General features: G+C 49.0%; 9 protein-coding genes across 16 annotated transcripts; 5 read left to right on the top strand and 4 right to left on the bottom strand.

The window, feature by feature from the left end:
- Positions 1-66,790: 66,790 nt before the first annotated feature.
- MRPS18A (mitochondrial ribosomal protein S18A) lies at positions 66,791-97,125 on the top strand. Its single transcript, XM_048843546.2, has 6 exons — positions 66,791-67,025; positions 68,289-68,320; positions 71,332-71,436; positions 83,012-83,135; positions 85,752-85,818; positions 96,387-97,125. Exons 1-6 carry the CDS (start codon positions 66,806-66,808, stop codon positions 96,529-96,531), a joined length of 693 nt encoding a protein of 230 aa, XP_048699503.1. The 5' UTR covers positions 66,791-66,805; the 3' UTR covers positions 96,532-97,125.
- Positions 97,126-98,303: 1,178 nt separating this feature from the next.
- On the bottom strand, positions 98,304-120,354 carry RSPH9 (radial spoke head component 9). Of its 2 annotated transcripts, none has more exons than XM_048843545.2 (5): positions 120,034-120,354; positions 118,789-118,951; positions 117,746-117,875; positions 116,611-116,757; positions 98,304-98,589 (listed from the first exon to the last, which is right to left on the bottom strand). In XM_048843545.2, the coding sequence occupies exons 1-5, from the start codon at positions 120,258-120,260 to the stop codon at positions 98,474-98,476; spliced, it is 783 nt and encodes a 260-aa protein (XP_048699502.1). In that variant the 5' UTR covers positions 120,261-120,354; the 3' UTR covers positions 98,304-98,473. The 2 variants fall into 2 exon arrangements, with proteins under 2 accessions (XP_048699502.1, XP_048699501.1); XM_048843544.1 differs by having other exon boundaries at positions 98,304-98,570; positions 120,034-120,348.
- Positions 120,355-121,405: 1,051 nt separating this feature from the next.
- On the top strand, positions 121,406-179,794 carry LOC125633785 (epoxide hydrolase 1). 2 transcript variants are annotated; one of them, XM_048843547.2, is made up of 9 exons: positions 121,406-121,711; positions 165,006-165,216; positions 166,785-166,965; positions 167,837-168,064; positions 170,433-170,562; positions 174,272-174,486; positions 175,673-175,781; positions 176,115-176,240; positions 179,368-179,794. In XM_048843547.2, the coding sequence occupies exons 1-9, from the start codon at positions 121,668-121,670 to the stop codon at positions 179,567-179,569; spliced, it is 1,446 nt and encodes a 481-aa protein (XP_048699504.1). In that variant the 5' UTR covers positions 121,406-121,667; the 3' UTR covers positions 179,570-179,794. The 2 variants fall into 2 exon arrangements, with proteins under 2 accessions (XP_048699504.1, XP_048699505.1); XM_048843548.2 differs by lacking the exon at positions 121,406-121,711 and adding an exon at positions 161,274-161,405.
- A 3,619-nt stretch (positions 179,795-183,413) lies between these two features.
- MAD2L1BP (MAD2L1 binding protein) lies at positions 183,414-187,889 on the bottom strand. 2 transcript variants are annotated; one of them, XM_048843550.2, is made up of 3 exons: positions 187,772-187,889; positions 187,397-187,686; positions 183,414-184,730 (listed from the first exon to the last, which is right to left on the bottom strand). In XM_048843550.2, exons 1-3 carry the CDS (start codon positions 187,800-187,802, stop codon positions 184,194-184,196), a joined length of 858 nt encoding a protein of 285 aa, XP_048699507.1. In that variant the 5' UTR covers positions 187,803-187,889; the 3' UTR covers positions 183,414-184,193. The 2 variants fall into 2 exon arrangements, with proteins under 2 accessions (XP_048699507.1, XP_048699508.1); XM_048843551.2 differs by having other exon boundaries at positions 187,767-187,863.
- A 4,393-nt stretch (positions 187,890-192,282) lies between these two features.
- Positions 192,283-207,645, top strand: GTPBP2 (GTP binding protein 2). 2 transcript variants are annotated; one of them, XM_075127019.1, is made up of 12 exons: positions 192,283-192,468; positions 196,993-197,019; positions 197,763-197,947; positions 198,368-198,476; positions 199,098-199,295; positions 199,780-199,954; positions 200,647-200,863; positions 201,300-201,435; positions 202,194-202,252; positions 203,112-203,283; positions 203,643-203,807; positions 204,290-207,645. In XM_075127019.1, exons 1-12 carry the CDS (start codon positions 192,298-192,300, stop codon positions 204,485-204,487), a joined length of 1,812 nt encoding a protein of 603 aa, XP_074983120.1. In that variant the 5' UTR covers positions 192,283-192,297; the 3' UTR covers positions 204,488-207,645. The 2 variants fall into 2 exon arrangements, with proteins under 2 accessions (XP_074983120.1, XP_048699518.2); XM_048843561.2 differs by having other exon boundaries at positions 200,644-200,863.
- Positions 207,646-210,536: 2,891 nt separating this feature from the next.
- On the bottom strand, positions 210,537-222,105 carry POLH (DNA polymerase eta). Of its 2 annotated transcripts, none has more exons than XM_048843556.2 (10): positions 221,598-222,096; positions 221,372-221,506; positions 220,089-220,315; positions 219,025-219,194; positions 217,719-217,822; positions 216,246-216,365; positions 215,060-215,183; positions 213,425-213,490; positions 212,498-212,670; positions 210,537-211,486 (listed from the first exon to the last, which is right to left on the bottom strand). In XM_048843556.2, exons 1-10 carry the CDS (start codon positions 221,732-221,734, stop codon positions 210,643-210,645), a joined length of 2,100 nt encoding a protein of 699 aa, XP_048699513.1. In that variant the 5' UTR covers positions 221,735-222,096; the 3' UTR covers positions 210,537-210,642. The 2 variants fall into 2 exon arrangements, with proteins under 2 accessions (XP_048699513.1, XP_048699517.1); XM_048843560.2 differs by having other exon boundaries at positions 211,258-211,415; positions 221,598-222,105.
- Positions 222,106-222,223: 118 nt separating this feature from the next.
- On the top strand, positions 222,224-259,977 carry XPO5 (exportin 5). Of its 2 annotated transcripts, none has more exons than XM_048843552.2 (33): positions 222,224-222,443; positions 223,264-223,385; positions 224,100-224,172; positions 226,798-226,935; positions 227,228-227,410; positions 228,739-228,780; positions 229,633-229,659; positions 230,067-230,252; positions 231,051-231,127; positions 231,734-231,833; positions 232,935-233,018; positions 233,465-233,590; positions 233,846-233,936; positions 234,549-234,677; positions 235,447-235,562; positions 236,388-236,543; positions 237,282-237,323; positions 237,974-238,063; positions 239,633-239,832; positions 240,687-240,786; positions 241,820-242,001; positions 247,827-247,927; positions 249,560-249,656; positions 250,177-250,313; positions 251,161-251,258; positions 252,116-252,162; positions 252,786-252,880; positions 255,090-255,155; positions 255,819-255,901; positions 256,757-256,864; positions 257,076-257,213; positions 257,408-257,572; positions 258,201-259,977. In XM_048843552.2, the coding sequence occupies exons 1-33, from the start codon at positions 222,339-222,341 to the stop codon at positions 258,342-258,344; spliced, it is 3,648 nt and encodes a 1,215-aa protein (XP_048699509.1). In that variant the 5' UTR covers positions 222,224-222,338; the 3' UTR covers positions 258,345-259,977. The 2 variants fall into 2 exon arrangements, with proteins under 2 accessions (XP_048699509.1, XP_048699510.1); XM_048843553.2 differs by having other exon boundaries at positions 222,226-222,353.
- Positions 259,978-261,391: 1,414 nt separating this feature from the next.
- Positions 261,392-268,495, bottom strand: POLR1C (RNA polymerase I and III subunit C). Of its 2 annotated transcripts, none has more exons than XM_048843563.2 (9): positions 268,113-268,495; positions 267,887-267,958; positions 267,509-267,616; positions 266,549-266,681; positions 266,256-266,375; positions 265,812-265,964; positions 265,169-265,318; positions 264,479-264,595; positions 261,392-263,299 (listed from the first exon to the last, which is right to left on the bottom strand). In XM_048843563.2, exons 1-9 carry the CDS (start codon positions 268,338-268,340, stop codon positions 263,181-263,183), a joined length of 1,200 nt encoding a protein of 399 aa, XP_048699520.1. In that variant the 5' UTR covers positions 268,341-268,495; the 3' UTR covers positions 261,392-263,180. The 2 variants fall into 2 exon arrangements, with proteins under 2 accessions (XP_048699520.1, XP_048699519.1); XM_048843562.2 differs by lacking the exon at positions 261,392-263,299 and adding an exon at positions 263,311-263,739.
- Positions 268,496-268,568: 73 nt separating this feature from the next.
- YIPF3 (Yip1 domain family member 3) lies at positions 268,569-279,564 on the top strand. Its single transcript, XM_048843566.2, has 9 exons — positions 268,569-268,782; positions 269,036-269,242; positions 269,589-269,695; positions 270,636-270,681; positions 271,552-271,644; positions 272,801-272,932; positions 273,541-273,654; positions 274,229-274,352; positions 275,773-279,564. Exons 1-9 carry the CDS (start codon positions 268,690-268,692, stop codon positions 275,892-275,894), a joined length of 1,038 nt encoding a protein of 345 aa, XP_048699523.1. The 5' UTR covers positions 268,569-268,689; the 3' UTR covers positions 275,895-279,564.
- Positions 279,565-282,027: the final 2,463 nt, after the last annotated feature.

Here is a 282,027-nt window from a genome sequence, read left to right as displayed (position 1 = left end):
GTCTCAGGCCAAGCCAGAGGGTGGAAAATTTCATCCCAAACAGTGACTGTTTCAGAGCATTCCCGTAAGGGACTGGGATGTAGGCTGCCTTGCCCAGAGGTCGCAGATGGGCTGAGGGCTGCCCACCAGGGATGGAATTTGCCAGGCCAGAGTTAGAGGGATCACAAGGTCAGGTTCCATAAACAAGAGTCAGGGCCAGAGTCAGGCCGGGGTCAGAGACCGGAAAGCAAAGGCAGTACCAGGTTAGAATCGAGAGGCAGTAATCTGGGTCAAAGTCAGGCTGGAGTCAGAGACTGGCGATCAGAGGCAGTTCTGGGTTAGGATCAGGCCAGAGTCAGAGACCGGAAGACTAGGAAAAGTTCAGCATAGTAACAAGCCACGGTCTGTATGGTTGCCCAGACAAATTCTTGGGGGCCACCCCTGGGATTAAGTAGGGGCACTGGGCCAATCAGAGGACTGCAGGGTACTGTCACTCAGGGTCTTGTGGGTGATACTTCCTGCAGCACCTATTCTCCACAGTGCTCCCCGGGTGTGCTTCTGCTGCGCCTTCTGATGGTACTGAGGGACTATCAGCCACCCTAGGCTCTACAGACCCTGGTTCTAGTCACTGGGTCCTTACAATTCCAAGCACATGAGAGCAGGGGAGAAGAATGAAAAATCACTGGAGATAACAGGAACATACAGAGTTTAAACAGTAAGAAATAAACAAGAGTTTGGGGAAAGGATATAAAGCCTATTGCTTAAGCCAACCTCTAACTATTGGGTCAGGAGGAAATTTTCCCTAGGATCAGGTGCTCCCAAGTTCTCTTCTCTGCCTACTACAGGGTTTTTTTGCACCTTCCCCTGAAGCAGCTGTTGCTAGCCACTGTCAGAGGCAGGATTTTAGGCTAGATGGTCCCTGCACTGATCCAGTCTGGCAATCCCTATGTTCCTATGAAAACTGTCTGGTGGCTACAGTGGTCATTCCCAGCACCCATGGCAACACAGAAGCATCTTTTCATTCTGTGTTTGTACAGAGCATGTAGCACAATGGGGACATGGCCCATGACCGGGACTCCTGAGGCCTATCCCAATGCAAATAATAATAAATAGTAAATATTTAGGCCAAAGTTCTCCAAAAGTGTCCCCTGTTTTTGGTGGCCTCCAGTCTGGGGGGTTGGGCACCCAAAAATGGAGGCAGCCAAAATCTGGGACGCCCAGCAGTGGAAGCATAAAGTCAGCAGCCACATTTGACATTTTCATCCCTAATGAGTTATCGTTCTAGCCCCCAGAATGAATCCTGGCAATGTTCATTCAACAAGGCGACCCTGTTCTAGGCAGGTGACCTATTCAACCTGCCTCGACACCTGAATGCCTGAACCCATTCATTAACTCAGGGACACCCAGGCGCTTAGCAGCTCCCGCTGGTGTGTGAAGAATGCGGCAGCCGGCCAGACGCGCCCTGAGCCTCAAGATCCCCCATCCCGCCACACTCCCAGAGACGACCCCCGCTTTGCAGGCCCTTGTCTTCCGTGACCTTTCACACATCACATGCCTCCCATGGGGCACTTTGCAAGCGAAGTGAAAAAGGGGGAGGGGGCTGCATTCCCAATCCCCCTGCTGCACTGTCACCCACAGGTTAGGCAGTTCTGTCAACCAGGCCCCTCTTTGCTGGCTCTCTGGGAGTTCGGTGGCAGACGCCGGCTCAGTGTCATGGTCACAGGGGAAGGGATGGGGGAACACCTCAGTACAAGAGGGGACTGTTCATTTCAAACCACTTTTTCAAACCCAGATGGAAAAGGGGACAGGGCACTGGATGGAGCAGGGCTGGGGCAGGACACAAAGCTTTTCACCTCTGAGTCATCGGGGCCAGTTTGGTCAGAGTCACTGGGGAGGAGTCCGCCTGGCTCAAAGGGATTAAGAATGCGCGACAGAGCTGTTCACCTGTCTGATTCCAGCTCGGGTCAACCTTGGTGCAAGTGGGTGCAGCCGCATTGACTGTTGGAGCTGCTGGATTGGGCCCTCTGGGTTTGAAAGCTAATACAGCCCTGCACCGAGCTGGATGCCCATGCAGGGAAGCTGCTCTTGCGGCCAAACTCTTATAGAGGGGCGCACTTGTGGCCTGACTCCCCCAGCACCATCCCCCTTTTATCTCCCCCATCTCCCGCTTTCAAAGGGCTCTTTCTTATTTTCTCCATCTCTAAAAGTCACTTCCATTCAAGGCAAATATTTCTCCCAGCCCCTTTGAGCTTCCCCCCCTTCGGGGCCCTTTCTCGGGCAGCAATCACAGCGAGCCAGGCAAACATTGCCTCAGGGACACTTTGAATTAGGAATGGGGGTGTGAATAGGTCCCACACATTCTCCCCAGCCTCCACTCTTTCCTATAGCAACCCCGTTGGGAGCGAGTGGGCCACACAGACCCTCTGTTGTGTGACAAACCCTGTCACCCCTCTCAGTTCAGGATGGGGGAGGGTGGTCATTTCTTTGCTGTGTCTCAGGGCCTGAGCTGGTTGCGTAGGACAGGGGGCTGACAGCACTGAGGAATGGGGCACAGTAACCTGAGGGATGGAGCTGGCTAGACAGAGCCCCCTGGAATGGAGCAAAGAGGGGACTCTCTGCTCACACACAGCTCCATCTGCTGCAGCTGCTTTCATCAAGTGACTCTGATGCTGGATTGACAGCTCTGGAGACTGACGAGCCCTGTGTATCCTCAGGGCAGGTATAGTCCAGGCAGGAGGAGGACAAGCTTCCTCTATCCACATGCCACTCTCCCTACTACCATTCCCTGGTCTTGATGCTTAGGAGTGAGAGGAATTCAAGCCACATTAACAATGGGCCCAGATTGGAACCATTTATCCAAGTCTCTCTTCCGGCCTCCCAGCATTATTAACACTCATTATCTGTGCTGTTATTTGGATCGGGGCCCTGTTGTGCTGGGCACTGTACAAATAAACGTTAAAAAAGACAGTCCCCACCCTGAAGAGCTCACAATTTAGGTACAAGATGAAAGACCATTTAGCAGATACAACAAATAGATGGGAAGGCGGGGGGAGGGGGAGCAAGGAAATGATGAGACGATTATGAACACTCTGATGACCAGCCTGTCGGGGATGAGGATGTAAGGGGCCAGGGTCTGAACCGCTGCTGATTTGGGCCCTGCACAATACTGCCTTGAGCGCTGAGGTTTCACAAAGCCAGACACACTCCCTGTCTGGCCGATCTCTGGTCTCTAGGCTCTGGTCAGGCAATGGCCTCGTCTTTACAAATAATAGAATACCTATTTTTAAATGGAAAATGTTCTGGTGACTCAGAGACTGGAGGGAGAGTATGGAGAGGTGAGGATTCTGGAAGCTAAGGGATGTTCCTCTCTGCTTCAATCCAGGCGGCCAGCATTTTACCATTGTGTGTGTGCGCATGTGTGTGGAGAGAGAGAGAAAGTGCACAATTTGTGTGCCCTGCAGAGGTAGGGAAGTTGGGAGCAAACACCCTAGTAAAGTTACGGGCCTAGATTTTGGGCGCAGAAGTATATATGGGAATAGCATGAGCAGATAGGGACAAAATCAGGAAAACCAAGGCAAAGAATGAGTTACAGCTAGCAAGAAACGTTATAGCGAAGGGGTTCTTCAAATATGTCAGCCAAAAAAGAAAGATCAAGGACGGTGTGGGTCTGCTGCTCAATGGAGGAGGTGAACTGGTAACGGAAGATGATAGGAAGGCAGAGCTGCTCAAAGTCTACTTTGCTTCACTCTTCTCACAAAAAATAACATGTGACCGGACGCCATGCGAAGTTACCACAGACAATAAAGGGAAGGGATGCAGCTCGGGATAAATAAAGAACATGTCAGAGATCTTCTGACCAATTTGAATGAATTCAAATCAGTGGGGCCTGAATCTGTTCACCCCAGGATGCTGAAGGAATTAGCTGAAGAAATCTCAGAGCCATTGGCAATAATATTTGCCAACTCATGGATGAGAGAGAGGTCCCGGAAGACTGGAGAAGGGCTAACATAGTACCCATCTTTTAAAAGAGGGGGAAAGAGGAGCTGGGAGCTCTAGACCAGTCAGCCGGACTTTGATACCTGCAAAGCTACTAGAGCAATGTAAAAGACATTCAATTTGCAAATACCTGGAGGATGAAGGGGTAATCACGAGCAACCAGCATGGATTCACCAAGAACAAATCACGTCAGACCTGCTTGATTTCCTTCTCTGACAGGGTAACTGGTTTGGGGGATAGGGGGAATGCAGTGGACATACTGTACCTGGGCTTCAGCAAGGCTTTTGACACAGTCCCACGTGACATTTGATAAGCGTGCTGGAGAAACGCAGGCTTGGCAGAGCTACCATTCAGTGGATACATAGTTGGTTAAACAACCACAACAAAGAGTAACTATGAATGGAATGATGTCAGACTGGAGAGAGGTCTCAAGTGGGGTTCCACAGGGATCTGTTCTGGGCCCCGTGTTGTTTAACATCTTTATTAGTGACCCGGATGCAGGAAGAGAGAGCACAGTGATCAAATTTGCAGATGACACAAAGCTGATGAGGGCTTGCCCATACTTGGGAGGATAGAGCTAAAATATAGAGGGATCTTGATAAATTGGAGAACTGGGCTAGAAACAACAAAATGAAATTCAACAAAGACACATATACGGTGCTACACATAGTGAAAAAAAACCAAATGCACAAATACAACATGGAGGAGAACAGGCGTGGCAGCAGCACTGTTGAGAAGGATTTGGAGTTGTGGTGGATCACAACCTCAACATGAGTCAGCAATGCAATGCTGCTGCAAAAAAAGCAAATGCAGTTTTGGGCTGCATTAACAGAGGCATCATATGCCAGTCATGGGAGGCGATAGTACTGCTCTACTCGGCACTGGTTAGGCCTCAGCTGGAGAACTCTGTCCAAGTTTGGTCATCAATGTATAGAGACTGGAAAGGATCCAGAGGTGAGCAACAAAGGTGATCAAAGGGTTTGAACACAAGCCATATGTGCAAAAGCTGAAGGAACTGGGTACGTTTAGTTCGGAGAAGAGACTGAGGGGCGACATGATACTTGAAAGGCTGCCATAAAAAAGATGGGGAAAAGTTGTTCTCTCTTGCCACACAGGGCAGGACACGAGGCGATGGGTTCAAACTACAGCATAGCAGATTTAGATTAAATCTCAGGAAAAACTTCCTAGCTGTGAGAACAGTAGGAGAATGGAACAGACTGCCCAGGGAGGCTGTGGACGCTCCTTCACTGGAGGTTTTCAAAAGGAGGCTGGATTCATCTGTCTGGGATGGTTTAGCCATAACAAATCCTGCAGCTTGGCAAGGGGTTAGACTAGATGACCCTTGCGGTCCCTTCTAACCCTATGATTCTATTATTCTAGTACCAGGGCCATATAAGGCCCAATTCATCATTGCCCTGTATTTCGTGGAGCCATTTACATTGAGGCTAGTGAGTGCAAAGTGGAGGTAAAATGTTCCCGGATAAAAATGGCAGCATGTTACACTCTCTCTGCACTAGTATAAATGACCACCCAGGGTGCAGGGCAGTGGTGAATCAGAGTCCACAGAAGTTACCCTTATGGACAAGCTTCACCACACCATTCACACAGATCAGCTCTCTAATATGTCTGTAAATAAGAGCAGCATTGCTCACAATGCTCTTGGAGCGGAAAATGCAGGCTCCAGGGCTGAAGGCAAGTGCCTTGCCCCCTATCATAGGCTGACTGTGATCCTCAGACCATGTTTCCCTTGGGAGATCACCATCAGTAGGGAAATGGATGAAGCTGGAATTCAGTGCAGTGCTGCCAGGCAGCTCTGTCACTGAGGCTGTGCAGTCCCCAAGGCATAGCTGCAGCATGCTGGACACACCTCAGCTGGCCACAGTCCCTACCTCTGCCTCTAACCACTGCTTAGAAGCCAGTGGTTTGTAGGAATTCTCTGTGCGTGCAGAGCTCCCCTCACAGCACGGATAGCCACTTGGATATGTGCATTCCTCCATCACACCTGTCCCAGCTGCCACAGGAGCAGGGAGAAGGAGCGGGCTCTGAATCCAACAGAAAGTGTGGGCTAGTGAACTGAGCAAGGGACTGACTATCAGGAACTCCTGAGGCCTAATGCCTATATGCTCTGCCAGTGGCTTGTTATGTGGCTTTTGGGCAAGTCCCTTTGTAGCTCTGTACCTCAGTTTCCCATCTGTAAAATGGGGAGGATACGGACCTCCCTTATGAGGCAGGGATGTGAGCATTAATGAAAGCTTGCATAGGGCTTTGAAAACAATGACCGCTATAGTAGCCAGACCAGATTGTGGCAGGACTGGGAGACACGGCATCACTATAATGAACCTCCCTGCATTGGTTAGGGTCATTCCAGCCTATGTGCCTGAGCTATGATGGAGGTGCTCAGATACTTATGGGAATAGGGGCAATACAGAATGAAAGCCCCTTCCAGAAAGATCCATCAGAAGCTTTCCCTGCTCTTGGTTGCTTAGCTATTTGATCTCTCCCAGCACATGCATACAAATGCAAAAGCCACAGAACCCCAGACAAAAGGGTCCAAAAGGAACCAGATCCTACACTGTCTAGCAGTTGAGATTTTAAACAACGCACTTTCAGAAAAATTACAGTTAGTGTGAGAGCTAACTCAGGAACAGGCAGTGCAACTGACAGGTGAGAATGCAAGTCACCCACCGGAACGTAGTGTGGAGGCAGGGTACATGGAGAAACAAAGACAAAAATTGCAGAGGGAGAAGGGAAGCAACATAAAAAATGCCGCTTAAGAACACAGAGTTCCATGGGTGACAATGGAGAACACAGGGCAGACGGCACTTTCAGCCCATGGAAGCTTCTGCAGGAAGTCTTAGAAGAAAGTGACTCTTTCCGTGATCCTTGACCCAATTTTCAGAGAGAGCCCCTGCCTCTTCTGGCCTCCCCAGCACACATTGTAGAATAAGAACCATTCCAGCAATCGGGAGGGTTTGATCAGCATCTTCATGACATGCCCCAGCTCCCAATATTAACACAGCCATAAAATCTCCCTGCAGGGTCCAGATCCTTTGCACCTGGTGCTTCTGCCAATGGGAAATTCCATCCAGATTCTCTGGAGCTTGGAGCACAAAGCTGCCACACCCTTTCTGGGTGTAGATCTAGGCTGTCTCTGTAACCCAGCACTCAGCAGTGTGGTTTGAAACAGATTCTTTAGAAGGGTTTAATTAAAGCATACTGTGGAGCCACTCATTTCTGAAGGCCTCCACTGATCCTATAAGACTCCCCTCCAGCCCCCAGCCAGGGAGGAGTGCATGTGACTCCCCTTAGAGTAACTGGATCAGTCACCAGGACTGAGAAAGGAGCACCACTCGCCCCTCCCTGTGGACGCTGCACCACCTTCTCTCCTGGGCCCCACACTGGCATTTGTTACCTTTTATGATGCATAAATCATACAGTGTTTAGCTCCAGATGGCAAGTGGGTAGTTTGAACTTTTACCTCTGATCTTATGCACGGTCACCTCCCTCCTTGCTTGTGTCAAGGTCCTCTCCCAGGGTGGGACCTCCCTGATAAAAGTGCATGGCTGAGTGCACAGGGTGTTTGCTGTTCCCTGCAAGAGCTGCTCCCTCCCAGCATTGGCAGCTTTCACAGGGACCTCGAGAACCCAAGGCTCCAGATGACTGTCATGGATTTTAAACAGGGTGAGGTACAGCTGAAGGGGCTGGCACCAGAACTATGAGGAGCAATGTCAGTTAGTCACATCCCTGCATCCACAGGCCTTTGATGGAATTAGAGTGTCACAGGAGTAACTGGGGACAGGATTTGGTTCTTTGCAGCTGTCTGCTGCTTGAGGTGTATGACCCTAAGTGACAGGGCCAGTCAGGGCTGCATTAAGGCAACACCCAACATGCTCCCACCATTTGCACTGTGGCCCCAACCCCCCACCTAGAATAGCAGTGGCAGAGGGGCACCTTCTTTTCCCAAAGAGACAGGGGCGGCAGCAGCAGCAGCATAGGACCCCCTGTTCCCTCTAGGACTGGCAGCAGAAGCCCTCAATCCCCTCATGAGCAGTAGGGGGGCAGCAGAGGTCGTCTTTGCCTCACTCCCTAGAGAGGCAGGGAAGCTGAGGGGGCCCTAAGTATTTACCACATAGATGGGTGGGCTGAGTCCATTGCACCATTCGTCTGCTACCCACAGAGGTCTCTGCTGGGATGGTGTTGGCTGGGCTCCCCAGAGCAGTGGGTCTTGGAGTTAACACCCCATTAAGATGCATGGGATAGTTCACACCTCTCAGGAGTACTGATCTAGGCTCTGGGCAGACTCAGGCAGGTGTGACAGCATCAGCTACACTTGGTTCATGCTTTCAAGCTTTTCTCTGGCACTTTTCCTGCTCCTGTGTAAGCTCTATCTCCCACACTCACCAGCCTCCCCTATCAGCCGGCTGATTCATTGTTCTGAGAGAACACTGCTGCCACAGCAGGTCGTGGTCGTGTACTGCAACACAACCTTTGAGGTAGCTAGGGCCAGTCTCATGGAGGGCTTTGAAACCGAGACTTTGAACTGGACTCTGTATTCAATGGGGAGACAATTACGAGAATGGAGCAAGACTCATGAGTTGCTAAGCAGATGGTTTTCTACCAGCTGTAGTTTTTTCAGGGTCTGTGGCTTCCATCCTAAATGTGAAGGGAAACCATCAATTTGAACTCTAGTCAGTTTTCAAAATGAGTATATTATGGTTATTTTATGTCTAATTCTTTGTTACAGGAGCAATCATAGCACACTAAGCATTGTACAGACATATAGCAGGCAGGGTTCTTGCCCCAAAGACCCTATAATCTATAAAGACAAAGAACAGATAAATGATGGGAAATAGGGGTACACCAGGCCTGCAAAGCGATCAGGACAGATGGAAGTCATTTCAGGTCTTACACATTACCGTGAGACCCCAGGTTAGTCACATATATTTTTTAAAAGGTTTTCTCTCCCCTGAAGGTGTATGAAAGACCCCCCACAAACCACAGAGGAAAGTGACTACATGCAGAGTGCTGATAAATTCACAGAGGGAACAAACTGGGAAAATAGTGTGAATGTTTTTCTCTAATTTCTGGAATTCTTGGGAGCATCTCAGATCAGTAGCAGGGGAAGAGCTGTCAGATAGAAGGATGAGGTTTCAGTGGTCAGTGTCCCGTCAGAGAGTTCCCACCTCCTTTCTCATCTGGAGGAGAGGTTGTTGCTGCTCTACCATAATCCCTCAGGATGAGGATGAGATGTCCTTCCCCTGATGGGGTATCATCTTGCCACCCGCAAGTGAAACCTTCAGATGTGAAGTTCAACGTGAGGGTTGAGGATGGGGAGAGAGGCAGATTGTCCTAACACTCATCTAGCTCACAAATGCCATGGGTTTCTTTACCCCACCCCAGAGAGTCTCTCTCTCTGCCCAGCTCAGATGGAGACCTTCTCAAAAGTCTGAGGTTTATTGTCCTGGGCTGCCCAGTCAGAGACTTCCTCCCTCTTCTGGGAAGAGGCCATTAACGCAAAGACAAGAAGAATGCAAGCCCCCACGCTGTCCGGCTGCCCACAGCTTCTGGGCCAGGCTGAGTTTCAGTGGGGATGAGGGGGCAGACCTTCAGAACATCAGAAGCCTCACCACACAGAGCCAGCTGCATTCCTTCCCTTTGACTCCAAGATAGAAAACCAGGCACTGCCTGGCAACTGGCTCTGTTATTTGAGGTTAGGCTGTTGGCCAAGATGGCTGACTCGGCACGCCTGTCCACTGCAGGCTGAGCTGACTGTGTTCATAGCACATAGTGTGCTGCTGACAGGTTCTCAGCTTCTGCCCCGGACCTCTCTCCCTGCTCTGCTTTCACCAAGGATCGAGACACCCGAGAAGCACACAGCACCTCAGAAGGCAACTGGGCACTCAGTGAACAATGGGAGCTCCCAATCCTTGCCACCAGGAGTATGGTCTTGGCCCAATCTCTGCACCCATACAGAGCTCAGCTCATCACTGCTGCCTGTCATGCCTGCAGAATTCATCCTCCTTTCCGCGTCCTCAGCTAACTGATGTCCCAGCACGCCGCTTGATGAGGAGCCGGGGAGAGACGCTGGGAGGTGGAATGCACAGGGCCAAGAGGGGGCAGGGGGCAGATTCATTGAGAACAGCCACAGCCCACTCTGAGGGATGCACGAGTGTCAGTCAGGCCCAGGGTGGGACAGCATTTGCTACTGGGGTCTGTGCTCCAGCTCGGTGAGGAGAGGGCTCCCCAGGCCTGTCCCTGATGCAGTCTGCTCTCACATCAGACAGGGCAGAGAAGAGTGCAACCTCCGTCTGATCATTCTCTTGGTGAGGGACCCGCTCTACCTACCCACCCTAGACATGGGCGGGTGGATGCCTCGAATGAGGATGATGCTGATACTGCAGGAGCTCAGTGCTCTCATTGTCTGCCTCCACTGGCCACCCCTGTGCGACATTCCCTGCTGAATACTGAGTATTCAATACTCCATCCCAATTCAACCAGGAGCTCCCAGCTCGGATTCCTCTTCCAGGAACCTTCCAAAGCCTTCACTCACGGGCCCTATGAGCCTTTGGTGCCCCTTGGAGAATGGGGGCATGACGTATATAGGTAACATTCCCAGCCCTTACCTGTGCACCAGGTATCTCTCAGAGACTGCAGGGGGAAGCATGGCTTTGTGGTTAAGGGACTGGACTCAGGAGACCTGGGTTCAAACTGACTGTGCGCCTTGGGGCAAGGGCCTCAGTTCCCCCTCTGTGAAATGGGGATGATAAATGGTGGCCCAGCTCACAGCGGTGTTGTGAGGAAAAGTTTCTTACAGTCTGTGTGGGGCTCAGACAGTATGGAGATGGGGGCCGCAGAAATTTATAGAGACACACATATTGTTTAATTACATTGAACGCCATGCAGGACACTGACAAGGCACCTGGCTAAAGTGCCACTTACCCTGCAGCCACGTTGCAGCTTTGGGCAGCCCTGTCTCTTCAGAGAGTTGTGGCCTGCTGTGGGCAGTCCCCCTGTCATTTCAAAGACCTCCTGGCCCCAGTCTCAATAGTACTTGTGAAACACAGATTGCTTCTTCTCTTTCTACTTATCACCATGTCTTGGGACCTGTAGCAGGGTAACACCTGCTCCTGCTCTGAGGGGCTTAGAACAGCCCCAGAGAGGGCTGTGGCTGGGGACAAGAAGCCTGGGCTGACTGGGGGAGGCAGCAACAGCTGGGGCCATGCCACAATCAGGCCCAGCTGGCCCCTATAAGAGGCTACGAGCCAGGAGTCCAAACAGACTCTTTCTCTCTGCTTGTAGAGAGAGAAGGGCCTGGCTGCTGGGGAGCCTAACCAAGTGCCTAGAGTGGAGCAGGGCTGGGGGAAGACCAAGGGAGCTGGGGAGCTCCGGCCTGGAAACCGCCTGGGCTGTGGCCCAGTCAAAGGCCGTTAGGTACTGGGGTTGCAGGGGGCAACCCACGGGTAGGCAGAGGCATCAGGTCCAAACCCCCCTTGCCTGTGATGAGTGGCTTATATACTGCAGTCAGCCCCAGTGAACGGAGGCTAGATAGTGACTGGGCAGTAGCCAAAGACTGAGGCGAGGTGAGGGTTCCCCTGAGTGGGGAGACCCTGCAAGTGAGGCGTTACTGCTAGGGGGCAGCACCCTGGCATACAAGGGGCACTGGGTCTGGGAGGGACACGGGGGCCTGGCCTAATGGGGACACTGGCCTGCAGAGGGCGCTCCAAGGCTGAAAGTAGAGCTAATTCCCAGTACACCAGCAGGAGGCACCGCATGCTTACAGCACCCAAGAGTTCTCAGAAGAGGCATTTCCCTTCCGAAAGAGTAGAGGGCCCATGCAGGAGCCTTCTGGGGGGAGCCATGCCCATCTGCATACTGGGATCTGTCTTTCCCATCTTCTCTTCTGTCCTTGTCACGCCGCAGCTTTGGTTGTTTTCAGAACATCTCCCTGCCAGAAAGCAGGAGGGCTAGGAAGGTGGCCTAGCTAACTAAGCCTCCATCTGAGCTGTCAGGGCAGTTAGTCTGGGAATGCTTGGCCTCGATTAGAAGTGGTTTATTTCTGGTAACCGCTCCAGCAGATTCCAGTAACAATCATGAAACTCCTTTCTTCTCAGAGGACGGTGGGTTCCAAGGCCTGTCAGGGTTATTCTTTCCCATTTGGTTTCTTTTATGGATAATTGGTGAAGGAATGAAGTCACAGAGGGAACACGATGGAGAGGCCAAGGCTGCCCAAGATCCCACAGAGAGGACGCTGTCAAATTCTTACTAGATCCCAACGCTACGCTATGACTGGCGGTGAGACAACCTCACATGCCTGGACAACGCCCAAAAGTCTGGCATGTTGAGGGAATGAGAGGGGTTATGATGACAGGGAAGCTACTCTCCTACCACCTCCTCAGGCCCTTGGGATCTGTCTTATTTGAGGGGAATCCCATTATGCTGCCCACAGCCCTGCTCAGAATAGGCCGCTCTCCTCGCCTCACTCTGCTCAAGCCTGAAATGGGGCACTCACCGTTGGAAGCAGCTGGCTCTGTCTCATATCTGCTCCTGACCCTGTGGTGGCCAGTGCCTGTAAAGCCTGATGGCAGATTGGGAGGCCAGCCAGAGAAGGGCTTTCCCCTAGAAGCTGCATAAACAAAACCACAACACCCCAAAGCTTTGCCGCCACCACTGCTGGTGGGGAACTGGAGCCACGGGCTCTGCACTGTCAGAAGTGAAGCCAACACTGCGTGGAGAGCAAGTGAGAAAAGCTAACACTGGCATTGGCCACCTAGCCACCAGTAACCTCCTTCCTGCATACCAGATCAGATCATTGGTCTAGCTAGCCTAGAACCCCGGCTCTTCACAAACCACAAACAATTGGTTTTTCTAGTCTAGTATCCTGCCCTCATTAGACAGGAATAGACCATTACCTGGTCTAGTTGAGAACACACCCTCCAGCAGGGACCAGTTATTGTTGTTGTTATTTGTATTTCCATACTGCTGACGAGCGATAGTTATGGACCACGACCGTGTTGTGCTAGGCACTGCACAAACATGGAACAAATGGACAGTCCCTGCCCCAAAGCACTGACAATCTATGTTGCCACATGCTTCAGAGGAAGCATAATCCCTCCTCCACACCCTGGTGGCACACCTAACTGTGCAATATAGAATGCGGAGGACATGTGTTCTTCCACACCCCAGCTTCTAAGCTGTTGATCAGTGTATACCTTGACACATGAGTCTAGTAACCCTGGCAATTTTATCCAGGCCAATCTCACTGCGGATGCTGGATACAGCAGCTAAATATAACAGCTTTATAAAGATATAACTATTGAATCCTTTCTGAATCTTTATTGTTTGGCAGAGTTCCACTGTTGCATGACAATTCCTTTTATCTGGTTACAACTTGTTGCCTTTTGATTTCATCCCACGCCCCATTCCCCGTGTATTGTGGGATGTGGTGAACTGTGCCTGACTGATCCTCACTAGACCATTAATTATTTTATACCCAAGCATGCTGTCTTCCCCTTACCTCCTCTCCACACTTCCCAGCCCCTATCTCCCCCATGTCTCTTGGATTAAAGCCCTACATCCTTCTCAGTGTTTCCATTGCCTTTCTTGGGCTGTTTTCTATTTCTGCTCTGCCCTTTTGGGGCTGAGATGATCAAAACTGAACAAAGGATTTCCAGAAGGATTCTCCCTTCAGAAAACACATCGCTCCCTGCACATGAAAAGCACAGGCAGGCACACACAAAGCAGTAGACACCCCAGTGAACAAACGTGCACTCAGACACCTAGCTGGCACATGTGCGTGCACCATACAGTGCCAGCATGCTAGTTTCAGAGGGCAATGCGGATTGTCTCCCCAAAGGCCTGTTCATCTCCCCTCTGCAGCTTCCCATTTATTCTCTCACAGACTCCACCCTTCGACAGTGTCACAATGTGAAGCATCTGGACAGCACCTCGATAAAACCAGTTGCCCATACCCATCTTCCATGCCCCACCATTTCCAGCCTGTCCTCCAATCCCAGAGGCAACAGCAGGGGGCTTGATCCATCTGTCTCAATGGAAAACTCACCTATCGCTCAGCTATGCTTTCTTTTTTCCCTGTTAGCTAGTTTGGCTTGGCACGGGGCCAGATGTTAAGGAGGAGAGAAGGAATCTCACTCCCTACCTACTTGGAACTCACAAGGAGCAGCTGATAGCAGATCCCCACCCTCCTCCATTCAAGCTGTGCTCTGGCCTTTCCTTGGTTGGTCATTTTAATGACTAACCATGTCTGTGAAAGTCCTGCCAAGTTTCAGTCTCTCAGATGGAGGGAGAGAAACATAGAGAGTGGAGGGAAAGGAGGAGAGAGGCCAAGAAGACAGAGGAGAGGTCTTATCCTCAGCACATCACTGGGAGGAGAGAGGGAGAATGAAAGCTGAAGGCAACTCAAAGCTGTAAGAGGAGAGGGTGTGAGGTGAGGGAGAAGGAAGGGTGGTTCTCCGGACTATAACAGGGACACAAGTGACCCTGCATTCTTTGTGTGAATTGGCTCCTCCCTTCCCATCAGGCTGTGATCTGATGGTCTCCTCAGTTCCTCCCAGGCAGAGGCAGCAGAGATGCTCCCATCACCATCAGACACTTCCCTCTGGCGCATCCCAAGGGCAGAAGAGGTGAGGAGGTGGTGGGAGCAGGGAAGCAACAAGCACGAGGCACAGCCCAAAGTGTGAAGAACCCAAACAGAAAGAGCAGAGAGGAAGAAGAAACACTGGTAAAGGGGATGCTCTGAGCACCCTCTCCCACCCCCCATATCCCCAGCAAACCAGAATCTCTCGGAGGCCTCAGATCCTGTAGCAAGGGCATTAGAGACATTCAGATGAGCCATTGGCCCAAGGCAACATTGAGGAGTGTTTCTCCAGCCTTGAACATGTGAATGAAGATTTGCTATCCACAGACCTTCCCCAGGGCTCATAAACTCACACAGGATCCAAGGGCAGTTTCCAAACAGACTCACTGGCCCCTTCTCTGGAGGGCCCTGTGCTCTGACACACAGGGTGCACTGCAGGCTGTGCCCACTACTGCCAGGTATCATCTTATTGCCTCCCTGGCTCTGCATGGCGTCTCTGAATGGTGTGAAACAAACCAATTGTAGGCCATGGCCAAGTCCCAGCTCCCATACATGCTCTTCTGTTGGATCAAGGAGAGGAGGGCGAGCTCTCCCTCTGCTTTTTACAGACTAGGGATAGTTTTTCTTTCTCTGCCCTCTTTACTTTTTTTAATCCCTGGCTCTTAGTCCATTGCAGAAATCTGCCAGTGCCCCTCACCCCTGACCTACACCAGCTCCTCCCACCACCCCCGCTATCCCAGCCCTGGGCTCCCCACACACAGCTCTGCCAGTGCCCCTCACCCCTGACCTGCAGCCCCCCTGCTATTCCAGTCCTGGACTCCCCACACACAGCTCTGCCGTTGCCCCTTATTCCTTTTCAGAGTAGCTCTGTAGCTTTGCCAGCCCAACTGTAGCCCTCTCGGAACGATCCTAAAAAGTGTAGTGATTTTATGATGGAGACAAACATCTCCTGAGGTGAAATGCTGGTGCCCTGACCCTAACCCCCTCCTCAGAGATATGGCTCTCAGTTCCCCTCTCTTCCCGCAGCTCTGAGCTGGCCTGGAATTCACTCTGAATGGCGGATGGGAGGAAGTGGATTCCCAGGCCCCTCAGCCACAAGTCTTGGAAGCTCATCGGGGAACTTTATTAAAAAATAATCATGATGATAAAAAAGGAGCCTTGGAACCTATTCAAACTGTGAGTGCAATGGTCACAGGAGGCCCTTTCCGATGCAAATGAGAGCAAGCCTCCTCGAGTCCCAGAGACGCTTCAGGCAGCAGGTACCAGTTACCATTAGTACAGAGATCCAGGTGCAGATCACTCTGAACAAAGCCAGCCCCCTGTCCATCACCCTGCTGGGAATGGAAAACTCTCCCCTCCTCTCCTTCCCAGGATCAGTTCCTGCCTCGATCACAATGAATGAAGCATTTCATGTAAGCTGGCTGTGCCCTTTCCCAGCGGTTTTCTTCTCACCAGCTCAGAGGATTCCCCTGCTCTGCTGTTTTCTCCTCATCCCATGGGGCTTGCTCTGGGACCATCCAGGCTCAATAAAAAAAAGCCCCATGAAGTAAAATTCCCTTTCCCACACCATCACCAGGATAGTAACAGAGATGGAAAAGCCCCACAAGGTCCCGTCTAGTCCATTCCCTGTTCTGGAAGTGAGAACAGGATCCCATACAGTCTATTCTCCCATACTTTATACAGTCCAGTTTTCAACACATTGGGTTACATGGGTCCCATTCCTTGCTTGGGTGATAGTCCCATAGCCTCATTGATTCCTCACCCATTAGGGAACATTTGCTGATGTCCAGGTTAAATGTTTCTTTGTGTAATTTCACCTCTCTCTCTCCTAGCTCCACCCCCTTAGTTCACCCATACACCTCCTCTGCTCATCTGGGGTTTACACCCTTGGCAGACTAGTAGTCACGTCTCCGCCCTTAGTCATAGTTAAACCAGACTTGTCCGAATTATTCACGCCCACCTGACTTGTTAGCCCCTTTGGTTGCCCTTTTCTCAACTCCCTGCAGTTTCTTGCCCTCTTTCTGGTGAAGAGGAGGCCAGATAGGACTGCCATGTTGTAGGTGAGGATTCCCTAGGACTATCCATCCCAGATCTGACAGGAAGCCCCTGTGACAGCAGCACCAGGTCACATTAGATGGAGCTCTCCAATGCAACCCTGGCCTCTCTTTCCATCTGATGCTTCAGTCTTCTCATTAAGGAGTTCCATTGTCTCAGCTAAGCAGGACATCTTGTTCCTCCTAGCTACCTGGCCTACAGGCCCCCACAGGGCAGTAAGTAGCACAGTGGGAACAGGTGATTCAACATGCTCTGGTGTTTGCGCTGTCAGTGCCTTGAGTTTCCAGTCTGCAGACTAGACCTGCCATCCCCAGTCAAGATGCAACCTGCCAGTCCTTCACCTCAGGCATTCCACAGGAGAGATGCCAAGTCCAACCCATCCCAAATGCCTGGGAGATTCCCCCTCGGGCTTGGCTTGCTCTTCCCCAGCAGAGTTCCCTATCCCTGCCGGGTCGGGATTCTGCTGCAAGGCTGAGAAGTATCAAAACAGTGACATGAATTGAGGTGTGTGGGGAAGGAGCGGGAATGCAGCTAAAGGGAATGGAGTTACTGTAATGTCTGTAACCCTGGGAAACTGATCTAAACACCTTGCGAAAGAGAAGCTCAGACAATCCCAAGGGGTGGCTGGAATTTCAGGGGCCTCTGTGGCTTCCTACAACCTCTGGTGTCCCACTGATGTCAGCGTGGCTTCCCCCTGGCTGGAGCGGGTGCATGCGGAACACTACTTGGCCTTATCTACCCTAGATTTGTTTGTGCCAGATTTCCCAGCATTGTTGGTATGGATGGGAGCTCTAGTGTAGGTAGACCACCAGCATTTTAGGCACTGTGTTTTGTAAGCCTGCGCTGAGTCGTTAAAAACAGGAACTCTATCCACTCTCACCAAGCAAAGGTAGCAAAGGTGGGAACTTTTGGAGGGTGGGGGTTGGGAAGGCCTTGTGTAAAGACCTCCATAAGAATTAGAGCCTGACCAGGCACAGTGCCAGGCTGCTTCCAAGGCTTATTCCAGTCCCTAGGAGAGAAGAGGGGGGTTGGTTCTTCACGGCCCATTCAGTCCTTGACCTCCCTGCCGAAGCAGCCCATGAGGGTGCCAGTTGGTGCCACTCATAATGGAAACTTTTCCTTTTGTGCTTTGGTTCTACTGGTAGGTTACCCCACCCCAGTGCATGCTGGGAGCTCGTTTGTGGGTCTCCTCTTCCCTGCCACTCAGCTGAAGAGGACTGAGCTTGTCGACACTATGCTGGCCCAACCGGGGTGAGACTGCTCTGTCTGCCACCTTCCTTCACTCTCTCTCTCTCCCTCTTCCAACTCAGCATGAACAGCCCCAGGGAGGGAGGAAGCTTAGACCTCCCAGAATTCCTGACCAGTTGATGACACCACAGAGAGAGTCCAGAACAACTCGCTCTGCTTGTGAGAGCTCCAGGATTTTCTGAGGCCAGTCAGCATACATGCTGCAGGACTACTTTGTGTCACTCTCATACCTTTGGTGTCACTGGCTCTGGGCCTACCATATCTGCCCCCATGACATTGCATTGTCCCTGGATGCTCCAAGCCACCCAGACCCTCTTGACCTAGGTTGCATTTTTCTCCCAGTTGGCTCCAATCTCCAATTACTTCTGTCTGTCCCTTTCTCCATCTAGCCATCTGTCTGTCTACCTGGGTTTTCACACTACACCCACCACTGGAGGATCTTAGCACTTTCAAAACAGTCCCATGCCCGCTACAGCCTGTTTCATCATAACACGTGAGAGGATCAGGTCAATCAGTGGCTTCTCCCCAGGGAGGGAACAGTATGGAGCACCCCATCCTGACAGCACCCCAGTCCCGCCTCCCTGACTGGTGATCCCAGCAGGAGGGCTCTGATTCGCTGGCAGACACAGGTGATGATGATGCCTTCATGTTAGTCAATGTGGGCGGGTTGTTGGGCATCTGGGACTAGGAACCAAAAAGCATGTACTGGCTGGAGGCTCCTACTTAGGGCTCTGAGCTGGGATGTGTCAGCCTGAGTCACATCCTAGACCAACAGAGCAGCCACAAGGACTGCTGAGTCAAAGGAAGCATGCAAAGTGAACAAGGCGTCACCTCTATGTGTGTGATAGAGAAAGGAAGGCAGATTATCCGGGGAAGGAGCACAACACCCCACCTCTTCCACTCTCTCCATTCACATCCCCAGCCTCTGAGCTCTCCTGATTGATACACCTGAACCAAAACATCCGGCACACGCATAGTGCATCACATGGCCCGGATGTGACTTTATCAGCCCTCTTTTTCTCAAGAGCCTCTTTGTTCTTCCCCTGTCCAGACATCACCCTGTACTGACATCACGTGGCTCAGCCCTTCCCCAGCTCAGAGGTGACAGGAGTCCTGTGTAAACAAACTGCCAGCTCACGCTGCACTGCTTGTTCTGGATGGTCCCCAGACAGCTCCTGCGGTTGAGCAGGGGGGCTCCCTCCCTGCCAGCACCAGGGAGGATGGAGTTAGCTTCACCCTCTTCTGCTTGGGGCACAGTAAAGGCAGGGGAAAGGGCAGTTCCACCAGGCTGCGCTGAAATAAATCTGGATTAGGTCATGTTCTGTGTGCAGCTGACCCCAGCACAATGCTGACATCCCGCCTGCAAGGGACTGGGCGTGTCAAGAGAACACAAATGGGCCACTGACCTTCAGTTCCAACCAGTTTACTGGCATGACAGGATACCATGTGTTGCACAGGTGACTCCATCCAGTCTCTGGGCCTGATTCTCCTCTTTGGCCTTGTCTACACAAGGTAGCAAAGCGTGCCAGAGGAGTATAGAAATCACACACGTTGCGCTCTGACTGCCCCATGTAGGCCCTGCTGGCTCACTGAAAGGTCCCTAATTTGCATTAATTTAGTCCTGTTTCAAATGTTAACAGAGTGCAACACGTTAGAGCACTTTACAAATCACACCCCTCTGATGCACTTTGCCAGCAACATGTGGACAAGCCCTTCGACACACTGGTGAAAATCAGGAGCGACTCCATGGAAGTCAATGGACTCACCCCGGAGTGAGTGGAGAATCAGGCCCCCTGTGGTAGGCTGAAGGGTTTAACGGGGGCATGGGACTGTTATACTGTGTGGGTCAGATCCCCAGCTGGGGTCACTCAGCGCCATTCCACTATACTCAATGGGACAGATCCTTAGCGCAGGTAAATCAGAACTGCTCCCTTGGTGTCAATGTCTGCCTTCTATTTCAAACCCCCCGGGGGGGTCTTCCTTTGCGAGGCTGTTCCTGCGTCTTGTCCTTTGCTCCGTGGGGTACACTCTGCCTGGAGGACTTGTTATCAGTGGGAGACGTCTCTTCCAGTCTCTTTTTTTAGTTGTATCAATCCCCACGCCTCAACGCTACAAGCACAGCATGACTATGTCATGATTTCTGTTGTTCCCACAACATCAGCTATTACCCAGCTGGACCTGGGGGAGCTAAACGCTGCTCCTGTGGATAAATGGACCCTACTGTCACACTCTTCACCAGACCTCGAATGTTCATGTTGAGGATAGGATTGCCAACCGTCCAGGATTGTCCTGGAGTCTCCAGGAATTAAAGATTAATCTTTAATTAAAGATTATGTCATGTGATGAACTCTCCAGGAATATGTCCAGCCTGTTGTCCAAAATTGGCAACCCTAGCTAAGGAAGCGAAGAAATGACAAAGGCCATTCTTACCTCCGTTAGGTTAAACATTATTTGGTTTTGGTTCTTTGGGGCTTTTCTGGAAAATCCTAATTTGGGTTTTTGGGGCTGTGACAGGGTAGTGGTGCCTAATGGTCAGTCCATCCTTTCATGTGGCGTGGCCCTTTTAGAGGTTAAAGGGTCTGATCATATAGGGCCCAGAGAGATATTGGGGGAGAGGAAGTGGTCCCTAGACTAAGAAGTATTTGAAAGGCAATCCTATTACTGTTTCTTTAAGGGCCTGCGGTCAGGAGCTGGGTACAGAGGGTGGGGCAAGGGTCCCCTCTCACCTAACCAATTGGGGATGAGATGAGAGAAGGCAACCAGTATAAAGGCTGACTCCTTTCACAGCAAAGTAGATGGCAGGAGATACTAACAGCAGGGAAAGGTTGGTCTGCTGAGAAGCTATAATAAGGGAAAGGTGCCAGTTGGGGGAAAAGGCTTCGTGGCTGGCTAATGCCCAACTCAGTTGTAGAGAGGAGGGCTCCTGTTTAGGAAGGACTAGCCAATATGTCAGACAGAACCCAGCTCCAGGGAGGAGAGCAGGGGATCCTGCTAAGGAAGGACTGAAATGGGGGTAACCCTGACAAGGAGCTAGGAAGGGTTCCCACACCACAGTCTGTTTTCAAGCACAGGAAAGAAGAGCCTTCCCAAGGAAGGAGCCAGAGCCTGCTAGTGGAACTAGTCCAGACAGATATCCCTGGGTGTATGTGAGTGCACTTCTGCCTGTGCCTATGGCTATCACTAATAAATGAGGCCCCTGAATGGGGGGGGCTGCGTCTTAATATTTTTTAAAAAGGTCTGTCTGGGCTTGTTTATAACCTAGGTGAATGGAAGTGAGGCAGGGCTCACCTGCAGGACAATGCCTGACTGAAAAGGGGTGCACCAGGGTGACCTTCACACCATCGGAGGGGCCTGCGTGAGTTGCTCCAGCCACTCTAGGAGAGATTGGAGAAAGGTTGATGAGGCAAACAGAGAGACTGAAGCTCTCTCCCTTCCAGAGTGTGGTCCCTCTGGGGCAAGTGGGGGTTGCTCAGGACTGAGCAAACATGGAGATTACATCCCCCTTTGCCTCACCTCCAGTGATGCTCAGGTCATAAAGGAGAGGCTAATCCTATAGGCATCAGCCTCAACCTGCAGGCAAAGCAGAGACTTGCAGCTGCCAGTGGACATGTGAGCAGAGCTGCCAGGCTTCCCCTTGCCCTTCCCACACAGCCCAATCTGTAAACATGGTTTACCTTTATTTTGTCCATGCACTAGGTGGGGATAATGGCAGAGGCTGCCAGAGTATCTCTAGGCACAAGAGGTCATGAGGGCTGCCTCCTTTGGGCAGCCTGGTGGTCTGCTGAGCTTCTCCTGTGCTCTGGGAGATGATTATCAGGGGCATATGACTCAAGCATTAGCTCTCTGGTTACTCCTACCCAGCAGGGGCTCTCTCAGATTCCTGCCATCCCCCATCCATTAAAGATTTCCTGCCTCATCTGGTGGGGCATGGCTTTCCAGACCCCGCAGGGAGTTTGTCAGGGATTCTGGGATAGAACAGGGGGTGGTGAGAACTTTATCAGATAGGCTGTGATATGGCTAATCCTAGGATCAGCAAGAGTTCAGCGTTAACAGCTCCAGAAGGCAGATGCAAAAGGTGTCTGGGGAGGAGCAGATAGGATGGGACCTACAGCAAGACCCCAAATTACTCACCCAACTACCAGGCAAACACACCTCCCGTGTGGCTGTGTTTCTTAAAGCAGGTATCATCCAGCCACTCGGGCACTAACCTGGGATGTGAGACCCGCAGTGTTCAATTCCCTGTCTGTAAAAAGGGGATGATCACACTGCCCACCTCACAGGGAAGTTATGACAATAGATACTTTGAAGAGTTTGAGGTGCTTAGATGCTATAGCAATAGAGGCTACATAAATACCTAAGATAGAGAGAGAGGGGTGCACTGGACAGATGCCACTGGTTTTAGGAGTTGATGAAGACTTAGGGAGAGGAAGATCCTCAAACAGTTCCATTCAGATCATAAGCAGGCAAGTCCTGGGATGTATCTGAACCTCTTTGGTCCCAAAATGTAGCTGGAAATTCTTGCAAATACAAATTTTAGCCTGCTGTTTACAGTTCTGTGGGGAAATCCTGGGATGGGGCTCCACCTCTGGTCCAGCGCACACAAGTTTTACCCAAACTTGTTCAGACCTTCCTGGAGCTCCTGTTGCGTTTGGACAAGTGAATCTGAGGGGGAGGCTCAGGACCTTTCATTTGTGATGTTTACACAAACTCGCTCTCGCTCTGCTCAAGGGTCAGGGTCAGACTCTCCAAAACCAGCCCCACCCTGTTGGCCTCAGAGGAGCTACAGCAAGCAAGTGGAGGTCCTGCAACTGGGCGTTCACTGGGTGATATTGGCAGCAGCCTCAGGGCAGTGGGTGTCAACTGCCCTTTACAGGTTCCCCTCCCCCTTCCCTGTCACTAGAGAATCCTGAGGGATTTCCTCCGAGATGTCATTAATTAGAATCTGTAACATGTGACTGCACATCTGGACTGAGTTAAATGGCAAGAGCCTTGCCAGCTGTGCTCTGTTAGGTTTATTCATTTGTGAAAGGGCTGTGTAGAATAAGCTGTAAATAAAACGTTCCATTGGTTGACATTTCCCTCTGGGGCTTTCCCTGCCCTGCAGGCTACAACTGGGCAATCAGCACTGGAACCCACTACTGTATGATAATGCCCGGTAATGACGGTGGATGGCTGGGGATGCTGTGTAGGAAATTACTGCGCAGGAGTTAATGATCAGCTTTCTTCCTGCCAGAACACAGCAAACTGTGCTGGGACAGTGTGAGGGAAGTGAATTAATAAGAGTATTTAAGGAGTGAGAACAGCAGCCCTGGAGACTGATGGCCTGGTCTCCATTATTTATCCTCAGAGGAAGTCCAGCAACAGCAACAACTTCCTACGCAAGACCAGTCACTGATGCTTCTCAACTCTGACCTGGAGGGACTCCCTCTGGGGTTTTGGGGAGTTCAGTCTCCCTGGCTCATTCCGTCCTCGGCCTGTGCTTAGAATGACAACACGGGGGCCAAACAGAGACATATGGGAACAACGTTCAGTCACACAGAGCTACATGATGGAGGCAGATGAGTGGTCTGGGGGCACTGGAGAAATAAAACATTCCCTGATTCCCTCTCCTCCCTACTCTGGGATCCCACCTGCTGACCCATTTAATCTGGCACCCAATCCTGGTACTTCAGAGGAAGGTGTAAAACTCCCCCCCCCCCCCCACACGCTATTCCCACAAAACCCCCCTTATTGAGCAATACTGTCCTAGACAGACACACACAATTCAGAAGGCTCCTGCTTGCCACACTAAACCCCTTTAGTTTCCACAGGGCATTTTCATTTCCCATCTGAAGCTATCTTCAGTTGCTGCCATAGCTTTGCATCTGGATCCAGTAGGGATTAAGGAGGCCCACGATCAGCCAGAGGATGATGGGAAAATGCCTCAGGAGAGCTATTTCCCAGCCTCAGTGAACTTTACCGGATGTGTCCACAGATCCTGGACTCTGCTGAGCACTCTCAGCTCCACACATTGAGCCTGCTGCTGCCCAGAGCCATAACCTGCAGCTTTTCAGGACTGGCAGGCTGGATCCCTGACAGTAGTGTTTAGCCAGGGCCCAGACTGATTGCTGCCAGCTACGGAGAAAGACTATCTGCGATGCTTCTTTTAGGGTACCCAGAACTGTAAGCCACTGTTATCCCTCTCATCCTCAGCAAGTGAGAGCTTCACTGCTGCTAAGCTGTGTGTCAGCTCCCTGACATACCAGCTTGCCGGCCTTGCCAGCAAACTCTACAGGACTCTGCCAGGCCAAACCTTGCCTTGCAGGTAACAAACGGTGAACCCCCGCTCCTAGCTCTCTCTCTGCAATGCCCAGTCCCTCTTGCTGGACACTCACAGCAGTTATTAATGACAGGTTTCAGAGTAACAGCCGTGTTAGTCTGTATTCGCAAAAAGAAAAGGAGTACTTGTGGCACCTTAGAGACTAGTCTCTAAGGTGCCACAAGTACTCCTTTTCTTTTAGCAGTTATTAAGTTTGCTGCCTCCAGAGAGAGCCTGTTCGGTTAGCTGAGAACTCACTCTCCAGTTCAATACATAGCACTAGGAAGGGTTTGTAATGAAATAAGACTCTGTTTATTAACAAAGAGAAGAGATTTAAGTGATAATAGGTAAGGATAACAGAAACGGGTTTGATTACAAGAAAACCCAAACAAAACACACTTTCTAACGGCAAAAACTTAATTTTAGCAAATTACAATCTTTGTCTAAGCAGGTTTCTCACCTATAGTCCAGTGTCCAGCTACTCTAGCCTCCCAGGTCAAGAGGATCCATCTTTCATGGACTCAAAGGCTGCTGCTCTCCTTTGTCCCCTAGCTGATGGATGCCTCGAATGTCTCTTCCCCCTTTATATTAGCCCAGAGTTCATTGTCTCTGTTTCAAGAGCCAGGAAGGTGGCCTGGGGTGCAGACTCCATCCCTTGGTGTGATGTTAAGCAGTTATCTCCCCTTACTTGTTAGCTTGTTGGCTTTGGTTCCCTTATACGTCAGTGTACTTGTCACTGTCCTCGGCGATCAAGCTGGTCAGACAAGTAAATAAATTTACCTTTGTCTGGGTCAGGCCTGGCTTCATGCTCTGCCTGCCAAACACATTCCCAGCACACATTTATAACTCTTTGTACACACCCCGTACATACATCAAGTGATGATTATCGGGACCAGCCTGTTACCAGTTTGCACATGATACTTTACACAACACCTTTGGGATACAGATTCTGACAGCACTGAGTTGGGGCAATGAGTGTGTCAGGTCTGATGTGAGTTCTGCTGTGGTGTACCTTCTACCAGTTGCCACTGGGGGACTCCCAGGGTCACACCATCTCAGGCAGCACATGCAAATGGACAGAGGCGCACTGAGGGATGCTGCCAAATGTCAGCCAGAGTGACCAGAAGATCAGGGATTATGCTGCTCACCTGAGATCTCACACAGGCTGCTAGTGACCTTCCCCACACGCCAGCTCCAGAGCTTGTCACAGCACTCAGCTCTCCTGCGGTGTACATGACCCGCAGGGAATCAACTCAGAGAGATTTCAGAGTAGCAGCCGTGTTAGTCTGTATCCGCAAAAAGAAAGTACTCCTTTTCTTTTAACTCAGAGAGAGTGGTACTGCTACCTAACCAGGGCTACAACGTAATCCATGTGACAAGTGATCTCGCAGCAAGGCCCTGAAGTGGGGATCACGTTCACGCTGACACGTGTTCTGCTAAAGCTCTTCGCCAAGGTTCTTTTTTTATTACTTCTCCATTTTGTTTAAAATCAGGGCTGAGCCGTTTGTAAACAGACACGCCACAGGCACAAGAAACACTGGCCTTCCCCGGCAATTGCTTGTTTGGCTTCTGTGTGCTGCTTGGGCTAAAGTACCCCTTCCCCCTCCCCTGCTTCCCTGTGGTTTGGTCCCTACACTGGAGCAGAGGGAGGGGAAGGGAATCCATGTGAGGATCACTAAGATCAGCAGCTCAGATAGGACATTATATCCTTCTGTAGCTGGGAACTGAGCTCAGCCAGGTGTCCACAGTCCCCAGGCCTGGGCGGCACAATGAAGCAGTAACCATGCCATCCATACGCTGGGGACTCTGGAGGCCAGGACATGCTGCAAATGAGATGAGTGCCTTCCATGTCCAATGTGTTTCCTGGAGGTGGTTCCAGTGCTGGGCAGAATCCATGTGAAGTGAGGCCAGCCTGCGCCCAGGTTGATGGAGCAGAGACTGTAAGGAAATGGAGAGATCAGGAACGGCCCCGTCAGCCTGTATCACACACACAGGGGCCAATGTCCACATCTACCATTAAAACCGGCGGCTTCCATTCCCTCCTCCCCTTGTGGCGGTCACCTGCAGTGTTTTAGAACATAAAGGGTGACTGATGCTGGCTGGAGGGAGCCAAGTGTAGAGTGTGTAGGTGCTGTGCAAGCTTCTCCCACCCATCCTGCTCCATCAGTGACCTACAGTCAGTTACAAGAAAGTAACTTAAAGGACTTACCAGTACGCAGGGCGGCTGGGCTCCTGGGCAAGGTGAGCAGGGGGCTCTGCAGCCCTGGAAGGGGCGGGGCTGGGGCCAGACTCCCGCAACCAGCCCTTCAGCATTGCCCAGCCTGTGCCGCCCGGGGCTCTGACGGCAATTTAAAGGGCCCGGGGCTCCAGCCGCTGCCGGGAGCCCTGGGCCCTTTTAAATCACCAGACCCTGGGGCAGCTGCCCGTTCTCCCAGACCCTGTCAGCAGCCCTGCCAGTACAGTGCTTAAAGCACTGCCACAGCAGCACTTTTAACGTCAGCGGTGTACCAGCCCGTACCAGCGGCCACTGTCTTACTGGTACACCCTACCAGCCCGTACCGGCTTACTTTCACCTCTGGCTATAGTCCTGTCCCTCTCTGTTCCCAGCCTGGGCTGATCCTAAGTAGCACCTGTGATGTTATTGACATGAACTGTGACCGTATAGATCATTGTTGCAACCAGGGTCCTCTGGTGGCGCCAGGTCTTGTATAGAGGAGGCCAAGTGGGGTGTCTTTGGAAAGGTTGTAGTTTGCTGGTTATGATTATGCTGTATGTCTGTATGTGTGTATTTGAAGTTATGAATATTGGCTGTGTACTTGTGTCTCAATGTGTTTGATTCTAAGTAGCCTCAGTGAAGCATTTGGTCAGCTTCTTGAGAAAGGACTATTCTCAAAAAGTGCCCAATCAATAAACACTTAATTGACAATGGACTTTGGGAGACACCAATCGACTTCTGAGCTTTCCTGGAAACGTTTAAACTAACATGTAAACAATGGCATCGGCCTGCAAAAAGCTGAGTCATTCATGGACATGTGACTTGCCCAGGTGGCTACAAACTCCATCTTGTTGCTGTGACTTTGCACAGAAGAACAAAGGGGTTTCCGCCCACAAGAGAGAGAATATAAAAGGCCCTGGAAGCCTCTCCATTTTGTCTTCAGCTGGCTCAAGAGATGGCCTCTTCGTTCCAGTTTCTTTCAGGAATTTCTTGAGGGTGAAGGACAGTAACTACGGGGGTGTCAGTGATTGCTGGACCCAGATTAGGAAGGAGTCCAGTCTGTGAAAGAAGCTTATTGGAACATCTCTGGGGGTGAGATTCCATCTGTAATCAGTTTTTTAATGTATTAGGCTTAGACTTGCTTGTTTTGTTTTATTTTGCTTGGTAACTGACTTTGTTCTGTCTGTTATTGCATGGAACTACTTAAATCCTACTTTTTATATTTAATAAAATCACTTTTTCTTATTAATTAACCCAGAGTAAGTGATTAATATCTGGTTTCAGAGTAACAGCCGTGTTAGTCTGTATTCACAAAAAGAAAAGGAGTACTTGTGGCACCTTAGAGACTAACCAATTTATTTGAGCATAAGCTTTCACGAAAGCTTATGCTCAAATAAATTGGTTAGTCTCTAAGGTGCCACAAGTACTCCTTTTCTTTTTGATTAATATCTGGGGAGCAAACAGCTGTGCATATCTCTCTATCAGTGTTACAGAGGGAGGACAATTTATGAGTTTACCTTGTATACACTTTATACAGAGTAAAACAGATTTATTTGGGGTTTGGATCCCATTGGGAACTGGGTGTCTCTAGCACCCAGACAGGAGCACTTGCTAAGCCGTTTTCAGTTAAGTCTGCAGCTTTGTCAGACCCTGGGTTTGTGTTGCAGCAGATTAGCATATCTGGCTCAACAAGGCAGGGTTCTGGCGGCCCAAAGTGGCAGAGAAAATGGGCTCAGAGGTAGTCTCAGCACATCAGGTGACAGTCCCAAGGGGGTTTCTGTGACCCAACCCATCACAGCACCCATCTAGCACGGTGAAGTGTTGTGAAGGAGAAGTGGAGGTTGCTCATCTCACTTCCCATCTAGTCTAGGCCTGTGACCTGGATGCTGGAATTCAGAGAGCTTCTGGGGCTGTGAGCCTGGGGCAAACACTGCCAGAGAACAATCTTCTCCTGTTTGTCACTTCGTGCACCCCCTGTTACTAGCTTGGCAACGAGAAGCAAAGGTTCACGCACTCCTTCGGACGGCAGCGCTCCCTCCACACCCCGCCAGGTCCCAGCTGAAGCCAGCAAATACCTTAGAAACCAGGAAATCAGGGGCCATCTGAGAAGCTGAGCTACAGTTGCCAGCTTTGGTTGGACGTATTCCTGGAGGTTCCATCACATGACATAATCTTTAATTAAAGAGTAATCTTTAATTTGAGCTGAGACTCCTTGCCATTCCTTCATGATTCAGACAGTGGAGCTGCTGCCTGCCAGGGGTGACTGAGCCACACAACCCCCAGGAGTCACGCGACTGTGAAACGGCGTCTTCCCGCACTTTGATTAAACCTTATTATTGAAATCACACACCCTCTTCCCCACCCCAGAGAGGGATGAGCCAGCAGCTGGGTCACGGTGTGATTGGCAGGGACCCAGCTGAAACCCAGACTGCTGGTTGCTGCGCCTGGTAAGCTCAGCCTGGAGGATCACAGAGGCAGAGAAATTTGAGAGCTCGTAGGTCGCAGCTGCTCCATCCCTTATGCCCAGAAGACAACTGTTGCCTGCAGTTTACTCTCTAGTATTGAGTCCAGCACAGTTTGAAATGACTCATGCACTGGGGCTTCCACCACAACCTTGGGGGAGGCCTTTTTCCAAGCCTCATAGGCCCCTCGTTATTAGGAAGATCTAGACTACGCCTGATCTCAACCAACATAGAGCGAGGACTCAAGGGATGGGATTCAAGCCAGTGCCTCACCCCGGCGCACAGAACGGGAGATGGAAAGGTCGTTCTAAGGAGACAAAGCTCCATAGCTTGTCTGATCTCTCACTCTCTCTCTCCCTCCACGTGTTCCCCTCTGTCCATCTATTTCTCTGGTCTGGCACTCATCCTACCTGATGGTTACACCGAGTGCCCATGGAGTGCCCAGATCTTTCCCCATGGGACAAATGGTTGCTGCAATGCCCAGGACTGACATGCGGGACAGATCATGTCTAGTGGTGCTTAGAGTTGACATGCACTAACAGGCACTGTCTCACTACAGAGCCAGATTCCCCTTGCCCCTGATTTGTAGGACCCAGGAATGTGCCGAGCGCCTGAACTCCATCAGAATAATATGGGACAAGCAGCTCTTTGCTGGAAGCGACTGAAATCCCTCCACTTCCAACGGACCCAACCTAGAAAAGCCCAAGCACCTTCCCCTAGCATATCCACAGAGGCCCCACCTGAGCCAGCAGAGGAGTGGAAATCTGATTAAAGGGTTTGGAGCAGCTCCCAGGGGAGCATAGCTATTGCTGCCTGCTGTTGCCACACACCTTTAGGGCATGAATTTAACCCTGTAACAGTCTCCCAGGGATAAAGAGTGCTGCAGGCAGGAAATAAACTCCCCTCGAGTGTAGACAGTCTGGGGAGGGGAAGGGAGGCAATGGTTGGCATCTGCAGGGGAGAAGTCGGGGCGGGAGGACTCAGATTTTTCATCTGTGACCATTTCACTGGAAGGGAGATATTGACATGCTTGGATGAGGGGGATCCAGCTCAGCACCCCTTGGCTAATAGGCTGGCAGGTTGGGCTGTGATTTCACTGTCTCGAGGGAAGGTATTAAGGATGGGAGGGCAGTCCCTGAGCCTCCTCTCCTCTCCCCTTCCCTCCCCTCCAAGGCTAGATTTATGCAATTTGAGGCCCTAGGCACCCCATGATGCAGGTCCCCTCTCACTCCAGTCTCCCTCCCCATTTGGAGTAGAGGTAACAGTGGAGCTCCTTCCTCCCAGAAAAGCAGGGGCAAAAGCATGAGTCACCTTCATTCTGATCCAATCCCATGACTCCAGAAGCTGGAGCCATAGCCATAGGCTTCTCTGCCTATATCTTAATCCTTCCCTCCCTGGGGATTGCTTGCCATAGTCTCCCAATAATGGTATTATTATCATTGGTGTGGGACTGACCCAGATTTTGCACACTGGTGTCAGGGGCCCACAGCCGCTGGGATGGCAGCAGCCGTAACCTGAAGATTATACACTTGCAGGAGAGGGAGGTTCCTACAAAGCCAGCCTCCCTCTATTAAGACTCTTGTGCTGATAGACAGACTGGGGGTTGCTGCCTCCTCCCCCTGCCTCCTCTTGCAGCTGCGGCTGGTCTCCTCCTCTTGCAGCTGCAGTGCCTAGAATGAAGGGGGTGGGTTATTTCCCTCTCTCAGTCCCTCCAGAACCTGTGTATGGCAGACAGAATCACTTGGGGAACAGGGTGGGAGCAAGGAAGAATCTAGATGGGTGTAATAGGGACCCAGCCCAAAGAGGAGAGAAAGTGGGGGAGATGCCTCCTGAAATTACCATGAGAGGTGGGAAGAAGCCTGCTGTCTTATAAAGATGCCCGAGAGGTTGGGGTACAGACCTGCCATCTGTTCCTGGAGCACACCAGAGTGGGAGCAGGCCATTTGGCCCTCGCCCCCTCCAAGCAGACAAATACAGGGGTAGAGCCCTTCTGGGAGAGGGCAAAGGCCCACAGGGACCTCCATTGGCTCAGAACAGCACTCAGGTGCTTTACAAAGCCCAGGTACTGGGGGGTTCCCTCCCTCCCAGCTTATAAATATTTTTACAGTATTGCAAAGAGGCTGAGCTATTGAGGGCGTGGAGGGGATCAACGTCAAGGCCCTGATCATTTCAACTCATTATTTAAAATAACCTACAATTCCCCTGGATGCGCCCATGTCCCCACCTCCCATTCCAGGGATTCCCAGGGCCCCAGCTTATCGGGAGACGTGCCCCATGGACTCATGTCCAACCATTGGCAGCCAGGCTGTTCATGTCTGCCAGGGTGCATGGTGCTGCACAGAGCAGAGAGGAGGAAGTCGCAGCCTCCGCGCTCCCTCTGCCCCCCCACCAGGACTCAACCTCTGTGATTCAGACACAGAAGGCAGCTGGTGGGTGGCCAGAAGACTGCTTTACGTGCAGAGTTGGACGGAGGATTCCCAGACTCAGCAGGACTCTGCAGTGGAACGTCTGTTCATGTACCGTTTGAAAGCACCTGGCTGCACGTTTCTGGACATTCCCTGACTCAGCTCACTCTCACCAGTGAATGCAACATCTGGGCTGCTGCAGCAGCCAATAAGAGAGCAAGCCTGTGTCATGGCAGCTGGAGAGAACCTCAGAGTGTTTGGCCAAGTCTGCCCCGGGGACCACAAAACCATGAGCTCCATGGAAATCCTCTGGAAAAAGCCCCCCCCCCCCCCATGTGGGATTAGTTCACAGCAGCCCCTTCTGGGGCACTGTAGAATTCAAAGAGCAAACATTTCGAGCTCCTTAGAGCTGAAAAGGCAGCATCAACAACACATTCGTGTAAGCTCAGGCATGCAGTCTAGTGGTGAGAGCAGGGGAGTAAGCATCAGGACCCCAGGTTCTATTCCCACCTCTGAACTTGACTAAATCACATGAGAGTGGGGGTGGCAGGTTATTACTAATTCCATCTGTATGGGTCACTGTTCTCCTGGAGCAAATCCCTGACATCCTGCTCTGTGCTCTGTTCAACCAGGGTGGGTGTCAGTCTGGGGCAAACTGAGTTTTGGAATCCAAGTGCTTCCGCATGTCATTTTTTCACTCCATGCTCTCTCAAACTGTACGGGTCCATCTCTTCTTTTCTGGGACAGATAGGATCTTGCCTACAGTATCTGTAGCCCATTTTGTGTAGCTAGATGTACCCCAGGGGCGAAGAGGTGGTTCTGCACCCTCTCCTCATTGCGGCTAATTGAAACCAGGAAAAAAGTTGACAAACTGGAACATCCCATCGCTGTGGGGGAGCAAGGGAATACCACGCACACACATTCAGGTGGTAAATTGCAGCCAGCTCTGGGGTAGAACATGGCAGCACTTCAACACCAGAGCTCTCACCTCAACCTAGGATGGTGGCTATAACCTACAGGGAGTGTGGTGCTGACAGTGAAGCTTGTGGGGCTACAGACAGGGCTTCTTCAGCAGCGGCCCCTCAACAGCTGAGCTTCCTTCCAGCAGAAATCCAGATGAGCACAGATCTTGCCACCTGCTGAGTTAAAAGCCTCATTCCTGTGCAAAACTCTCCCAGAAAAACTTCCCCGAGAATGGCATAGCCACTCACCCCTGAAACAGGCTAATGACTGATGAGAGGGCATTAAATCATCCAGGCTTAGTAACGGCCCAACCCCCACTCTCAGTCACACACACCATCCAGTCTCTCCTGGTGCAGAGCGACTCTTTGCACTGAGGCCTTTGGGCTGTGAATGGCCCCATCACACCCTGCCAGTCAGGGGTAATTGCTCTTTGACTTCCAAACTCTTAGCCTGAGATTCCATGCTGGGAATTCAAAATTTCAACGCAGCAGGCTCCTGGCCCACCTTTGCTAAGCCATTCCAGAGCTGAGAATGGTATTGGTATCAGTGCACCGCCTGCCCCAACTTTAGCCTATCCCTCCCTTCTCCTCACCTTCTTTCCCCTTCCCACTATTTAGTGCCCTCTCCCCTCTTCTAGCCTCCCATCCCCTTGCCTGTCACAAAGGCAGACTGGGCCTGGAGGCATTGGGTGGGATCTGGTTCTTTGAAGTCCACGGCACATCATTCAGGTGAGACCTGAAACCACAGCAGCAGCCAGCACAAGGGGTCTGAGTCTCCCCTGCCCCTTGTGGAGTCACATCTGTGCAAAAGTGGATGGGAAACCCGCTTAGGCCTGTTACCGTCCCCTCCCCACCCCCCCACCCCGCCCCCCACACACACACTGTGATGTGGGGTCAGGATCTTGAGGAGGGTGGTCTGGGACAGGCGGGATGGTGCATTTATGTTGCCTGCCAAGCAGGGAGGGGGTGGGAGCATCTGTAGCAGGTGTCAGGCTGTTCTGAAGTGAAGCAGAACTCTGCCCTGAGCCATCCCCCCAGAGCTCCGCACCTGTTCTCTCACCTCACAGATGTGTAATGCCTTAAACAGCCCTCACCCCCCAAGAGGGGAGTCAGGGGCATTATCCCCATTGCAGGCGTGGAGACACAGAGGCACTGAGTGGAGAAGGAACTCGTCCAAAGCCACAGAGTTATGCTAAGAGGTCTAGTCATTTCTACTTCTCTGCCCACCGCCACCACGGTATCTGAGCCCCAAGAGATCCTGGCTTCCAGCCGTGGTCAGTCCACACTGCACCATTATCCACCTTCATCTGAAAGCCTCTTTCCTAGGGGCTCCTCTTCACCCTCCAGCTGCTGCACACAGCTTCCTACAGCTCCCAGGATAATTAATATGCCTATGGGGAGTAGCGCTGGTGGGGATGGGACAGGGATGTGAGTGACAGTGCAGGCCAGTGGGGAGAAACATAAGCTGGGTGAAGATGGGGATTTAGGACTGGGGGCTGGGGCTGTGCCTGGGGCTGATCCTGAGCGCACAGAGCCAGGAGCGGGGTTAACATGGTACATCCCAGCCAGAGCACTGTGTAGCACCAACTGCCAACGGATACAGAAAGTAGCCCACTTGTACCCAAGGATTTGAATGGCTGCCATCCTGGCTGGGCTGGTAGGTGAATTACTAAACGGGGCCTGGCAGCTGGGGCCTTTAATAGGATTGGCTGGGAACTCTGCATAAAGCCCAGCTGGACCATGGCTCCGGCTGCAGCTGCCAGATGCTTGGGTGTTGGGGAGGAGGAGGCAGGGAAGAATGTGTGTGTGGGCTGGACTCAGTCATGGCCAGGGAGGTCCCCAGACAGCAGCTAGGGAGACAGCCTTCAGGTCCTGTATAGTTGAGGAGTCAGTGAAGGACTCACCCCTGCATCAGGAAGCTCAGACAGCTTCCCCCTGAGGTCTTGGGCCAGCCACACAGCCCCGGCTAAAGGCAACTGGAATTAGTCAGGGTGAAAACAGTCGTGTAATAGCACCGTCTAGAATACATCCTCATGACCCGTGAAAGCTCTCCAGGACCCCAGCGATCCCCTCCTTCCGAGTTCTGCATCACAGCTTCTCCTTGTGTCTGAAGGGGAGTGGATGGGATCCCCCATGGACACGCCACTAACGCTTGTTCAGCAGGCAGAGGATTCACCTCTGCAGCACTCCCTGCCCCTTGCTGCAACAGACAAGAGGCCAGCCCCTGTGCGAAGGAAGAGTCAAACGTTCCCACTCTGATATGGCAGCTGGGCCAAAGCTTCGCCATTCAGTGAACTGCACAATGGAACTTAAAAGCCACAGACACAGCAGATTTCTCATGTGTGCTGTGGACTCTCTCGGGACCCTTTCTCAGTCCCACCAGAAAAGAAAGGGGCATGCAGCACATGGACACGGCTGGGCACAGCTGCCAGCACTGGCAGACAGTATCCAGACCTTGGGGAGGGCAGAAAGAATCACCGCTCTTTCTAAACACGCCACATTGATTACCCCCCCCAACTCTGTGTGAGTATCTGATTCTCCCTTGGGCAGGAGCTGGATGGTCTCCTATGCTGGCAGTCCAGTGCCTTTAGACAAGCTCTTGGTTTCTATTTGTCTCCACCCCATGACTTGGACTCCCTATAGTGTGTTTAGTGCAGCAGAGAGAGGAAGACAGAGACACAGCCTCGCTGGTTGCCTCTGGTTGGCAGCCCAAACACACTGCGGCGTGGCTGTGTGGAATGACCATTGCTCAGAGTAGAGCAGAGACGGTGGTCGGAGCAGCAGTGATGTGTCCCTCTAACGATGCTTCATTGACGGAGATTCTGGAACCTGAGGAGTCTGTAGGAGCGAGGCTCAGTGAAGAACTCATGGTAGTAGGACCTGCAGTGAAGCAAGTGGGAGCAGGCCCCATAGGTGGAGGACATGGGAGTGAGCTTCATATATGGAGCCCATGGGACTGCTCCTGACTGTGGAGTCTATAGGAATGGACCTCACATGCAGAGCCCATGTGACTGGACTGCTTACGTGAAGCCTTTGGGAGCAAACACCATAGGCAGAATTTGTAGGACTGAGCCTCACTCAGGGTCCTATAGGAATGGGCCTGATATATGAACCCCTGACAGCAGGCCCCATAGATAGAGCCCTTGTGAACAGCCCCACAGATAAGCCCCAAGGGAGCAGCATCATGACAGAGTGTCAGCTCTTTGGGGCAGTGTCCATCTTTGGGTCAGTGTCTGTACAGGTCCTAGCACAATGGAATCCCGGCCCATGGCTGGGGCTCTTAGGCACTACTGAAATACAAATACTAATCATGATTATTAGTAATGGCAGCGCACACAAGAATGGGCCCTGACCAGGGCAAGGTGAAACGCAAGGTTGATAGTGGTGGGGGGAACTGACTGGCTACTGTAGTGACATCATTCTTGCAAGTGCCACCTCTGTCATGATGCTCCACCCACAGAAAGATGCCTCTAGTGACAGTATGGGGGCTCAGTGAGGCCCCCCAGCAGCCTTGCCTGCAGGTCTAAGAGAAGCCTGACAAAAAAAAATTAAGGTTCCCCCCCTCAGCAAAATGTAAACAAAATACAGTGTCTGCTTGGGATGGTTGCAGTGTTACCTGGCCCACAGGCCCCTTCCTGGTCTCTGAGTGCACCCCCTCAGGTGTCAGGCCTTCTGCCTTTACTTCTCCTAAAGTAGAATCATGCTATTCTCCCACTCTTCAATTGGCCCTGGGGTTACAGTATCCTGTGCCCCGACTGTGGTTGCCCAGCAGGTACGACTGGGTTCCTCCCTTCAGGAGTCTGTGACCAGTGGTGAATATAGAGACCAGACAGCTTTCTTAAAACCAAAGTATTGTTTAATCTTAACAGTAGGAACAAAGCATAAGAATCTCTACATGCATGTCTCTTACCTATAGCCCTACCACGCTGTGATGGCAACCCAATGAGTCCTGGCTGCCAGCCTCAACAATCCCCAACAGTAACTACCTCTTAGATGGAGAGTCACTTTTGACCCAGCCAGAGTTCTTTGTTCTCTCAGTTCCCTACCTTTCTGGCCCTGCTGCCCTAAACCAGTTTGGTGGGCTCAGGGATAGGTCAAGCCGGTCTATTCGAGGCCAGCAGCTCTGCCATTGTACTGTGACAACCCTCAAGTATTTGCTGAAGGGCATCTGATCTTGTGTGGTTGTTTCACCTTCCTGCTTGTTTCCCAAGAGGCAAGCCTGTTGATTTAACCCAATAGAGTCATGCAGTGAACATTCCCTGAGCGAGGTCACATGCAGCATTCATAAATAATTTCAGAGCAGACCCACATCCTTCACACTACTAGAAGGGGATTGTTATTTTCCACTTTCCTGTGACTCAGTGGTGAGTAAGGCATGTGGCCTCCGTTTGGTGACTACATGTCTGTGCATACTCATGTCCGTGGAGTGATTAGACAGAGGGTCAGTCTATAACCTCAGCTCTCTTTGGCTTCCCCAGTTCACCAGCTCAGCCTCGTCACAACCAGGAACTCAGCACCCATGAGGCAGGGTCTGGGCTCACTGGACTCAAGTGCAGGATAGGCTCTGGATTGGGGACATGACTGGAGGAACTCTGATGTTAGTTAGACCTCTAATTACCTGGTGTCCTATAGACTCATAGACTCATAAATATTAAGGTCAGAAGGGACCAATATGATCATGTAGTCTGACCTCCTGCACAATGCAGGCCACAGAATCTCACCCACCCACTACTGCAATAAACCTCTCACCTATGTCTGAGCTACTGAAGTCCTCAAATCATGGTTTAAAGACTTCAAGGTGCAGAGAATACTCCAGCAAGTGACCCGTGCCCCACGCTAGAGGAAGGCGAAAAACCCCCCGGGCCTCTTCCAATCTGCCCTGGAGGAAAATTCCTTCCTGACCCCAAATATGGCGATCAGCTGAACCCTGAGCATGTGGGCAAGATTCAACAGCCAGATACCCAGGAAAGAATTCTCTGTAGTAACTCAGATCCCACCCCATCTAACATCCCATAGATGGAACTAATAACAGAAGAGTGATTAGATGGGGGGAAAGAATTTTGGGTGGCACTATTGAAGCTCCATGCCCACAGTGTGCTGCTCAGAACTCCAGATCATGGGACGCCCAGCAACAACCCCAGGAGACCCAGCTGTTCCCAGCTACAGGACCCCCAAGTCATTCTCACCTGGCCATCTGTAACCCCAAGCCAATCTTCCGGAGACTTTGGTATCTACTGTTTCTGGAAACCCAAAGCAACAAGCAAGATCCATGGGCATCCTCAGTTACTGGAAACCTAGTCTGATCCCCAGGAGTCTTGTGCTGGATCTCCAGGAAGACAGTGCCAGCAAAACAGCATAGGAATGACGTGGCAATAGCACAAAGAGCTATTGTCCTTCATTCTTCAGAACCTCTCTTCCCTTTATCTTTCCATGACATCCTTCTCCTCTATCTCCCCTCACCCAGAAACCTTCCTGTCTGACACCCCCCACCCCATGCTATTGGGAAGTAGGATACAGACAAGGCTGATAACCATACAGTTGGATGACATCATTTGTTTGTTGCCCAGAAAATCTTTGATACATTTCCTAAGAGCTGTCTCTGGAGTAAGCTGCAGTCTGGCATTGCTTTCCACACAGTGGAACTTGGACACAGAGAGGTGGAGCTTCCAGGATCTTCCAGGTCTCAGCACAGTGGAACTTGGACACAGAGAGGTGGAGCTTCCAGGATCTTCCAGGTCTCAGCACCTGGCCCTCTGCAGGTGAATTCTATTGGTGAGACTGGGCATTGTTCTGCTGTGAGCTTAAGTGCAGGGAGCTGGGTGTGTGGGAGGTGGGGGTAGGAGGGGCTTGTTAGGGGAAGCTCCCCAAAAGAAGAAATATGTCTAAAAGGTCACAGCTTGCGGATGAATTGCTGTAGATGGAGTCCTCCCAGCTTTAACTGTATGTGCATGTTCCACCCCGTGTCAGTGATGATGCCATTCCAGGTCTCTCGGAATGCCCCATGAGCAGAATTTTAGAAGACACTGACATGGCTAACCTGGGAGATTCCAGCTGTGCACTTCCCAGTGGGTCCATTTCCAGTTGCAGACTCGCTCCGGGGGATGCTGTTGTCTGGGGCCAAAGAATGGCAGGCAGCGAATCCCATGATTGCTGCCTTCTCGGAGGAAGGCAAGACAGGCACTGTCTGCTCTCTGCTACTACCAACAGGCAGCTCAAGCAAAGTCAGATCACAAAAATACGCTCCCTCCCCCACTCTTTTCTAATCTTCCTTCCTGAGTGACATAGTATGCTGGGGAAGCTTGGGTGGGAGGATGGTCTGGGCCATAGCCCTGTTGGCAGAAAGGATGTGCTGTCTGCTCCAGATTGAGGCTGAGGGCCCTTGGCAGGGGCTACCGCTACTCATATGGACCCTGTTCTGGGAATAACTAGAGCCCTGCAGTCTCCAGGGCCATCAAGCCAGCACCTTTTGCCAGCACTGAATACACCTGAGGAAACAGAAAGCAAAAACAAACCCCACCCCTCATTCCCAGGAAAATGGGGGTGAGTTTTTGCAGGCTGCTTTCAAAGAAGAGAGATCTGTTCCAGCCAGCCAGTCCTTCATGATCCTATCCCTGTCCTTCCTACTTACTCATAGCCAAGGAGACAGTCCTCAGAGCCAGCTGTCTCCCTGCACCAGCCACCTGGCTAGATACAGAACATTAACAAGGACAAGCACGATTTAGGGCTGATCTACACATAGTCTGTATCCCTTTACCTAGATATGTTCGGAAGGCCATATAGCTAAATCAGTATGTCCGACCCCCCCGTCCCCCCAGCCCCCGGATAGATGGAGTTATAGGGGTACTTGTCTTGGTACAGCTGCTCCTTTACATGTATAATTCGATAGCGCAATAGGTGCAAACATTGCGTGTAGACCAGGCCTTACTCATGTTTGTCTCTCCGGCTGCAGTAACCCATCTGCTCCTTTGTCACAGTGCCAGAAGCAGGGCCTCTTCCCCTTCACACACGCACACACTTGGGCCTTCACGCTCTCCCTGCTTTGCTCTGCCCTGCAGCCTGAATTCTGTGGACAGAGCAAACTGGAGATTTCCCTTCTGTTCATCTGTAGATTCCCTGAACCCTCTGGTTCCTGGGGAGTCTGAGACACTGAGGCACGTCTGGCACTGACTCGGTTTTCTTTGCTCCATCATCTGGACTTTTCGCCTCACTTTCTCTTTTCATTTTTTCTCTCTCTCCTTGTGTAGCTTGGCGCTCAACCTCTGAAAAATCCACTTTCTGATTCACCTACCACAGACCCTGACCAATACCGAGGAATAAGTGAGATCCGTTTACTCAGGCAGGCAATGAGGTCGTTTCTTCCACTTCTATCCATAATGGGAAATGATCTGAAAGGGGAAAGAATGGGTTCAAAATTGTCTCAGGCTAAGAATGGACTGAGTTCAGTCAGGTCAAGTCCAGGCTTCTCCTTGATGATTGCTTCTTCACATCACAGTCTCTCTCTTTCCAAGAGTCCTGATCCCTCAGTCCTCTACTCTAACCACCAGGCTACACTCTCTGCTAGAACGGGGAATAGAACCGGAGTCCTGACTCCCAGTCCTCTGTTCTAGCCACTAAACCCCACTCAGAACAAGGAATGGAGCTAGGAGTGCAGATGCTCAGTCTCCTGCTTTAACCACTAGACCACATTCCCCTCCCAGAGCTGGAAACAGAACACAGGAGTCTTGTTCTAGCTGTTAGGCAACACTACTTGGAAATGCAAGAACTCTTGCTCCCACTTATTGAAACAAAAGGGAGCTGTGGAGGTTGCTGAGGGACCCAGTATGACACAGAGCTAGCCTCATGCACATACATTGCCCAGTAGCGAACGGGACACAGGGCCTTCCCAGGCCATGTGCCCAACCAGCTCAGCACTGGGCTGGCTTTGTACATGGTACCCTCTCAGTGGAAGGGTGGAGGAGCAGTGCTGAAAAAAGGCTTTGAGGTAAACTGGATCTAAGTGAGATCTGCTCAATGCCTTTGCCTTCCAGTGCTTTGTCCCCTATTATTGGTATTCTCCAGTGTCCCTCTGTCATTAGTGTGCTCCAGCACCCTGTTCTCTGGATGTCCTTGTGCAGCCTGGACTGTGCAGACATGTGCTCTTCGGGCTTCAGTCCCATCACAGCCTGTTCTCAACTGCCCTCTACAAAGCCAGCCCGCAAACACCTATCTCGCTGCTTACATAGCGCTCTTCAGCATGCTATCAGAGCGTGTCCCAAACACAAAGAAAACAACAGAATCACCAGCTCTGATTTTTGGAACGCCAACTAAACTTGCCTCAGATTCACCAGCAGCTGTTTCTTATTTGGGTAAAAACGAGGTGCCGGACCTCCAGAAGTTATTTCGAAAGGCTGATGGATTGCCAGTACATCTGAAATGAGGAGTTCCTGATCAGCTGCTATATCGGACCACTATGGCTCTAACGATAGGAGGGACCATTTACTGTCTGATAGCTCTCTACATGGCCTCACAACCAAAATCCAAGAAGTGAATGAACCATAACTAATGGGACTGATTCAGCATTTCTCTGAAGGACCAGTTGTGTACTACCCCTTTGTATTTACTGCTTAATCCTGTGATTGTATGTTGTGGATTCTTCAAATAAAGACATTAAGGAAAAAAAAAACACCCTCTCTCCCCTTTTGCTGTCTGCAGGAACAGCTGGAGAGGATGAAGGCTTTGTCCTTGTGTATCTGTGCATATGTGTGATGAGCTCACTAAGTCAGATGAGCTCAGTGCTGACCATGGTGAAGCCCATGGTCTCTCGTCTCTTAAGGGAGAGAGTTCCATTTTCTAGAGCCAAAGCTGTCTCCTGCACCCAAGAGACTATTGAGTGACAGCTTCATCGTTCCAGCGTGGAATGTAGCTGTTATGGTCACAGAGGGAGAGGTGGTCCTCAGGTAGATAGGGCCCGTCTCAAAGAAGGATATGAACATCAAGACAGAGACCCCACCTGGGCCACTGTATTCAGGAAAGGAGCCAACAGGGAGCAGAGCACCAGAATGATGTATTCTCAGTGACCTGTGTTGCTCAGCATACAGAGAGATGCAATTTGCATCACTTGATGATTTCTCAATTTCTTTGGCATCATTCCCAGCTATAATGAGTTGTAATAATCCAGCCTAGAGGTCATGATTGCATGGATCACTGTTGCCAGGTCTGCGTCTGACAGGACAGGGCCATGGGGTGATCCTTGATAAGTCAGCTCCAGGCAGGTCTGGAAACGTCATCACTGATTTGATCTGTGTGCGTGTCACTGCTCTCCAAAATCACGCAGAGCAATACCCTGACATCATCCTCTCTGCCGGTCTTGGCAGAGGCCTGGAACAGCTGGTAGGCCAGGGACAGTCTGAGTTTAGAAAACACAAGGGTTTCCATATGTTGTTTGTTCACAGGACTCCATTGCCGCTGTGCAAAAGCCTCAGACTGCACCAATTTGCTCACCAGAGTAATAGCTGTTCTAGCTGCCCCATGTGCTCCATGGAAGTATAACAAGTTCTGCAGCAGGACGCCCTGGTTATTGCAGTGCTTTGGGACAACCAACTGGAAATTCGTTGGCATCTTCAGTTCTGTGAAAAGGTGGTGATTTTTATTGAATGAAATGTGAAAATGAACAATACCATCACTCCCATGTCCCCGTGCTGTTCTTCAGTTGGATATCAGATTCCATGTGCTTATGCTGCCTTGACACTTTCAATGTGCTGCAGGATGTTGGCTTGAAAATACATCATTGCTTCACCAAAGGGACCAGGGAGCTGAGGAAGCTGGAGGTCTGGGCAGCTGATAGGGAATATTGGTGGGGAGGGAGGCTGGCACCTGGGGAGGCTGGTTGGGATTTTGGCGGGAGCACAGAAGCAGGATAATGCTGCTAAAATGGCCAGCAGTGAAACAATTAATGGTGACGTTTAAATGATCCTAAGTATGTTGCAGCAGCTCTGAGCCACAGGACCCATGTCTGACAGTGACCTGTGTGGAGCCCGTGGGGCTCAGAGCAAGGCTTTTCAGCAGAAAAATCTCGACTTCGCCCAACAGAAAGCCAGATGAGCCCAGATTTTACCATCTCTGGAGTGAAACGCAAACCCACCTCTGTGCAAAAGCCTTCCACAGAAACAGCCCAAAAGAAAGGATCAGCACCTCAGCCCTGCAGAGACAGGAATACGCTGATGCTAGAACTAGCCTCAAAAGCATCTAAACCTAGCTCACTCTAATGGCAGAGAGGGAATGCCCTCCATGAGAAAAACTGGATGTATGGACATTTTGTACGTGCCTATGTACCACAGAGAGGGATGCATTTGAAGTGATAGATAGGTTAATTAGATAGAACAGTTTGGAGAAAGAAGTGAAGAATCCCGTTGTTCAATTGAAACTGCAGGGAGAGGCACCATGGACGCATTGAAGGTGGAATTTGGCCAGGACACTGCAGATAATACATCAACTCCAGTGAAAAATTCCCCAATATCTTTAATAAGTGATCAGGCCATGGATTTATCTCTCACGTAATAGATGGTGCCTCCTTGCCCCTGCTAACCCGAGCACCATTTGGTGGCATTGGGTTCAGTTAGTACGGGAAAGCGTCAGTTACTGAACAATCAATATCACTCCCTGCAAAACACCCCTTAATTCAGCAGTGACTCAGAAGGAAAACTTCCTTCCTATGAAATCACCTTCACCACTTCTTGCAACATCTGGCTATTCCCCTGGACGTCTTCCAGCCATGTAATGACCAATTCCAGCCATGCTTATTTTATAGGGTTTGATGGGGTCAGGTATGCTCCCTATGCTTATTTACTGCTCACTCACTTGCACATATCCAGCAGGGGGAAACCCTTAATGCCCATCCTCAGTGACACATTTACCCCTAAGAGACTCAGCCAGTGCTGGGGAATTTCTTGCCCTAGGACAGAAACCTGACAGGTCTGCACACCACCAGCTACACTAGAAGTGGCCAAACCTTGCTTGCTTGGGGGCTGGCTGCCAACAAGGGGCTGCTGTGAAAGCTTACCAAGAGCCTGCGGGCTACCCCAAGGCTGCGTGACAGAGTGGATTGCAGCCATCCACATTTGGCACTGTGCAATTGAGTAGCTTCCACGGACTGTGCTAAACAGATGAACAGCCCCAGGCCTCATCACAGAACTACCAGGGGGGCAGGGATAATTCGTCACTGGACTGTGGTCACTTTATGTTGGCTCCACCAGCTAATGTAGCTGCAAAGCAGGCCCAGGTCCCTCCTGATGAATTACCCTGGCACAGGGCAGGTGCCGAGACAACTACTCTAGCTCTGTCCCCACCAGCTGGGGATGTGTCAGGGCATGCAGGGGCCGGGCAGGAGGAGGCATGGTTGGAGCTTCTCTACGTCCCAATAATTCCCTGCTGCCACAGTGCTCATAGGGATTATGGCATTAGGGGACAAAAGTTAAGGCAGCCCTTAGGCTTCTCTAACGTGCTCCATGAGCCAGTCTGGTGACCATCAGCCCCAGCACATCAGAGATGTCCTCCCCTCTTTGTTCTGGCTGTGCACCAGTGCAGAGATGCATCCCCCCCTACACACACACACACACGATCCTTGGGCCACGTTTAGACATGCCTCTAGCATCTTCAGAGTGCTCTGTGCTGCATTACCTACAGTGCTTTGGGCTTGCCACTTTGCCCAGAACTAATATCGTTGTGCTGCATTGACAGACCTTATTGCTAAATCCCCAGACTGATAAGGGATGAGCAATTGGGTTTGGATGAAATAAGAACCCTTGTCCTATCCCAAGGTGCAAACCCAAGATCTGAAGGTTTGAAACAATGGTTTACGGGCCCCTGCAAAGAGCTGCCAGGTCCCCAGTGGAGGGTTGCTGGTTTCCAGTGCACAAGGCCAGAGGGAAGGGCAACAGGCCATCTGGCTGGCTCTCTCTAGAGGAGCCTTGCTGCTGAGAAAGGAGGAGCTCACATCAAAAGGACAGAGGAGAGCTGGGCACTGTTACAGAAAGGGAGAGAGCCAGGCCTCAGAAGGAACAATTTTTGAGTTCTCATCTGAGCCAAGCCATCCCTGCAAAGCACTCGGAACAGTTTCTCCCTTGGGTCGCTGAGTCTGCCGCTTTTGCTTCCTCAACCATTTCCTGTCACTCACCTCCAAACAAGCACATGAAGTGCTGAGCAGTTCTGCATCATTAGGGCAATTCTGTTGGACCTGTCCCTTCCGTCTCTGCACACGGAACAATGCCTGGATCTCATGGCATCCTCTCCTCCATGGAGCACGCTTTCCAGCCCCTAGACAGCCCATGTTAGTAGCACCCGGGCAGTGTCAGTCAATGGGCTTCCGCATGAATCCCTCTCCTCTGCACCTCTCTGCTCCTGCTGGGCGTGGCCAGACAAGGTTGCATTTGAGGAATTAATATTACCTACTGTACGGGCAGAGGTTTAAAGCTTGCTCTGTGTGTGTGCCGCACACCCAGCCCTGTGACCAACCTGCAACCCCCAGGCAATTGAGAAACAAGACTGAATGAATCAAAGAAGACCCACACTACAGGGACTTTTGTTAGGAAGAAGCACATGGAGTTGGTCCACAAGCCACATCCTGGTGTTTCACCCCTTGCAGTCTAAACGCTGCAGGCTGATTGCAGTGCTGCTTTATTCCGGACCGCACTCTGTCATAATACAGTGAGCACAACCTTGCCTCTCAACCAGCAACAGCAGCACAAGTGGCCACAAGCTGAATAATCCCCTGGGACTATTTGAACTGGTGGCTGGATACATCAGTGGCAAGGTGAAACCGTAACAGCTGATTCTCGGTCGCCCTGCCCCTTGTAGGGTGATGTACACCAGGGCAAAGTGGGTATGGAAGAGGCGACTGCTCTGATCTGGGAGAATTTTACACCCACGTCACACTGGCACAGCTGGCTCCACAGGGTATTGGCCAATGGCGAATCAAAGCCCTAGTATTGCCACCTCAGTGGGGCAGCTTTGTTGTGGTTGCCATCCAGTGAGATGCTCAGCTGCTCTGGGAGCTTTGTAAAGCTCCCCAAAAGCTCCCAGATGGCACTTGGCAAAGCAGTGTTCAAAGGCAGGAACAAACTCCTCATCCCCTGCCATCCAGCTCAGTTCTCAGAGGGTGCATATGCACTGGGGATTTCTGGCCCGTCTCCCGCTGCTGATCTAGCATCTATGCTAGCAAGAGTGTATGATTAAGTGTATGATGGCTATGATTAAGCAGAGAGTGGAACTAGACACTCTCACATCCTAACCTGTGCGCTTGACCCTGAGCTGCAGGGCTGGCTGTGTCACCGCCCCCTAGCTTAATTGCCATTCCCCTCCAGGGCCATCTAGCCCTTCTGACTTACAGAGACAGAAGGAAAGCAGAAGACAGTAGTGCAAGGATTCAAGGGAAGCAGTTCTCCCCAGTCTGCTCTTTTCAGCCAGCTCAGATCCAATTCTAAACACTCCTCCGACAAAGTGCCTCTCGGCTCCTGGAAACTCTCCCCTTGGGGGCTGTTCCTCATCAGTGCTTTTCTCCCCTCTTCATTACATTTCTTCATCTTGCTCCCTGGCTCAAGGTTTATAAGCCTGGTTTTAGTGACTCCCGAGGCTTCCAGCCCTGCCCATATCTTCCGAGTGCCCGCGGTGGGGAAAGGAATGTTTACCCCTGCAACCAGGGCTTGGCAGCAGCTCAGTAGCTGGAATCAGGCCCTCCGGGTGGGAAGCAGCATCCAGATTCCAGGCATTCAAATACCATGGAGGTGTTCAGCTACCACAGTGGTGGGTCAGGTTGCCAACAGTCTCTTATTAAGAGGGACAGCCATTACTTTTTCATCTCTGTACAGCAAGATCGGGAGTGGAGGAGGGCTGCAAAAAGCAGCAAGAAATACCCCTGGCAAACATAGGTGAGTACAGCTTATTATTAATAATAATGATGATGGTGATAATAACAGGAGGAGAGCTGGGGTAGGGGCTGTAAGAAAACAGGCCCTTATTTTTGAAATACGTTGGCAACCCTAGGGTGGTCGGCACGGTAGGTAAACAAAGAGGATGGATGGATGTTTTAGCTCTCTCCCTCCCCTTTTCTTCCCCCATAGGATTTTAACCCAAGGAAGGCAGCTTAGGGGATCATTTCCAGCTATCCTCTCACAAGAGCTGTGGCATACTGTATGGGATGTGAGGGTGTATGCTATCATGTATGACCATCAATAGCCCCTTCCCTTCCCATCCCCATTGCTTCCCGCTTTCCGTTCTTTCAGCTGAGAACGCCAAATGTGCAGGGCTGGGGTGGGGCAGCGCCGGGAACTGAAGAACCTGAAAATAATGTTGCTTAAAACATTCAACCCCCCAGAACCTGACAAACTAATGGAAAGTGTGTTCCCCTTCCTGTTGGGGTGCAAAGGAACCTAGTGGGTGGTGGGCAGAGTGAGCTCCAGTCTTGCTTCCTTGGCTATTTCTCTGGCCTGTCTGTCCCCTAGGAACCTGTCTGTCCTTCCTGTGAAAGCCCTGCTGATTTCCTTGCTAAGGCTCCCTTGCCTCCTCCACACTGTCACAGGAGCTTTGGGGGAGACTTAGGAGAGCAGAGCTGATAGATCCAGCTGAATTCCCATCTCCCACCAGACTGGACCCCCGTGTCATGTCTTTGCCTTCCCTCTGAGGCTTCTGGCTTTAGTGGGACAGTCACTGCTGTGAGTGCCTCACGACTCACACCCCTTCCAGGTGAGCTTCAGTGGATCTGACATGGCCAAACCCCACACCCGTAAGGCAGGGATCCAGGTGCATGGCTGCGGGAGCTGATCTGGATTCCTGGTTAACCAAAGCCGCAGAGCTCTTCTGTTAGAGGAGTGGTGCTTTCCAGCCCTTTCCTCATGCAGCATTACCTCCTACTGGAATGGCGCTGGGTAGCAGAGATGAGCACTCAGGGCTCTCACCAGTCCCTGCATCCCAAGCCCTCTGCCTTTTCTCACTCCCTAGTTCTGCTGGATCTGGAAGAAGAGCTGTGGCAAGAACTCTGGCAGTAAAACACCAGTCCTTCGGCCGCTGGCCCACTCCTGTGGTTATATTGTCACACACACGATTAGTCACAGACCTGGCTCCTACCCAATACCAGAGGCACAACGCATTGGCACTAAATGATGTTACGGAGCACAGCAGGCATGTAGGCAAAAGGACACTGACCCACTCAGCACACCCACAGGAATAGGGGCTCTCACCTGCGCTGCTCTCTGGATGATACTGCACCCTGTAGGGGTCGGGGGCTCCAGCACTGCTTGGTTTAGACTGGTGACTATAGACAGTCACGTGTTTGTGTGCGAAGGGGTCTGCATGTCTGTTGGGTGCATGCAGGCCAGCAAACAAGAGGGAGGTGTGTGTTTTCTGATGGTGGGCAGGAGTGGATGGGAGAGTGTGAAAGAGCTTTCAATGTCTGGGGGTGTTTTCATGTTCTCCCTGGGTGTGTGAGTGCGAGAGAGAGAGTGTGAGAGTTTCCATGTTGTGTCTAATAGGCTCTTTGTTTAACCAGTGCAGAAGGAAGAGAAAATCATCTGCATATAATGAATCCATTTACTGGATGGAGTTCCCAGGAGAGGGGCAGGAGAGCAGGATTTATGGAACGCACCAGGCTGTTGCTGCTAGGAGGGGGACACCAATCTGGTTTTGATTTTCACTCGTAAGTGGAGGCGGCCACACAAGCCAAGGCCTCATAAATGTCCTGCTGAGAAGAGTGGCCATTAGCACTGAGCAACCCCATGTCTCTGACTAATTCCAGCCCTTCTGTACTGGCTTCCAGGGATGTGTTTCCCCAAGTAGCAGCTATTCAATGGGGCCTCACCTCCCAGTGGCTCTGAGAAGCTTTAAGGTGAGAGGGGAGGGGAGAATGGAGAAGTGAGCAGAGCTCTCCCACCAGGAGACAGGGACTGAGCCGCAGTAGGTTGAGGACAGAAGCCCTTTAACTGAAGAGCCAAGTGCTGTCTATGGAGCATGAGCAGTGCGCAGTGAAAGATGAGATTGTAGTTTCGCTTTGTGCACACATCTGCCTGACAGATCTTGCTTCATCTGGGCCACAAAGCCATGGGTGAATCACGGGAAAGCTGAGTAACAGCAAATATTGACCCTAGTTACAGTGCCTTCATATGCTGAAGCCGTGAACCCCATTTCCTGCCCGAGCATTTTGCACACGGATTTTAAGTACATTTAAGTCTAATGGATTCTTCTCGGGCACAGTATCCGGTGAGCCCTGTTCCAAAACACAGTTGCCACGTGGAGCCAGTTCAGTGCTTTCTCCTTTAAAGCTTCATGTGCTCCTTTAAAGCCAGGCCCATCCCTCTACACTTCAGCCTTTGGGGCGGGAAGCTCTTTCGAAGGGTACGTCTCCACAGCCTGCCACAGCCCACGGCACTGAGCCTCAGAGCCTGGGTCTACAGACTCCGGCTCACAATATGGTGCTAAAAATAGCTGTGTAGATGGTCGGGCTCGGACTGGCGCTTAGGGTCTGAAGCCCCCCCTTGCCCAGCTTCAGAGCCCAAGAGCCAGCCCGAGCCCCAAGGTCTGCACAGCACTTCTGAGTGCCGTAGGGCAAGCCCCGTGAACTCAAGTCTGTAGACAACAGGCTCTGAGCCTGGCTGCCATGGGCTGAGGCTTGCTGTGGAGACATACCCCAGATCTCCTCTAAAAGGAGCAGAGTCTCTTGTTAGAGGCCTGGAAGCCTAGTCAAGAACCTTCTGGCACAGCAACACCTACTGCCACATTCTGCCTCATGAGGAATGGGCCATAGTGTCCTCCACACTGGCCTCAGGAACAGAGCACCCCTGTGGCACGTGCCCTATCCACAGATTTCATGTATTCTTGGCCTTTGGGCTTTCAATGTAGCTTGTTCTTTCCAGCAATTCAGGTAGAAGTGGTGCGGGGCTCCCTGGAGGTGCCAGGGCAGCACAGTGCTACCGGCTTTATTGCTGGCAGGGTCAGGGCCCTGCTGCCCTCTTCACTCTGGTTGCAAAAGAAGTCACTAGAGAGCTGTGAAGAGGTTGCTTGGACAGCGAACAAAGGTGGCATCTGGGAATGGGCTATTTCTCTGCCGCAGCCCCCCAAAACACTGAATCCTGCTAAGCAAAGAAGACTTGAGTGGATGAAAGAGCTCAGAGTGATCCAATGACTTCCCCTCACCGCCCTGCCAATAAACCCTCCTCTTACCCTGTGAGAACCTTGCCTCCACCCTCCTGCACTCCAGAGCCAATGAAAGGTTGCAGGCCATCAGGCAAATGCTGTCTCTCCCATAACGAACCATACGTAGCTGCGGGGGGTGGGCTGGGTGAGCACAGTGTGTGTGTGTGTGTGTGTGTACACGTCAAGGCAGAGGGGGATTTGCCATAATTGAATCTCGTGCTACTTTAAACCAGCCCCAGACAGGCTGAATTTTCATTCTCCAAGCCACAGGGAAGAGAAAGAGGGAGTCACTTTAGATAGATAGATAGATAGATAGATAGATAGATAGCCCCCAAGACTGATTGGGCAGATCCCCTATTTGCAGGTCTCAGGCAGGCAGCCAGAAACTCAGTCAGGAAGTGACTCTCCAATCTGTGGGAGGGGAAATTAAGGAATCCAGAATGGGGCTGGTCAAATTCTACTGGACATGATCCCACAGCATCTTCACCCTGATGGGGATGAGGTCCCCTTACATTATATCCAAGAGAATTGCACTGTTTGAAGCTGAAAAATACAGATATTTTTAAAGAGTCTCCCATGTATATAAGCACAGAGGAAGGCTGAGGGCATCTGGGAGCCAGTTTCAACTCCCTGATCCTATGGGCTGGTTTATGCCAGTCCAGGCTCATGCCACTGATGTATGATCGTTATAGGATCTTGCACCAGTGGAGAATCAGTGTAACAAAACAGAACTTTGCCATGTTCTCTCCTTGCCTATGAGATGTCCCTAGACCAGGGTGATGGGGGCAGCCGGTGCAGGAGACATCTCTGCCAGCTTTATGCCAGCTGAGAGATTCCTTCCACCAGGGGAAATCTCTAGAGGCCACTTGCAGTCAGATTCCAGATAGTATGCACTGACTGAGTGATGCAAATTGGTCAAAGTGGAAACAGGACTCTGAACAACTGTGTATATTCTCCAGGCTATGTCTTCTATTCCCCCAATCCCAGATATTTTTCCATCCATTCCCATGTCTGGTCTAGGTTCTACCATATTTACAGAATAGACTGGATTGTGTGACATGCAGTCCATGCTGGTTTATAGCATGCAATTTCCACTGGACTGGGACATGCAATCAGTGCTGGTTTATAGCACCGCAGTTTGCACTATGAATGGGATTTCAGTGTAAAGGGAAACATGAGTGCATCACATAGAGAGACCAGCTGAGGGTTCTAACAGGGTCCACTGGAATTTCCACTAGGACGAGGAACAAGGTCTGCTTCTTCTGGAGCCCCAGTTTGATGGCATTGAAGTGCCAGAGAACCAAGAACGGGAACAGCTGATCAAGACGGTTTCCCTGTCCAAGCTGGATGAGAAGCAAAAAGTAAACAAACAGACTCAATACTCTACAGTTGTTGAGATTTTAAACTTTCTTTCCATGTGCATGATCTCACATGTCATTAGTAACATAGGGAAGGATATTTAAAACAACGCAAATGTTATGGTGAGTGGCTAATTTAATTACTTACTACAGCTCTCCCTCCACCCACCTCCATCCCCTGCCCTTCTCAAGTACTAGTGCCAAACCTACTCAGAAGAATAGTACAATGGATTGAAGGCCGGAAATGTTGAAGGGAGTTGGGTTGCACTATACTGGATCTACCTATCATCTAGAGTTTTCTATGCCCCCCATCACTGTGGTATCTGAGCACCTCCCAATTTTAAATGTATTTCTCCTCACAACATCCCCTGTGAAGTGGGGCCATGCTGTTATTCCCATTTTACAGATCAGCACTGACTCCCAGACCCTCAAAAGTATTCAGGCGCCTAACTTTCATGGAAATCAGTAGACATCAGATGCCTCAATATCTTTGAGGCTCTGGGTCAGAAAAACTAATTGTCTTGTTCAAGGTCACTCAGGAAGCCTGTGGCAGAGCAGAGAACTGAACTGGGATTTCCTGAATCCCAGGCTAGTGTCCTAACCCCTGGGAGCACGATGCTGTAACAGCCTGGAAGTGTCCTGAGAAACTTTACACAATCATCAGGAGGTTACAAGCCTAACAGAGAAGGAGCAAGGTAGCTAGGGAGAATGTGTGAGCTGTATTCACAGACTTGCACACAACTATACACAGCAGGACATGCTCACACGCATAATTGCATGGCTGCATCTGTGATATACTCTCACACCCCACACTACGTTTGTGGGTGCTATGACACACAAGAACATGCAAACATTATTAATTTATTATTTATTATTATATCTATTGCAGTGTTACCAAAGGGTCCCAAATATCAGCTAATGCCATCATCTCCTCTCCAAATAGCCCTTCTCTAGCCAATCCCATGCTAGCAATTAAATCTACCTGCCTGTCTCCTTCACATCCTCCACTGACTGTTTTCAGGACACAAACTCTTCCTCTTACGAGGTGTATTTCCATCTCCCCTGAAGTCTGGGGTTTCCAGTGTCTGCAATCAGGAAATCCATGTGCAATCCATTTAATGTCCAGGTGATGGCTGGCAGGCTGAGCCCTACTGGATTCTGTGGTTTGGCTGCAGCCTCTAGGTTACTGTGCTTCCTGTGCTCCAGTTGAGCAACTTTATGGTCAGACCCACCCCTCTACAAACCTTCATGAGAGGGGCCAGAAGGTGGAGAGGAGAATGACTGTCTCTGAGCGTTAAGACCAAGAAGCAGAGTTTCCTGGAACTACTCTGGTGAGCACATGAACCCACCATCCAAGCTGTGGAGCTGAACGCACAAAAGATTCAGACAGAGCCTATAAGCAGAGAAAGTCCCAGCCGGGCCTTAGGTTCAGCGGCATGAAGTCTGCCACTTATTATGGAAAAACTATAGGCTCCAGTGTTGGCCCTTTAGAAAAGGTCTTGCTTGGATGGTGTAATTTGTGAACAACTCTCAGAGGATACCAGCCCAGCATGGTTTGTCCGGGGCAAAGCAAATCCTCCTGAATGGCTCCTACCAGTTCAGTGAGGAAGTAACTTTCCTCCAGGACCAGCTCAGCATGGATTATACCAGCTCAGTGTAGTTCTGACCGTCTTGGCAAGGGGCAGGTGACTTCAAATTAAGTCCAGCTCAGTAAAGCTCCTACCAGATCACATCTGATTTCCACTAGCTCCTGTTAGTCCTAAGAGGCTCCCACTGGTTTGGATGACGGGCTGAGCTCTGGGAAAGGAACATATGTCTCCTCTCCCCTGCAAACTAAAGCAAACCGTGAGTGGGAGGTCCAAGGGACATCACCAGTAGGAAAGCTCTCCCAGGTGGCATTCCTCAGGATGACATAGAGTGGGGCAAAAGGGAGAGGATGTTATGGTGTTAAAGCTCTGAAGAAGTTCAGGTCCCCCTGTCCGTATAGGTACCCATCAAGCCATGAGCTAGTCAAGAATGGTGCTTTGACACCCACAACTGTTTGCTTGTGCCAGAACATCATGGCATCCACAAATGTGTTGAGGCGAGGGAGTGAGTGGGATTTAAGTGTTACATACACGTTGTGTTGGCCAGGACTGGATTTCCCCCAAAAGGAACACAAAAAGGGCACCAACAAAGCCAGTGTGAATATGTGTAAAAATATTTGGAGTAATGCCCTCCTCCCGCCTCCAGCACAAACATCAGCCACCTGGCTTGGGCTACCAGCCAAGAGCCAGTTGACTGATCTCCCAGGCCCCCTGGACACAGGCTTCCACAGCTTCTCAGCCACTTCCCCCCCCCGCCCAGAATATTCGCTGCCCCTTGACTGCACTGAGCCCAGCTATCAGTGCCCCTTGGTGCTGGAGACGCTTGCAGAGAGAGAGAGCGCCTTCCTGACCAAGAGTTTTTCATCACTTAACGGCTCAATAACACGGTCCCAGAGAGGGACACTCAAGAGTACCCTGGAGACAATCCTGGAGACAAGCCCAGTCCTGCAGCACCTCTTTCAAACTCCGCAGGCACTTTCCCCACCCCCTTTATTCCCTTGGCAGAGCTGGGAACCAAAAGGATTGCTTTGATTAGATGCTTATGGACACTTGATCGTCTGACTTGCATCCACGTCTCCTAACATTAACTGACTGTGTGGGCTGCTTTGCCTCAGGACCAAGGAGCCTGCTGCATTCCCCTCCAGCTGTGTCGTCGTCAGCGTCATGCTGACTGATTCAAGCAGTGAAGAGAGAGGTTGTTTTTCTAACCTGTCCTCCTTTAAGTAAACTTTCCCAAGTATTCCTCTCCACTGTCGTCAGGATCATCTGCTGCTCACAGATTTCGAATCCTGAAAGGAAAACTTCAGAATACACAAAAGATTTTCAAATCCCTGCATCTAAAAAAGAAAGATAAAAAAATCACCTCAACACTAGCCTGCAGCATCCCCTGCTATTTCAAATCCTGGGCGCCACACTCCCTGCACAACTCTACGGACACTCCTCACTCGGACTTAGAGCCCCCCGTTATCCTAGTCCTCCCCCCCCACAGCTCTGCCCATGCCCCTCACCCCTGACCTGCAGCCCCCCTGCTATCCCAGCCCTGGGCTCCCCACACACAGCTCTGCCAGTGCCCCTCACCCCTAACCTGCAGCCCCCCCGCTATCCTAGCCTTGGCCCCCCCCCGGCTCTGCCCATGCCCCTCATTCCTGACCTGCAGCCCCTCCGTGCTGTTCTAGTCATGAGCCCAAATTCAGCTCTGCTAATGCACTTCAGTCCTGATTTATGACATCCCCTGCTATTGCAGTCGTGGGTTCCACAACACAAGCGTTCCAGTGCACCTTAGTCCTGACTTGCATCACCTCCTACTCCATGTTATGTCTTCCCTAGACATAATTATCAGTTGTGGAACATAGGAATTGCCACACTGGTTCAGACCTGCGGTCCCTCTAGCCGATTGTCCTATCTCTGACACTAGCCAGCACCAGGCACTTCAGAGGAAGATGTAAGAACCCTACAATTAGGCAGATATGGGATAATCTACCCAACACACTACATCTCATCCTAATCTCTAAAAGAGATAAGGTTTACACCCTAAAGCATCAAGTTTAACATCCCTTCCAACATTTTTATTAACAGTAACTATTATAACTCTAAATATTGGTCAGCCATATACATGTCCAATCCCTTTCTGAACCTTGCTAAGTTCTCGATCTCAACAAATTCCTGTGCCAATGAGTTCCACAATCTAATCACACATTGTGTGAAAAAGGATTTCCTTTTATCAGCTCTGAATTTGTCACTTTTTAATGTCATTGAATGTCCCCTTGTTCTTGTGTTACAAAGCAAGGAGAACAGAAGCTTCCAATTTCCCTTCTCTGGACCATTCATCGTCTCCTCATCACTTTTCAAAGAATCCCGGTCTTTTCAATCTCTCATCATGTGAGAGTTTTTCCGTGATCATGATCATGGCCCTTCTCTAACTGTGCAGTATCTTTTCTGAGAGAAATGACCAGAACGTCACACACTATTCCAGAAGAGACTGCACCATTGATTTATATGATGGCATTATATTACTTTCTGTTTTATTCTCCATCCCATTCCTCATGCCTTCAAACATCTTGTTTGTGTTTTTGACCATGGCTGTGTTATACTGAGCAATGGTTTTCCTTGAGATGTCTGCAGTGATGCTCTGGTCCCTTTCATGCATTTATACAGTTAATTTAGGACTTTGTAAGATGTATAAGTAGTTTAAGTTTTTCCCTCCAGTGGGCACCGCTTTACATTCACCAACATTGAACATTATTTGCCATTGGGTTGCCCATTCACCTAGCTTGGTTAGATCCCTCTGAGCTTCCTCAAAAGACCTTCCTGGTCCTGACTAACCTAAATTTTGTTAATTTCAGCATGCTAGCATTAAAAGCTCCTGCATTGCAAGTGAAAAAAAGTGCCATTACAGAATGCCAAACACCACCATTTGTTTTGTATTTGTAAATCATTTGCTGAACTGCAGGCTGTTGAATTCACTGCCCTAGAAAATGAAAGCCTCTCTGGACACAAAAGGAACAGCACCAGCTTCCCCAGGGCGTCAGAGGCCCCATCTCTTGGTACCCAAATCATTTCACATATGGGCTGCCAAACAGCCATCAGATGGAAATGGCTTATTGTGCTATGGTTTGTCATGAGGCTGAATATCCACTTAAGAATAAACCACAAGCATCAACCTCCTCTCCTCAGTAAAACACCTTCCAGCTGAGACTTTCCACAACATTCCCTCCCAACAGTGTGGTTTACAATTCCAGAGCAGAGTTGTGGGTCCACTGAGCTCAGGAGCTACTGCACAGTGGTGCAGGGACTGAGGTCCCAGCCAGCTATGGACCGAGTGTGAGGAGCAGAAGGTTAACATGCCCCATCCATCACTGGACAGCACATCTGTAAAAAAGGAAATAAATATGAACTCAAGTAAAAATCTTGTCTGGAGATGAGTTGAGTTCTCCCCAATGGCAACTAAAGAATATGATGTGGGGGCGAGGGGTGCAGCTGAGCTGATTTAGTGCTGACTTGTGCTTGTGATTCTTCAAAAGAGTCTTATTCCCTCTCCACTGCATCTCCTCTGTCCCAGAGACACAGAGTTCGAGTACTGCTCGGAATATCATTCTGCTTCTTCTTCCCGTCCCAAAGAGATTTAAAATTTTGTTATCTTGCCAGACTCTTAAAAAGAGGCCATTACAGTCTGGACAAATTTAAAAGAACTGTGTGTTTTAGGAAAACCCAATTAAACTCTCTGGTCCTCAGTATCTCGCTTTCATCTCTGCCGAGTATCAGCTTTCTCCTTTCCTACCAGCCTCATCCTCCTTTCTGATTCACTCAGTAAGATTATACCCCAGAGCTCCCTAGGGTAGAGTACCTGACTTGCCGTGTATACCTGCAGAGCACTATGTACAACTGTGTCTCTATATAAATAATGATGATAGTGCAGTCCTATCTTGATGTCTCATGCACAAGGCACTATCCGGAAACTCTTGTAAACTTCCCCCACACACGCATGAACATACATACTTCATCCTACTGTCACCAACAGGGCTTCAGCAGTCCTGCCTAGTGGTCATAACAGGGGTGGTCGGAGGCCAGGAACAACGCCAAAAGTCAGAGCTGAAGTCAGGAACCAGGACTCAGAGCTGGGGTCAGGAGTCCGAGAGCAAGCCAAGAGGCAGTTCTATCACTATGACTAGCAGCACTGCACTGACGCTTCTCGGAAGTGCTTGTGGGCTTACATAGGGCACCTGAATCAATCAGAGGCCACAAGGGAAGCTGTCAGTCCAGCCTTCCAAGGTGGTACTTCCTGTGGTGTTTATTTGCGCAGGGTGTATGTGATAATGCATGTGGCCCTATTGTGGCTGCTGAGTAGTGGCATAGAGGCCATGGCCAGCAACGGGGGTTCTAGTCCCCATAGAACCTCACAGCTATTCCCAGGGAGAGGTGAGAGATAGGACAGTGGGAGAGAGGGCCAAACGAAAATGCAATGCACTCTAATGGTCCTGGCCAGTGGAGTGGCCCCTCAAAGGACATGAGGCTGCTCTAAATTTTGTCAGAGGCCAGTGTAGTCCCCAGTATCAGTAGAGAAGTGTCATAAAGCCACCAATGATCCCTCCTCCCCAGGTGTGCCAAATACACCCCAATCCTTTTCTTGTGACTCCCCCGCAGAGAATGAATCCACCTGCCTGGGAGACACACCTAAAAGCCTTAAGAAATAAAATGGCATGTAGTGTTTTCACCTGACTGGCAAGGAGGCTAAGAGGTGCCACATTTCACCGCAGCTTCCACACCTACCACAGGCCCTTACGTAATGAAAGAATAAGTCCCCTTCTGGGTATTCTCTTAGGGAATGTTCAGCGGAAAATTGGAATGCAAGAGTCTGCGAAACAGAAAGCACATACATTAGGGATGGCGTAAACTGATCTGAGTAGCCTAACAACCTGAATTCCAATCCAACCAACCTGAATCTTTGCCCAAAATACCAGCCCAACCACCCAACCTTCCTAGGATAAAAAAAAAATGGTTATTTTTTTTCCAACTTTCACAGGTGTTTGAGATTCCATCTATTACCAGAAATTTACCAAAACACAGAAGAGCCTTTCTCACAGATCATTCTGAATTGAGCAGTACAGGGAATTACCAAAAAGCTGGAAAGAAATCCTGTTCTCTCAGGATCTGCAAATGGATTTCTAGGTTCAGATAAACATACTTTGTCCATTCCAGACTTATCTCAGGACTCAGCTTGGTGCGTGATGGCATCAAGCCCAGGTGGCACCGATAGTGTCATGGTCTTAGACTTCTAACCATCAGGAAAACACAGGAGCAAAAAGGAACAGCCTCCTGGTAGTTACAAGTTCCATGAGGTGATTGATCCTAAGTGTGCACTGCTCAGAGAAACAGAGTTGCAGCTTTGATGGCTGAGCTCTCCAGAAGTGAAGGGCTTTGGGACACAGTTGAGATATTTGTTATACGGTACCAGCATAATGTTTCAACGTGCCTAAAAAGGAGTGAAGAGCAGGCAAAGGGTCAGTGTGTTTGGTGGGGGAGGGGGCAAGGAAGCAGTGCTGAAACCAATTGGGGGCCCGTGGGAGTGGCTTCCCCCCCCCCCCGAACTCTGGCACCCTTTAGGTATATGTATGGTGTCTTTTCAAGCATATTTTTCAATTGAAAAATGGCCAATGACTCACTCTCCTCCTGTTTTGCCTTAGTTACAAAATCTGGCTCTGCTACTGGGACAAGACCTAAGGAAAAGGCAAGACTAGCTGAGAACAGACTCCATTTAAGTTGCATACAGACCTCACACAAAGCACAGAGAATTGGTCAGTAGATTGAAGCCATCTGGCTGGAGCAGCCATCAGAGGAAAACCTTGCAGGAGGTTTCTCCAACATACCCCATGATGCTCCAATATCAGAGCATGATATGGGTTTCCTCCATTCCAAAGAAGTGCAACTAAATGGAGGGAGAATAGGACTCTCTGTAGTTTGTCTTTCAGATGTACTCACAATGTATGAGTCCAGCTGGCACTCACTCTTGCAAAGGATTTCAGTTCTGACTCTATGCCTAGTTATGCAGATCCTGCTGCACTTAGAGTCTGGAAGTCTGCGTCCTGGCACTGGGCTGCAGATCCTGTGCTGTGCTCAGAGAATGGAGTGCAAACCTCGGCACTAGTGCAGTGTGTGGTGTCTTGCTGCTCAGAGGTAGAGGGCGATGGAACTTTTTCTACTCAGAGCATGGGGCTGTGGATCCTCTCGCGCTCAGACGATGGGAATATGAAGCCTAGAGATCTCCAAATTAAATACTCAGTGAAGCAGTTTCTGCAGTGGTAAAGGAGTCCACTAAAAGGAAGGTTAGGGGATCATTGGTAAGGCCCTACCAAATTCACGGTCCATTTTGGTCATAGGACTTTAAAAATCATAAATTTCATGATTTCAGATATTTAAATCTGAAATTTCATGGTGCTGTAACTGTAGAGGTCCTGACCCAAAAGGGTATTGTGTGGGGGTTAGAAGGTTATTGTAGGGGCATCGTGGTATTGCCACCCTTACTTAGGTGCTCGCTGCTCACCTCCCCTCTGCCTCCGGTCCCACCCTGACTCCACCCCGCCTCACCCCCTTCCACCCCCATTCCAACCCCTTCCCCAAAGTCCCCGCCCCAACTCCGCACCCTCCCTGCCCCCATTCCGACTCCTTCCCCAAATCCTCACCCCCATCTCTTCCCTGCCTCCTCCCCTGAGCGCGCCATGTTCCTGCTCCTCCCCCCCTCCATCCCGGAGCTTGCTACAGTTGTTTGGCAGTGGCAAGCGCTGGGAGGTAGGCGGAGGAGCAGGGACACGGCGCACTCAGGAGAGGAGGTGGAGGTGAGGGGGGAGGCGCTTGGCTGCCAGTGGGTGCAAAGCATACACTAATTTTTCCCTATGGGTGCTCCATCCCCAGAGCACCCACAGAGTTGGCGCCTATGCTTCAGAGCTGGGCGGCTGGAAAGCAGCAACTGCTGGCTGGGCGCCCAGCTTTGAAGGCAGCACCACCAGCAGCAGCACAGAAGTAAGGGTGGCAATACCGTGACACCCCTACAATAACGTTGTCATTCCCCCATAATAGCCTTTTGGGTCAGGAACTCTACAGTTACAACACCGTGAAATTTCAGATTTAAATCCTATTAAAATTTTATGTCCAAAACTCCAGCAGCAGTGCAGAAGTAAGGATGGCATGGTATAGTATTGCCACACTTACTTCTGCGCTGCTGCTGGTAGGGTGCTGCCTTCAGAGCTGGGTGCCTGGCCAGCAGCTGCCGCTCTCCGACTACGCAACTCTGAAGGCAGTGCAGAAGTAAAAGTTTGCAATACCATGCCCCCCCCCCACAACAATCATGCGACTCCCCCGCAACCCGCTTTTGGGCCGGGAACCCAGTTTGAGAAATGCTGGTCTCCCTCATGAAATCTGTACTGTATAGAGTAAAAGTTCACAAAAGACCAAGTTTAACGGAGGAGACCAGATTTCATGGTCCGTGATGAGTTTTTCGTGGCCGTGAATTTGGTAGGGCCCTAATCATTGGCTTTGCTCACATTGCCCCGAGATATTTTAGTCATAACCGGAGAGAAGCAGCAGCAGCTACAGTCTATCCACTCCAGTCAATAGCATAAGCGCATTAAGGGAGACTATTGGTATTAGACCTCCCAGGCTCTCCACAATAAAAAACAACCATTGGACTCTATCCATCCGGAAAAAGAAATTCATTGATGTATGAGTACATGTGGAGGGCAGAGGGATTCCTGCTTATTTCCCGAGCTCATCCCAAATATTCACCCATTGCTGAAGTACAGCTGGACATTCATCACAACACAGCCCCAATTTTGTTCAGAACGTCCCTGAAATATCATCAGCAAGGGCGCTTTATCATGGCATTTTTAGAGAGTCAAAGACAGCTCATGGTGAAAAGGGCAAGGGACATGGAAATGTCTTAAATCACAAGGTCACATACCACAGGCATCATTTTATATCTCAAGTAATCTTTCTTTGTATTTCATTGAAAATGAATGATGCTTATGCTTTGATAACATTGAACAAAGCTGAACATACTACAGTACAGCAACTGCTGTTCTAGAGCGGGCCTTTATAAACTCTTTTTTAACAACTTTCTTCATTGTTAGTTTGTTAAAATTCCTTCTTCACCTAGGTTGGGGAAAGGCGAAACTTCATCAACTCTGGTGATATTAAAGATCCTGCTTGGGAGTTCCTTAGTTGGTTGCCGAGTTTCCGTTCTCTGTGATCCTCCCATGCAGCCAGGGCTTGTCTACATAGGGACATTCAGGAAAATTAATATGAATTAACTAAAGATGTGAATTTGAAGTATATTAGCTAAACCGCATTAAACCTGTATGTAAAAATCATCATTCAGAATTAAACTGCCCTTAATTCTGTTTATCTTAATTCACCTCCAAAGTGAATTAAACTAACCAAAGGCCACTTTAATTCTGAATAATAATGTCCACACATTGATTTAATATGGTTTAACTAATCCACTTAAAATGTTAATTTGGATTAATTTTCATGAGTGTCCCTTTGTAGACAAGCCATAGATTTTAACTTGGCAAAACACAAGATTTTCAGTGTAAGTGGTTCAACTGTAACTGTCACATCCACTTGTCCATACGCAGACGTCCCAAAATGTCAAAAGCCATGATGGATACAGAGCAATTTTAAAAAAATCCACCTGAGAAATATTTATCTGAGGAATTTCAGCTGGTGACAACAGTGCCACAGATAGCAAGGTTATGGACAGTAGCAGCCAGGATAGTAAGAAAAAAACCTATGAGGCTAAAGTCCTATTGAAAAAAGTTGTTGGATTTATTTCCCCTCTGGATTTTACTTGTTTACACTTAGCCTGAAATCTTGGAAGGAAATGTAATTAAATTATTACTTTGTTGTTTTAGTTTGAAAAATAACCATATCCCCTGGGAAAAGCAAGAAACTTTGGAAGTATAAACAAGTTGTTTTCAAGTGAGTGGGGAGTGACAGTTTCCTATCACGGTGCCGCCTTCTTCTCCCTTTGCCCTACTCTCGTCCCAGTATCTCCTTCCTTGTCTTTCTCCCTTCCTTTGCCTTTCCTTTCTCCCACAACGTCCTTATTTCTGTCTCAGAAACCTTCTCCTCAGCTCCATTTCATAGAAGGCAAGTTACTTGATAGTTGTGCACAAATCTGGACATTTAGGGAGGTTGTCAGTTTATGGAGTGGACTAGCCTCACCTACGAAGATGCATCCAGCTAACTAAACCTGAAGTGAGATGAGTTATGAGTGATGAGATATAGGTGAGATGAGCTTCTTCAGTAACCCATGGGCCCTAACAGATCAGGGTTACTGTTCAATTCTCAGAAGGTCTTCTGAACTCAGGTTCTGGATGGTTGGGCTATTTGGTGAGCTGCACTTCTGATGAACAGTAAATAACTGATAGTTACTAAGGGCCAGAGCCACAAAGGTATTTGGGTTTCTAACTTGCATTGATTTCATTGAGCTTATGCTCAAATAAACTGGTTAGTCTCTAAGGTGCCACAAGTACTCCTTTTCTTTTTGCGAATACAGACTAACATGGCTGCTACTCTGAAACCTGTCATTCTTGACAGTGGCGACACAAGATGGGTGAGTTAATACTTTTTATCGGACCAACTTCTCTTGGTCCTAGAGACAAGCTTACACAGAGCTCTTCTTTGGGTTCTGACCTAATAGCATGGGACCAACACAGCTACAATACCACTTGTAATTCTTGACAGTAGTATTTTGCAACCAACTTGTTGCTGAGTTCTGAAGGTTTCCTGACTTTCGCAGGAGCTTTCTGGATACAAACTCTGAATACTGACCTGCAGTGACCTCTTATGGAAAGTAACAGAAAATGTCCCATAGGGAACAAACCTGCACTGGCCAGGGTTGTGTGTGGGAACTAGATGGCCTTATAAGATTTTCAATCTTAACTTCTATGATTCTTTGATCAGGGTTAGTTGGGACTGCTTCAACCTTCCTAGGAATAGGTCCTGCCATTTACATGGAGATATTGCTGCAGGGGAGACACATGCCATCCATTAGGACTGGCAGTCCAGGGGACCAGAACAGCTTCTCTATTACTGGAAGCAGAAAGCAGTAATACAGTACAATCAACATAAAAAAACAATAGATTAAATACCTCAGGACAAAAAATGGAATAGAAGCCAATAAAAAAAGGGAACACAAAGCCTCACTTAATATTTTACTTCTGCAAAATATAATATTTTCACTACAAAGTACAATACGAAGAGAAACACCCTTTCCTTGAGAAAGTGTGATGAAATCTTTAATGATTACAAACAGTCAGAAACTTGGTTTTATGTCTCATACAAAAAATGCCACCTCTCTGCCTCTGCCCTACCCAACCAAACACACAACAGTATAATTGTTCAGTTGAAAGAAAGAAGGGAAAGAAAGAAAGAACATCCCCTACTGAATTACCAGCATCACTTGCAACATCCTCGATTTTCCTTGGAAGTCTCCCATCCAAGTACTGATCACACCTGATTCTACTTAGTGCTGACAAGGTCACAGCCCAAGACTATATGGCTGTTGGCTTTAAGAGAAGTCTGTTGGGAGAACCTCTTTCATTTCTCCTTTTGTGACACATAGACACTATCCAACAATTATTTTTCTTTTCCCCTGAGTACCAGGGCTTGATGAGAGAAACAAATATGGTCACTGCTCCAAATTCAAAATTAACTGTGAGAAATCAGAAATATGACAAATTTCCAAACTCAGAGAGATAGGATGGGCTTCTACCCAAATTGGCAGGCACTTTGTTTGTATCCTTGGGACTGTATGATCTACACTGTTAACAGTTATTGTCAAAAATGCTCTCTGATCATAAAAAGTAAACAAAAAAAAACCAGTCAGACTGCCCAAAGGTTTCTCTTTGCTATGAAGACAGATAATCTTCTTTCCTGCATTAAATTATGTGCCAGTTAAATTTCTCTGGAAAAATGGAGTTGGGTGGAAGGTCAAGGAGAACAAATTAAGCACTGTATCTGCATCACCATATTAGCCTCATTCTGTAGGACTTCTCTCTAGTGCTGCACTAACATCCCTACCCCAGGTCAAAAGATACTGTGAAGCTCCTGGAAAGCCTCATTTGCCTCCTTGTCTTCATTATTTGTGAACCAATGTTGTACTTCCAACTGTTGGTCTCCCTCCCATTTGAAACACAGTCTGCCTTCTCTGCCACCTGTGGCAAGCCAGCTAGGAGAAGGAAAGTTGAATATACTGAATTGAGAGTTTATTCAATAACCTATCAGCTTCCTGCAGCTAACCTCCTTTCACCAGCATGAAGCTCACTTTATAAAGAAAAAAGTAAGAAAACCCCCACAAAAGTGGGGCATCACTGTGTCCAATACTGCTGAAAATATCCCTGGACAGGAAATCAGCAATGTCTCTTCTAGCTGTTAGGTATAAGCTTAGAGAAGTTAAAGACCATCCTGCTTCTAGAGATGGCCATATTGCATAACAAAGCAAGAGGGAACAATTTAAAAGCCTTATGCTAATTAACAAGGGCTCTAAGAATCATATTAAAAAGGTGGGATGCAAGGGGAATACTTGGAAGAGACCTCCCAGGGGAGAGGTATATTGTTCTTCTTCTCATGTCCTTCCATCATAATCATAGGGTTTTTTTCCAGTGTTGGGCACGCATGCCCAATCTGTAGCACTGGCAAGATATTCCATGGTGCATGGTTCCTCCAGGAGCTGGCAGACCAGCAGATGTTCCATGGTTTGTGTTTCACTGCAGCCACGTGTGTCTGGACTGTTGGAATAGCCCCACTTCCGCATATTGACTTTTGACCTACCAGCTCTTGTTTGGAAGTAATTTAAACGTCTCCAGGTTGACTAATCTTTTTCTGTGCCCATGGGAAGGCATTCAGCAATGTCAATGTGCATTCTGACATCCTTGTGAAGTATTTCAAGCTGTGCCACATTTCCAGTCATGCAGCCATCACTGATTTTTTTTACACGGTTCCGTTACACCTAGGAAGCTTTTCCGCGACTTCAGATGGTTAACTGCTGTGGTGTGGCCATGGAGCATATGCCTGGTATCTTGAGGTATACTGGGAAAGTTTATCAGCGGTACGGGAAGTAGTGTGGCAGGACTCTTCTGTGACTGGCGTTCTCTCTGGTCCATTTTGTATATAACACAAGAGACCTGGATGCAATCACTGCCTTAGTTTCTTGTTCTCTGGAAAGATCCTTCAGGACTTATACAGAATACCACTTATGTCACACAGGGGTGTGAATAAGCCACCTCCCTGAGCGATGTAAGTTACACCAACCTAAGCACCGGTGTCAGTGGGAGAGCTCTCTCCTGTCAGCACAGAGCACTTCTAGTGTAGACTAGCCCTTAGCTAGTGTTCTGCATCACCATGGGAGAGCCTTGCATTCAGTTCCTGGTCTGCTCTCCTGTTCCAAAGGCCAACAGGATGATTATTAGTGTTCTGGTACCACCCAAACACCCTAATCAAGATCAGTGCCCTGTTGTGCTAGGCACTGTATAAAGTAATATAAGATATGGTTCTCCTGCCCCAAAAAGTTTATAATCCAATTTAAGATAAGGTGTAACAAGTAAGTGTAACAATTAGGTGTGGAGAGGCAGTAATAAGAACACAGAGTTGCAGTTTAGCTAGAAACATCAACAGGGTATCCTGCATGTGCTTTTGGATTCCTGACCCTCAATTCAACTGAATGGCTGGATTTTTTAAGTAGTGTTTGCTCGTCCTTTCAGTTTTAAGAGGACATTGCTCCCAGTGAATTTTCATGCTGCTGAAACAGCCGTAAGAAAGCCAGTTACGTTTGTGGGAAAGCCTGTAAGTGAACTTATTGCTCCCCAAGAGATGTAGTACCCCTTAGCCATCAATCCTTAAGAAAACTACTCCTGAAAAGGCATCACAAATACTGAAAATGAAAGGCGTTGATCAGCCTAGTAAGGGTTGATCTAAGGTAGTAAAGGCCTAGAAATGTTTATCATAAAGTCCCCATGATCCATGTTATATCTCCTGTATCATCAGTAAGGATACAATTTGGTCATGGAGGTTGCAGACTCCATGAGTTTAACAGATGGTTGCGACTTCGTCGGCTCCAGCTTTAGCCCTCCCACCGCGGGGCTTGGACTCGGCCCCCACATGACCACATCTTGATTTTGTACATTTTTACCATGACTGTTCCATGCATTTTTCCGAATAAAATGTGACAAAATCATATCCATAAATATCAGTCAGACCCTTACCACTCTCCTTCCGCCTCCTCCCTGAGGCAGTGGGAGAGGGAACAGTAAGATGCCATGAGAAATGACTGCCTAGGAAGGAGTATTAATGAAAGAGATCTAGGGATTATAGCGGATCACAAGATAAAAATGAGTCAACAGTGTAACACTGTTGCAAAAAAAGCAAACATAATTCTGTACTGAACTCCTGTATTAGCAGCAGGGTTGTAAGCAAAACATGAGAAGTAATTCTTCCATTCTACTCTGTGCTGATAAGGCCTCAGCTGGAGTACTGTGTCCAGTTCTGGTGGCCATATATCAGAAAAGATATGGACACACTGGAGAGAGTAAGTCCACCCTGACCTATGAGGAAATATTGAAAAAATTGGGTTTGTTTGGCCCTGAGACAAGAAGGCTAAGGGGGGACATAAGAGTTTTCAAGTACATAAAAAGTCATTACAAGGAGAAGGGTGAAGAATTAAGTAATGGGCATAAATCGCAGCAAGGGAGGTTTAGGGTGGACATTAGGAAAAACTTAACTGTCAGTATAGGTAAGCATTGGAACAAATTGTTTGGGGAGGTTGTGGCATCTGCATCATTGACGATTTTTAAGAAGAGGTTAAACACCTGTCAGGGATTGTCTTGGTTTACTTAGTCCTGCCCTGAGTATAGGAGACTGGACTAGATGACCTACTGAGATCCCTGCCAGTCCTACATTTCTATGCCTCTCTGCCAGGGGGCTGATGAAAAAATGCAGAGATAGGTATGAAGAAAAGGCTCTATTAATTATTATTATTTGTTACATGGTTCCCTAAGACCCCCAATCAACCACCAGGTCTCAACTGTGCGAAGAGGGGATCCAAGAGGGGGGTCCAAGCCCCCAGAGAACTTTACAATTGATCTAACTGCAGCCAGGCCTCCCTCTGCCAGCTGAGGGCTCCACCTCCGAGCTATAAAACCCAGGCCAGGCAGGCTGATCCTGAGCCCCAGCGTCCCCCTACAGCGACTTCCAAGGGCGGGCAGCCCTAGCGCGGAGCGGAGCGGGTGTATGGAGCTGGAGACCCAGCTCTTCCTGGCAGGGCCCCGCGGTAGGGGTGGACCGAGGTCTCTGCTGGCCCCAGAGAGGGCTGATGGTGCTGCGGCCCCCACAGCCGGGATGCGCCCCTGACTCTAAGCTTCCCAAATGAGAGCCGCGGCTCTGGGCCCGTCCCTTCAGTGGCGGTTGGGGAGCGTCCCTCCGCCTGGGCCTCGCTCCAAGATGGCGGCATCGCAGGCTGCTCCCCGCCCTCTTCCCGCCTGCGGGCCCGAGCGCCCCGGAAGCGGAAGTGGCGCGCGGCGGCGGGAGGTGGGGGTGTCGGGTCCGATTCCCAAGATGGCGGCCCCCGGCTTGCTGCGCGGTGTCTGGAGCCGGCTGGTCTCCGGTCTCCTGGGGCTGGGGGGCGGCTGGGCCCGGCCTCCGGCCCGCGCGCTCCGGCAGGGTGAGTCCGGGGGGCGGCTGGGGGCGCCGCGCTGCTACTGTTGCCGCCGGGAGACGCGAGCCGGGGGGAACCAGCGCTCCGTTGCCGGCCCTGGTCGGAGCGAGGGGTGCGGGTCTCGCGCGGGGGGCAACGGGCGGGGAAGGGCTGCAGGCTCCTGGCTGACAGGGTGAAATCTACCGCTGCTGCTGCTGCTGGCAGCGCGTCTGGGCCCAGACCGGGAGGTGCCCATCGGCCACACCGGCTAGCCCGATTTGGCACCTGTAGGGGGCTGTTCCCCTCCGAGTTGCTTGGCAAAGGTCGGCTTGGGAGCGAGCGAGTGAGCAGCGAGGGGTGGGGCTAGCGATAGGGATTCTAGAGACCCGAGCTAGGTGCTTGCTTAGACATAGGCTTTCTGCGTGGCTTTGGAGAAGTCACATTGTCTGCCTTGTTTCAGAGGAACAGCCGTGTTAGTCTGTATTCGCAAAAAGAAAAGGAGTACTTGTGGCACCTTAGAGACTAACCAATTTATTTGAGCATGAGCTTTCGTGAGCCACAGCTCACTTCATTGGTTCCCTAGATGTGTGATGGGGATAGTGCTTCCCTTCTTCAAAAGGGTGGGGTGCAGATACGCTCCACTGATAATTGTCCACCACTGAGTTACTGCAATGAGATGCGACATCTAAAACAAATAGAAATAATTGTGTTGTCATTAAAGTTGCAGTAATTAGGGTTCAGGTTTAATTTCCTATCGCTATGAATGGGAGACCTTCCAAAATCCCAGTTCTGCACTTTTAGTTTCACAGATTCAAAGCAAAGGTATTTGTTCTCTGTCTGAAGATTGTCACAGCCAGAAGGGCAAGGAAGTTTCTTTCCTCTCTACACAGACTTTAACCATGGAGGAACTAAAAACTCTGGAGGCAGCCTAAATGCTTGACATTTTCAGATTGCTTTTACTTAAGAGGGTCTCTTGACTTCCTTGATCAGAATTAGCCACAGATGATAGGGAAATATACTCAAAACAGTAAAAATTAAGCAATGAGAGGTCCCCAGTTTGAAAGGCCTGCCCTCTGCTCTGCCTCCAACTGCCCACCAGTAAAGCATTACTTTTGACAGTCTTCGTACCTCGGGTTTGCTTTGTTGGGGAATCACACTCTTCTCTTGCATCGCAGACTTCTGTCCACCACATGTTTTGTTTGTACATAATTTCAGTTTATTGACTAAAAGAAAGTCACTAGTTCCAGCTTGAACATGTCTGACCTGGTTTTCCATCTTTTATTTCTACAGTTGTGGAAGTTACGGAAGGAAGTACAACCGTTGTAAGTTATTACTTTTTTCCAAGTCACAATACACACTACTTCTAAAGCCACATAGTTTGGGTTTGTTTGTTTGTTTTTCTTGCATGGAGAGAAATACATTTTCTTTAGAAACTTCAGGGATGAAGTTGTTGGGAGGTTTTTTGGTCACATTGGCTTATTTTGTCTGGAGGTGGGACATACAGTACATGATTTTTTTCTGCTTAATGCAGTTCACTCTTAGTAAATGTTCTGTGGCTCGAATGCAATGCAAATGTAACCGTGTATTATGAATTCAGGCAACCCAGGTGAGTAGTTGGGTTGTTAAAGTTCTGGGTCTTCCTCTCTCGCATGGATGAAAGCAGCATGAGATCCTAAGCTCTGATGGTCAGAATCACATGTAGCTGTAAATGCTCCCATATTATGGTCCAGCAATGCGACTGATAATATTGGAAGTCCTGGCTGGGGGGGACTTCCAATGTTATCGCAACTCAGCACATGTAGCACTCTTGGCTTCGGGTTCCCCAGCCTCGTCTTTTCAGTGGAGGCATTCATCTCTCTCCCTTCTGACTGGGGTATTTCCAGGCTGAACAGTTTAAACTCTGATATCCCCAACAGAAGACAGGCTTTTTTTGCATTCTCTTCAGAGGTGGTTAACAGTGTAATTACCACAGTTAATATACTACACAGCTCTTTCTAAGCAAGCACATTTTATTCTTAAGGTAAAAGCAATACAGCAAAAACATTAAAAACCATCGAAGAACCTACATGCATACTAATAAGCTTACCAGAAATCATTCTAACTCCAAAATGGACTCTGGCAGGTGAGCAGTCCTTTGAACCCCAGACAGGGGTTTTCCTTTGGTTTCAAGTTCATTACACCCTTTTCTTAGAACAAGAACACAGGCTTATGCGGTCTTAGCAGGCCAAAATCCTTCCAGCTCATCCCTAAGCATTGGGGCCCTCAGTGGACTTGAGATCATGTCCGTTTTCTAGATCAGGATGAAGGCAAACACCAAAAAGGAGAGCAATTTGTTATATTACCAGCAGGTATAAGTAGGAGTGACTGGATGAAATCAAAGGTGGCCTACAACTGTCCTTTCTTTGCTTGCTATTGATGTATAGACAAGTTTGGCAAGACAGCACTTACCAAAAAGTGTGTTCCCTAAAAAGTTTGGGGTTTTTTCTGGTCATTTCTACATTAGATATCATGTATTGACTGAAATCTGAGCACCTTACTGGGTCAGAGTTTTTAGATTTGTTTCATTATATAACATAAACAGTCTATCCAGGTCTCTGTGTCCTTGATATGAAATTGATTGTATTTTTAACATATTTGTACCAACAAGAGTAAAACCGATCAGCAGCCATGGAATTGGGGGATGGATGACAGTCTCTGTCTTTCTTACCCTCAAGTCCATATGCACCAGCACTCAGCATGCCTTTCTGCAAAAATCTGGAGAAAAAGATGAACTAGCACCATGCCCAGAAGGTCAAAAGATTGATGCTATTTCAGCCCAAATGGAGAAACTAATTCCAACGTTGGAAGCCCCTCAGGGAGAACCCCCTACTAATAGTATCTCCATTCAAAAACAAGGGACTTTCATGTAAGTGGATTACTGAAATCTGCAAGCTCCATCCAGAGCACTTCTCAATAAACTAGACTTGAGGTGGTAATAGCGTAGATCACAGTAGCAAGATCCTTATTTGAAAGAAATGGTCACAAACTCCTGGCGAGAGGTAGATGGTGGGGGGGAAAGAGAGAATTTCTGCTACATAATTTCTTAACAGCAACTGGAGATCATCAATATCCACAGAATGAAAACTCTCAACAAATGGTGGGCACACAGCATCAATTAAGGGGCAGACATAGTCCTCCTCATATCTTCTGATTGCACCACCCATCCTACCAACATCACTTCAGTCTCTTCTGGATTCCGCCTCAGACAGCTAGCCCTTATCTGTATTCCAATCTTTATCAAACATTGAGAAAGGTATTTACCATGTATGGATGAGAATGTGCTGGGTCTCATGAGCCCGTGAAAACATAAACTCATATGCCTCCTTATTAGCCCTTCTGCAGGCCCAGTACACACAATGAACACATGGTGTGACCACATAGAAACCCACATAAGAGTAATCAGGTGTAGAGGAGCCAAAAAATACATTCTGAAATTTCTCCAAGAGATGAGACTGAAGCTACTGAAGGGCATGTGGCTCTTTTTCTAGGGTTCACAGACAAGTCAACAACACCTTGTGGTCAGCAATATCAAAAGCAGCTGATAGATATAATAATATCAACATGGATGATGCATCTTTATCTATTACCAGGATGGAATCATTTATCAAAGCAGCCAGTGCAGTGTTTAATGTCACCAGGTCTACACCCAGACTGACAAAGAACAGAATACTAGATGCTGGCCTATGTTTGGCTAGATTGTTAATATCAAGCAATGATTTTTGAGAGACAGCCACCTGTACAACAGCTTCCTTAATAAAAGTTGGGTGTACTGAGAGATTCTGCCCACAGTGGTTTAACTGTACTTCACCGGGCAAGAAGGGCATGGGTCCAAAACACAGGCTGTGGCATGAAATATTCCCAACAGCTAGTACCTCACTGTGTGACACCAGACCAAACTCCAACAGAGAACTCTAAGTATTTGTCCCCATCACACACTACCTTGCACTCGCAGAAGCAGAGAGCTCAGTCTGAATTCTCTAGATTTTTACCTACAAAGTAATATGAAACATCTGCAAAATAGGAGGGATTCAAATTAATCGAGCTCTCCACTACTCAACACAAATCCACTGATCAAGACTTACCAGGCCCTAATGACTCTTTGGACTTGTGCCAGCTCCTGTGTACATCTGAAATGCTTGTTCTGTATGTACCTGACTATAAACAGCTTTAGTACAGGGACTCTCTTATGTTTATACAGGGCTGAGTAAGCTGTTGGAACTTGAGCGATAAGTCTACATAGGCATGAACTCTGGGCTCTTCATCTGATCAGTGTATCCTCTGACTTGTTTCCCAGATTGAGGGCAAAATTATAGAAGATGTCAAAACCCCAACTCCTCCGAACCCTTCTGGTCAGTGTCCCATTTGTCGCTGGAACCTGAAGCACAAATACAATTATGAGGTAAGTGTGGTGACACTTAGCTAGTTGAATGTTATCCTCAAAGCTGTACTCATTATGCTGCTACTAAACTGCACAGCCTGACATTCTTTTAGCTTCCTGAGTAGAATAAAGATTCACAGCTCTATCTCCTCCTCCTTAAGGTTTAGTGAAAACCCCCTTGTGCGAGAGCAGTTCCTACAAAGCCACAACTAGCCTAGATGAACAGCATCTAAGCACAGCTGGCTAGTCCTGTGCTAACTACTGTCCTATTACCAATGTGTCCTCTAAATTTTAGTTGTACTGAGCGGTTTACAAACTCCACAGAGCCTCATGTGATGGAGCCTGCATCCATGGGGGAACAGAGAGGAGGCAGAGACTGGGAGAAGCTGGAACCTGTGCATCGGGTCGCAACGCCATTCGAATTTGGCAGGCTGCTCCTCCATCATGCCAGCAGGGAAGGGACTCAACCATTACACCACCCAGCTCTGGTAACTGCTTCCCCATTGGTAGAGGTGTGACCTGACCTGTGGGCCGGCGGGGGGAGGCTGGCGCAAGGCTGGCCACAGTCAGATAAGCTCCAAGTTCCCACAGCCAATGGGAAGGCAGTAACCAGAGCCAGGTGGCATGGGGCATTGCCCTGCATGAGTGACAGAGTGGTGTTGTGCCCCGTCGCATGGGCTCCAGAGCCAGACACAGGCTTGGGCTCCGTGGCACACCACTCAGCTTTGGTTACTTCTTCCCCATTGGTGGAGGTGTGCCCTGCCTGCTGCTGGGAGCCTTGGCCAGAACCTTATTGGCTCTCAGCTCTCAAACAATCAGCCAATGGGAGGCAGTAACTGGAGCTGGTTGGGGGGGGGCAGAGTCAAAGGTCTGAGTAGCATGGTTTGTGATGTGTGGTACATGGAAGATTGCAGTGTGATGCGCATATGCACAGGTTAGGGAACATTGCCTACCACACAGCCCTTCTTTGGATTGTTCATATCTGGTCTGGAGTAGTTTGTGTGCAGTGGGAAGGAAGGGATAGGACATGTCAGAACTTTGGAAACATGCATCTCTCGCCATCCAGTATATTATCTGGAATAGATTTATCTTTTTAATGAGCCCCAGTATCCAACATTGAATCAGTCTTCCAACTGGACTCTAGGTAGTAAACCCGCGCTAGTCAGCTTGTTCAAGCCTATTCCTGATTCCTGGTAGCTCAGAAAGCTTGAGTTGTTGTTCCCAAAGAGGAATTAGATGTAATGTCTCCAAACACTGCAGGCTTCTCATTGTCATCAGTTATCTTTATAACTGGATGGTGGAGAATGGGAAGTGGGCAGGGGAAAGTGTTTAGAAACATGACAAATGACCAATAATTGTTTTACACAAAGTTGTGCCTGGATATGGAAGCGTCCGCAAAAAGAGCCTTTCTGTCTGGGCAAAAATTACATTGGGGAAGAAAACTATTAGAGCCTCCCCTGGGATAGTGCTTGGGGTGTGCTATAGACCGCCGGGATCTAATTTGGATAGAGCCCTTTTTAATGTTTTTAATAAAGTAAATACTAATGGAAACTGTGTGATCATGGGAGACTTTAACTTCCCAGATATAGACTGGAGGACGAGTGCTAGTGATAATAATAGGGCTCAGATTTTCCTAGGTGTGGTAGCTGATGGATTCCTTCATCAAGTAGTTGCTGAACCGACAAGAGGGGATGCCATTTTAGCTTTAGTTTTGGTGAGTAGTGAGGACCTCATGGAAGAAATGGTTGTAGGGGATAATCTTGGCTCAAGTGATCATGAGCTAATTCAGTTCAAACTGAACGGAAGGATTAACAAAAATAAATCTGCAACTAAGGTTTTTGATTTCAAAAGGGCTGACTTTCAAAAATTAAGGAAATTAGTTAGGGAAGTGGATTGGACTGAAGAATTTATGGATCTAAAAGTAGAGGAGATCTGGGATTATTTTAAATCAAAGCTGCAGAAGCTATCGGAAGCCTGCATCCCAAGAAAGGGGAAAAATTCATAGGCAGGAGGTGTAGACCAAGCTGGAAGAGCAAGCATCTCAGAGAGGTGATTAAGAAAAAACAGAAAGCATACAGGGAGTGGAAGAAAGGAGGGATCAGCAAGGAAAGCTACCTTATTGAGGTCAGAACATGTAGGGATAAAGTGAGACAGGCTAAAAGTCAAGTAGAGTTGGACCTTGCAAAGGGAATTAAAACCAATAGTAAAAGATTCTATAGCCATATAAATAAGAAGAAAACAAAGAAAGAAGTAGTGGGACCGCTAAACACTGAGGATGGAGTGGAGGTCAAGGATAATCTAGGCATGGCCCAATATCTGAACAAATACTTTGCCTCAGTCTTTAATAAGACTAAAGAGGATCTTAGGGATAATGGTAGCATGACAAATGGGAATGAGGATATGGAGGTAGAAGCGAAACTCAAACAGCTTAGTGGGACTAAATCGGGGGGCCCAGATAATCTTCATCCAAGAATATTAAAGGAATTGGCACATGAAATTGCAAGCCCATTAGCAAGAATTTTTAATGGATCCGTAAACTCAGGGGTTGTACCGTATGATTGGAGAATTGCTAACATAGTTCCTATTTTTAAGAAAGGGAAAAAAAAGTGATCCGGGTAACTATAGGCCTGTTAGTTTGACATCTGTAATATGCAAGGTCTTGGAAAAAATTTTGAAGGAGAAGGTAGTTAAGGACATTGAAGTCAATGGTAAATGGGACAAAATACAACATGGTTTTACAAAAGGTAGATTGTGCCAAACCAACCTGAGAAAGTAACAGATTTTTTAGACAAAGGAAACGCAGTGGATCTAATTTACCTAGATTTCAGTAAGGCGTTTGATACCATGCCAAATGGGGAAATATTATTTAAATTGGAGAAGATGGGGATCAATAGGAAAATTGAAAGGTGGATAAGGAATTGGTTAAAGGGGAGACTACAACGGGTCCTACTGAAAGGTGAACTGTCAGGCTGGAGGAGGTTACCAGTGGAGTTCCTCAAGGATCGGTTTTGGGACCAATCTTATTTAATCTTTTTATTACTGACCTTGGCACAAAAAGTGGGAGTGTGCTAATAAAGTTTGCGGATGATACAAAGCTGGGAGGTATTGCCAATTTAGAGAAGGACAGGGATATCCTACAGGAGGATCTGGATGACCTTGTAAACTGGAGTAATAGTAATAGGATGAAATTTAATAGTGAGAAGTGTAAGGTCATGCATTTAGGGATTAATAACAAGAATTTTAGTTATAAGCTGGGGATGCATCAATTAGAAGTAACGGAGGAGGAGAAGGACCTTGGAGTATTGGTTGATCATAGGATGACTATGAGCTGCCAATGTGATATGGCTGTGAAAAAAGCTAATGCGGTCTTGGGATGCATCAGGAGATGTATTTCCAGTAGGGATAAGGAGGTTTTAGTACCATTATACAAGGCACTGGTGAGACCTCACCTGGAATAGTGTGTGCAGTTCTGGTCTCCCATGTTTAAGAAGGATGAATTCAAACTGGAACAGGTACAGAGAAGGGTTACTAGGATGATCCGAGGAATGGAAAACTTGTCTTATGAAAGGAGACTCAAGGAGCTTGGCTTGTTTAGCCTAACTAAAAGAAGGTTGAAGGGAGATATGATTGCTCTCTATAAATATATCAGAGGGATAAATACCAGAAAGGGAGAGGAATTATTTAAGCTCAGTACCAATGTGGACACAAGAACAAATGGATATAAACTGGCCGCCAGGAAGTTTAGACTTGAAATTAGATGAAGGTTTCTAACCATCAGAGGAGTGAAGTTTTGGAATAGCCTTCCAAGGGAAGCAGTGGGGACAAAAGATCTATCTGGCTTTAAGATTAAACTCGATAAGTTTATGGAGGAGATGATATTATGGGATAACATAGTTTTGGTAATTAAATATTCATGTTAAATAGGCCCAATGGCCTGTGATGGGATATTAGATGGGGTGGGATCTGAGTTACCCAGGAAAGAATTTTCTGTAGTATCTGGCTGGTGAATCTTGTCCATATGCTCAGGGGTTAGCTGATTGCCATATTTGGGGTCGGGAAGGAATTTTCCTCGAGGGCAGATTGGAAGAGGCCCTGGAGGTTTTTCGCCTTTCTCTGTAGCATGGGGCATGGGTCACTTGCTGGAGGATTCTCTGCTCCTTGAAGTCTTTAAACCACGATTTGAGGACTTCAATAGCTCAGACATAGGTGAGAGGTCTTTCGTAGGAGTGGTGGGTGAAATTCTGTGGCCTGCGTTGAGCAGGAGGTCAGACTAGATGATCATAATGGTCCCTTGTGACCTAAATATCTATGAATCTATTTAAAAAATAAAGCCAAAAACCCCACAACCAAACAAAAAAATCTGTACTAGAAATAGAAAGGAAGGGAACCAGACAAGAATGCACAGTTAAAAGATAAGGCAACCAAAAATGCAGAATAAGTTAATGCCAGTGGGATTAGGGGGATATAGATACAAATACATCTGGAGGAAAATAAATACTTGTGAGAAAGTAGGCCCACTAATGATGAGGGGGTTGAAAGCCAGAATGATTCTAATATGGCTGAACTACTCACATGTATCCATAACAAGAAAAATAAGGAAAAGAAGTTTGAATAATTGGGTAGTGATGACAATCCTGTGAATAAGCTTTTGCAAAAAAGTAGGTAAGGAAATTCTTAGAGACATTGACTTATACACACACAGCATGCCAGGATCACATGCAACCCTCCAGGGTCTTGAATTTGCTAATGGAGCAGTTGGTTTGTTAGCTGTTATTTTTGAGAAGGCATAAAAAACTGGGGAGGTACCAAAGGATTTGAAAATAATGAATGAGTTACTAAACATCCGAGAAATGGAAGTATGGTCCTGGCAATTGCTCTTTGGGAAGTCTAACCTCTATTCCTAGTTATATAACAAACAAAGGGGGAGAACCACACTGAGCACTCACCGGATAATGGAACTTAGAATAGAATATCAGGGTTGGAAGGGACCTCAGGAGATCATCTAGTCCAACCCCCTGCTCAAAGCAGGAGCAACAAGTAGTGTTGAGGGGTTATGAAGAATCATGCCAAACGAAAACTTATTCCGAGCAGGTGACACAATAAGTGGGAGATTTAAACTTCAATAAAATATTTGATCGTGTCTAGTGAAATATTGTAGAAATTAAATTGGCTAGGATGGGAGCATTGTCAATGGATTGAACACACAATGAGCAGAGTGCAATAAGAAATGATTGCGAGAAGTGTCCAGTGGCTGGTCTGGTCTTTGTAATTATCTAGAAGAATCAGGAAATAGTATCATCTGCAAATTTATCATTCTAAATTGGGAGGAGTTGCAAACACCAAGGATAGAAAAATACTATCCATAATGGGGATCAGATTTTTTCATAAGAATATAAGAGCAGCCATACTGGGTCCATTTAGCCCAGTGTCCCGTCTTCCAACAGTGACCAATGCCAGGTGCCCCAGAGGGAATGAACAGAACAGGTAATCTTCAAGTAACCTATCCCCTGTCACCCATTCCCAGCTTCTGGCAAATAGAGGCTAGGGACACCATCCTGGCTAATAGCCACTCATGGACCTATCCTCCATGAACTTATCTAGTTCATAGTGCTGCCCACACTTTAATGCAAAGATTGTCTTGAAGGAACTCTTCTCCAGTTCATTATTGCAGAATATATAACTACAGCAATTGCTTACACAGAAAAGTAACATTAGGAAAGAATGTAATGTGGTTTTAGTTTTTTAATATGACTCTGAACAACTGGAAACAAGGAGCCAGCACCAACTAGCTTTCATCAGATCACCAGCAAGTGTTTCATGGACCGAAGTTTAAGAGCCTTGAGAAATTAAAAATCAGTAGACTTCTAATGTCCTCAGCACTGTAGTCTGTGGGTATTGGAAAGAGAGCCAGGAAATAACAAAAAGAAGAGGAGTACTAGTGGCACCTTAGAGACTAACCAATTTATTTGAGCATAAGCTTTCATGAGCTACAGCTCACTTCATCGGGTGCATTCAGTGGAAATAACAAAGATTCAGCCTATCAAATGCAGCAATAAAATGGGGTTTTAGAGTTTAAGAGCAGAAGGGACCACTAGGATTATCTAGTTTCATCTCCTGTATAGCACAGGCCACCAGTACCCCCAGCACCCACACTCTAACCCAAGTCTGGATAGGTAGTAATCCAAAACACTTCGATCACTAAGGGAGGGGGACAAACATGTATTGTCAGCAAGGGGTAGAACAAGGAGCAGTGAGACCTCATTAAGCAGAGGGAAATTTAAGATGAATATTAGGAATCACTTTCTAGTGCTCTCTGTGGTAGGAGGTTCTGCCACTGGTGGGAATAAAAGGGCTTCTTGGAAGCACAGAGGTAGTTGTAGGTAAGTCCATTGTGCTGTTTGTGGCTTTAGAGCCTGAGAGCAGAGTTCTAGTATCAGAGTTGACTGTAGGTCCCATCACTGGATGAAAGGTATGATCCTCTTTTAAGATTTTGGCTGTAACTCAGCTCGGCTGGTCAGTGTGCTTGTAGTTGAGCTATTCAGTTTGCCCCATACTAGCATTCAGTTTGGCCCTTAAATGCTGATCTTCTGGAAGGAGGTGAAAACTAAACACCAGGGGAGCTCACCTTGTTTTAAGAAGCGTGGCTGGAATCTCAGGAGCCATCGTATGAAAGTTTGCATTCGTGGTCTCAGGAAGCAGGCTGGGAAATGTAGGCCACCATGGCAGTCATTTTGGCCTTTGAACTTAGATTATATAACCAGTTCTCTTGCTGCAAATCAAAGGAGAGGCTGGAGAAAGAGATAAAGGGGATGGTGTGGATTGGAAAATCAGAGCAGTTGCGGATCATGACAAATCCACAGCTGGAGGTGTGCCTTACTCCAGTGGGACTGATTGGAGTTGTGAAAAGTAACTTGAGTTCTATTGTAAATGGTCTCTTTTTTCAGTATGTCTCTTATGTGTCTAGACTTTGTATCAGTCATGGTTTTTCAAATTTTGAAGTGTTTGGGTGGAATAAATGTTTCTTTCGCCCCCAGAAAAATCTCAGTTATGCTTCCTAGCCAAAGCAGTAGTGAGTGCTTGAGAAATAAAGAATTTGAATTTTTTAACAGTGAGGGTAATTAACCATTGGAATGATTTACCAAGGGTTCTGGTGGATTTTCCATCACTGGGAATTTTGAAATCAATACTGAATGTTTTTTCTAAAAGAGAGATTCTAGTTCAAACAGGAATTATTTCAGGGAAGTCTTGTGGCCTCTGTTATTTGAAGTCTTTTTAAATCATGATTTGAGGATTTCAGTAACTCAGCCAGAGGTTAGGGGTCTGTTACGGGGGTGGGTGAGATTCTGTGGCCAGCGGTGTGCAGGAGGTCAGACTAGATGATCATGATGGTCTCTTCTGGCCTTACAGTTTAGGGATATATGAAATACCACTCAGCTGTAAAGCAAAGGAAAGCATGTGAGCCCCATTGCTGGGGGCACACACGATTGGACTGGATAAAGCACTATAATACAGGGGAGTCTTCCATTAGTCCCTGGGGGGGATGGAAGAGATGACCTCAGGACTACTACTTCTCTAACAACTCTGATAGTGGAGCCCGAGGCAGTGGTACAATGCGTGATTTTAGTTTTGGTGTCAGATAAACAGATTCTTAATGAATCAGAAAATGGTATTGCAGGCAGTGGCAGGTCAAGCTTCCATCTGGCCTCCTTGCCAGTGTTCCTCAACCCTACCCCGGAGGGGGACAGCCTCCATTGATCATTCATTCCTTGGATTCTACTGAGGTTCCCTGCAATTGGGCCAGTTAGTGCCAATTATGATAGTGGTTTATGTGATGGGTAGAGCCCTGCAAATTCGCGGATATTCACAGACCAATTTTGCAGATCAGCTGCGGATACAGATTTTGTTTGTAAAGCCCTGCAAATCTGCAGATATCCCCTTTATATCCATGAACCATTTTTGTGGATCAGATGCAGATACAAATTTTGTGTTCGCACAGGGCTCTAGTGATGCAGACACTTCTCCACTAGGAAATTTGACTGACACCCTAGTTCATTTCACCAAGGTCACCTAATAGCCATTAGAGATGAAAACCAATTTCAGTTACTATCAACCTTAGGCTAGATTAGAACCTGCAACCTAGAAGTCTCAGCCCCCAAATATACCTGATATATAATGCCTGGAGAATGGTGTAAAGCTCTCAGGAATAATAGAAGAAAGAAAACTGATTCTTATGTATCTCAAAGTAACAACCGGCAGATATGTCTGGTACAGACCCATACTTGTTTTGTTGTACAAACAGAACTGTTCTCAGAGTGAATTAAGATTTTCATGAAATGTGCATAACTAGCAATCAGTCTTAGTTCTCAAGGGTGTTGCAGTTATTGGGTCTGTGCTGCATTTCAGCAGGCCACCCAATGAAGGGAATGCACTGTTCAAACTTGGTTTTATATTTTTTATCTAGTTTATCCACCCTTTGTAGGGAAAAGTAAATTTGTATTTCCTTTTTCCCCTTCTCTGCTTTGAATACCATTAGTCTGAGCAGGCAGTAAATGTCATTGTACTTTGGCAGCACACAGGGGAGACCGAACTGCAGCCTTTGCCTATTAGCCCCAGATTAATTCCGTCCAAATTGTTTTCATCAGATGCTACAGATTACAGGGGTGGGAATCTGGGTCCAACCTCTCCTGAGAGCTGTCCAGTGATTAAAGCAAATCTGTGGTTACAGTCTTGGCTGCCCACTAGCACAGAAAGTTAATTTCATGGAACATGACGGCAACATGTAACCTTGCCAGACTTCTTCTCTTCTTTAACCCCCTTACGTTTTTGTTCAGCTTTCCTCTCCATCCTCCCAAAACTGGCTGTCTCTGTCCGACCTCTTCTTAGGGGTGAGATGCATCTGGGTAAGAATTCTGGGAGAGGCACCTAGCACGTTACACTTAGGACCCTTCTGAAGTCGTCGTAAGATTCTCGCCAGTGTGCAGCACTTCAAGCCAAATGATCTTGAGCATAATTTGTAAGGCAGAAAGGGTGGGACGTAGATTTCAGTAAAGAAATAACCGTCACAAGAGAGAAGCTGATTGGTGCTGACAGCATTGGGCAGAGATAACACTGGGGCATGGGCTCTCCTGATTGGCAGCGCAATAGATAGAGCATCCATCTCCCCCTGCCCTTTTTTCTTTCTTTGCATGGAAACGTTTGATATCAGCCCGGTGACCCCACAGGGCGTGGTGGTAATGTGAGAAGGCCCTTGGACCAAACGCACCCTACCTGAACCCTTCTTCTCCCTTTGGGAAGTGAGCTCTTTCAGTATTGGGTGGGGGAGCCAAGGTGTTGGCAACATGGAGAACTGGATAGCTGAAAGAGCTGGGGAAAGGGATGTGGAGTCTCATTCTGGGTCAGTCGATCAAATCCAGCTCACATCAGCAGTGACCAAAAGTCATTGCCCTTTGACTGTTTGGCAGATCTCAGTCCAATTTCCACCAATCCAGCTGACAGTTATTAGCCCTCTTGTAGTGGCCTCAGTGCCAAGGCCAGAGATTGGCTGGGACATGGACACTGAGCTTTCCTTTTGTCCTTAGATGGTCTCTCCGGATGTTGTCCCTGTTGTCTGGATAAATCATCGCTCCACAGTTATTGGTCAGGCCCCTTGTATCAGCATTAAGTTGCCTAAATGTTTAATTTTAAAAGGGACTGAATCTGAAAAAAAGGGTTAGAATGGAGCCAGAGAACAGGAATTGTAGATGAGGAGGAGTCAGTGGCAGGCACCTTGAATAGTCTGGCACAAGTGCCCTTATGTAGTAAAGAAAGTGCGACTGAAAAAAGCTCTAGACTCAGTTTCTGTTGATGTCAGCAGGGCTTGTGAGAGGGTCTAGCGTGAGCAATAGCTCCCAGAACACAGTGCTACAGTCCATTTATTTCAGAATCAAGTCTCTCCAATACCGTAGTGATGGGTGTGGGATATAAACCTTGGTAGCTGGATATCCTGGCTTTTGCATTGGCTCAGCCAATAGCAGAGGTCTAGTTTGCTTGCACCAGTAGGTATGGGGGTGTGTATTGTGCTTGTCCATCTAGCCCTGATTTCTCTCAGGCTGGGCATGGGGAATGCCTACTGACAGGTCTTTTCCAGGCTGCGAGCCGCATGCACACGTGCCTTCCATCCAAAATATGGAAATATTTACAGCAGCAACAGAGAAATAAACTCCCAACTAGCATGGTGACTCTGGCAGTGGGAAACTTCCAGCAGATTGGGAAAAACAAGCCAAGCATTTCCAGTGGACTCTTGGGATAACATGATATCAGCATGTGAAAGGGGTGTGTCTGCATTGGTCTGAGCGGTGTGCTGGAATTTGTTGTGCTGCATGTGGAAATGGAAAACATATCTGAATGCTGGGCTGTGCTCTTTGCACAGCTAATGGACCCCAGTGCAGCAGCTGCCGCTGCTGTGTCTAAAGTTCCGTCATCACAGTTATGTGGTGTTACCAGATCCGGAAGATACACCACTTAAATTGTGTTTTATAAATAATGCTTTGCACTTCTGTAGCTTTTAATCTGAAAGGTCAACAGCAGTGAAGTCTACAAAGATCTCTGAACTCTGGCTGAACACACAACCTGCTCTCAGTGCTCTCTGGTAACAAGACTTCCTTTCCTTGACGTTGCTCTAACAGTCCCTCCTAATGTGCACGCAGCCAAAGGGCTGAAGGTTTGTTCTATTAGGACTTAGCCGGTTACAGTACAGCTCTCTTATGAGGCGCTTATTGCTGACAAAATCTACTAGATTTTGGACTAATCCCCCTTTGGGCACCCCAAAGGGACATGACAGAAGCTTCACCTTGGGAAATTGGATAAAGAATTGAGGAATAGACAGTAGAGGACAATCCTGCACTCAGTTTATAGGGGAAAACCCAGATGTGGCCTAATGTGTGAGTGCTGACATCTGTGTACGCAGATACTGATGAGCTAAAAATCAGCTCTCCACTCAGTCAAAAACATTGTGTAAAATTATATCTTCCTGCATGTTTTGTAAAACTGTATCTTTGTATATCTAGATGTTCGACAGATTATATTAGGTACGTAGTCTGAAAACGGCAGCAAATGGTGAGATGGCAAAAATGGCAGATGACACAATGATTTACATTAATTAGTCTATAAAAGGCTGTGAACTTCAGAGGACCTAACAAAGCTAAGCCAATAGGCTACACTAGTGGTTCTCAAACTTTTGTACTGTTGACCTTTCACGTAGCAAGCCTCTGAGTGCGACCCCCCCCTTATAAATTAAAAACACATTTTTATATATTTAACACCATTATAAATGCTGGAGGTGAGGCACAGGGTTTGGGGTGGAGGCTGACAGTTCGCAACCCCCCCCATGTAATAACTTTGCGACCTCCTGAGGGGTCCCAACCCCCAGTTTGAGAACCTCTGGGCTACACAATGGCAGGTGAAATTCATTGCTGACAAAATGCCAGGTAATATACACTGGAAGGAATAATTTTGAACTTCTCATACGTTGCACTGGGGCAGTGTCAGCACCTAAGAATTGTAGCTGTTGGTGCAGCTCTGGCACTGATCATTCTACCTTCTTTCCTTGCTTCCTTAGGATGTCTTATTGCTGAGTCAGTTCATCCGTTCTGATGGAGGGATGCTGCCCCGTAGGATCACAGGTCTTTGTCTGGAGGAGCATAAGAAGGTTGCAGTGTGCATACAAATGGCTCACCGAGCAGGTAATGAGTCCTCTCTGGGAGCAAGCCCCTGACCCCTTTATTTAGTAGTAACCACTTTGGGGAGGGAACACACCTTCCTCCCTCTGCACCACCGCAGCCACCAGAATAACAGCTGCCAGTGAGCTCTTATTGTTTTGGGACCCCTTACTACCAAGTGCCCAAAGCCCTTCGGTAAAACCTGGCCATCATTCTACCAACCTCCAAAAGGGTGATGAAACGCTACCCAGTGGCCCTAAAGAATTTTGAGTCTTCTTCCTTCCACCTAAACTATGAGTCATTAGTAGTCACGGCAGTATAAGAAAAATCCAAGTCAGTGAAAGGAACTCCTGACAACAAAGAGCCCAAAACATTGGATCTGTTCATGCAAAAAGCCTGTTGTTGGCTTCACTGCAACTACATATGGCAAACTACCAGGCATAATTTGCCAAAAACAATTTCCTGACTTGGAAGAGAGTGATCCATTTTTGCCCAAATTGCTTCAAGACACTAAGAAGGAGCTGAAGGAAATTATACAAGAAGGCCAGATGGTTGCCAGGAGAGCTCTGCAGGTGGTGGCCACACAGGCCTTGGACATAGCCACAAAGTTGATGGCTACGTTTGTGATCAGGAGACTAACCTCATGGCTATCATCCTGGAGGGTACCAAGATAGGTGTAGGATACCATTCAAGATCTCCCATTTGAGGAAATGGAGCTCTTCAGTTCGAGGACTAGGCACTACCTCCCTAAAGGAATCAGGCCACCCTGGGATTCCAGAGGATTTACACACCATTCACCAGTAGGAATTCCTACAGATAACCCCAACAAAGGCAGTGGGCTCACCTTTACTCCCAGAGCAGACAACCGGACTTCCAACAATAGAAATGTTCACAGTACCAGTGAAGGTGCCCTTCATCTACCTCCTCCAGCATCCACTCCTCCTCCTCAGTCCAATAGCAAATTTGATGGGAATGTCATGGGCCATATCAGAATCGATCAGGTGCTGGCAACTACTTTCAGGAGCCAGCTTGCCCCACTTTGTTAGTCTTGGTCTGATATCACCTTGGACAAATGAGTGCTGGGAACCATGTCCGTGGTTATCCCACTCACTTCCCCATCCCTCTTCAGGGACCTATCTCATGAGAGCCTATTACAGAAAGAAGTGGTGTTGGTTTATCTAGGCACCATAGAAGAAGTTCCATGGGAGTACAGGGGTAGAGGCTTCTACTTGCAGTGCATCTTTATCACAAAGAGGGAAGGGACAGCTGATCCTTGTCCTAGACCTGAAGAGACTGAACAAATACATATGTTATCTCAGATTCCGGATGGTAACGCTTGCCGCCATCACTGGCTGCTGTACCTTTCCCACTGAATATCAAGGCTCACTCCCCCAGAGCTTAAATTACTTGTTTTGCCTGCTTCAGACATGTGTCAATGTCGGAGATCTCACGTAGAGTAATCCACTTGACCTTTGTCAAGCGCTGTGCCTTGGACTTAGCGGCTAGGTCAGATGCCAAGTTCAGGAGAGCAGCACTAGAATTATTGTTGCAGCTGGAACTCTATGGAGGCAGTGTTGCCTAGTGGATACAGTAACGAACTGGGATTCAGGAAGCTGGGGTTCTATTCCCACTGGCGTACTGGGTGACCTTGGGCAAGTTGTGTCACCTCTCTCTGTTTCAGTTCCCCCTTCTGTAAAATGGGGAAAAACCCTTTTGTAAAGCACTGTGAAATCTACTGATGAAATGCCATAAGTATATATATTTTATTTCGACCATCCATAGGAGATACTTCTTGCCTGCAGTGGGCTCCACATTGACACGTTCTCAAAAAAAGAGTGGTTATTTACCCTACAGTAATAGTGGTTCTTCGAGATGATGTAGCCAGCGTGGGTCCCACAACTGCCCCTCCAAGCCTGCTCTTAGGAGTTCTCAGCTACTGTGGGTTTTGAATTGCAAGGGAACTGAACATGTAGTCAGTGGGATCCAGTAAGTAACTATTCTTTCATGTCTCAGTGATCTTCGAGATGGAACAAAGCAATAATTTGTGCATAGCAGCACACACAAGTGTTCAGGACAGGAAGTGAATGTAATGTTTGGCATATAGCCCCACTCATCTGAGGATTTCAAATTAATTTACAGAGATGGGAAAGTGACTTGCCCAAGGTCACACAGCAAGGTGTCAGTCAGGAATGGATCCCAGGTCCCCTGCGTGGTTCCTTGCTCTAGCCATTATGCCTGCTTTCCCATGCTATATCCAAATTAAAATGCAGAGAGAATTCAAAGAGGCAGATTGTAATCCTTGTGCTGGAATTTGGCTAGATGTCAGTGCCCTTTGTTTGATAAACAGCACCATGGGCTCTTTAGTGACCACAAGTGGTCAAGTCTTCAGTTATATGTTTCATCTCAAATACAACACCTCCAGCCGTACTGCACCCCTGCCTGTGTTAGGGCATTGGATCAATACTGACTCAACAGGAAGAACACCTCTTCCATTTTAGCCCCTTGGGCTCTCTCCAGAGATCTCCTATCCAAATACGGTCTGCTTATCTTATGAGTTGTAATGGGATCTCAGAGTGGTATGACTGTAGCTATTAGCAAGGGAACAATGCAAAATCTCACATCTTTCCTTTTCCATCTCAGGTTTGCTGCCAGACCACAGGCCACTGCTTCCTGAAGGGCATGTTTCCAAGAAACCCAAGCTCAACAGGTAAATAGTCTTCTCTTGCCTTTAAGGGGACTGGAGGTGGGAGGGCATTTCTGCCTCCAAACAAGCCTAAGGCAGTGAAGTCAGCCTGGATTCAGGACCTGTAACGAGTGAGGTTCTGTCACTGTGCTCTGGCCTGCCAATGCTTCAAGGCACTCCACAACTAACCATACCTGATCCAAGCCATCCACACAGAGTTTAGAAACTGCTGGACACATAAGATACGTTCTCCTTCCCTCAAATCCATTGGCTTCCCCATAATTGGCAATAATACAGGGAAGATACTGCAGTGAGGACTGCTGGTACAAATCCCTGAGCTAGATAGGATGCAGAGAAGCCCACGGTGGGCAATAACAGTGGATGGAGGAGGGCAGGCAGAAGGAGCTTGTTACAGGCATGCTGCACTCTTTGCCCTTTCCGTGTTTTCCCCTTTTGACTGTAGTTTGTCATTCACCCTCAGCTTGCCCGTCCTGTGTAACAAGCTCTCTTCTCTTCCTTCTTCTCCCCCCGCCCAGCCCCCTGGCCTTTGATGGGAGAATTGAAAACCCCCTGTCACCTCTTGTGCCTCGCTCACTGTTGGGAGGTGCTAATCCCCTGTTTATGACCTCACACTCTGTTTCCATGGAGATGTCAGAGCGGTTTATGAACCTTCATTAGAAAGTTGTGGGGTTACCAGAGGCCATGGGCCTGTTGCTGGGAGAGCTTAGACTCCAAATCTCAGGGTGGCTTGAGACTCCTGGGGTTTGGGCCTGGCTTTATAGCTGAGACTTGGTGGGCAGCTCTTTGGGGTTTGCAGGCCACTGGGGGTGTGCCTATACTGTAGTTAAAAATCTCCAGCTGGCGCATGACAGCTGACTCGGGCTAAGGGGCTGTTTCATTGTGGTGTAGACATTCAGGCTTGGGCTGGAGCCCGGGCGCTAAGACCCTGCGAGGTGGGAGGGTCCCAGAGCTCAGGCTGCAGCCCAAGCCCATATGTCTGTACCGCAATTAAACAGCTGAGCCCCACGAGCCTGAGTCAGCTGGCACGGGCCAGCTGCAGGTGTCTAATTGCAGTGTAGACATACCCACGCTGTGCTGTCAGCAGGGATCATATTGTGTGCATTCAGGGTCTCCACAGTGGGAGACTTTATAGGATACGGCCCCAGGCTCCTCAGATATTGGGCTCTGAAATAATACTTCACATTTCCATATCTTAAACCCCTTTATCCAGCACATCTAGGGTGGAGTGCAGCGATTGTTTATCACACACAGCAACTCTGCCCAGCTGGTTAGGACAGGAAATGGAGAATCCTAGAACTCACTGCAGGGACCAAGGCTCCAGGGCTAGCACCCTGACTTTCTGCTAATTATGCTGTGGGCTCTTCAGTTGGGTACCTCCATATACATCTGGCAGCACAGCACCCCTGAGAACCAAGCTTGGGACTTGGTATCTGAGTGTTCTCTACTGGATCACTATCGCTTCACTCTGCAGTACCCTTGTTTCCTCTCAGTGGGAGGAGAAAGGTATCAGAGCTGGGACTGTGATTGAGTTAGAGAAGGCAGGGAACAGAGCTGGGCCGCAGCAGGCTGGGATTTGAGAGGGAGCTGGCAGTTTGTGAAGGAGGCAGGATTGGGGTTGAGAGATCAGCCTGGTGATTGGGGAAGATGGGGATGAAGCTGAGGGAGGCAGGCCAGCTGGGGGACTGCAATGAGGGCATTTCAGGAATGCTGCTTAGATATTGTCTCCTCTAACTGCTGGAGGTAAAAAGCTCTGCATTTTTGGAGCCTTGCCATGTCTCGGCTGCTGCAGCACTGTGAGAGCTTTGGCCCCATGCCTACTCCCACCTGTGCCTCCCACATTGCTCTCTGGAACAGCAGCCAGCACTGCACAGGGCAAAAAACTTTAACCACTTCCTTCCTCCTGCCAAAATCACCACCTCCCTTTCCCTTCATGGTACACAGCAGTGTCAAAAGATGGGCTTGTGATTAAGATGCTGTACTGGGACTTGGGAGACCAGGGTTCAGTCCCAGGCTCAACCACGGGCTCCCTGCATGACTTTGGACAACTCATTTAATTTCTCTGCCTTAATTTCCCCACATCTGTGAAGTTCCTTAACTATCCACAAGTATGTAAGTGGTGCTCAGATCCTGTGGCGATGGGGGACCTAAGATCCTGTCCACAGTGAGTTAGGTGGCCGGGACCTTTGAGCAAACTCACGCACCTCCATTCAGTGCAGTGAGAGTTGAGGAGTTTTTACCAGTTTCCCCACAAAGCCTTTAAGGTGTAACATTAGGACCCCTCGGGTCATCTGACTTGTCACTTTGCTGCCTTTGAGCCTATTGGATTTCAAACTGCCAACTTGGGGAGGGGTCAGTTGTGCTCTGAGAGGGGCCTGAGACTGGGTGGAGGAGGTCACTGCAGTGAGAGGCAGAGCAGAAGGGTCTGGCCTCTCTCAGCAGACACTGTCTCACACAGCTCAATGGTGTATTTACCAGTTCCCCAAGAGCAGTAGCCCCCACTCCCATCTTCCCCTGTGGGGACTGCTGTGTTGAGTGCTCTGGTCCTTACTAGCACAGCCTCCTGGCTTCTCCAGGTGCCTCCCTACTTGAATGAGATCCTGTAGTTTCCTTTGGCATTGCTGCTATAGCCTTGGAGACATCCGTGGGGATTTGCTGAGGGGTGTCCTTGCAAAAAGTTTCTAAAGAGACCCCAACAGGAGCTGCAGTGACACCAGGCAACTTTTCTGTCCAGTTACTAAAGCCCTGCAGTTCCTCTTCCAAGGAGAGGGAAACAAGTGAACGAGTTCCAGGAATCTTAAAACCAGCCTATGTAGCCACTGAACTCAACCAGCTCTTCCTGTAGTGCTGGCTGTCTCTCCCTGCCCACCCCTCCCAGTGAATGGTGTGAATGGTGTTAAAAACAACATTCTCCCTGCCTGTCACTCCTGCAGCATATTGACTGTGCTATTGAAAGGCTTTCAGCTGGGCATGGCTGGCCTCTTAGCACTACATGGGACAGCCAGGAAGGCAGAGCACCTTGCATTACTCTGCAATGACCTCTCTCTCTGGCTAGAGGGGGATCACTTGCTGGGCTCTGTAGAGAGTCTTTCGGGCCTTTAGCTGAAGGAAGATGGCAGGTGGATGGGACCTGGAAGACATGAGGAAATAAAGCCAAGAGGAAGGGAGATGAGGAGTGATGCGATGCCTAACTCCTGGGGGGTACCAGGGCTGCAGACTTTTGGAGAAGAACAGCTTGCTCAGATGCCTAGCTATGTCAAGCTCTCCCTGATTCTCATCCCCTTCCCACCACATGGTTGCCCTGTTGCAGGTCCTTTCCCCTCATCCCCCTTCCCCTGAAACACACACTTCTGTCTCAGGAACTTGCATGTGGTAGTTCCTTCTGTGGATCTCCTGAACAGGAGGCAGGACAATAGGGATGCAGAGCTTTGTGGTTCTGTGGGGAGTGAAGTCTCCTCTCTATGGGGCGGATAGTAGTTTGCCTTAAGCTGAGGGACAGTGTGTCTATATTAGCATCTTATCTGCAGGTATATGTGTTCACCCCCCTCTGCTTCTGAAATTCCTCTCCTCGCTCCCCTGTGCTGAAAGATAAGCAGCCCATTCAGCCACCTCTTGTCTGTCTGGCTCTTTGCCCTAGACAAAAGAGCTGGGAAGAGACTATCTAGCTCTGGACATGGCCACCAGAGAGCTCCATAAGAGGGTGTCAGGGAAGATGACCTGGGCTCATGTGTGAGGAGGGGAAAAGTTATCTTGAGCTGGATGTGAAGGTGTTTGGTGCTTTGAACCTCTTCTCAAACAGCCAGTGTAGGTCATCTTGAGGCTTAGACTGAATAAGTGCTCTCATTGGCTGCTGGACTGACAGGCTCAGGACTGCTGCCTGAGATGAGAAGGTTGGTGTTAGATTCCCATCCACCTTCCCTAGGGTCAGAAGAGATTCACTATTCGTAGTAGACCTACCTCTGGCAGGTCATTAAGTCAAAAACAAGGCAACCTTGCTGATCAGCATAACAATGGTTTCATTCCATCCCCATGGACCTTTCTGCTCCCCAAGTAGGAGTCACAGCCCAACATCTTTGCTAAAAGTTGGACTGAGGCTCTAAATCCTATTTCCAAGGACTTGAGCTTCAGTGTGTGACTGGCAGGAATCAGGCAAATGGCTTCATTTGGGGGAAGCAGAGGAGGTTTAACGCATAGCTCCTTCCAGAGTCCCATCAGTGCTGCTCAGAGCAGCATCAGCTGGAGGAACCAATGTAAGATTCCCTTGTTTCTCCCTCCCTTCCCTGAAGTGAGCTACTACATCGAGGCCCTGGCCAAGTGGCTCCATGGAGCCTCTCAAAGGGCTGTTCATTAAAGGACTTTCCCATGAAAAGCCAGCTGCACAAACAGTCCCAACAGACAGTCTTTGTTCCTGAGGCATCTGCAGCTCCTTCTTTCCTTACCTGCTGAGATGGCGTGGAAGACCAGCTCTTGGGATGGGTTGTAGGGTTCCTGAGGCAACGAGCAAAGGACAGTTTATTGGGTACTTGTCAGACTCTGGCTTCTCACAAACTAACTTTGGGGACTGCACAGCAGCAGCCCCTGAACTTTTCCTCTGCTACACTTAAGGTCATCTCACAAAGGATGTTCTGTCTCCCAACGTGCTGTGCCCAAATTCCACTAGTCCTGTCAATTTAAGTGACCCTGTTTCATAGCGCAGGGTTTGCCTTCTAATCTTATCTGGGTGATCGCTCTGACTGTGCTTGCCGAGTGCCACTGTAAGGAATGCAGTCAAGCAAGATGACCTCTGTTGTAGGGCAGTGGGAGTTGCTGCCCAACCACTGGCCTCTTGGCCCAGTGAGTCTAACTTGTGTGTTGAGCACCCAGCGACCCCGGTCTGCCTTGTCCCCTTTGTCCCTCCATAAAATGTTTCACAAGTATGCTCCCTGCACATACATGGTGCCGTGTCTCTCATATCAGTTGTTCTTCAGGGAAACAAAAGCCCTGTTTCCTCTTGACTGTGAAGGGGTCCCATCGTGTTACCTGATGCGTGAACCTCTCCTCACTGGTCCCTTCCCTGAAGTGTGATAAGAGTCCCTCCCTGATCTGAGCTTTTTTTTCCATCAGGTCACTTGCAGCATCCCCGTTTCCCACTCAAGGTGCTCCCAGTAATGTGGTTGGCCCTAACTGTTCCCATTCTTGCTGCCCTCATTTTGTGTGTGGCAGGGCAAGCACTGAGGATTGGATCATTGGGAAATGGTAAGAACATAAGAATGGCCATACTGGGTCAGACCAAAGGTCCATCCAGCCCAGTATCCTGTCTGCCGACCTTGGCCAATGCCAGGTGCCCCAGAGGGAGTGAACCTAACCGGTAATGATCAAGTGATCTCTTTCCTGCCATCCATCTCCACTCTCTGACAAACAGACGCTAGGGACACCATTCCTTACCCGCACCCCCTGGTTTGTTTTCGGTTACACACGCTACCCTGCATAAGAAGGAGTCTGCATTCAGGATTGGAAGAGCCCTCTGTGCTTTAACACTAAGGAGGCATTTGAGAAGTGACAGTAGTAGAAGCAGGTCTAGTGCAAGAGTGTGATACACCTACTGAGGCTGTGATAGCTTGTGGTTAGCAGCTGAGCCAGAGAGAGGAGATCCAGGTCTAAGCAGCACTCTTGGCTGAATGTGGTCTCCTCCCTGTTGTCAGGATACTGCCCAGGTGAGAGACCTCTCACTATATTTCTCATATCCCCTTTGCTTCCTGTTTGCTACTGTTCTTGACAGTAGTAGCTTGTTAGTGCCATCTGTTAGCTGTTTTACCAGCTGAGGGCCTATTGTAGCAATACTGTTGTTGGGTATCCACGTTTTGGTGGCCAGAGTGTAACAGGGTGTGTTAGCTGTTGTGCCCCTCCTCAACGCGCATTGGAGAGATGCCTCTGCCAATGGTATCATGTTTGTAGAAACTGGATGTAGAAAAGCCTTCGATTCCACCTCTTGGCAATGCAGAATTGTTCCCTACAGGGCACTTTCTAGTGTTTTGCCCAGTTTAGGGCTTCTGCCGCCTCCTTGAGATGATTCCACAGGCTACGGAGATGATCCCTCACTGTCAGGGATTGTTCCCTGATCTTCAGCCTGCATTTTTCTTTTCTTAATTTCATCACATTACACCTAGTTATGCCTCTCTTATGCTTTCACCGAGTATGTGCTGAGCAGTTACATGCCACAGCAACACAATCTTTTCAACGGCCAGCTTGAGAGAGTGGGATTTTGTGAGGCTTTTCCAGTACGATGTGCAACTTCAGTCTGCATTCAAAAATTCCAGAGCCATGTGTGTGCAGGCCACACACACCAGAACAATCTGGGAAGCTGTCATGAGCAGCTGCAGATCAAACCGCCCTCCTTGCTTTCAAGATCAGAAACCGCACTAATTTGGCAGCTTCCTTTCTAGTATCTAAGTTGTTAGAGGCCAAGTGTGGGAGATCGCTGTTCTGAGCTCAGTGGCCATCCCAGAGGCAGAGTCTGGAGTCACTTTTATGTGGATGCTGCACGGGCTGCTCATTTGGTCAGGACCAAAATATTGGTTAAAGCAAAACTCCATGAAATCATTCCTTCCATAAACTATTACGGGGATTATAGTTGTGAATGTAGGTCGTAGCTTCTCAGGGCCTGCTCTCTGCCAGTGGGAGATGCTGTGGAATTATGGGGTAGAAGCGCTGGATTTGGAGAGCTCACAACTACTCCATTTCCACCTTCCTGCCAGAAGGAGGCATTATAAGGCTTGGAGTCAGAGTATTGGGTGCAGATAGCTCCCAGTTTATTCTTCCCTAGTCTTAATCCTTCTTTGTCTCTTGGAGAAAGGAGAAGTTACACTGGGTTAGGTAAGAAGGAGATTACTTAGTAGCAACTGGCTGCTAAACTCCTAGAAGGAAGTTTTCGCTGGGATTAGTGTCTCCTGCTGACACCCCTTTCCACTTGCTGGGAGCTGTTATCCGCACTTAACTTATGTGGCATGTGGCTTCTCACCTGCATTGAAAGCCTGTAGCCCTGTTTCCTATTAATTCAAAAACAAAGAACCAGAGCAGCCTCAGGTGAGTGGAAGCTAAGAGGCATCCTGGGAAGGGGCCGTGGTAAGGAGGAGGCAACCCTGCCAGCACTTTGATAGAGGGTTTCCTGCATAGGCTCAAGCCCTCTGCTCTTAATCCAAACAAGAGCCAGATTGAAAAAAGTTCAGTCAGGGTTCAGAAGTTCAGCCTTGAGCTGCACCAGGATGGCTCCTGCACGCAGGTCCACAGCTGCCCCATGTGCAAGTCATTTCCCTCACCCTAGCACACTCCTTAGTGTTAGCAGCAGTGTCTGGGTAACGTAACTTGTAGGCTCTTCCCTCTCACAAAGTGAACCCTGGAACCTGACTTCCACGCGCCATAGAAATTTGGGATGGCCCAGGGTACTCCAAAGACCACAGGTGACCAACTGCAGCTGTTTTTATACTTCTCATTCTTGCCACTACCCAGCAGGGTTGAAAATAGCTTTGCATGCTGCTCACTCCCACCATACGTTGTTACATAGTGGTGATTGTGACGCGGGGCTAGCCGCATGCACCTCTCCCAAACCTCGTTCCCCAGGACTGGTAGCCATGGCCCCCTTTGGCACCCGTGTGGCTAAAAGTTTGTGAATACTCTTAGAATGCAGAATGCTTTGTCCATCCATACTCCAAGGCACGTCAGGCTCTAAGCTCTGCCCTGGCAGCACCGATATGCTTAAGAAAATGCAACCGTGTGAAGTGTAGGAGAAAGCAAAGACCCCTCTACAATGGACCCTAGTGCTTGGATACAATGGTAATGGGAAATAAGGAAACTTGAGTGGAATGGGATGCACAAATTATCAAACGAAGCAGTGTGCTTGGAAACCAGAATTATCCTGAAAACTCCAGGTGCTGGACAGGTTCCATGGCCTTCCTCTCTGTGTTCCTTCCAGATAGAAAGTGAGTGCATTCTAGCATCAAACAGTGGGAAGAAGGGGTTAGGCAGAGAGTAGGAAAGGTGCTTTGCAGCAGAGTGGCAGGTCTTGGGCCTCAGGGCGATGCTTGCTTTTTGCCATTGCAGGATCATCAAAGTAAAAGGCAGCAAGCAAAATAGGTCAAAATTGAGTTTTGGACAAAGCAAGCATTAGAAACAGTAAAAGCAAACTATGCTCCAGGAAGGGAGAGCGTCCAAATGTCTGTTTCAACTAAAAATGAAAAGCCCCAGCCTGCTGTCCCCAAAGGAAGCCAAAGGGCTGGAGCAGAGGGTTGGATTAGACCTGCTCAAAGGAGAAATAACAAAAGCTCTAAAAACAGGCCATTACTAAATCCTTTTTCCTATGCCGATTTGGGGTGTGCGCTTCCAGCGCCCACATGGAAACAGACAGGGATTTCTTAAAGCCACTGGCTGTCTAAACGTGCACACAGCATTGATGTATATCTCCAACATTCACTGTGCTTCCCTCTTCTAGTGAGATCATTTGTTATCACGGGAGCTCTTTCCCGTAAGTGGATGGTCATGTGACCAAAACTGCACTTGGCACATTGTGATGCATTGAAACAATTTTGGATTTTCCTCCTCTTTCCCTGTAGTTAAGTTCCTCTCCATCGGAGCTCACTGTAGGTGCATGGCTGCAGTTCAGATGAAATGTAAAAATAAGGACCCTGTCCCCTTGTGCTCATTAAAGATCCCATAGAACTTCTCCCAAAAGATATAGCATTTACCCCAGTTTCTGGCCAAATTCCAAATTGGTCATTGCTTTTGGTCTCTCTAAATCCTGCCTGCATTTTCAGTTGAATATGGGAGTCTCCTTCACTTCCTGTCCTAAAGACTCCATTAATGCACCAGTATAAGGGTACGTCTACACTACCCGCCGGATCAGCGGGTAGTGATCGATCTATCAGGGATCAATAAATCGATCCCCGATCGCTCTGCCGTCGACTCCTGTACTTCACTGCGGTGAGAAGCGGAGTTGACGGGTTAGCAGCGGCAGTCAACCCTGCGCCATGAGGACACGAGGTAATTCGACCTAAGATACGTCGACTTCAGCTACGCTATTCTCGTAGCTGAAGTTGTGTATCTTAGGTCGATTCCCCCCCCCCCCCCCCCCAGTGTAGACCAGGCCTAAGATTAACCATAGAAAGGGACTAATACAATGTATGCAGATGAGAACAAGTGAGTTGATTCTGTGATGTGCAACTCTGCCTCCCATTCTCACCCCCTTCCTGTAGTCTCCTCTGGACATGTTCACGTCTGCTCTAGTTGTAAGCTCCTGGACGAAAAGCCTAAATCTCTTTATTTGTCTGTAAAGCAGCTGAGAGGCAACTTTGTTTCAGTAGCAGCGATCTTTAGACACAATTTGTTTGTAAAGTTCTTCGGGATCCTTGAGGAAGAAAAGTGCTGGCAAAATGTGTACTGTTTTCGTATAGTCCATAACCACCCAGCACTGTGAGATTTATTTTACAGTTCCCAAGCATGTAGTAAATGCCTTGCTATACATATAAATTGCACATGGCCTCTGCCCAAAGCACTTAACCTTTAAATTCACACATGATGCAAATAAGAGGTAACAAAACCTTTTGTTTGTTTGTTTGTTTTGCTGGGGTGGGGGGAACAGATTGGGGGTCATACTAAGATCACATGATTACTCAGCAGAGATGGCAAACAACATTGTTGGACAAAAAGCTTACCAGGCTGTTACAAATTTTAATTTGTCCAAGTGTGGTTTACATCAGAGTTTTGCTTCAGATCTTGCCTGACAAAACTTATTTCTTCAAGGACTTCTATTCCCTCCCTACCAGTAGCAAAAGATTTGAAGGGCAACAAAACTCCAGGCTTCCCAGACATGGAATTAGATCCCTGCTAGCTGACACTGGGCATGAAATTCCATCTTGTGTTCAAGGCCAGATGTAAAGTTCAATGGTAAAAATCCAGTGTAGTCCGTTAAATCACTAGGAGTTGCTCTTGTGATATATTTGCAGTTGTAATTCCACTCCCAGCGCTTTTTGCATTGCAAGTTCTGGTTTCCTGCACCAGCATGTTGGAACACAGTTATACAAGCACATCACAACTAACGTGTGTGTGTGTGTAATTAATTGGTCAGAATCCCAGGAGAAATAGCTGCCTACCTAATGAAAATAGACTAACATCTTTGGAGACTTTCAACTGAGTTGGGCCTGCCTTATTCAGGCTGGCTGTGGAGCTGGTATCTTCCCAATAAGATGGCACGGGGGGGGTGAATTTAGAGTTGGCTTTTGATACAGTAAGGAACTGGATGCTCAAACTTAGCCAAACGGGATCAGATGGATAACTTGCCAGGAGCCTGCACCTACACAGAATGGAGCTCATGGCAGTTGCCATTGTCCTCCATACAGAGGTACAGCCTATGAGTCCCAGGATGCAGTGTTCCCTTTCAGTGATCCTTCTGATCCAGTGGGGAGCTTTGCTTACTGTGTCCTCTGGTGTTCATAGTCCTTGCCTCTGTAACAAAAAGGTGGCAGTGGCCACCCCTGCTTTAGCCAAAGCCTTTTCTCAGTTATCAGTCTCAAATTTGAGGTGCTTTTCTGCTTCTGTTTTTACAGGTATCTTACCCGCTGGTCAGTCAGATCTGCTAAGCCCATCTGGAAGAGGGGTCCTAAGTGGTGCAGAGTCCCCTTCCGTGTTGGACACCCCTTGCTGATGGATAACATCAACTATGGGCAGAAGCCTGTTTATTTAAATCACTGAGGCACAGCGGAACTTGCACAGCCAGTGGATCACAGTTCTTCAGGCCACTCTGCCCTTGTTATGAGTTTCTCAGCCCCAGCGACACCCTGATTCCAAGCATCTCTCCTTTTAGCATTCTGCATGGTCTCCAGCGAGCAAGCAACCATCTGCTCCTTTGGGGGCATGCAGGATTCGTCATCATTGCCTTCCTGTGCAGGTAGAACAAGGGGTGACATTTGATTATCATTGAAAAGCAGGAAAGGATCGGATCATTGCTTCGTGACGACCCAAGGGGGTTTTTGCAGCAGGAAGCTTTAGAAGGAGAATACCTCTCAGATCTGATTTGTCACTGGCCCAAGCCCTACAACCTTTGACTCTGAAGAAAAGTTCTCTTCTCCCTACTACCACATCAGGAGTGATGGAAATTGTGTTAATCAGTGCTGAAGTGGAATATTTGTGTAGTGTGTAATGACTTTAGTCTGAGGCAGAAAACACATGACAGTGGCAGGCAGGCATTTGGCATGATGATTGTGTCTCACTGTGTGCCTGTTAGCATTATTTACTGGCTCACTGTAACTCCTGTTCCTGACAAATACAAAACACATTGACATCCTTGGTCTTTCTTCTCTTTCCGTGTAAACTTGCTGAGAGCCACTCTTGTCAAGGTTGCAGCTGCTGCCTGGAACAGTGTGTGGTTGGAGCTTATACATCATTGTCTGTCCTGTAGCTCTGTTCCTGTACAGTTCATACACACAGCTGGCTTTCACCTTAGTGAGCAATCCTACTTCCAAAATGTTAGGTATGGGCCTGATGCAAAAGCAAGATTAAATTTACTAGGGTTCATTGCTGCTATGTCTCCCTCTATCCAACATACCTCTGAGGCGCCAGGCTGTGTAGCCCTTTTTTATTATCTTCTGTTGTGCTGGTGAGTGCTGTGTTAGCTTAGGCAGGACCGTCTGTTACCATCTACCACCATGGACAAGAGAAGTGAGGGAGAGTCAATGACCTGTGTTGTGTAGCAGGTCAGACTAGATGACCAAAATGATCCTTTTGGGCTTGAGTCTGTGAAAAGGAAGCTCTAGATTCAGGCCAGGCGGAGTGCAAGATGCCTGGATCCTTGGCTTTAGGGAAAATGTAAGTGTTGACTCTAAGTGTGTTGAATCCTTAGGTAAAATCTCTAGCTGAGCCTCTCAGAAAATGGAGGCTAGGAGCTCTATCACCATATTCTGTCCCTTTCCGCTCTCTTTGAACGATCGCTACTCACATTGTGTCTAGAATAAACACACTTCCATGGCATCTTTTCTATGGCGGGTAACCCAAATCAGCCATCAGTGTGATAGTGGGAGAATGACTGGGTGAGACAAGTGCAGTGGTACGCCATGTGGACCCTGAATGGCAGAACCTGAGAGCACAGTATTTACCAGCACAACAGACTGACTCTTGTACAGTTGGGTCTTTCACTTCTGCCAGCAGCGAGCAGGGTGGACCTCTACTTTTAACAAAAGAGACCCCCTTCTCTCCTCAACACCCACACCGAGCACAAGGTGGAGTGTGGAGCCCTGAGTGTAGGCAAGACCTAAAATGCAGCAGCTTTTCCTTCTGATACTAAGAAGCCTTCTTTTCTATTTATGTTCACATGCTACAATCAACCTTCGCTCACGCTGCCTAGGAATAAGATCTGGCACACAATGCCTGAGCGCTCAGACGGGGCCTAGGTTTAAGAATACACACAGTGAGGCATTAGGGAAATCCTCAGGACTCTTTTTGGGGCACAGAAAACTGCTGACAGGTGCAAGGATTTCACACAGGTTTATTAGAAGAAACAATAACTGCAAATCCCCAAGTATAAAATCTAAATGTGACACCTCTTCCCTTGAATTCTCAGCTTGGGTGGGCAATTCACAGCATGAAGGGCAGGTCTATGTTCTTCTCACCTGTGCCAAGGTAGATATAGCCATATTGTTTAGTCATGGGGATGTGGTAGAATGTCAGTCCTGGCCACAGCAAGCTCCTCAGAACCACCAGGCTGCCTCCCCTCTCCAGCTGGATGCTCCAGGATCCTACATAACAACAATGTGGCTGCTGAGAGTCAGCACAAATGCAAGACACCCTTCCTGCAGTGATATGTGCTAAGATCAAGGAGCGATCCCAATGGGTTGCTGCCTGGCTAGCACAGGGAGGTGAATTAAATGGTACACAAGGCTGAGCTAGCACAGTGGGGACTCTGCTACCTTGTGGGTGTTGGGGATATCAAAGGATCTGTCATACCAGGAGGACAAAGAATTCTGAACCCTTCCACACCACTCACCCTAGCACTCCAGGCTGCCTTTCTATTTCCAGGCACTCCCCTCTAGTTTCACTCAGCATTTTCCCACAGCTATGGTGTGATGAGAGGTACTGGTGTGTGATCTGAGCCTAAGAGTCAGCAGATTCTATTATTGGCTCTATTTGCTAAGGGAGGCAGCAGATATTCTAACGTGGGGCTCTGTAGCCTGCTTGGTCTGTGTACCCACTGACCCAAAAAAAAAAAAAAAAAGTTTAATGCAGAATTAAGGTTGCATGCTGGTATTTTGTGTCCTTCCAGAATGTAAAGTTCTGAAAACCAGGAAATACAGAGGTAAGGTACACAGCTATGCAACTTTAAACCCATAACATGCACCTCTGTAGCAGCCCTCCCAATACTTACCTCCCCCATGACCTGAGCACCTCAACCCCTCTCCCCTCCCCTCCCACTCATTCCCATTTTCCTCTTCTGTTTCTGCAGCCTCCCCTCCCTCCCTTCCTCCCCCAAACATTCACCTGTCATTTATTTTCTTTTCAAAAATAATTTGAATGCCTTCTGAGTTTTCTGCTCTATGCAGATTACATTTCCCCAAACTAAAAAAAAAAACCTTTGACAGAGGCAGATTGTAGCAATGCCTATTCCCCCCCCCCCCCCCCCCCCAGATTTCTGGCAAGTGTCAGATTTGAATTTACAGTGCCTCAGTGTTGTTCAAGTTTGATGTCCCCTTGAGTCACACAGGTCTGATGAGCTATGGCGGGCTAGCAACTGTCTTGGGCTGTCTGTCTTCAAAGTGTAATCTGTTTGGCTCACGAGTGTTAAGTATGTGCGTATCTAGATGCCAAACTCTCTTTCAAATACTGTTTTCAGTTGTGTTCCTGCAAAGGGCTTAGTGGGTGCCTTGCACTAGTCGGGGTAAACGATGAGTGATTGACACCATTTTGGCCATGATCACAGGCATGGTTTGATCCTATGTCTGCACACAAAAAAGTTGGAAGACTCTGTCAACTTTAAAAATAGCGTCTTCTTTTTTCTCTCCAGTGGGCTATTTCTTGAGAACCTCTTACACAACTGACCCCAAATTTGGATAACTGACTCTACCCCTCGTCTCCATGAAGCACATCAGATTTCAAGGCAATCCAGTTAAGTCGACCTTTAAACAGAAAGCAGTTCTCAACCTTAACTAAAGCAGCACTGGCATTCTGCTATTATTATATGGTACCTGAGCTAGCTATATAGCTGATCTCAGGAGGCTAACTTGGAGTGGAGTACTAAGCCCTGGAACAATTTGCTCTGCTCATCTCAATCCTTGGATCCAAGCTTCTAGCAGCCTTGGGAACAGGAATCCGCAACTGGTCAGGAGCTAGACTCTTTTCCCAGAATGCTGCGTGAAGACAGAGAAAAGATTTCCAGCTCCAAGATGGAAGATTTGCCCTGTTGTAGGTCCTGAGTGAGAGGAAAGAAGAGAAAAGTGAAAGGCAGGGACGCTTTTCAGAGCTGCCTCCAAGTGCTGAGTGATTTATAGAAAAGGTTAATTTTCCTGAGCCTTTCTTGGCTCCACCTTTAGAGTGGGGATTAGTTTCAGTGTTAATTGTGCTTTGGCTTTGCTGAGAAGGTTAGGAGCCAGTGTGAAAATGCAGTTTCTCCTGGAAGTGAGAAGCTCTGAGCTGCTATTTGTTTTATACTTGACAGGACATTCTGGAAACAACCCACCAGAGAGGAGGTGGCAGGAGTGTTAACTAGGATTCAGCGCTAGGGGCCAGGAACTGCCTGGAGAAGAAAACATGGGTTGCGACACCAAATCTGCAATGGCTAGAGCAGAGGTGGGCAAACTACGGCCCATGGGACTGTCCTGCCTGGCCCTTGAGCTCCCGGCTGGGGAGGCTAGCCCCTGGCCCCTCCCCTGCTGTTCCTCCTTCCCTGCAGCCTCAGTTTGCTGTGCCACCAGCATCCCAGGGGGAAGTCAGGGTACAGGGGGCAGTTGGATAGGTGTGGGAGTCCCAGGGGGCCTGTCAGGGGGTGGGGGTGTGGATAGGGGTCGGGGCAGCCAGCGAACAGGGAGCAGAGGGGGTTAGATAGGGGGTGGGGTCCCAGGGGGGCAGTTAGGGGTGGGGGATCCTGGGAGGGGGCGGTCAGGGGACAAGGAGCAGGGGTGGTTGGAATGGTCAGGGGTTCTGAGCGGGGCAGTCGGGGCAGGAAGTGGGAGGGGGCAGGGTCAAGCTGTTTGGGTAGGTACAGCCTTCCCTACCTAGCCCTCCATAGAGTTTCGGAACCCCGATGTGGCCCTCAGGCCAAAGAGTTTGCCCACCCCTGGGCTAGAGAGAGGTAAAATGCATGGGGAGAAGGGCTACTGGTAAATCTCCCCGATCCAAACAAGAAGCAGCTATAAAGCATCAGGCCCAAATCAGAAAGACAGCAGCTGGAACTGTCAGGCTCCTACTGGCCCATAGTTCAGCTAGACTGAGAGTCTATCAATTATTGCTGCTTCCAGAACAAGCAAAAAGCCCCAGTCTGTACCTAATGGGTGGCTTGGTTCACTTCTTTCTGCTAGATCCCTGAGGGCTGTGATGGGCAGCTTACAGGACTCAGTCTTGTTATTTCATGTCTGTGTGGCCACTGAAAGAATTGAGATGCTGTACTCTTCCATCTCACCACTGTGCAGCTGATCCCCCACTTTGCCTACGCCTTGACAAATGCAGACAATGCAGTGCTCCTAATGATTCAGACCCCTGTGAAATGCGGCTCAGGACAAAAAGTAGATGACTCGAGATCAAGCCTAACAAGACAGAGGAGATGTTGGTTGGTGGGAGAATGCATTTCCTGGAACTATGGTCTCACCATCCACTAAAATTATCTCTTCACCCATGCACAAAGTGGTGAGCAGGCTTACCATTGTTATGTATTTTAAATGCCAGAATAGATGTGGCCAGAAATGCTTTCTTTCATCTTCTGATGGCCAGACAGCTGTAGCCATTCCACCCTTATACAGCCCAAGCCGGTGCATTATGCATCTATCTCCTCCCGACTGGATTTCTGCAATGCTCTCTACTTGGGACTGATGCTAAAGTCCCATTCAGAAACTGAAACTGGTCAACTGTGTGGCTGTCTGCCTTTTGAGGAGATGACATCAAAACAGAGCTCTGCGCTCTACCCTACCTGCTAATCAAATTTCAGATCATATTGACATCTTTGTCCTTAGCTTTAAGTGGATTTGGGGCTCTGCTATCTTAGAGCCTGACTTTCCATAGCCCACTGTGTGAGATGCACTCAAAAAAGGATGCTTCCGGTGAGAGAGAGCAGGTTTGAACTCAGAAAGCACGGGGCTGGAGTGTTCTCCGTGGAGGATTTGTAACTATGGAGCTCTCATTCACCAGAGAGCAGGCTGAGCTCACATCTCACCATCTTGATACAACAGTGCAAACCCCACCTTTTCATGCAGGAGTTTTCCAAATAAGCGTGTCATAGATCACCCTAAGCCTGCTCTTTTAGAAGTCAATCACCAGCATCTGAGCACGAACAGAGAGCAGTCAAATGGGAAGAATATCCCTTTCTTTCCCCTTTGAGAGAAGGTATTACAACAGCTCCCGAGAATTAAGAAAATTAAATGCTTCATTCACACCATGCTGGGGTCCTTCCTAGTGCTGTGAACCGACCCTCCACTGAGGTCACATCTGGGAGGAAGGCTGGTCTTGTGTTAAAGTATAAGATGAAGAAAGAGGTAGAACTCTTAGGTTCTATTCCTGCCACTGACTCAGCACGAGCCTATGTGAGTTATTCCACTCAGTACTTCATTCAGTTTCCTTCTCTGTAAAATAGAGCTAAAGCCTACCTCATGGGAAGATTGAGGTTTAATTCATTAGTCTGATAAGTGCTTTTATCAGGTTCTCAGATGGAGGGTACTAGGGAAATACAAAAATCATTGTACTGCAGGGGAAATGTAAATAGAATTAATAGTAAGAATTAATAGTAAGAAGTGGCTTTTACTAGCATTAAGTACTACTGTTTGTAAGCCACAGTTCTGTGTCAGATGTGGCCTGTGCTGTAACTAAACCTCACCTGGGGTTGACTCCACAGTTTGGTAGTAACTAGGCAGTGGTTCCCCAAGAAGCAGGGGCCTGGAGAATCACTGAGCTTGTGGCAGAAGCTTCCCACAATAATGCTGCTTAGTTTAAGTTTCTGTTCTTTAAAATGAAGGGGGGAAAAAAGGACAATTTACATTTTAAGTTGCATCCGCCAAAGGTAAATAAGTCAAGCGCTGTCTGTGTGCTGAAACTATTGCCTGTCGCAGCTCCAGAAGGGAAGGGAGGGCGCTGCTGTGTGGGAGGAAAGAGCATGGGAAAAATATCCTCTGGATGAAGATCTGGAGCTTCCTATTCCCTCTTTGGAGCAGACTACAGCCTCCGCCCCTCCAAACACAGGCAGGAATGTTGAGGAGTTCCTTACATCTTTCCAAACAATAAAATGTTTTGAAGCTCAACCAACCAGTGTTAAACCACTGCCTCTTTTATGGCCCTTTGAGAGCTGCCAGGATACCTGGGCTGCATTTCAAAAGTAAACCTCCCTCTCAGCTTCTTACTTTCCGATCACAGATAGAAATCCCTGTCTCATCCTCCGTGTCTGTCTCAGCTCTGGGCTGAACCTTGTTCACAGAGCAACAGGGAGTATGCAAGGGTAACTGTAGCGGGAGAGGCTTTTTAAACAATGCTGTTTGCAGAAGAGCTTCCCCCAATGTATGGGCCACTTTCAAGCTAACCTCCAATTGCACAGCTACTTTGGAAGTGGTTCAGTGCTCCTCATTTGGGGGTGATGCTGAGAAAAGGCAGCTTTATACGGAACGTGACTCTGATACAGAGGCGTCATGTCCTAAAAGGTCCCTACAGGGTAATAGAAGTGACAGCACCAGCTCCTCTTAAAAGGAGGAAAGGTCCTATGGCTAGAGAGGGAACAGCATGGCTGCATTCACCACTAACATCATACATAAGACGACCTTACACCACTGCAATTCTGCCACTTCTGGGGGAAAAACTGAGGACATGGTCAACAACACAAATGTTAATATCCATACACATGACAGCATGGCCAGGTTCCCTTTCTAAAGCAACCGCACATCCTTCATAGCCACAAGCATTTAGCTCTGATAGTGCATCACCCACACCTACATCACCCTTAGCTTCCACTTCTACCAGTGACAAAAAACCTACACTGGGGAGAGTTTCACACTCCTACTTCACTGTCGCTAACTGCAAAGGAGTGGGCCCTAAGGAAAGGAAAGGGCTCCCCACTCTAGCTCTTGGTGGAATTCTATGCCCACGAGCATTCTCACATTGCACACTAGCTTTGTAGAGCAAATCCTTACTACTCCCTGTGGGGCTTAGCCCCATCATGCCACTCACCGGCTGCAAGCTGAATCTCTCCCACTTGCCCAACGTGCCACCTGCATCCCACATGTTCAGCTATAGTCAAACATTTAAAATTCCCTGTTTGAATTTCTTAATAAAAACTAAACTAAAACACAGCCTGGCCAGAGGTTCAATGGTATTAAAAAACCCACCAGAGGCAGGAAAGCGGAGCCTACAAAGAGTAGAATGTTACCAAAAAGGGTTCTTGCCTGTTCCTAATGCCTGCAACATCCCTGTTACCTAAATGCAATTACACCCAAAAGTTCTAGGGGAAAAGTTTTCACTTCATGGCCTTCTCTCTACATTTTTCTCTCCTATTGTGAACTATTTTTCATTACAAAAGACAAAGCATTTCAGTTAAAAACAAGGTATCTGCTTTCTTATGGCAAGGAGGAGCCCCTGCTTCCCAGAATCACATTGCTCAGGTGCCTGTGAGATTCACACCCAGCCCAGCTAGACCTACTGGTCTAACACCATCTGATCTTCAGGAAGGGGCTAAAATTCCCCCACTAGCTGAATTTCTGCCAGAGAGAAGGATGCAGACTTTGCACAGAAAGGCTCAGGAACAGGGATCTGGAATGGAGCCTTGCACTGGGAAACAGCAGAATTAAAGCTGAGGGGGTAGGATGTTTACAATGCCAGTCTCTTCCTAGCTGCTGTGATTTTGATTACTACAACCCGTCACTTCATCGTGGGCCCTGTATGGTGGGTTTAGGAATCTCTTAGAGTTGCAAAGCACCCTCCTCCTCAAGTGCAGGCTTCCGTTGGATTCCGTCACACTCCATATTTCTTGCTCAGCTGGTCGCTGTGGAAACGTTTTTGGAGCGTGCCAGAAGTCACGTAGCATCTACCTGGGGAGCCCCTGCATTAATCCGTCACCTTCGTGGATTCCTGTGATCCCATTGGTTACAGGCAAGAAAAAGAAGGAGTCTCTCACCCCTCCTTGCTCTGAATGAAAGACGCTTCCTCTAAATCTTGCTGCTGGTTTTCAGGCTCAATTCAGCTTCTTTTAAGCTTTTGTTACTGAACAAATGTGACGTTTTTGAAAGAAAGATTAACAGTTCGATGAAAAGGCTCAATGGGCAGCTTTGTTTCAGCCTTAGGATCCTTCTTCCCCTCAGAATTTTCGGTCACTGTCTCTTTCTTAACCAATGGAGAATATTTGTCTGACTCAGAGGAGATTATGGCTGCCCTGTAAGTCTCTACCTCACTTGATCAAAAAGTGTTGGCCACTCTTAGGATGTAGTTATGACACGTAGGGGATGGATTAGGGGCAAATGTTGGAAATTATCCTACAGTAAAGGACTGTGTGTTGGCTTCTGTGTTAGCACGCACCAGCACAAACTGTGATCCAGACTCAGTGCACTCACTGCATATCCCATTCACAGCTCTATGGAAAAACCCGTAGGATGGGAAGAGTTACACAGAGGCAGCCACTCACACAGCTCCCAACTCATCCAGTTAACAGGACTAGAAGAGGAGCTCAGGAGTTCCCCCCAGCCCCCCCCCACCCCCCGATCCCAACTCCCACACCCAGACTATTCCCTCCCCTTCCTAGTAGGAATAGAGGTCATGGGTCAGAATCTGGGAGTTTTCATGCTAACAGACTCTGCATTAACTTTAGTGGGAATTTCCCTGTAGGTTTGCCATTTTCACAGGGAATTGTGTCACAAGGTGACGTCCCTAAACTTCTCCACTCTCCAGGCAGCCACATATCCCGTAAACCCTCAAAGCCCCAACCCACATGATGTTTGTATAGAAGCGTTTCTAGGGTATGAAGGGACAGGTCAGTGTCATGTTGACTCCCCTTCTTCCACAAGTTCTATAGCCAAAGAAGTAGGATTTCTGTTCCTTCCATCCCTTCTGCATCGTGCCCCAGAGGGGGAAGATATGTCCCATTGCTTCCAGATTATTTTTGCACGATAAATCTTCAGCTATTCTTCCATAATCTGTGGCATTAACAGCCACCTATGATGGGAACTGCGGGGAAGTCAAACTAATGAACGATAATTCCATAGGTCAGGGATGGGAAGAGAGAATTTAACTGTGCACGAGCAGTCTGCAGGGCATGCAGCACAGCTCTGCTACCCTGAGTGGCCATTAAAATAATAAATAGCTAGGAGACAATATAAATGCAGCTGACGTCAATGCCAACCTGGGAGCAGGCACAGTGTGCCACATCTCATGTGAAGCCACATCAGATGCAGATTGTTCCTAGCAAAAGCTGTCTTGGTTAAGCTTTCTCTAACGTCCAGTAACACTGTTACTGCCCTAGCGCTTCACCTTCATATAATGTCTCATCATTCCCCAGAATAAGGTTTATTCCGCTACTGATTTATGTGGCAATAAACCAGAACACATGGTTCTATCTAAGAGGCTATTCCTGCATTTCCTGTGAGGTCAACAAAAAAGGCATTAGCAAAAGTGGAATGAACAAGAGACCAGGAACCAAAATGGAGACTGAGTGGGGATTTTTTTTTTTTTTTTTGAGGAAGAAAGAACTTTAAATACAATCCCTGGAAAGTTGCTGCAAAGACTCTTTGTCTCTGGCTTCGTCATCGCCTTGTAGCAATTGGGATGGTGAAAGCCTCCACCACAGCCCAAAGGTTGATGGACAATCCTGCTCCAGTATAAACTCAGCCAAGGCCTTTGGCTAAACAAGCCCCCTGAAGTGATGTAGAGTTGGGACCCAAAGATAGTAAATACACTGCTTTATGCATAGAACCCAAGCCCAAGGAAAACAGACATCATTCCAGAAATCAGAGCAGACTGTGGACAGCAAGTCCAAAACTGTAATGCTAGCTGCCTCTGGAGTTCTCCTGCTGCTCTGCCACATGAGGGATTCCAGTCCAGTCCGAAACTCCTCAGCTGGCAGTGCCCAGCTCCAGGAAGAGGGAACATCTTGTGACACTCTTGAGCAGCTCCCTTGGGAGTGGCACTGACAAGTCTGAAGCGACTCCAGACTCCTCTCCACTTGGCAAGAAGGATGGGTAGGGCTGATGTGGAGCCTTTGAAGGGGAAAATTATGGAGGAACTGAACATATGCATGCTCTCACTCACATGTGCACACTTGTACACTAGTGCAAAATCCCAACAGCCCTTCTTGGAAGTTGTCTAATCTGAAGGGGGACAGATAAAGCTCTTCTCTGACAGGTCAATATATCAGACGCAGTCTGGTCTCTCTGTCCTCACCTTCTTCACAAAAAGTCTGAAGCTCTCTTCAATACTAGACTTGCTCATTTTACTTTTTGATAAAAGAAAAGAAGTACTTGTGGCACCTCAGAGACTAACAAATTTATTTGAGCATAAGCTTTCGTGAGCTAGCTGTAGCTCACGAAAGCTTATGCTCAAGTAAATTTGTTAGTCTCTAAGGTGCCACAAGTACTCCTTTTCTTTTTGCGGATATAGCTAACAGGACTGCTACTCTGAAACCTTACTTTTCAATGGTTTCCTTTTATAATGTACTCAGCACTGATACTGATGCCATACTGTCCCCTGCTGGAAGACGTGAGGTATAGCAGTTTACCCCATGGATGCTTGATTTTTGTTAAACAGAGGAAACCAGGTACAGTACAGCCAAAACTAGTGCCTTGGTCAAGTCCTGTAACCCACTGCTCCGGCTGTTTGGGTCTGATTCCCAGCTCTGGAGGCTCCCAAAAGTTCTGGGCACACTCCTCAGCTGTACTGACCAATGTCGTCATGTTATTGCTTGTTTACCAAAATTAGGGTGTACAGATGTCCCGATTTTATAGGGACAGTCCCGATTTTGGGGGCTTTTTCTTATGTAGATGTACCCCCCACCCCCATCCTGATTTTTTACACTTGCTATCTGGTCACCCTAACCAAAATAGCCTTCTAACTGGCAAGTATCCCCATGGGCTGCAGTATCTCAGGCTGTCAGACATAGTCTCCAAGGATCGCCCTTCTGTTCTGGGGATAAGGATGGCTATGGGCCACATTGGAGAACTTGGGCCGTACTTTGGCCACTCCTGCTTTAAAGCATCCTTTTCTTTCTAGCACTGCCCCCTCATTCATTATGGGCCTTTTAGTTTGGATTTCAGTGAAGCAGCTTGAAAAGCCTTGTCCCTGTGTGGCTCTTGGCAGGCTGAAAAGTAAAGTGCTCTCACTCAGCTTTCACAGGGCTAGGGTGGTGCTGCTTATTGTTAAGCAATGAAAGGGGTGGGCTCAGGTCACATCTGTGAAACGTTAGCAGAGAAGGGAGGCTGGGTGAAAGTAGGTGGCCAGCACAGCATAGCACTTTCCTGGATTTTGCAAGGCCACTGGGGAGATAGGCAGCCATTTGTCTTAGAGCCCCGATAACAGGCTGTCTTGCACTCTGCAGGCTAGCTGGGGGCCGTAAATGCCTCAGCAGACACAGACTCTTTGAATGGCTGGAGATGGAGGCTGATAGGGATTAATCACCCCAGGGGGGCCTTTGAAAGGGAGTTAATTAGCTGTGTTAATGCCTGGAGATAAAGCAGGTTCATGTCTCTTGGCTCTGTCACTCCCAGCACCTGGGGCTTTCCAGGCCGCCATGAAACCACCACCAAAATGATGTTATGAGCGTAGCCGAAGCAAACGCACAGAGAGGCTCTATCTCCTGCTCAAGAATGCAGTTCCTCCGTGTGCAAAGCCCATTAAATTCTGGCTTTCAGTGTGCAGATAAAGTGTGTGCAAGCCAAGTTCAGAGGCAATTACATCCCTGATTTCACCAGGCTATTGTCAGGAGAGTTTAAGGATAGGGTAACGCACAAGCATGGGGCCAAGTGGTGGTCACAAACCACTTCATATGCAGTGCTGCATCAGGAATACTATGGGGCAGCAACACTTCCTTGTGAAGCGGTGGTGCCTGGGGACGGAGTAGCTGCCAGCTCCCCCAACACTTACTTTGGAAAGGAGCTAGAACAGTTTCTGTTTATGTGGATTCCATTAAGTAATCTCCTTCTCCCCATCCCCCTGGTGAATCTTGAAATAGAAAGAGGCCAAGGAGCCCCATCTTGGTCCATCCTGCCTATATAGAGCCAGCAGGGTGCCTCCTCAAAAACCACTCTCTAATATAATGTTCTGCAGTTAAACCACAGGGAGTCTTATCTCAGTTCATCCCCCCATGTGCTGAGACAGCAGTGGCTAGGCCCGATGGGTGCTTCCCCACACCCCACATTCAATGCCCATGATCCGTCTCTGGCCATCTCTTCCCCATGGGGTTGGTAGTGGCAGCTTTGTGCCCTACTGCTGCTGGCATTGCTGCCTTGCTGCGCTGTGTGTGCTGCAGTGTGAGAGGCACTGCGACTCATTGGCGCACACACTCCACAGCAAACAGAAAGCTCAGCAAAGAGCCAGCAGTTGGGCGGAGCAGGACACACAGCCCCTGCCACACTGATCGCTTGGGCAGGAGGAGGTGATCAGAGACAACCTGAGCCCAAGATGTTTGGGTTGTTTTCAGACAAGACCTGACACAAACCCAACACTTTTAGTTGGATCATGTTGGGTTTAGGTCAGGTTGCAAGGAACTGCATCTCAGCTGGGTCCCCTTTCACTCTCACCAAGAGACTAGTCAAGTGTCACTGATTCTTTTCCCCACACTCCTCCATCTTTAGCAGACTGCATTTTGTGCAAGGAAAGCCAGACTACACCGTCTCTACAAGTCTTTCACTGCATTTACCGCTTCCTGTTGCTGAACTCCAGCGAAGGGATATGGAGCTGAACACCCTTATTTGCCCCACTGGTTTTTGTCACAGCCTTTTTTGATGTCCATTAACTTCACAGCTCTTCTCTAGCTGATCCAGTGATCAGTAGCAAATTCTTAGTGTCAACTTACTTCCTTGGGGTTGAGCCATAAAATAACTGTATTCCTCATCCCCAGGATCTCCTGTTTCACTTCCTCCTAAGCCTTCTTTGCACATCAGATACTCATGCCCCTTCCTGTCCTCTCCAATCACTTGTGTACACAGTCTCTGTCCATCAGTAGTTAGCCCCCATTAATTTTCAGTTCTCAGTCATGCCCATGAAGTTGAAATCTGCTCACACATTTCTCCTTTCCTCGTTGTGACTATTAGTTCATATCTGTACAGTATTAGGTCAACTGAAAGTTCGATAGATATGTTAAGAATTATCATCATTCTCTTTCCAAACTTCTTTCCTTTGCCTCCTGCTATGTGAAAAACTGTTTCAGCACTAGTTTCTGAAATGCTGGTACCCAGGATACCCAAACTTTGCCCAACGTTGACGTCTTGCCAGAATCTCAAAGGCTACACCTAACATGCATAAAATCGAGCAAATTTTCTGCTTAGACTGGACCAGACAACCTTATCCTTTAATACAGAGATATGGCAGCAAAAATTACAGGTCCCAGCATGCAATGCTCCAGCAGCATAGCCATTTGGATCTAAATGGAGAATTGCATGATCAGATACTATGGTGGCCAGAGCTGTCCCTTGGGTATGGCGAATCAGGGCGACCACCCCAGGCCCCGTGCTTTGGGGGGCCCTGAGGACGGGGAGGTGAGGCAGAAGGTGGGTGGGCAAGCAGGCAAATGGGGAGGCAAGTGGCTGGCAGGCAGGTGGGTGGGAGGGGCGAGGAGGAGCCCCCCTACCAGAACCTCCCCCTCCCCCCAGCGCCTCCTGCCTGGCCGGTGGGCCCTGCAGATCAGCGCCTCCCCCGCCCTCCCAGCACCTACTGCCTGCTGCGGATCCAATGTTTCGCGGCATCAGGAGGCGCTGGCGGGAGGAGCGAGGACACAGAGCGCGCGGTGCAAGGAGCAGAACTGGGTGGGGAAGAGGTGGGGTGGAGCAGAGTGGGGGTGGGAAGAAGCGGGGTGGGGCTTTGGGGGAAGGGGTGGAGTGGGGGCAGGGCCTGGGCGGAGCCAGGGGGACCACCCCCTGGCAGATTAGAAACTCAGTCCCTATGTCCCAGGCCCCGCAACCCCCTAGGGATGGCCATGATGGTGGTTATCAGTATCATCACCACCACATGCTCAGAAATCATGAAAGAGGCCTCCAAAATTCAAGAGGTTCATTTAAATATTGTAAGATTTAAAAAAATAATACATATTGGGGCTTGTTATTTGCTTTCTGGTTTTTGAGACTGTAGGGTTCACATTTTCATACTTTTCTTTATGATCATTAATGCCAGAAATTACTTTTTTTTAAAAAAGCGAGATGAGATTCTCACACGATCACTTTCCTCTAACAGGTGGGGGCTTTGAGAAAAGCATCAAATATCATGAGACTCACAATACAGTCATGAGAATTAGCATCGCTGGCTAAGCTATGGAAATATACATATAACTAGACAGATAGATAATACAGCATGCTGGGACCTGTAGTCTCCTTAGGTATCACCTTTATACTAAAGATAAGGGCAGCAAGGGACCCCATTATAGAACTCTGCTTGCTGCACCCCTGCAATTGGTTCCCTGCTCTTACCACTGTGTGTTTTATTAATCTGGTGTTAGCTGCTTTTCCTTCCACCTCCTAGACTTCATATAGAAACCTCACTCTGCCTCCAATTTTCCAGTCTCCCATATCTGTCTAGCTTCTTTCCCACTACAGCGATTCTCAAACATTTTATAAATGAAATCCATTTGGAAGCCATCATAAATTCTCAGCATTCAATGAAAAATAAGACTGCTCCAATTACACTTGTTACTTGCCTGCTTTTAGACAAGGAAACTCATACTTTAAGCAGCTCTTGCAGTTTTTAGGGTCAATGCAGGCTGGGGGTACTACTCATACAGCTCCGACTCAGCTGATCCACTTTTCAACGTACCTGACTGAGGCAGAGCAGGAAGCCAAGTACCACATAGCATGTACCTTATTCTGATCAGATGGCTTCAAATGGAATAAAGAAGACCAATCTGAAGCTCTAGAAAATAAACTAGTGGCATGAGAGCTGCATGAGAACCTGCCAGAGAAACAAAGAGGAACCAAACATGGAAACCTGACTAATTAGCTAACACAGGTTTTGTTCCATCTTGGGAGGGGAAAGGCCTGGTCTGCAATAAAGTGGAGGGTAGGCAGAGCAAGGATGGAGTTTTATTTAGTTTCAAATCAAGGGAAAGAGGGTAACCTTAACCCCAATCACAGTTTTTAATGCAACAAAAATACATTTTGAGGTTACCCACCTCTGAGCTTTGACAATCTCTGCTCAAGAGAGACCCTGCCCTGGAAAGGCAGGGATGCTTCAGGTTGGGAGGGTTGGCTGAGCAGTGTGGAAGGAGTCCAGGACAGGAATGGCCATAGTTGCTGTAGGTCAGGACTGAGGTGCATTGGCAGAGCTGAGTGGAGAAGGAGAACCCCAGACTGGAACAGCAGGGGTTGCAGCCAAGATTGAAGGACTTTGGTAGATTTGTGCAGAGGAAACTTGCATAGCATCTACCTGCACTATGCCTGGCTCTGCCCTGTGCTATCTGTCCCCTCATTTTAATAAGCACCCATTCCAAGTTTTAAATAGAGTGAAAAAACTCTGCAAACTGCATGCTCATCCAGGGCATGAGCTGGTCTCTTTAACTTTCAAAGCTCCTATTTGGGACTGGTCTGCATGCTGTGGGAAGCAATTAGAGAGGCTGCATGCCTTGTTGACCCTGTCAGCAACATTTGCCTTGTTCCCATATCCTGATGGGCTCATCCTATAAGAATCATCTCTATAGTCTAAGCAGTGGCAGGGGAATGTGACTGGATTTATACAGGCAACATAAGATGGATTTGTGCAGGAACCACACACAGTCCTACAATGGCCAACTCTTCTGTTAGGAAGTGCACAGCTGCACCTGGGCTGGAGCTGCCTTTGAGAATCACCTCCACTAAAGGCATTTAGATTTGCAACAACAGCCTTCCCAGAAGAGACAGCAACAACTCACATTTACAGTAACCTCAGGTAGCTACAGTTAACTAAATGTGTTATTTGCCTCTCCCCTCTTTGACCCCCACATTCTAGCCCAGGGCTGGCTAAAATGCAGCCTGTGGTCAAATGTAGCTACCAGAGCTCTACAAAGCAGCCACCTTCATGTCTAACACAGAGGTGTGACCAACAAATGGCCTAGTCCTGAAGAACCAGAAGAGGAGTTGCATGGTGGGACCTGTAGTCTCTTCAGGCTGCATATTACAGATGAAGATAGCTGCAATCAGCTATATGTTATGCAAATTAGCCCTCAGGCTCTCAGCCAACCGCCACTGCCCTTGCTGCCTCTGTTCTAGTGGAGCATGGAAGGCTCTACGGATGCACAGCCTCCTGCATTGGCTCTATAGTTTCAGTTCTAGAATGAGTAAAGAATTCTGTTCAGCTTTGCCTTGGGCCTGTTTGCAGTTATACTGTATTGGATTTCTTGGCCTTCACAGAACAACTACAGGCCTGACCCCTGGATACATTTTCAAGCAGTGCCCCAGATTTAAGCTCTCCTTCAGTCAGTTCCTGGTTTGACCTCAATCCTCACAAACTCTGCTGTTGATAGAGATGATGAGCTGAATTGCATGCGAGCGTCTTTGTTACCTCTGCAGAGGGTGTTCTCTCCTGGACTGGTGGCAACAACAAATATCAGTGAAGCAATAGGCAAGTCATGAAGATTGGGTTCTCACAACTTGGAATGAGATACTCTGGAGTGCTGGTGAAAGGTACCAGCTTCATTGACAGCATTGACCTTGAAGGACCTGTGTTCACTGAACAGGGTCAGCAACAGCAGTGCAAGAGAGGTGTGATATAATGGTGTGAACACTGTACTGGGAATCTGAATTATAATCCCCACATTAACATTAAGGAACTCCAAATGGTGCACTAGGGAAGAAAGTAGCATATCATATAAACCATTACGTTAAAATCTAACTGTTTCACCATCAGGTTACAAACTTGTACCCTGGGATTCAGAAAGAGCTGGAACATGAACCCCAGAAGAGAAGGGTCTATAAGAGAAACCCAGACAGAACCTGAACTACAGCACAATATTGCTGCTACAACACTAGGATAAGATTAACACCTTTCTTCAGATTTCAGAGTGGTAGCCGTGTTAGTCTGTATCTGCAAAAACAACGAGGAGTCCTTGTCGCACAAGGACTCCTCATTACCTTTCTTCAGAGGCATCTAGGAGCCAAGCTTTGTAAACATGAAGCAATACAGCTCAATGAAGAATGGATGTAGGAGAGAACTAGGTGGGATAGCTCAGTGGTTTGAGCATTGGCCTGCTAAACCCAGGGTTGTGAGTTCAATCCTTGAGGGGGCCATTTAGGGATCTGGGCCAAAAATTGGGGATTGATCCTGCTTTGAGCAGGGGGTTGGACTAGATGACCTCCTGAGGTCCCTTCCAACCCTGACCTTCTGTGAAGAGGAAATAGATATGTAAGTAAAAACCTGAGACAAATGGGCAAATATAGCAGTGCAGCCAATGCCAGGCCATTTAAGATGTCTTGAAACTCAACATTAAGAGGTATACTCTCTAGAGCCTCAGAAGAAGAGATTACTGTCCCCAGTGGGAAAGACACAGGGTGAGCAGGGATTACAGCCCTCGAGCATTGTTCAGGATGGTGATCCACAATATTCCTGATCTTTAATAAGAAGGTGCAACATATGGACACTACAGATCTCTACATACACTGTTCCTTTTTTTATTTGAGAGGATAGGCTTATCAAATCAATGGAGACCTATATGCAGAGACAGACATAGGGCTTCTCTACCCAGCACTGGCAAAGCGCACTAGAGGGGTCTGATTTGTAGGGTGCTCTAATGTGTTTCACTCTAACTGCCCCATGTAGACCCAGCTGGTGCACTCTGAAAGGTACCTAGTTTGCGTTGATGTAGTTCTGTTTCAAACAGGAGTACGTTAATGCAAACTACGTACTTTTTAGAACCAGCAGGTCAACACAAGGCAGTCACAGCGCACAGCACATTAGCGTACTTGACAGATCTCACCCCTCTGGTGTGCTTTGCTGGGCCATGTAGACAAGCCCTTGCAGTCTCTTCAGGCTGCACCTCTGGATCATGGCACAAGTAGCAGCACTCCCAATAAAGTTGAATGACAGTTTACTCCTGTTTACACTCACTCAGTACTTCCTGAAACTTACAGAATTTCAGCTGAAATGTCATCATTCTCTGCTCAAAAGTTACATTTTGACAGAGAAAGTCTGAGCACAAAATATATGTATTTGGGCAAAGTCTGGGAAACTATTTACATCCTTGGCACTTCTCAGCTCTGCCAGCCATGGAGGGAGGCTTACACAGATAGCTACTCTAGAAGGGAGATAAAATGGCAAGCCAAAATCCAGGCTTTTGGGGCAACAAGAGCTTTTGACATCAGGACAAGGAAATATCCCACACTGGAATCCTTGGCCCCAGCCAGAAGCATTTAGCAAGCCAGCAAAACACAGGCAGAAATAAAGAGTGAGAAACTGGAAGCAGTTAATGTTTTATAAGGATTACAGTGCATGTTAAATTTGTTAGTCTCTAAGGTGCCACAAGTCCTCCTTTTCTTTTTGCGGATACAGACTAACACAGCTGCTACTCTGAAACCAGTGCATGTTTGTAGATCTAGGTGAACTTCCAAACCTAATACAGCAACAAGGAATGTATCTGCAGAGCATGTGGGACTTATAAAGATTCACTCTCCCTTTAAACTATGAACTAGATCCTGGCCAGAGTTTCAGAGACAGAAGATTATCATAAATCCAACCTGCTGGCATCTTTTTAGAGAAAGATTCTGCCAAATGAGTCTTCTGGGGGACATTAAAGAAAACAAATAAAGACTGTCCACCAGACTGATGGGATCTGAACTACACCTACACTGTAATATACACATGCATGTAGTCCCTCTTTCTCCTTGTAGTTTGTTTTATCCTGCCAGTGTAACAGATTATTACACACTGCAGCATTTCTACTACAGTTTATCAAAGGAAAGTTTGAACCCAGCCTCTCAAAGATATGAGTTTAGAGTTAATGAGAGCCCATTTAGATAAGGAGAGCAATATAGGGTGGGATGGGAGGTGTGAAATACTTCAAACCCCATAAACTACCCTCTATCGCTAGCAGTGTTATCTGCCCCAGCAGGGCACCAGCTGCTACAGACCCCTTCCTAATCAGAAGAGAATGCAGAGCTCTAGCAGAGGAGAGTGCTGACATAGGGGTCAGGAGAAGTTACCTCTATTAAGGATGTGACAATCCTACTGCAGTTTATATTTAATCAGGAGAATCTTGGCACTGTAAATGTTTAAGATTTCTTGAGCGAGGGTCAAAACACAATATTCCTGTGTGCTGGACAGAGCTCGTTTGAAAATCAATGTGGCTCAACTGAGACCATTATTACAGATAAAAGGCTCCTTCTGAGCATGCCAGCTCCACAGAACTCCTGGGCCTAGTCCACTTCGGATCTGGAAGGCCACTAGGAGGTTATCCCTTTCCTTCCATCCTTTGACTCTAATCTCTTAAAAAAGTCTGTTTACCTGTTGGGATATCATGCTCCAGAGAGTCCAGGAAGTCAATGGATGGGTCCAGGTCAGCCTTTTGCAGGAGTGTTCTGTTCTTCAGGTTAACAGGCTCAGTGAAGTGGAAATAGGAATTTAACTTTTTTGCCTCAGTCAGAGACAGACCTGCAGTATGAACAGTTGGAGACCATTAGCACTATACCTGATCAAATACTCATTATATCAAGATCTCTCTGCTTGTTCATAATCCAGAGTGCACAGCAGAACCACAGCCTCTCTCCAGCTTTGTCCCATGGGCTCCACAGAAAGATCAGAGACCTGCTGGAAATGGATGACCTCACAGTGTTGGGGGAGATTTTGCAGGCAATGCAAATTTCAGTCCCAGATAAGCAATGGGTGCTGAACAAGACAAATCTCTCTGTGAGCCCTGCAATCAGAGGGAGAATTCCTCTAGCCCTACAACTACCAAATGCTGCTAGACACTCCATGGACCATAGCATAAAGGCAGAGGTTCCCAAGATTGGTTCGCGGCTTGTTCAGGGTAAGCCCCTGGAGGACCACAAGACGCTTTGTTTACCTGAGCGTCCGCAGGTACGGCTGCTCGCAGCTCCCAGTGGCCGCAGTTCGCCGTTCCTGGGCAATGGGAGCTGCGGGAAGCAGCACGGGCCGGACCACAGCTTCCCGCAGCTCCCATTGGCCAGGAACAGCGAACCATGGCCACTGGGAGCTCCGAGCAGCCGTACCTGCAGATGCTCAGGTAAACAAAGTGTCTCACGGTCTGCCAGGGGCTTACCCTGAACAAGCCACGAACCAAGTTTGGGAACCCCTGCATAAAGGAAACTCTATGCTCAGTAACTTTAGAGACTCAGAGCCAAATCAAATCCATTGGTGATTTGGAGTCCTTCTCCTCCCATCTCTCAGAATTATGCACTCTGTATAAGTGATTTTGTTAACTCTGTTAACAGTTCCATAAGATGAACCAAAATGGATTCAGCAGTAGTGGATTCACTAGTCTCTGTTCACCAAGTCAACGGAGAGGAACAAGCCAGGAACCAGAATACCAGCTAAAAGGAGAAAGTAAACCTCTCTTACTGCTTTTGTATTCAAAGTACAGACATGCATCTGAATCCTGATATAGATTATGTGGATTTACCTTCAAAATTCCTGTTTTCATGGACAGGGCCAAGCGGGGTCTTCACAAATGCACCCCGTGGGATGATACCCACTGCCTTATCTATCTGATCTATCGTAGCTACAAGACGGATTTCCTCCTTGATCATGGGCTTTAAAGAAAAATAAACAAATATTAAATCACAGCTTTCATTGTTTCTTTTATTGGAAATAAACTCAGGGTGCATGTAGGAACCACAATACAGTCATCATCTTGAGTTTGATGTGATTATGAGAATGATCACACCTCACATATTCTTAGTGAAACAGTATAACATGGAACATTGTTAAGAGTAGACATGTCAAACCCACTGGGGCAGTAGCTATTATTCCTTCCCTCTGGATTAACCCAGACATAACTGAGATCCGAATTTGGCCATTTGATTATAAGCAATAGCAATTGTGTGTTCAGTTTCTATATAAAGTATCAGGCACAGTTATGAGACAAGATGCCAATGTTAAATAATGCTACATAAAAATATCTGAAATTAATCCAATTAATTCATATAAACAGAAAGAAGAAGTGAGGATGTTTCCAAGCCATTTATAACTCCAAAGTTAGCTGAAGTGGTCAATGAAAGTTGCTGCTGTTCCATAGAGACAGAAATCAGGGAAATGCATGTTCATCCCAATATGAACAGGGATTTCCTTAAAGGAGATGTGAGCTATGTTGAGCTCCTGTTGAGACTGAAATACTACTATCCCTCTTCTTCTAAGGCAACAGTACCCAATATTTTGGGGGCACCAGTTAGCACTGCCTGCTTCTCTGCAACTCCTCCCATTCAGTGGCACCCACTCAAACATGTATTGGTTATGAATGATGGGATCCTCGCAAGTGTAACACTTTGTACTCCCTTGATGATTAAAGCATTCACAGCTGGTTGGGAAGGGCAGCAGACTGGGAACCGGTATAGGTTTATTACCAGGAAGAAGTATCAATTTCAAGTTTGTTCAGTTCAAGCTGGGAACAACTGTGTCAGGGGACATCTTAGAAGACAGGTCTGGAAAATGGCCTGTTGTACTTACCCCACCTTCCTCCTCATATATTCTCTCATTCTCTTCCCCCTTCTTCTCAGTGGGATCATACTCATAAGATGGATCCCCCTGGAAACGGCCCTTTAGCCCTGCAGTCTGTGTGATCATTTCCTCAGTAGCTGGTGGCAGAAGACTCCACTCCACACAGTTCAAGCTGTCAGCCACACAAACACAACAAAGGGCAATGCTTATTGAAACACAGGGACACTCCTTTTCAGATGTAATGCAGCCCACTAAGAACCTTGCAAGAACCATTGGAGAAACAGGTAACATGCAGAGAGACTCTATGGTGTGCATTGATAGAAACTGATTGCCTTCTTAAAGCAAGGATGGAAGCTGCTGTTCAATACTACATTGTACAGCCAGCATCACACAGACATTTTTAAAAGTCTTGTGGTTAAAGAACTAGGAGGTCTGGGTTCTATTCCGAGCTCTGCCACAGACTTCTCTGTGTGAACTTAAGGGTATGTCTACACTGCAATAAAAGACCCACCTAGGGTGACCAGATAGCAAGTGTAAAAAAATTGGGACGGGGGTGGGGGTAATAGGAGCCTATATAAGAAAAAGCCCCCAATATCAGGACTGTCCCTATAAAATTGGGACATCTGGTTACCCTAGACTCACCACAGCCCAAGTCCCGTGAGTCTAAGTTAACTGACCCAAGCCAGATATGGCTGTGCCATGGGTCTTTCATCACAGTGTAGACGTACTCTTAGGCAAGCTTCCATACTTTTCTGTGTCTCAGTTCCTTCTCTGTAAAATCCCCTTCCCATAGAGAAATTGTGCAGAGAAAACCATAAAGGGTTTGTAGGGTGCTCAGATGTTATGGTGATGAGCACCATAAAACACCATAATAAAGTCTTGTCACAGTAAGAGGCAAAAACAGAAACCAGCTTGTCCCCGCCTGCAGCCCCTCTCAGCTGCAGAAGTAACTCTTCGGCCCAGGCTACCCCGCAACCCGATGCTGTGTCCTGCATGGACAAATCCTGGAAAGAAGGTGCCCCTCTAGGGACTATATGGATAGTTCCTGGACAGTCTGCCCTCCCCCCTGTATGGACAGCTCCTGAGTCCAGCCTCCCATGTCCCCATCACCTGCATGGATAGTTCCTGAGCCCTGCCTGCCCTCCCAACACCTCTCTATGGGCTGTTCCTGGATCCAGCCCCCCCCGACCTGAATGAACAGCTCCTGCCCCTCCCCCTCCCCCCGCACACACCCACCCACCCCCACCCACACACCTGTAGAGGCGGCTCCTGGGCCCGGCGCGGTCTCCCCCCAGCCCCTCGGCGATGTAATAGGGCCCGTGGATGCCTTGGATGCGGCCCCAGAACCGGACCTGCTCGAAGCGATAGTCCCGGCGCAGCAGCAGCAGCGAGGCCCGCAGCGCCGCCCGCTTCTCCGAGCTCAGCCCCGCGCCGCCCCCGGCCACCAGGTCCAGCGCGTAGGTCAGCGACTCGGCGTCCATGGCGGGGCTCCCGGGGGGCGGGTGGTGCCGGCTGCGCAGGAAGCCGCGTCCCGTTACCTGGCAACCGCCTCCATGGAAACGCGTCTCTCGAAGCGGGCGGAGTCGAGCCGTTGCTGCGGCTCGGAGGTCAGAGGGCACAGGGTGCTGGGGTCAGAGGTCACGGGCGGGCAGAATTTGAACTTCCCTTGTTAACCCTTTACTTCGCGGCGGGGGGGGGGGGGGGGAGTTCTCAATTTTTGGTCAAAACTGAAAATTAATCAAATTCAGTCACATGGAAACAGTGCAGAGGCAGATGGTGGCACCATGGCAACAGCAAGACCCATGATGCCATGGCAACCACAACACCTATGATGCCATGGCAACAGCAACACACATGGGACTAAAGGACACCTGGGCAATGGCAACACCAGATCAATTGCAGTCCCAGTTTCTCCCCAGCATAGCTGACCTGAAGAAACACATACAGGACATAATGTGGCTTCCCTCCTTCACCTCGGCCAGGGGCAGCCCCCTTAGAGCCTGTCCCACCCAATCCTGACACCCCTCTGCCCCGGCCTTCCCACTTGGTGAGAGAGCGTTGGGGTGGGAATGGGCATTGCCACACAGTGAATTGCACTGAGGACAGCCTCTGTCACTGGGGGGAGGGATAGCTCACTGGTTTGAGCATTGGCCTGCTAAACCCAGCGCTGTGAGTTCAATCTTTGAGGGGGCCATTTAGGGGGGGAAATTGGATGATTTAGTTGGGGATTGGTCCTGCTTTGAGCAGGGGGTTGGACTAGATGACCTCCTGAGGTCTCTTCCAACCCTGATATTCTGTGATACACCAGGGTCGTCATCCTGGCACAAGGGACAAAATGGCCAATCTGCTTAGTAGCACTGACAAGCATGACTGGCCTGGGCAGGTTCTCAGGCAAGGGCAGGAGTCCAAGACCCCAAAGGATGGCAAGGGGCTGGGGAGCACTCAGAGAGCCTGAGGGGATCAATGTGTATTTGGGTAGCTATCTCAAGGGCTCCTAAGCACTGGCTATACTAGCACCCTCTTGTCTTGTGTGGGGTGAATCCTTGATTCCACTGGCAGGACTAGAATTCCCTCTGCAGCCTCAGCACCCTCCCCCCCCCCCCCCCCCATTAACAGGCAGGGAGTGAATGCTACCAGGAGATCCAGTGAGAGGAGAAATCCAGACACCTGTAATCACCTGTAATCAGGGCAGTTTTAAGAGGCAGTCCTGTGCTTCTCCTGTAGCTCCACCTTGTGATAGAGGAGGGAGCAAGGATTGTAAGAGAGTTTGGAGATGGCAGCCTGGCCAAACAGACCCCTGTGTGCTGTTCCTGTGTAAAGTGGAGCACTCCCTGAGCAATCGGAGACAAGCAGTCTCTTAAGAAGGTGGTTGGAGCAGGTTGCGCTGCATGGATACACGTCAGATCTCCTCAGGAGGCCGTACACCCTCAAGGTAAGTCTGTGAACCTGCAAGATAGCTAACTGTTGTATGTCTCTTGTTTGGCGTGCCATCCTGCTTCCTCCCCATTTCCAAAAAAAAACCCCATAAATCCCACCCCCCTCTGGTATCATTTCTACTGATGTTATTGTTGTTTATCTAGTGTATTATGGCAACATTTGAAGGCAGCAATCAGAATTGGGTCCCCATTGTGTTGGGCACTCTGCAGACAGAGGAAACAGTTCTTGCCCCATAGTGCTTACATTGTAGTTTTAAGGCAAGATGCAGAGAATGAAAGATGAGGGCAAAGGTAATCAGATCAAGTGGTTCTGATTGATGAGTCCACAGCTGTAATGTCCACAGCTTGACAGCTCTAAGTCACTTAAAGATTTTTTAATTATATATAAAAATTCCTTATCAAATCTAACTTCCTGGGTTCTTTGCACATTTCCCCTCACACTCACATCTGGGGAAAAAAGTGATCCAGGGATTGCTGCCTATAACTTTTATGTTTGGTTGGTCTCCCCCTTCTATATAAATAAACTATTCGCAGTTGTCCCTCTATCAAGCATTATTAAATTTAGTGCTAGCTCTGGGATACGCTTTCTGAGAGGCACAGCACAGAATCTGGTCTATTATTTTTAGTTAATTCTGGTGAAAGGGGTCAGATTGCTAACCCTGGAGATAGCCTCTATTTAACCTCAGATCATCACAGACACTAGCAACTCAAGTTTTTCACATACATTGTCGCCTACCTCATTGTACCTCATTCCGATCAGGAGAGATTACCTGTAGGTGTAAGAGGGGAGTTCAGTCTCCATAGTCCATTTAGTCTTTGGTTTCTATGCTGAGACTGCCAGCTACACCCATTGTTATAGTGATTTTTATGATATGGACACCTGTCCACTAGGAACTGGACTGAGACCTCCAACTCAGTTCACCTAGGTCAGCCAGCCACCCTAACGTGGTAATGACTTTCTATCACTATCATCCACAGTTGGATTCAAACCAGATGCCAACAGCTGAAAGGCTCTTTATCCCATTACTGATCCCCTAAGCCACCCAGTCTCCAGTCTCTGCCTGTCTTGACTGAAGATTATCGAAAAGGAAATCTATAGCTTAAGGAAATTCTTCCAGGTTCAATAAAGCCTGGTGGGTAACTGTACTCTGCCTTGCTTTGTCCTGACCCCAATTACTAAACACTGATAAGGATCGGGAAGTAAGTGGCTGTATTATTTAACAAATGAAAGGTCAAAAGCACTGCCATTCAGCAAGGTCAAAGGTTACCATCACTGTTATTAAACAATTTGAAAGCAACCTCTCCCATCGGTGGCTGTTCCAGGATAAAGCAGCAAGCCTGTGAGGAGCCAGGCAGGCTGGGGAAAACAAAGCACCGACGCCAGATATAGTTCAGTCCAACACTTGGTTGTGGGCTTCATTTCTAATACCTTCTTCAAAAAGGGAAAGTCAAGTGTTCCAGGAACACACACGGACCTGTTGTCAGTGCAGCTAGCTCTCTTGCCCCTACCCCAAAGAGATTTCAGATCCTACCACAAGTTAATAGGATGGCTGTCCTGTTAGAGTTACCATTCATTGGGTGAGATATTAAACTGAGGTCCCTTCCACCCATCTCTGGTGGGACATTGAATATCCTATGGCAGTTTTCAAAAAGAGTTCAAGGAAAACTTCAGTATCAGGGTCAAACATTTCCTCTTTGATTAGACCAGTTCTAATGCTGGAGGCTGTGTGCAGGCTACTGCTGGATGCAGAATAGCCACTGCAAGCTTTACACTATTAGTACTACTTGACTTCGTAAAGTGCTTTGAGATACCTTGGATGTTAAAGGTGTTGTAGAAAAACAGTTTCTCTTCCATGGTGTTTACTTAGGGCTTCACAACTCAAGAGGAAAGAACAGATGTTGATCCATTAACTACCTCATGGGAACCAGTAGGAGATATCATATTAATAGTGGCCTGGTCAATGTCTCCTTACCTCCTGGAATAGATGTGACAGAGTCTCAGGCCTTCTCTGCCCTTTGCTAAGGGGACAGATACACACTCCCCAGCCAAGGAAAATCTACTCAGATCCGGTGACCAACAAGACAGCCCTCCAGAGATCTAGAAGGGCCTAGAGGAAATATTGGCAAATCAGGAAACAGCAGGCCAGTTAAGAAAGGCAGAGCTGGGTGAGACTGGAACAGACAGGGCTGGCTCTACCTTTTTTGCTGCCCCAAGCAGCGAAGAAGAAAAAAAAAAAGCGGCTGCCAAAGAAGAAAAAATGAAAAAGCTGCCGCCGAAGGACTGCCAAGGAAGGAGTGCCGCCCCAAGAACAGCCGAAGTGCCGCCCCTTCTGATTTGCCACCCCAGGCACCAGCTTCCTTAGCTGGTGCCTAGAGCTGGTCCTGGGAACAGACCAAATCAGTGGTTCCCAAACTTTAACAGCCCGTGAACCCCTTTCACTAAATTGTGAAATCTCATGAACCCCCTCCTAAAAATGAATATTTCCAGGGATTTAAGTTTAAATTTCCTCCGCACGCTGCACTCCGTGGGGCTTCTGCTGCTGGACCCCGTTGACCGCCCCGGTCAACTGAGCTCCACTGAGCTCAGGCTGCAGGTCCCGCTGACCACCAGGGCTCAGGCTGCCAGCCCCAACTGCCCGGCCCTGCTCTCCCTGGGGCTCGGGCTGCCAGCCCCCTGCTGAGTGCTGGGGTTCGGGCAGCCGGCTCCCCCACTGACGGGGGCAGGGCTTGGGCTGCCAGCCCCAACTGACCAGCCCTGCTCTCCCTGGGGCTCGGGCTGTCTGTCCTGCAACCGGGTCCCACCTGCTGCCTCCAATGCCCGGGGTCCTCTGGCCGCCATTAGTGAAATTTTTCCAGTGAACCCCGTGTACCCCCACAAACCCCAGTTTGGGAACCACTGGACTAGATAGATGTTCCTCAGGGAGAACACAAAACACAGGCCCTGGCACTTGCCCTAAGCACTGCAACTAAGTGTTTATATTTTGAAAAGGTTTTTTCTCTTTGTTTAAAGGTACATACAGCGAAATCCTGTGTTGCTATTTTGTTACATGACTGATAAGGGACTGATGCCATGCTTTTGGCACAGACTTATGGCACACGCAGGGGGGCAAACTTTACAGACTCAGGCAGGGAGTTGTTGGAATGCCATGTATGGCCTGGAAGGGGACACTGCAGAGCAGCCAGGGCTACCACAGTAGCCCATGAAAGCCTCAAATAAATTGGTTAGTCTCTAAGGTGCCACAAGTACTCCTTTTCTTTTTGCGAATACAGACTAACACGGCTGTTCCTCTGAAACCTGCTCTGAAGTAGTTGCCATGGGATAAATTCAGCTCAGTTCAGTGTTTCCAGCAGTCCATCACTACTCTCAGATTATACTATTAACAGAGGCGGGATCAGTATCATTGGCATGCCCTGGGTTATTTCCTGGTGCTGTGAGACAAGACAGAAACTGGGCTTGGTGGAGAGAGATGCAGGCAGAGGTTACTCATTCCTACAGTGTAAGGCCAGACCTTTCTCATGGCTGTCTCAGGAATCCAGCACTGTCATGGTTTTAAAAAACATCCATGACTTTGAGGAATTTTTGTGCATAAGTGAGCACTGGAGAGGGTGGATGGGGCTGTGAATGTTAGTAAGCAGGACAGAAGGGTGCATAGTTTAACAGGGGTGTTGGATGAATAAGGGGGTTCATGATGGGATGGGCTAACGTGGGAGGAGTTTGTAGATGATAAACAATTGCACAAACTTCATCAAGAGCTTCAAAGCAAAACCCTGAGCTCCACTGAAGGTGAACAGGGAACTGGAGCTCAGTGACAGCACTGTAGTGACAGAAAGGACCAGAGATGTCCCTTCTTCTCACAGCACAGGTGCTCTGCTCTGGCCTGGGGTTTGCACTAAACACAAGTTACTTTGAGTGCAGAGTATTGCCAGAGACTGGCAGTTTCTTTTGACTCTTTCCATGACTGTTGCCGTTTTCACTATTTCTGTGAAAATTTCAGGAACCTTCCATCCATTTAAGTTTCCTCATAGATGAGACCCGAGGCAGTTCAGTAATCTGTTTCTAAAGTTGAAAAGATCTGGTGGAAAGGAAGGGGTGAGAAATTCAAAGTGCTCCAGAGTCTGGGATTCATCCCACATGTTTCACATCTGGAATCCCCCTAGTAGCATTTTCTGTAACAAGATAGGAAGAAACCAGGCCAGTAGGTCACGATGGGAACAGCTGTGCTGAGATAGAGCAAATCTGTGGGATAACTGTGGCCAGCTTTCCCTGGAGACTCTCTTTGGCATGATCTTGAGTAAAAAATGTGCCCAGACAGCATGGTTATCCTGCCCTAGTCAGGGAGAAGACAGGCACCAGGCCCAAAGAGCTGTCTTCATTATATCAGTTAGTTACATACAGTTTTCTGTCTTTTGGCTGCATTCCACATTTTTCAGCACTTCTGCAGTAGTGTTCTTCTTCCTGCCTCCTGGAAGAAGGAAGAAGAAATTAGGTGAAAAGAGGAAAGGTGCAGAATTTATCAAAGTGCCAGTGTGTTGTTTATATCGTCTTGCAGTGGGCATCACATGAACAGGGCAGCAGCCATTCTCCTGCCAACAGATTCTGTACAGACCCCTTCCTTTGTGCTCTCCATGCACCCAGATCAGTAAGATGTAGGCTTCTGTGGGACTCAGTACCCACCACACTGCCAATCAAGCTGCCCACCGTATGATAGAAAGTGTGTTGTTAAAGTGCTTCAAGAGGGGTAAATATCACAAAGAGTCTCTTTTATGGAATGACACTCACAACTCCGTAGTTAAGGTGGTGGGAGGCTTCAATGTCTGTATTTATTTCTTTATTTATTTATCTGACACATTTCTAAGGAGCCCATCGCCCTAGTATCTTGGCACCTTTAATAGATATAATTTGAGAAAATACATTTTTTCTTAAATTAGGGAATAATTTCTCTGTTTTTCCCTCATGACATCCAACACTACTGCCTGAAAGGATATTGGAATCAAAAGAGAAGCAGCCAGAGGGAATCCATAGTAAAGAGATGCATCTTCCATCATGTCCTAACAGTGGCAAGATATGAGCTTTGATAGATTTCTGTGGGGAGCGAATTCCTGATTGAACAGCCTGCTGCCAATAATGTCTGACCCCCACAAATTCAACCCTGGGGACTGAACAACATCCAGATCATCTGTGTGGGCTGCAACTGCTGCAGTGGGATGCAGAAGTGGTCTATAAGATTGCCAGAGTCCTGGACCATTTAGGGCTTTAAAGGTCTTGACCAAGGCCATGAATTGCATCCAGAAGTGAATTGACAGCCAATGGAAAGCATAGCACTGGTCCTACATGGTCTCATCAGCCTGTCCTAGAGAAAGCAGGCCAACACATTCCGTAGCTTCCAGTTGGCACCAGGTAGAACACATTGTAATAGTTTAGCATGGAAGTGACAAAAGTCTGGATGAGCATTGCTAGACTCACAGCTAAAAGGAGTACTCCTCATTCTTTTAGCTAAAAGGAAAGCACACACTTGTTTGGCCAGCTGAAGATGACAAGGGCATTTCTGGCCTGCTATTGGAGAATCCGGAGCAGAAATGAGTCCACAAAGATGCTGGGATCACAGGGCAAATTCCATTAACTCAAAGTGAAGTGACACTTCCTCACAACCTATCCTGAAGGACGATCCCTCACTCTCACAGATCTTGGGAGACAGGCCAGTCCTCGCTTACAGACAGCTCCACAACCTGAAGCAAATACTCACCAGCAACCACACACTACACAACAAAAACACTAACCCAGGAACCTATCCTTGCAACAAAGCCCATTGCCAACTCTGTCCACATATCTGTTCAAGGGACACCATCATAGGACCTAATCACATCAGCCACACCATCAGGGGCTCGTCCACCTGTACATCTACCAATGTGATATATGCCACCATGTGCCAGCAATGCCCCTCTGCCATGTACATTGGCCAAGTCGCTACACAAAAGAATAAATGGACACAAATCAGATGTCAAGAATTATAACACTCAAAAACCAGTCGGAGAACACTTCACCCTCCCTGGACACTCAATTACAGACCTAAAAGTCGCAATTCTTCAACAAAAAAACTTCAAAAACAGATTCAAACAAGAAACTGCAGAACTGGAATTAATTTGCAAACTGGACACCATTAAATTAGGCTTGAATAAAGACTGGGAGTGGATGAGTCATTACACAAACTAAAAACTATTTCCCCATGCTAATTTTTCCCTCACTGTTGCTCGCACCGTCTTGTCAACTGTTTAAAATGGGCCATCCTGATTATCACTACAAAAGTTTTTTTTTTCTCCTCCTGATAATAGCCCACCTTAATTGATTAGTCTAGTTAGAGTTGGTATGGCAACCCCCATTTTTTTCATATTCTCTGTATGTGTGTGTGTATATTCATGCATCTGATGAAGTGGGTTTTAGCCCACAAAAGCTTATGCACAAATAAATTTGTTAGTCTCTAAGGTGCCACAAGTACTCCTCGTTCTTTTTCCTCAGAATACTTCTTCTAGCTAGCTTTGCTTCTTATCTAGAACGAACCTTATCCATCTAGTTATAGCCACGTTACTACCTCAGCCAGAGGAGGCACAAGAAAAGCAGAAAAATGGCATTGTCTGGGTTTATTTTCCACTCTAAATCCTGTTTTGACACCCTTCATCTTTCTCAGGAAAACTCTTTCTAACCTGAAACTTCTGCTCAGTCTCAGATACCAGATTATAAAAGTTTAGTAGGCACTGGAACTAAGAGTCAAAGGGGGATCTGAGCCATCAGTCTGCACTGCCCTCCTGGTTAAGTGTTTGTGTCTCACTGTGGGAGCATTGACCGTCTGGCAATATGTCTCACCCCATGTTGTGGTCATTCACCCTTAGTAACCATTCTGGGTTTCTGTGGTTCCCCTGTTGTCACCAAATGCCTCATAACAACATGTTCAAACAACCCAGCTGTCTCATGCTGTGTGGCTTCTTCTGTCCCTGTTCCAATGGTACAGTCAATTCAGGTTGTTTACAGGAAGAAAGGGATGGATATTCATTGCTTTCTGTACCACATCTGCTGATGAGCCCATTCCCCCTCATTTCCCTTATACATATATACACACAGACACTGCACAGGCCTTCCTCCATGTAGCTTTAAATTTGCATTAACAGAAGGGGTATCCTTGTTGTTGCAGTGGAAGGGGGGGAAATGCTTTCTCTGGTTCTAGAGAAAGTTTTGCCCTTCTGAAATCCCCAGTGTCTCCTCTGCTCAGAGCTGGGCTGTGACTGAAGAAACCTGAGATGGGCCAGGAGAGAGAACAGCAGTCTGCCTAAACTGTTTGAAGAGTTAATACTCTTTCCAAATGCTGGCACCTGGGAATCCTTTAATGACTTAGACGGTGCTTTGGGCAGACTGAATATCTCCTTTCAGCAACAAAGGCCCTCAAAATATTATTTATTTATCTGACTTAAATTCTTAAAGTATTCCATTGCTGTGTCCCACCTCCTGCCTTTCTACTGGACATAATGAGACCAAATTCTGCTCTCAGTGATGCTGGTTTTATACCTGTGTAATTTATGTCCATTGATTTTAATGGAGATAGATTTACATCTGGTTTTCTGAGAGCAGAATTTATCCCAGGCTGTATCCTATATAATGAAAGCCTAAACCATCACGCTCCCCACTCAGGAGGGTATTGTATATGAAATGTTTAAAACATTTAATGGATTTATGCCCCCTGCATAGCTATTGAAAATATAAGTAAGCACTTGTAGCTGGGAGAGGGATGTCATTTAGAGGAATGATGGACCACCCTGCTGTGTTTTATATCGTGTGTTGAGAAATTGTGTTAATCAAGTGAGCTTTTATTGGCAGCACTCTGTTTAGTTGCATTTTTGTTTCTCTTTAGTTTAGAGACTCCCACTGGTACCAGAGTGGGACATAGGCCGAGGTTTCATGGGTATAAACGAAGCCTCGCTCCATCTTTTTAATACCCAGTTCTAGACTTTATAATCCTCTGAAAATTATTTCCTGCCTCTCTCCTTCCCTCCTCGACTTGTCTGTCCTTGTCTGAATACCTCTCAAGTCCACGTTAACCCCATAAAGCACTGATCTGTAGGAACTCCCCAAGCCCCCCTTTCCTGGTTTGATACATTTTCCTATTCCACAGTCTCTAAAAGATTGAAAAAAGTTACAGCAAAAAAATAGGCAAGCAAATGCTGCCCCTTCAGAGATCTCCTCAGCCCTGGGGAACCTGGCTTACAGCTGTCTCTCATCATGTGAGACGTCTCTCACTGTGTGTTTGTACAGCACCTAGCACAATGGGATCCCAATCTCAGTGGGAGCCTCTGGACACTGCTGGAATACAAGTAATACATTATATATAATAATTAATGACTGAATACAGCTTTGCTTCTGGAGACTCCTCTCTGGTGCACCTCACTTCTTCCCCTCTACCTGCTCCACCCTCAAAGTGCAGTGACTCTACTAGTATCCAAGAAGTCACTCCAGATTTCAGTTGTGAACGTTTTCTGGTGACAGTAACAGACTCCCCTCCCACAAACCCCCAAATTCAGATTGGCCCTGCAGCGGCACAACATGCTGCCACTAAACAACTGGCTTGGCCCTATATGCTGCATTCTTATAGCTTTGCACAGCAACTCTAGGGCTGTTAAATTTGTCATATAATTTTTGGGACATATGCCCCTCCTGATAGACTGCAAGCAAATAGTGCAATAGATTTACCCTATGATGGGCTGTGGCATCTATGACAAGTAACTCATGTTACCAGCATATAAAGACCTGAAGCATGAGGACTAAGTCAGGAACAATGCTCCTGCATTGAGGTACCGCTCTCACAGTCACCACTGTCTTTCAGAGTCATGGGTTTGACATTTCTTTGGTGTGGGCCTTACTTCTGGCTGCATGGGAGCCTGTCTCAGCACAGAACTCCAGTAAGGTCTCTGGAGCTGCTGCGCTGATTGATTTGGAGTTTCCATGTCTCCATGTTTGCAAAAACCAGCCGATTTGATTTCAAAATGTGGAACCACTTAGTGTTTCCTTTTCATTTGACCCTGGCTTTACATCCACTCCAGTTAACCCAGTATCACATTTTGCAGCATGAGACCATTTATCTTTGGAGTAATAGGATGCACATGGGGTGAAACCCTGATCCTATTGAAATTAGTGGCAATACCTCCCGCCCCAATTGACTTCAGTGGAGCCAGAATTTCACCCATAGTGTGGAAACATGGGTCCTCAGGATGATGGAACAAAATCAGCAAAATGGGCTGTAAGGCAGTTACGATAAGGCAGATACCTTGTGTCTCATGGAGAGACAGGAGAACAAGCCCATAGATAGGTGGAAGAGCTCATGGATAGTGTGAGAAAGTTACAGTGGCCATGTGATATGAAAAAGAGCTGGCAGGTGGAGTCACCTCACGATGGCAAGGGCATAAAATGTAGCTGTGGTAACTATGAGTACCATCCTTGCAGAGAGACCTTGACGCCTTTCATCATTACTGATCCACACAGACATGAAGGGGGGGCCTGTCTGCCAGGTTACTTCCTGTGAGAACACAGCATGGTGCAGGGCACTTGTGGTTACAATTGAATAACAATTCCATAGTCCATTGAGCTGATTGCTCAAGCCAGTGGTAACCTTGGCTGACGACTAGATACCTCTGTATGCCCTATAATTCCTGACTGGTAAACATTCCTAGATTTCCTACCCTGCTGAGCAGCTGCCTCATCTATGTAAGAATGTCAAACTGGTAATTCCTGCCAAACATTAGAAATCTGGTTTTGGACGGGGTGGTTTGCAAGAGATCTTAGCTTTTGGTATAATGCAGTATTAAAAAGCACCCTCTTGGGTGCTATAAACAAATAATAATGTTGTCATCCCCCTCTCCCCCTCCCCTTGGTTTTAGACTGAGTGATTCAATCCAGTAAAACCCTAAGGAAGGAGGGGCAGTTACTATTTCACATTTGAAGAATGTTTGATTTTTTTTAATCTATCTTTTCTTGAAAGCTCATTATATTTTTGCAGGGTTTTTGACCCTCTAGAATACATCTGGGCTAGATAGAGAGCTCGCTTGCTCGCTTGCTCGTGCTCTTTTTCTCTCAGTCTCTGGGGACGGTGAACAGCTGTATACTGTGTATGAGGGACAATTTATGTGGACTGAATGTTTCATTGTTATGGAGGTTGGATCATAATTAAAGGGACTAGAGGAGGTGGTGGAGGCAAAAGTCCTGTGAACCAGGAGAGCAGGGAATTTCTGAGTATGGAAGATTTGAGCTATCTCAGATCGGGAAAGCTTGGTAGACACTGCCCTCTTTGTACCACAAACAAGACTGCAGCTTCTGTACCTTCATTGCTAATCTTGCTTGACAGAGACGCTGAGGAGATGCCAGCAGTACAGCCTTGCCTCTTCAAGCTAATCTTGGTGAATTTGGAAATCATGTGCAAGTCAGGGGTCCTAACAGCCACAAGACAGAGCACAGCAAACATTTATTCAGGGGTCTTTGTACTCATTCTGGGAACTCTTGCAAACATGAGCACAGGAGGAGCCCTTGTGCCTCTGCAAACATCGGTGCAAGGTGCTCTCACCTTCCACAAGATCATTAGAATTACACCCACTTTAAGCTCTATTTCCTTTGAGGTAGGTAGCCTCGGGAATTGGGAGCCCCTCTGGTTATACAAGCCTATGGAATGCCCTGAACATGTAGATTTAGTGAGCCCCTCATTCAGTGACCCTTTCCCTTCAGAAACATTTCTGTGCACACATGAACTTCGTCACTGGAATCACTATCACAAGACTTCCTCCTCCTCCTCAAAGAACCACTCTTGTAGCTGCATTGGAGCCCCCTCTGCCTTCCCTCTGAGTCATAGAGAAGGGGGCAAGAAGGGCACAGTTGGCTTTCAGTACATTTCTTGCAGTGTCACCTCAGTAACAGGAATCGCCAAGGGAACAGAGAACAGAGATGTCGGATGCTGACAGGAGAGTTTTCATATGTTGGAGAAGAAGCTGCGATGGGTTCTATGCTTGGACATTAACATGGGTTGTGCCTGCCCTGGCTGGAGCAGAGCTTGATGAGACACCTGTTTTCATGGAGGAGTCTGGAGACAAGTATGGGCTGACTGAGCACATTCAACAATGAGGAATCATGCAGCTGCTCTGCCTGGCTTATGCACATAGGTGCCTCAAAGGTCCAGAGACCCTCTTGGTTCCAGGAACTAGTTGAAGAGGCAGCCAGGAGGAGCAATGAAAATACAAACTAAATAATCAGGAAAAGAAACAAACTGTGCTGAGTGGCAGCTGGTCTTCAACGAGTGAGCTGTGTAAATACCACAGGGGTCTTGTGAATAGGCCCTGGGAATCCAGTCCCTGGAGAGGTACTCAGTTGGGTCAGAACATTGTTCCTCACAGGAGGTATGTTTACTGTTGCACAGCGCCGGGTGTCTGCTGTAAAAACATTCCACTGCTGATCTCCAATATACACTGACCGTTCAGCCAAAAGATGTTTCCTCCCTGTGTCTGTGCACATCTGTCTGTCTGCGCACATCTGTCTGTGCCAGAGAAAAGAAAGTGTTCCAAATGGATCCTGCACTGGAAATACTCTGCTCAGACCCCAGACAGGGGTGCACTCCAGCCCCACTCTGGTCATGGAAAGGCCCAGGACAAAATAATGAGATTTTCCATTTTGTCATGATTTCACATGCTTGGTACTTGTATGGTGCTGCCCTTGTACCCACATGCTGTTACACTGGAAGTTATTTGGGGCAAAAACCTGTTACTTGGCACATTTCTCCTATGGTGCAGCACCAGGTACACTGAAAATGCAATACAGATAATATCATCAGATCCCAGAATCCTCTGAGGAAACAAGATATAAGGACCTGCCAGTGTGGGTTGCCTCCAGAAGAGGCAAGGAGCTTGCCAGCTCCATGAGGTCTAAGTTCCTAGTGATATCACTGCTCCTGAATGATGGTGTACGAACAGTCATTCAGTGAGTAACCAACCAAAGGTATCACCAGTCAGCACCTCTGATTAATGTTCCTCCTTTCTGTCCATTCTGCTTTCTATCTATATCCTTTGTCTTCCTCTTTTTCTTCTTCCCTTGTCTCTCTCTGATCCCTCCCACCTTTCAGTTCTGTGCTAATGTGCCTCATTATGCTTACTCCCTATAACCCTTTTCTGCTGGCAGATTTGCCATAGCAGGAACCCCACAGCCACTTTGGCACTGGCTTCTATACAGGATCCAATAACCATAGCAGAAGAGTTGGTCTCAGCCTGGAACCAAAGGCACTGGAGGTTTCTATACAGGGTCCTGGAGAGATGCCACGGTGCAGAGAGAACAGAGGGAGAGTAACAACTGAGACCTTTTAGCATTAATCAGGTTTCCTTGTAGAAACCAGATTTGTGTCAGAAAACTGATATTTTAACAAGTGGCACTTTGGTGGCTTCCAATTCTGCTCCTTATGTCTTGTAGCTGCAGTGGCATTGTGACATTTGAACACACACTGGCTACGCCATTGTGCCCCACCCCACTTGTAGTGGCTCCATATATGCCCTCCTGTCCCCAAACTGTAGATCTGCCATCATCCACAGTTTGCAAAATATGGGCCATGGAAGTGGAAGGATGGGGGACTTTCAGTCATCATTTTAAAAAATGCCACCCCAGAAATTAAGAACAGGTCACTGCAGTGTGCAAGGGTAGCAGAACTGGGGGGGGCAGGGGGAGCTAGCACCCCAGCAATGGAAGCATCATGGGAACTGATGTATGTTTCTCCCCCCATATGTCACAGGCCACTGAGATTGGTTGTGGCCCTGTGGCTGCTGAGGGCAGAGTGGGACCCAAAGGGGCTGGAGCAGCCACCACAGCGTCCAGAGCAGGAGGTGATCAGGACAGGAGCAGCTACCCCTGGTGAGAGGCTCCACACCACACCCCCATTTCAAGCCAGCTTCCGCCGCCTCTGGTGGTGTGTGTTTCCTATGAGTGGGGGTAGGACATTGGGAAGGGGCAATGCCACTGCTATTGCTGTTATACTGCCATAAGTGTGCATGGTGCTATAGGAGAGGTCACTGCCCCCGGGAACTGATAGTCTAAATTAGAAAGATAACTGTAAAAAAAGGACAACCGAGCACAGGGAGGAAAGGGGACCACATGCCCCAAGGGTAGGGAGCTGCTCTCTGCAAAGTGCTCACAACAGCATGTTTGTTTCACAGGTGGGGTGGGGGACAGGTAGTTTTGTCTTTATCCAGAGGGAGGGAGGGAGCTTGGCAGTGAGCCAGACAGCAGGGTGGAAAGCAGTTTGGAAGAAGAAATTTGAGGAGAACATTAAAGAAGGAAAGGGAGGCTGCCTTGTCACATGGGGCCTCTGAGCCACCCCAGAGCAGGTAGCTCTGTTTCTTGCCCTTTCATCTGAGATTACTTTAGTACCTGATCCATTCTCTTACCATTCTTCATTGTTTGTGGTAGTGCCTGGGGGCCAACAAAGATCAGATTATTATTTATTATTTGTGTTTCCATAATGCCTAGGAGTCCCAGTCATGGACCAGGACCCCACTGTGCTGGCTGTTGCACGACATAGAACAAAAAGACAGTCCCTTCCCCAGGGAGCTTATAATCTAAGTAGGCAAAACAGACAAAGAGCAGTAGAGAGGAAGTATTATTGTCCCTGTTTTATAAATGGAGAACTGGGGCACCAAGAGATCCAGTAACTTACCCACATCTCCTGAGTCCTGATCCAGTGCCTAAATCACAATTCCATCTGTTCCTCAGTGCGGGAGTCTGTGCAGTCTTTGTAGAGAAGTGGGGTTCCTTATCCAACAGGAAATAGTATATAAAACCCTCCCGCTCTTGGTCCTAAACCAATCTCTATTTGCCAGGGGTTAGGAAGAAATTTCCCCTACGAGCATGTTATTCCATAATTGTTCACAGAATTTCTGAAGTAACTGATATTGGCCACTGACAGAGACAGGATACCGAACAAGATGGACCACGGGGCTTATCCAGTCTGACCATTCATATGGTCCTATACTCTTCCAGTGGTAACCTTGCTGATCATTTCTGGGACAGGGAACTTGGAAGACAGGCTTGCTGGAGACTGAGGGTGAGACTCAAAGCTGTGCAGGGCATTTGTTAGGGTGATTGTACTGCACACACTCTTCACACAAGGCCTGCCCTTAGCTCTGTCAGTGGTTGAAAGTAGCTGCGTGATGGACTCGGCTGGGAGAGACAGAAACACAGCTTGTTTTTCCAGAGACTGAAGTGGTTGTAGCCATTTCTTGTGCTGCAGGTGGGCAGTGGGCACCCAGCTGGTGACTCATCTGAACCCATCAATTTGCTGTTGTCATCGCAGCTGCTGGAAACCCATTCCTCCATCCACTCTGTAAACAGAGGCTCACCACAAAGCAAGAAGCTTCCCTGGTCACCCATCAATGCAAGGAGCCAGAGAGCTTCTTGTTGAAAGCTACCTTCTCTTTGCTTTCAGACTTGTCAATATTTACCAAGTGAGACTCCACCTTTGCCCAGCTGGAGCATGACGGCTTTGCCACTCTTGCACTCAATGCCTGGACAGTGCAGCATTAACATTAGGAGGTGATGAGTGACTGGGCTGACATGACAAATGAGAATAGATTTGCAAACAGAGAACAGCAAACACTTCATGGGGGGGCTCAGGACACCTGCTGGGAAAGATGTTCCTTTTGCATGAGTCAGGTGGCATATGAGGCTGTATTAAAACTCCAAGAACCTGCAGTCCTGGAACTCCCTGATGGGGAAGGTACAGACCCAGGTGGAGGTAGACACTGAGGTGGTAAGGTGGCACTGAGGGGAAAGGTGTGGTCCTGGGGCTGAGCTAAGAGGGAGGTTGCAGTACAATCCTATGGATGTGCTGTCATGGAAGATACTTTGGCATGACCCCCAGGGATTTCACTGCTATTTGGAGGCAACAGTGATGCTACAGTAAAGCTAGATGGACTGGATTAGACAGAATTTGGCCCAAATTCTCTGACCCATGAGAACCCATTTATATTCACAGATTCCAGTGGCTGACTGAGTGGGTGAGGGAAAAGGTGCTGGGGGAGGATATCTGAGAAGAGAATAAGTTGTTCAGTTTGGGCTTGGTTTTGTTGGTTCGCTTTTCACTGCCTCCAATCATTTCTGTTTCTTTCAGTGGGAGGTTCTGGCTGCAAGGTGGGGTTTTCAAAAGTGACTGAGAAGCACAAGTCCTTTGAAAGCCACTTCAGCACTTTTGAAAAACCCACCTGAAATGTGTAAGTGGGAGGTAGCATTTTCATGAGGAATTGGAGTGAAGAGAATTTCAGGGACAGGCATATAAGGAGAGGGGGTTTGTCTGTTGTACAAGTGAGGAGCAGCATGGAGCAGGCACGAATCTGAGGGTGGGAGAAGGGTATAGAGGGAAAATGAAGAGGGGAGGCCTGAGTGAAACAGAAGAGGGAGAAGTAAGAATAGGCAGAAAGCATGCGGAAGATGAGAGGAAGTGAGGACAGGGATTTGAGTAAGGGAATGACATGGCCTGGGCAATGAGTGAGGAGACCGATTTTGGCAATTGAACTCTGCATAGCATGCAATGAGGTGAGACTTGGGGAAACCAGACAGGAGGAGGTTGCAGCAGGGTCAAGAGGAAACACAAGCAAGGCTTGGACAAGGGTTTATGCAGTCAGCATGCAGAGGGGAAGGCTGGTTTTAGAGAGGTGGTAAAGGAAGATGTTGCAGTTCAGCTGGCTGTTGGGCTATTTCACTTTGCGCCAAAAACTAGGCTCTGGAACCCCATAGAAAACCTTACTTTGGAGATAGTGCCAAGATCCCTTCCTTCTCTTGCCACCTCCTGTGATGAGGAAATGTTCTCTCTCCTGGTTGGGAAGGTTTCTTATGTGGAGCAAGTGGCCGATCTAAATTCAAGGTCATTATCAGATTATTATCGACCAAAAATACCTGCAGCTAATAAAACCAGTGACCAGCTAACCCAAACACCCAGACTGCCTGCAGGATGATCAGTGCTGGTAATCAGCAGGAACTAAGTCTACTGATTGACAGGTTGGAGACAGAGGCCTACACAGGCCACCAAAGGGCTTTCTGATGGCAACAGATTTCAGTCACGGTTGGCCTAGGCTGGATTGGAGCCAGTGACCTGGTGGTGCAAGCTCCTCTCCCACTATGGATCAGAAGGTTTCTCATCAGTGGAGTCTATGTCCCGGTTTGCAGAGTGTCAGCAGGAGACCAGGATTCTACAGTAAATATCTTATGTTTGGGGATTATTTAAAGTGAATTTTGATAAAAGGACTCCCCAAAAAACAAGCTACCAAGGCAGGAAAGTACTTAACCAAGGGCCCTAATCAGCAGTGGTCTCTGGAAGAACAGACTGTCTGAAAGGGTCCTACCCCAGCTGGCCCAAGCTGACAGAGCCCCAGGCGGACAGCAGCTGCAAAGGGGCTGCCTCCCAGGAGCAGGGTGGGCAGACTCAGCCAACATCTGTTCCCCTTTAATCTCTTGTTCCTCTCTGTTTTGATTTGGAGCTCTTCTACATAATGAATTACACTCCCTGGCTCATCCACAGCCACTACCCTGAACTGCAGCTTGCTGGGACAGAAGAGCTCTTGCAGCACTCACAGCCATACCTGGGATGCTTTCAGAGACTGCAGGTGTACTTCTGCTGGTTGTACCTCTTCCTATCCTACCAGAATCCAGCAGTGTTCCCAGACCACTTCATAAGAGCTCAGCTGCAAGAGACTGGAGTGTTGTTTTATTTCACTTCTCTGACCTCACTGTTTCCAGTTGTTCTACTTACAAAAGACTCATGTCAGGACAACCTCCTGGGCTTCCTTTTATTCACACCCTCTTACACAGTCAATGTCTGCTACTCCCACATCTGCAAGGCCTCTGCCTTCAGGACGCTGGAGCTTTTAACCTCTTGCGTACGCTGTTTAGTACACACCATTACAATATCAGACCAGGGATCAGAATATTGAGTATACTGAATCCTAAAGATCTTCAACAAAGGCCGTGTGCTTGGTCAGCTTCTGCTTCTGCCCCTGTGGGAGCTCAGTGAGGCACTGGGAGAGGAGCCAAGGATGTCCTACTGAGAGGAGACAGCTAATATGTCACATATAGCCCTTCCCCATTCAACCCCCCGCCAAGGTGGCTCACAAAGGAGCCTTCAGGGCTAGGGTTTGAAAAATGAATGTCTCCCAGTAATGCTGAGAGTGTCTATAGAACCTACAGGGGGTCTGGGAGAGGGAAGTGGTCTCCTCCCCAGACAATGTGAGAAACCTCAGCTAATGCTATCATTTCCTGCCTGGCACTTCATGCTGTCCATTCTGATCCTCTGGAATCAGGAAGCACAGAAGGATAAAATAGCCATGCCCTCCACTTCCAATCCTTCCCCAGAGTGATGTGCCAGGATCATTGCTAACCTTCAGCATCCTGGCAGTCCCCAGGGAGCTGAAATATGCAGGGACATTGAACTCTGAGCTGATGCGGTGAAGCGCCTTCCTCATACACAGCGCCATGCTGCAGTCAGAAGCAGTAACACCTGGCAATACCCTGGATGGGGAAACCATTGCAGAGGGAAAAGGAATGTCAGCAATACACAGTGGGATGGATTTCAGAGGCCAGTGAACCCAGAGCAGCTCCAAAGAATTGTGAAATTACCTCTCCATGTCCAGCTGTACAACAAAGCTGGCAGGCGCCAGAGTCCCAAGTCCCAGAGCAGGGGAGGAGGAGCAAAACATGGGGCCCTATGCAGAGCAGGGGTGCTAATCTCTAGATGCACCACACGAACACCATCTCATGCGGACCTAGCTCTCCGCTTTGGTGAATGTACTCCCCTCCTCCCTAAGTCAAGAAGAGAAGGGATGGGACAATGGCAGCTTGCAGCATGATAGGGATGGGGAGAGATCTCACGGAAAGCTAAGCTTCTGTCCTGAGAGGCAGAGATTTCCTTCTGGTACAATGGCAGCATTTCTTCAACCAGGACTGGATAGGGGTCTTCCGTTAAGAACTAGCACAGAGATGGGCAAACTACGGCCCACGGGCCACATCCAGCCCGCAAGACCATCCTGCCCGGCCCCTGAGCTCCTGGCTGGGGAGACTAGCCCTTGGCCCCATCCCTGCTGTCCCCTTGGCCCCATCCCTGCTGTCCCCCCGTCCCGTGCAGCCTCAGCGCGATGCAACGCCAGCGCTCTGGTTCACCATTCCTGCCAGGCAGCACAGCGGCGGCATGGCTGGCTCTGGCCAGGTGGCGGGGCTTTGCTGCTCTGAGCAGCATGGTAAGGGGGGGTTGGATAAGAGGCAGGGAGTTCCGGGGGGCAGTCAGGGGACAGGGAACAGGGGGCGTTGGATAGGTGTGGGAGTCCCAGGGGAGCCTGTCTGGGGGCGGGGGTGTGGATAGGGGTCGGGGCAGTCAGGGGACAGGGAGCAGGGGGGGTTGGATAGGCATGGGAGTCCCGGGGCTGCCTGTCTGGGCCTGGGGGTGTGGATGGGGGTCAGGGAAGTCAGGGGACAGGGAGAAGGGGGGGTTGGATAGGGGATGGAGTCCCAGGGGCCGGTTAAGGGCCAGGGTCCCAGGAGGGGGTGGTCAGGGGACAAAGAGCGTTGGATGGGTCAGGGGCTCTGAGGGGGGCGGGAAGTGGGCGGAGGCCAGGCTGTTTGGGGAGGCACAGTCTTTCCTACCCAGCCCTCCATACAGTTTCACAACTCCGATGGCCAAAAAGTTTGCCCGCCCCTGAACTAGCAGATACTTTGACAGCTTTCTCTGTCATGGCCTCTGTGCTAACCAGAGGACACTGCTTCATCAAGGCTCTTTGTTACCCAGGAGAAGCTGCTCCCTCAGAGCCTCTGAAACCCAGAGTTGACTGGTTCTGCTGTAGAGCGAATGTGTGTGAAGCTGTCCCTTTTTCTCTCACACTCTCAATAGCTTCAGTTTAAAGAGGCCGGTAAAAACAGGATATGATGAGTTCAAGTGAAAATCTTTAACTGCTTCTCCCAGGAAAACAGCCTGTGGGCAGGGACCCTGCACAGCCAGGGAGGAACCGCCAGGAAAAATAAACAGGCACCCAGCTGCGGCTTCCCCTTCTGCATCTGTCACCTCTCCAGTTTCAGAACAAGCTGTGCATCCCTCTTTGTGCTCCTGTGATCTCCACCCAGGTCGGGTACATGAGTGCATTGTGGGACACCCACTAGGCATAGCTCTGCAACAGTGGAATATGGGGGAGGGAGGTGTTCGGGAGCCTATGCAAAACTGTGAAGAACCTCTTCTTCAGCCTGGTTCCCTTCAGCCCCCCCATATGCTTGTCTCTGCACTGCCTGCTGCTGAGGAGCCTGGAACTAATGGAAATAGAGAAGTTAGTAAAGAACAGCCAGAGTCATTCCAGGAACATTCCAGGGCTCAACGGGTAGTTATCAATGGCTCCATGTCTAGTTGGCAGCCGGTATCAAGTGGAGTGCCCCAAGGGTCGGTCCTGGGGCCGGTTTTGTTCAATATCTTCATAAATGATCTGGAGGATGGTGTGGATTGCACTCTCAGCAAATTTGCGGATGATACTAAACTGGGAGGAGTGGTAGATACGCTGGAGGGGAGGGATAGGATACAGAAGGACCTAGACAAATTGGAGGATTGGGCCAAAAGAAATCTGATGAGGTTCAGTAAGGATAAGTGCAGGGTCCTGCACTTAGGACGGAAGAACCCAATGCACAGCTACAGACTAGGGACCGAATGGCTAGGCAGCAGTTCTGCGGAAAAGGACCTAGGGGTGACAGTGGACGAGAAGCTGGATATGAGTCAGCAGTGTGCCCTTGTTGCCAAGAAGGCCAATGGCATTTTGGGATGTATAAGTAGGGGCATAGCGAGCAGATCGAGGGACGTGATCGTTCCCCTCTATTCGACATTGGTGAGGCCTCATCTGGAGTACTGTGTCCAGTTTTGAGCCCCACACTTCAAGAAGGATGTGGATAAATTGGAGAGAGTCCAGCGAAGGGCAACAAAAATGATTAGGGGTCTGGAACACATGAGTTATGAGGAGAGGCTGAGGGAGCTGGGATTGTTTAGCCTGCAGAAGAGAAGAATGAGGGGGGATTTGATAGCTGCTTTCAACTACCTGAAAGGGGGTTCCAAAGAGGATGGCTCTAGACTGTTCTCAATGGTATCAGATGACAGAACGAGGAGTAATGGTCTCAAGCTGCAGTGGGGGAGGTTTAGATTGGATATTAGGAAAAACCTTTTCACTAAGAGGGTGGTGAAACACTGGAATGCGTTACCTAGGGAGGTGGTAGAATCTCCTTCCTTAGAGGTTTTTAAGGTCAGGCTTGACAAAGCCCTGGCTGGGATGATTTAACTGGGAATTGGTCCTGCTTCGAGCAGGGGGTTGGACTAGATGACCTTCTGGGGTCCCTTCCAACCCTGATATTCTATGATTCTATGATTCTATGAACATTAGAAAGGCAGAGGCTTATGGGAGGAGTTATGTCACACCTGCTTGTGTGTAACAGTTCCCTCTCTCTGGGCTGGTGGAGCTGCGGCTTTAGCTTGGATGGTAGAGGCCCGTATTGTGAGCCTAAGGGCCCAGCCTGGGTTCCATCTATGGTACTGTGGAGGGCAGAAGGCCTTGAGGCTCAGACCAGTCACACAAACCATCCAGAAGCTGAAAGGAGAAAGGGGTTTGTTCCCTTTGCTTAGAGCAGGGGTGGCCAACCTGAGCCTGAGAAGGAGCCAGAATTTACCAATGTACATTGCCAAAGAGCCACAGTAATATGTCAGCAGCCCCCCATCCACTCCCCAGCCCCCCCCCGCCTGCCGTCAGCCCCCCGCCAATCAGCGCCTACTCCCCCCCACCCCTCCGCCACCGCAGTCAGCTGTTTCACATGCACAGGAGGCTATGGGGGGGAGGCGGGAGGAGCGAGGGCATGGCAGACTCAGGTGAAGGGGCAGGGGCCTTGGGGGAGGGGGGGCAGGGCTTGAGGCAGAGCAGGGGGTTGAGCAGTGAACACCCCCAGCACATTGGAAAGTTAGCATCTATAGGTCCAGCCCTGGAATCAGTGCCTAGGTAAGGAGCCACATATTAACCTCTGAAGAGCTGCAGGCAGCTCAGGAGCCACAGGTTGGCCACCCCTGGCTTAGCGGCACCTGCTTGTTTTGTTCTTGCCCAAACATGCGTCCAGGCTAGAATCAGTGACAGAGTCTAAAACAAAGCTATCTGAATTTTAATTATTAACCTACCAAGAACCTGATAGTGCTGGGCTATGGATCTTGGTGGTAGTGCTCTTGAGGTGTGGATCCTGTTACATCCAGAGACTGGGATGGGTTAGTACCCTGGGGGTGCGGATCTCACTGTCCTCAATATGAAGAAATGTGGCAGCAAATTGAGTGAGGGGATGTAGCTAAACCCATCTGCAGATAAATGTTGTTTCCCTAGAGGACATGCTATCACTGGTACAGGACAGTACTTTAACTGGAGCATTAAAAGAAGCAGCTTCTTGTTCCCTCAAATGGAGAATTAAGGGAGAGAAAAAAAGATCCTTATCCTCCTCTGTTGCTCTACTGCTGCCCCTGTGAAGTCAATGTAATTAAATCAGTGTAACTTGCCTTACGGATTCCCAGCATCTGCCGCAGAGTCTCAATCTCCCGCTATTCAGTCTCATTATACACATAGCAATTGACATAGACAAACACACACACACACACACACATATAAAAGTAAGAATCAGGAGCTGGTCGGGAATGGTATTTTATTTCCTGTGAAACATTTGTGAAGACTAAACTATTTCATTTTTGCTCAAAACAAACCAAACCAAAAATATTGTGGAAATTTTTTAGGTTTTCCTTGAAAAAACAAAACAGTTTTCAGATTTTTCAAATACCCTCCCCCCCCCCCCCCCCACACACACACAAATTTCCCTTTGGAGGATTTTACATCACAGCAGCCATCTGTGAGCTGCATCCCCCTCAGCCTGTGAGAATGTTAAATATACAGCCCCCTGTCTGGATCCAAGGTTCTGCTCTAACGGGGGCACTTTAGAAATGGGAGGGGGTCATACTTGTTCTTTTCCCAGGGCTCTGCAGTGGCCTCAGAACACCCTTTGTATTTGACTGTGCAGTGTTTTAATAAAATGAATCCCAAATCCTGTGCCACTGGGAGGCAGCTCTGTGGCTGTAATCATTTTCCTGAGGGATTAGCTAAGCCTGTTTTTCTTCCAGCCAAGCATTTGTTAAGGGTCAGGCCACCCCTTCACAGTTGCAAGGGGGCTCTGAGAACTCTGCACCAAAAGGAGGAACCTCGCATTGACACCTTCCAAGAGCCACTGTGGCTCCTGTCGGGTCAACTACACATCACTGAAGAGAGGTATATGGACATAAGAAAAGGAAGAGCAATGGGCAGACAAACATAGAGACCATGGGAAATGGCCATTCAAGAATGAAGAACTATTGGCTGTGGGGGTAGCTCTCAGGTACTCCAGTCCCTGCTTCATGCAGCAGGAGGCACTGAAGGGAATAGGGCAGGAGTGCTGGCTGTGGCGGGAGATGCCAGCTACTTCAGTCCCTGCAGGAATCATCCCAGTTACAGACATGGAAAAGAGACAACTAATGGGGGATGTGATAGAGGTCTATAGAATTGTGACGGGTGTGGAGGAAGTGAATACAGAAGTGTTATTTACCCCTTCACCGAACACAAGGACCAGGGGTCACCCAATGAAATGAACAGGCAACAGGTTTAAAACAAACAAAAGGACGTACTTTCTCACACAAGGCACAGTCAACCTGGGACTCTCATTGCCTGGGGATGTTGTGAAGCACCATACTATAATGGGGTTCAAAAAAGAACTAAAGAAGTTCATGGAGGATAGATCCATCAATGGCCATTAGCCAAGATGGCTGGGGATGCGACCCCGTGCTCTGGGAGTCCCCAGCCTCTGACTGCCTCTGGACAATGAGATGGATCAGTCAGCTGAGTGCTTGTTCTGTTCTTATTAGACAAAAAGGAATTGTAGATTGTAGAAATGTAGACTGTGCTTACGCACACAGAAAGGAGCTGGATTCCCTTCACAGCATTGTGTTTAACGCTGCCATGGCCTGGGGCAGCTACTCCATCAAGCACCAATCACCCAGACATGTTGGCAGCCGCCAACTGTGAAATGGGAGACAACTGCACAGAACTGGCCCTGCCAACATTTCACCACCTGCTTCAGGCACTTGGATACGGTGCAGGCTTTGTTTTACCTCTCACGGAGACATGCTGAGTATATTTCCCTTTCCTTTCTTCCCTACGCTGGTTTCACTGGCCCATGGGAACATTCCAAGCCTGACTGTCCATGGAAACATACTCTGACCCAAAGGGCATGCTGAATCCAGCTGCCCCCCGTGGCCAGTGCCTATAAACTTCCACAAGGCTGAGTTGAACCAGATTCTCCTATGTGCTCTGAGGAAGGGAGGAAAATCACCTTGCCAGTAGTGGGGGGATTCCACTCTGGAGGGAGAAAAGATCCTAACTGGGTGAAAGTGTCACGGCTTTAGCCCTGCAGCTTAGCTCAGCCTTCAGCGCTGACAAGGTGTGATCCTGCCAACTATGTGAGTTCCTAGGCTACTGAATCTACTCTTTGTCTTGAGGAATCCACTTTGGGGCTAAGGCTTAGCCAGGGCTAATATTCAGAGCTTCTGAGACACTGCCATGCTAGCCTGCCCCCACACAGAACATCAGCCTCTGAGCCTCCCCATCCTATCTCATCCCCCCAGCTCCCATCATGCAGAACTTCTACTTCTCTTCCATAGACAAAAGCAGCACATCCTCATGGGCTCTGGGGCTCAAGGTGAATGCCAGAGAGGGGGGAAGATCATGAGGACAGGTGTTGTTCAGAATTAGCCTAGAAGTTTAAGAGTTAAACATGGCAGCAAAACTACACAGTGTAACACAGCAGGAGTTGGGGCCTCTAGGTGTAAAAATGGAGTTTTAACATGATGCTAGACACCAAGTTTAGGGGAAGAATGAGAAGCAACACAAGAGCTTATTATGATCAACAGGTGTGTAGGTCCTGGTGCATTCAGAGGCTGGGAGTGTGAATTCTGGTGCTAGTCTCCTGAGCTATGGATCCCACCATATTTAGGGGGTGGGAGGATGAATCCTGGTGCTAGTTCCCTGGGCTGTGGACCCCGCTACACAGGGGCTATTGCTTATGTGCTCAGGGGCTGGAGGATCTAGCACTTGTATCACACAAGTTAGGGTGGAAGAATCCTATTATGTCATGTAGACCAATGCTGAAAGAAATTTTCTGTTGCTTTGTCCAATCTAGTTTGAAATGTCACAGGTGATGGGGCTTCAATCACATTCCTTGGGCAGGTGACTGACTTCTGCTTTTCTCTAAACTGTTCATTTTATCATTCCCTCATCCTTCCCACCCACTCCCACCGCATTTGTCTGTTTCATCCACATATTGCATCCTGTCTGTCATGGAGATTGTAAACTCTCTAGGGCAGGGCTACGTTTCACTGGTCTGTACCATGCTTCCCACACTGGAACCTTGTTCTTTGACTGGGGTTCCTTGATAAATAATAATAAAATTGTACAGCCTGATATCTTACCATTAGGGAAAACTCAACATGAAGATGAGGAACATTTTCCTGTCTTATTTCCTCTAGTTACTCATAGTTATACCTCCTTTTATTATGCTAAATAATCTTCCTCCATCAGGGCTATTTACACATTACAGCTATCTGGAAACTCTTATTGTGTCATTCCCAGGCAAACTAGACAGATTTTGCTACCTTTAATGTTTTCATCATCAGTTCCTCCAGCCCTATGATCATTTTTGTTGCTGTTCTTTGAACTCGTTCCTATTTGCCAATACTTTTCTGGTAGAGCGGTGCCTGGAACTGAACGCAATATTCCAGGCATATGGGCTTTGTGTGTATGAGCAGGTATGTGAAATTGCCATCAGGTGGCTAGCAAAAGGAGGATGTGATTTAGGTAAGAATTATAATACATCTGCGGCATATAGATGTATTACTGCACCAGAGCTGTGGAGAGGATGATGATGATGATTATTATTTATTATTTGTATTACCATAGTGCCTAAGCACTCCAGTCATGGACCAGGAGCCCACTGTGGTATGTGCTGTACAAACACCCAAAAAAGGCAGCTCCTACCTCTCTGCCTTTGTGTATGGAATCCAGGATCACATTGGCCACTTCTTGCTGTCTACTCTGACCCCTAAGTCTCTGCATTGCAGCTTTGCACGTTTCTTCTTCCTGTTGAACAGTTTGTGGATCCTGCTGTACTTAGAGGGTAGGAATGTGAATCTTGTTTCTAGTGCCCTGGTGTGTGTTACTGAATCCTGGGACTAGGAACATAGGAATTACCAGACTGGAACAGACCAATAATGACCCATCTATTCTGGGAGATTGTCTCCAACAGTGTCATAAAACTGCCAAAATATAGCTAACTGTGCAGTATTATACAATGGTAGGGACACGTCTTCCTTACCATAGCCAGTGATCAGTGTATGTCTTGAGCCATGAGGATTACCCCAGTAATTTTGCCCTAGTCACTTCAAATGCTGAGGAAGGTGTTTGTTTGTTTGTTTGTTTTGTTTTGGGGGGGGGGTGTTTGTTTTCATATACTTATCTAAATACTCATTTTTTATTCTGAGCTATTTGCCTTTGGTCACATTCTGCAGCAAAGAGTCCCACAGGTTAGGTATATGCCACATAAAATGTATTTCCTTTAATCCCTTTGTGATGAGATGTATACCCCTATGCCGGTTCTGAATGCAATTGGTTGCTCCTGACAGGTGAGCCAGGGACAATTAAAATTGAAGCCCAGGTGTGGAGGAGCTGGGTAGAGCTATAAAGGCAGGAAATTGGAGTAGATAGGGTTGGGGTAGGAATTGTGTAGTTACTTGTTTAGCCCTAAGGCATGGAGAGACCCGTGGGAAATAGGAAGGCTCTTGCAGGCTAGGAGGGAGCGCGTGGAAGGGAATGTACTGTGAAGACACAGGATTTAAGCAAACTTCTGTTGCTGATCCTGACACAAAGGTAGAAACCAGACCTCTGGGCAGAAGCCCTGGGAGGTGTGGCTCATTACAAAGAGTCCCAGGGGGAAAGGCCTGAGGAAAGGCTAATAGTAAGGAGCCCAGGAAGGAGTGCCTATGTGTCTGACTGAGCAGACCTTGGCTGCTCACCATAAGGTCCCTGGATGGGAACCTGGTGTAGAGGGTGGACCTTGAGTTCCTTTACCAACCAATGGGGAAAGTGGTTTGAACCCCCCCTGACATGTGGAGATAAGAGTGATTTTAAAGACCTGAGAAAAGGATGTAAGGATCCCTGGCCCCAGAGTCAGAGACTGGAAATCTGATACAAAGCCTTGAAATTATTTACTGGACTTTCTGGCACCCTGGAAAGGGTGGGATTAAAAAGTGACCTGGTTGGAGGGCTGAGTGATGAGAAGAGGGAGACTCCTAGAGCAACCGTTGGCAGGGAGCACTAGACAGGAAGGAGCTGCTACAGCAAGCCCAGCCACCTGCAGTGAGTCAACCCTTCTACACAGTTTTAAATGTTTCCTTGTTATTAACCAAGTGCCTTCTAGTTCCTGCATTATAGTTATAACAGATGGTGCAGGACTTGGCCCCATGGCAGCGTTGATGAGCAGCAGTGCTAGCTGCCCCATAGCATGCTCAGGTTTTGCCCCATGTCCCTTCTGTCATGATAGGACCAAAACTGAGTGAGCAGGGTTGCAATCTGTTGCTTGGGGGTTGCAGTGCAGCTGAGGTTTGGCCCTGTGGGGCCTCCTAGTCATGACAAGGGCTGTGGGGCCAAATGTGAGTGGGGCTGTGACACCACCCATGTGCCACTCACTCAGTTTTGGCCCCGTGCCCCTCCGGTCATGATGGGAGGGCCACAGAGCCAAACTCAAATGGGCAGTGATCTGGCCAGCACTACTGCTCCTCGCTGCTGCCATTAGGAGGGCCCAGTGCTGATGACTTGGTACCTCCCTGCCAATGGTATGCACAGTGCATAACGGGCACACAACTGTGTGTACAACTGCTTTCAACATGCCTAAAATTGCATTGTTCCACATAGAATTTCATCTGCTATCATGTTCCCCAAACACCTAGCTCTGCGCTCTGTCCTGCTCCAGTTGAAGACCATGCTAAAATACCCATTGACTTCAGTAGGAGCAGGAGCAAAAGCCTTTATTAGGGCCTTTGGAAATTCTTCACGACCCTCCCTCATCTTGAGTAACTTAAATGTTCTGCCATAATCAAATCGGGCCCCCTCACTAATCACTCCTTCTTCTGGATCATTCATAGAAAGCCAAATCTTGGTCCCACTGAAGTCCTAGAGAACTATGCCACTGAATTCAAAGGGGCTGTATTTGACTTATCTTGGCCATCATCAGTCTTGGCGGTGATTCATGGGGGTATCACACAATTAACCTCTTCCTACTGTTGGGAATGGATCATTTATTCCTACTCTTTCCCTCCTCTCTCTTCCCCCAGCAAGATGGCTGTTGCACTAGTGCAATATACCACATACTTATATCTGGCCCATCACTGTAGTACCTGAAGGCAAGACCAGGAGTTTCCTTGAGTGAGGACTAAGTGGAAGGAGCTTTGGATCTGGCCCATGTTAACTTGTGGTTATTAATTATTATTATTTATTTTATTAGAGGTTTAACCGCACAGACTGAGGATGCTGTGCAGGGAGGGTTCCTTTGCTCTGGTCATTGTTACTGAGCATGATGGGGGAAATTTCCTCCCATTTCTCTTTGGCTCTGTTAGCCTCATTCATGCTTGATTGCTGGTTGGGGGTCGCGGGGGGGCGGGGTTGGTGGTTTGGCCTGAATGCACTCTTGGGCTTGCCCCTTAGCCATATTAATTTATCCTGACTTCTGTTCTTTCCTCGGCCTCTTCTACTGCAACACCCTCAAGAAGTGAGTCTTCTGAGGCACTCTATTCCAAGAGACATTTATTTATTTATATCTATGTAATCTTGCAAATAAAAAACCACCTTCTTCCATGCTGTGCCCCGCCCTTCGGTCAACTGTGTCAACTTAGCGTTGGGATCCCCTCCCATCTCTACCCCACTATTGTGTTGCTTCTCCTGGGTCATGTGAAATTATATTGTAAGTGCTTTGGGGCAGGGACCATGTCAGGTCACAGTACACTTTAGGTGTGGCAAAACAATAAACACAGTAAGTGAGAAGGTTTCTGCAGCAGCCTCTTGTTGACTTTGAGTTTAATTCCCTGCAGGATATTCTAAAAAACATGGTTACCTACCTTTTCATAACTGTTGTTGTTCAAGATGTGTTGTTCACATCCACTACAATTAGGTGTGCACGCACCGCGTGCATGGAGGTCAGAAACTTTTTCCCTTAGCAGCTCCCATCAGGACGAAAGGGGAGCCCCCTAGAGTGGCGCTCTCATAGCGGTATATATATTACCATGCTGGCCCAACCCGCCCTCGGTTCCTTCTTGCTGTTGATTCAGACAGAGGGGAAGGGGGGTGGGTATTGTAATGGACGTGAACAACACATCTCGAAGAACAACAGTAACAAAAAGGTAGGTAACCATCTTTTCTTTTTCAAGTGATTGTTCATGTCCATTCCAATTAGGTGACTTCCAAGCTTCCCATAGGAGGCAGGTAGGCATCATGGAACGATTGATTGGAGAACAGCTCTGCCGACTGCCGCATCACCTCTGGCCTGTTGGTTAATAGCATAGTGGTCTGTAAACGTGTGTACTGAAGACCAGGTGGCAGCTTTGCAAATCTCGTGGATAGAGACCTGAGCCAGAAAGGCTGTTGAAAATGCCTGTGCTCTGGTTGAATGGGCCGTGATTGCTGGGGCTGGAACCTTGGCCAACTCATAGCATGTGCGAATGCAGTCTGCAATCCAGGACGATATGCGTTGCACAGAAACCGGAAGACTCTTCATTCTGTCGGCTATGGCGACAAACAATTGGGTCAACTTGCAGAAAGGTTTTGTTCACGCTACGTAGAATGCCAGGGCTCTCCAGACATCCAGGGTGTGCAGGCTGCGGTGTCTCAGGCTCATGTGGGGTTTAGGAAAGAACATCGGTAAGCAAATGTCCTGACCCATGTGGAATTGGGAGACCACCTTGGGGAGAAATTTAGGGTGCAGTCTAAGCTGCACCTTGTCCTTATGAAACACTGTGTAAGGTGGTTCAGAGGTGAGGGCCCTCACCTCGGACACCCTCCTTGCTGATGTAATGGCCACCAGGAACGCCACCTTCCAAGAAAGGTAGAGGAGGGAGCAAGAGGCCAGGGGCTCAAATGGTGGGCTTATGAGTTTGGAGAGGACCAAGTTCAATTCCAGGTTGGGACAGGTGGGCGAGAATATGGGAACACCCTTTCCAGACCTTTGAGGAATCGCCCCACTATGGGATTAGAAAACACCGAGCACCCAGAGTACCCTGGATGGAAAGCTGAAATGGCTGCCAGGTGTACTCTGATGGAGGAAAGGGCTAGACCTTGATCTTAAGGTATAGGAGGTATTCTAGAATAACTGGGATGGTAGCCTGGAGCAGTTGAAGACGCTTGGGTTCACACCAACAGGAAAACCTTTTCCATTTCGCCAGGTAGGCCACCCTAGTGGAAGGTTTCCTACTGCCGAGGAGAATCTGCCTCACCGACTGAGAGCACTGTCTTTCCGTGGAACTTAGCCGTGGAGTTTCCACACCATGAGGTGCAGGGATTGCAGGTTCGGGTGAAGGAGGCGCCCGTGGTCCTGCATGATCAGGTCTCAGTGGAGGGACAGTGCAATAGGGGCATCCACAGACAACTCTATAAGGGTTGTAAACCAATGCTGATGGGGCCAAGACGAGGCGATCATGATTACTGTCACCCTGTCTCTGCGAATTTTGAGGAGGACCTGGTGGACAAGCAGAATAGGAGGGAAGGCATATTTCAGACCCCCGCCCCATGATATTAAGAACGCATTGGCGACTGAAATCGGACGGTGGTTTTGGAAAGAGCAGAACTGAGGGCACTGACAGTTGCTCTTGGCGGCAAAGAGGTCTAGTTGGGGATAACCCCACTTCTGAAAGACTGACTGTATGATGTCCAACCTGATTGACCACTCGTGCGTGTGATAAGACCTGCTGAGGCGATCTGCAAGCTTGTTCCGCACTCCTTGGAAGTAGGATGCTTCAAGCTGAATGGAGCGGGCTACACAGAAGTCCCAGAGAAGGAGAGACTCGTGGCAGAGAGTTGAGGAGTGGGATCCGCCTTGTTTGTTTATATAGAACATGGCGGTGGTATTGTCTGTCAGGACTGTCATGCTGTGACCTTGTAATATGGCATGAAAGGTTTGGCAGGCCAGACGAACCGCTCTGAGCCCCTTCAGGTTGATATGGAGAGGTATCTCGTCCCTCGACCACAAGCCTTGCGTCCTCAGGTCCCCTAAGTGTGTGCCCCAGAACTGATGTGTCCGTTACTAGCATCAAAGAAGGTTGGGGCTTGGCGAAGGGGACCTCTGCACAGACCACCGGTCGGTCCAGCCACCAGCGCAGGGTTTCTAGCACCTGAACGGGGATTGTCACCACAAGGTCCCGGGGGTCTCTGTACTGATGGTAAGACAGTGCGAGCCACGCTTGTAAGGGTCTGAGTTAGGCATGCTTGACCATGTACGTGCATGATGCCATATGTCCTATTAGCTGTAGGCAACATCTGACTGTAGTAGTGGGATACCACAGCATTGAATTTACGATCTGCTCTATGGCCTGGAATCTGGGCTCTGGAAGGCTCGCTCTTGCCTGTATTGGGTCCAGGGTCCCTATAAACTCTAAGCTTTGGGTGGGTATGAGAGATGATTTGGGCACATTGAGGAGGAGCCCCAGCCTGTGAAACGTCTCTATGGCCATCGTCACGTGGGACTGAACTTCTTCCATGGAACGACCTGTGAGAAGCCAGTCGTCGACGTACGGGTACACTTGAATGTGCCTTTTCCGCAGGAAGGCTGCCACCACCGAAATGCATTTTGTGAACACTCGGGGGGCTGAGGAGAGGCTGAACGGGAGAACCATGAAGTGGTAGTGATGCTGGTTCATGACGAATTGGAGGAAGCGTCGGTGCGCCGGATGAATAGTGATATGAAAGTATGCATCCTTCATGTCGAGGGCAGTGTACCAATCCCCCGGATCCAAAGACGGAATAATAGTGCTCAGGGAGACCATGCGGAACTGGAGCTTGACCAAAAATGTGTTGAGTCCACGAAGGTCTAAAATGGGTCAAAGACCCCCCTTTGCCTTGGGGATTAGAAAGTAACAGGAATAAAACTCCTTTCCCCTTAGCTCCTGTGGAACCTCCTCCACCACACCTATCGCGAGGAGCGAACAAACCTCCTGCATAAGGAGTTGCTCATGAGAGGGGTCCCTGAAGAGGGACAGGGAAGGTGGGTGGGAGGGTGGGGAAGAGGAAAACTGGAGAGCGTATCCCACCTGTACCATGCATAGGACCCATCAGTCCGATGTTATATGGGACCATGCACAGTGAAAGTGGGATAATTGGTTTGAAAACCTTGGGAATGGATCTGGGAACTGGGTTAGTAGGCTGTCCTCGGGTGCACCTTCAAAACCCTTACTTGTTACCGGGTTGAGGCTTATTCTGGCCCTGGTTAGGAGCGTTGTTCTGTCTGCGCCTGTTATTTCTGCCCCGCCTGTGATATGGTTCCTGCCTAGGTCAGGGATGGTACTGCCTCTGCTGCGGCAGCTGAGGCTTAAAGGGTTTTCTCTGGGTTGCCGCCGTATGCCTTCCTAGCGATTTCAGCGTCACCCTGGAGTCCTTGAGGCCATGTAGCCTGGTGTCTGTTTGCTCCGAGAAGAGGCCCGAACCTTCAAAGGGGAGGTTTTGGAGGGTATTCTGGACCTCTGGAGGAAGGCCCGACACCTGCAGCCACACTGAGCATCACATGACTACTCCTGAAGCGATGGTTCTGGCCGCAGCATCCGCCGAGTCAAGGGAGGCTTGCAAGGAAGTCTTAGCTACCGTCTTCCCTTCCTCAACTAAAGCTGCAAACTCAGGGTGTGCGTCCTGGGGCAGGCAATCCTTAAACTTGGACACTGCTGTCCAAGAATTAAAGTTGTGTCTATTGAGGATCGCCTGTTGATTGGCTATGCATAGCTGGAGGCCCCCAGAGGAGTAGACCTTTCTACCAAGAAGGTCCAAGCGCTTAGCTTCCTTGGCCTTGGGGGCCGAGGCTTGTTGGCCGTGTCGTTCCCTTTCGCTGACCACTGAAACGACTAGGGAACAAGGAGTCGGGTAGCAGAACAGGAACTCGTAGTCTTTGGAGGGGGCGAAGTATTTCCTCTCTATTCCCCTAGCTGTCAGGGTGATGGAGGCCGGGGTCTGCCAAATAGTGTTGTAATTTGACTGTATAGTCTTTATGAGGGGGAGCGTGATTCTGGAGGGACCCTCGGAGGTCAGAATGTCCACCATCGGATCCTCGTGCTCGACTGTTTCCTCTGCTTGAAGGCCCATATTGAGGCCATATTATTCTTTTACGTAGAGACTGTCCAGTTTGACCAATGTACGTGGCAGAGGGGCATTGCTCTACGTAAAAGAATAAATGGACACAAATCAGATGTCAAGAATTATAACATTCATAAACCAGTCGGAGAACACTTCAATCTCTCTGGTCACGCGATTACAGACATGAAAGTTGCTATATTACAACAAAAAAACTTCAAAACCAGACTCCAGCGAGAAACTGTTGAATTGGAGTTCATTTGCAAATTGGATACAATTAACTTAGGCTTGAATAGAGACTGGCAGTGGCTAAGTCATTATGCAAGGTAACCTATTTCCCCTTGTTTTTTCCTACCCCCTCCCCCCGCCCCAGACGTTCTTGTTAAACCCTGGATTTGTGCTGGAAATGGCCCACCTTGATTATCAAACACATTGTAAGGAGAGTGGTCACTTTAGATAAGCTATTACCAGCAGGAGAGTGGGGTGGGAGGAGGTATTTTTTCATGCTTTGTGTGTATAAAAAGATCTTCTATACTTTCCACAGTATGCATCCGATGAAGTGAGCTGTAGCTCACGAAAGCTTATGCTCAAATAAATTGGTTAGTCTCTAGGTGCCACAAGTCCTCCTTTTCTTTTTGCGAATACAGACTAACACGGCTGTTACTCTGAGCCCAGATTTGTGTTGCCACCCCCAAGCACTGCAGGATCCATACCCTAAGGCACTAACACAGCCTCTTGAGCTCAACAGGATCCATACCCCGAGGGCAATAGTTCCAGGACTTTCACACCCAGACTCTGAGTATGATATCCCAACCATTACCACCCCTGGGTAGCAGTGACCTAAATAAACAGTCTTGGATCTGAATGTTGTTTTTGTTTTCTTTATGTTGCTGAGTCTCTGAAACCAGCACATGTAACAACAAATCATCTGGTTCTATGAGACTGTTGTGTAACTCCTCCTCCCCCTTCCACAATTCCACTGTCTACCATTCATGTAATGGTCTCAGTTTCATTGCAAAGTGCCCTAAGGACCCTCTTAGCTTCCTAATTAGCAACAGAAGGGGCTAATCCTTGCTGGAGGTAGCAGTGAAACATTTGTGAGCTCTCCTGAGAATGAAAGAGGCAGAGAAGGGACCATCTCCAGCTGGGAAAACACAAATGTTTATTCCCATACTTACTATAGTAGACCATGGGAAGGAGATCTGTATGGGCAGTGATGGGGAGGGTGCTGTGCAGAAGGGGTCTTGAGATCTGAAGATGGGATGTTGGGACAGTAGGTATGGAGAGAGGAAGACCCTTTGTGACTCCTCCAGGCTGCTAGCAACTACCTGAACCTAAGTTTTATGTAAGATGTTTTGAGGCATCAGCCATCGTGGAGACCTCGTGGACAGACTTCCCATGGGAGGAGGGAGGTGATGCCTTGAGCCGCTCTCAGATGTAATAATTTATTTGCTGTTAATAAGATTCAGGAATTAATGGCTCAGAAGCGCTTAGGAGTTCAGCATTTCTTACCGAGATATAATAATCAAGGCTGAGTACAGAGGCCGCCATTCATGAATGGGGCAGATTTCGGCGCAAAACAAATCTCCTCTAGACCAGCTGAATCCCTTGAGGCCACTGTTTCCTTTGAGAAGGGGTCATCTTTTCCTGCCCATTGTTTGTGGGTATTGGGGTGTGGATAGAGCTCTTCCTTGGGCCCCACAACCCAGCCAGAGGCCACAGGCTCTCTGCTCAGCCACATGTTCCGTGCAAGAGGGATGAGAGTTCTTGGTTTGATTTAAGCAATAACAAATGAGTTGTGGGGCATTTTCTTGGGATTTGTATCCCCCTGGAAAGAAATGATGACCCAAGACAGAGCCACCAGGTCCCTAGGAAATGCACTGTGCAGAGGCCCTTAGTACTATTAAAAGGTGAACATGTGATATGTGGATTTTTCCTGTGTGAAGCCGTTTCTGGGCAGTGGTTATACAGGGCATATCTAGAAGATGAACTTCCTGTCAGACCCTCATCCATTCCCTTTATAATTATCTATAGGCTTGGACGGATTTGGTCCTTCAAATCAACTGGGAGATGACCAGCAGATTCAGCCCTAGAGGGTGAGGAAATGCTTCTCAGCCCTCTCTGGTAATCAGCTCTGGATAGTTCACAGGACTTTTGAAGTTGGTGGGGAGATGTTATGGTTCTTATGATAAAGTGCATATAGAAGCCCAGAAAAGGAAGCTCCCAGGAAGCTGCCAGAACATGCAGGACAGCGCCCAACGCAGCACAAGTATATTCTAGCCAGCAGCTATGAGGTGGCCACATGAAGAGGTGACAGCCTGGTCGCCCAAGCATGTCAATGAGTAAGGAGGGCTCCTTGCAACATTGTTACACACTGAGATATTTGTTCCCTTAGTGAGATTCTCTGAGATGCTGAAGCTGACTTAGTTCCTCTGAAAAAGGGACTATTAACCAAGGCCGGTGTGACCAGGGATGCACTTCCTCTACAAACATAAGAACATCTAGCCCAGTATCCCATCTTCCAACAGTGGCCAATGCCAAGTGCTTCAGAGAGAATGAATAGAACAGGTAATCATCAAGTGATCCATCCCGTCGCCCATTCCCAGCTTCTGGCAAACAGAGGCTAGGGACACAATCCCTGCCCATCCTGGCTAATAGCCATTGATGGACCTATCCTCCATGAATTTTTCTGGTTCTTTTTTGAACCCTGTTATAGTCTTGGCCTAAGGAGAAGGGCCAAGCATTACAGTCACCTCCACAAACTCAAGTCAGAGACTCACAGTGACTCTGAAGATCACAATGGTTGTTTTAGATTTTACAAGTTACCATCTTACCCCAAGATACAAAAGCACAAGACTGAGAGTCAGGACTCTTGGGCTCTAGCCTCAGCTCTGTCACTGACTCACTGGGTAACCATGAATAAGTCACCAGTTTCCCTCTCACTGTCTCAGTTTTCTTTCCTCTGTAAAACAGGGATAAGGCATAAGGATACTAACTTGTGAGGCTTAAGTCATTGACATGTGTAAAGGCCTTTGAGATCCTTTGATGAATGCGCTAGAACAGGGGAAAGCACTGTTATCAGTGACGCCATGAACTCCTTATGTCCACCAGAGGGAACCCAATCCACACAAAATTATTGCAGTTTCTCTAGCTACCTTTTGGCCCATAGCATAGGAGTTAGTTTTATAGAGAGAGACTTAGTTTTATAGAGAGATTTATAGTGCTTAATTTGTGCCAGGGCTGAGCCCCGGCATCTCTGGGCTTGTCAGTTCATAGCCCTGGCACCTCTGGGTTTGCTGCATCAGTTATGAATGTAAAAAATTGCTTGAGCCCCGGCACCTCTTTCATTACAAATTGAGCACTAGAGAGATCCTTTCAAACTCAAGGTATGTCCAGGTGCCTTTTCAAGCAGCAGTGCTCAGACGCTGATTTGTGGAGCCCTTACTGATAGTGTGTAGTGAGCTGGCTGGTTACGCTGTGACAGCTTCTCCTGCTTGTTTTCAGGTGCTAAACTGGAGCTAAAATACACTCAAATGCTTACTATTACTTTGCCATGAGAGCATTTGCTATAGTCATTATAGGGGTGACATGCAATGATCAGTAGGAGCAAAGTGCAATGGCAAAGGGGAGGGGAGATGTCTAAGAAACTCTCTCTCTATTAAAATGTGGTTCATGTCCTTAAAAGGTTTGTGATCCCTTATAATAGATGCTGGCTGTGCAGCGGCCTTGGAGTCATATCTGCTAGACTGAAGTGCATTAAGGCAAATTTCTTTGCCACCCTTTTTTTCTGAACGGTATAAAAGCAGCTGGGCCAGGAGAAGCTCAGAAAAGTCACAAAGCCATGGGTCCTGCTCCTCACTTTGCTGCACGCCAGATAGGCACAATTAACAGACATCTTAAAAAAGAAAGCACTGTTAGTGGAAGCCTACTTGCTATGAAGATAATGAATCCCATAGCTAAAGTAGTCAGAGCTGCTTGGGGAATGTCAGCAGGGTGAGTGGGGAATTCTTATTCTTGTTAATGAGCACTGGGTGAGTTAATTCCCTGTCCACCGCCCTACATATTCCATCCGATCAGATATGGCTTTAATAACACTTTTGTGGTTTTGATCTCCTTAGAGACCAGACTGGGAAGGGATTAGGAGCTCCAGGGCTTCTCTTGAGTTCCTCTTGCAGCTCCTGGGTGGAATATTATCCTGAGAATGTACGTACCTGTGTGTATGCCTGAGGTAGAATGGAGACTGAATTCCCTTCTCTTTGCTCCAGGACAAATACTGTGCCTTGGAATCAAACTTAAGGGCAACAGAATGGGACAAATTCTACACCTCTCATTAATGAAAAGCAGCAACATTAACGGGAAACTGCAAAGCCATGCTGTTAATAGCCACCCATCCTGTCCTTCCTTATGTCACTAATGACTGCTGAAAGGACTGAAGTAATCGTAAAGATAAACATGACTTTTCCCTATTGATACTGCTTGTTTGCGTTCTGCCTTTCACTCAGTTTGGGCAATGAAACTGGAGAGGCATCAGTTTTGCTTTAGAGTCTTGTCAATTTCCTGTTCATTCCTGGTTCTCAGGCCCTGCTGCAACCATGGCCAGGGAAGGTTTCCCATTTGTAAGCAGGGGAGGAAAATAATCCTTTATCCCTTTTCTTGGCATGTTCTTAGGATGGATGAGTTAATGTTTGCAAAGTGTATTTAAGATGGCAAGTGTGATACTGCTTAATTTAATTCTGTTCTTAATTGAGGCAAATTGTCTTGTTAAATGTTCATCATTCAAACTCTGGGGTGCTTTCCCTCTTACAATTAGAGTATTCTACAGTAATCTAAGCAAGCACTACACCTGACAGTGTTTGAACCCACAACTGTTCAGAACAGTAGCATTGTCAATTTTAGAAGGGCAGGTCAGCAGTAAAGCTCTAGGGTAAAAGTGCAGAGAGAGCTGCCAGCAGCTGAATTAATTTGCAGCATGTCAGGAGAAAGTCAGTATATTACATGTGGTCAACCTCTGCTCATTTCAGATGTATCGAGAAAAAGGGGAATAAAGTAAATAGTAAAGAGTTTTGTAGTTCAAACCAGATATCTCCCTGAGAAAATGCGTGGACTTAGGATGCACATTAAAATTATATGAAAGTCTTGTTGAATTCTGCTATAGCTACTCCTGCCAAATGTTCTGCATTTTGGCCACTAGAGGTAGCAGTTTAACAGAAAATTATTCTTGTTTACTGGGTAGATACTGCTGTAGTCCAAGAGTAGACGATTTCCCAGGATTCCCTTGCACTCTTTTTCCCTCCAGGGCTTCCTCAGTTCCACACAGACAAAACTTCAGTGCTTTAGAGCCCTATTGAAAATGCAGTTTTAGTCTCAACCATACCAGGATCCAGAGTGTTAGCCATGTTAGTCTGTATCAGCAAAAACAATGAGGAGTCCCCTATCTCCCCTTGCCTCCTTTTTATTAATAGCCCAAAACTGTCTCCCCTTATATCTTAGCTAAAATCCATCTGATTCCCCTTAGCCCTTTAACAGCAGTAATTCATTCAGCCCTTATCTTTCTCTTTGGAGCCTTAACTATCTATGTTGGTTCCTTTCCCGCAATCCTCATACTGAGGATTTTACCTTGAGATCTTTGAGCCACTTCCTCATCTAACTGCACAGGCCACTTCACTTGTATTTACTGCTAAGAAATAAATAATAAGGATTTCCCAGTATAAGGTGTCCCTTGGACTCTCCTTCATTGCAAAGAGATCACAGTCTGTTGCACTTTAATTAGCATTCTTACAGGATTTCCCAGCTGCCTTCCACATGGTTGGGTTCTAATTCTTCGTTCTGTGCTCCTCATTCACTTGATTTCTTAATACAGTCTCTGCTTATGAATCCAAATGCCAGGCTCCGAAAGACCCAGGGAACCCACTTTCCTCCCGCTGCCAGAGGTGCAGGCTGCCCTGAAAATGCAAAGAGACTCTCAGCAAATGGGTCTTCAGCACCAAGGATCTCAAAGATTCATAGATTCATAGATTCATAGATATTTAGGCCAGAAGGGACCATTATGATCATCTAGTCTGACCTCCTGCACAATGCAGGCCACAGAATTTCACCCACCACTCCTAAAAAAGACCTCACATCTATATCTGTGCTATTGAAGTCCCCAAATTGTAGTTTGAAGACCTCAAGGAGCAGAGAATCCTCCAGCAAGTGACCCGTGCCCCATGCTACAGAGGAAGGCGAAAAACCTCCAGGGCCTTCCAATCTGCCCTGGAGGAAAATTCCTTCCCGACCCCAAATATGGCGATCAGCTAAACCCTGAGCATATGGGCAAGATTCATCAGCCAGATACTACAGAAAATTCCTTCCCGGGTAACTTGGATCTTACCCCATCTAAAAACCCATCACAGGCCATTGGGCCTATTTACCATGAATATTTAATTACCAAAACCATGTTATCCCATCATACCATCTCCTCCATAAACTTATCGAGTTTAATCTTAAAGCAAGATAGATCTTTTGTCCCCACTACTTCCCTCGGAAGGCTATTCCAAAACTTCACTCCTCTGATGGTTAGAAAGATTGTTGTTTTTCTAAAAAAAAACATGCTCTAGTTCAAACAGGAATTATTTCAGGGAAGGTCTTTGGCCTGTTACACAGCAGGTCAGACTAGATGATCACAATGGTTTCTTCTGGCCTTGAAATCTATGAATTATTCCATTTCACCTGGAACACCGCATAGACAGAGGAAGTTTCTTCCCCCATCACTGAAATACCAGCATCTCATGGGTGAAATACAGCAGCCATTCTGCACTAATGGTACTACAAGGCAGTTTAGGACAGGAAGTGAAGGAGAATCCTTTATCCAAATGAGACTGCAATGGAATGTTAGGGAGGCAAAATATGATTCCCTAGGCTAGAATGCAGCTAAAACACCCTGATGCTTAGGACAGGGCCTCACTTTTTTGTCTCATCCAAAACTATAGGTGAATTGGAGAGGTGCCCAGGTGATTGGGCCATTTGCAATTCCACATGAAGGCAGCAGGTGGCACTAGCAGGCTATATATAGGTAGTTTGCATCCTCACTGAGAAAGCAGAGAAGGCGGTAGCTGCGGTTGGGGCGTGAGAGTTTCTAAGTCCAGCACTAGAGTTGGGCAGAGCTGAACTGCAAGTCACAGGCACTTGTACAGACATGTGGCAGCAAATCCTTCAGAGTGTCCGGTGAGTGCAGCAGGAGAGCCCTTTGGGGGCGAGTGCTATGGGGTTGTGCTGTTTGTCATCCAGAATCATGGCAGAGGGGTGAAGTCAAACAGGGCCCTTGGTCCAAGCTCCAGCACTAATCTAATGCTGGGAACAGAACACTACCCAGTGTAGCCATTCCATTCGGAAGCGTCACCTGGGAGTGGCTGCCTATGCACTCCCTGGACTGAGAACGCTTTGCTAGTGAACACTGCCTTGAGGCAGTCAAGGGGCTGCTGATCTGAGCCACTTGATGCGGATTAGCAGGGTTAAAGCTGCTCAGCCCTAAATTGGTGCCATAACCTGCCATGATACTCTGTGTTTCAGGCCTCCAGGCAGTTAAACCTCTGGGATTTAAGTGCACGGGGATTCGATTACCTGTTGCGTAAACTGCTCAGCGCCCGGAAAGCACCATGAAGGGGGCAGCTTAGGCTTTTTGTTCTCAGGAGCCCTGCTCCCTCTTGGCAGGCAGAACTGGCAGGAGCCTCCTGCTCAGCAACTTGACTGGGGCTGTTTCAGAGAATGCTGCCCCGTTTCAGTCGCGGGGTCTCCAGTAACTAAGGGTGCCATCCATCTTGGTTTTCCCAGGATCATCCCTTTTTTGAGGTAGCTGTCTGGGGAAATCTGTCAGGGTGCTCAGGACACACTGCCAGCTGGCCAGTTTTATTGGCTCAGGATCAGCAAGATCTCCCATTTTTTTTGCACCTCAGAGGTGGCAACCCAAGCCCTGCAGGAGCTGCTTCTGTTCCAGATCATGTGGGTGGAGTGGGAGCAAATGCTGCTGTCTCCCCCTTTTTCACTGCCCTGGCTAGACACAGGGCAGCCCCTCACACTCTTTGTGTCCCCACAAATCTCCTTTCCTGACCCTCCTAACTTCCTCCATGCCAAGTCTAGACACAGTCACTATTTCCACAACTGGCAGAAGAGCTGGAGCAAGGCTTGGAGACTACATAGCTGAGGGATGATTGAATGGCTTTAAATGATACCTCATATTTGCTAGTGCCTGCCCTGATTACGTGACACTTTCCTAGATAGCCTGAGTTTACAGCACCATCTTGCAACATGATATAGGGCCAGTGTCATGGTGAGTATGGGCCCTAGAGAGTGACAGCCCTGGGGAAGGAATGGGGGCACCAGACAGAGATGGCCCTTGTCACGCTGTCTGGAGTGGCCAACCTCAGGGCAGACTGTCAAAACCAGGTAGACACCCCAAACTGGTGGTATGTTCTGTAATTAGATTTCACCAACCGAGTAACCAATGTGAACTCCTAGATCACTATACCAGTCTTACTGGGCTCGCCAGTCTATCTTGCCACCCAGGCAAGCTAGACTTAGTGATAAATGGTCAGTTACATCAAAAATCACAAAATATTAAGGTTGTTTCCAGAGCCCAAAGACCAGTCACTTACCCCAGATCGATCTGTACCTTAGAACTCTCACCAAAGACAACTCCTGTAGCAAATCCTGTAATAAACTAACTAAAGGTTTATTCACTGGGAAAAAGAAATGAGTTATTTACAGGCTAAAGCAAGCAAGCATATATACACCGATGAATTTCAATCTGTGATTCAAAAGGTGACAGATATAATCTATCAGCATTGAATCTCTTTTTAGGGGTTAACCCAGGTTGACCCTGGGAATCTCTGCTTTTTGTTTCTTAGCTCCAGCCCTGTGAGAATCCAAATAGCAAAGAGATGAAAATTCTTCATTTTAGCTAATTTTATTTCCCTCTTCCAGCATCTAAACCGATAGGACGAGGCCTTCTGTACATACTTGCCCATGGGTGGATGGGGTAATCAGCAAAGCTTTTTTCTTACAATAGCTCACTTAATTTTGATAGTCCTCCTGGATAGGCAGGGGGAGCCACTTTACTGTCTAGTTCACAAGTTCAGAGCAGGCATTTTTGCAATTATAAAACAAACTTATATTTTACCTTGTAGTATGGCGTACAGACATTACAAGTGAGATTAATGCATGCAGCAACTTACAAGCATTTAATAGAGTCTAAATACTAAATGCCTTCTTATAAGACTAATACATATTCTGAACAAAACTAACATAAAGGTGAACTGGTTTGGTTTCCAGCTATGAGTTTGTCAGTTCTTAGCTAATGCCTACAACCTTGGCAAGAGCTGCCACTTGGTCTACCAGCGTCAACAGCCCTGCAGATCTTTGCTTCTGTGGAGAAACCAAGGCCTCAGGTCCAGTGGTGACCTAGAGGATGTTCAAACCTGTGATGAAACCATGTGGAAGGCCCTGCAGAGTGGAGTTGGGGGAAATTGTCTCAATGCTCCTGTGCTGACGCTTCCTTCCAGAGGTTGACGGCCATTGTCTTCCCTTACCCCAGAGTCCACTCTTGCTGTGCATTGGGAAACTCCACCCTCCTCCCCCATCACTATTCGGCACTGGTGAGGCCACACCTGGAGTACTGTGTTCAGTTTTGGTCCCCATACTACGGAAGGGATGTGGACAAATTGGAGAGAGTCCAGCGGAGGGCAACGAAAATGATTAGGGGGCTGGGGCACCTGACTTATGAGGAGAGGCTGTGGGAACTGAGGTTATTTAGTCTGGAGAAGAGGGAGGGGGGATTTGATAGCAGCATTCAACTACCTGAAGGGGGGTTCCAAAGAGGATGGAGTTAGGCTGTTCTCAGTGGTGGCGGATGACAGAACAAGGAGCAATGGTCTCAAGTTGCAGTGTGGGAGGTCTAGTTTGGATATTAGGAAACACTGTTTCACTAGGAGGGTGGTGAAGCTCTGGAATGGGTTACCTAGGGAGGTGGTGGAATCTCCATCCTTAGAGGTTTTTAAGACCTGGCTTGACAAAGCCTTGGCTGAGATGATTTAGTTGGTGTTGGTCCTGCTTTGAGCAGGAGATTGAACTAGATGACCTCCTGAGGTCTCTTCCAACCCTAATCTTCTATGATTCTATGATCACACTCCCATGCATGGCAGTGACACAAATCCAGCTCTTTATTGGATGAGCTGACTTGGCTACCTTGAGATATACATGTGTGCTCCCCTCCCCCACTGCAGTGCTAATGTATATCTGAACATTAGGCCTCCCAGTGTCCCCCGTGGCCAGTTCCCCAGTCTGTGCAGATATTTTTTCTGCTGTTAAGAATATGGGATTGCTGGTCACCACAAGGAGAGGGCCTAGGTAGCCTTGTGACCAGTGTCCAGGCAGGTGGTGATCCAGGCTCCTCAACCCATGTTTCATTAGTTACAGGTGTGGTATCTTGATGGCCTGTTGGAGAGCTGGTGGGGGAGGTCTGTGGAAGCCTAGAACCTTCTCTCCAGCTGGTGCAGTTCTGTTCAGCTCTTGTTGAAATTGTTGTTCTGTTTCTAACCTGCTTCCAGGCACTTAGGCCGACATCTTCAGAGCTGGTCACTTATTCTGAGTGTCCCCAACTTGAGAGGGCCTGATCTCCTGAGGTGAGGGAACTCATGGCTCCTGTTGACTTCATAGGAGTTGTGGGTGCTTATCCTCTCCCAAACTCACCATGTATGTATACGGGTCTTGGTGCAGTCTCAGTGTCTTGAAGCTTTTGTTCCTGAATCTGAGCATCTTGTGTCTTCCTAGGTCCTTTAAATATCCCTGGAGGAGTGTAATTCTGGCCCCTGCTGCTCTGGGAGCTGGAGGGCTCCTGGTTTATTGGCTCCTGTCTAGACGGAAGATCAAGACTCTAGAAATGGGAGATGGATGGTGGGGCTCAGGCAAGAGGCCGCCAAGAGAGAAAGAAGATGAGAGAATACGATCCTTCCAAATTGAAACCTCTGACAGGGAAATTCAGGTATCACTGACTGAGAATAGGGAACTGGGAGAAGTATCCAGGGAGGGGAAGCTGGTGGGGAATAGAAAGCAGAGTGAGAGGTAGAGTTAGCCAGTCAGATCCATCTAACTGCTTCAAGGTGATGTCCTAGTGACCTTAGCGTTGTACTTGAATACACCAGCACAGCTGTCTGGCACTGTGGGACAATGTACTGGCTATCCATCCCTCCACACGTGAGTTCTAGTCCAAATTAGATCACAAAATAACCGAGTTTTCTGAGCCCCAGTCTAAGGGAAGTTTATCAAAATCTCCACAGAGGTCAAGACAGTTTCTGCTGAGAGGCCTACGTCTGGAACAGCAGAAGCTGCTGGTGGAGACTGAGATGCACTGAATGGTAGAGCTGTCTGTATTGGTTTAGGAATAGCAAGGGGCTGCAGGTCAGGATTGAGGGCATCAGTTGAGCTGTGTGTGGGGAATCCAGGGCTGGAATAGCAGGAGGGCTGCAGGTCAGGGGTTAAGGGCGCTGGCAGAGCAGTGTGTGGGGAGCCCAGGGCTGGAAATAGCAGGGAGGCTGCAGGTCAGAGTGCGGGGCACTGGCAGAACTATTATGGGAAAGTGCAGACTATGCCTACCACTAAGATTCTAATTTACTAGCAGTGGGCAGGGCAGGTAACTAGGATTGAGCAATAGAGACTTTCACCTTTAGGTCACCAGTTCCATTCCAGTCCCTGTCAGTAGTGACTGAAAGCTGCTGTTATTTGATTTGATTGAGGAGCTGCTCATGTTGGGTGGCCAGATCACAAAACCACCCTGCCTCTGGCACCAGTTATCTCTGTTGTTTGGTGTCTCTGCTCAGGCTTCAAGGCCTGAATAGCACTGTCTCTCCAGGGCAGGGGTGAGGCACACTTGCTGGGGCAGTATGGGGTTCCATGCCAGATCCATATTACGAATAAAAAGATGCCTTCAGCTCCCAGGGCTCATAATCCAGCACCATGGTAAAAAGATAGGGTTAAACCCAGGTGTTGGCAAAACAGTTCCTTTCACCAAGCAGGATGCTTTAGGCTCTCTAGGAGAATGCTGATAGACTAGAACCTGGCACTTCCATGCAGCAGGCCCTTCTACCCACCTTTCCTCCAAGGAGCTCAAAACCCTTTGCAGTCATTAACAGCCTCCCAGTCCCTAATCTGCATTATGTCAGTAGGATTACCTCACTGTATAGACAGGGAAACTGAGACAGAGAAGGGAAGTGATTTCACCAAGGTCACATAGCAAGTCAGAGGCAGAGCCAGGAGTAGAACCAAGGAGTTCTGTCCCTAGTTCCTGGTTCTAACCAATAACATACAAAACATATTTTCACCATGTACCTAATCCAGGAGGCCCGGTGTGGCATGTGGCTGCCTGAACGGTGCCCTTTGGGTCCCAGATAATGATATAGAAAGCAGAGCTGCCTCCTTAAGGCCCTGGGCAGGTAGGAGACTTTATCCTTGGCTCCCCTGTTAGAACAATTCCTCCAGCGGGTAATGGGAACTGAGAGCAGCCCCTGTGAGCCTGGCCTGGGATGGAGCAGTGTGGGAACTCTCCCTCTGCAGGAACTGCACCAGCGCCTGGACCAGGCTCGCTACACACCGCCACTGGAGGGAGTTGCCTTCCAGTATGGTTTCAACTCCACCTACCTGCAGAGAGTTGTTGCTTATTGGAGGAACCAGTTCAACTGGCAGAAGCAGCTGGAAATTGTGAACCAATATCCACATTTTAAAACAACCATTGAAGGTGAGTCTCAGCTGCCCCTGAATGCTCCCTTTGCCTCCTCCAGAGGTCCTGGTGCCTCTTCCTCCATGGAGCACCCACCTATTGCTCCCCTAGCGGCCCTGGTGCTCCTAACAAGTTCCCTCTATTTTCTTTGTCTAGCTGCCCCATTGTCCTGTCCCCTCACTCATGAATCACCCCTCCATTTCTTTCCCATCCCTAGCACTCCATCCTTGGAGCTCCCACAATTCTCTGAGATCCCCCACTTCACTTAGAATCATAGAATATCAAGGTTGGAAGGGACCTCAGGAGGTCATCTAGTCCAACCCCCTCCTCAAAGCAGGACCAATCCCCAATTTTTGCCCCAGATCCCTAAATGGCCCCCTCAAGGATTGAACTCACAACCCTGGGTTTAGCAGGCCAATGCTCAAACCACTGAGCTATCCCTCCCCCCATCTTCCTCTCATCTGCCCTCCTATGCAGGTTTCTCTGGAACCCGAGACTAGGCTGCTTGTTCCATGCAGAGCTCAGCATTGCAGTGAGATATAGTAAAGCAGGCAGAGGTATCCAAGGCATCCATTGTCTGCTAGGGTCACCACCTCACAGGAATCAGCTTCAGGAGAACAAATTTAGGACTCCTTTCCCAAGAGACGTAGTTGCTGGGGTCTGGGCCTCTCTCACTGTGGCGTTATTCCTCATCCACAAAGGAGCAAACATAAATCCAAAGGGGTAGAGGGCACCCAGCTCCAGCTGAGCACCTTCCTCTCTCTGCTGTGGTTTTCTGTGTGGCCCTGCCGTGAACACTGGCTAGGAATTTCCGTCTCTCCTTTAGGGTCTAGGCCAGGCGCTGAGAAGCAATTGGAGCCTTAACTTTTTTCTCTTGGGTTTGTGGCAGGGATTGAAGTCCATTTTGTCCATGTGAAGCCCCCTGGCATCCCCAAGGGTCAGGCAGCCAGGCCTTTGTTGATGGTGCATGGCTGGCCTGGCTCCTTCTATGAGTTCTATAAGATCATCCCACTGCTCACTGACCCAGCTGGGCACGGCCTGAATGAAGATGTGGTGTTTGAGGTCATCTGCCCATCCATCCCAGGCTATGGCTTCTCCGAGGCACCTCACCAACGAGGTGAGTGATGGGCAGGAGGGAGTTAATTAGAATCCCAGTGCTTTCTGGAATAGCATCTGGGAGACATCCCTGGAACCATGGATTAATTTCTGAACACTGGGAGTTGGGTTCTCCACCTGCTCTTTTAATAAAGCAAATCTGGTGGTGGATTGATGGCCCTAGAGCAGGGGTGGGCAAACTTTTTGGCCCAAGGGCCACATCGCCGTTATGAAACTCTATGGAGGGCTGGGTAGGGAAGGCTGTGCCTCTCCAAATGGCCTGGCCCCCGCCTCCTCCCACTTCCCACCCCCTGACTGCCCCCCTCAGAACCCCTGACCCATCCAACCCCCCCTGTTCCTTGTCCCCTGACTCCCCCCTCCCAAGACCCCCCGACCCTAACCGCCCCCCTGGGACCCCACCCCCTATCCAGCCCTCACTGCTGCCTGTCTCCTGACTGCCCCAACCCCTATCCACACCCCTGACCCCTGACAGGCCCCCGGGGATTCCCACACCTATCCAACCTCCCCTGTTCCCCATCCCCTGACTGGCCCCCGGAACCCCTTGCCCCTTATCCAAACCCACCTCCTGCCCGCTCCCTCACCGTGCTGCTCAGAGCGGAAGGAGTTCGCAGCCCCACCGCCTGGCCAGAACCAGCCACGCCGCCTGCACTGCCCGGCTGGAGCGGCAGGCCAGAGCGTTGGCAGCGCACTGAGGCTGCAGGGGAGGGGGAACAGCACGGGAGGGGCCGGGGGCTAGCCTCCCCAGCTGGGAGCTCAGGGGCCGGATGTGGCCTGTGGGCCGCAGTTTGCCCACCTCTGCCCTAGATACTGGTATCCACAGAACAGGTACAGCAGGGGCAAGGCCAGGGCAGACTTCTCTCAGCCTGCCTCACCTGACCTCTAGGGATCACACCTAAATAAGAAAGGGCAATTCATGCTCCAGAAACCGGTCAGTCCTTGGTGTCTCTGCTGGGCTGGAGGGGAGGGGCATTTATGATGATGTTTGTGTTGTTGACGTGTCCAATGGGAACTGGACTCAGACTTACTCACACAATCCACTAAATGTCCTGAAAGTTAAAGTCTTTGTGTCCTATTCCTGTGAGTCAGGTAATTATTGCCTTGGTAAAAGGCTCCATATCTCATTTTCTACACACATACCCCAAGACAGCCAGTCTCCCCAGTCTTGGGCTGAAGTGGAACCAGTGCCCCATAGACAATAGGATCCATAGTCCATTTACCACTTCCCTGAGACCCCCCCACACACACACCAATCCCCCCAGCCTGGAACCAGAGAGGAACCAGGGTCCTAGAGGTGAAAGACTCTGTATCCTAGTCTGTGACCCCCCCAAGCCAGCAAGTCTTCTCCTGTGCCAGCTCTTTCTGATGTATGACGCACAATAGGTGAACACCATGCTGTACAATGGGGTGATGTATACCTAACAGATCCCTTTCCCAAAGGAATAGGGGTGCAATAGAACATGGGGCAATATGAGGTGGGTAGTCATTAGAGCCAGGTCACTTCATGGACTGGGGTGGGTGTTTTCCAGTGGTTGTTGGAGAAGATAAGGGAGGGCGCTGGGAACCTTAACTGGGAGGCTGTTACAGGCCCATAGTGTGTCCTGGGAGAAGATGCAGGATGAGTGAAGGAGGCAACGGGAGCAGAGATTAGGGAGTGGAAGAAGGGGAAATGAGGAGGGTGGGACTGGAGACTGCAAAGCTTTAAATGGGAAGAGCAAGGATGTGAACTTGATGCCGGAGATTAAGTGGGAGCCAGTGAAGGGATTTGAGCATGGAGGGTGCAGGTATGGGGAGAAAGATTAATTTAGATGAACTGCAAGGTGGAGAAGGCACAAGTGAAGAGGGAGGGAGAGTCTGTGCCCTATGTTGTATCTGGGAAAGCACCCTGCACTCTTACAGTGCTTCTTAAGGATGATCCAAGCTGTCTACAGTCTGGGACCCGACCTCTCCATACTAGGATGCAGGCAGCTGGTATCTGCTTCATTCTAGGCTCCTGGTGCTTTCAGTGCTTGTCTTCTCCATGGGACACTGAAATGACTGCAATGCACTCATTTCTTGGCCTTTTAACCCCAGTGTGCTAACTGCTTTGTGATAATGGATCAGCTCCATCTGCCAGAGAAGAGTTAGTCTTTTGCAGTGATATTGGGAAAGTCCATGGGGCTGAGGTCACAAAGCTCTAGGGGTGGGTGTGGAGATTTGGAATGTAGGGGATTGGAAGGTTTCCAGTTACCTCAAGTCTCCTTTCACTGTGATACAGAGGACCAGTACTAGGCAATACGCAACAGAACACTGACCTGCATCCCCTGTGGTATCAATGATTCCTCACTGAGTGGAGAACAGGTGTTTAATAATAGGTTTCTCCTTATGCACAGGTTTTGATACGCTGGCTGCTGCTCGGATATTTCACAAGCTGATGCAGAGACTGGGCTTCCAGGAGTTCTATGTACAGGGGGGAGATTGGGGCTCTCAGATCACCATAAACATGGCCCAGATGCTGCCAAAGTGAGTAGCAAAGGGGGTTAGGAGAGGGATAGTTGTCTGTTCTGGTTCCTATGACACACCCTGCCCTCCCCCTTGTACTCAGGACACACTGTTGCCAACTCTTGTAGTTTTATCCCCAGTCTTGTGATATGTGGAGTCTTGCTCCCCAGCTCCTGGAGTCATGTGGCTACATAAGAATCTCATCATTCATTTAAAAAATAAAATAATATTTCTCATCCTTGTAGTTGGAGAGAACTGAAAAATATGAACCCTAAATGCTTAAAAATCAAAAGGAAAATGGAAAGAACCAATAATGTACTGATTTTTTAAAAAACACATCCCAGCAAGCAGTCAGGCAACTCATCTGGAGCCTCTGCAAGCTGCACCCTTGTATTAAGGATTCAGATGCTTGCCATCTTCTCCAATGGATAGGGATTAATATCATTCCTCGGACTCCTGCCAAGTTATCTGTGAAGCCCTTGTTTGAACAGCCCTAGCCCAGAGAACCTTTACCAAAATATAGCTGACAAGCAGTCTCTAGGTGAGCAGGAGTCAGGAGGTTTCTGAAACTATTTCTCTTGACTTTTCTGCATCGCTGCTAGGCAGTAGTCTGGATTCTAGAGCAAGAAGCAAAGCTACGATCCCATAAGGGGTTCTAAACTTTCCTTAGATAGAGTTACTCCAATTAGTAGAGAGATCCTAGGATATAAGCTGACCCAGAAACAAGCCCCATAACTGGAGCCTGTGAAGCTGATTGAGAATTGGTCCCTGTCCCCTTTGCATTTGTAGAGTTGTTTAATCTTGGGTAAAGCACTCTTCTTTCCTCTGATTTGTCCATACTTTTTCCTATGTATGGTGACAGGTTTCAGAGTGGTAGCCGTATTAGTCTGTGTCAGCAAAAAGAATGAGGAGTACTTGTGGCACCTTAGAGACTAACACATTTATTTGGTTAAACATATATAAGTTTTCGCGGGCTAAAACCCACTTCATCAGATGCATGCAGTGGAAAATACAGTAGGAAGATATATATATATGTACACAGAGAACATGAAAAAATGGGGGTTGACATACCAACTATATCATTTTTTCAGGTTCTCTGTGTACACATCTCTTCCTACTGTATTTTCCACCGCATGCATCCGATGAAGTGGGTTTTAGCCCACGAAAGCTTATGCCCAAATAAATTTGTTAGTCTCTAAGGTGCCACAAGTACTCCTCGTTCTTTTTCCTATGTATGTTGTTGTCACTTGGACTCTCTCCAGAGTTAATGTCCTTTTTAAAAAAAGAAATAGCATAGATCCAAAATTTTTTAATGGCCATTAATGTTGAGTGTCCCAGTTTTTGGAAACCTCAAGTTTGGCACCCAAAATTAGTGGCCATTTTTAAAAAATGTTTGCCACAGTGAGTGCCCAAGCTGAATGTAAGGCTACAGCTCTGGCTTCACAGCTGATCTACACAGCCACCCTGATAATATAAACCAGTACAGGCAACAATGCATAGCTGACTCCTGTTGAGTTTATCCTGCACTCTACCCCCAAAACCAGATAATTCTTGGGGCTGCCTTTCCGCTGCCTAGCTCTTCTTTTCCATTCTAGCTTTGTGCATTGGATTATCCCCTCTTATGTATCCCCCCACCTCTTTGCATTCATCTTTATTCATTCCCGTTTCATAGATCTCAGCCTATTTCTCAAGCTTGTTCTATTGCATTCATATTTCAGCGGTATCTAAAGTATTTGTGATCACTCCCAGCTTTGAGTCAGCTGTGAATGTGAACTGTGCCCTCTCCATCCCATCCTCCAAAGAAGCCTTAAGGCTTAGAATAGACCCACCCGGTGATCTCTCTTCCAAATCAGAAATGAGAAGTAATGAGGAGATTCAAATCTGGTTGGGGAACCTTTGAGAGGCTAAATGGTAGCATGAGATATAAATTCCTTCCTTGCCTAAAATGCAGGCCTAGAACATCTGGGTGGAGGAGAAACATGAGGCTGCTCTTAGATGATAAAGTTAAATGTTAGGCTATGACTACACTGCGTACCTTACAGCGACACAGCTGTGCTGCTATAAGGACTCCAATGGAGCTGCTCTTTGCCAGCAGGAGAGAGTTCTCCTGCTGGCAAAATAAAACCACACCCCTGACCAATAAAAGTTTTACTGACAAAAGTGCAGTGTAGACATAGCCTTAGACAGTGAGTTGTTGTAAAGCATGTGCTCCATGTTAGCTCCCTAGGTGTGTTATACCAATAAAATAAAAACCAGCAGGATCTTATTAAAAGGGGAAAAGGCAAAATGCCACATTTATTGTGAATACAGAAAGAATCATAGTAAGCAGTTAGTTATAGCTATAACATTTCATTCAATCTCATATTTATTCACACACACACAGGTTCTGCAAGGTTGTTATTATAGTTACCAGCCTTAGAGTTGTTCATGCCAAGCCCCTGGCCAGGTGGCCTGGACATGAGGAGGGAGCAGGGCCTTGTCAGATGCTCATCTGATGCTCCTGGAAGTTGGTTTGCAGAATCAGACCCCAAAGTTCTCACTTTCTAGAGTCCATTTTTATAGGAATTTCTTCCTATGCCAGTCTATGGGAATTGCTTCATCATGCTGTTGCTGAATCAATCAGCAGATGGCACATTCCTGACGGCTCTATGCTGCCAGATGTTATCTTGTTCTTTGGTTCTCCCATCCTTGAGGCTGTTGGGTGGATTCCAGTCTGCCCTCCGGGGGTCCTCTGGTTATTTCCACTTGACACCTTCTTTAGCCGATGGACACTGGATTCTTAGGCTGGCACCTCCCTGATCATTCAGTTATTATCCACACCAAGCATCCATCCACGTACATCCTCTATCTCTATTTTAATCATAATTGTTAACAAAGCGAGATGAATACAACAAAAGGGTGGGGAGTCTCTGGGTTCTGTTTCTGTTGTTACAGAGTATTGCTTTGAGTCTCTCTCTCTGTGAATAGTTGTTGTTACAAAGAATTGCTTTGAGAACAGACTCTGTCTTAGAATGTACTAACACAATTAGCAGCTTGCAAGTTTCACACAGAGAGGGAGAGAAACAGTACCAAAAACCAAGAGACCTCTTAATTAGTAATGCCCTGGAATTTAAACTATGGGGAATCAAACTCATTTGTGATTTTAATACAGAACTTCTTTAATATGATCCAACAGGTGAAAGGAGACCAAATCAAGGGGGAAGATGCTAAAGGAGTTAGTCATCATGGCCAGGATCCTTAAAAGTATTGAGACGCCCATTGATTTCAATGGGAAGTCTCAGGGAGCTTTAGGGTCATGTGTGGTTCACCACAGGCTTCTCAGCAAATGCACAATGAAGCCTTCATTACCTAGGGTTCAAAATGAGGCTCTTAGGAGAACAACCCAAGCCACAGTGATGGCTCTGCCATGCCAAGTCAAATGGGAGTCTAAGACTGCTGTAGTTATTCTGTCCTCTCCAGTGCAGCTGTGTTGGTGCTCGCATCAGCTGCGCTGTCTCTACACTATTTGCTACATGTCTTCACATAAGGGAATTGTGAATACACATGCCTGAAGAGCTATGTATGGTTAGGAGAGACATTCTTCCGGAAGTACCGATGGGCCTAGTGCAGTGTTGCTGTCCTAGCACAGCTCTGTATCTCAGAGGGAACCTGGAGACAAGATCCCTTTGTTCTGTTATTGTTAATCCATATTGCTGATTCTTATTTTATTCCTCAATACCATTGGTTCCAGGTCTGTGAAAGGGCTTCATCTGAATTTTGTCATCACCACCTCAAGAGGTTTGGGGAGGCTGGTGTCTTTACTGCTGGGGGCCTACGTGCCATGGCTGGTGGGCTTCACCAGGGAAGACTCCCGCCGCTTATACCCGTACTTGGAGAAGAACGTGTATGAACTTCTGCGGGAGACCGGGTATTTGCACATCCAGGCCACCAAGCCCGACACAGCAGGTAGAGTACAGTCTCCACATGGCTGGGGAGTTTGTATAATAGACACATGTGGTCCATGAGATACCTGTCACATCTGGACAAAGGCCTAGAATGTTTGAGGACCAATGTGGACTGAGCAAAGGACTAGGAACCAGAAACTCCAGAGTTCTAGTCAAGTTCTAACAAGGATTTATTACACATGGTTTTTGGCAAGTCACTGCATCTCCCTCTGACTGTTTCCTTAACTGTAAAATACTTCCCTACCCCACCAGGTGAACAGATAATATGCTATATAAATTCTGCATTTATTATATTTTGGTTCACAAAGCATGGGTAAGAAAAGGATAGTGGGGGCACAGCATTCTCACCCTTCCACCTTCATAAACACTGACTAAGGGCACTCTAGAACCTCCTGACCTCTTCCAGTCACACCCATTGTTTGGGAATGCAATCCCCACTTCCTGCCTCCTTTAAAGTGTAGTTCCTTTGGACACTTTCCCATCGTGCCATTACTGCCACCACCATGACTGTCCTAGTTCTCGGCTTCTCTCTGCATTAAAAAACTGGGGGGGGCGGGTCTGAGAATGACAATCTGGGCTCTGCCAGTACTAAATGTCCCAAACGGAATTGCACAAAGGTGGGTAGTATCCGAAGTCTCTGCTTGATCCCTATAGGAGACTTCCTGGAAGGGCAACAAAAATGATTAGGGGTCTGGAACACATGACTTATGAGGAGAGGCTGAGGGAACTGGGATTATTTAGTCTGCAGAAGAGAAGAATGAGGGGGGATTTGATAGCTGCTTTCAACTACCTGAGAGGTGGTTCCAGAGAGGATGGTTCTAGACTATTCTCAGTGGTAGAAGAGGACAGGACAAGGAGTAATGGTCTCAAGTTGCAGTGGGGGAGGTTTAGGTTGGATATTAGGAAAAACTTTTTCACTAGGAGGGTGGTGAAACACTGGAATGCGTTACCTAGGGAGGTGGTAGAATCTCCTTCCTTAGAAGTTTTTAAGGTCAGGCTTGACAAAGCCCTAGCTGGAATGATTTAATTGGGGATTGGTCCTGCTTTGAGCAGGGGGCTGGACTAGATGACCTCCTGAGGTCCCTTCCAACCCTGATATTCTATGATTCTAAGTCCAGTTTATCCTTAGTGGAGGTAATGCAGTGCCATGTGAACCTCAGAGCTGTTCTGTTGCTTTCCTGAATTAGGCTGTGGACTAAACGACTCCCCCGTGGGACTTGCTGCATACATTCTGGAGAAGTTCTCTACCTGGACCGATAGATCATTCCGGGACATGGACAATGGAGGTCTGGAGAGGTATGGAACAGTGGCATGTCAATGAATGGGTGTGAAGGAGAAATGCAACTAAAGAAAGGCTGCTCACAACAGTAGGGAGGTGAGACAATCCACCACTGAGATCAAATTTAAGTAGAGGGCAAGGGAACATACAATTCTAAACTGTGCAAATTGCCTTGTGTAATGGATTGGCTGCAGCACTACTGCACCAACACTCAGTGCTCTACAGCTTAGTTTAGGGCCAAGTGATGAGAGGAGAACAGATAGGCTGCCCACTCTTCAAGGCATGTACCTGATAATGTGCAGAAACTAGCCCCTGTGACAGTGATGCTTCTCTGATTTATCCCTCAATAGGAAATTCTCTCTGGATGACCTTTTGACCAATGTGATGATTTATTGGGTAACTTCGTCCATTGTGCCCTCAATGCGCTTCTACAAGGAGAATCTCTCCAAGAACCTCAACACCGCTCCCGCTGCCAGGTAAAGAAGGGGTGGGATGAGGTGCAGGCTAGACACCATTGCAGGCAATAAACAATCTAGGTACTTCTATGGCTCCATCATTATAGTAGCTGAGCTCCTCCTACATATTTCAAAAACAAATCAATCCAGATTCTTATAGTGGTACTATCACTGTAACAAAAAGGGTGTTTTTTCCCCAACCTGTTGGAGAAACAGCTTGATTATTTTTGGAATGTAGAGGTGAGTGGTGACGTGTAGAATTTCTTGAAGGAACATGAAGTAACAGCAATGAGTTTTGTATGTGATGTGTTCAAAACAGAGGCCCATAGTCATTCTTAGCTCTTCTGGGAGTGAGTTTAGTTTGAAGCTAGCTCCTGTGAGAGTTCTGTCTCCTGCACTCATGAGCCTCTCCCTTTTGGTCAACAGTTTCACTGAATTAATAAGTAATCACTTTTAGACAGACTACAACTAGGAGCCACAGATATAAGTAAAGAACACATGGAAGGAGAATTTAGAAAAGATATTACAAAGGGAGTGGTCCTCTAGGAGAGGTAGTAGTGTGTTAATGTATTTAAGCAAGTCATGGATCTGGATCTGGAATTTGGTATGGTGAACAAGTATTAGCTTTGGATTCGTAAAGAGCTGACTGCCACTGATAAGGCTAAGCAGGAGCACTTTGCTGACCGTGATTCCTCCCTTCCCACCCCAAGACTGGCTATCATTAGTTTCATGCACTATAGGGAAATCGAGAAAATTGTCCTTTAGAATGGAATTGATTCCTTTAGATTTGTATAGGGGAGTCTACATACAACAGCAACAGGGGCTTTAAAATGCAATCAGTTACTGAGAGGAGATGGGTCGATTGCATGGGAAGCTGTGGGCTCCTGCTATACAAATTTAAGTGTAGTAAGGTTAAACTGGTCTAGTCTACAGCATGCAAAGCTGTTCTAGAAGCTGTCTGTTTCTAGTACAACCCTGCTATTTAATGGAAGCATTTCAGAGCCTGAACGGCACATATCACTTCTCCAGCCTACGTAGTAAGCCAGAAGAAGGGAGGCACTCCCAGGAGGCAGCAGTACCTACGGCCATGACTCAATTTGCTATGCTGCTGCAGGCCCTACCACCAACTACAGCCAGCAGATTTGGAAAATATCAAAAGATATGTTAAATATTTCAAGCACCAGCATCCTAACAGTTATTAAACTTATGGTGCCTGGTATTGATGGTCTGGCCATTGAAGAAAGATATACTATATACAATGTGTGAAACTGTTCAAGGGTTTTAACCAAATACAAGAAAAATGTTGGAATTACAGAGAGTAAGGAGCATCACATGGGTAAAGAGATTCTGTGGTAGCTATGAGTTACCTAGCTAAACCAGTTCATTAAGGAATGCTGAACAAGGTAAACTGCCTGCTCTAATCAGTGACAGATAATTAGCTTAATGGTATTGTCCTTAGTGTATAACAAATGTAAGGTTCAATTTATACCATTGAATGATAAGACATTGAATAGTCAGCTCCATTTGGTTTATGTCAAGTTGCTTTAAAGATATGACAGCATGCATATAGAAAGGCAGAACTCACCAAACCAGGGTCACCAGGCCTGTCTGCTCACACTGGGCCAATCGGATTTATGATCTACAGGGTTGTTTTGTTTTGTTTTTTAAACACATAACTTATTTTAATTTGGCACTAGTCCAATTGAAATTGACCACAAGGCAGACATATAATAGTTAGTTACATTTCTACTACCCTTCAAATTTCCAGCTACAGAGAATCTAAATAGCTTTAACCTACTGGAGAGCTTAGCTTGGGTTCAAACAAGATTCTAAGCCAATCATTCCATTTGTCTTTGTGGATGGGTACAACACGGGGGACTGTTGGACAAAATTGTTAGCCAACAGTATGTATTTCTAAAAAGGATTTCTAGTATGTTAAAGTGAAGCAAATACTGTGCAGTGGTATGGACCAGAAGTAGCCACACTTAACTTGTTGATATCCAGTGCGGTATATCACTGGAACCCGCAAGTTGAGCCCAACACCTTGGCTGCTGGTGCTGTTGCATATTGCTCCCCCATCCATTCATCATGACGCCACTACCCTTTGGGAATTCCAGTGGATCAAGGAAAACGAATGTCTTCCCATCCACCAGAACCTTAACAAACATTCCTCACCCCTGCTCGCAGTCATGTAAGTCCTTTTGGACCCACATGTTTAACCTTCGCCAATGCAACTTCAACTCTGAAGAAGCTTGAAAGGCTGAATGGAGTTCACAAGAAGTCACAAAAACACACCTCATGAAAGACCTGATGCAGAAGATCCCTGGCTTTGATCTCCTGCGAAGTTCATGAGCAACCCTAAACCACATCTGCACAAACCATGGCGGATGAGGATACTTGCTGCACAAATTGGAAAATTAAAGACTCTTCAGTGTGCAACTGTGGTCACCCAGAACAGACCATGGAACATACAACTCAGTGCCCAATTCACAGATATGAAGAAGCTATCACAGCAACACTCTTGGCTTAACCATCTGAATGTAAAATGATAGTTGGTACTCTAAATATATATCAGCCATACAAAGAAGTATTAGTGAGCCATTTTTCCCAGTATGCTCTGTCTTGAAATATATTAAACTGCAATGTATGAACTCTTCTTCCTGGCACAGGTAGAGATAGCCAAGAACAAGATAACTGTTCTGCTGAGGTTTGAGACTAATATGCAAACTGGTTGAATTGTTGCAACAAACTGTGTACAGAATTCCAGTAACCTTGAACAACCAGTGCAGACTGCATGGGAAAAGTATTAGGGTACTCCTGATAAAAAATGAATTTGGAGAGTTTTCTGTCAGAGTAACATATAATGTATACATGCTACTCAGTAGTGAATATATATTTTCAGAACAGATTGCACTGTGGACTGTTTCCCACATCGATGGAGTAGTAATGATTTAACCCCTATCTTTCTGTATTTGTGCTGATTAATCTTGAACTAATACCTTTTATAATAGATCTGATTGAGCTTGATTATCTAATATTTTATTAAGAAAACCAAATGCTTTAAATAACATCTCCCTCCACAAATAATATGTACTGATTTAAAAAGCTCCTAACAGGATGGTTTTTTTTGTTTTTGTTTGTTTTTAAGGATTGGAGTGTATGTACCCACTGGCATTGCTGCTTTCCCCCAAGAGCTTGCACATAGCCCACGCTCCTGGGCACAGAAGTTGTTCAAGAACATAGTCGTCTACTCCTACATGCCACGTGGGGGGCATTTTGCTGCCTTTGAGGAACCAGAGCTCCTGGCACAGGATATCAGGCAGTTGGTCAGAAAGGTGGAGCATCTGTGAGTCATGAGCAAGTGGGGGGCAGTATGCACAGATAAATGGTAGCACATTGCTAGACCACCAGCCTGAGGTAATTATTAACTGTATTTCTAATTACACTTTATAAAGCCAAATATCTATTTGCTTGGTAGCCACAGATACCAGCCTAAAACAAAATGCCAGATGGTTAAAAATCAATTTCTAGAGCTTTTAATTTAAAAATAACCATTAAATTCTCACTGAAAGTTAGGAGTATTTTGTCCTATTTCATTCTAGGAGCATGTTAGAGGGAAAACTCCTGCTGTATCTGGGGAATGGGTGGTTGCTGTTTAATGTGTGACAACATTGCACTGCACTTTAGCTTTTTAAGGATAAAATAGCCACCTATTTCTGAGCAAGGGCAGCAGGTTCCAGAGAAAAGCCCATCCAAGTTGTCTTCATCTCTAGAGTGACTTGACCTGGGTTCAGTAGCTGAGGTGGAAGTGACAGGTATGAAGGTCTTCCTCTTCCAGGCATGTGTATCCAAGACCCTCCTCCTGGATGGCTACAGAGCATCATATGGCAAACAGTGCCACAAAATCTAGAGAGTACAGTATGTTAGAATGCACCATTCAACCACAAGCTCTGGATAGCCCTGTGCAAGGCAGCTTTCCCACTTTGTTTTCAGGAATTGTGCCTCACTATAGATCAGTGCATTTGTTGTATGTTACAGCACTGACCACTGAGTCTCTCTACAACAGTTGGGGCACTCATCCAGGATATGGGAGACCCAGCTTCAATTCCCTCCTCTGCCTGATGTGAAGACCAGATTTGAACAGGGGCCTCCCACCTCTCAGAAGAGTGCTCTATACACACACATTCTTACTCATTGGCCCACTGTATATTTAATTATTTACACCTAGTGAACAGCTTCAACAGGAGTGACAGAGAGCCCTACACTAGAACATCCCCTAGAGTCCTAGACCACTGGTTAGAGCACTCTTGAGGGAAGTGGGAGACCCAGTTCAAATCCTATTCCACATCAGGCAGAGGGGGATACTGAACCCAGGCTTCTCACATGGCAGTGGTCCCCAAATTTTTCAGGGTCATTCCCCCCTTTCCAGAGTTGGGGCCATAGCTCCTGGGGGAGGGGGTAAAGAGGCCAGGGCTGGGGGCAGGAGCAGAGCTGTAGCCTGGGGCCAAGAGTAGAGTCACAGCAGGGCTATGGCCAGGGGCTGAGGCCAGGTCCATGGCTAGACTGGAGCAGAGCTCGGAGCGGGTCTGCGTGAGACTCCCTCCCCGCCTCCCCTCTGAGGGGAGGGTGTAGCAGGGCCCAAGCCAGCCAATATTCCTCTGTGTCCCCCTAAAGAAGTGCACCCCACAGTTGGGAACCTGTGTCAGATAGGATGTGGTAGACCTAACCACTGGGCTAAAGGGAGGCCACCTCTGCCTCCTATCTAGCCCCCGGCCATTTTTTGTGGAGTCAGGCCTGCTCCAAGAACACCTACTAAGTCAAAGTCCATAGCTGAGGTAGGTACCAATCACCAGGAATGAGGCAGAAGTGCACATACCCAAAAGTAGAAACTTAGCTGCCCTGGAGACTCATGGACATTTAGATGCCTCCAGAGTTAGGTAGCAGCTGAGCAGAGATTGAGGAGCTCAGTGCAGGGGTGCTGGAACAATTTGCTCCGCAAGCCCACTATACAAACTAAACCCTCTATAGGATGGAAATCACTTCAAGCCAGGGGGGTGCAACAGCACCCCCAGTTCCAGCACTTATGTCTCAGTGGTGACTAAAATGTTGGATTTAGGCACCACTCTGTTAGTGGATTTGGGCCTAAATGACTTTACCATTAAGAGTTAATCTATGTAAAGAGAACTTAATGAAGAGGCATTTGTACACCCCCAGGCCACACCCCAAAATTGGATAACAAGAGCCTAGCTGGTTGCATTGCAATAGGATCACGCAACCCAACGGCTTTAAAACTAGCTCAAGTGCTTTGGATCCAATAGAGTTCCCTTTCATAATGTACTAGATGAAGCCAGGTAGGTTTCTATTTCTCTCCCCTCTTATTCCAGGGTAGCTGTAACCCTTTCAAGTCTCTGCACAAGTCATCAAGGAACCAGGAGAGTTTTGCTGCTGAACAAGATCATAGAATTGTAGACCTGTAAGGGATCTTGAAGTCTAGTCCAGTCCCCTGCACTCAAGGCAGGACTAAGTATTATCTAGACCATCCCTGACAGGTGTTTGTCTAACCTTCTCTTAAGTCTCCAATGATGGAGATTCCACAACCTCCCTGGGCAATTTATTCCAGTGCTTAACTACCCTGACAGGAAGTTTTTCCTAATGTCCAACCTAAACTGCCCTTGCTGCAATTTAAGCCCATTCCTTCTTGTCCTATCCTCAGGTTAAGGAGCACAATTGTTCTCTCTCCTCCTTGTAACATCCTTTTTGTAATTGAAAACTTACATCCCCTCCCAGTCTTCTCCAGACTAAACAAACCCTTCCCCCCCCCCCCCAATCTTCCCTCATAGGTCATGTTTTCTAGACCTTTAATCATTTTTGTTGCTTTTTTGTGGACTTTCTCCAATTTGTCCATATCTTTTCTGAAGTGTGGTGGCCAGAACTGGATACGCTACTCGAGTTGAGGCCTAAACAGTGTGGAATAGAGCAGAAGAATTATTTCTCATGTCTTGCTTACAACACTCCTGCTAATACATATCAGCATACAGGTTTTTTTTTTGTTTTTTTGTTTTTTTTTGAGGGGGGGGGAGACCGCAAGTGTTATACTGTTAACTCATTTTTGTGATCCACCATGACCCCCAGATCCCTTTCTGTAGTACTCCAGCCAAGGCAGTTGTTCCCCCTTTTGTACACGTGCAACTGATTATTCCACTTAGGAAGGAACACTGTTCTTTGTGAATTTCATCCTATTTACTTCAGACCATTTTAATCCTATCCTCCAGAGCACTTGCAACACCTCCCAGCTTGGTATCATCCATGAATTTTATAAATGTACTCTCTATGCCATCATCTAAATCATTGATGAAGACAGTGAACAGAACCAGACCCAGAACTGATCCTTGCAGCAGGACTGTGAACCACTGGTAATTACTCTAAGAATGATTTTCCAACCAGTTATGCACCCACGTTATAGTAGCTCCATCTAGGTTGTATTTGCCTAGTTTGAGACACTCATGCAAGACAGTATCAAAAGCCTTACTAAAGTCAAGATATACCGCATCTACCGTCCCCCCCCCAACAAGCCTTGTTGCTTTGTTAAAAAAGCTATTAGGTTGGTTTGACACTATTTGTACTTGATAAATCCATGCTGTTACTTATCTTATAGGTGTTTGCAAACTGATTGTGGACTATCTGATTCCAGTCCTGACTATCCTTTTCCAGTCCTCTGGAATCTCACCCATCTTCCATGACCCCTCCTTATGCTCCTTGCTCAGAGGTCATATGCAAGGTATTACCCTATCCAGAGCACTTTACTGCCCCTACTTCCAGTTTCTCAGTAACTAGACTCAATTTTGTGCTGTTACCTTACAGAACTTGAATCTACGAAACCCATAGGTTAGGTATGGAAGTACTCCATCGCCTTTCAGCACAGATTAGGGAGAGATAGTGATAGGTATGCTAGTTCTGTAACAAAACTTAAAATGGGTAACAACTTATAGATTTGACAAACTGATTGTATATAGGGGAAGAACAGCATAAATCAAGTAAAAAACTCCTGTACCTTTATAAACTCCGAGCCTTCTACTAATTAGGGGCAGGAAGGGCTATAAAGTGAAATCCACAAGCCTGAAGACATTTCTAGTTTAAACTAGGGCATCAGATACTGTGCAGTTTAAGAGATTAGTGAAGAGCCTCAGCCATTCATAGAAATGAAACATGAATCATTTATATGTTTTCACTGATAGTTGGAAAATTTAAGACATTTAGAGCCCTCTCACCATGGGTGCAAGTGGCATTGCTCAGACATCCATTCTCCCACAAGTATAAGAAAGGTAATGCTGGGCAGATCTCTCTCATGGTTAGAGGTCTCCCTCTTTAGAACATCCCTCACACAACATTACATCCCTGAAGTGATTCTTGTTATAGCTATGCAACCCCCAACCCTCCCTCTGTTTTCATGGTATTACCAGACTGTAAAGGAGATGAGATCCTGAGTGGCTTAGCAAAACCTGCTAGATAGTCTTTGTCACCCCCATATTAAGCATAAGCACCAATCAATCAAGTCCCAGTGCATCCATTAACATTGCACACTACTTTATCAGCAAGTAGAGGAGAACAGCTATGTGAACACCATGATACTCCCAGAGAAGGTTGCTTCAAGTATTGGCTGGGTAAGCGAGCATGCTGCAAAAACATAAAATTACTCCCACTAACCCTCTAGGGAATTCCTTCTTCATGACTCAATTCCCCCAAGAGACCTATATCTGGGGCAAAACTGCTCTAGTGCTTACCCTTGCATGAGGATATTTAAAGCTCTGTTGTATGGACAGTGGAATGCACCCCAACTGCATGCAGGTAGCAGATTCCCTGGATATAGGATTCAGAGAGGTGTAGTTACAGATCATAAAAACATTCTTTTGTATCAACTAAAGTAGCACCAGATGATTATTAAAAATGCCCCATTAAAATGCTATAGAGCAAGAGTCATTCATGGAAGCCCTTAACTGTCACTGGTGCTTGGAACCATATGTAGTTGTCCCAGGCAGAGGTCACTCCCTGCTGAGTGGATGGATTTGTACTGCTGTTTCCACCACAGGACAAGTTGACAGTCAGCTTCCTCCCACGTGCTGGCACTTTATAGTTGAGCTTGGGTCGGAACCAGTCAATGCCACAGTCACGGTGCCCCTGGACCATGACAATGGTGCCCATGACAGGGACAGCCTGTAGCTCACTGAAGACATCTGCAAGGAAGAGTGAGTGGAAAAGCTTACGAACACAGGATGGTGTTTGCAGGCTCTCTTCAGCATTGCCCACAGAGATGCCCTCCAAGTTGATTTCATAGAGCTCCTTGGGGCTCATGGCATTTCCTCCAAGTAGAATAAGGACCCGAGGGACCAATGTCAGGTTGAACATTGCTTCCAAGTGCCGGAACACTCCCTCCAGCTCCATTAGCAACTGCTGGCACTTCCTGCTGCTCCCTAGGTCTGGGGGATGTGGCTTCTTCTTAATTGCATCTCCATCCTGCCAAGCAAAAAATTGGTACATTCTGAATTAGGCGAGCGGTGGTGCATTTGACTGCGTTTAGCACCTTGAACAACCAGACCTGACACAGGAAGCACAGAGATTTTTTCTAAAAAAAACAAAACAAAAAAAAACAGTTTAAGACTGAAAAAAGGAATCATCCTGGTGTCTTAACAACCAACTTGGAACAATTTCAATACTAGTGTTTCCCGGATTTAAGGTCAGTAGAAATAAAGGTATTAGAATGGATGTAACAGAACTAGAAACGTGTGAGCTTTCAGAGCATGTCATGGCTCAATGTGTCACAGTTCAGTCAACATTCACCCCACTCTCTCTGTAGGGATGTGTCTGGATTTTCTTAGCAGGCAGATTTTCAAGTTGTCTTAACTACAGACCTTGGAGTACAGCAGAACAATACTCCTGTGGAAATTCTGTGCAAAAAAAGTTAATTCTGCACACAACATTTTCAAATTCTGCAAAATTCTGCATATTTTATTTGTCAAAACAATAACACCACACCAGTTTCAATTATTTTTGGTCATTTCAAAATACCTGTCAGCAGGTATGTCTAACAATACAAACAAAGATTCAGAAAATGTTTCTTGACAAATAGATTCTTTACTAGGCATATTAATACAGAACTGAGTAATAATTCATTTAAACTACAATATAGACCCATATTTCCCACACACCCCAGAAGCAGTGCAAAGGCTGGGGAGAGTCAGGGGTAAGGGAGGAGCTAAGGGAGAGGGAAGTAATTGCTGGGAAGAAGCCTGGCTGTGGGTGGGAAAACTATGAAACAGGTTTGGGGGGGAGAGGGGACTGTTAGGGAGCTTCCCCCATGCAGACCCTGGCTGACACCTAGCCTCTCCCATTCAGTTAGGCACATCTGCCCATTCCCATGGGTCTCTGCACACCCACTCCTCCCATCCCCCTACAGCCCTGCACCCTGTCCCTACATACTCAGCCACCCCTTCCCCCTGTAGCTCTACACCTCCCTCTCCTATCCCCACGTGTCTGTGTCCTCACTCAGCCACCCCCATTTTCCCCTGTAGCTCTGCATCAGCACTCCCATTCAGCCCCTGCCCCAATCTGTCCTCCCCCACTGCCCTCATCTGATTCCTTTCTCCCCCCCCCCCAGTAGCCCCACACTGTCTCCCGACCTGGCCCTACAGGTACTGCAAAGAAGGCTCTGCAGGCTCTCTTTTCTGGCTGGCTGGGAGCAGCAGCCACATACTATCGCCACAGGGGCCTCAGGTGGGCAAAAGGCAGAACTGCAGCAACTTTTCGGCAGAAGCTTTTTTCTGTGCAAAAAATTAAAAATATGCATGACTCATTAATCCATAGAATCATACAATATCAGGGTTGAAAGGGACCTCAGGAGGTCATCTAGTCCAACAAAATAGCACAGAATTCCCCCAGGAGTAGAACAGCCAGAGAGGTGAAGTAGTTTTGTCCTTACCAAATGTCAGGTTTCAGAGTAACAGCCGTGTTAGTCTGTATTCGCAAAAAGAAAAGGAGTACTTGTGGCACCTTAGAGACTAACCAATTTATCTGAGCATAAGCTTTCGTGAGCTACAGCTCACTTCATCGGATGCTCAAATAAATTGGTTAGTCTCTAAGGTGCCACAAGTACTCCTTTTCTTCTTACCAAATGTATTCTCTTTAGGATATTGTATCCCCAGGAATCACATTAAATATAATGCAGTGTTTAAGACAAAACCTACAGTGCATGTAACCTGAAATACAGAAGGATATCTTGACAGAAACTACAAATCAAGACAGCTAATAGATTAGACATGCAATTCTTGGAAAAGGCTGACTTGCCTTAGGAGACCACGCCACTTCATTCAGTGAGAAAGAAGATGAGCCTCCTAGTCTTTATTCAAATTTTTCTTGCACACTAAACACACTCTGTATAGGTCTAAGAGAAAGGTTGGCTAAATCCTGCATTGCTAACCTGATGAGTTGTTTTAAAATACATAATCTCTCTACCACATGCAAGTTTCTATCATTAATAACCTATTTCAAATACATGGGGCATAACATCCCTGGCAGACCTCCCCTTCCCCCCTGTCCTGAGGAGTCTGGTCTATCTTAGTTGTGCAAAGTTGCGTGGTCAGGCACTCTCCCATATCCCAACTCTCTTTGGTTTCAAAAGATACCGTTCCAGCCAAGCCACTTTCTGCAACCAGTCACTGCTGCCCCTTAACCAACCAGAAAGCTTACTACTTTGATCTGTAGCTGCTCTCTCCCGAGTCAGGGCGGAGCATTCTACCTCTGCAGGGAGCAGCTAGAATTCCTGCCTGGCCTTGCAGAGGCGGCTGCTATTTGCGGAACCTGCCGGGAACTGCCTCCAGCCCGCCTTGGCCCCCGATAAAGTCACTGTCGTGCAGGGGGATGGAAGCGCAGCTCTCAGCAGGCACCCGCAGAGCGTGATTTGCTGCGCAGGCGGAGAAATGAAGCCGATTTCCTGGAGCGGGAGGAGACGGCCAGCCGCCAGCTCGGGATAACAGCGTCTCACGCCGCACAGTGCGGAGCGCACCTGGCAGCCGAGGGCAGCGCAGACTGGTCGCCAGGGGCGTGGATCTGGGGCTGCGCCAGTTATCGCCCCAGCCGGCTCTCGCTAGCCGAGGCTGGTTGGCCCCGGGGAGGCCCAGACTTACCTGCGGCTGGCGGGGCAGCGCCCTCCTGCAGAAGTAGGCGAGCTGCTCGTAGGGCAGGGGCAGCTGGTGCCGCTGGTACAGCACGTGCTTGAGGAGCTCGCAGGCGAAGTGGCAGCAGCCCTGCTGGGTCACCGGGCCGGGGAACGCCACCGAGACGGAGCGGCAGCCCGGGGCGCGGCCGGCCGGGCCCTGCGGGCAGTGAAACGCCGCCGCGCTGCTGCCGCCCCGTCCCGCGGCGAGCTCCGGGGTCACCATCGGGGCCTCCACGGGCTCGGTCGGGAGCAGGTCAGCTGCGGGGAGAGGGGAGAGGTCACCCGGCTGCGGCGCGTACGCACGGACTGGGGGTGGGAGCCCGGAACCCGCCCCTCACCTCACCTGCCCGCTCCTGACGGCCCGGCCCCGCCATTTTCTGCCTCGAGCTCGGCCGCGTCCCGGCCCCGATTTGAATGGCCGCCGCCGCGGGGCACCATGGGAGCCTCGCGTCCGCTCTGCTTCCGGTCCCGGCGGGCCTGACCCCCTCCCCACCGGAGCCATCTTTGTTTAGGGCACAGTGGAGTCGCGCTCCGCCCCATCCCCTTCCCAAGGGAGAGAAGCTGCGCCTGCGCCGCTGAGAGGCGGGGCCCGGGAGGCCATGGCGTGTGTGCTGGGGAGGGGGATCTTGTCTCCGCCGCTTCCCCCCCATCCTCGGCATAGTGGAGCTGGGCCTCAGGCAGCGATTGGGTGCGTGGCAGGGAGGGGGGAGACTCTAGTGCTAGGGACGGGGCCTGGGTATGGCGCACTGGGCATGGTAGCCTAGGGTGACCAGATGTCCCGATTTTGGGGGCTTTTTCTTATATAGGCTCCTATTACCCCCCACCCCCTGTCCCTGTTTTTCACATTTGCTGTCTGGTCACCCTATAGCACCCAGACACCACAGGGCCAGGGCTCCCCTCCCTGCTGCACCACCCAGGCTCCTGGCCTGTCTGTTGCCCTGAAAGCCCCCCATAGTTGTGCTCTATCGCTCCTGACTAACTGGGCCATGCTCAGCCTCCCATCACCCATCTGCCTGCCCTTTCCACAAGCCCTCCTGCCCTGGGCATGAACAGCCTCCCGCTCCGCTCCCTAAAGCCCTTGTGCCCTCTCCTCCGCCAATGCAGCGTTGCCAACTGCTGCAATTTTTCGCCAATTTTGGAAGGCCTCAAGGACAAAAATACTGAATCATTTATTTGAGTTATAAATTACTTTCTTGGAGTGAAATGGGGGCAGTTTTATGCAGAGTCCCACAGCTGCCCAATCCCTGGCTCTTTGCTGCTACCTGGTGGCCTTTAAATAAGGAGCCACTCAGGCACACAGGCAACTGGTCCAAATTGACCTCTCCGGTTAGGAGAGGCCACGTGGCACTTGTGCCATTGGGAACAAAGAAAGAATTCTGCAGCAAAGCAGGGCTTCTTGTTGACACTGGGATGTATCCAGCTGGGTGAAGAGGCAGCCAATGGAGAAGCAGGGGCGGCATATGAACTTGGAAAGAGCTCACATGAATGAGAGGTGGCCTCTGCACAATGTTGTCAACCTTTTTTGAAAAGGGAAAAATTTGGGCTTTTTGAAGCAAACTCGTGTTTGGTGATATTTAGGCTACTTTTTGCTCATGTGATCAGTGAAAACTCAAGCTTTGTGAAAAGGAGTACTTGTGGCACCTTAGAGACTAACCAATTTATTTGAGCATGAGCTTTCGTGAGCTACAGCTCACTTCATCGGATGCATACCGTGGAAACTGCAGCAGACTTTATATACACACAGAGAATATGAAACAATACCTCCTCCCACCCCACTGTCCTGTTGGTAATAGCTTATCTAAAGTGGGGTGGGAGGAGGTATTGTTTCATATTCTCTGTGTGTATATAAAGTCTGCTGCAGTTTCCACGGTATGCATCCGATGAAGTGAGCTGTAGCTCACGAAAGCTTATGCTCAAATAAATTGGTTAGTCTCTAAGGTGCCACAACTACTCCTTTTCTTTTTGCGAATACAGACTAACACGGCTGTTACTCTGAAACCTGTCAAGCTTTGTGGTTGGCATTCAGCTACAGAGTGACATTCACCAGAGAACAGCACTGTTTCTGCACAGTTCAAGTGTATCATCTGTTGTGAGTGACACTGACACAAAAAAATGTGATATTTAACCACCATGATGATAATATTCCAGCCCTAATTAATGTATTACCAGTACCATCATTACCATAATTAATTATAACAATGGGATTTATACAAAAGGCAATGAAAGGGAGATCAAAAGGTTCTCTCAGCACAGTGAGGAGAAGTGATTTTGCCAAGTGCTGGGACTAGAACTCAGGAATCCTGACTACTTAGCTTGTGGCTTAACCACATAATCAGCCTTGCATGTCTAGTCTGACTGTCTTTTTTATAGGAGTCTACAGGTGAGCTAAAAACACCCTGGGGAAAAGCAAGGGGTTGAATTAAATGTGCTCCATATAAACTGGGTCTTCCCTTGCATTTCTGTACACCACAGTATCTAGGCATATAGACTTATTCTGACACTTTTTAACTTGGCTATGATAACAAACTGAATTTGGTGGCTATGACAACAAACTGAATTTGGCCACCATTATGCCACAAGGTAAAGGCTGGGTTCTAGTGTCCTTCTAGTGACCTCTCACCAAGAACAGGAAGGGGTGTCAGCTGCAACATCTTTTTTTAAGACCTGTATCAGTGGAACAGGCCCGCTGGGTGTGGGCCAAGGACAGTACTCTTTCCTCAGACTATTGATGATACCAAGTTGGGGGAAGTGGGGATATATCATAACATAACACACCATTTCCCCTTCTTTAATTTCCATGTCCAGCTGGTTTGCTATAGGCAACATTGTCTAGTGATTAGTGCAGGCGAGGGACTGAGACTCAGAGCTCCTGGATTCTACTCCCCACTCTACTACAAGTTCACTGCATGACTGTGGCCAAGACACTTATTATTTTTATCATTTATATTACAGTAGAACCTAAAGAACCAAATCAGGATCAGACTCCATTATTTTAAGCACTGTACAAACAGACCTGGTTTACATTAGAAACCTGTCATTAGAAAAATTAGGACCCATAACCACCAGATGGGAGTAGTGCTCCTTGTTGTTTTTGTTTTTGCTGATACAGAGTAACAGGCTACCACTCTGAAACCTGCTCTGAAGCTGTTATCTTTTCTCAGCTTGCTGTAGTGGGTGATGCAATTTGTTACCGATAGGAGGTCAGTCCTGGAGGAGGCGGTGCCAGGAAGCACTGAGAGGGTGTGGCTACAGCTAGTTGTGTTTGAAAACAAAACATCCCTGATTCCTCATTGGCTGCAAATTTAAAAATCAAAATAGGGAAGAAAAAGGAGTCCCAATTCTATATTCTACATGCATGATGGGATCTGTAGTTCCATGGCTTCTGCATGTTCTTGTGTGTGTAATATGCTTAGTGTGGGGATGTAATGTACTGTATTTAGATTACACTAGTACCATGTCCTTTCATAGCACCTTTCATCAAAGAATTTCAAAGTGCTTTACAAACATTAATTAATGAAACCTCACTAGCGGCAAAGTGATTTGGCAAAACTATACAGTCAATCAGTGGGGGGAGCTGGCAGTATGACCTAGGAGTTTCCCAGTCCAAAATTCTTGCTTTAATTGCTAGACCATACTCTTAACATATGTCACAGTATGTTTGATATGAATATATTATATCGTTTTGTCTTTATAGATATTTAGGCGCCAAATTTCTAATCTGCCGGGGGTGCTTCCCCGGTGGCTCAGCCCCCACTCCACCCCTTCCCCCAAGGCCCTACCCCTACCCTGCTTCTCCCCACCCCCACTCTGCCCCCACCCTGCCTCTTCTTGCCCCTCCTCTTCCTCGCCCAGTTCCACCACCTCCCCCGAGCGCACTGCACCCTCACTTCTCCCCCCTGGAAAAAAGCGGCCTCTTGATAGATAGTTTCTTGGATTGCTAATGTACTATACAGTTGAGGCTCCCACAGCTCTCTTCTATGCTATATAAGGCCACAGTAGCCAGAGGATGCTAGGGGTCTTATGTACATACCCAGCACCATACACACAAGCACTGTACACTAGATGTAAATCTGTAGATTTCAGAAATCGGATCTTACTACGTTGGTGCCCAAACTTTGCCCAACCATGAAGCTGCATCAGCAGCTTGCTGGGACTTGCTTGACATAGAATGATGTCAATCACAGCTATAATACAGAGGAGCAGCCCATGGAGGCAATGGGCCTCAGCATCAAATGTTCCATCTCATTCCCTTGAAAGTGTGTTAAGTCGTTTGGGAAAGGTGCAGAGCACAGGTGATGCCATTCTGCCTCCCTTCCAGTGCCCCAATTCCTTTCATGAAAGACAAAGAGGCTTGTTCGTAAAAAAGAAAACACAAGAAATGAGCCTGGTCTGAAACCATCACAAAATGGTAAGATAGCAGAGAACCAGCAAGCAAACAGCCACTCAGTGAACTGGAAAACCACAACTCCCAGGAGCCTCTGCTCAGCAGATCCATAAGGAAAGGACGTTTTGGCCTTAGAAGTTCTGGGAGCTGTAGTCCTTTCGAAGTAGAGGCCACAGACGGTTTCTGTTTAGCGCAGTGGACCCTGGGAGCTGTAGTTCTGTGTGCTGGGACTGCTGCGCCCGTGGTCCTTTGCGAGGAGGCCCCCAGAGGGAGAGAGGCGTGGCGAGCGCGATGTATGCTGGGATTGCTATGCGGCGCGGTGCGTGCTGGGGGTTGTAGTCATGGGCAGCTGCCCGCACTCGGTTTCCCGTGGCGCCCCGCGGCTGTTTCTGACGCCAGAGGCTGGAGGCAGCTGGAAAGGCTGGAGCCGGGGGGGCGGCGGCGGCGGCTGCCGGGGCAGGGAGGCTGGGACGCGCCGGGCCGGGATGGACTCGCGGGTGTCGGAGCTGTTCGGGGGCTGCTGCCGGCCCGTGGGGGGCGGCGGGGCGCTGCGCGGCCGCGGGGGGGCGGGGGCCGGCGGGGGCTCCAGGGGGAAGAAGAAGAGCGGGAGGAACCGGGGCGGCAAGGCCAACAACCCGCCCTACCTGCCGCCGGAGGTGAGCGCGGGCCAGGGCAGGTGGGGGGCGGGGCGGGGGGCTGGCGGGGGAGGGGAATGGGGGGCGTTGGGCTGGGGGTAACTTTCGTCTCGTTGATTAGCATTTGCTCGGTGGCGATGGGCAGCGCCGAGTGCTGTCATTATTGTGACGCGATTCCCCTGGCTGGGGCGTTAATGGGGCTAGAGGGTCCTTGTCGCTGTGCATTGGTGTGGGTTGTGTTAGCGGGGCCGGGGGGTTGTGGAATTGTGGGGGGTTGATCTGTGTGTGCAGCTGATTGTGTCCTGGAGTCCAGAAAGGCCTTATCTCAATTCTAGTGCCCCTAGGCTGGCGATAAAAGTTTTGGAGGTGGGGACGCAGTCTCTGCTGTCCTATCAGCCTTCTCAAAGCCCCCTTGGCAGAGAATTCCGGTGCCTGCCTCTGCTCACGCTATAGCTTGCCAAGCCGCTCGAGAGTGAAACTCGTATGGTTCTCGTTTACTTCAGGCTTTCCAGGAGAAGTAGGGGAAAACCGAATAAAGCTCTAGTCATTTTTCACTTTTTTGAAGCTCTGAGTTGTGACCGAGTCACTGGAACTGGCTGTCTGCCTCGGTTATACCCAGTTCACATTTGGAAGTGCCTTTGCAACTGTAAAGGCTAGGAAAAACTTTAATTGATAGGTTAGTTTCTGTGTAAATTGGTGGCTTCGCTCCCTGCCAGGCAATGCTTCCAAAAGTCACAGGCAAGTGAAATTTTCAGGCCTTGATGATGTAAGGCAGTGACAACAAGATAATATATGTGCTGGATGCAGGAGAGCTGAGGCTTGGAAAGGTTATGGAGGAGGGCTTTTCATCGGGTAAGAGAAAATGATGGTCAGCTGGGGATCCTAGCAGAGGAATTCCTGCCCCTCTTTGTGTGTGACTCTAGTTTCTTGCTGTCTCTTCCTGTCTCTTCACTAGCCCCCACCCTTGTAGGTGTGGAAAAGCATAATAGGTTTTCATGATTATTAACTAGATTGGAAGCAGTTCCTGAGGGTGGATCCTGTTCAGTCAACTGAGGAGAATGCGTTGATGTGTATCTGCTGTTAAGGCACTAGAATATTAGGCTATGTCTACACTATGCAGCTTTTAGTGACGAGGCTGTGTTGCCACAGCTGTGTTGCTAAAAGGCGCATAGTGTAGTCGCTGTCTGTAGACAAAAAACTTCCACACCCAATGAGCGCTGTTAGCTTTGTCCGTAGGAGAGCGCTCCTGCCGACAACGCGCTGTTCATACCAGCGCTTTTCGTCAGCAAAAATTTTGTCTTTCAGAGGGGTTGTCAACACCTCTGAAAGACACAACTTTTGTCATTCCATTGCCAGCGTAGACGTAGCCTTAGTGTAGCTTGGGTGGTTAATGAGGCCACATTAAATCCTTTTTCCCACCCTGGCCACATCCTGAGTGTGTTTAGCACATTTTGCCTTCTCTGCCTTTTACTCTGATTAATGAATACTGGCAGCTTGGCCTCTTGTGGAGGGAGACACTTGGGCAGTCCCTCTGTAGAGCTCTGATGTGGCAGTGCTACTCTCTTGTGCTGCCAGTCCCACAGAGGTACTTAAACGCCATTGGTGTTTAGTGAGCTGGCATTAGTGGGGCACAGTCTGCTTGTCTAGCATGCCATTTGAGTGTACTTTGCAGTCTGATAGCTACAGCCTTGGGAATAGGTTCTGCCGGACAGCTCAGCACGCAGTCCAAGATGCCCAGTTCCCTTCCATTGCTGAGATCTGATCTGCCATGTTCTATGGAAACACATTCTCAGCTGGCCCAGTGACACCCCAACTCCTCTTGGACTGCTAATTTGAGTTAGCAAATATTTGCTGAGTTTGGGATTCCACCCTGTAGAGGGTCCAGACCAAACCCTGGGTAAAGTGAGAGGTGGTTCCAAAGCAGATGGTGCCATGTCTGATGGGGTTTTCCTGCTGCATTGTGAAAATGAGTCTGGTAAGTGGCCATCTTAGTTGCTGGAGCTCAGACAATTCCCAATGGCCTGGGGTTGATGGATACCACTGCTTGAGGAGCATGAGGTTTGCCATGGACCATTGGTAGTCTGGCCCTGTGTTTCATCAAAGGATATTTACACCATCCTCAAAAACATCAGGGTGCAAGTCCCAAGTGAGAGGTGCGGGACAGGTACTTCTGTCCAAGGCAGGATGCTTTGCTTTGGGGGATGAGGAACAGAGATGCTAGAACAGGTTAATCCCTACTGAGTCCCAAATAGTCCATCCTTAGGGACAGGATTGTTCCCTGCAGTGACCTGGCTGTTGTGCCTTTCAGCTGTAGGAGGGACAGTCCTCTAAGGCTTCAGTATCTCTTCCTTCCTGTCCCCAGACACCCTGCCTGCACCACTGTCCAGCAAGTCTAGACTTGTCACTGTCCTTGTACCTCTTGCACTAGACTAGAGTCTCAGTTGCTATGAGACAGGCACAAAACCCTTGTTCAGAGGACAATGCAGATACTGATGCAGTATCCAGAGCTGAAAGGCTAATGGGTGGGAGAGGTTGGCAGAAGGGACCCTCTTACCAGTGCCCCTATCTTGCTAAGAAGCTCCAACTTTGAGTAGAGTTAATTCTTTGGCCCTTTGCCACCATAAGCCGTTTATTTTGGTTAGGGGCTGAGTTAGAATGCAGGGCGGGGGCTTTACTTTCCCTTGCTGGGCAGGTCCACGTGCTGGGAGAGGGAGCTGTATATTTCCAGAGAAGCCAGCTGGCAGGGCAGTTGTAGTTCAGGAAGAGCTGAAATCCAAGCAGGTCAGTTTTCACACTGCTGTCAATCTGGTTTACTGCTCTTTCCACTGGAGTTCCTGGCTCCCTGCAGGACCCAGTCCTGTCTCTGTAACCTGTAGACTGAGATCAGTGGGGGATCCAGTTTAGTATTGGACATGTCTTCTCTCTGGGGGCTGAATCCTGCCTTGGCTGGAACGGAATTGATGAGCTAATACGTCTTTTCATTTCTGCCTACAATGATCTGGCCTCCTGAGGAAACCCTTCTGTGCCCAGAGAAGCTCCTGGCTCATATTTCTCGGGAGCTGTCAGATCAGTGAGTGGTTTGTTTTACCACAAGTTGATCAATAGCACTTGCTTGCTCATGACTGTGAGGAGCATCTCTCACTGAGGGGCAGCCATGCACGCTTATGGGGAGAGGTCAGAGAGAGGAACAGTTAGCAGTGGGTGCAGTCACTGTCAAGAAAGGTGGGAGTCTCTGATAGGCCAGCTCAATGCTGGATCGGTTGTCTGGTTCTTTTGTATTGAATGCAGATTTAAGAGCAGTATAATGCTGTTAGGCTTGGGTTTAGGAGTAAAGAGCTTTTTACTCCATGTCACCAGTTCCAGTATAGATCAGGGGAGGATGAGCTGGGTGGTTTGAGATTGGGGAGAGGGATATGGAACCTTTTGCCGCAGGTTACCAGACCCAAGACAGGCCCAGCTTGCTAGCAAGTAATAAAGCTGTTCCCATAAGACTTTTAATGGACTCTGTGTAACATAAAGTGGGGTGGCGTGTTCCAGACCAGTGGTTCTCAACGAGGAGTACATGTCCCTCTGGGGGTATGCGGAGGTCTTCCAGGGGGTACATCAACTCATCTAGATATTTGTCTAGTTTTACAACAGGCTATAGAAAAAGCACCAGTGAAGTCAGTACAAAGTAAAATTTCATACAGACATTTCAATGACTTGTTTATACTGTTCTGTATACTATACACTGAAATGTAAGTGCAATGGTTATATTCCAACTGATTTATTTTATAACAAAATGCTAACAATGAAAAAGTAAGACATTTTTCAGTAATAGTGTGCTGGGATACTTGTAATTTGATGTCTGATTTTGTAAGCAAGTAGTTTTTAAGTGAGGTGAAACTTGGGGTATGCAAGACAAATCAGCCTCCTGAAAGGAGTACGGTAGTTTGGAAAAGTTGAGAGCCACTGTCTCGGACCACTTCCTAGGAGGACACGCAATCACTGGTAACCTCAGCAGAGGCACAAGGAGTTGACTGGGCCATGGAGAATGAACTCTCCTCACACCCCTACATAGAGTGACTCCAGGGCAGGGTTGGGAGGTAAATGAAGAGGCTTGTGCGTTCCACTGCCCGGGCTGTGCCTATTGTGGACATAGAGGTCTTTTAACTGGGCACTTCCTTTTGCTAGCACTGAAAAGATTGTCCATTCCCAGTACGACCCCTTAATTTTGGCCTCCCAGCATTCATACTAGAGTGTCCCAGCTGCTTTGTAGCGCAAACAGCAGCAACGTGCACGTGGTAGTTTCCAGTACGGCGTGGGACTGCAGCTCTGGCAGGGAGGCTATATCTTAGCATGTATGTTGAATTCTCTGCAGTTTCTTTCTCCTTACGAAGCTGGCAGCAGCAGCTGATTATCCATGTGTCATTCCAGACCACCCAGAATGGTGTGTGGGCTCCATGGTGTTAGGGAAGTCATGTGGGGTGGGCAAGGGCGTTTGGGAAAAGTGCTTGGGGTGGTGAGGTGGTTGCTAACCCATGTCTCATTTGGTTCTTTAACCAGGCAGAAGATGGGAACATAGAATACAAGGTGAGTCCTCAGGGGATTGCAAAGGGGGATCCTCTTCCTGACCAGTTACCCTGTAACCTCGGGTCCAAGGGGATGAATTGAGCAAAGCGGGTATATGGGGGACATGCCGAGGGGGATACTCAAAAGGGAACCATCCTAGCCTTGCCCTTGGGAGGGTGGGCCTGAGGTAGGGCACTATTCATCTCACTTTGGGTTCTCTGAACCTGGTGGGAGAAACTGGATGCTAGAGAACGTGCAGTGCAGAATCCCTTTGGACCGTACTCTGGAGGGGCGTTTTGTGTCCCATGTGCTGACCAGTGTAGAGGTCACTCTGCCCTGCAAAGTCCATCTTTTCATCCCCCTCTCTCTTTCCTTAAAGACCCAGAGCTATAGGTGCCATTTATGTCCTTTCCAGTTGTATTTTGGGGCAGTCCTGCCGTTCTCACTCAGGCCAGAGCACAAATGGTTTGGGCCCTATGGCACAGGCTCCCTAATCCAGTGCTTCCCTCATACCAGCCAGTTTTCAGGTGCCATCTGCAAGATACAGGAATGTTCTGCTACAGAAGTTCTTGTCTCTCTTGTAACCTTCTCTCTCCTATCCCACTGGCTCCTCTGCAGGTGCTAACTCGGAGTGTGTTTCCCAGAGGTGGGTCTGCTGAGGGGGCCATTGCTCCATGGCAGAGGGTTAGGGAGTCACTGCCCCAGGGAGATGGGATTCTCTCTGCCCCCAGGCAGCAATTGTAACCGCTCCCTCCCTCGAGCAGCTGAAGCTGGTGAACCCCTCGCAGTATCGCTTTGAGCACCTGGTGACACAGATGAAGTGGCGGCTGCAGGAAGGCCGGGGTGAGGCTGTCTACCAGATTGGCGTGGAGGACAATGGGCTTCTGGTGGGCCTGTCAGAGGAAGAGATGCGTGCCTCCCTCAAGACATTGCGCCGGATGGCTGAAAAGTACGTTTCTGAGGATCTCTAACCTCTGCTGGGCCAGAGAAACCCAGCTCTGCCCCATTCTCCCCGCAACCCCCAAAAGGGTCTTGGTGGCTCTTTCTTCTTCCTCCCCTCCTCTGAAAGGCCTGTAGATCAAGGAAACATGTCTCCTAGCCAAGAGCCTAGGACCTTGTCCAGTTCACACTCAGAGAGGCCCCAGGCCAGGGAAACCAGCCTTGCCGAGGCTTTGGGGTTTTTGCTATTAGAGTCCCCTGTCTGAAGGTCTGAGGCTTCTGTCCTGCTGCTCTCAGAGCCTTCAGCCTGCCCTGCAGTTTCAGTCCTGTTCCTAGGTCCCTTATGGTGCTCCGGCCAGGTGATGCCCTGGATAAGGGGCCAGTCATGTACTAGCTCACCCCAGGCTATTCCCTCTTGCCCCCTTTGCAGGGTCGGAGCTGACATCACCATCCTGCGGGAGCGCGAGGTAGATTATGACAGCGATGTTCCCAGAAAGATAACAGAGGTTCTTGTCCGGAAGGTCCCTGATAACCAGCAGGTAGGGAGCCCTTGGCTGGGTTGCTCTCCTTGACCTGGGAGCCCTGTGGTACTGGAGACTCCCAGACTCCATTCAAGAGGTTTCCCTTTGGGATGAGATGGGAACCCTTCCCCCTGGAACCACTTCACATTATAACAGTTCACAGGGCACACGCTAAAGAGCTACCAAAAGGGGGCTCAGCCTTTTATCCTCCGGGTACCAGCTGCTACTTACCCCAGACAAGGGAGGCTGGCTGGGCCAGGGAATGGGATATGAAACCTTTCACCTCCGCAGCACCAATTCTAATCCAGCCCAGTGTGGAGACTGGGGAATGATCTGGCATCTGTATTGCAGTAAGTGTGTAGATGACCTTTTTGTGATGTCATAGACCTGGCATAGGACATCATGCTTGGCATGGTGGAGTCATAAACCCTAGTCTACAATATCGTGGGATGGTCAGAATCTAAAAAGAAGTGCTGCATAGTGATCCCTGCCTTTCTCAGCCCATTCTGGAGGGAACATGTGGGGCATGTCGGCTGACATGGGGTGAGCACGTGCCACCCATACCTGTGGGGTTCTTGTCCGTGCATCAGGTGCAGGTTGCCCCGTGGTTTCTCTGCTCTGACTCTTTTTTTCCTTTAGTTCCTAGACCTGCGAGTGGCTGTGCTGGGGAACGTGGATTCAGGGAAGTCAACGCTGCTGGGTGTCCTGACCCAGGGTGAGCTGGATAATGGGCGGGGCAGAGCCCGCCTCAATCTCTTCCGGCACCTCCATGAGATCCAGTCAGGGAGAACATCTAGCATCAGCTTTGAGATCCTTGGCTTCAATAGCAAAGGAGAGGTATGGAGCGTGAGTGCTATCGCAGCAGTGCGGAGAGAGTGACGCCCAACTCCCTATGAGGAGTGGGAGGAACATGACTGCCCTCCTGTCTCTGTGCCGCCCCTCACTGCAGTGGGCGGAGCAGGACTGACTCAACAGCAACAAAGGAGTTCTGTGCCCCCTACTGCTGCAGCAGAGAGCCTAGGAGTGATCAAGTTGTAATTAGAGGTGGTAGGAGAAGGTGCTGCTTGTCCAGTTGGAACAGGCATCTGTTCTGGTGTCCTGCTTCTTGCCTCCAGATTAGTGGTGTACAGGGTTGACATTACAGTATAGCCACAGCAGCCTGCATAGTCAGGCCTAGTCCCTTTCCAGGTGCAGAGTCTCAAGCCCTCTGGCACTTGTTTCTGTTCAGATGGAGTTGGTATGGTTGGTGTTGTCTCTTCTTCCCTCTGCCTCCTCCTTTGCATACCCCATACCTCAGTCTCTGGTTCCTTGTCTTCTCTAGGTGGTGAACTATAGTGACTCACGGACGGCAGAAGAGATCTGTGAGAGCTCCTCCAAGATGATCACCTTCATTGATCTGGCTGGCCACCACAAGTACTTGAAAACCACCATATTCGGCCTCACCAGCTACTGCCCAGACTTTGCCATGCTGGTGGTGAGCGCCAACACCGGCATTGGTAAGTGCACCATGAGCCAGCCTTGGGAAAAGCACAGAGGGTCTGGCAGGATGCTTTAGGGGCACTTGAAGAGTGGTAGTTGCTGGCTAATGGGTGATTGTAGTTGGAAAAAATGATACTGATTCCAATTCCCTCCTGACTCTCTGTAGCCCAGTGATTCCAGTGCACCTGTGGGTGCTGCAGATGAGCTGGGAACTTGGCTGCCTCATACACCATTGGTACCTGAGCTCTGATTTTATTGCTGAGGGTTGTGACCAGGGCAGGAAAGTTTTGGGTAGCATTTGAGGGCATTCTGAGCATGTCAGGGAAAAATCACCTTGATATATTAGTGGTGTATATTGGATCCCAAAGCATCTTAAAGGAAGTAAACTAGAACCTTCCCCTGTCCATTTGGACAGCCACTTTTCTGACTAATCCATTAGCTTCTGGAGAGAAACTCCTGGGTCCTAATGGAGCAGAAGCAGGTGCCTTGACCCAGAAAAGCTTTGATCTGTCTTTCTGGAATGATGGTTAAAGAGCTGTGCCCCCTTGCCTTTGCCTGAGATGCTGAGCAGGTGAAGTGACACAGTTCCATCCTCATCTGTTTGATGGGCCCATGGGGCACTTCTTGGGCAGGGAGATGCTGGCATCCTGCGAGCAGGTGGCTTTGGTGCCCATGCTCCTTTTAGCTTCTCCCTTGTTTCTTGTAGCAGGTACCACGCGGGAGCACCTGGGCCTGGCCATGGCCCTCAAGGTTCCCTTCTTCATTGTCGTCAGCAAAGTGGACTTGTGTTCCAAAGCCACCGGGGAACGGACAGTAAAGCAGCTGGAGCGGATCCTGAAGCAGCCGGGCTGCAACAAGCTGCCCCTGCTAGTGAACTCGGACGATGACGCTGTCACAGCAGCACAGCAGTTTGCACAGTCTCCCAAGTAAGGAACCTTAATCTCTTCTGAAAGGAGCAGAGGGAGTCAGTTGAGTTTAGTCTGCTGGGATTTTACCAGCTCCGCTCACACAGGGGAGGAGACTACATCTCTAGGAGGCATTAGCTGTCTCCTCCCCAGATTTCACTCCTTCAGCTCCTCCACACATGGCCCCCTCTCCCAGGCCTTTTCAGTGGCTGAAAGTGGGGTGAATGTGTTCCTTGCTTACCCTAGAGACACAGCTCCAGTGAGGAAGCCTGGATTGGCTGGGTGCAGATGGCCCGGGCCAAGCTCTGGAGAGGCTTTCATAGTGCTGTCTCCGCTAGATCCCTTTTAGCTCATGTATTCTCCTCTCGGGGCCAATTCCTTGCAGTACTTTCCCCAAGATGGGCTCTGCAGCTGTGTTGTGGCCCCCAGCTCATTCCTTTCTCTGTGTGTTTGGCAGCATCACCCCGATCTTCACACTATCTAGTGTTTCTGGAGAGAACCTGGATCTCTTAAAAGTTTTCCTCAACATCCTTCCCCCTCTGACCAACAGCAAAGAGCAGGAGGAGCTGATGCAGCAACTTACAGAGTTCCAGGTACATACAGGCATTGGACTGATGTTCTTATACTGCACCCATTACCATGGCAGCTGAGCACCTACCTGAGAGCAAGCTGCACTGCAGTCCCCTGTATCTGGGGCAGTGGTTCTCAATTTATTTATCATTGTGGGCCGAATATGCGGCCCACAAAGTGTTACCCGGGCCACAGGTTGAGAAGCACCGTGCCCCCCACCTAAACCCCCACACAAACCCCTATGCTCAGGGCCCTCTGCCCAGAGATCCCTCCACAAAGTGGGGCCAGGAGCGGAGAGCTGGGTGGGGGGAAGGGACCCTGGACCCTGCTGTGTGGGGATCCCCAACCCCCGCCATGCAGGGCCGGGAGGCAGACGGCTGCCCGGAGCCTGCAGCCTTTAGCACACAGCTGACCTGGGGTGAGGGGAGGTAATGTGCTGAGCCACTGGAGTAATGAGGAGGATGGGAAATTAGAAGTGGTGCTGGTCCCCTCTATATTCCATGTGCTGCTTCTGAAAGGGCCTGCCAGGTATCTGAGTGTCCAGCTTAGTGCAAGCCAAGAGATGTGCTGGGCACATCTCTGAATAATGAGCTCTTGGGTGTCTACTTCACTCTGAGACTCTTTAAAATGGGAAACAGTTGGAGCAGGGAACAGGTCTGCTATAGGCCCCTGTCCCCTGGGCGTCTGTGGTGGGTGGATGGTGGCTCATTCCAGTTCTGAAGTGCTGCTCTCCCAGTTGCATGGTGAGTCTAAAGAGCTTACTCTTGTTGCCCTGCTGCAGGTGGATGAAATCTATACTGTGCCTGAAGTGGGGACTGTTGTGGGAGGAACTCTGTCCAGGTGAGCCCTGCTCTGTGCACAGTGACTTGGATGGGCTCAGGGGGATTAGGGTTTGGAGGGGAGAACATGGGCTGAGCACTGACAGATCTCCCAGGGGATTTAATTCATCGTGTACGGGCTGGGCAGTAAAGTGGAAGCTGCCTGTAAGTGGGGATGGGGGTGAACATGGAGGCTGAATTTACGCTTCGCCTGGGTAGGACGGGGAGCAGGATAGGGGGAATCTCAGCCCAGAGGACAGGCTGTCTCCAGAGCAGGGCTCTAGTGTGTTGGTGGGAACCCTGGGCAGCTGCTTTGCCTCTGACAGGGCTGTGGTTGGAGCCTGGGTGGCCTCCTGAGGGTTGTGTCTTTCACTGGACTTTCAGAAGTCCTTCATCAAGAAGCAGGTGGGTAGTTTGGGAGGAGAGACAGCAAATCAGCAGTCTTAGGTCTGCTCAGGGCAATGCTTGCTCCATTGGCCCCAGTAGGAGTGTGGGACAGCTTTAGCAGTTGGTCAGTATTCCAGGGCTAGTCGAGTGCACCCAGTCTCTCGGGGATCCCAGGCAGCACCAGACCTGCAGCAGGTCACCTCTGTGCTGCCTCTATTGGAACAGACAGAATGGAAGAGCAGGTGGAGACTGGCTGAGTTGCCTGTGTCTAAGTCAAACCCCTTGGAATCTCAGAGGGCTGCATTAGCTGATAGTTCTGGGAATCCAGACTCCCTTCTGCTGGGCACCTGAGTTAGTTGGTCAGACACTGGGGAGGGAGAGTCCAGACAGACTCATTTCCAGTGGGATTCAAAGAGGCTATCCAGGTTAATCTCATTGGATGTCTTTCCCTGTGTCTCTGGTTAAACTCCGTCCTGCTCTTGTGCCCCCGGCAGTGGAATCTGCAGGGAGGGGGAGAGCCTTGTGGTCGGCCCCACTGATGATGGCAAGTTCCTCCAGTTGAAGGTGTGCAGCATCCAGCGGAACCGCTCCGCGTGCCGTGTGCTTCGGGCAGGACAGGCTGCCACGCTGGCCCTTGGGCCCTTCGACCGCTCCCTGCTGCGTAAGGTGAGTTGTGCTCCCATCTCCAGGGTGCTGCAGCTGGGCTCCTCACCTTGACAGCATCCTGAGCAGGCAAGGAGGAGGCTATTGTGCTTCCTCTGAGATTCCTATTCAAGGGGAGGGAGTTTAGAAACATGAAACAAGGCACATCCCCAAAAGAAACCTCACCCCACTCCTGTCCTATTGCCAGATTCTGGTTCAAATGGTGGGGTAGTTGGCCTCCAGGCTAGAGATGGATGCATGGAGCTTTAAGTAGGGTTCAGAAGATGGGTTGGGGGAAATTGTAGGGGAAAGTTCATGGGGTTCAGCAGCAGCAAGGGGGCTGTTCCTGATGGTCTGGGTTTTGAGCTTGAAGTGTTGTGCAGGGCATGGTGATGGTGAGCCCAGAGATGAACCCCACCATCTGCTCAGTATTTGAAGCCGAGATCGTGCTGCTCTTCCATGCCACGACTTTCCGAAAGGGATTCCAGGTGACTGTGCACGTGGGGAATGTGCGGCAGACGGCCATCGTAGAGAAGATCCATGGAAAGGTGAGATTCTCACCAGCGGGGGTGTTCTGGCAGTGTCCCAGAGCCCTGCATGCTCTGGCTTGTTAGGTTTCCTTAGGACTTCTCCCCTCCCCTCTGTTAGGAAGTCTCACTTCGCTCCTTCCTGCTAATGCCATGGCACTTGTATTAGGTCCTGCCTTTCCTCTCCTCCCAGGAAGCTGCCTTTGTCCTCTGGCCTGCTAGTATCACTGGGGAACTTCAACAAGGCAGGGCAGAGGAGTAACCCCCTGGTCTCCAGACCTCTTTGCTGCAAGTCAGAGTTCCTTTGCCACAGTGCCCTGACTAGTGGGAGGGCCTCAAGCTGTGGCGCCTTAAATGGTGGGTTCTGGGAGAGACTCGGGAGATCTTGTTAGCATTCTTCCTCCCCTCTCTGCCTTGGACTTCCCAGTGCCCCTGGATGTGGAGGCAAAGGGCTGGGTGGGCATGCTCCTGTTTGTGATGGACAGCCCTCTCCTCTCCCTCAGGACAAGCTGAGGACAGGGGAGAAGGCTGTTGTTCGTTTCCGGTTCATCAAACATCCTGAGTACTTAAAGATTGGCGCCAAGCTGCTGTTCCGTGAAGGAGTCACCAAAGGTATCGGGCATGTCACCGACCTCCAAGCTATCACCACTGAAGAGAATGGCCTGGAGGAGACCCTGGGGAATGGGCGTTTGACCTTCTGACTCCCACTAGATCTGTGAGATCTCCAGACACCAGCAATGGAGGAGAGAGTTGTGGGGAGTTGTGAAGGGCAGGACGTGATTGGAACTTCTGCTGTCCGGTTCTAGCATGGGCTTCTCCTCTCCACACTGTGAGGGTGGAGCCCAGGAGAGCTCCCTGTGTTCAGTACCCCCCACGGGGAAAGTTAAGCGTGTTGTCTCCATCGTCTGCTGCTTTCATTATCCTGCCCTCCTCCACAATAGACCAGAGGCAGCCTTAGTCTGGGCAGGCGAGTCCTGGCTTTGTTTACAGTACTTTGGTGGGAAGTTGTTGGCTGGTACAAAGCAAAGCTCCTGAGGTGCTGAGCAGCGGTGAAGGGATGCTGCCACCACTGTTACAGGGTCAGTTCCATTGCAGCTCTCTGAGCATTGGGCCTGACCTGTACTGTGTGCGCCCCTGTCTTCCAGTCTCAGGCTTTTCCCTCCAGGGCAGAGACCTTTGGGACAGCATAGGAAGCCCAGCCACCCAGAGTGCAGAGACTTGGTTAAACTCAGGTTCACAAACAATAGGAACCTGAGAAAAGTTCAGGACCCTTGTAGCCCTTTTAATCTTGGTTGATTTTAATCCCACGTGGGCCCCCCTTCTGTGTTCAGTGGCTCCTGCTTGGCTGTCCCAGCTGTTCCCCAAACCAGTGCAAACAGGGATCTCTTCCATGGACTAGCCCTTGCAAGATTGTGATTTAAGCCCCATGCCCATCCTAGTGCTCATGTCTTGTGGGTGGCTGGGGCTGCCCCCACATATCCCAGTGCAATCAGCCTCCTCGAGAACCTGCATGAAGCCAGGGTCTCTGCCTCTAGCCTTCTGCTCGCTGCAGCAGCTGAGCATCCTGCTGGCCCAAGCAGGAGGTCATTTTTGGGGAACAGAGCTGGGCCCACAGCTGGGCTTGTATCTGCTTGTCTACTTCAACTAAGCGCCCCTGTGGGAAGTCTCCTTCATTGAGTTAGTGGCAGTGCTTTGTGATGGATTTCCCTGCTGCAGCCCAGCTTGCTCCTCGGGGACCTGCCTTAACTCTCGAGAAGAGGCAGAGGGGGCTGCCGTACTGGCCCAGGAGGACGTTTACTGTTGGATGCCATCTGACAAAGCTATTGTAAGGATTTTTTGTTTTTGTTTTTTGCTCTCATTCTACTTAAGGGAAACTTCCTTTCTTGTCTCTGCCACTGAGGTTTCAGTGCCTAGGAGAGCTGGTGGGAGCCAGCACAGCCAGAGGCTCGGTAGGTGTGTGAAGACATGGAACACTTGCTGCCATGTTTCCCCAGCTGTGCCTTCAGGTACCAAGTGCTGAGCATTGCCCTGTGCAGCTGCTGCTGAGGGTCAGCCCTGTGCAGCTGGGAACAGGGGGGCTGGGGAGGGTTATGTAGTGGGGGCTGCATAGCTGTCAGAAGGCTTTTGATTTCACTGGTGGCTGTTGAATAGAGCTGGACGTGCATTGCTGCCTGAGCCAAGGTGTGGTGTCTGGACAGGGAGGGGGCTCTGCTCCAAGTGTTGCCAATAATCCCCAGGCAGTGCTGCCTCCTACTCAGGGTCTCATACCGGGGCTACTGGCATGGGCAGTGCACACAAGACTGAGCTTCTCACAGCAGCTCTCCCTGCCACAGGCCCTGCCCTTGCTGTCTGGAGGAGCCTTGCGGGGCGGGGGCAGGGGATTCCTGCCTGCAAGCTGTTCAAGTGCACCAAGCTGATCAGCGGGGAGAGGAGGAGAGTTGTTCCTCCCCTGTGAAGGGTTATGAGGAAGCTCCTGTGCTTTCTCCCCGCCGTGTTCTGTGCTGGAATCCTGGCTTAGACTGGGACCTGTAGGGCAAGCCTGTCATGCAATTGCTGTTAATAGCAGCATTGTCAAGGAAGGTACTGAAGAGTTGCCTCCTTAAATTCTTGGGGGATAGGATCCCTCCTCCACCTGACGGGGACTTGAACCCTGGACCCTCAGATTAAAAGTCTGATGCTCTACCAACTGAGCTAGCCGTGAGCAGGCACTGCCTCTTCCCTGGGGGAGGTAATGTATTCACTCTGCTGGTAGTACCTTGCACACTTCGTGCTGGGGGAGGCTCGGTCTGTCTTTTCTCCGTTTCAGTCCCCTTGCACACGACTGCTTTGCTGGCTCAGCTAGTCTGAAAGGGGGACCCTTCCCATTCCAGCCCTGGCACTTAGCGCTGAGTTCCATTACAGTGTGTGCCCCTCATATGCTCCTGCAGGGAGAACAGAGTCCCAGTGAGCACTCCCCTCTCTTGTTATTGTGTAAATACAAATAATGGTGCCCTGGAAGGGTGAGTGTCTCCTGCTGTTTGCAGTGACCTTGGGGTAACCTTCAGCACTGCCACATACTCAAGCTGCTGCTCCCTTCCCTGGAAGAGCTGACGGGGCTGAGCACCTTCCCTCTCTCCCCCCACCCTCCCCTTCTGTGGCGTGACTGTTCTCAGTGCCATGCTTTCCATGCTCCCTGTTCTCTTGTCTTGGATTCTCTAATGCAGAGGGATGGCTTCCATTTCCTTGGCATCTATATATAATGTACAGAATAAAGATGTTTTATTGAGACAGAACCTTGGCTGAATTGTGAAGGGGGATGGTTGAGCCTCTCCCCTACCAGCCCTCCCCAGCCACAGCCTTTTCAGTTACTACCCTCTGGTAAACAATCTGTGCTGGGGCCTGTAAGGACTGCGTATATCACGGGTTACAAGCATCCACTGGCTGCTTAGCTGAGCCTGCCCGACTGTGAGGCTAAGGTAGCTGACAGCCACGTTGCTCTGAGCACAGTTCTTATTGCAGTGGGTGGAGCTAGCTGTGTCTTATGTGTGGCAGAAGCCACAAATTCCTGCTACCCTGGAGTCTGTTTAAAGGGAGACACGATGTGACCTTCACTGGTGCTTTGACACAGCTCATGTTAATTTAAAAGCAGTATGTAACTGCGGGGGGAGGGGAATTGAGTGCAGCCTGTCATCTTTAATGTGGATGGATAATATCAATGTTTGTTTAAGCATTTTTTATTTTTATTGATCTAAATTTTGCAATGGGGGCTCAGACTAATTATTTTATGACAGTAGATGTTGAGATTCAAAAAGCTAAAGCTTTATAAACAAACTGTCAACTTGTCAAAATACACAGAGTAACTAGCCATAGTTTGAATTAAGTTCTCAAGCAGCATTTTCCTTTCTTTGCCTGTCTACGCTTTGATTATCAATGGAAATATTTTCTCAGCAGTCGGGATGCATACAGTGAAATGGATGTTTGACATTTACTGCTTCGAAAATCTAGTCCTTCCACACCCATACAGAGGAGACTAACAAAACTGGAAATGCTACAGTGTTTCTCTTTGAAGGGATTGAAGTGCAGGAGCAATTCTTGCAGCGTGCATCACTGAAGGTGACCTGCTGGACCTGTCTCCTCCCTTCCTTATCCTGACCAACACCTCAGTGGATCCCAGCTGGATGCATCTTCTCTTACTCAGCCTGTTTTCTATTTTATGGCCTGGGCCACCACCTGAGTCAGTTTCATTTCTTGATTGCCCTGCAGGAACTAGCTGTTGTGACAGCAGAGTGATGCAATCCTACCAAACAGGTTGTAATGTCTATTCAGGGGAGGGTGAAAACCCATCATTTCTTTCTAAAGTGGAGGCCTAACTTTAGTGGGAGGGTCATTTTAATTCTGTCCCTCCCAAATGACTAAGGGCAGCACTGTGAAGCAGAATTCCTTTCCTATGCTGCTACATCCCTACCTCCACCCCCCTCAAAAAAGCTACAGGAGTGAGATGGACTGGAAGGTATTAGAACTGCACTAACACCAAGGAGCATCCCAGAACAGGCTAAAGCAGCAGGCTCTGGCTGAGGCAGAGCTAGCAACTGATGCAAGAACTTGCTGTTGCAGTTGAGCTAATGGGGGAAGGGAAGGGAAATAATCATGCAAATACAGCTGTAGCCTGCTCCCTGCTATCTACACTCAGCAGTAGGATCCTGAGGCTGTCCAGCTGCTGCTCACTTAAGGAGAATCCCACAGCTGATGAAACTGCCTGCAAGGCTAGAGTTTACGAACCACACCCAGAGCTGCTTTTCCCACACAGTACTAAATTCAACTGCACGGCAGTGACTAAGCCTCAAGAAATCATCTACTGGAGGGTTATTTCCCTGTTCACTGAGCTCTGTGCTAGCAGTGCAGGGTGATAGCTCTCCTCAGTCACTGAATGCACTACAGTCCAGCTCTCAGTTCAGGCTTGTTCCCTACACATTCTAGTGCTGTCTGCTCTGCTGCAAGGGTGGTGAGTGCCAAGCCAGCCCTTTCCATCCCCCCAAGGTGAGCTATCACTCCCCAGCCTGCCAGCAAAAGTCCCAAAGATCTTTGTAGCCTCCTTGGTGCAGCAGGGGAGAACTGGGCCAGTAACAAGGGGCCGTAGAGCACATTGTTTTCATGCTTGGGGTAAAGGACATACTTTTAGAAGTAACATAAACTGAGTGACGTGGCCTCTGAGGGACTCTTAGCCCATTCTCCTCTTCCCCTGCAAGCAGTGGGTTTGATTTTGGAAGAACATGATTTTCAAGTCTCTTTGCCCTCCCCCCAAAGGGCTCTAGTTCTGGACTTCAGCTACACCCCCATCATTACTGGGGTCAGGGGACACTGGCATAGGGCCTCACAGATCCACTGAGCTCTGGGGCCTTGCTGCTCAGGCCATCTCACAGGAAGCACATGTCTCTTCTGAGTGAGGGGTGCCTTGTGTGTATCAGAGCCCAGCTCTGTGCTGATGCTACTGTAATGGCTTGTAGGCTGCAGGTGCTATTTGACCCTCCTCACCTGTAGTGCTCTGCCATAATCTACAATGCAATGCACTGTACCATGCCTTGGCTTCCCTGCCTTGAGAGGAAGAAAGGCCTGCACAGTATGCTGGCATGCCATGGCTTTGAAAAAACCTCCCTAAAAGGGGTCTAGAGCTAACATACTTGTCCCAGAGGAGTGGATCACATCCCTCCATACATGAGGCTATGCTGACAGAACAAAGCTGTAGATGAGAGGTGGGAAAATTGCAGCCCGCAGGCCACATCCAGCCTGGCCCTTGAGCCCCTGGCCACGCCCCTGCAGTCTCAGCTCACTGTACCGCCAGCACTCTGGGCAGTGGGGCTGTGAGCTCCTGCCAGGCAGCACAGCTGCAAGAGCGACCAGCCTGCCCCCATGCTCTAGACTGCATGGTGGCATAGCTGGCTCCGCCTAGGCAGCACATCTGTCAGTCCTGGTGCACTGAGCAGCATGGTAAGGGGGCAGTGAGCAGGGGCATTAGATAAGGGGCAAGGGGTCCCAAGGGCAGTCAGGGGACAGGGATTGGTTGGATAAGTGTGGGTGTGTGGATAAGAGTCGGGGGGGGGGTGGAGTCCCAGAGGGGTTGGATGGGGGTAGGGGCCAAGCTGTTTGGGGTGGGGGGGAGAGAGGTAGCCTTCCCTACCTAGCCCTCCATACAGTTTCAGAACCCCAGTGTGGCCCTCAGGCCAAAAAGCTTGCCCACTCCTGCTGTAGAGCATCACTGGGCCCCTGGAGACTCCTTAGCACTGATAGCAGCTTCTCAGACAGGACTGATTAGAGAAACTCCCCCTATGCTGTAGGATGTTGGTGAAGGAGTGTGGAACGTAGGGCTCAGCTACATTGCCCCACTCCCTGCCCCAGTAGCAAGGAGTGGAGGTACTATACTAGATAACTAGAATAGTCAGACAAGAAGGAAGATCCTGTGGTTAAGGCACTGCAGGGGTTACAGCTCTCGCTGAGGCAATCACTATCCCTCTGGGCTGTAGCTCCCTAGCTGTAAAATGGGGATACTGACACTTCCCAACTCCCAGGAGCATTGCAAGTGTAAACATCCATTACTGTTTGCAGAGCAAAAATGCCTAGTGATGGGACCATGGGAACACCTGATCACTATGCATGCTGTGCCATCCTGACACTGTTTCTGTCAGCATCAGCACCTAGAGGCAGGAGAACTGTTACCAGAATCTGCCAAGTGAAAAGGTGGGTGCATTTCCCTGCTGTGTTTCCCCAAGAGCCTCATTAGGTTCCAGACATTTATTATGCAATCTTTGGATAAAAGTTCTTTACAGAAAGGATAAAAACTTCACAAATCACTCAACTTCAGGCTAAAATGGTCCTGGAGCTCCTAGGGGGGCAGCCGTTTAAAGAAGAACTCCAGAGTCCTGGTCACTCCTTGCCTGGGTCGCTTTGCACTGGAGCCACCAGGGCTCTTGGCTTTGCTTTTGCTCTTGGCAGGAGAACTGGAAGCAGCAGCAGGGGCCCTGAGGGGGCTGGGTTCAGAGAAGGAGCTCTGCAGCTCCACAGCAAAGTGATAGTCCATGTGCTCCAGGAGCTCCCACACTGGCACCTGCTGGCCACACTTTTCACAGTGCAGCTGGTCTGGTGAGCTGGCAGGGCCTTGTGAAAACCCAGCAGAAGATGGCAAACTCTGCTCCTTCCACTCAGGGAGCTGGGAAGCAGCTGTTCCAGCTGATTCTGTTTTCAGAGTGCTCCTAGAGGCTGGGTCAGCAGAGGGCGTTTCTGCAGGATAAGGGAGCAACTCCTCAGAGGGAAGCAGTCTGTATGGGGAAGGGGAGCTGCCATCCTTGGGACTGTGCCTCGCAAGGGCTTCTGGAGTCTGACTCTTGCCGAGGATGAGACCGTCTCTCTCACTCTGGCCACAGGGATCAGGCACTGACAACTCTGCCTCTGCACTGGGGACACTAGGCAGGCAGGGCCCTGTGGCCACACGGGCTCGCTGCCTTTCTGCTGCCTTCCGGAAAAAGGACTCAATAGCATTGATGGGCTTCTTGCTGGGCTCTTTTCTTGGGCTCCCAGTGCACTTGACATTTGGGCTGGTTGCATTGGTGCCAGCTGGCAGGGTACACTGGGCATCACTGGTCAGGAAGGCAGCAATGCCTGCAGGAGAGAGCGTGGGAGCCTCAGAAAATTTGCTTGCGTAGATATGCAGAAATGTAAGCGGAGGGGACCTATGGAGAAAAGCAGATTAGCAGCAGCTCAAACCCAGCCAAAGAAGTGTGAAGCCTTTCAAGGCAGGATTTAAGTCAGTGTGTCAGGTTTCACTGGGCATGGTGACAGTGCAGCAGCTGAGACAACAGGACATTGGTGGGCTGGTAGGGGAGGATGTTTTAGTCATGCCTGTTGGCCAAACACTCGTACCCCCTCCTCCTCCTCGTGACTTTGCAGTAAGAGGCCTGGGCGCTGCAGATTGCCTGTGTCCCTGCCAGGAGCAAAGCAGCGCTTCCTTGAGGAATGTGACTTGAGCAGAGGGACTTGCCAGGCCCCCTGGATTCTGGCAAGGAGCCTGAACCCTCAGTCCCATCTGCCAGGGGTGGGAGCTCCTGCAACTCTCAGGCTCCCAGTCAGGGACAAGCTGTCCTGAAGGAGTCACTGCGGTGTGCTGGGCACACCTCATCCTCCTGCCCAAGCTAGGACATGAAAGTGGAAAGGAAACAGGTTGTACTTAAAGTGCTTTTATTTTCCCCCCCATGCCCTCTCTGCCCAACAAGCATCTTGTCCCCCTGACCACCAGAGCACAGCCATTCTCTTCTGGCTATCCCAGGGATGATGGCACCCTGAGTACAAGCCAGCCAGGTACTCACGGTGCAGCAGTACAGCTCAGTTCATTCCAACTCCAGAGGAGCACAGCCCTGCCCCCCTTTCTATTGGCACCACCCAGATGCTGAAGGTGGAAGTTAGCACTGCATGGTGGGGGTTTGGGGGAGGACGATGCTCAACAGCTGCCCTTCTGGGTGGGTAGTGCTCACCTGCAGCTGAGCCTAGGACAACATGTGCCTTGTGTCTTCCAGCTCTGAGGGCCCCAGCTCTCTCTGCCAGAGCCAGCTCCTTCCAAATTCAATCCCTGCTCCTGTCTGTATTCAGCACAGCCCCTTTGTCCTGCATGTGTCATCTCCCAGGGCACAGCCCAGCCCCCCTCCTCCAACACACCAACCCTGAGGCCAGGAAGGGGAACTGCTCACCATGCAGCCTGCTGGGCTCCAGCCACATTGCAGTTTCGGATGATCATGAAGGCATCACTGCTGATCTTGTGGGCGTCATAGCGGGGCAGGGCACAGCAGCGTGACAGGCCACTCGCTCGCTGATCACCTAGCATGCGGATGCTCACAGTCAGCTGTTTGGCCACCCGGCAGTTCTGCAGAGAGAGGACACAGCTGCAGTACAGGGCAAAGCAGTGAATGCCAGGAATGTGCTCAGAGAGGCGCTCAGCCTGGAGCACTGCACTGCCAGCCAGTAACTTTACAATCCAATGCCACCACCTGTCCTGGCAGGATCAGCTGCTGTCTGTCACCATCACAGTCTGAGGTGGATACCGAGTGTGTGAGGGGCTCATACACCTTGTGCATGTATCGGGGGAGGGGGTGTCATCCCTGCTTCCAGCCCTACACAGGTACGTTCCCCTTTATCCACATCACAATACAGCACAGCTGCCAGGTTAATCTCAGCCCTGGCCAGCAACATAGGATCCATGGGTTATAAAGCAGCTCGTTCACTTTTAGTGGTGTAGGGCAGGGCTCCCAGAAGTGAGCCAGCAGAAAGCGCATGCTAGGACTGAGGTGCACAGAGAGGAAGCTGCCTGCCCCAGCACACTCATCCCCTCGTGTACCTAATGCTCGCATTCATTAAGGGAGGGGAGAGGAGGACAGTGGTTAGCTCAGGGTATTTTTGGGTCAGGCCCTCCTACAGCACCTTTCCCTCTCTGGGTCCTTCCTCACTTAACTCAGTCAGCCAGCAGCTGTGCATTTGAATGCAGGGCAACTTCCTCTGCCATTCACCACAGTCACCACATCCCCCAGGCTGGTGTCAGACAGCTCAGGTAGCGAAGACCCTGCTGCCTCTGGCCCAGCCCCACAGCAAGAGAGGCAGAAAACCCTCAAGCCCCGCCTTACTTGGTCTCTGTCCTTGCTCAGTCTCTCCTCTAGCTCCAAGGCCATCTGCAGGAGCCAGTGCTGCACCTGCAAGCAGGACACAGCAGCATTTGATACAGCCCCAGGACATCCCCACACACATCCAAGCAGCTGCTGTTACAGGACCTGGAAGTCAGCCCTGAACATCACCACACTCGGCAAGCTGCTGACAGCCAGAGCCCCAGGCAGTGAGGAACATTCAAGGGGCACTTGGCTCAAACTAGGACCACAAGGTCAGTTTCTTACAAACCCCAAGATCACCACAAATGCTTCCAGAAAATCAATAAACCCAGGGGAGACGGGGTTTAGATTTAATCTGAGATGCATCCACCATGCCCCAGAATCTAGAGCAGTGGTCTCCAAAGTTTTTGGATCGTGCACCCCCACTATGCCACCGAAGAAAGAAGAGCGGAAGACCTGCTGTGGACATGCCGCCGGAGGGGAAGAGCTGCTGCCGAAGAAAAAAAACGGCGGAGTGCCATCCGGCGGCACTCCTCCTGCCGCACACCGCCTGGGATCCTCTGGCGCACCCCACTTTGGAGACCACTGATCTAGAGCATCCCAGATATTGCAGCACGTCAGTGCTGGGAATCTGAAAGGGACAGAACTTCTAGTGACATTGTCCCAGGCCAAGGGAAACGCAGCAAGTGCAGAAATCCTGTAGATTTTTAGAACCGTCTTCACTCCCACCTTCTCAGCTGTTAGTAACACAAGGAAGGACAGAGTTTCTAACATGACAATGTCCATTTAAATCTGGATCTGAAAGCAGGCTGGGAGATTCAGAGCTCAGCTTTGTGCTGCTCTATCATATGGATGCTTAGAGAACCCTCTCGCACCTTGCCCAAAGACAAGGTGCCCTCCAGTATGGGCCCAGCTGATGTGGGTGGCATTTGTGTTAGCAGCAGGTTTACACCACTTGCACTGCTGCAGTCACACAAGGACTTTCATTCCATCCAGGCATTTAAAGGCTCCTTTCCAGCAGGAATCTGGATTCCCCTTGGAGAAGAGACTTAGTAACAGAAGGCCAGCAATCCTGACAGACGCAGCTAGATGACAGGGAATTTCAGCAGCACAATCCGTTAGCGGTCTTCATCCAAGCTCCCACTAGGTGCAGTTAACCAAGGCAGACTGAAAAGCAGCAGGAGCACATCTTGTAGCGAAGGCAAAGGCAGAATATAGTGTACAGGACATTCTCATCCTGGCGCATCCACGTGCTCCCTCAGGCACAGCAGGACCAAGGGGATAGAAATCCATCAGTGCCAAGAAGGGATTGTACGCACAGCTGTGGAGAGGACAGGATAAAGGAACACTCCCTCCCCTCACTCCACACTGACCAGTGTGCTGTAGAGTATGAAGGGCTGAGAGACTCCTGTTCCCTGCTGACAGAGGGAGATGTAAGGTGTTTCCCCAAAGGAATTACACAGCTGCTGGTGCACAGACTCTACGAAGCCTAAGAGCCCGATTTCAGGGCGCTGCATTCAGCATGGTGAAATGCAGCAGCTCTTGCAACACAGTCTGAGCCCAGAGGGAGGGGGCTGCAGCCTGTGGAATGGATCAATGGCTATCCCTATCTCAGGTCCAAACCAGTTCTGCTCAGGAGATCTCACGCTCTCTTACCTGCTTCTGAGTGGTCAAGGCTGCTTTCCCAGGGAAATTCTTGCTGCATCCAATGGACTTAGGCAATTGCCTAGGTTTCACAGGTTCCTGTTCAATTCCTCTGCACAGATCATAGAGCCAGGACCTGAAAGTCCCACACGAGGTTTGAGATTAAGGCTGATAATGGTCCATCTCTCCTCCTGAGCTCACTGAGGATTCAGATCAGGAAGACCTCATGGCTCCTGCACACCTGCATGTGAAACTAGGCCCCAGGGACTCCTGGGGCAGTGCACACAGGCAGGGTTCAGGGATAACTTTCTGTTCTAAACCCAGCCAGCCACTTGAATTCTCCTGGCCTAGACCTGCCTAGGCAGGCAGTTAGATAAACCACACAATGGGCCCCATGGGACTCACCCCTTAGCACAGAGTCCTTTACTCCTGCAGAGTACTGCACAGGTATTATCCAACAGCTATGACCTCAACTGCATCTCACACTGGCCGCATCTGGGGCTACAGAGCTAGGTGACTTCAGCTAGCTGAAGCAACGGGCTGCTTCTCTGCTTGGCCATTTTAAACTATATTCAGGTGATGGTTCCAGCTCCCCAGGCAGCTGCAATGGCAGCCAGCAGCAGATTTCATTCAGCTACTAATGGGGAAATACCTTACAGCAGTTATTGCTCAAGTGCCCCAACTCCCTCCCTACAACAGCAGCATTCCCTAGACTAGAGGTTCCCAGCCACTGCTCTGTGCATTGGACATTTCAGGCTTCAGACTGGTTTCCTAAGCTCCCAGTGCCCAAGCTTGGGACTGGTATTCCTAAGCTCCCAACACTTAAATGATGAGCCTCCGTGCTGGGCCTGAGCACTGTTGCCTCCCATTCCATCTTCTCTAACCTGCTCCGGAGCTTGAGTTGTGTCCCTGGAGCAGCACATACTCCACAGCAGCATACAGGGGACAGCTGAATGAAAAACAAGCGCTTAGCCTTGGGAGGATAGACAGGTGCTTGGAAAGATCAAAAGCCAGTTCACATGCCTAGCAGACCATTACAGGACACTGTCTCAATGCCATCCTGAAAAGACCCAGACAGAAACTCTCCTGCGCAACAACCTCAGCAGAATGGCCTACAGATCTACTCATGAAGAGGAGGGAAAACACAAGCCTATTATCCTATGGAGACCTGCAGCCTAGAAGCCAGCATGTTACCTACCCAGTCTTGTCTCCGAAGTGAGTTTGGAGCTGTGACTCGCTGAATAGGGTCAGCTGCCCCATGTACTCCACTCCCAGTACGTCTGCGATGGAGGCACCCAGCTTCCCTCCCAGGTGCCGGCTGCAGGAGAAAGAGGAAACATAGAAGAGAACTGTCACATGGAGACTGAAGCATGTTCAGCACACCCCAGCTCCCATTCACTGGCAGGAAGCAGGATAGGTGAGGGAGCAGCGCTGGCTGGCCAGACTCCTTTACTGAGGAGCAACACATGATGATTCCAGTGAGGATGGGACAGCTCATCAATTCCTAGCCTGAGATGTGGTCGCATAGGAACAGGGAGAGAAAAGGCAGAAATGCACAAAGGCAGCACCCCAGCACCCACCCTTGCTTAAAATCTATTTGTTCACTCACTCTTCCCTGCCCTCTCCCCAGATCTAGCCATTCCTATGTGGGCAGGAAAGACCCCAGGAGTAGCTGCCTGAAGGCAGATGCTAACTTTGCAGCTCTGGAGCACGGCTTCCGACTGGAAAAGTTGGTGGTTACTTTTTCAGCTCCAACACTGTTCCCGAGACATTGTTCATAGTAGATTGTGCAGATGTTCAGAATATGACCGTGCATGTTCTCCAGGCTCCTGGTGCTCAGCTCCCCAACACTAAAGTCTGAATACACCAAGCATGAGGAGTCTGCATGTTTCCACTTGGTGAGCCTTGCATGTTGTCCAACTGCACTTCTTGAGCTTAGCTACACCTTAGGAACAGGTTCAAATGATGCCAATTGAACTCTGGTAGGCCTTTTGGGCTTGCCTCCTTCATTGGGGAAGGAGCGAATGATAGCATCTCCCAAACCAGTCACTCACGGTGTCAGAATGAGCGGTCATGCTCAGTAAATTGTGCAGATCTTCCCAATAGGATCCCCTTTCTCTTTTCTTGCATGCTTTAACGAGCAGTGAAGTAGTTAATATTTTAAGGGCTTGTCTACGAACAATTAGTTCTCAGCAAGCTACGGTGTGAATTGACCCTGCAATTAGCTTGCCACGCAAAAACCATCTGGTAATGCGCTTTATCTATTCCCGTTTTAAAGTGCACTAAGGAACTGTTTAGTGAGCGTAAACAGGGTCCAGACAGCGTGCAGTGAGGTAGATTCATACCCCAGCCTGCCGCAAACTAAATGTTCATGTAGACAAGCCCAAAATGTCTACATCATCATCACTGGGCATCTGAATTAGCCCTCACTGAGCTGAATAGGGCAGTTCACACCTCTCCAAGATATTCAACTGAGTTTTGCACGCAGAGTGAGCATGAACTAAAATGTGCATCTTGGCAACCAGACCAGCTAGAGATTATTTTTTAAATGAAAGCTTAAATTCTGGTGAACAAAGCAGCAGCATGAAAGAGGGGCTGATACACTCTACTGCCAGGTGCCAGCTCAGTCCAAGTCCCGGGTTCAGCGAAAGCACGATTCCCCAATACTTACATGCTGCTGATGGGCATGTGGCTGAAGAGCTGTGAGACAGATCCCTGGGATACCAGCGTCTGGCGGTTGGGCTTGTTCAGCCCACAGGCCAGTTTTGCCAGTGCCTGAAATATGGAAGAGTGTGGAAACCCCATTACTGCAAACCCCACATGCTTCTAAAAGACTGCCTACTAGGTTCTGCAGTAGAGCCCCCAGCTAATAGCTGAAGGGCTCTCTCTAGGCTTTAGGATTCCACAGCATCTTCCATAGGCACAGCTCTGTTGAGGACAAGATTCAGGTTCTATCGCTCTTCACTCCCCGTTATTAACTACCACAGGATCTGAACTGTGCTGGCTAAACTGTCTTTAAACACAATGTCAACTGCAACAGTCTAGCTCTGAGAAGAGAGTCAGAACCCTGCTTTAGACAGTTTAGAGGACTCAGTGTGTTTAGCATGGTTGTGCTGGCTCAGTTCTGGTCAGGAAACTGTGCTAAAATCCCAAGAGCAGCCCTCACACTCCTGCCCTACTACCCACCCCATGCCTGTTTTCTCTGTCTGGGCCTCTCCTCTTCCATCCTCGCTGCTCCTGTCTTGCTCTTTCTTGCTGTGTCTCCTTTAGTCTTCTCTCTGCAAGGTCAGCAGCAACAGAGTGCTACAGAAGGAAACCTACAAGATGCTAGTCAGTAAAAGGTGTCACAGTTAATGCAGCAGGAAACTCAGAGCTGCAGTATCGGAGTGAGTCAGTTCCCCTTTGCAGCTGGTTGTGTGTGTGTTCCTGTGGTTGCTGCTGGTGGTTGGTTGTACATTACCCAAAGCACATCCACCAGACAGGAAGACCAGAAAGCCAACCTGACCCACATCACATCAGCATTCGTGGGGTGGGATGTGGGGAGGAGGGGAGACACTGAACTAGGGTTCTTTCTGTCCAATTAAACAGGAGTTTACACCAGTAAAGCCCTCCTATGGGCACAGAATATGTCTCCTCATTCTCGGAAGGAAACACACACTTTAAGATCAGTCATTTCTAGCGAGGACTCTCTCCTGAGCACTTTAAAGTGCTTTTCCACAGTGAGTTGACTGCTCGGGATATGCCAGAAAAATCAGAGCCCTGGCCAGTAAGTGAATCCGGTTCTAGGTAGTTTACATCTAAACAGTACTGGGCACACATTACAGCCTATCCCCATGCTTTATTTTCAACTACATGCGTTTAAATGTGGCCATGATGTTCCATTCTGCTCAGATGGTGACTCTGATGGTTTCATTTATTTTACTGCATAATCAAAGTACACCACTTGAAACAAAACCACCCGATTGTGTTACACACACCTTGTTGTGTGAAATCCCAGCTGAACACCTCAGTCCAGTAACTGCTTCCACAGCTGCCCTCATTTCCTCCACAATTACTGCTCCTACTGTCAGCTGCAGCTCTGGACAGCTGATGTCAGCAAAAGGCAGCGACTCAAGCCATTGGTGCAAGCCACACTGCCGCAGATCCTCTGAAAAAGAGCACAAAGGGGATTAAAGCCCAACACAGCAAGGAGCGTGGTGGTTTTAGCAAGCTAGAATGAACAGTGGCCACACACTTGTCATTGCGCCTTTATTCCATGGTCAAGAGGTAAGCTCCCTGCACCAGTGCATTTAGAAGAGGAGAAATTCTATTTGCCAGACACCTCCTTTGGAAAAAGGAAAGCAAGTCACTTTCCTGCCAAACAATTGAAACAGACAACTACTTCCCAACTGCACCAATAGGAGCTGGAGAAGGAGATGGAGATGAGGTAAGACTTTCACACACAGCTCTCTGCTTCAAAAAAAAAACAAAAAAACCTGAAACAGACTAAATGAGTTTGCTCTAGATAAGACCCAAGTTTGTAGGTACATTTGTCCAGATCTGCAAAGTGCTCAATTATTTACATGAACAACAGTGCTCCCAAGTGGTTGTTTGGGTACATTTCAGCCCATAGATGTTTTCTTTTGAAAATGAAACTTTAGTCTGAATTTGAGCTTCAGCACCAGATCATGGATAACAGAGCCCTGGGACCAGACACTCTGCATGGCAAGTAAGGATTAAAGAGGTTGGGAAGGGCCAAACAGGGAAAAGGGACTCTAGAAATCTTTTCCCAGACTCTATTTGCAATGCTGGCCTTTCACAGTCACAAGTAAGTCGTCTTTCACCTGTTCCTTAGGACAGCCTTGTTTCCCTTGCATTAGGGCATTTCTACACTGTGAGGCCTGCATTTTACTTTCTCTTTGACACGAACTGCAGTGTAGGGCAATTTCATTTTACCCTCACTTTCTTTAGAGCTGAAGGGAAATAAACTAAGATGAAAAGCAAAAAGGAACTGCTTAACTCCAGGAAAAGAAGCAGCATGTGCCTGGTGGCTTGACATTACCTTTGCAATCCACACTCTTATTCTTTGCTGCTGTTGTAGAGACATTTGGCAGTCCCTGGATGTAAGTAGTTGGCAGCCGCTCTGCTAGGATAGGCTGCCCTTGCATCTTTTTGAGCCTCTCTTGCACAGCGCTACTCAGGTCCATGTAGGCTTCATCAATGCTGGCACGCTCAATCACAGCAAAGCGCGACATCACTTTCATCACCTCTACACTGGCCTCTCGGTATCTGCAGCAGAGGGACATAAGGAGCTCAATCTTTGTCATGCACCTGGGACTCAGCGGCCTCTCAGCCCACGGTGTCTCTTTCCTTTTGTCTCTCCGTCCAACTTCCCTACTGGCTGAGACCTAGCCAACCACTTGGGCTACTGAGCAGCTGGTTTAATGGATGTGCTCCTCTCCCAAAGCTAAGTTTACGTTTTGCATGAATATCTTAGCCCCACTATTCAATGACACTAGTCTGACCCTCATGTGGATGAGCTCAGAGGCTGAAAGTCTGGGCACATCTCAGTTGGGTTTTCTAAATATGAAGTTAGTATCGGGGAAGGGTCTGCCCTGATAGATTCAGACACTGAAGGCTAATCTACAGTGAGAAGTTACACTAGCATAGTTCCATCTCTCAGGGGTGCCAAAAAACCCACAGTCCTAAGAGATGTTACTATGCCAACCTAACCCCTGGTGTAGACACAGCCAGCCGATGGAAGGAGTCTCCCAGCAACCCAGCTATTGCCTCTTGGAGAGATGAATTAATGACACTGATGCAAAAACCCCTTCCGTCGATGCAGGAAGCATCTACGCTCAGGCTACGATGACCTTTCCAGTGGGGCTACGGCTACACCACAGAGCTTACAGTGGCGCAGCTGCACTGTTGTAGCACCACTAGTGCAGACGCTCTAACCCAACGGGAGAGCGCTCCTGTCAGCTTCATTCCTCCAGCCCCCGTGAGCAGCGGTAGCCATGTCAAGTGCTGTCCACACCAGGGCTTAGGTCTGTGTCATTTATGTCGCTCCGGGGGGTGGCTTATTCACACCCCTGAGGGACATAAATTATCCCAAGCTAAGCTGTAGTGCACACATAGCCTCTGCCGCTCCCTGCCTGGGCCCTAGCACAGACCCGGGTCGTGGCTGGGACAGCCTTAGCGTAGGTTTCCCACTCTTCCCTCGCCTCCTGAAACCCGGGCCCTCTCTGGTCAGCGTCTCCTAGCGCCCAGGAGGGAGGGACCCCGACCCTGCAGCAGGGCGCGCGGCGCTGCACACACGCCCAGGGGGCCCCGGGCTCGCCTCACCTGCTGAGGTCCGCCTTCCCGTAGGCCTCCGGGACCCGCGCCAGCACCAGCTGCGGGCAGCGCTTCTGGGCCTCGTCCGCCCGCATGCCCCGGCTGATCCCGAAGGCGCGCGCCTCGTAGCTGACGGCGATGATCCTGCGGGGAGACAGTGCAGAGAGTGGGGCGGGCCGGGCCGGGCCGGGCGGGGGCCGCGGGAGGGGTGGGGGAGGGGAGAGGCAGCACGTACCCGCCGCCCCGCCACGCGTCGTACTGTACCACGGCGCAGGGCTGGCCCCGCAGCCGCGGCTCCCGGCGCTGCTCCACCTGCGCGAAGAAGCAGTCCATGTCCACCAGCGCCACCACGCGCTCCCGCCCGCGAGACATGGCCCCCTGGCCTCGCGAGCGAGCGAGCGAGCGCGCGCCGGGAAAAGTCAACGGCTACGGCTCAAGCCGACCGCGCCCGGCGGCAGTTTGTTTTGCTCCCCGCCCCCGCCGTGACGCCGCGCGCGGTCTGCTGGGAGCTGTAGTCCCCGCGCGCAGCAGGATGAGGGCAGGAGGCCCGCGGTGCATGCTGGGAACTGTACTTCCCGCGGAGGGGGCTGGCGGTGGGTTGCTCTCGCGCCCCGGTGATATAAGCTCCCTCTTCCGGTTCGGAGAACTGGCGCGGTATGTGCGGCTGCTTGTGATTGGATCACCGGACATTAAGGAGTCAGGACAGGGGTTGGCGCAAGCGCATTACCATGTCCCCAATCGCCGCCGCCGACGTTATCCTCCCTTCGCGCATGCGGTTTCCCTCCTTCAAGCGTCGCGCGGTTCACTTGGCGCATGCGTAGAAGCCTCCCGGTTCCCGTTGCACATGCGTAGTATGTAGAGCCATCTTGGTCCCAGGCGCGCCTGCGCACCGCCTCCTTCCCTCTCCCGGTGTGGTAGCCCTTGGTCCTCGCCTGCTCGGTCGCCCCGCGCGGACCTTGCCCCGCCCGGTGCCGCCATGTCCGCGGAGCAGGTGAGCAGCCTGTGCGAGCAGCTGGTGAAGGCGGTGACGGTGATCATGGACCCGGCCTCCACCCAGCGCTACCGCCTGGAGGCGCTCAAGGTACCAGGGCAGCGGGGTCCGCGTGGGGCGGCCGGGCTCAGCGCTGCCCGCTCCCCACCGGGGTCCTGGCCCGGGGCAGTGCCGGACCCCCGGGCCCCAGATCCCGGGGAGCACAGTGATACACCCCCCGCCCTGAAACCTGTCCCCCCACCCCCGCCCGATCCGTAGCCTGGCTCTGCCCCCTGTGCAGGGTTCAGCCCATGGGTCTGCTCCGGGACAGCACATGTCCGATACCCCTGAATTCTGCCCCCGTCTGAGCTGGGTTCCCCAGTCTCCGTCTGTGGGCTCGCCCTGCCCCGTGGCATGGAGAGCTGGCAGCCTGCATTGCCTTTAATCCCTGTGCAGGTGTTTAGGGGCCCCAGTGATACGCTCTAGTAAAGGTCTATAGAGACAGGCAGTTCCCCAGGCTGGGATTTGCTGCAGCACCTTTCCCAGAGTGAATATGAATGACCCTGAAGTTTGTCTCTTTCAGGGCTGGTCAGGGGGGTCTGAAGAGCATCAGAGACTCTCTTTCTGCTGCTAGAGGCGCTGAAAGTAGCCTGTAGCCTCAGGAAGGCAGCTCACGGTATTGGGCCACAAAGGGAAAGTATTCCCAGATAATGAGGATTTGAGACACTCGATGTGAAGCTGAAATTGTACAGAAATTGTTTGCTTAGCCTCCTGTGCTTTCCAGGGAGAGTTCACCACTTGCAGTGGGCAGTTTTGAAGCTCTGTTTTTCCTCTTTTCTCCAAATTGTCCTAATGTTTCACTTTTCCCACGCTCATTTCCATGTTGCCACTTGATAGTTTTTGGCTCATTGTTATCCTTGTTCCTTTTCAGTTCTGCGAGGAGTTTAAGGAGAAGTGTCCCATCTGTGTCCCCTGTGGTCTGAAGCTGGCAGAGAAAACCCAGACAGCCATTGTCAGGCACTTTGGTCTTCAGATCTTGGAGCATGTGGTCAAGTAAGGGAGCTCACTTGGGCTGCATGGTTTTGGTGCTATCCTAAACTATGGAGAGAGAACAGGCCTGTCATGTCACAGTTGTCAGTGCAAATTATTGTTCCCAGATGTCCGTCCGTTGGTTACAGGAGTGGACAGGGTGTCAGGAGATTTGGGGTCTGTACTGAGCCCTGTCATTAACTCACTGGGTGACCTGAGGGGGCAAGTCACTTCCCATCTCTGTCCTTGTCTCCCTATGTTTAAAATGAGGGTAATAGCAAACACTGCAAGAGGGGCATGCAGGTTAATTCATTGCATAGATCTTAGACAAAAGATGCTGGAGACAGGCAGGGAAAGTATTATCAGTAGATCACTGTAAAGTTCTCTGCCACTAATTTCAGATTAATAAAAGTACTTCTTCACTATACAATTTGGAGATCCTTCTCTCTTGGCTCCACAAACCCAATATTTTGTGCTCTTGGTCCTTTTCCTGTAGATGTTAACGAATCCTGCACGTTCCCTGAGCTGTGCTGATCTCGGTGCAGATGCTCTAACTGGGCTGTAATTTTAGCTTCAGCCAATAATGTTGCTCAGTAAGGGATTGGGTATTGGCAGTGCAAATGAACGATGCAGCCTCAGCCTCCCTGGCTTGGGCAACGGGCTGATGGATTTCTAAAACAAGTCAGTGATCTGTGCCAGCGTATTGACTTGGTGCCCTCTGTGTGTTTTGTTGGACAGGTTTCGCTGGAACAGCATGCCTCGCCTCGAGAAGGTCTATCTGAAGAACAATGTCATGGGGCTTATATCCAATGTAAGTGCTGGCTGCCTCCAGGGCCAAACCACCATATGGAGCAGACTCATAGACTTTAAGGCCAGAAGGGACCATCATGATCATCTAGTCTGACCTTCTGCACCCTACAGGCCACAAGAGCTCACCCCCCCTGCTCCCGTAATAGACCCATAATCTATGGCTAAGGGACCATGACTAAGGCTATGTTTTAGTCACAGATATTTTTAGTAAAAGTCTTGGACAGGTCACAGGCAGTAAACAAAAATTCATGGCCCGTGACCTGTCCATGACTGGTACTATATACTCCTAACTAAAACTTGGACAGGGGGCTGCGGGTGCTCTCAGGGGGCAGTCTGGGGGTGCCACAGGTGCTGGGGGGATGGCCCGGGAACCCGCTGGTGCTGCGGGGCAGGGGAGGGTTGGCAGGGCTGGCAGGCTCCTTACCTGGCTTCACATGTCCCTGCAGCCCCTAGGGGTGGAGTAGGGAAGGCCAGGTGCACTACATGCTCTGCCCTCGTCATGAGCTCTGGCTCTGCAGCTCCCATTGGCAAGGAACTGCAGCCAATGGGAGCTGTGGGGGTGGTGCCTGCAAACAGTGACAGCGCACAGCGCCCCCTGCCCTTCTGTCTAGGTCAGGTAAGTGCCACCCCACATCCCAACCCCCTGACCCAGCCCTAAGCCCCCTCCCACACCTAAACTGCTGCCATTGCTGGTGACCTTCCAGAGAGTTCAGGCAACCCCTGAGCCAGCCGCACCAAAAATCACCAAAGTCACAGAAAGAAAAGGAGTACTTGTGGCACCTTAGAGACTAACCAATTTATTTGAGCATAAGCTTTCGTGAGCTACAGCTCACTTCATCGGATGCATACTGTGGAAAGTTTAGAAGATCTTATTATATACACACAAAGCATGAAAAAATACCTCCTCCCACCCCACTCTCCTGCTGGTAATAGCTTATCTAAAGTGATCACTCTCCTTACAATGTGTATGATAATCAAGTTGGGCCATTTCCAGCACAAATCCAGGTTTTCTCACCCCCACCCCGCCACACACACAAACTCACTCTCCTGCTGGTAACAGCTTATCCAAAGTGACCACTCTCCTTACATTGTGTATGATCATCAAGGTGGGCCATTTCCAGCACAAATCCAGGGTTTAACAAGAACGTCTGGGGGGGAACAAGGGGAAATAGGCTACCTTGCGTAATGACTAAGCCACTCCCAGTCTCTATTCAAGCCTAAGTTAATTGTATCCAATTTGCAAATGAATTCCAATTCAGCAGTTTCTCGCTGGAGTCTGGATTTGAAGTTTTTTTGTTTTAAGATAGCGACCTTCATGTCTGTGATTGCGTGACCAGAGAGATTGAAGTGTTCTCCGACTGGTTTATGAATGTTATAATTCTTGACATCTGATTTGTGTCCATTTACTCTTTTACGTAGAGACTGTCCAGTTTGACCAATGTACATGGCAGAGGGGCATTGCTGGCACATGATGGCATATATCACATTGGTGGATGTGCAGGTGAATGAGCCTCTGATAGTGTGGCTGATGTTATTAGGCCCTGTGATGGTGTCCCCTGAATAGATATGTGGGCACAGTTGGCAACGGGCTTTGTTGCAAGGATAGGTTCCTGGGTTAGTGGTTCTGTTTTGTGGTATGTGGTTGCTGGTGAGTATTTGCTTCAGGTTGGGGGGCTGTCTGTAGGCAAGGACTGGCCTGTCTCCCAAGATTTGTGAGAGTGTTGGGTCATCCTTCAGGATAGGTTGTAGTTGTAGGTTGTATCCATGCCTTCCGTGACCAATACATGCAGCCTTAACCATAACCTCTGGCTGAGAGTCCCACGACCTCTTGCGGAGCTCTTTCACTTTGTTGAGGTGGCACATGAAAGTGAGGAGGAAGGATGACCTTGTGGTTAAAGTACAGGAGGCCTGAGTTCAATTCCAGACTGTGCCCTTTACTTGCTATATGACCCTGGGGGAGATACCATTTCCCTCTCTGCCTCAGTATCCTCCTCTGTAAAATGGGGATAACTTACCCACCTCAGAAGAGCTGGGGGTTGTGAGGTTTGCTTCATATGTACACAGTGTTTTTGCAGTCCTTGGATGGAAGGTTCAGTAAATGTGGAGATTGTCACTCATTCAGTTGAAGTATAGTGATCTCTGCTCCAAAATGAATCTCTGAGGTGAGAGGATTTCTGCTGTTCTTTGCATGAAGGCTAGATGTAGCATCAAAGCCGTATCCTTGACTCCTGTGAAGCATGCAATTTGGTCTGGTGCTGTAGGTCAGCAGTGTCTGGGAAAGGAGAATTGTGGATTGAACCCAAAGGTGCTTTAGAGTTCTAGACCTCCTTCCATTTGGCCACCACAGGAGGTTTCCTGGAAATTCCCACCCACAACTGTCAATCCATCCAATGGAGGCGATGGTCTTCAAAGACCTGCTCCTCAGATGACAATCATCTGGTGCACAGAGCCTGCCAGCTGTGAATGCCTGGGAAGGCGGGAGTTCCAATCAGGACAAGAACAGCTGGGATGAAGGTGTATTTGTGTTATTGTCCAGTGGGTCTGCAGCCAGACTCCCCCATGGTATGAATGATTGTTCTGGGGGCAGCTGGCTCCATTTTGTGTGATCATCTTCTTTCTCTCATAGGGAACACAGAATATTTTAGAGGAGGAAAGTCACATTAAGGATGTCCTGTCTCGCATTGTGGTGGAGATGATCAAGCGTGAATGGCCTCAGCACTGGCCTGATATGCTGAAGGAGCTGGATACGCTCTCCAAACAAGGGGTATGAAGCACACCTGTCTGTCATACTTGTCTGTACTCTTCCAGTGGCTCATAATTCTAGGTCTCCTTTCCTTATTTCATGGTCAAACAAGCTGGAGTTACAGTAGGTTCACAGGCTGTTGTCAGGTTCCATTATTCCAGGAGATCACGTTATCAGAGACTAAACCATTGTAGTCATCCTTCTCTGGCTATTCCCCAGACCCTGGTCTGGTGTTAATCTGTGTCTCTGAGCTGCTCTCTGCAGGGCTTCATGTTACGGCTAGATTCATGGGTGTGTTTGTTTGGGACATTAGGAGACACAGACAGAACTGGTGATGTTCATCCTCCTGCGTCTGGCAGAGGACGTGGTGACCTTCCAGACGCTGCCCACCCAGCGGCGACGGGACATCCAACAAACCCTTACCCAGAACATGGAGAAGATCTTCAGCTTCCTGCTCACTACCCTGCAGCAGAACGTCAACAAGTATAGGCGCATGGTAAGAAGCTTCTTCCTGGGAGCCTAGTCAGCACTGGGATCTTGGATATGGGTCGCACTTTTTGGGCAAGTGAGAGGAGACTCAGTCTGAAATCAATTGCTGTAGTTACACCTTGGAGCTCTGTTGTGAGCATGAAAACAGTCAATGGCTGATGAGAAAGTCTCAGGGTTCAGGAGGCAGCATTGGTGTCAGCAGTCTGGATTTCTAGTGTTGATCACCTGAGATGGATGAGAACCTTGCGCTTGCCACTGGGAGGCTCAGTTTGTTGGCACTAAGGCATTGGTTTGGCACCATTCTCCTAGAGATCAGGTCAGAAACTCCTACTGCAAAGAGATGGTATGGGGTGCTGCTACCTTCTAGTAGCAGATGCCCCTTGTCCTCCCATAAACGGGGCGGTTTGGGCTCTACTTTACTACGGTTATAATCCTATGATACTGGAGATGTGCAGGTTGCTCAAGACGTGATAAAGGCAGATCTTTGCCCTGAAGAGCTCGTAGTCTGATCCGGTGAGAGTGAGATGGGGTTGGGAAGGTGAGGGATACAGCACTGACCAATCCAGAGACAAGCTTCTTATGTGCACATCTTGTTCCCTTTTATAATGTGTTAAAATGTGGAGTCATGCTTAGCATGACAACAGTGTGGTGGAGATGAAGCAGTGACAGGCTTGTATCCTATTCGCCGAGAGGGACATTTCAACCAGTTTCCTTGGCACATTCACTGGCCGCATAGACTAGCGGTTCTCACCCAGGGGCACATGTACCCCTGGGGGTACGCAGAGGTCTTCCAGGGGATATACCAACTCGTCTAGATATTTGCCTAGTTTTACAACAGGCTACATAAAAAGTACCAGCGAAGTCAATACAAACTGAAATTTCATACAGACAATGACTTGTTTATACTGTTCTATATGCTAGACGCTGAAATGTAAGTACAATATTTATATTCCAATTGATTTATTTTATAATTATATGGTAAAAATGAGAAAGTAAGCAATTTTTCAGTAATAGTGTTCTGCGACACTTGTATTTTTATGTCTGATTTTTGTAAGCAAGTAGTTTTTAAGTGAGGTGAAACTTGGGGGTACGCAAGACAAATCAGACTCCTACAAGGAGTACTGTAGTCTGGAAAGGTTCAGAGCCACTGGCATAGACCATTCCGTAGAGCTGTGTATTTCTTTTTGCCGTTTATTGCTGACCTGGGGTGTGTGGGAAACCTTGTTGCGTTTTGTAGTTCGGTTGAGTACATTTCCAGCTGAGGTCTGAATTGCAATGTTGAGACTCTGAAGTGTGGTTTCTTCTGCTAATGGTGGAATCCTTCTGCTTGGCCAGGTGGGAGCGCCCCAGGAGCGAGATATCCTCACCACTCCACAGGTTAGCAAGATCTTTGAGCTGTTTTGTGCACAGGGTGAATACTGCGGGTTGGGTGTCCAGCTACCAGTCTGCTTACTGGATTGAGAGGGAGGGAATTGCCAGGCCTGGGAGCTGTACTCTGCAGTGCTGTTAGATATTCAGCTGTGGTGTGGTGGGTCTGTACTTAGGTATTTGGGGTACATCTGGGGTGACTTGAGTCATTGCACTCTAAATGTTGACAGAATGGAGTTTCCAAAGCAAAACCTTGCAGAAGAAAGGGATGGTTGCAATTTTCCTTGTATGCAGAAAAACAGGGCATCTACTCAGATCAGACTCTGCTGTTGCATAATTTAGGCAATAAGATGGCACACACACAGTGCATTGTTGCTGTTAAGCACTTAGAGCTGGGGACTGGAAGTCAGGACTCCTGGGTTCCAGTCCTAGCTCTGCCACTGCCTTACTTTGTGGTCTTGGTCAAGTCACTTCTTTCTAAGCATTCGTTTCATTAGAATGAGGCCACAAACGCTTCCCAGAGGTTGTGATCGTTGAACGTAAGACGCTTTAAAAGGGAAGCAAAGGCATCTTCTTCCGTGGAAGTTTCAAGGAAGTATTGGAACCCACACACACACATTCAGAGGAACCTGCCACCTGGAACATCTTTTTTCAGAGGAGAGAATCTGTGGCTTAACTTCCAGTGGAAAGTCCTGGGGCAGTGTCCCGAGCTGGAAAATGTGTTGCAGCCTCTTTCACCAGGCATCTATTCACTGAGGCTTCTCCGGGCTGCACCCTCTTGAATGAGCCGGGGACTGCCCAGCAGTTGCTGGGAGGAGATGTGCACCAGAGCTCACTTACTGTCTCTTGTTCTTTTTTCAGAAGACTGAACTGGCCCAGGAACCAAAGGTGAGTACGGCCTGGGGAGGCAGTGCAGACCGAGGCTGTTTGGAACCAGACTCAGGTTTCCATGCCGTAGCCTGTCACCAGACACCGAGTTGCAGTTTATACTTTGGTTAATTAACCTGACTATCTGGAAAGGAGGGAACTGCTCATTTCAAGCGGCCCTGATGTTGTTAGCCTGAGGACTTTGCCCCACTTCCCCTACCCACTGCCACCTCAGTTACTTTCCCGGAGAAGGCACTTCAGAAGGTAGTTGCTGTCATATAATGCATGTGCAGCTCCAACATGGAGAAGTCAGCTATGGCTGAGACATGGGTTGCCCCACATCTGGGCCAGAGGCAAAGCTCTGCACTGAGATTGTTTCCATATAAACCCTTTCTGGGTCTGAACCGTTGGTTATGGTCCGTTCACAGGCCCAGGCAAACTGCCGCGTTGGGATAGCAGCACTTAACACCCTGGCAGGCTACATTGACTGGGTGGCCATGAGCCACATCACAGCAGATAACTGCAAGCTCCTGGAGATGTTGTGCTTGCTCCTGAATGAACCCGAGCTCCAAGTGGGAGCAGCAGAGTGTCTTCTGATCGCTGTCAGCAGGAAAGTGAGTTCCTCCTCCCAAGCCTCCCTGACCCCTCCTGCCCTCCACATTCCCCTCCTCTTCCTGGGTTTAGTCTTAGTTTATCAGGTTGAGCAATGGTAATGTCACTCCTTTAGCTAAGGAATTAAGTCACCTGCCTCTTTGGCTGCCCAGGCACCCGAGTGACTTTAGGGTGGGTGCTTCCCCAGGACAATGGACAGAGCAGTTTCTGGAACCCACCCAGGCCCCGTTTCTCTGTCTGCCCTTCCATACAACTTTGAAGCTTGAAATCCCTGCTTGAACAAATAACGTTAACTCGTTCCTAACTCCTGCTGTCCTCAGTGCTCTCTGCCACAGAGGAGTGTTGGGGTATTGCCATCTCGCTGTAAGAACCTAGTAGGATTTCTGATGCCCAGTAGATGTTTTCTGAAACAGCACCATCGAGGTGTGCCCTGTATGTTCTGCTGCCACGCCCACCCAGTGTGTGCTTATCCCAGATCAGTAGCACAAGCACAGTGCTTACAAGCAACCTTACAATAACAAACCAGTCCAGCTGCCCTGCAGCAACAAGCCAATATGCAGTGGAAGAAGAAATAGGCCTATAAGGACCAGGTTTTGGTTTAAGGCTCCCAGTGGGGTTACTGGGGAAAACTACTTTATACTCCAGTAGTTCTTTAATTTCTTGTTGCATTTTGTTCTGCTCAGTGGTGGAATTCAAGTCCCCAAATGGTAGCACAGCTAGTGATCTGCTAGCTCCCTCTCGCTGGTGGGATGAGGTGCGGTCACGTGTTTTGACCAGTGTGTACTTTGCTTTTTGTGTAGGGGAAGCTGGAGGATCGGAAGCCCCTTATGGTCTTGTTTGGAGATGTTGCCATGCACTACATACTTTCTGCTGCACAGTGAGTACTGTCCAGTTGCTGTGGGAGCGCATCATGGTCTTAAGTGGAAACTGGCTGCGGCTGGCCTGTATTAATAAGTACCTCTCTGCCCCAAGCTATGAAACTAAAACTGGTCTCTTGGAAATTACCTCAGCACCTGTTCCCATCATGGCCTTTGCTCAGGTGTGGATAGAGTTCTTAGCCTTAGTACTATCGAGTGCTGCATATCGAACCACTACTGTGCACAGATCCTCAGTGTGGGCAGCATGCAGATCCAGTCTGGCCTAATGGCAGCAAGCTGGCATTGGATTAGGAGAGGGTAGAAAGTGTTACTTTTCCCAAACTTGAAAAGCCAACCATTTTCCTAAGTCCCATAACTTCAAAAGAAGCTGCTCAGGGTAACTCCCAACTTCCCAAAATCTTCTCTTTTGGCCTGAGATTGATCAGGAGATATTGGGAGAAGGTCCAAAAGGTTTAGACTAGAAATACTTCTAATCTTAAAATTGGATCTCATATCAATAACTTCTGTAATGGGGAAGGGAACCCAACCATGCTGATGTCAAATTGTCTTCCCAACTTACTACTGTGTGTGTAATCCTGACCTTCCCTTTCCCTTCTCCCTCCCAGGACAGCAGATGGTGAAGGCCTGGTAGAGAAGCATTATGTTTTCTTGAAGAGACTTTGCCAGGTCTTGTGTGCTTTAGGCAGTCAGCTGTGTGCATTAGTGGTGAGTCTTCTACAAACACTGGAAGCAATCCTGACAAGACTGTCTTTCAGGGGGATGATTGGGGATATGGATACCATGATTCTTGTTTATACCATTGATATGGAGAGCAGCAGTTCTTTCCTCTAACAGAGGAGGGAACAGAAAGGGCCTTGCATGCAGTGAAACCTGGCAGGTTTGATGCCAACTCTTCTAGGGGTGTGCTGGGAACTTTGGATCTTCTACCGACGGCACCAAAGTGGGGATGTAACAAGAGCGATTGTTTAATAACGGAGCTGGCTTGCTGAAAGATGTTGTTTGTGGAAAGACCAGGTCAGCTGGCTGCAGAGAATTGGTGTGACAGTAAACTCACAGGGAGCTGTGGGAGGAAGGAAAATCCTGAACCACTTGAGAAGATAGACTTAACAAGAAGCAGCTCTTGGAGGTTTGACTACCTCAAGCTAGGGTGACTTCACTCACTGTATGGTGGAGGGGAGCCTTGGCTATTTATCCTTAGCAAAGCCTGCTGTGAGTGGCAAGGGCTTGTGGCCTTTTATAATACAGGCTCAGTTCACTCCAGGGATGTCAGGGTGACAGGCAACCCCACAGAAGGATGTGCTGCTAAGGAAATCCTGGGAAGAACAGCCCCAGAGAAGGGAGCACTCAGGACAGTGCTAGGTCAAAGAGTACTGCCGGAGTGAGGAGTGAAGCAAATGCTGATGCTTTTTTAAGAACTGCTACATCTCTGGTCTCCTTTTTCCCTCCATTTCTGAGGTAGTCGGGTCATTCCGGCCCGCCAGTGAATACCTCATGATGGATTGGGTGTTGTGGAGTGTTTATAACTTTTTCCAAGCTACTCATAGTCCATCCTTTTCTCCTGAATGTGGCTGTTGTCTCCTTTGGCACTTGCAAGGCAGGTAGTGGGAACTTGGCACTCTGGAGCAGCAGCAGTTTCAGAACACAGCTCTTTTTCCGCCATTATGCGCTGGCTTTTTTGTCCCCCCAGCACATTGCGCTCCTGGTTTCCAAGTGGCGCTGCCACCCAGCTCCTCCTGCTCTACTGCTGAAGCGTTGTCTGAAATCACTCGTCGTTTTGTCTGAAATTACTCATCCTTCCGTTAACAGGGCTCAGATTCTGACGTGGACACCCCAGCCAACCTTGGGAAATACCTGGACTCGTTTCTAGCTTTCACAACCCATCCCAGCCAGGTAGGGGAAAGGGAGAGGGGGCTCTGAGTGCAGCGTGTGTAGTTAAACCACAGCGTAGGAGACTGTGTCACTCCTGCTGCAGAGGAAATCAGCTCATGTCTGTTACGTTTTTGAGAGCCATCTGCCATTTTCTAACCATTTCCTCCTCTGAGGATGTAGAAAGTGATGTGGTCAGTGCTGCACTGCCATCCAGTGTCCCATAAGGCCCATACAGCATGGAGAGCACAGATTTCAGAGACTGGAGCAAACCCTGGTATTTGCTTGGTGGGAGACTCTTTCCCATTTGCCAGAGTAGCTTGGCAGTTTTGTCTGGGTCTGGAAAGTGTGTGGCCTGGATTGGGGAGTCATTGTAGCTTGCCATTCCCCTTTTAGCACAAAGGTTCAAGCTTCTGCACCAGAGAGTACAACCCTATTGAAACTTTTGGTCTTTCTTCTTTTCCCCTCAGTTCCTGCGATCTTCCACTCAGATCACCTGGGGAGCCCTCTTTCGACATGAAATCTTGTCCCGTGAACCTCTGCTGTTGGCTATGATCCCAAAGTACCTTCGTGCATCTATGACTAACCTAGTGAAGGTATGGAGGAGCTCTGCTCTGCTGGGTGTGAGCTGGTGGTGCCTCAGCGAATGTTTCATAGTGGTAACGGTGGAGAAGCTGGGTTTTTGACACAGCAGTGTAGAGCATCATCTCTGGGCTGCAGGGTATCAGTCCTGGTCTGAAGATTACAGTTCTTCCGCTCTTCCCCTAGTGTGAGTCCCCTTGGAGCTGGTGCTCAGGCAGAGGTGGGTGATTGCTCCACTCGCTCCCTCACCAAGTCCCTTCTGTTTCCAGGTGGGCTTCCCCTCTAAAACAGACAGCCCCAGTTGTGAATACTCTCGCTTTGACTTCGACAGTGATGAGGACTTCAATGCCTTCTTCAACTGTAAGTCATCCGGGGGCCTCCCAGCAAGGCCTGCTACCTCTGTTTGAAGTTTGCAGTCTTCCCCTCGCTCTCACAGGGCTGGGGGTTCCTGGCCTAGCTTAGTGCCCACCCTCTCAGCTCAGTAATGAGCTTCAGTTGCTCACATTGCTGCTCCAGGTCTTCCCACTTGCCTTGTGCCTGGTGAACTTCTTGGCATTCTCCTGTGGCAGCCCAGGCATTCAATTCTGTTTCCTCTTGGCCAACAGGTGGCAACTAAGGTTTGCTGAGCCTGCATCACTCAGTGCTGAGGCATGTGCTTCCTCAGTCAGTTATCCGGGGGGAATGAAACTCACTGTACCCCAGGACTTGAACAGGAGCCAGGCCTGGGGGCAAGGATCCTAAAAAGGGGGCTTAGCTAAAGAATTTAATCTTATTTCCCAAAGCAAAGCTGGAAGGCTCCCATGCTGTACTACAAGCTGGTCTACTACCAGGTATTTGAGCTCGCTCTGCAGAACTCTACTGCCAAAGTAGCAGCCACAGATGTTCCCAGCTGTGGAAAAGTGAAGAGCGACACTGAAGGGGAGCCATTTCCAATATCTGAACCTGACTCCTCAAATCCAATTCCCTTGGCAGCTTTCCGTGCCCAGCAGGGAGAAGTCATGAGGATGGCGTGTCGCCTGGACCCAAGGACTGGCTTCCAGATGGCTGGGGAGTGGCTGAAGTACCAGCTGGCAGCTCCTGTGGATATTGGACCCATGAACTGTAAGTTGCCTGAAGAGCAGGAGAGACAAGAGGCTCAGCCTCCCCCTGGAGCCCCAAACAAGCTTCTGTGTGTGTCTTTTGAAGCCACACCTCTTAAAATCAACTAGGTTTCCAGGGTCTCTGCAGGAAAAATCCCTCACTGCCTACTTAAGCAGCTACTGGTCGAGAGCCTTTGACTGACAGGAAAGCTCCTTCCTTCCCCCAGTTCCTCTCACTTGTATCTTTCCCATGAAAACAATTTCAAAGTGAGAGGCCAGACTTGACTGGATATGTCCTTCCTGTAAAATGCAGCCAATCTCTGTCCTGAGAAATCCAAACATATCTGCCTCGCAAAGGCGTCTGTCACTTACATTGCTCGTCCTCCACACAGGCCACTTGCTCCCTTTAAAATCCCATTTAAGTGAGACCCTTCCTTTGTTTTCCCTTCTGCTGTGGTTTGTTGGAATCACTTCCTCTTATATCTCAGGGATGTTGTTTGTGATCCAGGAGCCTCCACCTCGATGACAAAGCAAACAGCCTTTGAGCACCATTTAGAACCTACCTCCCATGCTTGCCTGCTGGAAACCTTCTCCCTAGTGGCAAAGGGAATAGAGGGAAAGGACAGGAGCACTCATGAGTGGGTGGTTCAGATGTCCAGCAAGATTTCCCTGAGTGTGGGACTTTGCAGAGGACTTTCCAAGCTGGCATTGTGCTTGGGAGGAAAGGGGAAGCTAGACATCTCCAGTGTCACAAGTGCTCCAATCTTCTCTTCTCTTCTCTCCACTCACAGCTAAGACTGGGGAAGGTCTCTGCTCCATCTTCTCGCCTTCCTTTGTACAGTGGGATGCTATGACCTTCTTCTCAGAGAGTGTCATCAGCCAGATGTTCCGGACCCTGGATAAGGAAGTACATACCCTCTAACTGCTGTTTGCATGGTTTCTGTGTTTCGGGTTGACATGGGAGGTTGCTGACTGTGTTGCCTTTCAGATAATATTTCCCAAAAATGCTAGCTTCCAGCAGCAAAATACAATAGTGCTGAAACTCCAGCTGTCAGAGGAGGTCATAGTTGCATTGGGGAGTGGTGATCTTTTTGGTAGGTAGGGCCAGTTCCACTGTGGGCTTTGAATGTCAGAAAAGTGCTTTGGATTTGGACACTATTCAGTGAGGAGCCAGTGCAGTGATTAGGGTCCCAGGTGATCTCTTCAGAGCAGCCTGTATTGTTGGGAGAAAGAGTCTGTTTTAAGTGGTAGCTGGAAAAACACAAGCGCAGTGCACTATCTTTATTTGCCAGTTAGGGTCTGGCCAGTTTTTAATCAGGATTGGTCTGCTTGGGCATGCCATTCTGGTCACAGCAAAGAATTGCAAGGGTTGTTTTGTGCTGGCTGGTTAAGCCTGAGACTTGTTAGCCAGCAGGCAGAAGGAGAGCTAGGGAAGAGGTGGGAGGAAGTGGACACCCTAGACAGGCAGTAAGAGTTGGAACCTCCGGTTGTTTCCAGACATCTGTAGAGACGGTGATGCTGTCTGTTCCCTCTTTCTTGCAACAGTAATTGCGCATAAGTTAAAATGAGCTTTGCCACTTTTAACCCACTTTGGGAAGACTTCACCCAAGGGTGCTATTCAGCACAGCAGCTCCCTGGCCAGGCCCTGGGAGGAGACATTGGAGAGTTGGTTATATTTCGCATCTCTGACTGTTGCTTTCTTTCCTTTCCCCCTTCCCTTTTATTCTTGCAGGAGATCCCAGTGAATGATGGCATAGAGCTGCTGCAGCTTGTCCTGAACTTTGAAACAAAGGATCCTCTCATCTTGTCCTGTGTGCTCACCAATGTCTCTGCACTCTTCCCGTTTGTCACCTATAGGCCAGAGTATCTACCCCAAGTCCTCTCCAAGGTAGGTGTTCTGTAGGCCAGTGGTTCTCAACCAAGAGTATATGTACTCCTGGGAGCATGCAGAGATCTTCCAGGAGGTACATCAACTCATTTACATATTTGCCTAGTTTTCCAACAGGCTACATAAAAAGTACTAGCAAAGTCAGTACAAACTAAAATTTCATACAGACAAAATGAGAAAGTAAGCAATTTTTCAGTTATAGTGTGCAGAGACACTTTTGTGTTTTTATGTTTTGTAAGCAAGTAGTTTTTAAATTAGGTGAAACTTTGGGATACACAAGACAAATCAGACGGGTATGGTAGTCTGGGAAGGTTGAGAACCACTGTTGTAGACTACTGTTTGATCAGATAGCCTCTGAGTGGAGTATTAGTACCACATGGCCCTTACATATTTTAACTAATCCTCATGAGACCCCGAGGAGAGGAATTATCCCTCCTGTTAGAAGTGGGATTAAAACTGAGGCAGTGAAGTGACTTGTCCAAAGACAGAGAATCAGTGGAGGAGTCAGATAACCTGGATTTTGTGATTTCCAGTCCTGGACTTCAACCACTAAATGACACACTCTGTCTCAATAAAAGCTTTATCTTATATCATGGCCTTGGTGCACTGGGAACTCATACCCTTCCTGAATAAAGGGGTTTCTGCTGGCTTGGTGAAGTCACACCAATATCCTGTGCCTAGTGTTCCAGAATGAATGCCAGATATTGATGAGTGACTGACTTTTCCTTTGTCCCACAGCTATTCACTGCCGTCACTTTTGAAGTTATAGAAGAGAGTAAGGTAAGTCCATACTCCTTGGGCACAATATGCTATAGGACTTGCATCAGGTGTGCCCTGTTTGAGAAGCATATTGATGCCTGAGACAAGGTCTGAAGTTGCGCTGCAACTAACTTCTCAGTCGGATCTGTCCTTGACAAGGGGATACCTAGACACTTAAATCCCTTCTTCGCAGTCTTAGCCAATAAGTCTTGGCTGGTGGAAGCTTGGGAGTCATTTAGGGTGAAATTCACCCCCAAGAAACAGTCCAGGATATAGCCATTTGGGTATTTGTGCAGCCGACCTCTACTTGCGAGTGACTTTCACTCACTAGCCACCACGCGTACCCTTCAGTGGTTGGCCCGTGTGTGGCTGTGGTTGGTGTTGGTATTGGTATGGCTGCTACCCCTGGGTGCATGTTGGGAACCGTAATGCAGTAGATGAAAATCAGTTGCATTCTCATCCCAGGAGTTGAATTGGAGCCCAAAGGCTGGGGCTTCCAGCGACTCCTCTGGGAACTGGCATTAACTGAACTCTTGGAATGCACGAATGGAAGTGTCAGTTTCCCCTGGTCTCCACAGCCCAGAAAATTACATTAATGGATTTGGCTAATGGGGAGGCCTTGGGTCTGTCTGGGTTTTGTAGCTTGACCCTGAATTTTGTTGTTGGTCCAGGCCCCAAGAACTCGAGCAGTGAAGAATGTAAGAAGACATGCATGCTCCTCGATCATAAAGATGTGTCGGGACTACCCTCAGCTTGTCCTGGTATGTATATGTACCTCTCTGCCCCATCTTCAGCTGTATTTCTGGGGATGGGGAATCTTCAGTTCCTCTGCCTCAATCCATTTTTTTTTTCCAGGGAGACTCTCCCTATTTTGACTCGAATGGGACTGTAAAGCAGAGAGAGTTCTGCTGCACAGAAAGTCAGCCGACTTCTTCTCTTTCTCAACACTAGAGTGATACTGACTTGTTGTTTTTTGTTTTTAAATATATTGCAGTAGCACCTAGAGGCCCTGATCAGGACCTGGACCCTGTTGTACTGGGCCCACTAAAGATATAGAGCAAGGCACAGACCCTGCCCCACAATTTACGATCCAAGATGCTGATCAACATCTGAAGTGGGGAAAGGGAGTATTCAAGTCTCTAACCATTTTATAGGCACATTTGTTATATTTTATTTATTGTAATATCAATTGTGCCCTTAGTTGAAGCCATTAGCCCTGGCTGATCTCTTAGATTTTGCATCAGAAGTGGGTCAGGAGAAGGGACGTGAAGGAGCTGGGGAGGATATTGGCTTTCTGGATCAGTCCAGGGGGAGTAAAAGAGAATATAAATACTGGTTGCTCTTTCTGCTTGATCCCACCAGATCAGACTCTTCTACTAGCTTTGCTGAACCAGGAAGCCTGCAAACTCTGTTTTGGCTCTTGGCTCCAGCAGCACTGGTATTTGATTCTTAGGGGACCAGGGGAGCTGTAGTTAGAGGAGCATTGTATTGTCAACCTGTTTAAGGAAGGGAACTGTTGAGGCCTGAAGGATAATGGATAGCATTCTGCTCCTCTTGAGGATCCCTTCGGTTGCTGGAGGCGTAGCAGCTGCCACTCACTTTGTGGCTACAGATTAGTCTCTATGTTGTGGCAAAACACAAGCTGGTGCTTTGAAGGTGCTAATTGGGGTCGTTTAGGATTCCAGCTTGTATTTCAGTACAGCTGCCAAGAAAGAGTGGGTTTGTCATCATCCATCCCAAAGGTAGCGAACGCTCCTTGATGCTTGTACAAGCTTCTATGCTTGTTCCTTGTCGCTTGACTTACGAGTAGAGTAGGCAAGCGAAAACTGAACCACTGCAGTGAGGATAGACCATTAGCTTGGACAATCAGGTTTTCTTGGTTAGACTCACAAGGGTGGGAGTGGAGAGATGTAAAGTCCTGAACTCTGAAATTTGAGTGCCTAGAGACGAGCTCGCTTCCTTGCCATCCATGAAAGACTAGAGCAATTTGGGGTTTAGACCACGCTGTGATGGTGCAGCTGGCTGAGGCAGCAGCGTCTACCCTGATCTCAAACATTATTTGCCATGAACAGTGGAGATCATTGGAGTACCTAGGGGGAGGAAGGAAGATAGAGGAGCAGGGTAGAAACAAGGCTTTGCCAGCCTTAAAGAAGAGGCTGGAAAGATCAGGGTAAGGGAAGATCAGAACAGGCCCTACTCATCCAGCTATTTCCTGCATCTTGTGTGTGGGAATACAGTACATACCAGTCTGTCTCTTCCCCCGAAAAGTGAGTGCAGCATCCCCAGTCAGGTGGGTGAGTGACAATGTCCTGCTTGGGTCTTTGTTCCAGCCTAACTTTGAGATGCTGTATAACCACGTGAAGCAACTGTTGTCCAATGAGCTGCTCCTGACGCAGATGGAGAAGTGCGCTCTCATGGAGGCCCTGGTCCTCATCAGCAACCAATTCAAGGACTACCAGCGGCAGAAGGTTTTCCTGGAGGAGCTCATGTCTCCTGTTGCCAACCTGTGGCTCTCTGAAGAGATGCAGAGGTACTGGGTCCACATTCACCATTCCTGAGCTAGAGCTGAAGATGGTGCAGAGATTCCAGGGGCTAGTATGTGCCTCCCTCTAGAGAATGTGTGTAGCAGAGGAGCATCGCTTTGTGCCTCCTGTGTTTGCTAGCCACAAGCCCTCTGCACTCTTAAGAAATTTGGCCATGCTTTGAGTCCCTGCTAATAGCCCAGGAGATGGAAAAGCTTCTTGGTGTGGAGTATATCTAAACAGCACATGCTGGGAAGGGGTATGGGGCCACAGCACTCTCCAAACCTCTGACAAAAAGGGGAGTCAAAATATCCCCTTTGCTGACCTCCTGGAGAAGCCATGTGTGCAGAGCTGCTGTCCTCTGCCAACACCTGGGAAAGCTGCCACGCAGCAGCTAGAAGCAGAATTACTGAGCTTTGAAAGGTGCAAAAGGGCTTCTCTGGAATATTCCTTAACTGAACTGAAAGAGGTGCTGGGCTGTAGATGGACTGTGCATGGGGATATTCGGAGAGCGGTTTGTTGGCATGTTTCTGCAATTCTGGGCCAAGTCAGCAGAGCTCGATGCGGAGAAGCAGACTACAGCTCAGCCGGTTTCACCAGCCTGGCCTGATCTTGGGTCACTTGGCATTGATGAAGCCTTGTGTACAGTGAGGGGGTCAGTTTCATTAAACTGAAAGGGGAAGCTAAGCACAATTGTTGAGGGCGGTCACCTTGAGTTCACCTTTAAGATGAATTGACTGACTGTGGTGAATAGGACTTTTGACTATCTGTGCTGGGACAGCATTTATCGCAGATGCCGGACTCTGCTTAAAGGTCCTCAGTGCTTTTGATAATCCCAGGCTTGCTCGTTTCTGCCCCTCAGAGTCCTATCAGATCCTGAAGCTTTCATCTCCTACGTGGGTGCTGACAACAAAATCACTGATCCCGTTTTGGAAGATCCCAGTGGCCTGAACCGATCTAGAGTGAGTATCCATTACCTGGGGAGGCTCGGTCTTTGGAGAGCGGCAAGTAATTCCTCTGCCTTCTACACATGCTCACCTATTCTGCCTCTTGAATAGGGCCTTGTGCAAGACCTGTCCTAAGCATGCGCCTTTTATTGAACCCAGATCACTACGTCGTTCATACTGCAGAATGGCGGATGGCTTCTGACTCTAGCTCAGTGGACATGGGTCACGTAAGAGAAGCAGGATCATGTCTCCCGTTCCCCCATCCCTGTGTGGTATATAGAATCCTGTAACCCTGCAAGGCAGGAGTCTTGCTGTATTCCTCATGCGGTAGTTCACAAGCCTTTGTGCCTGGTATAGCTCAGGCTCTTTTTGGAGCAGTCTGTTTTGTGGATGCAGTTGGGTTAAGGCCGGATGTTTTGGGTAATGTGGTGCAGTGAATTGCGATTCCCAAGTGAAGCATTCTGGAAAGCGTGAGACTAAGGCTGCGTTGCGTGGCGTGGCGTGTAACTCAAATACTCACCAGGACCTGATGTTGTATGAGAGGCTAGCTGCAGGATGTCTTCGCTGCAAACTGGTAGTTGCTGTCTTCAGGGTTTGGTGGATGTGGAAATGACGATGGTAGGACTCTGCTTGTGACAGACACTAATGCGGTTTTAGGCAGTTGCAGGAATGTGGAGTTTTTGGTCAGTCCATGATGTGTGTAGGGAAATGAGACAGTGATGACTTCAGTGTTTCCTTTTAGAGGGTGCCCCACGTGGTCATTTGGACTCGGCGAGACCTTCTGCGTTGACACTGTGTGTCCAGTAATAAGCTCCTGTGCCATTCCTGCATGTCAAGGGCTTCTTGCAAACTCTGGAAGGTATCAGGATAGTGTGAGGGATCTTCTCATGCGCACGTTCCCCCGAGGCAGCCCCGCCCGCTGGGTTGGGCAAGTGGAGTGCCATCCCAGGAGAAGGGCCAGGGGGAGAGGGTTCTCTCTGGCCTTCTGTTGCTTTTGCTTGCACCCTTGCTAAGAAGAGTTCTCTCCATGTCTTTTGTTTTGCTGTAGATAAGCTTTTGCGTGTACACCATTCTGGGAGTTGTGAAACGGGCTCGTTGGCCCACTACCCTGGAAGAGGCTAAGGCCGGAGGATTTGTGATCGGGTGCATGCCCAGCGGCAATCCGATCTACCGTAACCCCTGCACTGAGCAGGTCCTGAAACTTCTCGACAACTTGCTCGCTCTCATAAGGTGGGTCGAGTTGACGTGACACCAGTTATGCTGACTAAACAGTCTCTGGAAGTGAACCTGCAATGTATGTTGTGTTCTCTGAGCGTGTTCTCCCATTGAAGCCAACGGGAGCACAGGCTTGGGCACCTGCACCAGTGCTGTTCCCGACTGTTCTCAGTGGGGAATGGGACTGGGGAAGTGAGCCTTCTCCGCACGCACAGCCCTGGCCCATGAGATTCCATTAAAGCCAATGGGAGCTCAAGCTGGGGTTGCCTCCCCCACCTCCACTTCCACCTGGGAATGTGTCCAACCTAAAGCTGCCTCCCTGACTAACCAAGTATTTCTCAACTAACATCTCTGCTCTGCCTTCAGCCCCCACCAGGCCACCTCTCCAGTCACCACCAGAGCAGGGCCTGCTCTCCTGGCGTCCAGTGGGAGTTCGCTTTAGTCTCGCTTCAGTACTAAGTTGAGCTTCTTTGATCTAGCTGCCTGAAGCGTGATCTGCCATTGAAACTAATGGGGGCTCATGCTAAGGCTCTTTCTGTGCCTTGCAGTGCCTCCTCTTGGTGTACCCGCTGGGAGTCTGCATCGTGTGTCTGCAGCTTAGCCAGGGTGGAGGTGAGACGAAGGTGGTTCAGGTTGGGTGGGAGGAGGAGTTCTGGATTGTGCCGTTCCCTCACCCGGTGATGCAGTGTTAGGAGAGTAACAGCTCTCTGAGCTACCCCTTGGTGGATTCTCTGTGACTGCCAATAGGGAAGCATTGCTAGGCTTGGGGCTGGCTCTCAACCTCGCGCTGGCCAGTGATGAGTGTAGTGTATGAGGCCATTCCCCCCCTTCTGGAGCTGGGTGGCAGGTGGGAACAGTGTTTAATTGCTACATAGCTTTTCAGCACTCAGCTCTATGGGGATGAGGCCCATGTAGGGCACTGTCTAGCCAGGTTCTTAAAATATGAGTCACTGACCAAATCAGGACAGTGCTGCTGCAGTTGTGAAGAGCAGGGAGGGGTAAGTGTATAGTCTTGGCCCACTCAAGCAAATTCCTCTTTACAAGGTGTAGGCTGAGCACTTTAGCCCATTGTCAGTGTTGAGCTATCCGGTTGCTATTGATGCAGCAGGGATGAGATTTGCCCTTTACTCGTGAAGGTGGACGATCCCATGCGTCAGTTCTCTTTGCAGGTTGTGAGCTCTGTGGGCAGACAGTCTCATGCAGAGTTTCCTGGGTGCTGAGCACTTCATCAGTGTATGTTTATATGGCATCATGTCTCTGAAATCCACCAAACCAGTGTCCAAGTGAGCATTCCCACTCCTTGAAGCAGGCTGATGGCCGAGGCTGAGTGAGCTGTTTGCCTTTACAGTCATTGCACTGCCAGTACCAGGCTAGTACTTAGTAAAGGCTTTAGGATACATAGAATCATAGAATATCAGGGTTGGAAGGGACCTCAGGAGGTCATCTAGTCCAACCCCCTGCTCAAAGCAGGACCAATCCCCAATTTTTGCCCTGATCCCTAAATGGCCCCCTCAAGGATTGAACTCACAACCCTGGGTTTAGCAGGCCAGTGCTCAAACCACTGAGCTATCCCTCCCCCCAAGGAGGACCTGTGTGACAAGCCTAGGAAACTAAATTCCACCCTTGCATGTCAGTAAACTCCCATTGTACTGGTTCTAAAGAAGCAGAAGCTCCAGTATTTGCTCTGTTGCTAGTGTTCCTTCTCCAGTGCTGTGGAAGTGGCTCCGCTGCTGTTTTCTGTGGGGATGCACCAGCGTTCCCATTAAGACTTTTCTGCCCCATACTGATGGAACCACTGGTTTTAGGCATGTCTGAGAAGTAGATTGTAGCGTATTGCAGTGGCTTGCACTTGATCCTCAAAGGCACCCTCCCTTTTCCAATGGAGTTCTCGAGGCTGGTGCTGCACCTGGAAGAACTGAATGGTTGAGATTTTGAAAGTGACCAGCCTCCTGCCTTTTACCTTACTTTGCTGAGCATGGGAGGTGAGGTCCAACTCTGTATGGCTGCCCCAGTGTGCAGGATGCAGGGATTTCTCTGTGGTTGCTCTAGATTTGCAAAATTACACATAAGCAGCATTGGAGCTGCCAGGAAAGGGTAGAGCTTGTGTTGTGCTTCTCTCTGGAGTTGTTTCTGCTCTCCCAGTGTGTATGTCCCCTGCACTTGTCTCCTAGGGTACCTGTTAATGTTGGATGTCACGAGGGGCTGTGAGGTCTGGAAAAGACTGTGTGGGGAGGTACAGTGTAAGGGCAAAGCGTGGCTGCCTGGAGTGGTAATTGCAGGATCAGGACAATAGCTGCCTTATTGTTGGGATCGATCATTGCTCATAGCACTGTGCCAATAGGCCAACTACCTGGGAGAATCAGCCAGCTTCTGCATGGTTAATGTGCCACTGAGGAGAAGGAGCTTATGGTAGGAGCTGGGAACTCTTGTAGGATGGATTGGCTGACTTGAGAGCGACTGGATCGGTAGGAGGCAGCCACATAAATTCTCCTGAGCAGTTGAGTTGAACTGTAAGTAAAGAAGCCTCTTCGAAGCAGGACTGTTCTCCAGTGTAAATGGTTGTGTTTACTCCTCTCTGGGTGTCTTTGTGCCATGTATGGGAGTAGATAGAGGCTGTGAAAACACACAGTAGTCACAAGGTCTGTGCTAAGGTAAGTAGTATGTGGAATAGGTCCTCAGTCTTGGCCATGCCTTTAGGGAGATGGCCAGTGAGCTGATATGGTAAATAGGTAACTCCTCTGAGGCAGTCCGCATGCATGTTGAGGGGCATAGATAATGTAATGTAACCTCAGCTGGCCAGTTCTTTTATGCCTGACCTAACTTGCCTTTCGCTGTTTTGGTGGTTGTGTGAATATTTGTTGAATGGGCTTGAAATTGCTCCATTAATTACTTGTCGCTTGCAGCTTGTTGGCCAATCATTTCCCTTATCCTCTGGTATTTTAGTTTATCCAGCTGCTTTTGGCTTCTGGTTATCTTTATTTCCTGCCTGGATTTGAGCCTGAATAACGGTGCCCCCGGCCTTGGACATGATCTCTGCCTCTGGAGAAAGGGGAGTTTCCTGGAGTCAGCAGCTGCACAGACTGACTCACCCAGCATCTTCTATGCCTGGGATCTGTTCCTGTTGCATTAGAAACAGGCTTATCGTGTGCCCTGCACAGCCACAGGGCTCTTTCTGAATCCATCTTGACAAGATACTGCTTTTATACAGCATCCGTGTCCTTGGTGGATCAGGTGTACAGATATATATAATATGCTCTGGGGAACTCCCTTTTTTTCCAATATGGGAGGCTCTGAAAGGCCAATCCTATGGCCCAGAAGATTTAGTCTCAGCACAGGAGACACTGCCTGCCTGTTGAGCGGAGCTCTAACTGTTTCTCTGAAAACACAGCCCCCGTGCCCTGCCATATCCTTTCCTTGGGTCTTTCCTGTATTATAAATACATCTATTAGGAATGTCCTTTTTATGTTTTTTCTTTGGTGATGAATTCCCCAAAGGCCTCTTTGTCCTCTCGATTATGCTCATGGGTCACATTTTGATCTTGTCGTATGCAGTGGCTGAATTCTACCATACACGGTGGCTGTGCTTTCATGAGGAGCAGCAGATCAGCCCCTCATGTAACCTGTTACTGCTGTAGCTTTGCTGAGCCATTAGCCAGGGGAGATTGACCTTTATCTGACTGAGCATCTGCTCGTGCCTCTGCCTGTGATATAGCAGAGGTCACACAAGATAATTTTTGTGATCCCTTCTGACATTAAACTCTATGGCTCATGCAACTCTACTACCAATTTAAGAAAATGTTCTAAGATAGGACCCAAGACAGAGGCCTGCGAGATGTGATACTCTGATCCTCACCGGACTGTCCAGACAACCTCTTTGGTCAGCATAATCTTCCAAACCCACCCTGCTGCAGGACTAACCACCAGCTCCATAATCCTGAGTTTGGAATGCAATATGGCTTAGTCAGCATCCAACCACGTCCCTTTGCTCCAGCTGTTATTAGCAAGAAACAGGCTGGAGAGACACACGAGGTGACTGTTTAAAGATGATGAAGCTCCTTTGGCTGGTTGTGCCACATAGCACTGCGTAAGTGGTTCTGTGTAAGCCTCCTATAGGGGTATGTAGCACTCTCTGAGCCTGTAAGGCAGCATTTTCCAAATTTGTTTTTGAAAGCTGAACCCTTGTCTATAATTTTGCAGCAAGCGCTGGTGTAAATCTCCCCCACAGTAGTCTGCCACACGCCAAATGTCTGTGCGGCCTCTGCTTAGCAGTAAAAGTTCTGTGGTGCACTTTGGTGTGTTCCCATTTCAAACTGGGTTAGATCAAAGCACACCAGGGAACTTTTAGTGTATGGCAGGGGGGACCACATGGGTAATTAGTGTGCAGGGGGCTACTGCAGGGTAGATTTACACCTCAGCTTGTCATGGACTAGCTGTTCATGTAGACAAGCCCGGAGTCCCCTTTCAGGGAAGTAAAACCAGTCATGACCTCCTTTCTGCCCCACTGTGTGGTGTTAAAAGCCTACCCAAAATGACTGGTCCGTCAGAGTAGATTGTTTAGACCTTCATGTCCTTCCTCTGCTCCCTTATATGCCTTGAACAGTGAAATAGTTAATAATGGTTACAACTAAAATATCATCACTGGCATCTGTGTTAGCACTCATTGAACTGAATGGGATAGTTCACACCTCAGAGCTGTGTTTGTTTCAGGCTCTCTGCAAACTCAGGCAGAGATTGCTGCATCTTTTGTACTTGGGTCATCTCTTTGAAGGTTTTCTTCATGACGATAGCAGCTAGAGACTTATTTAAACAAAAAAAAGAAAGCTGAGACTCTGAAGAACAATTGAGGCTTGTCTGTGCCCCCTGCCCCCAGCTAGTCCTTCATGCCCCCCAGGGGAGCGCGCACCCCACTTTGGGAAACGCTGCTCTAGGGGGAGATACTGAGTTGCCCTTGATCACCTCTAGCAGCAGGTACAATGGCATTGCAGTTTTGGAGGAGGCTGTTGGGCCGTTTGGCTGCAGGATTTATGCTGTGTGCAGCTGTCGACGCCCAGAGTGGAGGTCTGAGGTCTCAAAGGAGAGAGGTAGGTGAGAGAGACACCCCCTGCTGAGACAAGCTCTGAGAGTCACTACTCTGACTAGTGAGGGACCCTTTTTGGCCTGGATGGCAAAGAACCACCCACCCTTGGCTGAATTGGGATCCATCACAGAGAGGTGACAGTGAGTGGCTATCTCCTGGTTATGCAGAACTCTTCCCTGCCGGATGCATTGTCCAGGGGGCATATGTCTCTGCCACACTGCCACTTGTAACGTGTATATTAGGCTGTTGTGCTCCCTAGAGTTCCTCCAGTGCCGCCTGCCACTCTGGGGACTGTGACCCATCCCTGAGGTGCAGCGTGTGTATTTCGGAGCTGGGACAGCCTCTCCCTCTGCTGGGCCATTGGGTGCAGAAGATCTTGCTGGAAACAGAATTCATGTCTGTGGGGTTTTTAAATATATTCTCTGGCCGCGCTGGCCAAGCTAATGAGCTGTTGCCAGTGTCGACTGGAGAATTGTTGGGAGTCTTTGCTGCTAGCGCTCGAAAAGGGTGGGGTGAACGGGTGGGGAATGTGAGGGGGCAGCTGGGAACTCCAGGACAGAAGGTGGAGTCTCTCCATGTCTCTGGAGTATGAGCTTCCCTGATGTTTTCCCAGGTGGAGAAGGGGGATCCCATGCACAAGTGCTTGGTCTCACCTTCCTCAGCCACAGAGGAGCTGTTGACAGGCTGAAGGTGGAGGATTCCATTGCAAAGCAGCAAAGGGGCTTGACTTGCATGAGTATAAACTACTTTTCCTTCTCTTTCAGGACCCACAACAATCTCTACATGCCAGAGATGGTGGCTAAGCTGGGGGAAACATTTGCAAAGGCTTTAGATATGCTGGAAGTGGAGAAGAATGCCATCCTAGGTAAAGACAGCCAGCTCATTTTCATCTGAATCAACCTTCCTACCCAGTTCACCGGCAGGAAGTGGTAGCACAAACCCCCATCTCCCTATCTCGGCTGGGGGGGGCACTACAGCTTCCTGGCAGTTCATTCCCAAAAGAGGGACTGAGCTACTCATGTGTGTCTGTCTGTCAGCTGCATTAATGTTTCCATGTATACACATTTGGATCTGTGTGCTCCCATAACTAGATCATTGTTCCACAGTAACACTGCCTGCCATAGGAGCAGAAATCTGCCATCTCGGCATCCTCAGTAGAAATCTGGCCCCTGCCATTTGCCTTTAGTCATTATAAGCAAGGCCCTATCAAATTCACAGCCATGAAAAACGCGTCACAGACTGTGAAATCTGGCCTTTTGTGTGCTTTTACTCTATACTATACAGATTTCATGGGGGAGACCAGCAATTCTCAAATTGAGGATCCTGACCCAAAGGGAGTTGCAGGGGGATCACAAGGTTATTTTAGGGGGGAATCATGGTATTTCCACTCTTACTTCTGCACTGCCTTCAGAGCTGGGTGGCTGGAGAGAAGCAGCTGTTGGCTGGGTGCCCAGCTCTGAAGGCAGTGCCCCGCCAGCAGCAGCGCAGAAGTAAGGGTAACAGTAATGCAACCCTCCCCTACAATAGCCTTGCAACCCTCCCACCCCAACAAGTCCTTTTTGGGTCAGGACCCCTACAATTACAATACCGCTAAATTTCAGATTTAAATAGCTGAAATCATGAAATTTACTGTTTTAAAAAACCTGTCAGTGTGAAATTGACCAAAATGGACTGTGAATTTGGTAGGGCCCGAATTATAAGTAGGTTTTCAGAACCTCATCCAACAGATTTGGGATGCATCAGGCATGTTAATATATGAAGTGTTCTGTGTAACCAGGGAAGGATGGTCCTGGGGTTAAGGCACTGGCCTGGAACTCGGGAGATCAGGGTTCAATTTTCGACTCTCTCACAAACTCACTGTGACCTCATCAAGTCACTTCATCTCCCTGTGCCTGTGCTCCCCATCTGTAAAACAGGGATGAGCCTTCCTCTCTTTAGGCTGGAAGCTCTTCAGGCAAGGACTGTCTCTTCTGAGGTGTTACAGCACCTAGGCCACTGGGGCCCTGCTGGAACTCTAGAGGCTACCATGGTGCTAACGACTTGCACCCAGTGAGTCTGGCCAGCCCCCAGGACAGCAGGTGACTATTAAAGAGCCCACAGGGGCTGTTGGAAGAGGGGTTGCAGAACTGGCAGGTTCTCTTCTGGCCTACTTTGAAAGGCTGGCCCTGTCAGCCTATCCAGAGCAGTGAAGAGGGACTAACGGAGCTGTTGGAAGTTGCACACGCTTTTGCTGCATTTCCCTAAGCTTAGAGAGCTGCCACGTATATAGTGGATATGTCCAGTCAGCAATTGTCCAGATGTGGGGGTTCTGTTGGGTGTGTGGTATTGGTGTTGTAAATGGGCTGGCTGCCTCCTAGCCTCGCTGCTTGGTTCCACGTGATCGTGCTGAGCACCTCGCTCTGTGCTCTCCCAGCCACCAGGCCTGGCTTAACTGGGGCTGCTGTGTAGGATGGTTTGAGGTCTGTGGTTGATATATTCGATTTTCCTTTCCCTTCAGGCCTCCCTCAGCCTCTCCTGGAGCTTTATGACTCTCCTGTTTACAAAACCATCTTAGAAAGGATGCAGGGCTTCTTCTGTACCCTCTATGACAATTGGTAAGATCTCCCTCACACAGTCACTGATCAGCTGTAACCTGGAGTGGACCATCCTGGGGAGGGGGGATGGCATTCTGACCTCAGCTAGCAGACAGCTTTCCATGTGTGTGCGCTATGGTTTTTTCTAATATCCAAGTGACCATGAGCAGTGATGTAACACAGAGCTCCTGTAACCCACCAAACATACCTGGTGTGCAGCTGCCAGATTAGCAACACAGGCTGGTGGGTCTCCTGATAACTCTTCCACTGTCAGCTTGTAATACCCTGACCTAGTTTGCTGCTTGTGTCCTATTTCAGGGTTAGTAACATCAGCACTTGGGAATGCTTGGTGCTTAGATACTTCAGGGATGGTCCCTCTGCACATTCCTGAGAGGTATCCCATAGTGAAACTTCCTGTGGGCTTTATGTAGCCACAAGGCAAACACATCTCCCGAGTGGAGCCCTTCCAGCCTTTGCTACCATGGGAGGCATCGCATCTGTTGTGCAGCTTAGCTCACTTATACCTGGCTTTTCATTGTAGTTTTCACATCCTGGGTAATGCCGGCCCGTCAATGCAGCAAGACTTCTACACTGTTGACGGCCTCGCCAGCCAGTTCCTCAACTCAGCCTTTGTTAACCTCAACAATATTCCCGACTACAGGCTGCGCCCCATGCTTCGTATCCTTTGGCTGTGGCCTGAAACCAGCCCAGCAACCACTACAGAATGTGGCAGAAGGCTCCCTTTCCAAAACTGCTCTGGCTTCACCGTCCCTCCCCCTCCTCTCCAAGGCTGAGCCAGTGGAGGGAGTAGGGAAGTAAGATCAAATTAAATAAATCCTGCCTCTGTCCCCCTTACATTGTGGCTAGGACTGTTCCGCTCTGTTTAGTGGAGTGTGAGCAGGTGCACCTCGAAAGGCACTGCAGAAAGTGAAGTCAGCACAGATTACACGTGCAAAGAAGTTGCATTGCCCTGGGCAGCGGCAAGAAGGAGGGCCTCTCTGCCAACAAGTCCAACGTACAACAACCTTTGGGGGCTAGATTTCTCAGGAGGTTGGAAACCGGGTAATCTGGTGACTGGTTCCGACTGGCTGTGTGCAATGAGCTGTGGTGCTCAGTTCGGTTCCCAGGGCACAGCTGTCTACATTGCAAAACTGCAACACCACTTGGCACTAATTGTTCCCTTTCTGGGCAGTCTCAATTGAACGGCCTTCACACACTAAAAGTGGGGCCTCCAAGACCCAGGTCAGGGCTGCTGGGAAGGTGGGCTAGAGAAGCCTGCTGGGCCGCTCTGTGCAGTTCCTGCTCTGACTTCAAATGCTGGTACTGGTGTGAACGGTTCATTGGTGGTTGTCAGTCTGTTTCAGCTAAGAAGCAGAATGCATGGGGCTCTTCCAAGTATACGATGGAGCACTACACGCTGGGATCTGCAGTCTCCATGCTGTATGGTTGTCAGCTGTGTTGGTGCACTGCAGCCTGCCCTGGCATGAGACTTGAGCTGCATAACTTCCTTAACCAGCCCATGCAGGTGTGTTTGTGAAGCCCTTGGTTCTCTCCTGCCCCTCGGAGCACTACGAAACCCTTCTCTGTCCCATGCTCGGCCCACTCTTCACCTATCTACATGTGGTAAGAAACAGCTTTTTCAGCAGCCCTCCAGCCTCATCCTTAGCAGGGCTCCAAAGCCCAATTACACAGGGAGCAGAGCCTAGAAATTTGACTTTGGCCACTTCAGTGTGTGGAGTCTGGATTCCAGATATCGTCTTGCCCAGTTGCACCCGCTGTGCTGGTGTGTTAGAGTTCCTGGCTGTGAATTTCCAGGCTTGGGGATGTGAGCCCCCCTGTGGTCTTCAGTCATTTGAATCTCTGTAGCCCTAGGCCCTTGGTAAAGCTGGGTCTGCACTCCCTCCTTCTCCCTTTCCTGGTAGGTAGCTCTGTAATTCCTAGAGCCAGCACAGCTACACCAGCTTTCCAGCCATCACTAGGCCTGTGGTTCCCAAACAATGGGTTGTGCCCCAAGTGGGGTTGCTCCATCAGCAGATGGAGTTGTGGTAATCCCAAGTGTGCTACAAAATGGCGTCGTCCCCTGAGCAAAAATGGCATCCTCCACACAGCATGCCCTCACATGTACACTCCATGCAAGATCTTGCTGTGTGGAAGCTGCCATTTTAAAATGGCATCCTTCATGCTGCCTGGAGTCGTGGGAAGCAATACATCTGCAAATGGGTTCATGCAGGGAAAAAGACTGGGAACCGCTTCAGTAGGAGTTTTTGCTGGGCTCCTGCCCTGTTCAGGGGGTGGGGGAGCTTTGAGAGAGGTATATTTAAACTTCCTTTGAGTCAGACCAGGTTCGTCACAGAGCCATGTCTGGTGGCCAGGGTCCTGCCCTGTTGGCTCTGCGGTCTGGTGAATGTTGTTCAGAACTCTGTACAGTGTTTCTGGGATGGCTCCTTGAGGTTATTAAATCTTATCTGGTATTTTTGCAGAGACTGTCCCAGAAATGGCAGGTCATCAGCCAGCGGAGCATACTTTGGTAAGGGATGTGGACTGAAGGAGAGGCAAGGGGTGGGAACCACATCTTGGGATTCTCATCTGGTCTTTTGCCTCCAGCCGGCAGCACTGAGGAAGGGAGTAACCCTCCAGTAGCAATATCTGTGAGCTCCGGAGGGTCGTGTCCAGCCCTCCTGATTGGGATGGGAGCACAAGAGACCACCCCCCGGCCCCAGAGAAAGGGAATCAAAATGGAGGTGGTGCTGCTGGGCCTCGGGGCTTGGACTCCTAGTCTGTGGGGAGTGTGAGCTGTTGAGCAGCTGCCTGAGGAGTGACTGTTCCCTCCAAGCCTGCAGCGCTGTAAGGGAAGATACCCTGAAAAGGGAGACACCACCCCTCTTGATGCTTCTCCGTGATGCTGAGTCTCTCAGTTCCACAGTCTCTCTCCCGTCCTCACTGGGAAGTGAAGATCTTGGTTACTCTTTGGTCGTGGGAGAACTTGCTGCCCTCCACTCTTCTGTTAATCTGGGCTGTGATCCAGGCCAGAAGCCTGGCCAGCTGAGTCGTTTGCGCCATGTATATAGGCAAAGCTAGCATACTAAGGTGCTGCCTCCCTGGTCTCAAAGTGCTCCCCTAAACTTCCCACCATCTTATTTTTCTTTTCAGCGAGGAGGACACGGCAGATGACAACCCTGAGTCCCAGGAGATGCTTGAGGAGCAGCTGGTCAGGTTGCTCACCCGTGAAGTCATGGATCTTATCAGTAAGTGAAACAAGCTGGTTGCAGGATGTCACAGGGAGAGTCCTGCCCTGGGCAGGAACACGGGCGTTGCCAGACTGCATCATACCTATGGTGTAATGGCCAGCAACGGAAGGCAGATGAGAGAGAAACTGCCCCCATGAAGATCTCATCTAATCCCTAATTGAAATCAGTTTACAGCCTAAAGCAGGAGGTTTATCTTCCTTCCAGTACGTTTTTCTGTTAGCATTAACTATTAGAATTCTGAATATTCTTTGTATCCATGTAGGAGTCCAGCCCCTCTTTGAGTCTTGCTGAATTATTGATTGGTGTCTGATGGGGTACATGTGCTATGTTTCCTTGTGTGTGGGATCAGGGTGGGGGTGTTAGCCCGAGTGCATTGGCACCACCAGGAGCAGAGTCGGGCATGGCCAGATCATCATCTTTCTGCTGGTGATCACATCCCTTCTCCCTCTGTGATGAGAACATCTCTCTCTTTCTTTGGCAGTCCCCTTTAATTAGCTCCCAGGCTTTCACACACCCCAATCCAGAGTTTGAGGAAATTTATTTCCACATAAGAATTACACCGTGTGTGAGAGCCTGACCTTGTGAGTCATTTCCTAATTAGCCTCACTCCTTTAGGTTGCTGCACCCCAGCCAGGATCCTGGCACTGAATAAACTTGCTCCAGTGCCCTTTTCACTGCTCAGGATTTCTGAGACAGTCATGTACCCTGTGAAGCCCTGTGACAGGTTCCCCACAAGGTGCTACCTGGAACTGGGGTGCCACTGAGCCCCCCTGCTCCACCAGCCTGGGCTCTCTCTTACACTGTACTGCTGTGACAAGCTGCAACACCCTCCAGGCTTCAGCCTGCACTTTCCCCAGCATACACACAGGTAGGGACACACCCAGCTGCAGTTACATGCATACAGGCTCTTTGGCCAGCCCCTGCATGGGAAAACTACAGCTAGGGCATCTATCAGCTTCTCAGGCCCTCACCCCCTCTGGAGTATAAACCCAAAATTGTACTGTCTTGTGCTGCACAGGAAACTGTACAGCATAAGCTCATAAAATTCGCCCCCTCCCTCAATGTTGAAGAGGAATATGCAACAGCCTTTTGCCCTTGAGTTATGATTCCCACACATTGGTTTAGATAAAGCAAAAATAAGTTTATTATCTACAAAAGATTGATCTGTTTGCTGTCACTTATAATCTAAGTAGATTACCTAGAAAATAAACAAAAACGCAAACTAAACTTAATATACAAAATGGATTGTATATGAATAGCAATTTCTCACCCTAAGAGATGATACAAGCAAGCTACAGATTCTTAAGGGGCAAGCTGCACTTGCGGGGATTCCAAGCTGTAAGCGTGTTCCATTCACAGGCTAAAAATCCCTTGAGCCTGGATCCAGCACTTCCCCCAGTTCAGTCTTTGTTCCTCAGGTGTTTCCAGGCATCTTGTGTGGGGAGTGAAGAACGCCAGACAATGACACTCCCTGCCTTATATAGCTTCTGCATACGGCGGGAACCCTTTGTTTCAAAGCTTGGTCCCCAGACCAGTCTGTGGAAAAATACTGACATCCCAAGATGGAGTCCAGCATCACGTGGTCTGATCACATGTCATTGTAGAATCATAGCAGCCATTAGGAGATAAGATTCTCCAAAGGCCTATTGTTTTCCTAATGGTCCATTCCCCACCCACTGTCTAGAATGAAAGCATGTTGTCTAGTCGGCGTTCCCCAGATGTATAATTACATTTGAAATGCAGAGACCTAGTCAATATTTATAACTCCAGATACAAACTTGATACATGCATACAAATAAGATACTCATATTCAGCAAATCATAACCTTTCCAATGACCTCTCACATGACGTATCTTCTGTAAAATACATCATAACTCTATCTTAATCCTATCACAGTAATATCACTATGAAGCATATGGGGTGCAGTGTCACAATCCCCCTCTCCAGTCTGGTACTGCAGCGGGTTTGAGGATGAAGATGCTGTGATGAAGACACTTGAACATTCTGCCCCTTAGCCCAGTCTTCGGCCTCACTTCCTGGCTCTAATGTTGCATTTGGCGTTCCTCAGCCGTTGTGCAAGGAACAAAGTTTGGGGCGTGTTGGGGGAGAACAAAGCAGCAGGGTCCCATGAGAGTGAGCAGGATGATCCGTGTAGGCTCTGTGCTGATATCTCCCCCGCCCTCCTGACCTGTTCTTGTGTTTGCAGCTGTTTGCTGTGTTTCAAAGAAAGGCACCGCTGAGCATAACAGCTCTACTGCTGCAGATGGAGACGGTGAGTATGTTGCCTTGCTGTATCCGCTCACCACTGCCGTGCATACAGACAGACCCTTCCCATCTTTAGGCTGGCCTTTCAGAGAGACTGTGGCTTTCATTTGAGGTTCTGCACAGTGTCTGATCAGGGTCTCCAGCTCTGCCCCTGGTGGAGCTCCTCTCTAGGGCTCAGGAGTCCAGTATGAGCCTCATGAGTCAGAGCTACCCATACTGACTTTGCAGGTAACTCTGCAGGAACCCAAGCACTGGGGAAGTGCCTGTGATTCTTTGTCCTGTGATGGTGAGGCTTCCTCCTCCTAATCCCCTCTCAGCCGGATCTTACCTCTAGGATACAAGATGCCTTTTCCACCCCAGCATATGAAGCAAGCCACCTGCTCCAACCGGTGCTCTGCAGGCCTTGTTGGCATGAATGGGACAGTGGAAGTTGACCCCAATGAACTGAGCTGGGGTGTCTGGTGAGAGAGGCTATCTGCATGGCCTCCATCCTAGCTGGGTGAGCCATAGCTAGGGGATGCTCTCATCCACACAGGCTCGCTTGGAGGTGTTTCTCTGGTGGGCTGAGGTGTCGACTCCAGAGTGTCAACAAACTCTAGAACCAGAGTGAGCCTTGCTGGTGTAGGAAGGGAAGATGGTGTTCACGCAGCTGCTTTTTCTCTGCTTGTAGATGATGAGATGATGTCCACAGACGTGACCCCACCTTCCAGTGCAGAGCTAACTGAGCTGGGCAAGTGTTTGATGAAGCAGGAGGTAAGAGAGTGGAGATGCTGGAGGCCTCTCCCACTTTCTGTACCCCTTGTACTTTACTGTAGTCTGTCCATGCTCCCAGTGCAGCTGTCTAGTCTGTGTATCCCCTGAAACAAGAGCCCCCTGTAACAGAGGGAATCACCAATCATCCTGGAAAGTGCTAAAGGGGGAGGAGAGAATAAGGATTCAGGCTTCTAGTGCATTGCAATCTGAGTTGATGTATGGTCCATGCTAGGAGTAAGTCCTTTCCTGTAGTGTTGCCTGCCTGGCCCTGCCCCCTTTTCTGGGCCCTGCCTTTCAAGAAGAACTACTTGGAGCAGCTGATTCTTCTGTAACATCTGCCCAAATTAGCAGTTTTTGCTCAGGTCGGAGCAGAGGTGGGGGTGCTGGGAATTCTCAGCCCTGAGGCACTGGCCCAATCCACTTTACTCTCCTCCCCACACTCAAACTCCTCCTCAGATATGCCCCAGAGTTCTTTGCACCGACTCCAAAGTAGCAGCTAGTGTGAGTTCTTGGAGTGTTCTGGTGTTTGTTCCTGCCCACTTGCAACTGCCTGACACCTTGCTTCAGCAGAGACTGGCAAATAGGAGCAGACCCAGACTCTGTGGCACCTGCAGGCTGACCAGGTACATGCTGACCCTCTCTCATGCACAGAGTGGAATGCAGTGTTGCCTTTGGGGATAGTCAGGGACCTCAGCATGCTTCTTGCCTTTTGTTGGAGCATTAAGTAGGGTGCCTCTGTTAGGAAGATATCCCACCTGGGTTCTTGTGAATGCACCCCCATCAGGAACAAACCCTTCAGCCAAGCTGAGAAGTGCTTCCACTGACTCGTTCTTTCCTCTGCCTTCCGCTTTCCAGGATGTCTGCACTGCTCTGCTGATCACAGCCTACAGATCCCTCTCTTGGAAGGACACCCTGTCCTGCCAAAGAACCACCACTCAGCTTTGCTGGCCACTGCTCAAACAGGTACTTTCCCTACAGGGGACCATTGGTGGAGGGGGCAGAAATGGAAGCTCTGAGTACTGGTGGTTCCTTCCCTTCTGACCCCCTAACCTTCATGGACAGACTCTGACTTTGGTCTGGATGGGAGCTAGATGTTTCCTTCGAATGGACTGTCTGGAGCAGGCCTGGCTTGTGTTAGTATCTTGGTTCCATGCTGCTGTTGTCTCTCCCCTAGGTGCTCACAGGGAACCTGCTCCCTGATGCAGTGACCTGGTTCTTCACCGGTGTGCTGAAAGGGTTGCAGACACACGGACAGCATGACGGCTGCATGGCAGCTCTTGTCCACCTGGCTTTCCAGATCTATGAGGCTTTGGTAAGGAGCTATGGGGAAAAAAGGGGGAATCTTTATAGTGCCAGGTTTGATAGATAGTAATGAATGAACTAGTCCCGGGCCTAAGTGAGGAAGGGGTGGAGGAGGTAGTAGCCCCCTTCCTCTGTGCCATCAGGGGAAGGTGGAGGCTTCTGTGGTAGAACTTCTTTGATTGGTCTCTTCCCTTCTCCCTGTAGCGCCCCCGCTATGCTGAGCTGAAGGCAGTGATGGAACAGATCCCAGAAATCCAGAAGGAATCGTTGGAGCAGTTTGACTCCAAGCTTCTCAACCCAACTCTGCTGAAAGTGGCAGACAAGCGCCGGAAGGACAATTTCAAACGCCTCATTGCAGGCTGCATCGGGGTAGGCAACCGCTGAGCCCAGAGCAAACCTGTTTCCTCCCTGTGGTCTGGGCTCCTGAATCCTGTAGAAACGGCCCTAGCCAGCCCGCATCTCCCCTCAGCCCCTTTCCCTTGTCCAGCTCTCGTGCTGCTGGAATGTGGCTGCAGCACATCCTTCATAGTGTTTGTGCTGCTCTGGCTCTCTCCAACCCTGGCCTGGGTGAGATGGTAACTGAGCACTCAGGGCACCTTGCGGGAGCTCTCCTAGCTGAAGGGCTGCTGGCTCTCTGTGTACAGGGCTCCTGCAGAGAAGGTGTAAGCACCCCTGGGCAGGGCCCACGGGTGGGTACAGAGCTTTAACCAGGACAGCACCATTGGGTTAAGAAACACTGGGTTCCTGTTGACTGTGTGGTCACAGTCAGGACCCCATTGTGGCAGTGTCACCTCCATTGGCATGTACTGCAGATGCCAGGCTACTCTCCTGGAGACAGAAAAGATGGGGGACATGAACTGGAGCAAAGCATAGCACCCGAGCTGGGTAATGACTGCCGGAGAATGCCTGAGACACACTTAGGTGACAGATTTTCCTTTGGCGGAGTGGGTCTGCAGGTGCAATGACTAACCTAGGCCTGTCCCTCTATCTCCTGCAGAAGCCTCTGGGAGAACAGTTCCGCAAAGAGGTTCACATCCGGAACCTCCCATCTCTCTTCAAAAAGGTGAAGCCATCGCTAGAGACAGACGTACTGGAGAATAACGAGGATGGAGAAGGCCTCACTGCACTCTTTGAGCCCTGAGTTGGGGCACCTCAGCCACCCCCATCCTCACTTCATATTTTCTGTCTCCTCTTGTAGTAACTACATTAGATTCCTCTTATCACTGCTCCATGTGCATTTGCCTAAACAGAGCCCCCACTGGTCTCATCCCCATACCTTTCCTGTGCGGGGATGTGCCCTGAGTTCGGACTTGATCCAGCCTGTCAAGCTTTCCCTAATTTTCCTGTCGGATTTGCAGCTTTAGGCCTCAGCTTGTGTGCAAAATGAGAGCTGAGCACAAAGACTCCACTAGGTAGAGCCTAGTTATTTTGCAGCCTTGGGTCACTCGAACCCCACCTGCTTCTGGGCTAGTCCCTCAGGAGTTAGGTTGAACAGGAGAGGCAGAATAGTATCCCAGCGAAGATGGCACTCCCCAGCCTCACTCTGAAGGGAGGGAGCCAGGCTTCACCTGGGACGCATCACACTGCTGTTGTGCCCACCACTGGCTGTCCCCATCTGGTATCATCTTCAGTGTGACGACAGCAGAGGGCTTGTTTTCTGGTGAATCTCTTTCCCTCTTGGACTACTTGAAAGCAGCCCTAGTTTTCTCAGCTGTGATTGCTTTCCTGGCTGGAGGCTGCATGCTTGGGAGTGATACAGTGCCCTAGAATCTCCCGGAGTCAGTGTTCTCAGTCTGATTTTTAAAACACTGCTCCTCTCTGGAAGGAGACAGACGTCGTCGTATGTGTGCTCAGTAGATCTTACTCCACAAGGAACCAAATGGAAAGCTGGCTTAGCCTTATGCTAGTTTCTATCAAAAGCCCCTCAGGGCTGGGGCAGGAATGTCATGCAGCATTTCCTGTGGACTGGAAAATGACAGGTGCAGAGTGTGGAAAATCTGGACCAGTATGCCAAGAGCCTGTAAACCCTGAAGGGGATCAGCCCTCAGTGTTGCGCGGGGATGACAGTGGGCCTGCATTCTGCTTTAGGGATATGCAGTCTCTAGTATCACCGTTCTTCCTGAAATCTTGACCTGCTGTAGCCAGGGTTGAGGAAGATGGGGGTTAAATTCCTGATCTACCATTTTAGCAGAATAAGGAAATGGGGACTGAGCTTTGAACCCTTCTGTGCCCTGTTCTGGTGGCAGTGAGGGTGGTTTAGAGTTTGTTACTTGAGGATCAAGTGTTGTGGCAGAAGTTGGGCTTTGTAATGCAAATTGTATGGTGGGGGAAGGTCTTTATCCAAAACGAGCTTTTATGGTTTGCCATCCAGGGGACTGCAGAGAAGTGTATTGGCTAGGCTGGGGCCTGGACGAGGGGCAGAACAGAAATCTTAGAATAGAGCTGGAGAGAACAGCAGGCTTCGGGAACACAGCGTAACCATCCCTGTGGCCTGAGCCCACTCATCCTATTGCCCTTGTTACTCAGTCCCTTCCACTCTTTGCCTCATAATCTTTTTACTTACTCCTGAGCTGAAGTGACTCCTGGCTTCAGCAGAGGCTGGTTGTATTTATTGTGTTGTGGTATTTTTAACATTGTGACTTCATGCTACAAACAAAGATTTTTTTTAATGGTTTTTAGAGCCTTCTTTTGTAGGAATATTAAATGCAAAGCTGTCTCTGGATTGGTTGTTAAACCTCTGAATGTCAATAAAGGTATTTCGGTTTCATACACAAGGTATCATGTCTGTCTTTATTCTGTGGTGTTCTCTTGTCCAGCTGATGGTGAGGCTTCCACACTGTGTATTTCTCCTCCCAACACCCATTTTTCACTCCAGTGGCAAGTGTTTGACTCACAGCACTGAGGTTAATGTACTCTCCGGGCTGACTTGCATCATTAGCCATACATTTGGGTGAAGATCAACTCAGAAGCTTAAGAACCGTAGTCTACGTTAAAGGTATCTAATTAAGGGGAAGGTATACATGACCTTTCAAGACCAACAGCTGCAGTTAAAGCCAGGGGAAAAAACAACTACAGTTGCACCTAAACAAAATACTCTCTCTCATTCATGTAACCACTGCAACCTAACTCTGCCTCCGTTGGCATACAAGAATGTATCACCGTCCTGAAACAAAGCAGTGCCTGGGGTGGTTCATTTGTCCTTTGGAAGTGACTCCTGATACTGAGCTATGGAAGCTAATTTCCATGGGGTGAGGTGGTCTAGCCCACCCTTTTTCAAAGTTTGAGTCGCAGCATGTCAGGCACTGGATTGCTCTGGTCCACACCGCTTCCCAGGATGTTAGAAGTCCTGTCAGCGGTGCTCCCCCCCTAAGGCAGGCTAGTGCCTGCCTTCTCTGACACTGCGCTGCGCCCTGCAGCAGGGCCATGGGGATCTGTGCGCTGCCCCCACCCCAAGCACCAGCTCCACGCTCCCAGCCACTGGGAGCAGGGTGGTGCCTGCAAGCCAGAGTTGTGTGGAGCTACTTGTACACCTCCACCTAGGAGCCAGACCTGCTGCTGGCCCCTTCAGGTGTCTCTTCACCCCAGCTGCACCGCCAACCGGGAGCCACCAGAGGTTTAAGTCCAGGCCTGAGCACACCCCTCCCCCCCACCACCTGGAACCTCTTCCTGCACCCCAAACCTCTCAGCCACACCCCAGCCTAAACCCCCCTCCTGCACCCTGAACCTTTCATTCCCAGCCTGCAGCTCTCACTCCCACACCCCAACCTACTGACCCAGCCCTGAGCCCCTCCCACACCACAAACCCTTCATCCCCAGCACTGTTGGGTCACGAGCATCAACAATTTTCTTCAACTGGGTCCCCAGAAAAAAAGTTTGAAAACCACTTGTCTAGGCTGTGACCTGCATGAGGTCAGATTATATGATCACAGTGGTTCCTTCTGGCCTTAAGCCTATTAAAATTGGAAGTGAAAATAAGACTGACTAGAGAGGGGACATATCTACTGCTGCTGTTACTTAGTTACACAGCAGGAATTCCCTCTTTTTAACTCCAAAATTAAAAAAAAAAAACTCATAGCCTGTATCTGGATGTTAATCATTAAAGTGGCAAATATGAAGTGGGCTGTTCCCATAAGATGTTGGTTTAAGTGATATGAAAGTAGACCCAGGAATGAATGAATCTTGCAAACATTTGGCTTTTGTACTAGTTTTATTAAGTGCAGCTGTGGGATTAGACAGATGTCAATTCATTTACTCTGAGGGGCAGAATGAAGGGTGTGATGATTATTTAAGTCAGTATCTTATTTTGAGAGATGCTCCCTAACTTACCTTTCAAGGTTTGGTAAAATGCTTAAATACATACATGGACCCAGTCTTTCTTCCAGCTTTTATACTTTGCCTCAGATTTTCCTCAGTTTAACACTCTTAATCTGGGATTGGAGAACAGAGGCATATGGGAGAGGGGAGCTCTCTCTCCCACCCTTGTTCCCTTCTAAGAGCTAAAGGGTCACTTTTTAGTATGCAAACTGCTGGCCTGGTTGACTTCACTACTGGTAGAAAAGTTCTTTCCACAGATAATTACTTTGATAAACAACAGGGTTACATTTTGGAGTCTGTCTCTGTAAGGAAGAGGGCAAGAGCCTTTTTTTTTTAAATGGAAATACAGGGCTCCAGCAGTCACCAGATGCCCTGTATTGAGCTCCTACTGTGATAGCATGTTACTGTTTCTAAAGTTAAGTGAAATCTCATTTTAATCCCCTAAAGTTTTTTTTCCCTGAGGTGGGAAAAATTGGGCAGCCTTATTTTTAGGGCAGGATACAGATATTCCTTTATTTTTGGTCACCTACAGGAGCCCATAAATAAAGATTAATAATACTTAGTTGCAACCTAAGAAGCAAGCTGCTTGTGTACAGTGAACAGGCTCAGAGCCAGGCCAGAACTCCCTCTCCACTGTGATCCTTACTTGAATATTATACTTTCCCTCTTACTAGTTTCATTAGTTGTGATGAAATCTGCAGTCATACAGATCACATGCCTACATTTAGCAAGGTGGGGCTCCATATGAACAAGCTAGCATCCTCTTCTAAAACTTTCTGCGGCTAGGCTTATCTTAGGCCTAAAGCTGACTAAGAACATTGAAAATCCAATTTTATTCTCCATGATTTGCACTGCTTGATTAAGAGCACGTGCTCCTGTATGAGCAGTAATGCTTTAACTTTCACAGAGCAGACCCCCCTCTTAACAGAGATGGTCTTAGCATCTCTCTTCCCTTGGATGATCAAATACCCATTTTAGCACATACAGCAATTACTAACCCTGAAGGGAAAAAAGGGAAAGTGGCATTTTAGCCTCTCAACACTAGAGCCCAGCTCTCGAAGCACCAGCTCAAGTGCTGCAGCACTAGCATTGTTATTGTTAATGAATTAAGTGCAATAAGTGGTGACTCTTTCCACTGACCCCCCTCGGAAATCAAGCCACCCCCAAGCTAAATTTATTTAATGAAGTCTGACAGTTAAAACAGCCTCTACTTTATTAACAATTCCACACAATCTGCCTTTGGCTGAAGCTGGGTCTTCTCCTTAGCAAGGCTTCAGTTAGAAGATCTAGGGCCTTTAGTAAAGCCCAGTGGCCAGTCCAAGCCTCTGTTGTGCCTTACTGGCCATCCTCTGCAGGTGCTGCACACCATTAGAAAATGAGAGTCGTAAGACTTTCCTAGGCTCCTGCTAGTGCATATACACAGCTGGAAGTGGAGGTGCTATCAGTCCTGAAACTGTTAACAGCACACCTTCATTTCTAGTGTGTCCACCTGCTTGCTTACATACAGTATGGGGGATAGCTGATGGATGGTTCCATTGCTTGGTAACACAGAAGGTACCCTTCCTGTTTACATAGGCTTGTGGGCTGGAAACAATCCCTGCAGATGAAGAGCCCAGGCCAATAGAATCAGTCTCTGCTTCTCAAACATGAGGCCCTGAACTGCTCAGTCCATGTGGTTGGAGTCCAGCTCATCCAGGAACCGTCGACATTTCCCTATCAGCACTTTGATGGCTTCGCTCACCAGCACATCTGGGGGCAGGACACCTGTAGACTCCACTGAGACTAGGGAAACAGACAAGGGTCAGCCCAGCTACTACCCAACATCAGATCCTCCATGTTAATTAACGACTTGGATAATGGAATGGAGAGTATGTTTAGAAAATTTGCAGATGACACCGGGGGAGGAGTTTTAAGCACTTTGGAGGACAGGATTGAAATTCAATCAAAATAAGTGCAAAATACTACACTTAAGAAAAAAAAGATCAACTGCACAACTACAAAATGGGGAATAACTGGCTAGGTGGTAGTACCACTGAAAAGGATGAGGGGTTAAAGTGGATCACAAATTCACAACTTGTGAACAGGGCTAATATTCTGGGGTGTATTAGCAGGAATAGCCCAAGAGAGGAGGTAACTGTGAGGCCTCGGTTGGAGTACGGTGTCTGATTTCAGGCTCCACACTTCAGGAAAGATGTGGAGAAAATGGAGAGTCCGGAGGAGAGCTACAAAAATAAGAGGTTCAGAAAACATTGACCCATGAGGAAAGGTTAAAACTGGTCTTGTTTAGTCTTAAGAAAAGACGACTTGGGGGGGGGGGGGGGGGGGGACGGACCCTGACAACAGTCCTCAGAGATGTTAAGTGCTGTTATAAAAACAAGGATCAGTTCTCCACATCCACTGAAGGTAGGACAAGAAGTAATGGGCTTAATTTGCAGCAAGAGATTTAGGTTAGATATAGTTAGAAAGTTTCTCCTAATAAGTGTACTTAAGCTCTGGAATAAGCTTCCAAGGGAGGCTGTGGAATCCCCATCGTTGGAAATTAAGAACAGGATGAACAAACACTGCCAGGGATGGTCTAGCTTTCTTTAGTCCTGCCTTAGCGTAAAGGGCTGGACTTGATCACTTCTCAAGGTCCATTCCCCTTCTATGATTCTATGCTCCCTGCCACTCTACCTACCTGTGGCTACAAGCAGACGGTGACCTGCATACAGTGACAAGTTAAGCCAATGTGGGCAACAGTTCAGACACTGCAGGGTTTGCTTCGTACAGGAAGAAGGAAATGTGAATGTCTCCTGCCCCAAAGCCAAGCCCCCCAGGGGCACCCACTGTAACATGAATGTATGAAAGGGTGGATTTTCTGCAGACAATGAAGAGGCTTAAAATAGCGTGATGACAAGTTTCTGAAGGGTGAGAAGCCAAGAAATGGGCTGAAGCATCCAGCAGAAGAAGAGGATTACTTACAGATATAGTGATCTCGCACTCGTGCCAGGCGCACAAAGTTTTTCAGATCATCATGCCGAAAGATCTCCCGGCTAAACGTGTCCATCCGAGCATTGGCCACTCTTGCCACCTTCTTCCCTGCAGGAGATAGGGACAAATACATACCCCCTCTCCACACTAGTGGACCAGCGATCTGTTTCCTGCCAGCACTGCACCCAAAACATGCAATTCTCCCCACCAGGAAAAGGCATTGAAGTCCTACACAAAAAACTGCCTTACTTCCAAAACAAACTTCAGCAAGGCATAAGCCCAAATAGGTAGCTCCAGCTCAAAAAGATAATGTGCATCCTGTCCAACATTAGGCACAGTTCCACCTGAGGCCTCAAGACTGCTGGGAATGGCAAACTCACAGCCCACAGTTAGAACAAAGCCTTATGGACAACTGAGCAGCACCTGCAGCTGTAAAGAGCAATAGAAGAGCTAAATGGACAGGCATACCCTAGCCTGACATCTCAAGGAGAGAACAGCCTCAACCTCATCACCTTTTTACACATGACAAACCCATTCATTTGTAGAGCCCAAACCCAGAATCGAGATTCCAGATTGAGGGCCACTGGGGAAGTAGGCTCTGTTTGTACAATGCCTGGCTCTAGACTGTACTCAGTCTCATCTCTGCAAATGCAGAGTCCCTGGGGTAGAGGTGGAAGGTACCTTTGATGTTCTGAATCTCAATAACTCCAGGGGAGAAGCACTTTTTCAGCGTCTCAGCTGCCTCCCCCTCAATGGGCTGCAGCAGAGTGATGTCAGGCAGCAGCCGGTAACTAGCTGTGGCCACTGGAGAAAACTTGGCATGGTCTTTACCTGAGGGAAAAGAGATAAGAAGGCAGGAGCACGTTGCAGCAACTCAGAGAGAGCAAGATCCCCCAGGGCTGCCATTACCATGGCTCTTCCTAGCTCAATTTACCCCAAGCAGGCCCTTCAGAATGGTACTGTCAGAAGTAACAAGACATCACAACCCAGTCTGACATTGCTGTTTTGTGTGGCCAGGATGGATGCCCAATTTAGTTTCTGGATGATGTGGTGCTCATCCTAGGTCCGCCTTGGGCTTCATTAAGGATACACAGAACCCACCTCCATTCAGAGTGCCCACTAATCCCTCATTAGAGAAGGTTAAGCTCTGAACTGCTCCTTAATGCCTGAAATTTAAGACAAAAAAGCTGAGAGCCAAGCCACACTCAAGGCCCCACAGATCAGGGAAAAATCCCTATGACCTCATGCCCACTACACACACCATACCCCACCTGAAGGACCCACGCTTTTCATCTCACTGCCCCACTGAGCACCCTTGACTGACCTATGCCTTTGACACAGTGCATGAGCACATCAATTTCCTGGCCAGGCCGCAACTGGGCAATAAGGATGTCATCATGAACAGGCCGCAAATCTGCATCTGGGAACAGGTCTGCTTGATTTCCCAGGGGCACCCACGTGATGTGTTTGCTGTACACTGTGGAGAGACGTACGACAGGTATCAGGCCAAGCTGCCTCAGCACTTAGAGAGATGAGACAACACTTATACAAGAGGCTGCTGATCCCAGCAGGGCAGGGAAAATACAACCATGAGGATTGGACCTTGCAAAAAGCAAGTTTCATAGAGGGAAGGGATCAGTTTTCTTCATGCCGGGGGAGGGGAAGAGAGGAATTCTCTTTCTGGTTGAGGTAGAGCTCACTGGGGTCAACAAAGCCCCTATCCTCTTGGGAAAGGGGAGAGTTTACTTCCAGAGGAGCATAGTTTTACCTCTGTGATTAATGTAGAGCTCATTGGGGTCAGATGACTCCTTGACCGCGCAAGGGTTCCGGCTGCATTTGATTTTCAGCTGGAACTGCAGCGTGTCAATTTCTGTGCCTTCCTCATCACCTAAAAAGGGATAGGGAAAGCAGAATAAGTCCTGCCTGGGCCATCTCCCCATTGACGAGATTCCCACTCCCTCCTGGAACAGCAGATTTACTCAATCCATCTGGCACTGGTTTCACTTCAGAGCAGCCTCCAATATTTCCATTTATCATAGGATCCCCTGCACAGACTCTCACCTTGATTCTTATATTCAAAGAGGCGTGGGTCAGCTCGGATGGGAACGAGGCCCAAGCGATGGGCCAGGATCTCATCCTGCACAATGGACGTGTTGTTGTACACAAAGACCTTCTCTACAGCCATCGTCGGCACCTGAGGGAGAAGGAGACAGAGCAAATCAGGCAGGCAGTACCCCAGCCATGCACTATTTGCTAAGCACCATTCCCTAACACCCAGCCAGAAGTTCTCTTACTCCACCCCCACCCTCTTTGGGGTTTGATTAACTCTTGCTCTTCACGGACACCATTACCAAAGGAGGGACTAGACGAGGATCCTGTATCTTCTCTCTGCTCCTCACTTGAGTGTTACCATTGATTTTAATAGGATTTGCATTACCCCATATGAGCAGTTGTAGAACTTGGCCCTATGCTGGGGGGACAGATCTGAGCATAGGATCGGGGGGGGGACACACTGTTTAACAGCTACTAGCAGCTGGACTACATTTATCCCAGAAATGCAACAGCTTTTGTTGATGGTCTCTTATATGCCCTCTAAGATCTCCTAGCTTACCGAAGGACTATTTGCCTCTCTCAGGGGCAGAGACTATGCATTGTGAGCTCGGCAGTCCATGGAATATTCTCACTGCACTTCAAGCCTATTCTCCACCCCACTGAGTTTGGGGCTTCTGTCTTCTCTACACCCCTCAGTCATAATCTCGCCTTTCCCAAAAGTTGGGTCTCACTTCCCGACACTCCTAGGAGCTAGAGCCCCAGCCGGCCTCCCTTGAGGCTTCTTTACCAGTCAACACAATGCAGGTTCTGGGCAAAGAACGAGAAGATTGGGATAAATTTTTGTCCACCCCAAAGTAGCTCAACTTTAGCCAGGACTAGCAGTGAGAAATAGCTATGACAGGATTTCATGGGACCAGCAGCTGGGTCAGACAGCCCTGGCGTGAAGGTCCAGAAGCCCCTGCTGGGTACCTCAGCGAGCAGGATACGCCGGAAGGCATTGGCGATGGCTGCATCGATCCCCACCATGTCGAACTCCAGCGTGCTCTCGTCCATGCGGATCACGTCCACCCGGAAATTCTGCAGGGCAGACGCAAGGGAGCAGAGTCACTGGGGGTCCCCAGTTCCCGGAAGGGGAGGGGGGGGTGAGGTGCGGCTGGGCTGTGCTAGCTGCCGCCAGGTGACCGGGCAGCCTAGGGCCTGTCCCTTAGCCAGGCCCGGGGCCACCTGCCACAGGGCTGCAGAGACCAGCCACGGGAGACCCCAATCCCCCTCCCCCTCCCCCGCTCTGCTCTCAGGGCCTCGCCCCCCCGCTCCCTTCACCCACTCGGGGCCCCAGCGGCTTCTCACCTTCTCGAACTCGGCCTGGTCCCAAGCGTCGTCGTACCCGGGGTAGTTGCCGGGGAAGTCCGTGGTGTGCACCTGAAGCGAAGCAGAGAGCTCGGTGCTGGGCGGGGCCGCTACCGGACCCAGGACCCCTCGTGCCCGCCCCCACCCCCCAACCGCCGCCTGCGCGCTAGGCCCCGCCCCTTGCCCCACGCCCGGGAGTGACGTCCCCCCCCCGCAAGTCACTCACGTTGCGGACCCCGAACTCCCCAAGTACCACACGGCTCCGCATCTCCTCCACGCCGCCGCGCGCCGCCATGCCCCGCTCGCCTCCCCGGGCACGCGACGCGGCGACAAGGGTGCTCGCCACTGCGCAGGCGCCTGAGCACGGCCCCGCCTCTCCATCACGTGATACGGCCCCTGCCTTTTCTTCCCCTTTGACGGCGCTGGCGTAGGGCACCGGCTTGGTCTTCACCATATTGGGCGTGGCGCTGTCATAGGAAACAGCCACTGCTACTCCCGCGTAGTTGTCGGCGTTAGCAGCTGGGCTGGGTGCGCGCTGTCCGGATAGTAGGGCACAGCGCCGACCCTTCTCCCAGGGGTGCCCTTCTTCACGCTCGCTTTTTCTGCCACAACCAAAATGGCGTCGCGGCCAGGCCGCTATTACGAAAAGTCGCGAGAGTAAAGGAGCTTCCACGTCCTCGGCCAGAGCGGCTGACGTCCGTGTCCGTCACCTCCGGGTCCTCCGTGGTTGAGACGCGGCTTCCCCGAGCCCCTGCGGCGCGGCGCGGAGCGGCCGGGGGCTCCTGTCCCCCTAGCCAAGGGGGATGATGTCGGGGCCAGCGGGGGCAGGCGGCGGCGGCGGCGGCGGGAGGAGCGGGGCCGGCGCGGAGTGGGGCGGCTTCGAGGACACGCTGCAGGTACGGGCCGCGGGGGCCGGCCTGGGGGAGCCGCTGTGGGGCGCCCAGGGCTAGTGGCGGGGGGAGGCGGCCTGGCCGGCCTGTGCAGCCCCGAAGCGGTCAGCCCTGCGGGGGCCCCCCCTTGCGCTGCCCCTCGGGCGGCGGCGGCGGCACCTGCTCTGGCTGCGGGACCGTAGCGCTGGGACGGGGTCTCCCCTGGCCCGAGCCTCGGCTCTGCTGAGCCTGGCTCACTGTCCGTCTGCCCTGGGCGCAGGGGGGAGGCTCCGCCGTGATCGACATGGAGAACATGGACGACACGTCTGGCTCCAGCTTCGAGGACATGGGCGAGATGCACCAACGCATGAAGGAGGAGGAGGAGGAGGACGTGGATGCCGAAGCTGCTGCGGCAGACGAGGAGGATGGAGAGTTTCTGGGTATGAAAGGTTTTAAGGGACAGCTGGGCCGACAAGTAGCTGACCAGGTGAGCAGAGTGCTGCAAGGATGGGGCCCTGGCTATGTTACCTTCATGCACTGGCTCTGACTGTGGTGGGCGCCAGATCCCATCTCAGGGCCAGGTAGCCCTTTCCCAATTGACCCTGTTCTCTCCTGGCCTCTATTCCCCATCTCCTTGAGGGTTTCCCAGTGCTCCAACCTGAGTCCCATTGTGGCCCTGATGTCCTTTGTCCTGCTTCCTCCCAGGCTTTGGGTGGGATGCTGATCTCTCTGAAGATTTAGCCACCTGGTGCTTTGGTTCTAGGGGAATCTGCTCAGAGCAGCATTGCAGAAGGAGTGTTCAGTCTGCTACAGTTGCCCATTTCTCTCCGCAGATGTGGCAGGCAGGTAAGAGACAAGCCTCGAAGGCCTTCAGTCTCTATGCCAACATAGATATTCTCAGACCCTACTTTGATGTGGAGCCCATCCAAGTTCGGAACAGGTGAGCAAACTGGGCAGAGGGGCAAATGATTCAGGTCATGCAGGCTTCTCATCTGTTTTTGAGCAACTGTATGCATTGCTGTGGCCCATACATCAGGTGCTTTAGAAGGGCTGCCCCATGATAATGGACCAGGGACACATAGTAGAGGTGCCACCTGAATAGGGCAGAAGAGCCATGCCATAAAATGAGGAGCATCTTCCATGCTATTTCTTGTATAATGAAGGCCTGGATTGCTCCTAATTAGTCCACTTCTGCTTATGGGCTTTTTATGGAGAAAGCTTTTGGGGGGAAAGTGCTCCAGATTACTCAAAGTACTTATCCCTGTTTATCCCTAAAGAGTTACATCAATACATCCCCTAACTGAGTTGGATGTTGTTTCATTTGAAGCCTGTTGGTGCCATTCTGTGTTCAAGACATAGGGTTTGTGGAGCTGAGCCCAGCAGCTCCTTTAGCCTTTCATTGTTGCTAATCTCTCATCCTGTGTGGGGAAAGCGCAGAGGTCTACTAAACCTCCATCTGTCCCACACAACGTTTGTTTCCACAGGTGCAAAGCTTTGGCTGTCTCCTCTATGATAGCCTCTCTACACTTTCCTATGGTGCCACCCTGCCCTCAGGACACCAGGCAAAAGTTTTTTCAGAAATCTCCTTGTGCACAGAGGGCTAGGATTGCAATACAGATCCTTTCCTTCTAGGGCTCTGTTTCCAGTCAGGTCCCCGGTTGCTATTGGGATTGACTGGCTCCGTTGGGGGTCAGAGGGAAAGAGAGATGGAGCCTTACATCACTAGAGCACTGGTTCCAATATGGCCCCAGGTCACGGGGTTACACTGGCTCAGGAGATCAGGGAATGGAATACAGCATCTCTCACTTCTCAGGTTTCTTGTTAATTTTTTAATTGTCTTCCTTGCTCTTGACATCCTCCTGCGCTTTTGTGCGGTGCAGATTGCTGGAGTCCATGATCCCCATGAAGATGATTAATTTTCCCCAGGTGAGTTCCCTTGTGATGAACCAGGCTCTGTATCCTGAGTGAATGGGCTTCAGAGGCATTGGAGCGCTTAATCAGATGTTTGGGAGATGAGTGTGTTAGAAATGCCTATCAGTACTCTGCACACCTTTGCCTGAGGGGGTTTCAGCAGTTGTGACCGACAGCAAGGAGACCATAAGTCCGGCCCTCTTAAGGCAGTGCTGCCCTTTATGCCTCTCTCAGAGCTGGCACAATCGTACAGCACCTACTCACTTCCACCCCCAAGTCCAGTGCTCTCCAAAGCTGTCAGTTTGCTAAGTAATAAGCCTGTCAGCAAAGTGCTGCTGACACAGTGCTACAGACAGCTTTTGTTCGCTCTCTCACTAATTGTACTGGAGCTGACTATGGCCTGAGAGCAGGGAACTCTGGGCTCTGACACAGACTCCTTTTGTGGCCTTGTGTTTTGCCTCCCTTCTCCCCCCACCTCCCCACCCCCTCCAAAATAGGGCTCTATGGATAAATTTGTTAAAGCACTTTGCCACGCATGTGTAAGGGTGATTGCGTATGGATTGTGTGGGACAGAAGTTCTTGTATGGTCCCTCAACCAGATTTCCTGGTTAATTCCCATTAAACCACATCCCCCTACTCCCATGCAGTAGGACCCTAGCTCCTGATCTGACTCCTCAGTCAGTATCTCAGTTAAGCTTCCTCCTTAACCCTTACTCGTATGATTTGGTTCTTTTTGGTTCCTATCATCAGCCTTTGCTGTAATTGCTCAGGTCAGTAAGTGACCAGAGTATGAGCTAGGACTAGGGCACTTCCCATATAGCCTGGAGGTGGTCTGGCTTCCTGCAGCACTAACTAAACCCCTCCCTTCTCTGTCTCCCCTTGTAGAAGATTGCAGGTGAGCTCTACGGCCCCCTCATGCTGGTCTTCACATTGGTGGCCATCCTGTTGCATGGGATGAAGACCTCAGACACCATCATTGTAAGGGAACATTTCAGTTTTAAGCCAGGGTTTGCACCAGGCTTTGAGCTGCTGTTGGTTACACAGGGTGCTTCTGTTTTGAGAGTGACTTAGAAATGCGTTGGTGAAGGGGACCTTGGTGTGTGGTAGGGCCTATTGTTCTGGGGCTGGCAGGGTCAGAAGAATCCAATGCTCTGCTGTCTGGGAAGCTCGGAAAGAGCCTACTGCAGTGGATGGACCAGTGCAGGGGTGTAGTGCTGCTTAAGCAGTCCAGAGAGGTGCTCCGGCACCTGAAATCCAGGACAGGATGGTTAGGAGCAAGAGGAGCCGCCCTAGCCTGGGAGAGGAGCGGAGTGCTGTGCCCAGTGAGTGCCCAGAAAGGTCTCGGGGTGAGTTGTGAGTGGGGATTTCGTGGGATTGGGACTGGTGGAGTTGGGGGGGCCAGGATATTGAGATGAGTGGGGGCTGTGACCAGTGGGGCTGAGGTGTTGGGCACTGCTAGGAGTGGGATGTATGGTCAGGGCTGCTGGGATGCGTGTGGGGGCTGTCAGGATAAGTTGGGGCTGGTGGAAAACCATTGCCATTAACTGATCAGCCAGTTAAATTTGGTTTATGGAGCAGCCCAATAAACATAGCTGGAGAATACCAGTGAGCGTTGCCCTAATTTGACATTTGTAGAGATTATTAATGTTGTAAAAACAGGATCTTACTTGTGCTGCCAGTGGGCTTTTTGACTAAGCATATGTGTGCTTTGGATGTGCCTTGCTACTTAGCTTTTATACACCAAACTGTAAACTGAGTTATGTATGTTTTATGTTGATACGATACATGTATTTATTAGTAAGGTCTGAAGTCTCAATTGCTGTTATGCAGCTTTTCAGTTAAATGTACTGGTAAAACGTTAGATGTTGGATATGGGGGCTTTTTTATGGTGATGTCAGACACACTCATGCGTGACAGAATTACCAACTTGAGATCACTTCTGCAGGACTCCTGCACTATACAATTAGCACTGATTCACTGGTCCATCCCCCCTGGATGCTGCTAGCCAGGCATTAGGTAAACATCTACCAAAGGCAAGGGGAAATCTGCTGAGGGTGGGTAGTGGTTGGTTGGTAACTGTTCTGTGTGTGGTGTCTTCTCTGCCATCCTCTTCACCTTCTTGCTCTCTCTGCAGAGGGAAGGCACACTGATGGGCACAGCAATTGGCACGTGCTTCGGTTACTGGCTGGGCGTCTCCTCCTTCATCTATTTCCTGGCATACCTGTGCAATGCCCAGATCACCATGGTGCAGATGCTGTCACTGCTGGTATGTTCAGAGCGGGGTTCCCAGAGTGCAGGGTAGCTGCACAGAGCTCCACCAGGGGATGGAGGATGGGAATGTAGCCCTTGCATCATGGTAAACTGATGGTTTCTATTTGTGGCTGTACTGTATACATATGAACAATCCCTTGGGGCAAGGCAGGAATTTACTTTGAGTCCCAAGCTGCTATCCCTGCTGGGGACCCCTCTCCTGGGACAAGGGGAGGGGGCAGTTGCTCCAGACTGACAGCTTGTTTCTTTCCCTGATTTCAATGCCCAGCTGTGAAACTGGGAGATTCCCATTTGCCTCTAGACATAAGTTAGTTTCCTTCATCTGCCACAGCCAGGCCCTGTGGTATCTAAGTCCACAGTAGGGCCTACTGCCAGACCCACCTCCAGCAGGCCCTGGCATTCTGGGGCAGGAAGCCATACCTCCAGCCATCACAGTAGCCACAGCTGGTTGTGTGATAGTTGGCTGCTGCACCTCTCTGGCGTACATGCACCTAGTGAAGCTTTGGTGTGCTCAGAGTAAGCTGCTACTTTTCATGTCCAGTGCACATTATGTGCCTCCATGTGGGGCTGCCACTCTTACCATACATTTTCTGTTCCTTTCAGGGCTATGGTCTCTTTGGACACTGCATCACCCTCTTTGTTACCTATAACATCCACTTCCACTCCCTCTTCTATATCTTCTGGCTGGTGATTGGCGGCCTCTCCACACTACGAATGGTAAGGGATGGGCAGCCCAGCAGGGGCTCTCTGCTAAGCAGGCTTGTCAGCTGTAATTTTGCAGAGATACACCTTTGATGTCACTCCTCCCTCACCTGAGGTTAGTGGCTAAAGTCTGGGTCTTGCTAGGCTAGGGGGAGCCCCACTGCAGGTGAACTAGAGGAGACAGCAGTGTGATGTGCTTTCTGCTCTGCAGGACTGGCAGTAATTCCCATCACAACTGAGTGGGATGTCATGGGAAGCAGCCTGACTCCCCTTGTAGTGGGCAGCATGATGGGGAGTCCTGGAGGTCCATACCCATTCCCACAAAGAGTTCCCAGTATCCATTAGCACTGACAGGAGGTGACTGCTCACTGAACATGGTACCTTCTAACCCTTACCAACTTCCTCTGGCTAGACCCAAGAGCTCTGTCTAGGGATATTGGAGGCCTGATTGCAGCAGGAATCTGCCTGAAGAGGGGGTGAGGGATCAGCAAGCTCTTGCAGCTTGGCCCATCTCCCATGTGCATCTCCTGCTCAAGATTCTGAAGTCAGAGGCGGGGCCTTGTCTGTCTAACCCGGGTCTCTTTCCTAGGTTGCTGTGCTGGTGTCACGCACAGTAGGACATACCCAGCGGCTCATCCTGTGTGGAATCCTGGCTGCTCTGCACATGCTTTTCCTCCTCTATCTGCACTTTGCCTATCACAAGGTGGTGGAAGGTAAGAGAAGGCAACACCTGTTTAGGCTTGGGGTTATTGACTGGGCATCCTGGGGCCCTGGTTTCTGTTCTTCCCAAGCTGTAGCACAGTTCTGGGTCAGGTAACACAGGAATTGCCATATGTGATCAGATGTGAGATCCATCTACTCTAGTATCCTGTCTGTCAGTGGCCAGTACCAGATGCTTCAGAGGCAGGTCTAATGTGGTATAATCTGCTGCCTGCGTTCGGTCTCATTCGAATAGCTACAGCCTGGCATAAGCCTTGAAGCACAAGAATTGATAGCCCTTCCAAAGTGTTAGCATAAGTGTTAACTGTGGATATTCTTGTAATCCATATAAATGTCCAGTTCTTCTTTGAATCTTGCTAAATTCTTAGTCTTACTTACTGCCTGTGGCAGGGAGTTCCAAGGTCTAATTATGCACTGTATGAAAAAAGTATGTTTATTTACTTTGAATGTAACATCCCTTGTTCTTGTGTTATGAGGCAGGGAGAATTCCCTTGTTTAGACCATCCATTATATATAATCTCCTCTCTGACTGTAAACAATGCCAGTCTTTTCAAATGAGTTTTTCCAGGTCCCTAATCATTCTTGCCACCCTTCTCTAAACCCCTTGAGATAGGGTGACCAGAACTACATGCAGTATTCCAGATGCGGCCCCACCCTTGATATTTATAGAATGGCTTAACGTTTTTTGGAAGTCAGCACTGCCCTGTCATGGATCCATTCTCTCTGCTGGAGCAAGGGCTCCAAGTCCATAGTGTGAGACTCTTCTGCTGGGAAGAACATTTTCCAAAGGCTTGCCCTAGAAATCACTTGCTTTAAAGGGGTTACAGGCAGGGCCTGGGGCACAGGTCCTCAGTCTGTACTTGTATTCCCTGCCACACCAGGTCCATATTTGTACTGCAGAGAGATACAAATGTCTCACAGCCCTTGCCAGCTGCAGCTCCCGCTGTAAATATTTTATGCATAATTAAGGATGAAAAACAGGAGATCTGTGGGACTGCCCTGAGGGACAACCGGACAGGTGCTGAAGTCAAAGGGAGAGAGGGCTCCCTCAAGCTGAGGGTACCTAGGAGTATCTCAGGGGAGCATGTGACACTGCAGTGGTCCCCCAGAGAGGATGATGGCTGACAGTCTCAGGGTGAGGGGCTCTGTATTCCACTCTTCAGATACACAGCCACCCTGCCCTACTGCAGAGGTGACAGGCTCTGCTCAGTGCAGCTGTTTGGCCACGTGCACACAGGGCTCGTTCTGGAAGTATTACTGCTTGTATGAACCTAAAAGCTACCTGTCCTGAGACCCCAGCCTCCAGCATACATGTGCAATGCCTCTGAGCATGTGCCCTGTCTGCCTGGCCAGAGTGGAATAGAAACACTCTTCCCTTAGTGTCTAACTCTCACTTCTTACCCTCCTCCACAGGTATCCTGGACACGTTGGAAGGACCCAACGTCCCCCCCTTTCAGAGAGTCGCCAGAGACATCCCCGTTGTTTCCTCTGTTGTACTGAACACAACAGCCAAAGCCATCGCGTTGACCCTGTAGCCTCATGGACTCTGACTTGCTGCCCTCACCTCTTCTGGGGCCATTAGGTCATAACCACCTGCTGTTACCTGGGGAAAGGACAAAAGAGCAGGACTTGGTTTCTCTGCACCTCTTTTGGGGAGCTGAGTGCAGGGCTCCCCCTTGTGTCTCAAAGGAACTCAGCTCTTCCCAGCCTGCATCTGTGCTGGTCAGAGCTGTCCTCTCAGCCTCCTGCACACTTAGCTGGGATTTTATAGCTGCTGTTCCCGCCCCAACCCTTTTGCTTGTCTTGTAACTAGCAGCCTATGTGCTCTGCTCCCCTTCTGAAGAGGGAGGAATTAAATGGATGTTGGTGCTGAGTGATGCCTTATGTTAGAACCTGCTCATATAGGGGAGAGAAGGAAAAGTTTTGTTGGGTCCCATCTAGTCTTTCCCTCTCCCCTCCCAGAGCTGAACAGGATTATGCATTGCAGCCTGTTCCCTGGGCCTTTATCTGGTGCATTTTTAAAAGTCCTGTGAGGGGGCTTCCCTTGAGCAACTATTCAGTAACTCAAAAGGCCCTTCAACATTAGCAAAGGTGCCCTGAGAATCTGCTGGAACATTGCACTGCTTAACTGAGCCCCCTTCCTCTTTAGCATTCCCCACAAACAATTCCTCTCCATTTCCAATAGGTGCAGGCTTATATCGCCCTGCTTCCCCTCTTGTTACTATATGTCATAGCCAGACTGACCAAGTCTTGGTCATGGAACTCGGTCCCTCCACCTCCATGATCACGCTGTTGCTCTTCTGATACCTCCCCCTGCTTTATTGTTCCATGGGAATCCCCACCCATCCCACTGGCAACTGCATTACTTGAGCCTGCTCATAGCAGTTGGCAGAGGTGCTTATTTACCTTCTTCTAGATAAACCTACTGTAGGATGGTGCACAATTGCCTAGAAAACCACACTCCGTTATCAGTGGCTCACAATCAAGCTGGTGGGGCATCTCAAGTGGGGTCCTGCAAGGATCAGTCCTGCACCTCGTTCTATTAAATATCTTCATAAATGATTTGGATAATGGCATGGAGAGTACACTTAAAGTTTTCTGACGATACCAAACTGGGAGGGGTTGCAAGCAGTTTAGAGGACAAGATCAGCATTCAAAGTGATCTTGACAGGAGAAATAATCTGAATTAGGGACAAATGCAGAGTACTACAATTAGGAAGGACTAATCAGTTGCAGAAATACAAAATGGGAAAGGACAGCCTAGGAAGGAGTACTGCAGAAAAGGGTCTGGGCATTATAGGAAATCAAACTAAATTAATCAGTTTAACACGGTTGCAAAAAAAAAAAAAAAAATCTGGGATGTATTAACAGGAGTGTTTAAGCTTCCACTCAGTACTGATAATACTCCAGTTGAGGCCTTGTATCCAGTTCTGGGCATTACACTTTGGGAATGTGGACAAACTGGAGAAAGTCCAGAGGAGATCAACAAAAGTGATTGATGGTCTAGACAATGATTTATGAGGAAAGATTGAAAAAAAAAATTGGGTTTGTTTAGTCTGTAGTAGACTGAGGAGGGACATAAGCCTTCAGGTATGGAAAAGGTTGTTATAAAGGAAAGTGATCTCCTTAACCACTGAGGACAGGATAAGAAGCAAGGGGCTTAAATTGCAGCAAGGGAGATTTAGGTTAGCCTTTAGGAAAAACTTTCTACTGTAAGGGTAGTTAAGTAGTGGAACAAATTACCTATGGAGGTTGTGGAATCCCAGTCACTGGAAGTGTTAAAGAACAGGTTAGACAAACAACTGTCAGGGATGGTTGAGAGAATAATTCCTGCCTCTGTGCAGGGGACTGGACTAAATGACATATCAAGGTCCCTTCCAGTCCTGCGTTTCTATGATTCTTGGCAGTAAATGCAAATCACTTACTCTGCCTGTCTCCTAGCTGTGGACATTGGTTTTCATGTCTGGTGTAGCGGAGGGGCTTCCTGCTCCCCAGTGCACACCATGAATTGTTTGCCCTCAGCTGTCCAACCTCTTAGTCTGAGGCTCAAATACTGTTTCCCAAAAGTGTTTTTAAGCAGATTCTCTGGCCTTCTCCACTCCATTTGGACCACTCAGGTAACACCAGAGGAGCAGAAAACATCTATTAGTCCCCTGCAGGGGATTCCCCTATGCGGTGGGAGGTGTGGGGAGGGAAGAAGAGTCTCTACAGTGCGTTACAGCAGATGTATTCAGCTCATAGGCCTTCTGCTGCAGGGGCTATGGCAGGGTGCAGATGAGCAGCTCAAACTAGCCCTAGCTACTGGCTTGTCTTCTGACAGCCATAGCCAGCTAGTGCAAATGAGAGCAGCCTCCAAGCTATTCCAACCTGTACCAAGGCAACGAGTAGATGGCTCTCAGCTTTCCCCCTCCCCCGAAGGCTGGGCTAGGTTGCTTTCTGTAGCAGAGGACCCATATTTCATAGAATCTCCCCTAGCTGTAGGTAGAGCTATTCAAGCACCTAACTATATATTGCTACCATGAAAGACAGTGATTAGAAAACAGGCCAGGGAAAGTATGGGAATTACTCTAGTGTGGTGGTTACAGCTCTCACCTAGGACTGGGGAGACCCTGTCCCAGTGTTTCTGGGAAAAAAATGAAATAGCTTCAGCAGGAATGTCAGAGGCAGTCATCTTGTAGCACCCCCTTGCAGCTGGGTGTGCCTGTGCCCCAGATCTGCCTCATTTCTACCCCCTCTCCCTGAGCAGGAACTGCCCAAGTTTCACTGTTACTCCCGGGCTTGGTTTGTTTGTTGGCACATATGTAACTTTCTTATTCCCACATTAATGGAAAGTCCAAACTCCCAACTGTCCAGCCAAAGTAACATTCCCTTTGGGACTTCTGCCAGGCCTGGGTGCCTCTTTCATAGACTGTTTTAAGTACACTCCCAAGCCAAATCAATAAATCACCGATCCTCTTTAAATGTGCCCTTCCTCAAACTCCTCTCCGAGACATCCATATGTACAGTCATAAGAAAAATCAATAAACCATACATCCAGTCTCCCTTTATCAAGTGATACTTCCTAGGGCTCTCCTTGGCCACAGGTTCCTTTCCAGAGCTCATAATTACCTGTCTTCCTCAGCCCAGGGTACCATCCTGCCATCTTCCTCAAGGCCCATCTTGTTGGTACTTCCTTTCCTTTCCTTCTTCCTAAGAACTATCTGACTTTATATAGGGTAGAGGTGCCCACTATTAACCTTATTAGGAGGTACTTAACTGGCCACAGCGGGACTGAGTCCACTCCCTGTTAAGGGGCTAGCCCCAACTATGACAAGGAGAAACGGAGAAAGTGCTGCATCAGACTGTCCCGTAGCCTGATGGCTAGGGACTACTCCTGTGATGTGGAAGAACTCAGTTCAAACCGCTTCGCCACAGCAAGGAGAGAGCAAAACTGAACCAGGATTTTCCCCAACTCAGGAGAGGGCCCTAATGACTGGACTACAGGTTATAAGGGAGACTTTTTCCTTCCTCCCACCAGGCCATTTTGTGACTCTAGCCTCCCTTGCCTTTGTTGAAATGCAGAACTTTGAGTTGGGTCAAAATTAAAGGTTTTGATATTTCTGAAACATTTTGATTTTTTTGGTTTTGGTTGAAATTATTTGCTGAACTCACATTTCACGATGAACAAACTCGCACTTTTTGACAAATAAACTATTTGACAAACAATTTTTGCTCAGCTCTGCTGCTTAGTCACCTGTCTCTTTGTGCCACTTGGTAACTTTCCACTCTCCAAACCCTCTCCCTACAGACCAATGTGCTCAAACTAACTTCCCAACCCTCAGACACCCTCCTTAGCAAAACTATTGTGTGATCCGAGTACAGTCATTAAGGTCAGCTTTCTTTTGTGCCCAGTCTTAGGAAGACAAGAGACAGCCTTTACCAACAGAAATGGAATCCATGCATGCACAGACAGAGGGGCATTCATGATCCAGCAGTTTTCATAGTAACAACTTCATAATATCAACCAGAATTCCTAAATTGTACATAGGTTCCCCAATTCATCACAGGCTCCTACCCAGGGATACAGGTACATTCCCACAACGCACATACCCTGCAATGTAAGTTCCTCCCTGGAATTGCCTGTCTGGCTTCCCTTCTCAGGGCAGCTTATTTGGGCTTATGATCATCCAGACTGACCCAATGAGGATCACTTTGGGGGCAGCGTCTAGAGTCAGGTACTCTGAGTGGCTTACTTTGGTCCACTGTCCTCTTTTCTAATGTCTTGGGTGTAGGGCCTAGGTTCCAACTAGTCCCTTCTGCTCTCATAATCTAGAATGAGTCTATTCTGTTCTTCCCTGAATGCTGGTTCTTCCAACACCAAATGGAGTACATGCAACAGGACTGATTTGGAGATGGGGAAGGAGAGAGACTCATCTCTAGGCCATTGGGCTCTAGGCCACTGGGATGATTCCAGGCCAGCTCAGCAGGACCCAAAACTCATTCCCCTCTCAGCTGGCCCACGGACACTGCATTTTTTGCTAGGCCAGGCTCCATCAAAACTGGGTCTTCAGGGCTCCCAACACAGAGATAAAGAACTGTGTCTCTGCTTCCACATCTAGTGATGGTTCCTCCAGCTTAGGCCCAATGCCTGGGTCCCAGTCCATTCCCTCATGCTCACTGAAAGCCCAGCAAATGTCAGTGTGCAGGGCTCTCTGGGGAGTGCCACACCCTAGTCTGGGACTACAGCCTGGCATAAGGTCTGACACCCCTTGACTCCATGCTGCTAAAAGCGGCAGTGTGGCTTGTTTCATTCCTTTTCCCAGTCCCAGTTTGTATTTTATGAGCACGAGTGTGAGTGTACAGTGGTATTTTCTGCCCTGTAGGGTTTTATATTCCGCTGAACCATATGGACGTCAGCCAGTGCTTTTGCATAAGAAAGAACAATACATACAGTCTGCAGCATAAGTTTTACTGCATAAGCCCCTTCCCTATATCTCACTAAATCTGGTCTGGGGCCAGGATTAGGAACTGATTAGCCACCAGGCCTTCTTGCCCAATGCACCGGCTGCTTTCACAGCCCATGCCCCAGACACCCAGAGTAATCATGTTTGGAACTCACAGCCTCTGTCCTCTCAAAGTGTTCCTCACTATCCCAGCTCCAGAATCTTAGAAGTGGCTTAGCACTCATGCCAAGTGATGCTGCAGGGCTGCTACAGTTAATGGAAGTTGGACATGTCCCAGGGGCTCTCTTCCCAGAGCCACTCTCTAATAATAGCCCTTTTAGTGGAACATGGGTAATTGGTGCCTGGAGGTAATCATGAGGGAGAATGCCACATCTTCTCCCTTTCAACCTGCATTGGCCAGAGGCACTGAAAAGAGACCTAGCTGCGCTATCCAACAATCCTTCCCGCTGGAGCTACTGTGTGTCTGTCTAGGCTGCTCTGACACAGCCATTTTACTCACAAACCCCACAGCAAAGGGCCTTATTCCCACTCAGACACCTAATCTGAGCACATAAGAGATTCTGCAACTCCCTGTCTGCAAAACATCACCTGTACCAGCACTGGACACTTGGATGCAGGGAGCCAGGGTTGGCACCACAATGGCCCCTCTCCTGCTCCAGGGCCCATGCAGTTACTTCTCCATTCCCACTTGACTTCAGAGTCTTCTTGCTTCGGTTTTTGAGCCTTTTGAAAACCTAGCCCCCCATCAACCCCCTCCATCTCCATCCCACCTGCTGTGAAATGGTGAGACCGGTATTCACTCGCCTCTAGAACCTGGTGGCTGGAAAGTGCTAGAAGGGAGCTAAGGGTTATTCAGACAGGGTGTTGACATCTTCAGAGAAAATCAGGTGTTGCAACCCAGGCCTTGGACTTGTCACCTGAGCCCAGACCCTTACTTGCCTTGTTCTGCCGCTCCCCTTTGGTTTCTATATGCTGCCTCGTGCGGCCTCATGACATGCAAACCCTGGCTCAAGTGACCCCTTCTCCCTTCCAAAGAGAGAAGTTGAAAGGCTACTTAACATGCTCGCCAGGATCCAGTTTCTCCCACACTTGGCATCGCCTCTCTCTACTCTGCCTGATGCTCAGGAGCCTGGTTTTGCTTCCTTAATTACTCGCGAGATGGGATTTTGCTTGGGGGTTTCTATATACAGCACCCAATCCTTTTCCTTAGCGGATTAGCTCTTTG

This window comes from Caretta caretta, chromosome 3 (genome assembly GCF_965140235.1).
Source record: "Caretta caretta isolate rCarCar2 chromosome 3, rCarCar1.hap1, whole genome shotgun sequence".
Classification (NCBI taxonomy): domain Eukaryota; kingdom Metazoa; phylum Chordata; order Testudines; family Cheloniidae; genus Caretta; species Caretta caretta.
This window is presented reverse-complemented; position numbering and strand designations above follow the sequence as displayed.

What these genes read in the sequence shown, in the direction of transcription:
- MRPS18A (XM_048843546.2), top strand. Translation starts at nt 66,806, where the DNA reads ATGGCGGCATCGCAGGCTGCTCCCCGCCCTCTTCCCGCCTGCGGGCCC. An exon ending in AGCACAAATACAATTATGAG is followed by an intron (nt 71,437 to 83,011) that starts GTAAGTGTGGTG and finishes TTGCTTCCTTAG; the next exon opens with GATGTCTTATTGCTGAGTCA. An exon ending in ACAAATGGCTCACCGAGCAG is followed by an intron (nt 83,136 to 85,751) that starts GTAATGAGTCCT and finishes TTTCCATCTCAG; the next exon opens with GTTTGCTGCCAGACCACAGG.
- RSPH9 (XM_048843544.1), bottom strand. Translation starts at nt 120,260, where the DNA reads ATGGACGCCGAGTCGCTGACCTACGCGCTGGACCTGGTGGCCGGGGGC. An exon ending in TATATGAGGAGGAAGGTGGG is followed by an intron (nt 117,876 to 118,788) that starts GTAAGTACAACA and finishes TTTTCTTTAAAG; the next exon opens with CCCATGATCAAGGAGGAAAT. An exon ending in GGAGCATGATATCCCAACAG is followed by an intron (nt 98,571 to 116,610) that starts GTAAACAGACTT and finishes GTTGTTATGTAG; the next exon opens with GATCCTGGAGCATCCAGCTG.
- LOC125633785 (XM_048843547.2), top strand. Translation starts at nt 121,668, where the DNA reads ATGGATACACGTCAGATCTCCTCAGGAGGCCGTACACCCTCAAG. An exon ending in CCTCTGACAGGGAAATTCAG is followed by an intron (nt 165,217 to 166,784) that starts GTATCACTGACT and finishes CTCCCTCTGCAG; the next exon opens with GAACTGCACCAGCGCCTGGA. An exon ending in ATGGCCCAGATGCTGCCAAA is followed by an intron (nt 170,563 to 174,271) that starts GTGAGTAGCAAA and finishes CATTGGTTCCAG; the next exon opens with GTCTGTGAAAGGGCTTCATC.
- MAD2L1BP (XM_048843550.2), bottom strand. Translation starts at nt 187,802, where the DNA reads ATGGCGGGGCCGGGCCGTCAGGAGCGGGCAG. An exon ending in GGGCCGTCAGGAGCGGGCAG is followed by an intron (nt 187,687 to 187,771) that starts GTGAGGTGAGGG and finishes CTCTCCCCGCAG; the next exon opens with CTGACCTGCTCCCGACCGAG. An exon ending in CGCTGCCCCGCCAGCCGCAG is followed by an intron (nt 184,731 to 187,396) that starts GTAAGTCTGGGC and finishes TTTGCTTGGCAG; the next exon opens with GATGGAGATGCAATTAAGAA.
- GTPBP2 (XM_048843561.2), top strand. Translation starts at nt 192,298, where the DNA reads ATGGACTCGCGGGTGTCGGAGCTGTTCGGGGGCTGCTGCCGGCCCGTG. An exon ending in TTGCGCCGGATGGCTGAAAA is followed by an intron (nt 197,948 to 198,367) that starts GTACGTTTCTGA and finishes CCCCCTTTGCAG; the next exon opens with GGTCGGAGCTGACATCACCA. An exon ending in GTGGGAGGAACTCTGTCCAG is followed by an intron (nt 202,253 to 203,111) that starts GTGAGCCCTGCT and finishes TGCCCCCGGCAG; the next exon opens with TGGAATCTGCAGGGAGGGGG.
- POLH (XM_048843556.2), bottom strand. Translation starts at nt 221,734, where the DNA reads ATGTCTCGCGGGCGGGAGCGCGTGGTGGCGCTGGTGGACATGGACTGC. An exon ending in CACATGCCCATCAGCAGCAT is followed by an intron (nt 216,366 to 217,718) that starts GTAAGTATTGGG and finishes TTTCTCCTGCAG; the next exon opens with CCGGCACCTGGGAGGGAAGC. An exon ending in CACTTCGGAGACAAGACTGG is followed by an intron (nt 215,184 to 216,245) that starts GTAGGTAACATG and finishes TGGGACTTTCAG; the next exon opens with GTCCTGGCTCTATGATCTGT.
- XPO5 (XM_048843552.2), top strand. Translation starts at nt 222,339, where the DNA reads ATGTCCGCGGAGCAGGTGAGCAGCCTGTGCGAGCAGCTGGTGAAGGCG. An exon ending in TCAACAAGTATAGGCGCATG is followed by an intron (nt 227,411 to 228,738) that starts GTAAGAAGCTTC and finishes CTGCTTGGCCAG; the next exon opens with GTGGGAGCGCCCCAGGAGCG. An exon ending in AAGTTATAGAAGAGAGTAAG is followed by an intron (nt 237,324 to 237,973) that starts GTAAGTCCATAC and finishes TTGTTGGTCCAG; the next exon opens with GCCCCAAGAACTCGAGCAGT.
- POLR1C (XM_048843562.2), bottom strand. Translation starts at nt 268,340, where the DNA reads ATGGTGAAGACCAAGCCGGTGCCCTACGCCAGCGCCGTCAAAGGGGAA. An exon ending in GGCGTATCCTGCTCGCTGAG is followed by an intron (nt 266,682 to 267,508) that starts GTACCCAGCAGG and finishes CTTCTCCCTCAG; the next exon opens with GTGCCGACGATGGCTGTAGA. An exon ending in GCTCTACATTAATCACAGAG is followed by an intron (nt 265,965 to 266,255) that starts GTAAAACTATGC and finishes GTCTCTCCACAG; the next exon opens with TGTACAGCAAACACATCACG.
- YIPF3 (XM_048843566.2), top strand. Translation starts at nt 268,690, where the DNA reads ATGATGTCGGGGCCAGCGGGGGCAGGCGGCGGCGGCGGCGGCGGGAGG. An exon ending in AGACCTCAGACACCATCATT is followed by an intron (nt 271,645 to 272,800) that starts GTAAGGGAACAT and finishes CTCTCTCTGCAG; the next exon opens with AGGGAAGGCACACTGATGGG. An exon ending in GCCTCTCCACACTACGAATG is followed by an intron (nt 273,655 to 274,228) that starts GTAAGGGATGGG and finishes TCTCTTTCCTAG; the next exon opens with GTTGCTGTGCTGGTGTCACG.